General features: G+C 49.9%; 4 protein-coding genes, 1 non-coding gene and 1 pseudogene across 10 annotated transcripts; 4 read left to right on the forward strand and 2 right to left on the reverse strand.

Annotated features, from left to right (window-relative positions):
* The first annotated feature begins 19,716 nt into the window (after positions 1–19,716).
* On the forward strand, positions 19,717–20,658 carry LOC144158923 (septin-1 pseudogene; annotated as a pseudogene).
* Positions 20,659–38,789: 18,131 nt separating this feature from the next.
* On the forward strand, positions 38,790–47,331 carry LOC144169669 (uncharacterized). Of its 2 annotated transcripts, XM_077698955.1 has the most exons (3): positions 38,790–38,959; positions 45,372–45,620; positions 46,880–47,331. In XM_077698955.1, exons 2-3 carry the CDS (start codon positions 45,529–45,531, stop codon positions 46,980–46,982), a joined length of 195 nt encoding a protein of 64 aa, XP_077555081.1. In that variant the 5' UTR covers positions 38,790–38,959; positions 45,372–45,528; the 3' UTR covers positions 46,983–47,331. The 2 variants fall into 2 exon arrangements, with proteins under 2 accessions (XP_077555081.1, XP_077555072.1); XM_077698946.1 differs by lacking the exon at positions 38,790–38,959 and having other exon boundaries at positions 45,263–45,620.
* Positions 47,332–53,922: 6,591 nt separating this feature from the next.
* Positions 53,923–231,058, forward strand: LOC144145842 (protein spitz-like). 5 transcript variants are annotated; one of them, XM_077677646.1, is made up of 9 exons: positions 53,923–54,088; positions 63,780–63,891; positions 133,738–133,911; positions 189,973–190,110; positions 214,942–215,113; positions 216,731–216,792; positions 217,415–217,520; positions 218,950–219,058; positions 225,495–231,058. In XM_077677646.1, exons 2-9 carry the CDS (start codon positions 63,879–63,881, stop codon positions 225,552–225,554), a joined length of 834 nt encoding a protein of 277 aa, XP_077533772.1. In that variant the 5' UTR covers positions 53,923–54,088; positions 63,780–63,878; the 3' UTR covers positions 225,555–231,058. The 5 variants fall into 5 exon arrangements, with proteins under 5 accessions (XP_077533772.1, XP_077533785.1, XP_077533777.1 ...); XM_077677659.1 differs by lacking the exon at positions 133,738–133,911; XM_077677651.1 differs by lacking the exons at positions 53,923–54,088; positions 63,780–63,891 and adding an exon at positions 101,232–101,373.
* Positions 231,059–231,882: 824 nt separating this feature from the next.
* LOC144145877 (uncharacterized) lies at positions 231,883–238,278 on the reverse strand. The gene is made up of 2 exons (XM_077677703.1): positions 237,807–238,278; positions 231,883–232,962 (listed from the first exon to the last, which is right to left on the reverse strand). The coding sequence occupies exons 1-2, from the start codon at positions 238,215–238,217 to the stop codon at positions 232,750–232,752; spliced, it is 624 nt and encodes a 207-aa protein (XP_077533829.1). The 5' UTR covers positions 238,218–238,278; the 3' UTR covers positions 231,883–232,749.
* A 2,350-nt stretch (positions 238,279–240,628) lies between these two features.
* Positions 240,629–240,701, forward strand: Trnak-uuu (transfer RNA lysine (anticodon UUU)). The gene has a single exon. It is a non-coding gene; the product is annotated as a tRNA-Lys (tRNA).
* A 43,594-nt stretch (positions 240,702–284,295) lies between these two features.
* Positions 284,296–284,796, reverse strand: LOC144158929 (protein regulator of cytokinesis 1-like). The gene has a single exon (XM_077690135.1). The coding sequence runs from the start codon at positions 284,794–284,796 to the stop codon at positions 284,296–284,298; it is 501 nt and encodes a 166-aa protein (XP_077546261.1).
* Positions 284,797–288,358: the final 3,562 nt, after the last annotated feature.

The following is a 288,358-nucleotide window of genomic DNA, read 5'->3' on the forward strand; positions in this document are numbered from 1 at the left end:
GACCCGCCAGATATCATTGCTCTCCAAGAAACAAATACTCCTACCCCTCACTTGCCACAATACAGCGCCTTCACCCAGGACCCGCAAAACCGCACAGCCATCCTTGTACTGAATTCCCACCCAGCCCAAGCACACAAGCTCAGCCAGACCATTCCTAATACCTTTGGTGAAGTCACCTCCAACCGCCCATCGCAACCCAGCATGTATGTACTAAATATCTACAGCCCCCCCCCCCCCACACACACACACACACCAGTAGTCTTCACACCATCGAGGCGCTCTTGCATGAAGCTACACTCAAAGCCAATGACAACCCGCTGCTCCTCCATAGTGATTTGAATGCCCCGCATACGGCTTGGGGATATATACGCGCTTCGAATAAAGGTACGGCTCTGTTACGCGCCACCCAAAATCATCAGTTAGTCCTGAAAAATTATCTAGTCGTCACCCTGACCGGTAACAGTGTCACGCGTGACAGCACACCCGATTTAACATTTACAAAACACATTCAAAATATCACGTGGTCATGCTTGGATGAAACTCTCGGCAGCGACCATCACATCATCTCCATCCGAACTCCGACCTCGAAGAAGACTACTTGGAAGGGCACTGTCCGCCTAACCAATTGGTCCGCGTTTCGAGATGACGTCACTCCTATCCCACCCATACATCAAAGTCTTGACGAATGGACTCTGGAGCTTGAAAAGCGGGCCAAGAAGCACACCCAAGAAATCGCGCTCACTGACAGTACACCAGCCGCGGACCCCCACCTTATGCACATTTGGGAAGCTCGACGAAGCCTAATAAAACGTTGGGAACCGCCAGAAACAATATCATTCCTTGAAAAAAGAAACACATAGCCCTTCTCACACAGCTAGCACAGACCTACGCTGCTGATCTTCAACGACAGAATTGGCACTCTGTTTGCGACAAGCTCCAAAGCACTCTGCACACGAAGAAAACCTGGCATCTGCTTCGGTCCCTCCTCAACGACACCACTACCCGGCGACAAACAAGCCATAAATTACACCAGTTGATTCGGAACAGCTCGCTCTCTTCTCAAAACCTCCTGAGGTCTATCCAACTGCACCTTTTTGGAGACCCAGCTTCTTATCCGACCTACCCGGAAACACATTACACCGGCCAGGCAAATGATGAGTTGGACGCACCTTTTATCCTCGCCGAGCTCCACGCTGTACTTGCCCGCTTCAAACGCAATACTACACCAGGCAAAGATCAGATCACATATTGCATTCTCCGAAACCTGGACGAAGACTCCCTGCATGCACTCATCGACCTGTACAACCGCCATGGGATGAAGGCACCTTACCTGAACAATGGAAATATTCGGACATCACTCTAATTCCAAAGCCAAACAAGCGCCTCTCCCCCACGACCTTTCGGCCCATTTCCCTGACGTCCTGCCTCGGGAAACTTTTCGAACACCTGGTCCATCAACGTTTATCTACGTACTTCGAAGATCACAATCTGTATCCATTAACCATGTTCGGCTTTCGGCAGCATCTCTCTACGCAAGACGTACTAATTCAGCTCAAAGAAAAGATCCTAGATCATCTGAGAAGATCCACTCCTAGGGCCATCTTAACACTTGACGTCAAGGGAGCGTTTGATAACGTCACGCATCAAGCCATTTTGGAAAACCTCAACACGACCAACAGCGGCATCAAGACTTTCCACTTCGTAAAAGCTTTTCTCCGAAACCGGACCGCAACACTGCGACTTGGGCCCCTTCGATCCCCCATCTTCCACACTCCGCCCAAGGGCACCCCACAAGGCTCCGTTATTTCGCCATTGTTATTTAATATTGCCCTCCTTCACCTTCCGAGTCGCTTACAAGCTATCCCCGGCCTCCAGCACGATGTTTACGCGGACGATTTGACCATTTGGACAACACGGCTCCAGCGGCGCACAACAAGACGCTCTCCAACGAGCGATCGACACAACTGTCGACTATCTCTCGCCCACAGGTTTGACATGCGAACCTAACAAATAGGCTCTCCTAGTCCTTCGCGCCCGCCCGCGAGGTCGGCCTGCTATGGCTACTCCCGATCCGCAAGTTACCATCCAGGGCTCTCCCATTCCCCAAGTCCGGGGTGTGCCTATCTACTACGATGGTTCCGGCGCCATCCTCCTGCCTCAGTTACAGAAAACGGTCACACAGCTCACTCACCTAATACGACGAATAAGGGGATCCACTCACGGCCTCAAAGAACAAAACACCTGACGCCTGGTCCAAGCACTGCTGGTTAGCCGCGTAACCTACGGAACTCCTTTTGTCAACCTAAAACCACAGGAAGCCAACAAGCTGGATGCTCTAATCCGGAAAACGTACAAAGCTGCCCTTGGACTCCCAACTTAGGCTTCCAATGACGTCCGCTTCACCTCGGCCTGCACAACACGCTCAGTGAACTACTAGAAGCACAGCGGACGTCCCACCTCCATCGCCTCGCTCTCACTCCCTTAGGTAGGCGCGTTCTCCAGTACATTGGCCGGCCCACCCCCTCCCCTCAACACGAACTCCAACGCATTCCCCTGTCCATTCGTCAACGCCTGAAGGTTAGCCCGGTACCCAAACACATGCACTCATCCTTCAATTGAGGACGTCGCGAAGCCCGGGTGAAGACGCTGACTCCCAAACACGATATACGGATATTGCTATAACTCCCGACCACACGCGCACCACCCTAGTTACTGTGGGCTCGAACGGACATCTGGCCACAGCCGTCACCTATCGAGATCTGCCGGTCACGTCAGCCGAAGCGCTTGCCATCGCCCATGTAACTACCACACACCAGGATCAACCATACTTGACCATTATTACGGACTCCCAACAAGCCTGTCGGCTGTATCAAGCTGGCCTTGCACCACCCCAGGCCCTCCCTGTGCTCCAACACCTTCCCGAGGACATTGAAATTTCGATTGTCTGGACCCCAGGCCATGCTGCCCTTGCAGGGAATGAGGCTCATGCCGCAGCCCGCGATCTCCTTACCCGGGCACTCCCAACCGCAAGGACCGACACCGCCGGGCGCCTAATCTCTGACCATCAAATCCTAACTGCGTTTGGCTTTACCTACAGCCCTTCCCGCGCACTACACACACACCAGAAGAACATACCCTCCTCCACACCACAGTCTCTCCAACCACCAAGCTCACATATATCGGCGTCTACAAACAGAAACCTTCGACAACCACACTATCCTCTCCCACATACCTCCGTCCATTTTTCCACACAACTGCCCACAATGTGACACCCCTCTCACAACCTACCACCTTGTGTATTCATGTCCCCACCACCCCTACCCCATTCACTCCCCCTCCCTTGAGCAGTGGGAGCCTGCGCTGACCAGCTCGGCGCCGGAGCATCAAATCGCCCTGGTGCAACGAGCCCTGGTTCCGGCGCAGGCTCCCGACCTCCTGGACGTAGGAGGCTGACCACGTCCCTTTCCACCTCCCTCGGCTGCGCAATAAAAATGTTTTTTACCACCACCTTTCAGCAGTGAGGAGCGGTATGGTGACCCCTCAATCCACTTCGCACACCGTCGGGTATTTGCAGAGGACGCGGTGTGTCCAAGGCGGGTGGTGACGCTGAAAATACGGCCCAATGAACGCATATAGGCATCCCGGGAACCCCGCATGCCCGCCCCGCAGAACAGTGCAGCGCATGCCGCTGTAACCCACTTTGAAGAAAACGATGCTGCTGATACCATGCACGCCCTCACCCCTTGCACCCCTGTCCTTTCTATGGGAGGGCTGGCTCATTCCAGCGCTCCCATAACAAAGAGAGGGAGTGATATATATATATATATATATATATATATATATATATATATATATATATATATATATATATATATATATATATATATATATATATATATATATATATATATATATATATATATATATATATATATATATATATATATATATATATATATATATATATACAGGGTGTCCCAGCTGTCATGCACCAAGATTTAAAAAAAAAGCAATGGCGTTATTCGAGGAAAACCTAGTACATAATGTTTGCAGTACTGTGGAGAAGCTGGCAGCATTTTTTTCGTTAATGAGACTTAACTAATTAATTGTAAATAATTATCTAACTCGAGAAGTACTGTCCTAATCACTAAAGTGTCAATGAGGCACTTATAGGTACCCACGAGGGGCATCTAACTGCGTAATTTTCTGCGGCGAACCAATTGCGTAGTCATTTATTCGGGCTGATAAAGAAAACCCGTGAAAATATGAAAAGCGGCCAACGCCATCCGGCTCCTGCGGAGAGTGTCCAAAAGAAGAGGAGGAATGCGCGAAGAGAACCTCACCAGGCTCGCGTGCTCCTTCGTATTTTGCCACGTCACGTACGTGGCAGCGTTTCACCGATGCAAGAAGAGCGAGAATAAGCTCGACGTCATTATCCGACGGGCGTACCAGACGGTCATCGGAGTACCCGAGACCACCAACACGAACAGACTAGCCAGCCTGGGCATCCATAACACGCCCGACGAAATCGCCGAGGCGCAAAGGATTGCCCAGCTGGAGAGACTGTCGACAACCAAGGCAGAAATTAAAATCCTGGAGAAGCCGGCAGTAGGATATCACACGCAATAGGGCCACAAAGGTCCAATTCCCGACAACGTACGCGGCGGAATCCAGGTGGACCCTGTCCCGCGAAACATGTACCCAGGATGCAATGCCGGCAGAAGGCGAGCAAGGGCCAGCGTTGACGGATCTTCACGCCAACGCCAACGGCGCACGATACGTAGACGCTGCGGAATACGCACTTCGCGGTGGTGGCAGTCAAATCCGAAGGGGAGACGAGAGCTGCAGCCAGCATAGCAAGCAAACAACCAGAAGAGGCAGAAGAGATGGTCATTGCGCTGTTCATTGTGAACCCAGTATGCCGAACAGTCCTCAGTGACTCTAGGCAGGCAGTGAAGAACTACGCCCACGGTAGAAACTCCCCTGCGGCGGCGAGGATACTGAGCCAAAAGACCGAAAGTGACAGACACGTTTGAATCAAGTGGTTCCCGGCACATGAAAAGAAGGTGTCGGGAACCACTCGGAAAATAACGAAGGGAAGCAACGTCAACCGTAACGAGACCACACACTCACGAGCGCGAGAATTAACAGACCGCGCCGTGGGAGACTGCGGACGACTGTGGTTCACAGTACCAGGGATTGTATGACAAGATTCAACGATATCCCGAAGGCTTACAGGACGGCCAAACGCGCTCTACCGCCGCCCTGCAAAGGGCTGAGCCGGAAGCAGGCAATTACAAACACGAATGATCCAGAGCCCTGCGCTCAAGCACAGGATGAACCCGGAAGCACACCCCGACGACAAGTGCAGGGTGTATCGAAAGGAAGTAGCAACGCTCGAACTCATAGTTTGGGTACATCAATTTCCCAACGGAGTCAGCACCAGGTGAAGTTACCGCCGGCGATGGAAGAAGCAACGCTGTAAGGAAACCAAGACCTACAAATCCAGGCCGTCCAGCGCATCGTTGCACTGACTCGGTAGGAGCCCGGCGGGCCGGGAATGGCTAGCGGGGCTCCGGCTATGGTTGGGGTCAAGACGACGACGTAGGCCACGTCTGAAGTCTGCATGCAGACTTCACTGCAGGCTTATTAAATATTTTTTTTAATTCAATCCAAATTTATGAAAAAAAAAAACGGGATTAGTGAAAAAAAAAATTACACCATCTTCCCGTGGGGAACCCTGATGAGGATGCGAAGCATCATGGGGGTTCCGTGTGGTTCCATTGTGTTGCCGTTATGTTGAGTGATCTGGTGCTTAGTAGCGCCAGAGGGAATACCGCGTCCGGGTTCACACCGGTGGCAAAGGCACGCAAGTACTGTTGTGTGACGGTGAGTAGTCGGTGGTTCTCGAGGCGCCGAAACTCGTCCATCATGTTCTTGTCGATGTTGTCGTCTGTGTGGTAGAATCGGTAGTCTCCGTCAGCGTTGGTGAGGTAAAGGTTGTTGACGTTGGTGCACCGGCTGAGAGCAACGTACACGCCCTCCTCTTCGCAGCTTTGTCTTCTTCTCCTTCTTCTTCTTCAGCGGTTCCCCTACGGGAAGATGACGGCGGTGGTTGAACGCGAAGCTATGTCGTGATGGATTAGCAACGTACACGCCCTCCTCTTCGCAGCTTTGTCTTCTTCTCCTTCTTCTTCAGCGGTTCCCCTACGGAAAGATGACGACGGTGGTTGAACGCGAAGCTATCTCGTGATGGATTCTTTGGTTGGCCAATCCCTAGGGGCATCCTGCCGCAATCATCATCAGAGGCTCTGCAGACGGGGCACGGACAAGTGACATGCCCCCGAGCAAGAGATGCTTCGCATCTAAGCGTTGGTGAGGTAAAGGTTGTTGACGTTGGTGCACCGGCTGAGAGCAACGTACACGCCCTCCTCTCCGCAGCTTTATCTTCTTCTCCTTCTTCTTCAGCGGTTCCCCTACGGGAAGATGACGACGGGGGTTGAACGCGAAGCTACCTCGTGATGGATTTTTTTGGTTGGCCAATCCCTAGGGGCATCCTGCCACAATCATCATCAGAGGTGCTGCGGGTGGGGCACGGACAAGTGACATCCCCCCAAGCAAGAGATGTTCCGAATCTAAAATCAGGAACGCAATCTGTATCGGATGGGCACTCCGAAAAAACTGGGTACACGTTGACAAACAAGCCTTCCGACAGTCACCAAAAATACCATAGGAGTATGTTTCCCAGTAAAAATGCCCTGATTACTGGATCGAACTGGACGTACGACCATATCTTAGAGCTCAAGACCAAGACGTAGAAAGAAATCAGCAAAAGGGCTTTTTCTCGGCGCAGAAAAACGACAGCCATGGAGTGTTGTACACATCCCGGCGCATTACAAATGAGGCATGTGTCCGTTGATGTGAATTCGAGAGACGACGACCGGCACCAGTATTGCTCGCATTCATGAATAAAACAAGAAATTTGACACACGGAGAGACTCAGTTTAAATACCTGTGGAGGTCTTGGCTCTGTGCATTGGAACTGGCAATACGCTTCACCAGGGCCTAGAATCTGCATGACATTATTTTTTCTTCACTATCAGCGCTCCTCTCCAGCTGGACGGTCGCATTGGATGAGCTTGTGAGCACTTTGATGGCGTACGGGATACCTGTTTGCTACGTGAGTTTATCCGCTGCCGCGAGCACCGGAAGCTTTTGGGAGGCTGAAGACGATGAAAACGAAAACGACAAACGCACGTCACGCGAGAGCTCGCGGGGGTTCGAGGGCAGGCGCGTGACATTACCCGTACCTCTTACGTACATCTGGGCACGCCAATGGGGACGCGACGCGTTCGAAACTGCGCTTCCGAACTTGCTTCGTTTATTGATCGAGGAGACCAATGGTATTACGCCACGGAATGGAAAGAGGTGACGAGCAAAGAAGCACGACATCGGGTAGGCAGTCGCGGGGAACAGCTGAACATGGAGCAACGTCAGTCCTCGCATCTGGGATGGAAAAGTCATCCAACTGGTTCGATTTCCAGGGTCCTAGCTACCCGAAGGCTACTGGCTCCTCCGCGTCCTGGCGATCATCTGGCCCTGGTAGCCACTCTTCTCAGCTGGCAGCCGGTCTGCGCCCCCCGGGCGTCCGTCCAGGAGTCTGGCCTGCAAGCCCACCGCTCACGTCGACGTCTGCGCGCAATGGGCAGTGCGGCACCGTGGGCCCTTCGTCGGCGTTCGTCGCACCACGCCGACACCCAGCGCATCACCGACATGACGTCTTGCGTGTACTCGTACGTTCGGTTTTTAGTGGAGTTTCCCAGAATTTACAACTTTTATGTCCATTTTTTCGGATCAATTTAATATCGTGCATGGTCAATGTTTTTTTATTGCGTGGCTTTCCCGTGTTAAACTTTAATTGAAATTGTAAGTGGACGACTCGACTAAATTGGACGACCCGTAGTCGTCCAGTACGGGTAAACGGGTAGCCGTGGTGGACGACTGCGGATTGATTTTCATCGCCCGGAGATCTCGAGACACGGCAACTTGTTTCCCGCCTTCTAGAAAAATACGGACGTGAAATCGGGGAACTAAACAAACATCGTGCTTAGTAGCTGTTACCGTTGTAAATGGTTAGTTTTATTTATTTGACTCTGTATCTGGTTGCCTTTTATCTTTGCTTGGTTTATTGCGTCGATCAGTCGCGCCCCTGTGGCAGGCCTCATTCCCTACCTATCAAGACCACCATTGGCAATTACACCCGTCACTGCGGTAGCCATCTGTAATGGGGTTACGTTTTGTTGTGTGACTGAATGTCTGCCACGAAAATGTGGTTTCCTACTTTATTTGCGTTTTATTTTATTCTGTGTACATGTCAGGTAGGTATGGTTAGATAAGCGCTTCAAATTATTCGGAAGTGCTGGTTGATACTCGTGATATCACTTTATATTTCTTATTTGTTTTTGTGAGTCAATATTTGTTCAGCAGCTTCAACTTGGAGGTCTGAGGGCTGCAAACTACTGCTGAGTAATTCTTAGAGAATTGCGCCAAGGCCTCTTTTCTCAACCCCGTCTGAATTGGCATGCTGTCTAGGATGCAGCCGCGGCCACGCACGTCGCCGGTCGGGTCGACTTCTTCCAGTGCCTTCAGCTCGGGCTCCTGGCTGGGAACGCTGGACACGTGGTGCTCGGAGTGAGTGCACCGCCCTGCGCGAGTTCCGGGCCCCCAGCTGCGCCCTCTGGTACGAGTGGTCCCCGCGCAACAGCAGCACATGCGAGAAGGGACTCGCCCGTCGGTTCAGCCTGAATCCTGGGGTTGCACGTCGGCCCCTGGACGACGAGGCGTGCGGTCGGCTGAAGCTGTTGGGCAGTGCTCGTACGTGCCCGGGTGCCGTTGACTGTGGCGGCAGGTTGGCTCCAAGGCCACCGAGAGTGACGCCAAGACCTTTGCAGGGTCTTGTTTTCGTTGTGGTCCGAGTCCATGGCCGGACCTGCTTTGAATGTTGCCTAAACAGTTTTGCGAAAATAAATTCGTGCGATTATTATATCGTTGCTATTTATTTTATACGGCCAATTAAAATTCGATGTAACGAAATATGCGGAATGGCATTGCGAAATGTGTAATGCAGTGTAGTGCAATATAACTCAGTCATGATCTGACATCCAAACAACTCGCTCACAGTGGTGTTTTCGGTTGTCCGCTTGGAACACACATATGAACGCCGCCGTGGGCTACCGACAACTACGGCGCATTCGACATGACAGGGTAATACAGCTGATGATTAGAGGTCCTCCCTTTGTATCGGGACGTCGGCTGTCACCAACCGACTTGCCTGTGTTATTCTACTTGTTTGCCCGGGGTAATAGTCTTGCGCTACTCTCGGCGCGTCGTCTGCTTCGGCGGCGGGCCGCCGCTGCAGCAGACCGCGGCGGGCCGCCGCGCAGACGTACCGCGGCAGCTTTCTAATAGTGCTATTGCTAAACTTAAACATCGGTCATCTTTCCAGTAGACTATATCTTAAACGCCTTCATCCTTCTATTCACGAGACCACCATCTGTTTTCGCAGCAACGACTTCTGGCAGCTCAGTGGACATCAGTGTAGTGCAGTATTCATTGCGGGATGTGCCTCCATATACTTTCCGTGCCCCAAATACTGCTATATATGACACTGCTGCACTGAGAACAAGCGAAAGGCTTTTGTAAAAGTCGACCCGCTGGGTGTTATAGTGATCATCATTAAAGGAGCCATGAAGAGAAAATACAACTTCATTTAATTTGAAAGAACTAGGATTCAGTATCTCACTCAGCTCCATTAGAGCCACAAAAGACGTTTTTTTAACGAAAAAAAAAGCAAGAAGTATTTAAAAACTTTCAAATTTTGCGCCACAGTGACGTGTTATGAGCAAGAATGACGTCATATGGACCAACAATAAAACATAATTTTCAGTGCGTTAACTGCACGTTAGCATTCAAGTGATGCGGTCAAATTGAACTAGAGGCCCCATTACAGACGTCCAGTCATGTGTCGTCGCGACAGGTCAGTTAGGCGGCCGCCAATCGCACAAACAAGGTTCCGTGACGTCATAGAAAAGTTGCGGGAAATTGGCTAGGGGGTCGCCTTGGCTTCACACGTTTTCTTTAATATCTCCGTTATTTGTTCAAAGATTGCGATGATATTGGCATCATTGTTATCGGGCCTAAGCAGTCTTTTTAATAAACCCAACTTGTATTTTGTCTTCATGGCTCCTTTAAGTACCTGCAACAGTGATGATCTTCTTAACGAGGCGAAAGCTGTTGGAGACTCAATGAGGCTTACGTCAGCTGAGGGACATAGATCAGTCACAATATCGCGAGAGGAGTTTCCAGTATCTGATGATGCAACTACTGCTCTAATAAAAAGACGCTTGTAGGCAGCTGTAAATTGACACGCAATAGGGCTGTTGTTTTAGCCGTCCTTTCCTTTTTACGCAACCAAAAAATGTTTCGCTGTGGTACTGAGACATCTTGAGCGTGAACGAATTCGGCAGCTCCCCGTCGCCACAAACCCATCAAAAGGAGCTGACACCGTGCATACATATAAGGAGTCCTGCAAATACAGTGTTCTTGAGACCCTCAAACACTGATTTTTTGTGCATCTTTGCGTCATGTTATGTACAATTCAGCCTTTTAAAAAAAGTCTGCATTGAAGCCTGATTCGCCTTTCGGAGAGGTGTCTTGTATGACCAGCTGAACGGATTTCTTCAGTTCAAGACATCAAAATGGCGGTCAAAAATCGTTATGAATTCAGGCGTACCATGAGCACCTTTAAATTTCGGATTCAAGCTTTAATGTGAACTCACAAAATTTGAGTGCGTTTGTCACAGATGAACTGAGTGTCAGAACTGTGAAGCGAACTTTCATCTTTGCTGATCTGATGTTCGTATGCACCACAGAGTGCAGAAAGGCGAGATGAGGTGGGACCAGCCCGGTGGATATAAAAGTTTAGAATAGGAACTTTACATCGGAAGCTGGTTTACGGGACCTCGCACCGACGAGATTCAGAAAAACTGTCGTATTGCCGCGTGGACATAAAAGCACTTATAAAGGCACTGCTTTCACAAACTCGTTGGGTCGTTTTTGGTCGAGGTTGTGGGGTTCTACATTTCACACACTAGTGATTTCCCACCCCGCAGCCATCCGCACTCAGCAAACATGCCTTGCGAGCGCAGGCTGCGGACGGGTCCGTTGTTTGCGGAGACAGACAAAGGCAGGAGGCGGCGAGGGCAAAACATCAATGGCAGCATTTATTGCAAAGTGCAAATCAAATACACTGCATACAGACTAATCGTAGGCCATAACGGTAACATTGGGATGCGAGGCATTAAACAACGCTAGAAATCGAGATGGTTCGACTCACCGATTGCATACCGGAGCAGCGGAGCGCTGCTCGTGCGAGCGCGGTTGCAGTCTCCCCGCTCGTCCGGACGCGTCCTTTGTGGCGCGTTCCCCCAGGTAAGGACCAGCGCCGAGACGTCCGCGCGCTACCGGATCCCGAAGACAAGAGAGGGTCCTCACGTCCTGCTACGTCCCACCAGACTTCGCCTTACGGTGGCGCTAGTATCGAGGAAGAACTGGTTCTCGGGTAGGGCAGAGGAGAAAAGGGTCAACGCTTCCACCAGGGCGGAAACAAACCGTCCGGTCGCTGGCGCCCTCCCGTATGGTTCCCGTCGCGTGAGCGAGGCGCGTGTGCACGCCGGCCGCAACGGGAAGCTAGCCAGAAAAGGGGTTCGCGTGAAAGTCGCGATCCCCACATCCCTCCCTCCTAAATTCCTTGCGTACGCCGGTGAGAGCTGACTACAGGACTAGAGGCGACGAAAAGTTGGTTCGTCGATTAAATCGTTAGTCACTGCATCGTGTTGCCTACGCCGGCTTCCACTCGTCCAATGCCACCGCTGGTAGTGTACCAGCAGGCCCGGTCGTCGCCCGCTGATGTCTGCAGGCGGGTAGCTCCGGGAAGAATCGCACCAGCCAACCCAAGCAAGCGTTGCTCAAGTGGCGGCACATCCGTGATGGCCCGTGGCCGCCGAGCGACCAGACTGCCGACTCTCTCAGCCAGGCTGGTGACGGCATGCCGCACCGCACCCCTTCAGCAGGCTCGGCAGCTCGCCCGGAACAGTAGACAGCGGCATAAACACGCTCCGTCATGTGGTCCAAGCCGGGGTGGCTTAGCTGCACAAAGAAACTCCCCGCACCTTCAGTGTACGGCAGAAAAAATAGCTCTCCGATCGCACCACCTTTGTGGCGCGATCCTATCGACAACTGCCGAGTTGTCAGCATTGCCATCGCTCTGTTAGTGTCAACAAAGCCCAATAAATAGTCCAAACCCTACAATGTATAGGGCAGGAAAAAACAGGCTGCAGTAGCCCTTTGATCCCATCGATCATGTGGTTCGATGTCGAATATCACAACTGCCAAGGCTTCGGCATAATTACCAGCTTGTTAGCGTCAACAAAGCACGCCAAATTGTCCTAACCCCGCAGCGTGCAGGGTAGGGAAAATACGAACTCGATTGCATCGATAACGTGACACAATCCGATGGTTCAGCTGCTAAGTTTCTCAGCAATGCAACCGCTCTGGAAATGTCCACAGAGCTAGAACCTGTTCTAACCCTATACGGTACAGGGCACCAAGAACACACACGGTCGCATCGACCGCCCGGCGCGATGCTTAACCACACAAATGCGAAAGCAGTATTTGCTCGCATCAGTAACACTTCATTCATACACATGAACGCGGAAACAGTATTTGCTCCCAACGACAGCCCTATGTTCACACACATGAACACCGCTTGCGTAAAAATGCTGAAATACGTTTCAACACACTGGCGCTTAGTTTACGTGAACAGAGCTTGGTCTCTCGAGCCGAACAAGAGGGCTCCTGCGACTTTACAATCAGCGGGCGCAAAGTTTGCCTCGCGTAATTCTCCCCGTCAGTGGAAGAGGGATGAGGCCCCCCTTCAGTCCCGTCGCACGCGTGGCGCGACAACAAAAACAAGTACGCTGCGGAAAGCAGTTTTTCAAGCAGCGAGGGGTCAAAGCCAGTCTTTCCTGAGGCGGGAGAGATTCCTTTCTCTCGCGCGAGGCGATCAACAAAAGAGGGGGAGCGCTCCATGCGCCCTCGCATTGTTCCCAAGGTCGTGCCTTCGTCGGGAGGACCGGCTGTGAAAGCCTTCGGGTCACTCACTTCGGCAAACCACCCGCATCCAAAAACACAACAAAATAAAACAGACCAAACGAAAGAAACCCTGAACGTGCCCGTACGTGCAGCCGTGAGGAGACATCTGCTTTTTAGGGTCCTACACGCTCGCTGCAACACAAGCAGCTTATGAGCGAGCGGCGCCTACCGCATTCCGCGGTATCGGAGCGCCCATGCCAGGCTGCAATACCAGCTAGCCTTTTGCGGCACACGTGGCCCAGCCACACGGCTCCCAGAGCCTCGACTCCCGGAGTCGACAAAACAAAAAGAAAAACTCGGACCCAAATTGCAGCTTCCGTACACACTCACTTCGGGCTGACACAACGGCGCGGGCTCCCGGCCTCGCGTGGATGCAAACTCGGAAACCCCCGTTTCCATAAACAACAACGTCCCGACAAAAATTCGGCGACCACGTGTTAACTGGCACCGATGTCCTGCCATATACACGATTGCTGCAAACTCGGCGCTTAACAAATTAAAAACGCCGCAGCAATAAATAATTCGCCTCACTCGCAGGAAAGTACGCCTCAGCTAATAACTCGCTCCAATCAGTTAGGCCTGAAGTCTTGTCTGTGCTCGGATCGTCCGACGCCAGAACAAAGGATGCTGCCGTGCCTCCTGCTCGTCTCCGCAAACAAGGCCCCACGTTGGGCGCCAGATGTGGGGTTCTACATTTCACACACTAGTGATTTCCCACCCCGCAGCCATCCGCACTCAGCAAACATGCCTTGCGAGCGCAGGCTGCGGACGGGTCCGTTGTTTGCGGAGACAGACAAAGGCAGGAGGCGGCGAGGGCAAAACATCAATGGCAGCATTTATTGCAAAGTGCAAATCAAATACACTGCATACAGACTAATCGTAGGCCATAACGGTAACATTGGGATGCGAGGCATTAAACAACGCTAGAAATCGAGATGGTTCGACTCACCGATTGCATACCGGAGCAGCGGAGCGCTGCTCGTGCGAGCGCGGTTGCAGTCTCCCCGCTCGTCCGGACGCGTCCTTTGTGGCGCGTTCCCCCAGGTAAGGACCAGCGCCGAGACGTCCGCGCGCTACCGGATCCCGAAGACAAGAGAGGGTCCTCACGTCCTGCTACGTCCCACCAGACTTCGCCTTACGGTGGCGCTAGTATCGAGGAAGAACTGGTTCTCGGGTAGGGCAGAGGAGAAAAGGGTCAACGCTTCCACCAGGGCGGAAACAAACCGTCCGGTCGCTGGCGCCCTCCCGTATGGTTCCCGTCGCGTGAGCGAGGCGCGTGTGCACGCCGGCCGCAACGGGAAGCTAGCCAGAAAAGGGGTTCGCGTGAAAGTCGCGATCCCCACAAGGTAAGACGGCGCAGTAGTTATAAAAACTACGCTGAAAAGTGTAATTGGCTTAGAAACTACCGTACATTATGTTAAATGCAATATAGACAGTTAAAATATAGGCCGACCGTCGATTCTTAGCTAGCCAATGAGCTGCGCGTGCAGGTCAGTGCATACAGGCAACTCAACGCATTTCCACTTAAACAGTGCACAAATGTGATGCGGAAACGTCGAATAGAAGGATGGAGGCGTTTCAGATATAGTCGACTGGAAAGATGATCGATGTTTAAGTTTAGCAATAGCACTATTAGAAAGCTGCCGCGGTACGTCTGCGCGGCGGCCCGCCGCGGTCTGCTGCAGCGGCGGCCCGCCGCCGAAGCAGACGACACGCCGAGAGTAGCGCAAGACCAGAGAGAAGGCTCTGCGCATGACTACGCATGACTAAGGTCCCTGAAATTAGTTCTCGCGACCGCCGTTCGGCCCACCCTCTTCCGCTGGCGGGGATGCGGAGCTCCGAAGCTGAGCTTATTCTAGTACGTTGCTCGGGAGAGCATGGTGAACGAAGCACTGCAGTTCGTGTTAGACTGACAGCGACGCATCGTTCGATGCCTTTAGTGACGATGTGTGAGCAGCATGAACGCGAGTCAACCGTTCATGTGTCGATGCGGTCACTTATTTGTCATTTACGCGCTCGACCCGAAAGTTCGCCCATCTCATATTAGGTGCGGAGTTATGTATCTTTATTGCCTGTCAGGACAAAACACACAAACACACAAGACACCTCACCAACTCATTTGTTGTGCCTAGAATTTCTTTAAACATGCCAGAATATCAAGCGCGCTTGTCCACTCCGGCGAGTCATGCTGGGCTTGATACACATCGCGTATGTAGCACACACTTTCAATGAAATTTTCCCTTACCGGGCGCCATGGGAATCTGCATTGTCGACAGATTTTCTAGTTTTCCACAACGCGTGCAGACTCAACAACGTTATCATGTCGTACGGAATTCCTCCATCATTTACAACCGGCAAGTAGCGAATACCGTGTGGGCTGATGGGCAGTTCTTTTTTAAGGGTTCATTTCAGCACATCCCAGTGCAACACAGCGTCCCGACAATTAATAAACACGTGTTCTACAGTTTCTGGGGTTTTGCAAAAACGACGACAAAGGTCTGTTTGTATACAACAGACCTTTTTCATGCAGCCACGTTTTTACTGCTAGTGTGTTCGTGTGTAGCTTAAAAAAGAAAGACTTAACTGATGGTTTTACTGGCATTTTTTTCACCCTCCTCAGCACGTCTTGACCCGCTGTGCCAATATAATTTGCCCGATAAAGTGAAACAGGCATCATTGTTTCCACTAAATCGCCGTACAACTTTTTCCTCGTAACTGTACTGAGATACTCTCTTGAGAACCGAACACTTAAAAACCGGAAGGACAAGATAACTTCCCGCAAATACCCGTTTACAGACGTTCCCATGCACTGCGTAGACGACACACGTCCGGGTTTCGTTCTGTTTTAGGTCCGAAGTACCTTATAGGACCGCAAAATGTCCGTCCGCGTCCGTGAGCATAGCATTTACAATAGCAAAAAATCACACAGGCACCGGCAGGACTTGAGCCTGTGTCTGGTAGACCAGACAGAGTTAGCGCCAGTCGCCTTACCCATTGGGCTACGACCGTGAGTACTAGAGAGTCAAACGGCCTAACCCCTCGCATGAAACGGTGCGGAGTACCTTAGGACCTCCCAATGTTTTTTTACTTCATATCTCCGCAGTTTTTGGTTGGTGGTGCGGCCACATTTTTGTATTTTTCGCACCTGACCCGAAAGTTCGCCCATCCTGAATTTTTCACTTGATATCTCTGTAGTTTGGGTGGGCGTTCTTTCGGAACTTTACGGTACCTCTCTCACTCAAAAGAAAAAAAAAAGAAAAAGAAAAGTGCATACTGACGTAGGGAGCTGAAACGTGGCGCCTTATAACTGAACAACTACAAAGCAAACTTAAGTCGGCTCAAGGGTCCATGGAACGAATAATGTTAGGAATAACACTCAGGGACTGGAAAAGAGCTACCTGGATCAGAGAACAAACTAGAGACTAAGCTGTCATAGTTCAAATGAAGAAAAAGAAATAGCAATACCGCGGGCTGGCCATGTAAAGGGCCAATTAGGGTAAAGGGCGGATTCCGAGAGATGGGTATAGGAGAAGGGGAAGGCCATTAACCCGATGCAGGGGCGTAGTCAGGAATTTTTTTCGGGGGGGGGGTCACCGCGGTCGAACAAAAGATGGGAGGGGAAAATATGTAGGCAAGGCTTCTTGCGCGTTGTTTTTCAAAGGAAGCTGGAAATAACTGACTTCAACATGCGATTTGTGTATGCTGAACGCTAACAGTAAATCCAACCTTAAGGAGCTTAGAAGGTGATGATGATGATGATGACAACCTAAATTCCCGATCGCCGGTCTATGGGCAGGCCGTGGATGATTCGTTCGTCCGTATAGCAGACGGTTGTGCCGGCGCGCGCTCGTGAGCGTGATCATGAATGTGCTCGTGAGTGGCGCGCGGTCCCCGAAGTTCGTCAGGCGGAACTGGAGGCCAAAACAGGAAGTTTACTATTAAGATTCGCGTGTTTTAGATCTTCCTTTACGAAAGGGACTAATAAGTTTATTTATTAGCTATGAAGTACAGTAGAGCATGATTTGATGGTTATCGCGCCAGCATCGAGCGGCCAAGCGTGTCACCGGCCTCGTAGGCCGGTGGCACGCTTGGCAAGAGTGGCAAGAGTGCAAGAGTGGCAAAAAAAGCAAGAGTGCGAAATCTTGATTTTTATGGTTCCGAAACAAAACCGTAGGCCGCCTACGGTTTCGTTTCAGAACCATGAAAATCAAGATTTCGCACTCTTCTCTCCCTTGTTGGCTGTTCCATGCTACAACAATGGCCCGCACGACTGACTTGCCACCCTTTGGGTTTCAAGCTTTACGTTCGTTGTTATCAAGCACAGACTTGGTTGCCTTTTATCTGCGCCGACGATAACGGAACTGGCATGGAAGATTTGCTAAAGCTGGTGTTCTCTCTGCTTCATTTGAAAGAATAGCTTTCCCGCGATAACCTTCGAATCGCACTGGACTGTATGTGCGGCCCATTCGTATATTATGGCGGTGAAGCTAGCAAACGTGCGTCTTCGTCCTTAAGTAATCGCCTTTTTGTTATTTTTTGGGCTAGTAGCGTGAAATTTCAACGTATACGCTTAGCGGAAAACCTTATTTCACTGCTGTTGAATATTGAGCTTGTTGCACGTTTCTTAAATTTCATTCTATTTGTAGCCGTTAAATCGAAAAAACATGGCTTCAGTAAAATTCCGGTTAAGCAAATACAGAATGACGATTCTAACCAAGAGGAAGGTCACGGAAACAATTGAATAGTGCAAGAAAAAAAGCGCCGCAATAAAGAGAATTGTACGGTTTTGTTGATGTGGAGGAAATACAGGATGGGCAGAGCAATGCTTTTCATATAGCAGAATTAAATTATGGAACTGCAATAGTCAAGTAAATGTGATGTCGGTAGAAAAATAAACATGTCAATGATTGATAGTTGACTGAGCAAAATACAGTGACATGCTCTCTCATGTTATTACACTTTGTACCAGTGTAAAGACAAGGAATGACACGCTAAAGTCCAGACCACATGTATATCTGTGTGAGGCTTTTCCTGCTGTTCCGCCATTTCCTGGCCGTGCTGTTCCGCCATCGAAACAGCGGGACTGCCTCGATCGGCTCGCGGCAGGTTCCCGGCGCAGCTCGGAGTATCCGGCGCGAAATGCAGCCGGGCTGTATATGTTGACATGTACAGCATCTGGAGCGGGCACAGGAATCAGACGTTGACGTAGCCCTTGTTTTCAGCTTTATATGAACACGAATGTCCTTAAAACTGCAGGTTCCGCGCCTGCAGGCGACTTCAGGTGGTTGTTCAGCCTACTTGAACCGCACCCCAGCCTGGCACGAAACATTTGGGGGGGGGGGGGGGGGCACGGGCCCGGTGTGCTCCACCCCCTGGCTACGCCTCTGACCGATGAAGGGATGAAATAAAGAAATTCAGTGGTAAACTGTGGGTGCGAGCAGCGCAGGACAGGAGCGGTTGGAGGTCAATGGGAGAGGCCTTCGTACTACAGTGGACATTATTAGGCTGTTGCTGCTGCTGCTGCTGATGATGATGCACACCTCAGACAATCTGACAGTATCCGTCACCGGGGAAAGAGTTTTCACGGCTCAGCCACAGAGAGGGTTTGGAAAGCAGAAAGCGGACTTCCAGTTCACCGCCACTATGCAGAGATCGCATCGGGAATCCTATGTGGAGCCCGAGACTACTCCGAAGAATGAACAAATAATCGAAACTACCACCAGGAAATCAGCTAGCCAATCTGAAGCGGACTCGAGACCTCATGTACTCTCCAGATGTACACCCCTCGGCCGCCGGGAGGGCTTGGCACGATGGGACAATTAGAGCACCGTTTAGACGAAGACATACAATCATTCAGTGCCAAAGTCGTTTCAGACAAGTCCACAGATGCTTCCATCAAGTCCACAGGCAGTATCAAAAGACTCACTTCGAAACCTTCAAATTCTGCAGGAATGGACTGCACAGACAATTCGAAGGCTTCACAAAAGTACTACAAGGAGTACCATCATGTGAGAAGCAGGTTTGGCAAAGAAAACTGCTTATCTTCAGGAACGCCTTTGCTTTTATGGAAGCACTTCCGAAATAAAAGGCTGCACCAGGCCACAAGAAATATCAACTGGTGCATCTACCCCAAGTACAAGGACAAAATTCGTGAAAGGAGCTCTGCAAGGAGGACTTCAAGCTTCATTCATACAACTTGGTTTCACAGGAATTATTGGCGAAGAAGGACGCTAAGAATTTGTTCAAGATTTTCTGCGACAACGACGATGTAACGGAAACGGACTTGCGTGATCGGTACTCATTCAGACAGAGGGATCTGGATCCTACAATTTCTGCAGATAGGGGCAGCATCTTGCCAGAGGGGAGGCTGTTGAACAGGGGACTCGTGGGATTGGGCCTGCAACTTCCGGGGGGGGGGGGGGGGAGTATGTAGAAGAAGATGAAGTAGAAATAAAGGGACAAAGAAGAAGTAGGAACTCGGAACGGTTTCCTCGCACCTCAATCATGTCGTCGGTCGCTAAAGCTTTCTCAAATCTTGACCTCTCCAACCAAGTGCACCGCAAGTCTGAGGAAACCGGGTTCGAGTTCACTCTGATGGTCGTCGGAGAATCTGGCCTCGGTAAGTCCACGCTGGTCAACAGCCTTTTCCTGACGGACCTCTACCCTGAAAGGGAGATTCCCGATGTCAGTGCGAAGGTGACGCAAACGGTTACCTTGGATGCATCGACCTTTGAAATTGAGGAGCGCGGCGTCAAACGCCGGCTCACGGTGGTTGACACACCCGGCTTCGGTGATGCCATTGACGACACCGACTGCTTCAAGCCCATTGTCCAGTACATCGAGAACCAATTCGAGCGCTTCCTTTGCGATGAGAGCGAGCTGAACAGGCGGAAGATCACGGACAACCGCGTCCACTGCTGCCTCTACTTCATCTCCCCCTATGGGCACGGCCTGAAGCCGCTGGACGTTCAGTTCATGACCAAGCTGCACAACAAGGTCAACATTGTTCCTGTAATTGCCAAGGCGGACGCGCTGACCAAGAAGGAAGTGATGGACCTGAAAAGAAAGATAATGCACGAGATCCATGAAAATGGCATCCGACTGTATCCGCTTCCGGACTGCGACTCCGACGAAAACGAGGAATACAAGGAGCAGGTCAAGCAGCTCAAGGAGTCTGTGCCCTTTGCCGTCAGTTCATCGGTTGAACTGATTGAGGTCAACGGCAGGAAAATGAGAGGTCGCCTGTACCCGTGGGGTGTCGTGGAGGTGGAGAACCCAGAACACGGAGACTTCATCAAGCTCAGGACCATGCTGATGACACACATGCAAGATCTGCAGGAGGTCACGCACAAACTACACTACGCCAACTACCGCTCTGAACGGCTGGCTGGCAAGGCTCCACCGGCTACTTCCAAGAAGCCCACTGGGCTGGTGCCGGACGCATGAAGCTGTCGGGGGACGGAATTCTGCCTGAGGAAGAGAAATAAAGTGTGAAGGAAGAAAGTGCAGACGGTTCGGAACGGCGGCTCTTGTCTCGTCGCTTTCCGCCCGATCGGGTTGAACGCACGAAATTATCGTCTAGAGGCCATTCCAATAACTATATATTCCTACTCGAACGGAGTTTTACGCATTCAGGGTATGAGGCCGGATTATGACTTAATTGAGGACTAGAGGTTCTACGGGTGAAGTTTGACTATCTGGGGATCTTAGACGCGGGATCTTGACAAACAGGCGTTTTTGTCTCTCGCCTCTAAAACTAAAAAACCATGAGTCATTCTATCCACTTTGTGAAGGTAGATGACCAGCGAAGCTTCTTAGCTCACGACCTGGAGGTGACACAGAATTCGCGGGAAAGGTGAGCTAATCCCGTTTCTCTTGAGCGTTGACGGCGGTCATCGCCAAGGAAGGCGCGTATGCATACACGCACATACTTTTACTTTGATTCTACTGAACTTGAAAATGGTGCCTATCGATAATTAATCTACTCAAGATGTATCTTATGTCCAAGTTGTGAGACGTATAAGCTTTAGGCCCAAATCACATTTTAAACGCCATTGTCGACGCCTAGTTCTATAGAACACCTCGCCCTTCCAAGACGCGGGACTTTTTGTCCGCAGACATAAATAATTCATGAAACCCTATATAAGCGTCGCTTAAAAAGAAAATATGGCGAATTAAAGCTACATGATATGGTGAATCCGAGTTAAACCCGGCGCGGCTGCTGCTTGGAAAAGGCATGCGGCTTGGCACGTGGTCTCGGGTTTGGAGGTTCCTTCGCCAGGGGGAGACCGGCGGGACTCGCTTCACGTCGGCTACGCAGTTTTTCGATGATTATGCCGGATTATGACTTCGTGCTCCAAAAATTCTTGCCCAAAATGTTCCATGAAGTCATCAGTACCACGAGGATACCCACCTTTGATGTAGGGGACCATTTTTGAGGACTTTAAGGACAATTTTGTGTCCACCCGAGCCGAGTCCTGGCGTGCTCCGGCTGCTCCGGCGGCCGCTGGGCCTAGCCGCCGCCGCCGTGCCGCCGCCGCCGCCTCTACGCTACATCATAGCCACTTTCATGAGCGTTGAAGTAGAGGGTGAGGATACTCACCCCGAAGAAGTCATCAGGACCCTGGGCTGGTGCATTGCCGGTGAACGCATGCCCCGGCCACATCAGCGAAACGTATAGCCTACTGTTAAGTTCGGGCATCTAACTTAACGAAAGCCGCCGAGAGCTCGTGTACCGGCGTTGCCTCTGCTTGTAGCTGCCACATTCCTTTCTTTTTCCGCAGCTGCAGAGGCGCGAAGACGGGGCCTTTATGTTCTATCGTTTTGTGTGGCAAAAGAGGAGTGGGGGGGGGGGGGGGGGGGGGGGGGGGCGTGTTTGCCCCATGTGCCTTTGTCGTGTTGCTGTGCGTTCAGCTCGGCCGGGAGGTCTTGGCGAAAGGCAGCTGGGTGCACAGTCGTGAAAACAGTTTCGGCGCGTTGTTTTCTCTCGGACAACGCGCACGCGAGTGTTATAGCTTCCCGCTTCCCGACGGTAGGGAAGTGAAAGGATGCCGTCTCTTCGTGTGTCGGAAAGCGGCGGCGTAGCTTGTGGGGATTTTACGAAGCCCCTGTAGGTGCTGTTCGTTTATGGTACCCCCGGAGTTCAGCGTTGCGAGAAGGGTCATTCGCTATAAGAATGCCCGTAAGATCTTAGAGGAGCGCATCTCGCCGGTCAGGCGTTGGGCAGCGGCGTCTCTTAGTCTGGGGTGGGGATTAGCGAGCGACTTGGTGCCAGCGCGCGTGGTTACACAAAGGCGAAGCGGGGAGTGAAAACATTTATTTGTTTATAGATAAAAGTCAGGGAATGGAAGTATTTATGAGACCCCCCTCCACCGTCAAGCAGGAGTCCTTCTTTCCGGGTGACGGCTTCGGCCATCTGGTCCAGACGGACTTGCTCTCCCGGGTCCGAGCTGAGCAGCACGGTCTCCCGCTGCTCATCTTCTTATGTTTATCGCTAATTTCTGATCTTTATTCCTTTGATTTCTGTTTTCTTGTTGAGGCAAGCCTAGACCATATGTTGCAGGTCCGCCCTTATTCCGCACTGTTTACATGCGCTGGAGTATAGCGCTGGGTAGCAGCGGTTGTACAACACTGGGTTGGGGAAGGTGTTCGTCTGGAGAAAACGCCAAGCCACTGCCTGCCATCTGGACAGAGTTTTGTCCGCTGCAGAGTATTTCGCCCTTCCCAGCCTGTGCAGTAGGTGACCAGCCAGTCCCTGTCCGACCAGCGGAGCGAGAGTACGTCGAGGGTGTTGGTGAAGTCGGCCCGGTCGGTGAAGCCTCGAGCCGCGTCATGCGCCTTCTCGTTCCCCGGGAAGCCAGAGAGAGCTGGCCCCCATATGATTTGGATTCCCGGGCTCGATTTCCATGGATACCGTCCCGTAGGATTCTGAGGGCCTCTTAAGATATGCGTCCCCTCAAGTAATTAGGAATTGCCGGCTTCGAGTAACTTACTACCAACTTGGTTTGGGAGGACGAGATCATTGCGAGTGCAATGGCCGCCTCTTCCCTGACCTCCGGGATGCGGGACCGTGCGAGGTGTGATTAAATGGCCCTGTTGGTCAACTACCGATGTGGCCATGGCGTCGGGACAGCTATAGTCTGCGGCGTACACGTAAACCACGCCCTCGAGGTGTGAGAACCTTTTGTGTATTGCTTGTTCCCTGGCCTGTCTGCGTTCCCTATTGTGTTCAGGGTGCATGGTTCTTAGCAATGGTGGGATGCAATAATGTCCCCTGATACTGGCCGGAATGTCGCGTTTCGCCCCAGTCTTCCCTCGTAGTTAATGTGTTGTGTTTGGAGGATGTGCCTGCCAGTCCGGCTCCTGGTGAGCCTATCATGCTGCGATATATCCTCTGAGCTTCTACCAGCTCGTCGAGCGTGTTGTGCAGCCCTGGTGCTTCAAAGCACTCGTTGGAGGTCGTAATTGGTATGCCAATTGCCTGCTTCTGCAAAGCAGTATATGTCTAACCCCCCCCCCCAGTTTTCATTCCGGTGTCATCGATTTACTTGGCGCCGCTCCGGGGCTCCCCCTCGCCACCGCTGACACCTCTTTCACAACTATTTTTCCCCTCGCCACCACCGATGCCCCTTTGGCGAATTGCGCAGTCGGCAGCTAACGGTGGTAGTGCGGTTATCATGATTGCAAAAAATAAACAAGCGCGGATGGGCGTAAACAATGCACGATTACTATACTCCTTGATATGAAATTTGTGTGCAACGCGAGCTGCAGTCTTCTCGGTCACGGCGCATTTCTGCTGCGTCTCAGGAAGTGTTCGCGTGATCAGCGAATGCCCGGCGGCGCGGGCTACTCTGATGCTACCTCGCAGCGCACCGCCGCTGCCGTCTAGCATGTTGTAAATCGTGTTTGAACCTTCTGCGCAAATGTCACATGGTTCGGATTAGTCCCGCACAAATGAGGATCTAGCACGTTGTTGCAAACCGTGTTTGAACTTCCCGCGCAAATCTCACGCGGTCTGGATTAGGGGGAGGGCGCTTCTTGGTGGCGACGCATGAGACATGTGTGAGAGAAAGGCAGTGAGAGAGATGACGCCGTAGCCGCACGTGTCGTATACTGTGCCCCACCCTCTTCCTTATTTCCTCTTTCTCTCTTCCTATCTTGTAACGGTGAGGGTCCCGTTACAGTTTTTGACCTTGGGGCCCTCGTCTGTATAATACTATTACTGCACTACTTTTTTCGAATGAATAATAAACTGAAACTGAAACTGAAACCCCCTTTCTTTCCCTGGACTGGGTTTTATGAGGGTGAACTCCCCGACTAAGTTCAACAATATCCCAAGTTCTTTTCTCTTCCCTGCTTCCTTAATAAATCACCACCACCCCACCTGCTCAACCTACCCTTCGATGGACGCTCCTCTTCGTTTCCTTACTTTCGTCTCTGCTGCTTTCGCTCACTCGGTTACGCGGACCTAAACAGACGCCGCTCCCGCGAAGCCCAGGTAGCGGCTGCCAAAGGGCTGCCCCCTAAAGTGACCAAAACCCGCCGTCGCCGTTGGCGCTTAAATTCCACTTCGCCACGTAGCTGCGAATCCCGCCAGGTTGAAGAGAAACTTGCCCAGATGGAATGACGGCGTGAGCCCATATTTCTTTTTCAGCTTGGAAGGCCTACCGAGCGGCATTTTCATCGGTGTCTTTCATTCCTACGTATGCGCCATCAACGGTTACCGGTTGATGCGTGCACGGTTTGCGGGTGGAAAAAGGAGGGCGTGCACGCACAGCTAGGCTTCATGCCGCTACCGAAGAAATGCCGGTTGTTCTCCATGGTGGGACATTTAGGTGTCGAAATTACATGGCTCAATGCGCTTAGTCGGCTGTCCTGCTGAAGCGAGTGGTTCAGGCGTGGGTTGATGTGTTACACAGACATCTTCCGCGGACAGTAAGATGCCTACGAGGGGGAAGGGAAACGGACCGCCACATGTTTGTCCGTGAGAATAGAGATCAAGGGCTTCCAGGTTCGAAATCGTTATGGAATAGATGCATGCCGTTCGTTTGGAGGAAGAAGAGCCAGAATTGAAGCGTTGGCCCGAACACATGCGCGAATGGGCGCAAGAGCTACGGAAAGGTGCTGGCGCCGACATTACCGCCTCAAGTTCAGCTCGTCGAGTTGTGGCGAATCCCTCCCGGATGAACAGCAACTTTCCCACTTTGGAACGCCGGCGTGAGCCAATATCACTTCTTCAGAGGGCTTTCAGGGGATACTTTCGACCGCGTCTGTCACTTCTAAGCACGCGCACATGATCGGTTGCCGCTTTATGCCTGCGCAGGTTTGTAGGATGGAGGGGGGGGGGGGTCGTGCACGAGCAGCTATAGGTTTCATGCCCGTAATGATGGATGGCACGTCCGTTGTGCTGGTGCGAGTTTTAAACGCGGACGTTAAACGGCCCGATGGGACCTGTCCAGAGTCCGTAGTGGTTGGGCAGATTGGGTTTATGTGTTACACAAACAGTAAGATGCTTACGACGCAGGCAGCTTCAAGTTTGTCTGCAAGAGCAAAGCTTGAATCCTTCAGAGGTTCATTCAGCTAATTACAATTCCTAATCGCCAATTACAACAAACGTACGTTTCGTGCACTCCATGGGCTGCGTCCAGCTTTGCAGGTCATCCGTCTTCACAGAGTGGAAGGGCACTAATTTTTTATTAAAGTGTTGATATTGCGTACGCCACCTTGAGGTTGAGGAAGGGAGCGACGTAGGTTACTCGACCCAGAACGAATGCCTGCATGCACAAGTCTGATTAGGGTGTCCTCCTTCATTCCGTGGTGCCGGTTTGCTATAAGCAAAATGAGGCGAGTTGTTTGATACATTTTTTAAATGCAGAGCATTTCAGTAACTCACGATGTCACCCGCGTTGACGTCCGTAGTCCGCACCGCACCCCTCCCTACTATATAAAAAAAAATACTATCCGGCGCCAGGTTTCGATCCCTCGACCCTGCGGACGGAGCGCAATGTACATGGTGCTCTACCAACTGCGCCACAAAGCCGACACAGAATGGGACGCTAGGAACGCCCCTTATATCGTTGACTCATTCAAATTACTGCTGACGAGCGCTCTCTCGTCAGCAGTTGCCACAAGTGCAACAACATTAACGTAACGCAAACTACTTAACGTCGTGCGCCCCCGGAAATGCTCTGCATTTGATCGTGCCCCTCGCGAGGGGGATGTTTCACTGCGTCTTCTCTCGGTCGCGGGAGCCGTGGCGCCATCTGGCGGAGGCGCGGCACAACTCGTAGCACTTTCTTTGAAAAAGCGCCTCGAAAGCGCGGCAAATATGAAAATTAATGACCGTTTGGTGTAGATGTACCGTGCGCTGCTACAGCATCTCATTTGCGACGTTCGTTGCTTCACTCGCTCGTTCCCTCCATGGTTCGTTCGTACGTACGTTCGTACGTTCTTTCGCTCTCTCGCTCACTCAGAAAACTACACACTCACTACGATGATCATTACATTACACTGAATAAATTTTTTTCAAGTGCCCGGATTATCTCATAATTGTGGTCGTTCTGCTGAATTCGCATGCCCAAGACACTAATGCATTTTACTAAAGGGATTGGTCCCCCCCCCCCCTACTAGTGCATACTAGCTGAATTTGTGGTTTTTCGGCGGGTGCTTCTTTTTTTTTTTTTTCTCCTTTCCGCGTCGGCAGATAGAGCAGCCCCTCCAATTTTGGGGGGAGCAATCTAAGCCTTTCGGTTTGATGTACTCTTTTGTTGCATTTATTGCTTCCTGAAATATATTCTGCAAGTGATCATCACTTCCCCCCTCTACCCAGAGAGTAATATCGTCAGCGTGCAGGCTGTGAGGTAGACCTTGTATTTTCTCTAAGATTTCCGGTAGGCCGATCATAGCGACATTAAAGAGGACAGCGAGAAAACTGAGCCTTGCGGCTTGCCTCTGCTCTCCAGCTGCAACACGCCAGATTCAACCCCCCCCCCCTTTTTTTTTTACTGTCAGGGTGGCCTTCCTGTAAGATAAAAAAATCTCTGGTGTAGGCGTACGTCTTTTGACCTACTTCTAATTGTTCTAAATTTTCTCTAGAATTGCATTGTGTTTTACTTTGTAGAATGCCTTTGTGAGGTTGAGCCCCACATGGCCCAGGTGTCTAGTGGGGAGCATCCCATGGGGAGCCTCAGCATTAAGTTCTGAGTCGAGAGCCTAGGCAGAAAACCTCATAGTAGGCGGGAGCAGTCCCTTCTGATCGATGTACGTATTTATTCTGTTTAAGACCACGTGCTCCATTAACTTCCTTACACACGAAGTAAGGAAGATGGGCCGCATGTTCTCTAGGTGAAGTGTTTTGCCTGGCCTGGTTTTGCCTGGTTTCGGATCATGACCGCCTTAGTGATCTTCCATTGCGTGGGAATTTTGCCCTCCTGCCAGCATTTGTTCACATACTTTAAAGGGACACTGAAGTGATTTGTAATCATTGCGGGATAACTAGCGCAAATTGTAGTCCGGAGTCCCTATAGGCCACGTTTCGACCGTTCTGAGCGCGTTTACGCGAATTTATTTAGTAGAAAAATCAATTCGAAATGCTGGCCTCCTCTCTGCATCCTCGCCCATTTTCTGTGGCGTTTTCGTGTGACGTCAGGAGGAGATGACTTGGCTTGTCTGAGCTACTGCACGGCTCGCCGACCTGCCGGCAGAAACAGTCGGCCCAGCGTTTAGTCCGCCGTCCGCCGACGGGTCGTCGCAATTCGTTCGCTCATTTGAAACAAAGCCACGACACGTTTGTGAATGGAAGAATGTGCCTTTCTTTATTTTTTTAGTTTGTACACTGTATCTAGCTCCAAGTCAAGGTCGCTCCACACAAGCGCTGCACAAGCGTACATGCGACGCTTCGCTGACTGGTACGCTAGTAGGAAAATCTAAGGCCACTTGAAGGCGGGAGAAGAGTAAGCGAAGTCAATATAGGTACTAAGGAAATAAAATCAACTGATACTTTGACCGTACAGCGCAAAACTAGAGAGCACAAAGCACGTTTTTGCGCTGGGAGAACAAGCACAGCGGTCAGCAGCATGACCATACATCTGCGAACGCTTTTCCGTCTAAGAAATGCAATTGCTAGACGTCAGATATTGTGGAAATTTGGGGGACGCTTACTGCACGAGTGCTATACAACAAATAGTTATGTAAGCTGCTTGAAATGCTAAAACTAAATAAAAGTGTAAACTGGTTATACATTATATACCTTATATTTCCAAAGCTGGTAGCGCTGGCCCATGGCCAAAAACGTTTTCCTTCAAGCTTCTTCGAGCTTCATTCTTCCACACTTCCACTTAAGACATGGCTGTGCGAAAAGGGAATGTCTCTTCCTTGGTCGGACAATTGTCGATCGCCTCTGTAATCAACCAGAGACAATTGATCATTGTTTTGTGTTGTGCCGGGACGCTGTGTTCTTCTGGGACGTTTTGCAGCGGACACTAAAAAAGGACATTGACACCATTCGCTTCCTGCCATTTGAAGATGTTAATCGGGTGCCATATGACGTTTTCGTTCTCCTAGGATTGTTTAGTTTGTGAAAGTGCCGCATGACTGATCGGCATGCGGAACCCTCTAGGCCGACCAAGTGCATTTTTCGGGTTTTTGCGGAGCGTTTATGCTGCGCAGAGTGATCCACCGGAGTGGCTGCCTCTTCTGGATGCGTGCGTTTGCTTGCCTGAGTTTTGAAATGGTGCTGATCTTTGTTCGACTGATGTACTCGCCCTTTGCTGTCTGTTAGTGTTTATATTGTGTGTTAAGTGTCTTGTCTCCTAAAGTTTTCTAAAATTTCCTTGCATTAAAGAAAAAAAAAAGGCCCGTGGCCGAGTAGTCCGGAGCGCTAGGTACGTTATTTTGCAAGTCATAACTTCGAATCCCCGAGGGTACATTTTTTTTGTAAGTTGACTTTTTCGTTTTCGGCCGATGTTTTCTATACTGAGTTCACCATTTTTGGACCGTAACGTTCATGGCTACACGAACTAGTTCACAGAACCCACGCAGGCTGCCACTGACGCGCTAGCGAGTTCTCGTTGGCGTGCTGTTGCCATAAGCACCGACTGCTTGCGGGCAGTGGGCACAGGCCAGAATCAACAGACCCTTAGCCTGGTGCGAACACGCTTTTTACGATACAGGCATGAGTGAGGCAAGCTTCAAATATGAGGGGAAAGCGCATGGCATTTGAGCGTCTGCAGTGACACGGAGGGCGCTCATCCACTGCATAGGCCTCGGCTAGTGATTGCTACGATTCCAAGCCGTCCTGGGAGGCTTATCTTAGGCATTTTACAGCCGACAACATGGCAGAAGCGCGGTACGACGATTACTGAGATATCGAGAATGCCCATCCAACGCTGCCGTCGGATGTCAAGCATGTTGTTTTACAGAACCGAAACCGAAAATTGTTTGAATGCTAATCTTGGACATCGTCCAATCACGGTGCTTTTCCTCCCGTCGTCACAGCCTTTAGTTGGTGCGGCCGCCGCAGACCACGCATGGTAGTTTTTCTTCTTTCGCGCTTTATAAAATAATTACCGGCTTATCAACCGGGTAAACGATGAAAGGAGTGTTAGTTTGAGCCAGTCTATGCAGTGCAAGCAAAACTGGGAGCTTGACAAATTCACTTCAGTGTCGCTTTAAGAGAGCCTCGATGGAATCGTCCAGAGATTCTCAGCATCTTGTTCGTTACCCCGTCTGGTTCTGGAGCGTATTTAGTGCGGAGATCCATGCAGTATGGCTTCCCGCACCTCTGCCGTTGTGAAAGTACGACCGAGAATCTTATTCAAAGCTCCCGCGTGTGTTTTGAGGTTTTCTTTCGGATTTGTCCCGATATATCTGCAACGTATTTCTTTGATTAGATCGTAGTCCGTTGCCTGGTAGGCGTGCAATATTTTACTTTATTCGCAAACCCCCAGCGCAAGATTACCGAGTGGGACGAGTTTAGGAAGGTAAGAGCAACCGAACGGGATGCCCACGAAGGTAAAGCAGAAATGCAGGAAATTGATGATATTGAATCATGGGTGCAACAGCTTCACACATGCGTGAAGACAGTAACCAAGGCCATTCCAGAAGAAGCCAGGGCGACGCAAAGCTTCCACTTATATTTGAAGCGAAGAGAGGCCTGCAGAGAAAGCTAAGCAAACAAAAGCTAAACCGCGCACTGCGGAGACAGCTGGCAATTCTTAATACAAAAATAGAGGACTATGCGAACCAGCCGGCGCGCCAAAATTGGTACAGCGCGTGCGAAAGTATGGAACCACAGACGGGCCTTCCAAAAACTTGGAACATCCTTAGGAACCTCATTGACCTGGACAGGATAAAAGTAAGAGCACTAAGAGAAACTGTGCGAGACCGTGCTAGTCCAGCTGGCCTTGTTTCCTCCTAGGGTCTGGTGTCGGCCCCCTCGGGATGTCGACCTTGACAGTTGCCGGGCCTGAATGCTAGGGCTTCGACGTCTTGGCTTGGATATCGATCGGTGCTGCGGTCGCTGCCCTCCGTCGTTGTCTATCCTCGACTCGCGGATAAGTGGGCGGGGGAAGGAGCTTGAACGATCTCTCGTACTTCCTCCCTTGTATCCCCCCCCCCCTTGTGATGTCTTCTTCTTGTGATGGCTTCTTGTGATGTCTTCCGCGGTGTCATACCCGGGGATATTATGTATAACACCCTTTGCCGTAGCGGCGTGGCGCACGCGGTGACTTTGTAAGACTTTCCTGCGATGCAGATTTCTGTATGTGAATTGTACTACTTGGCTGGTTCCATGCTTCGTGCGCTTGTAACGATAAGGTTCTTCTCTGCGTTGGCTTGTTGCAGGTATCCCTCGGCTTCCTGCTCCGCGACGCCGATGACGCGAAATATGCCGTCGCGTAGTCCCGCGGAGCTTGCCTTGGTAACGTCAAGGCCCTCTCGTGCCCGCAGAATGATTTTAATGTCCTCGCGTGGGAGGGCTGGTAGCTGAAGAGGTTTCCTTTCTCTCGGACGCGGCTGGAGACTGTTGCCCGGTCTCCTGCGCCGACTTTGGCCCTGCTCGTCGCCGTTAGGACTAGCTTGGTGAGCGCCCGTGTGCACGCGCCAGCCTGCCTCTGCTGTACACTCTTCCGGTGAGATTTCCTCACCTGCTACTTCGACGTGACCCATCCCGGGTATCGGTGCCTTGGGGAGAGCTTCGAAAGGTCCCAGTGGAAAATTGCGCCAGAGTCGTCAAGGTTAGGGCCAAGGCCCCCGCAGTAGTGTAGTAGTAGACACTCGTCTTCCAACGCCCCGCGCTGGAACGCTTCGTGCTTCAAATACACGAGACTTTTACAGCAAAGCTGTATACCTCTACCTGAACTCGGCACGATTTACGACTTGGAAGCGCAGGAGCCTTATCAACATCAGGAGCATTCGGAGGATGGAGAAGAACCCGAGAAATTCATTATGCGTACTGACTGGGATCAACTACGCCATTACTTATTGTATACAATAAATGTACATATGTATATAGTTGAAAAAAAAATCGTCTTCTGTCTCTCATTTTCCATTACCAGCGATTTTGCTGGGGGAAACACCAGCGTACACTGCATGCTTCGCCCCTCCCCAGGTTTCATGCTAGTGGAGATGGCGTGGGATTTTTTTTTCTTTCACTTCGGCGTTTTCGCGTTACAGACGTCATCAGTGAGAACACTGAAACTTCGCTTTGAAAATTCAGGGAAGCTTTCACACACGCGCAAGACTTGAATGGCGAAGCTGTTGTAGGTGATCATTGACGGACACAAACTGAGTTTTAGTATCGTTCTTTACTGGCCTCTACCTCGGTCGTGCGAATATATCATGTCGACAACTGCGCAGACGCTGCGCGCGAGGGTCTTCTACGCACCGAGCGCAAGCGCACGACGACACGAGGACGAACGAATAAAGGAGCGTCTTTAATTGGCTTGACAGACGTGCGCTCGTTTTTTTTTTTTTTTTTTCTCAAGCCACTGCGCGAGCCGTTGTTGGGCGGTCACCGCGAGGCCCGCTCTCACGTGCGCTCGGCATTTTCTTGGATTTTACTGCGAAGCACTATATGTCTAACCCCCCCAATTTTCATTCCGGTGAAGCGGATTTACTCGGCGCCCCTGCGGCGCTCCTCCTCCCCCTTTCATTTGGGATAAAGAACATATATTCGACAAAAATCGGTTGTCTGTTTCTTTAACTCACTGCCGGCTCGACAACTTCGTCGGTCAGCTCTGTGCCGCGCTGGTAGCGGGCTGAGCAAAGCAATGTCGCAACACGTTCACCAGAGATTGGGCCAAACACCAGTGGTTGAGGAAAGGGACAAAAAGTATCTTATTTTGTTACGCGGTTGGTATGAGAGTGCCAACGGACCCCTACTTTAACCCCAAATCCCAACCATACCTATGAGCAGCAGGTGGAGGAGCTGATCAGCTCCAAAGATGATGATGACGATTAGAGGCCTTCCCTTTCTATCAGGACGTCGGTTGTCATGTGTGTTATTCTACTTGTTTGCCCTACCCTTCACTAACCTAATAGGTTATCCGAGCTCTCGAACCAGCGCCGACTGGTGGAACGGGCCCGGACTGCCAGCCAGCACCACGGCATTTCAGACTAAGGATGCCTCTCACTGGATGGAGGCCCTAAGAGCATCCTCCTGCTTACCATTACAATAAGCGTCTCTCTCTCTCTCTCTATCTCTCTCTCTCTCTGTATAAGGATAATTAAGGTGGTAGGAAAGAATTTAGAAACCATATAACCGAGACAAAGAATATTAAAAACTCTTGAAAATTGAAAAAAAAAATTAATAACAGAAATTTCATAAGTGGCGAGAGTAACAGAATTCAGTTCTAGTGCGGATCGACTTAATTTTGTTTCTTCAATGAAAGGGAGGAGGGCATGCAAAACATACATCCAGGTGGCAGAACCCCGTTTGGGAAGCTTCGAATGTATGTAAAGCCGGCACTGGTATGGCAATCCCAATATTATGAAGCGGCACCTCAAGGATACGATTGATACCTGATCTTTGAAAATCTTCGACAGGATAATAGTCGATGTTTGACGGACTCGAGCTCATTACAGTAACTACTCAAGGCCATTTGCGCCAGATGAGACCTACGAAGATACCTGCTTTACTGAGGAAGTCGAAAGCGAAAATTGGTTGGAATAACCTCTAGGTTACGTGAAGGGCACTATTCGGATTTCCAGGAGAATTTGCGCTGGGAAGAAATCTCTCATCCTGTTTTTCTTGAAGCTTTAGCATTTTACGATAATTTGCCGCAACAATTAAAGATGTTGGCTCTGTGGCCTCTATGGCAGGCCCGGACAGCGCTATTTTTTCAAGTGAGTCAGTGGCTTCAATTAAAGATCTACACGTATTCCCTCAAACCAAAATGAGGTTAATTTAGGGTCAGATGAAGTGGAAGGAGTGGCCTTAACATCCATCGGAGACGGTTACTGTCGGGCGCTTCGACGCACGAACTGGCGCGGGCCCTGGGACGAGCAGCGCACAAATGAAATGCACGTGTCGCGCGGCGCCTTGAAACGCCGCGCATTCCGAGGAAGTCCGCGCCTGCGCGCACCAGATGTCTTAACCGCCACCACATGGGATGGCCACCGACGAAGACGACTGGCTTTTCCTTCTTCCCCGGCCGTCAGCGGCAGGAGGAAGGGAAGATGAGACAGAGAGACGCGGTCCGCGCGCAGGAGAGCTCGGCCCGTCGTCTTCGGGCTCCGCACGAGTCCTGTTTCTTAGCCGCCGGCCGGGCTGTAAATAAATGTGCAGTTTTTGTATCGGAGGCTGAGTTTGTCGGTTGAGGATACCCGGGGTCAGATCCTCAGCGCTACTGCGGCTTGGAGGAGAAGCCCCGGGGAAAAGAACACTCTCGGAGATAACTGTTACCTTTAGGGGCTGTAAGAGCCAAGCAGACAGAAAGCGAATTTGAAATTATCACTCAAAACAACAGGTCGGCCGGACCACTCACGAGTGAACTCACACACCCCCAACTCAACACTCCCGAGTGAGTGGTGATTGAGCCTCGCCATCGTCTCGGACTGGCGAGTGCGAGTGAGTGCGAGCGCCACTCGCAGTGACCCCCGCTCACCTCTCGCAAGAGCGGTGCACTGACGACTCGCGTGTGAGGAGTTGGGCCTCCACTCGCGGCTGGCTGAGCCCCGCTTATACCACTCACGAGTGGCAAGTGCACTCGCGCTAATTGCGCCATTAGCGGGGCTACTGTGGTGAGCGCCACTCTTGAGCTTGTACTCGCTGTTGGCTTGGCTATTCGTTGCAGGAGCCGCCAGCTGTGATGGTTGTTAACGGCGCGATTGCGTGTAGTTTCGGGAATATGTTGTCACTGCTCTCCTGCTATGGGGCACTGTGGAGTTCTCTCTCTGGTGTCGTGTTGAATTAGGAATACGATTTTGTTGAACTTCTGATAATGCACTTATAGTTTTCAGTGTCATGGCATATTGAGGAACTGCTGCGCACACCCGCGTGCGAGTGGTGAAGTTGAGTGGTGAGTGCGCGAGTGAGTGCTAGTGGTGACGGCGAGAGAGGAGTGGGAGCACGAGTGAGTGCGAGTGGACATGGCGAGTGATGAGCGTGAGTGCGAGTAAGTGGCGTGCCGTTTTGCCGAGGTATGCTCGAGACAGTGGAAGTGTTCAACTTTCGTAGGGCTGAGACAATGGGTTGGTTGGTTTGTCGGTTGCCTCAGAACATGGCACATACCAACTCGGGGGATTGACCAAGAAGCTCTGTACTGTACATTGGTGAAGTCGCCCCCTAACCGAGCTCCGCCACCTCCGCCATGTAGTGGTAGCGTGGTGGACGAGCGGCAAAAGTTGCTGCCTTGGTGTTGACGAAAAAAAACCGAAAGAAAAACTTAAATGGTTTACTGCATGGCGAGAGATTAATAGCGACGATACAGGAACAGCATGGAGGCGACGGGCAGATCGGCGCTCTTAAATCAGCCCGAAAAGTCGACTGATTCTAACCACCGAGACGGTGGGATTTATACACAGATGTGGCAACGGTACCGCTGCTCCACCAGTACTTTAGCACACGGCCGGAACAGAGTACAGATACACAAGAACAGTCTTTCTCGGGTCCGTGAGAGCTGGCGCACGTTGAGTCTGAGGTCTGAGAGAGGGGGGAAAGAAGATCACGGCGAGCGGAGTCTGTTCGCGGAGTCAAGTTTTCACACGCGCCCGCTTGCCCTAACTTGTTTGAGGAGGGCTGGCTTTCCTGCAGCACACAAAGCTTTCCCGCACTACACCACACTTGCAGCACGCCAGCACAGGGTAGCGCCGCTCTGAATCGCAACAGTGCCTGATCAGGATGTGACCTATGTTATTTTAGATGCCAAAATCAGAAAAGGAGCCGAAAATATTCATTTTTATTTAGAAATAAAAAGTATATTCAGGCAGAAAAAAAGAATTCATGGAAGCTTGCCCTCCCGCGCAAGACTTGAATGGCGAAGCTGTTGTAGGCGAGAATTGCCAGACACATAGTTCAGTGTCACTATCACTGTTAATTTGCATAGTTGGGGTGCTAGTAATTGTCGTCATATGCATCGAAGAGGTCGTCGTCTTCTTCGCGGAGAGGGGTGGATGCAAAGTCATCCTCAGCATTGTAGACTTCCACCAGCTCGACTGGCGAAGCTTGCACTAAGTCGCGCAAGGCTTGAACCGTAGGGAAACTGCAGGATTTCTTTATGCGGGAGCACTGAAGGACACATCACCACGCATTTCTACAAGTTTGAAGTTGTTTATTTACATGTTCCGTCGTTGCTTTACACTGTGTCATGCATCGATATCGTCGTGTTCCTCATGCCAAGAATCACATACGCAGTAACGCTTGACGACAGCGCTGGAGTTTTTTTTTGTTTGTTTGTTTTTTGTTAAAGCCACTGCGCGAGCCGGGGTCTCGGCGGTCGCCGGAAGGCACGCGCTCACCAGCGCTCGTCATTTTCTCGCTCCTCGGGGTTTTTGCCAGTTTCTTTTTTCGCTAAAGCCGTTGCAGGTGCCGGGAACGCTCGCCGGTCGCCGCGAGGCACGCGCTCACGAGCGCCCCGCAATTTCTTGGTATTTTTTCCTGCAACGGCGAACTTACGGCTTGTTCAACAGCTCCGCTCTTAAAACAAATAAATTTGAACGTTTAACTGACTAGCAATGAAACCGGCCTGTAGCCGCAACATATGACGCGCAGACAAAACAACCCTGTGGGAAGCTCCTAGGGTGGAACCTCCTAGTGACAGAACAGGGATGTAGAGAGCGGACGGTGGAGACGGTTAAAGGCTTACTCTAAATGTGTGCGTTGCATTGGGGAGAAGCTGCGGCAATTGAAAATAAAGTATTCTTTATTTTCCGGTTCATTGGAGAAAGGGCATTGAGGGGCTGGAGCCAGTCCATATATTCATGAAGATAGAAATGTAAGGGGGAATTTTGCATCGAAGAATATATAGTGATTCCTACCTCGCATATCCTAGATTCACAAAACATCGGCTTCCGTGCATGACGAAAGTGGCTATAATCCCTAGAAGAGAGAAGGGCGTCTTGCCGATGATTGTGTAGTATTCGGAAACGCTTGATTCTCGCCCCCAATAGGAAGCTGTCATTTGGGCATCGCACGACCACGGGGCCACCAAGAGACAGACTGGCTAATTGATCAGCCACTTCATTGTATGAGATTCCTGCATGCCCTGGAACCCACACTAGCCTGACCTCACGAAGCTGATGAGGAACAAAATGACCGGAATGTGCGGATAATTGAAGAACATTTTTCGGGTGTTAGCGCGGTACACCCAGAACGGGAGTTAGATAGAATAACAACATTCAAAAATATATGCTGAAGTTTTTGAAGAGCCAGAATTATCGCCAACAATTCCGCCTGAAAAATAGGAGTACAGTAAGGTAAACTAATTGAAAAGGACCAATCGAGAGACTGAGAAAATATTCCGACCCCAGCCTTCTCATCACTGTGCGAGCATTGATAGCAATAACGATATGAGAATTAAGGGTGGACAAATCACCCTCCAGCAAACCATTGAGAAGTCGGGCCGGCGACATATTTGCATTCTGGGGGAATATATTACGAAAATTTATTTCCACAGAGGACACACTAAATCAAGGATCGGGGAGCTGAAAGAGATCTGCATGAAATGGCTCAAGCCATAACTGTACAAAATCCAACTGGGGGCGCTGGAACCTGGGCCCCTGAATGCCTCGAAAATGATTAGGCCTCAGACGGAAAATGAACTGTGCTTCGTGCAGTGGGGACTCAGACAATTTGAGAAAGGTTAATACGGTCAATAATTGAAATATATACTTCAGTGGAGGAAATCGTGCCTCAAGGTGTAAAATAGAGCTAGCGACGTAGTTTGGTAATCCCAAGCATGATCGCAAAGCCATTTTCTCAACTATAAATAGGGCATGTAATTTATACGCCGCACAACTAGAAAATCTAAGACACAGCCAAACTCTAATATCGGACGAACATAGCACTGGTATATAATTAACAGCGTGTCTCTACGCAACCCGAATTTGTGGTTACATAGCCTGCGGAGCACGCCTGCAGCTTTCTCCTTTAGCAGCAACATGTTTAATATGAGGGTGCCGTGTAAGCTTATCAGCTTAAATAATACCGAGATATTAAATTTGTGTAACCTGCGGGGGGGGGGGGGGGGGATTGCTGTCGGTACTGTAGGCATAATCATAGTAACCGGATATACTAGAACGGCACATTTCTAACATTCAGAGATAAATGAAATTTGCTAAGCCAATTCTAGGGCGACTATGCAGATAGCCTTGCGATCATTGACACACGGAATGAATGTATCTGCCCTATTAGTGAAAAGCAATACCACCGGCATACATGAAAGTTGATATTCCATCTATAATCGCAATTGAACTTGGAAGGATGTTAAAAAGAACGGGAGGAAAGACTGGCCCCTGAGCCACCCCATGAAATTGCTGATATTGGGCAAATGATAATCCATCTTTGGAACAAAATAATGCCCTTCCAGTCAAAAACGCACAAATGCAGGAGCGAATGTATCCTGGAATTTCGCTACACTCTAGATAAAACATCAAGGTATTGTATTCCACGCTGTCATAATCCTCCGTTATATTTAGAGTAACAAGTGCGCCGACGTGTTTTATGTGACGGGCTAGTTTAACGCGGCTCTCGATGTCAACATGAGCCTTCCAAATAGAATTCCCAGGTCTGAAGCCAATTTGGGTGGGACTTAAAATACTATTGCTTTAAACTGCATAAGGCAACCAAGTTGTACCCTCTCAATCAGCTTTGCCAAGTTGCTAGTTAGAGAAATTGGCCTGATATTATTTGGGACGTAACCGAAACTTTTGTTTTTACTGCGAAGCAGTATACGTCTCCCCCCCCCCCCCCCCCCCCCCCCTTCCCAGTTTTCATTCCAGTGAAGTCGATTTACTCGGCGCCACTCCGGGGCTCCTTCTCGTCACTGCCGACCCCTTTTTCACAACGGTTATCACAGCGGTTATTCCCCTCGCCACCAGCGGTGACTCTTTCACAAGTTGCGCAGTCGGCTGACAGCGGCCGTAGCGCCGTTATCAGATCATTGCGGCGAATCAACAGCAGCACGAATGGGTGTACAAACGTCCGAAAGCCACCGCCACCGCTGCGGCCGTCGCCACCTCAAATTCCACTTCGCCCACTAGTTGCGGCTCCCTTCCGGTTGAAAGCAACTTGCCCCGTTGGAACACCGGCGTAAGCACATGTCTCTGCTTAAGCTTGAAAGCTATTCCGAGCAACTTTGTCGCGTCGGCGGCCCGTGTTGACCAGCGGCAGAATAATAGGTCTTAGTCTGGCCGCATATAAAGTCTTTCTCTCTTCCTTCGCCGCTGTATTTCGCGCCTAATTGTGCGCCCATCCCCGGTTGGCGGAGTAGGCGCGCTCGGGGTGGGGTGGAGGGAGGGGCACGCACGCAGACAGGGCTTAATGCCACTACCGATGACATATATACCGGTTGCAGTGGTGGGAGATTTAAACGTGGGAGCCTCATGGCTCAATGCGCCCTGTCATCTCTTCTCCGTAATCGAGCAATTTCGGTCTGGGTTGGTGTGTTGCACAGATAATAAGATACCTACAACTGGGCAGCGACATGGACACCCACGTGTGTGTCCGCTAAAATAAAGGTCGAGGCCTTCGAGGTGTTAACTCGCTATGGGACGGACATATGTCGTTCGCTTGGAGGAAAAAGAGCGGAAATTGAAGAAGTGTCAGCCCGAACAGAAGCGTGAATAGGTGCGAAAACAAGAGAAATCCACTGCCGCCGCCGTTGCCGCCTGGAGTTCCAGCTGGTTGAGTAGCTGGGAATCCCTTCCGGATTCCCAGCAACTGTTCCGCATGGAACGCTGACGTGGGCAAATATCACTTGTTCGGCTTAAACGTCCTTCAAAGCGGCATGTTAGACTGTGTCTTTCACTTCTAAGCACCCGCTCATGACCGGTTTCCGGTTTATGCGTGCACGGGTTGGGAGTGAAGGGAGAGGAGGAGGGCACGTGCAGCTAAAGGTTCCATGCCCTTACTGATGACATGTCCGTTGTGTTGGGGTGAGGGCTAAACGTAGCCGTCAAACAGCCCAATGCGACCGGTCCGGTGTCCTCAGTGGTAGAGTGGGTTGGGTTGGCGTGTTACACAACTAGTAAGATGCGTACGACGCGGGAGGGAACAGACAGCTCTACGTTTGTCCGCTAGGATAAACCTCCGGTCTTTCCCAATTTCATTCAGGTAATTGGACAAGAAGTATGCTCAGTCGTAAATTACAAAAAAAAAAAAACTGGGGTTGATTCCTCTGTCATAGGAATGAGTAAAACACGAAAATGAAATGTGCAGCGAAATCTGCGCCTGAGCATAATTTGTGGGTCGGCGGCTGTCTTGTGGGTGTGCTTGGTGAGCGACGTCCTGCTGGCCGGTCGCTTCGGCAAAGGTGTGCTGGAATCATTTCTTTGACGGATATAACATCAGTGAAATCGTGGTGTATCCCGGCATAAAATGCTTTCGTGTTAAAATATAAAACCCGAAAACGAACAACCCTAAGTATAACGTACTCTTTAGTACTAAAGGTTGCTTCCCCGCAAGAAGACCCTGTGTGCAGGGGTACACCCTTTACAGGCCGCTTGCTTCGTTGAACTGGCGTCACTTCCCTGACGGATATGACGTCATTGAAATCTTTGTTTATCCGGGAATAAAACACTTTTGTATTAAAAAATGTGTTTTATTTCGTGCACTCCGTGGAGGGCGTGCAGCTTCGCACGTCATCCGCTTGCACCGAGTGGAAGGGCACTAATGTTTGGCAATGGTATTATCAAAAAGCGCCTATTCCGGGTAACCAGCTATTTTTCAGCGACGTTTTAACTATGCTCTGTAAATCTTTATGGTATTCCTCAAACAAACACTGTAACATTAGCACCGTAATGCCGTATGACCTCGTGGCAGCCACAGACAGCTGTGAAACAACGTCAGCTAATTCCGACATTGTCACAGGATCGAAGCCAACATTAGAAATTAATATTGCTGAGCAGATAGGGTGGGGTGGCAAAACTGAATTGTAATACAAACTAATACCCCTGTCACACGGGCACTTCAATTGCGATTGAAGTGTATCGCGATCGAGTTTTCGAGCGCGCTCGACGCACTGCCGCTGCTACACGGCCCGTTTCAATCGCGATCGAGAAGTTGCACGGGTTGCACTCGTGTACGCCAGATGGCGCTAACAATGTAATTGCGGCCGGCGTCTGGTAACTTCGCGCGGTCGTAGGTATACGTAACTATGTAAATATTACCTCACGCGTATTTGGGTCAAGTTATTTGACACAATTTGTGGCGTTAGTTGAAGTTGTCACATTCTCTGCCATTATTGATCGGGGACGAGAGTATCGCCGCTTTCGCAGCTTTCGTTCGATCGCGCTTGAGAAACCAGGATTGAGTTCGAGTGGGATCGAGCTCGATCGCGATTGAAACTGCCGTGTAGCAGGGGCCCGATCCGGATTGAGCTCGATCCGGATCGACTCAATCGCGATTGAAAGGGCCCGTGTGACAGGGGTATAACCATGGAAGAACAGGTCTTAGTGAGGCAGGCGCAAACGGGTACCATCCTAACCCCAGCACGAATGGCCCTTTACGAAGGAAGACCGCTCCCACAGTGCTCGAAATGCCTGGGAGTGCCGGACCAGTGTCACCTATTCGGCAAATGCAACAAGGGACCAGGCGAAGAAACCATTGTGGGACTCTCGTCACGTGAACACCAAACCGCCCTCACCGCTTTCATCAAGCAAAACCTGGAACGCCACCGCAAGGGACATCAACAAGCCCCTAACAAGGACTCAACCTAGTCCACCGCCTAGGAAGCCACGACAGGCAACCTAGAGGTTTCCTGAACAGAGGGTACCTATACCGGCAAAAGATATATACAATAAAGCTTTCATTCATTCATTCCAGGCACAAACGTTATGGGGCTTAGTTCCAACTGAGCGAACGGATTGCGACGACCCGCCGGCCGCTGGCCGACTAAACGCTGGGCCAACTGATTTTGTCGGAGGGTCGGCGAGCCGTGCAGTAGAGCAGTCAAGCCAAGCCGCTTGTTTTGATGCCATTCGAAACGTCATAGACATCGACAAGGAGGACATAGAGAGGAGGACAGCATTTTCGAATTGATTATTCCACTGACTAAAGTCGCGTAAACGCAGCGAGAGTGGACGAAACATGGCCTGGAGACCGCAGAATACGATTTGCGCTATAGGAATCCCGCAATGTTTACGAATCACTTCAGTGTCCTCCATATAACATTGCCGATAAAGTTGGCCGTTCGGCTACGCGATATACATGCTTATTGGATAAAGTATTTAGCGTTCTTGTTCCGACTGTTTACTCGGTAAAACATGTTTAAGTTAGCTTTATTGAAGGCTGCCTTTTAGTTTTAATTTTGTTTAATGAATGGTGCTTTCTCGTTCGCACTGAGAAATTAGATGCTCTACTTATCAAGAATGCATCAATAGAAAAATGCAGCATGCACCAACTTGATTGATTGTGCTCTGGGCACACAGTTAAGAGTTGTCATTGTAAACAAACAGTTTAAAGATGCCGCAGCACTTCCGTCTCCTGATGAAAACAATCAGTGAGCACAAGATAAAAGTGGAAGAACTTTAAACGAACCGACATTCAGAAAACGAGGAGACAGCAGGACAGCTTGGCACGAAAGAGTGGCGCGAATCACTGCATGCCAAAAGCACAGGCCAAACACCGCGGAACTCCAAAAGAATACTCGTAGTGCCTTCATCCTTAAATAGGACTATCTGCTGACAACCCGCATTCGCTTCACTTTTATGGCACATTCTAAAGGCGTTGGGGGCACGAGCAAGACTTAAGATGAAGCTCTGCGAGCCAGTTAAGAAATACTACCGTTTCGATCATTTCGATTGTAATGCTGAACTTTGGTGTCTATCGTGGATGAACACGGACTTCAACGTACACCCTGTGGGTCCTCTGGCGTTTGCGGAGAGGATCTATTCAACAATCCCCCTCGCTCTAAAAACGGCCATCATATTCTCCGCGAGGACCGTGCTGTCCCGATCGAGCGTTCGTTTGGCGCGATTGCGCATGTGAAAACGTGTCTTCGTTCCACGATTACCAACAACCATCTGCCTGGACTCGGTTTGCTTTGGCTGCATCGGAGTACACGTGTAGACAGCGGTCACGGAGACAAGACAACTTTGCGATGCGCGCGCTTGTAGACGCATGGAGCATTTACGGGTGCGTGACTGCGAGAACCGTTGCGCACAAATACGAATTTTCCGTAATCTTGCTTCGCAACATTATTTAACTTTACATTTTCATTTGCTGGACGCAAGACTATTGTTTCAAAAGCCTGTGCCTTAGGTCGTTCCGTTGAATAATTGATTGATTGATTGATTGTGGGGGTTTAACGCGCCGACGCAACGCAGGCGATGAGGCGCGCCGTAGTGGAGGGCTCCGGATTAATTTCGACCACCTGGGGATCTTTATCGTGCGCCGAAATCTCGTACACACGGGCGTTTTTGCTTTTCGCCTCCATCAGAAAAGCTGCCGCCGCGGCCGGGAATCGAACCCGCGACCTCGTGCTCCGTAGCGCAACGCCTTAGCCACTGAGCCACCGCGGCGGGTCGTTCCGTTGAATACAACGTTGATACCATGCAATGCAGTGGTTTCTTGCTGTGATGTATGAGCGTAACTAAACATTTAGAAACTTGGAACGCTTAATAAGAACAAAAAATACCTTTCTTTATTCTCCAAAATAATATACCTTGGATGCTGTGAAATTTAGCTTCATTTTTAACACCCCCGAGAAGGGTGCAGCGGGTTTGCCCCCCTCAAGACAAAATCCTGCCGACGCCCATGTATTGCAGAGAACAAGATAACTAACCCTTCGGATTTGTTAAAGCAGATAAATGACTACACCACTGGCTTATCGGATAGCTATTTTCTACCTCAGTTCATGAGCTGTCCCCAGCACCCGACTCTTGGGAGGCTGATGACGACGAAGGCAAAAACGAAGCACGATGAGGCGAAAGCTAAAAAATACGTAGCTCATCATCATTATTATTTTTGTTCAAATGTCGCCGCTTCTCCGAACAGAGAAAAACTACCTCACTGCCCCATTTAAGCGCATCGGCCTCTTGCTACAAACTACTGCACTTCTTTCATTCGGCGCCAGCAACCTCGGACACACACGTACACAAAGATACACTCCTTGCTTCATGATTTTACCTTGGGGAAGGCTCCCCTGTTAAAATAATCCTTTCATTACGCCTCCGCCGTCCCTATGGAGTGAATCTGGTTACTGTTAATGCGTTACATTCTTTTCCGAGTACCCCCACAGCCAGGACCGTGTAAGTCCCGGCATTTTCGCAAAAATGCAGATTTTGTTGAAGTAATACCCTTACGTTATAATAGCCTAAATGGAGATAATAGGTCGGACAGAATTTCAAAAAAACAAAAAAATAGAAAAATAGAAAAAAGAAAAAAAATGAAATTTTCACAAAAATGATCTGACAAAATCAAAAACGTGCATCTTATACATCTACCCCAAAAACCGAACAATAAACGAAAGAAGCCAGCCGAGAAATGTTCAAAACACGAATAAAAATAGCGAAAATAGCGAACCGTGTAACGCCCTGCATTTCCACAAAAATGCAGATTTGGGGAAAGTAACACCTTTAATCGTCATAATAGCGTAAACATGTAGCGTAACGTAGCGGAGATAATTGGCCTGACAAAATTTTGAAAAACGAACAAATAAGAAAAATAGGAAAAATAAAATTTCCGCAAAAATTATCTGAAAAAATAAAAAAAGTATGCATATCTTATACATCTCCCCCAAAACTGAAGAATAAACAAAAACAGTCAGCAAAACAACGTTCAAAATACGAATAAAAAATAGCGTGAGCCGCACAACTTTGCAATAAACCTTGCATCTTTGGAAAGAAACATAATTAACCAAGTTAAGGCTCTTCATCGGGTATATGTTTACGTCACTGGCGAAAAGAAACAAAAACACTTAAAAAGTATAAAATATTCCTACGTCTTTCGCTACTCATAGCCACATTTGACTGTAAAGAACTCACACTCTAGACAAGCGGCATAAGTGTGCTAGGCATTAGTTTCTGCAGATTTTTCTGTGTTTTTCTATAGTCATTTTTCTGCACTTTTCTTTCGGAATTGCTGCAGATTTTTCTATCGGTCCTTTCCCTCCTATGCTAATCATTGCGTTCTTGAACTAAACAGCCATTCTCAAGCCCTGGCCAATCTCCATCTGTGAGCACGAGCCACTGCAGAAGAATAGGAGGAGGAGGAGCTCGCGAGGTCACGCGAGGGCTCGAGCGGCAGGCGCGCGACATTGTACACGTACCTCTGACGTACATCTGGGCACGCCAACTGGGACGCGACGCGTTCGAAACTGCGCTTCCGAACTAGCTTCGTTTATTGATCGAGGAGACCAATGGTATTACGCCACGGAATGGAAAGAGGTGACGAGCAAAGAAGCACGACATCGGGTAGGCAGTCGCGGGGAACAGCTGAACATGGAGCAACGTCAGTCCTCGCACCTGGAATGGAAAAGTCATCCAACTGGTTCGATTTCCAGGGTCCGAGCTGCCCGAAGGCTTCTGGCTCCTCCGCATGCTGGCGATCATCTGGCCCTGGTAGCCACTCTTCTCAGCTGGCAGCCGGTCTGCGCCCCCCGGGCGTCCGTCCAGGAGTCTGGCCTGCAAGCCCACCGCTCACGTCGACGTCTGCGCGCAATGGGCAGTGCGGCACCGTGGGCCCTTCGTCGGCGTTCGTCTCGCCACGCCGACACCCAGCGCATCACCGACATGACGTCTTGCGTGTACTCGTAAGTTCGGTTTTTAGTGGAGTTTCCCAGAATTTACGACTTCCTACATGTCTGCAAAATTTTTCTGGTTTAACTCTAGCCTTGTGGTCAAGAGGCTTTTTTTTTCTTGTTTGGCTTTTCTTTCTTCTGATTCGATTGGGATTTTCAGTTCTGGTTCTGACTGTAAGGCACTCGCTCCATAGTTGAGGTCTGCGGGTTATTTTGCATCACCTGGAGCTGGGCGCATGAAAATTTGTTGTCCGTCCTTATAAAAACAAGCGCGAAGGTCGGGTGAGAGAACACACATCAAGCTAAGTAGCGCATCGTCTGTATATATCTCTTCAGGTACCGCCGCGTGGATAGTTGGCTTTAGGTATTGACGCTATATTCGGTTGCCTTTTTCTCTTTTGTTTGTTTATCGAGCCGATGTGTCACGACCACGTGGCAGGCTTTCCTCATCTATCAGGACCGGCACTGGTACGTGCGTTCCTGTAACCCTCCAGGGCGCTTTTTTTGGGTACTGCGGCTGAATGTCGCGTTCGTGAAAACGTGATTTCCTTAGTTCGCATCTGTGTACGCGTCAGGTATAGCTACGATTTGCTATGCGCTTTATAATTATTCAGTAGATCTGGTTGATACGATTCGGACAATCGCGTCTTGCTTTTTTTTTCTTTCTTTCTGTGAATTGAGGGGTTAAGCACTGCGTGTAGGTAATCCTTATAAAATATAATGGGATGCTCACTTATTTTGCATTCTTTTTGTGAGATAATTGTTACGTAAGCACAAGCTTGAACTTGGGGACCGTAGTGTTCTTGCATAATTTGGTATTCGGGTCAGTATACTTGAACGATCAATTACAAACCACACGAAGACGAAGAAAGAAGACGAGACAATGCGCGTCTTCTTTCTTCGTCTTCGTGTAGTTTGCGCATTGAACGTTCAAGCATGATATACCAACTCGCCTAAACTTATACCTTGTTAAGAGTCAGTATAGTGGAATACCTTCCCTCTTTATTTTATTTTTGGTGTATTTTTGTAGTCGTATTGAGGAATAATTGATCCAAGAGGATTTATATTGTCCGTTAAACAACTTTTTTTCCTGCTTTCTCTTTTTGGCACCTCGTTTATATTTATCAGCTCCCAGAGGAGCGCAGTAGCCTACTTAGCCCTGACCAATGTCACTCGAGTGTACGGGCCATTCCCATGGAGAGCATCGTCATTTACGTTTCGTATCGTCAAGGCCTCTTCTCTGAACCCTGTCTTTAATGTATGCTGTGCAGGATGCAGCCGCGGCCTGCCACGTCCCCGGTCGGGTCGACTTCTTTCAGGGCCTTCAGCTCGGGCTCCTGGCTGGGGAGGCTGGCCACGTGGCGCTCGCACTGAATGCACCGCCCTGCGCGGGTTCCGGGCCACCAGCTGCGCCCTCTGGTACGAGTGGTCCCCGCGCAACAGCAGCGCATGCAAGAAGGGACTCGCCCGTCGGTTCAGCCTGGACCCTGAGGTAGCTTGACGCTACCTGGAAGATGAGGCGAGCGGTCGGCTGAAGCTGCGGGGCAGTACTCGTTCGTGCCCAGGGGCCACTTACTGCGGTGGCAGGTTGACTCCAAGGCCAACGGGAGCGCGACCGAGACCTTTGTAGGGTGCTTTTTTCGTTGTGATCCGAGTGAATGGCCGGACCTGCTTTAAATGTTGCCTAAACTGTTTTTCCGGAAATAAATTCATGCGATTATTATATTGTTGCGTATTTATTTTATACGGTCAATTAAAATTCGATATAACACAATCAAAATAACATTATCATAGCGCAACGTGTAGCGCTTTGTAGTGCAATGTAAATTGTAGCGTAACGCAATTGTTCGCATTAACTTACTCACTCCCCTTAAAGAGAATTTTCGGTCTAGTGAGGCCAAAAACAGATGCGCTTGTCTTCCGGGCACTTTTATGCCGCGGCAAACGACGTTCGCTGCATCTTCATTCGAAGTATTGCATGCCGAAAGCTTGAGTCCCTGGGAATATTCCTACGTTATAAGAATAACTGATATTTTGAGTGCAACCTACAAATCTTTGTGTATGGTTTCCGCAGTTAAAAACACCAAGAAAAGGCCGAGCGCTCGTGTCACCGTGCCTTGCGTGCACGTTCATCAAGCTAAGCATACCCACTTAGCAAGATTAGCCAGTTGAGGTGGTTGTGGTAGCAATCAGGGGAAGGGGATGTGGTCTGCAGCCACCTGTGTCCAGGAGGCCGCGGGCCGGCGCCGAATGCAGGGCTCGTTGCACCAGGGCGAGTTGATGCTCCGGCGCCGAGCTGGTCAGCGCAGACTCCCACTGCTCAAGGAAAGGGGAGTGGATGGTGTGGGAGTGGTGGGGACATGAATGCACAAGGTGGTAGGTTGTGAAAGGGGTGTCACATTGGGGCATTTGGGGGGAAAATGGACGGAGATATTTGGGAGAGGATAGTTTGGTTGTAGAAAGTTTCTGAATTGTAGACGCCGATATATGTGAACTTGGTGGTTGGAGAGACTGTCGTGCGGGAGAGGGTATGTTCTTCTGGGGTGTGTGTAGTGCGCGAGGTGGGATCACTTGGTACGATTCATCGGAGTTAGGACTTGATGGTCAGTGAGTAGGCGCCAGGCGGTATCGGTCCTTGCGAATTGGAGTGCCCGGGTGAGGAGATCGCGGGCTGCAACATGAGCCGCCTCCTTTCCTGCAAGGCCAGCATGGCCTGAGGTGCAGATGATCGAAACGTCAATGTCCTGGGGAAGGTGTTGCAGCACGGGGAGGGCCCGAAGTGATGCGAGGTCAGCTTGATAAAGATGACAGGCTTGTTGGGTTGATGCTGGTGTGTGGTAGTGGCATGGGCGATGGCAAGCGCTTCGGCTGATCGGTGACGGGCAGATTTCGATAGGTGACGGCTGTGGCGAGATGCCCTTTCGAGTCCAAGGTATGGTGCGCGCGCGGTAGGGAGTTTGAGCAATGTCCGTATATCGTGTTTGGGAGTCGACGCCGTAGCGTTTGTCGAGCATCTTCACCCGGGCTTCACGACGTCCCCGATTGAAGGAAGTATGCATAGGTACCGGGCTAATCTTCAGGCGTTGACGAATGGACAGAGGGATGCGTTGGAGTTAGTGTTGAAGGGAGTGGGTGGGCCTGTCAATGCTTTGGAGAGCGCGTCGACCTAGGGAGTGAGGGCTAGGCTATGGAGGAGGAGTGTGCGCTGGGCTTCTAGTAGCTCACTGAGCGTGTTGTGCAGGCCAATGCGAAGCAGATGATCATTGGAAGTGTAAGTTGGGAGCCCAAGGGCAGCTTTGAAAGTTTTGCGGATTGTTGGCTTCCTGTGGCTTTAGGTTGACAAAAGGAGTTCCATAGGTTATGCGGCTGACCAGCAGTGCTTAGACCAGGCGGCAGGGGCCTTGTTCTTTGAGGCCGTGAGTGGATCCCTGTATCCGTTGTATAGCTGAGTGAGCTGTGTGGCCGTTTTGTGTAGCTGAGGCAGGAGGAATGCGCCGAAACCATCGTAGTGGATAGGCACACTCAATATACGGAGGGAGGGGACTTGGGCAACGGGAGAGCCCTGGATGGTAACTTGCAGATCAGGAGTAGCCACAGCAGGCCGATTTCGTGTACGGGCGCGAAGGACTAGGATGGCCGATTTTTTAGGTTCGCATGTCAAACCCTATCGCTTGTTGGAGAGCGTCTTGTTGCGCGCCGATGGAGCCCTGCATTGTCCAAATGGTCAGATCGTCTGCGTAAAGAGAGTGTTAGAGGCCGGGGATAGCTTGTAGGTGAGTTGGAAGGTGAAGGAGGGCAATGTTAAACAATCGCAATGGCGAAATGACGGATCCTTGGGAAGTGCCCTTGGCCGGTGTGTGGAAGGTGGGAGGTCGAAGGGGCCCAAGTTGCAGTGTTGCGGTCCTGCTTCCGAGAAAAGCTTTTACGAAGTGGAAAGTCGATGCCGCAATTGGTCGTGTTGAGGTTTTCCAAAATGGCTTGATGCGTGACGTTATCAAACGCTCCCTTGACGTCAAGTGTTAAGATGGCCCTAGGAGTGGCTCTGCTCAGATGATCTAGCACCTGTTCTTTGAGCTGAATTAGCACGTCTTGCGTGGAGAGATACTGTCAAAAACCAAACATGGTCACTGGATGGATGTTGTGATCTTCCAAGCACGCAGATAGACGTTGATAGACTAGGTGTTCAAAAAGTTTCCCGAGGCAGGACGTCAGGGAAATGGGCCGAAGGGTCATGGGGGAGAGGGGCTTGTTTGGTTTCGGGATTAGAGTGATGTCCGAATGTTTCCATTGTTCAAGTAAGGGGCCTTCATCCCAGTGGCGGTTGTACAGGTCGGGGAGCACCTGCAGCGTGTCTTCGTCCAGGTTTCGGAGAATGCGATATGCGATTTGATCCTTGCCTAGCGTAGTATTGCGTTTCAAGCGGGCCAGTACGGCGTGGAGTTCGGCGAGGATAAAAGGTGCGTCCAACTAATCATTCGCCTGGCCGGTGTAGTGTGTCTCCGGGGAGGTCGGATAAGAGGCCTCGAGCGCACGTTCGTCAAGCCAAGCGTACCAACTTAGGGAGATTGCCCCACATTGGCCACAAAAAATCCCGGGCCATCTCCACTAAAGTAAAACCTGGGGAGGGGCGCAGCATGCAGTGTTTAGTGCGTTTTTGCCCACGGAAATGAAATTGTTGGGTTAGGGGTATACAGCTTTGCTGAGAGGATCTCGTGTCTTTGAAGCCCGAAGCTTTCTAGCTCGAAGCGTTGGAAGACGACTGTCCCGATGTGTTGTTTTATTTTAATGCGCGTTTTTGCCCGCGGCGATGAAACAATCCAGCGCGAGGCCTTAAAAAATGAGTGTCTCTGAGTGTTCTTTTAGGATGCGTTACGTTCTAGCACGAGGCGTTAGAAAACGAGTGCCTGGGTGTTTTAGTACCGTGACTATATGAAACGACGACGACGACAGGAGACGCCGACAGCCCGAGCCAATAAGGGGCTTCGCACCTAAAAAACTCCAGCGTTCGCCGTATCGTGGCAACACTTGCTCGCAACGAGAAAGACACGTGATTGCTTACGCCCCTCATTCGTTCGTCCGCATGCGCGTGCGCATGTGCTTTGTAGCGTAGAAGAGCGGCGGCCTGAATGTCGAAGCTGCTGTAGGTGATCATTGACTCCACATGCCCGGCCGCGGATAGTTCGCACGGCCGAGGAAGAGGCCGCGCTTCGAGAGGCTCGGTGTGCGAAGCATCCGCAAGAGGCGATAAGTCGCGCTTGCAGAGTGGCGTACGCGAAAACGTCGACCAAAACGACGAGCTCACTCGGGCCTCGCTCAACTTAAGTTCAGTGATATGTAACGCCGCTGACGTCAACCACGACACCACAACGATACTAAAAAACTTTATGTCCGTCAATGATCACCCACAAGAGCTTCCCCAAAGTCTTGCGCGTGAGTGCAAGCTTCCCTGATTTTTTTTTTTGTCGTGCATTGGCATACACGGTCCCTTAAAAAATGGTCACCCCCTCAATCCACTCCACACATAGCCGGGCAGCTGCAGTGGACGCGGTATATCCAAGGTGGGTCATGTCGCTGAAAACGTGGCCCCGTGGACATAGGTGTGGAACCCTGCTCGCCTTGCACAAGAGTGCAGTGGACGCCATTGTAGCCCAACTTGAAGAATACGCAGCTCCACGTAGCACCCCCTCAACTCCTGTACCCCTAACCCTCCTATGGGAGAAATGGCTCGTCGTACCACCCGGGCCTGAGAAGTAATGGTGGGAAGGCTTTCTTAGGAATGGGCCGATGACCACGAAGGCAGGCAGGCGAATGCTGGTCGACACGCTGATGACTATATTAACAGCGCAGCTGTTGAGCAAATCGTTAGTGTATGGTGCCCGCAGTTAAAAATACCAAGAAAATGCCGAGCGCACGTGAGCGCGTTCCTCGCGTCGCGTCCGCCTGGCGGTTACAAAACCAAGAAAATACCTAGCGCTTGTGTATTGGCGAAAAAATTAAACTCCTCCAGCGTTCGCCGTAATCGTGCAACAGTTGCTCTGAACGAGAAAGACACGTCATAGTGTACGCCCCTTCAAGGTGGCGTCAATGATTATCACTTCCAAAAAAGGAAGGAAGCTCACACTGATGGCAACAGCGACGGAGTATACGTGGTTAGAGTGAACTAGCACCGTTGCGGCAGCGAAGAAGAAGCTAATCGACTGCAATCGTGGACTTACTGCGAAGGAAAATTTGACATACACCTAATTGCAGCCATACGGCTACAAAGGAAAGCTATACAGCTTCCTCAGAAACTTCGCAGTTGAAGAAAAATTCGTCCTGGTCTAGGATTCGAACCCGGGACCACCGCTCAACCGGAGCAGTCGCCCTACCAACTGAGCTAACCCGGAGGCTAGTCGTTTGTAGCGCGAGAACGAACTGATCAACAACTCGAAGCAATGGACAGGTGTTAATCGACCAGATTTTAGGGGAAATCCCCAAGACTGAAACTTACTCCTTCTTCGCAGAAACTTACTCCACCTTTGGGGTTTCCCTTGGTGGAGGACGAGGAACGGACGAGGAACAGTCCATATTAAAGTGGAGGGGACGCGATGCTCGTCCTGCAGGGTAGCAGACGGAGCTGTATGGGGCCGGCCGTTAGAGCCGTGAGGCTGTTTCCAAAGAGAAGAAAGTGCTTCTACGCTGTCCGTTCAGCAGCCGTATTGCCACTTATATTATATTGCGGGTTATGAGTTGAGTTAACAGGTTTGTTCACCGTATGCTTTTTGCTGTCGGTTAGAACAGTTAGTTTGGGTTAGTTAGTTAGTTAGTCAGTTAGTTAGTTACTTGCTTAGTTAGTTAGTCAGTCAGTCAGATAGTTTGGGGATTATTATCGTTATTGCAAACACGTATCTCCTAGCTCAAGTTCGTCCAACTGAAACAAGCGTCAGCCGACGAAAAGATTTTATTGCGTGCGGAAGAAGCAAGTTTCCCTTTTACCAAGTGTTCGGATGCAGTGCTGTGTGGGTGGAGCAGGTTGCTGTGCAATAGCCTTCTCGTGACAGCCTATGCTGAGCTCGTCCCTGGTTGGAATCTTTGGATATTTACACGAACATTCAGGTTGGTGAAAGGTAACACGGAAGCTTTTGTCTTATTTTCAATTGTTGTAATTAATTGTTTCCTAGCCACCAGCGATTGTAAATAAATAGTTATATTTTAATTGTAACTGATGCCGGCAGCGGTCGTGTCTAATGTTTGTTTTGGTAGGTGGTGTAACGATTAATGTATGTGAAAGATTTCGCTGCACTTTTCTGTGTGTACGTAACGTCAAGCAGTGCGGGCGCAAAGTTTCGTGCATTCCCGTGTACGTGGAACAAATTGGCAACGAGGTCGTGGCAAAATTGTTCGCGTTTGAAGTACAGTTCTTTGTGAAGCGTATCTTGTCCTTCCAAATTATCATCCGGTATGCCGTAACGACGTTCGATTGTTATCGTCTGCATTCCTGGTGACCCAACAAAGCAATAAAAATTTTGCCTAGCATCAAATAGCGTAGAGTGTATTTTTTGCAATGAGATTGTCAGAACCATAACCTTAACCTTTATGGGTTTTCTCCGGGTAACTATTAATAAACACTGCGTTCATTTTCGGGATTTTTATTGGCGTGTGGGTTGTGGGGCCGTTCCGCCGTACTGTAGTGGCGCAGGCGACACATACCTTTGGATTCACCGGTTGGTTGAAAACTGCATTAATGCTGGTCCCTCACCCAGTGCAACGGGGCGTTGTGCACGATACCTGATTTGAGTTTAAACATGGTCTATGCATGTTATCATGACAGATTGCAGTTAGCTTCCCGTATTTGGAACAGCGTTAAAACTGGGCCAGATGGCAAGTGGTTTATGTAAAACAAGCGAAAAATCACAGAAGCACAAATGAAGTACATATTCCTGCAGTTAGAGCAGATTTCTACTGGAAGCTACCTGCAACTGCAGGAGGAGAAATTAACGTTTGTCGTGAGCAGAACGGAAGATGGTGGAGCCGTTCACTCGCCTGGGCAACTTCCTCACTCCAGGATATCCTGAGAAACTGCAGTAAATTAAAATTGTACCTACAGCCGTCAAGAAGTAAACGAAAAGCCCGCGCAAACTGTCAGCTGAGAGTTGAGCGCTTGTCTTCGCGCACGCCCACCAGGGAAAATTTGCCGTAGTTTTTGCAATAATTTTTTGCAAATAGCTACAAAATTATTGAAATAAATTTATTTATTTATAAACGAGAGATATTTTATGTTTTTAGGCTTTAAAAAACATCTGGCTTCAAGGAATGTATTGACCGTCTGCTTGGATATCCAGCGGAACGTTGAATATGGCCGCTGTGTTGATACTGTTGCGCGGTGTTATACGTTATGTTTGATTGATTTTTCGTGCCCGTGGTGCCCCTCGGAACTTCGCGACAATCGTGTGATAGACATTAGTATATCCCGAGTGATTGTGAAATGTGACTTTGCTGAGGTAAGCCTCCCGAAACAGGTTTCAACAGTGTTTTGAAACACCTGTCTGAAGGCTTAATTTGTATGGCAGACGGTGGTTGTCGCGACAGGAGCGATGGTGCGATTGGTTTCGTCGCGGTGGGTCGCATGAGAAGTTCCCACTTTTTCATAACCATGAGCACTTTTGCCGGGCCTTGTTTGCGGCTAGTCTAAAATGCTCAGGAGCCGCAAACACTGCACGGTCATGCATATCCTGTTGAATATAAGCCTAAGTATGTTCGAAGTCACTGAACGGAGGGGGAAAAAGAAGAAAACGAAAAGGGCATCGCGCTTGGCTGGAGCTTGCCTCATGAGCTCGGGCAGTGGCAACTTGAACCGTTCGTTCTTTTCGCACTGTCGTTCTGGACAAAGGGCCTGCGTGGCAACCGGTTGTCACGCCTGTCTGTGCAGATTGAAGTAGGCGTTATACCTGGCAACTGCTGACCTGCTCGTTAAACGAAGTGCAGGAAAATTATTTACTGATGCCCCTGGTGTCACAACGACCGTGTTTTGGTTAGCTCAAGCGTAGTCGTAACTTCTTCTGTGTCCGCATTTCGTAGCGGAGTGGCGTGATTTCGTTTTTAACATTGCGCGAAACAGACGTGGTTTCGCTACCGGTTGATGAAACGAGTGCGTGAGACCATTGAAGAGGTCATTTCCCCTTCATGCTTGTATCGTGCAGGTTTGTTACTAAGTCGCTATGCTTTGTCAAAGCACCGCCGAAGTAAGCGAGATCTGCTTAGGAAAACGCGCGCGTGGGCGCGGATGACAAATCTCGGCTCGCTGACTAGAAGCTCGTGCCGTGCGCCCTTCCTAAGTAACCTTCACTTGAGCGGAAAATTGGCAAGTTGGTATTGGGGTAATTTATGCATATTTCCTTGCACAAAAAAAGACGAGAAACTCGAAAGAAAAATGCGTACGGGACGGGTGCTAGACGTCATCTGATTACAAAGCAAAACATAAAATCGTAAAATCTCCACAACCCAAAAACACGCTTCTGCCCACATCACATCACTATGTGCAATTCTTTTTAGATAATCGATTTTCTGTTCCAACAATGCTAGTGAAGGAGTGTGTATGCATCTTTTTGCCTCGTTTTTGATTTGGCGAGCTTTGAACATTTCCTTTTCTGTGTGTGCGTGGAAGCTGTGCAGGATGAGTGTTCTTTCAAACTCTGGTGTATGATTCGCATCAGGCTTAGCAAGTGCTGCTGGTGACATCTGCTGGTGGCTGCTGGATCGGAGCTAGCTCGCAACTGCGCGTGCGCGGATCTCAACAGGCTCGGGCCAGTCAGTGTTTCGCATGGACCCATCTAATTTCCAGACGGCCCCACCCACGAGGGGTGCTTGTCTTCCCCAGTGCCCACTGTGAGCTGTGACAAAGGGGATATGGGGGTCATTTGGGGCATTTAAATAACAGGCAGTTACATAATCGCACAAAACGACTTACACGAATCCTTAATCGCACGAGTAGCAAACAAAAAACACACATCAGTGATGGCATCCTGTGCTTTTTATTGAACCTTTTGTGCGATTATGTAACTGCCTGTGATGATATTGTGCTGTGTAAAATGACGCGCCTTTCTTCTATGTCACCACTTATGGCTGGCACTGTGGGAAAGAAGTGCCCCTCGTGGGTGATGGCATCTGCAAATTAGACGGACCCATGCGAAACGACGACCAGCCCGAGCCTGCCCAAGATCTGCACACGTGCAATTGCGAGCCATTTCCAACCCAGCAGCCACTGTCGGCAGAATGCTCTGAAGCCGTGCGTTTGCTTGCCCTAGACAAGCCTGACACGAACTGTACGTGCGCAGCAGCGACAGTGATCAGCCAAATGTCCTACCCCTTAATTTATTTTACTGCTTCTCTGTGCTCTCACAGTCAGTCACTTACGCACTGGCTTGTTTGGCCCAGGTACCATTTCCCACAAGACAGCAGTGTCTTGTATACCACGCCAATCTTGCAGCCGATGAACTGAACCTTGTGCTTTTTCTGGCAACCTGCTTTGTTCTGGTCCTTGTTCACAATGTTGCATATTCGTGACAATTGGCCCAGTAAAGAAATACCGTATTTGCACAATTCTAACGCGCACCTTTTTTTATGAAAATAGGCGTTCAAAAATACCTGCGCATTAAAATCGGACTGAAAACTCAAAAACCTCGAAACCGAAACTGCCAACTCTAAACTGAAACGAAGGGGCTCAATGAATGATGGAGGCTTTGTTTAAACGCAGAGTAATCATCATGGTGAAAACATAACGGAACCGGGCAGCGTCCCGTGCATAAGGCATCCCGGAGTCTTGTTATCGTGATTGGCAAAAACAGAGGGACCACATTTTTAAGTGCAAAGCTACACAGAAGGGTTCTAGCTGCCCACGGCGTGTGCGGATTTATGTTCAATAAACTGTCATGCAATTTAGAGATGTCTGTTAATAGCATTATTTCATGTGCACGGTGTAATTGGCACCAAATTGTTTTTGTGGTTTCCGGGTGTTGAGTTCTACTGCTTGTTAGAATTGGGGGCACGTTAGGATTGTGCAAATATGGTATTCAAAGCACACCAAATTAATAATAAGGCTAAAATATGTGTAAGCATCTCTTCAGTGGCACTGACGAAAAAGGAACTCGGATTATCTTAAGGAGTACTGACACCAAATTTCAATGCTGAGGTAACTATGTAAAAAGCTTCCTTTTTATATGGAGATACGTCCCAGGATGTGTCAACCGTAACCGGTCAGTAGAAGGTATTCTAAATCAATTTTAATCATTGCACACACAAGAAAGCTCAGAACGAATACCCTTTTGGCACCGTCACCAGCATGACACGTTGAATGCCGTGCTCCAAACTGCTGACGTCAGGGCTCCCATGATGTAGCCAAGGTGTTGGCTGCTGTTGATGCATGCTGCTCTGCCTTGTGCAGCGCAGCACGCTGTGCAGCGTCACAGTTTTTGGGACTGACATCATGCTTCCTGGGTGCGTGCAACCACGGCCGGTGTGGATGTGCGCGCGTGCATCCAGACCGGTCTTGGTGTGACGAAAACAGTGTCGTCAAGAGTGCCCTCCTGTCATGGCGGCCACCTCGGTGTTCGTTCCATGTAACCCAAACTGACAGGATAAACAAAGCTGTAAGTAATTATTTATGCGGTGATTGACCATCTAATGTGCGATTTTATGATTAGTAGGCTGGTAGGCACACATTGCAGTGAAAGAAACATAACACGAAAATTTCGTGTTAGTGCTCCTTTAGGAAGAATTGCACATGGTAATGGGATGCACACAGAAGAGTGTTTTTTTGGGTTGTAGCGATTTTACGGTTCAATGTCTTGTTTTGTAATAGTTGAGGTTTAGCGCCTGCCCCATCCACATTCTTCTCCTGCGTTCTTTTTTGTGCTAAAAAATATGCATAAATTACTAACCTTGTGCCCAATCTCCACATCTTTGTTCTTTCATAAATGTCATTTGTATTTACATTTCTCTTATGGTGAATGTCACTGGTATGCCTGGAGTGAGTATCGAAGCCACCAGGGATCAGCGAAATCGGACATGGAGTGAGCAGATCTGATAAAGCCAGTCACAGTCATTTCTGAAATAATTTGACATTTCTCTCTGGAGCAAGGGGGAACACTCTGGGCTGCAGAAAATTGATGTGAGATGAATGAAACAGAAACGAACAGCCATTAATTCACTATTAGTTTCACCACTTTTTGAAAAAATTTAGCTAGACCAAATTATAAAATTATACGCTAAGTGGTAATCCATTTATATCATTGCTGTCCGTAGAAAAAGTAAAATTAGTTTTTATTTGCCTAAAGAGACACTAAAGTCAACCAGAAAGTTGGTTTCAAATGAAAATCTCACCTTCCTATAGCCATTCTAGCGTTGATTTGGTGCTGAAAGATGCTGTAATGTTTGGGAAATCGCTAATCAAACATCGCATTTCCCTTCCTCATTTCCCTCGCAGCGATTCCATGATGCAAACAGCTGCTACTGCAGCCGCTGTTTGCCTCACAGTAAACCAGAAGCAAGTGAGGCAGCGGTGATGTATAGCAGTATAGAAGCAACAGAATACAACGTTACCATGTACCGAGCGGTTCAAATCAGTCGTTCAAATCAGTTTCAAATCAGTTTCGGTCAAATCAGTCGTGCTTTCCTGATTTCCCACTTCCTCTCACTTTGGAACTCCCATGGACCGTGATCAGTATTGATGCTTTGCAGAAGAAAAGCATATTGTCCTTTTTGGGCCACATGAACGTTGGCGTCAAACCAACTGCTTGTTTGCAACCCCCGCACGCCGCCTTGCATAGTGGCATTACCGCTAGCATGGACAAGTAGCGCCATCCAGCGGCAGCCAAAATAATTGTTCCTGTGTTTTCTAATGCAGTGAAAGCATGCAGAGAGTCATAATAAAAGTGGCTATGCAAACAGTACTGCACAAGGGTCGCACAATTATCTGGCTGAGTATTGCTCCAGGTATTGCACCGAAACCAAAACAAGCTTGTTGCGTTTGAGACCACCACGTGCTTTATCGGCTGGGCTCCCATCGTATTGTTTGTAGCTTTCTTTTTGTTCTTCCGCGCTCAAACATAGCGCTACAAAAACTTCTAGTGAAGTTTTTATAAATTGGGAAGGTGTATTGTTAAAATATGTCACGCAATTTTAAGCGGAAATTTACCGTTAAGTTTTTGTTGTCAGTGCCTTACTTAGCACTAAAAAAGCTTCGCACTGGTGGTGTTACATTCCAGCATTCAAAGCAATGCATTTTCTGCACCCTGTCAATTGACATTACCGTGACAAGCATTTGGCTAGTGGGTAACGATCGGTCAGGTGCCTGGACGTACTGGTATTTGGGGCAACGATGCTGTGCCCAAAGTACTTGTCATCCACAAAGCATTAAGTGATGCCTCATGGCAGCCCCACAGTTTGCTGGCAACGCTGCCGTATGGCCATCCAGGGGCCTTGCGTGTGGTGGCGACAGACCAACTGAGAAATGCTTGGTGACTATGCCATTGGATTTTCCAAGAGCGAGCCAGGTGCTGCTGTGGGGTAGGGTTCGCGCTTACTACCAATGTTCTATAAGCAGTAGCAATGGCAGTGGTGTCGAGCGGGCAAAATGCCAGGGGACAGAGGCCAGTACAAATGAAGAGACCTCTGCTGGGATTGAGCTGCCCTGATGGTTGTGTGTGGGAAGAGGCCCACCACATCCAGCTTTATCTGGGAGTGTCAAGCTTGTGCCTATATCGCACCACATTAACTGAAACCTTGCAGTGTCATACAATGCCCGAATACAGCTGGCAGGATTTTGGCGATGACAAACTGGCGGTTCTGGCCTCACCCCTACCATTCACCAAGGAGTTGAATTTACTTCGTCAGCCAGCCCATTCCTTTTTCCTCTTAGTCCACTTCTTCCTAACTAGCCGAAAAGGCTGTCCTTGTCAAATAGACAGGTTAGGAACAGCAGAAATAGAAATTTTTTTCTCTCTACAGACCTAAATTGGCAGCGCAATGTGTCCGAGATTAGGTGGCACTGCCTTCGGTAATGGCTCTTGTCAGAGCAGTGGCGGTTGCAAAAGTGTATGGCGAGGTGTTTCAGTGGTGACTCCCATCAAAGTAGCAACGACTGGAAAAAAAGTAAGCAATCTGGTGATGGATACCATAATTTCCTCGATAATGAGTATAAACATGGAGTACATCTATAAATATGAATTTGAAATTGTGTCTCAGTCTCAATGTGCGAGCGGTGCATTGATATTTCCACTGCTTGTTTGTCCTGAAACTCTGCTTAATTCACATTTTTTTGCAGATTTTAGGACCTAATTATTGGAGGTGTTCGAGCATTCAGAACTTTGAATATTTTTTGCTACTCAATTCTATTGGCAGCGCAGTTTTACTATTCTCAGTAATCGAAGTTTTCAAATATTGAAAAATAATGCATGTTGGCTCTACTGCACTCATTGCGAACTTTCAAGCTTCACCACTCTAAATGCCCCTTTGGGTGGTCTTGTTCGCACGGTGCCAAAGCTGCGCAAGGAATCCTAATGCGTGCAAGCCTTGGGCAAAATAAGGGAATGCTATCTCTGGTGTATGTTAGCTGGAGTGGAATGTTGCTTGTGTAAAATTAACAAGCCAGAAATAAGTTTCCCGTCAATGTGATGGCGTGAGTGAGGCATTAAAAGTGATTACACATTGGCAATGCTTGCAGTCGAGTACTGGTTATGCCAGCCACAAGCAGGCCTAGCAAAGGTGCCATTTTCAGTGACTGGAGGGACTGCAGCCAGTTAAATACACTCCCTCTAATCATGGCTTGTAAATGAACCCGTATTTCTTTAAGGCAGCTTATGCCAAAAATTTTATTCCACTGCTTTTATTCCAAAATTTTTGTGCCACTGTCTTACTCATCTGTTTTAATTTTGTGTACAATTTTTTTTATCATGCACTAGTTCATGAACACTCAGATGGTTTAAGCCTTGTGAAATTATCTTTTTCTTTTTGTAGCTATGCTTTACAAGCTCCATACACTCTGAAGCAAGGCTATTCGTATTCAAAAACATTCTATTCAATTTGCAGTCAGTTTTTTACTATTTGCTTTCGATTCGCAGTACCAAGTTTTGATATTCACACACGTCTACTCATATGCGTCTAAATGAAAAAGAAGAAGATAAGTATGGACATTTTAGCGCGGTGGTTAGATATATGTATAACCTGATGCTGTAGGTCTTGTTTCGCGTTGTACGTTTTTGATTTGTGGGAAACAATGTGAAACAGCAAGGATTAAAGAAGTCGAAGCGAAACAAGCAGGACGAGCACTGGCAGCACTGTTTGTTTCGTTTTGCCTTCTCTCGTCCCCCTTGTATTGCGCTGTTCCCGCCACGCGAGTACACTACCCCAGTTAGCCTCCCTGCACCATGTTCTTGATCTTCTTAGCGCACTGCCTCACCTGGGACCATACACCACCGACACACGCAATAGATACACTGAAGTCGCCTTGGCTAGATTACGTATAGGGCACACACATGCAACGCACTCGCACCTTCTCACTGGATCTCCAAGACCTCTGTGCAGCATTTGCGGAGAGGCCCTATCCATGGTCCACATCCTCATACAATGTAAGGCACTCGACATTACACGACGCAAACACTTCCCACAACTACACACACAACATATTCCACCACACCCGTCATACTTCTTAGGAGACGATGCCATGTTTTCTGTTCAGCGCACCTTTGAGTTCCTATCAGAAGTTCACTTTTTACAACTCACCTCATACCACCCATAGTTTTACCCCTGGTCCTATACGCCAGCCACCTTATTTATTTTTTAACCACTCTTGTTCTTCACCCTGGCCCTTTACACCAGCCGTACTCATAGTTTTTAACTGATTTTATTTCATGTTCTCTCCTCACCAAATAACTTTGTGTTTGGCGCTCTTTGCCCATGTCGGTCTTGCGCCAATAAAATCAAACCATCATCATCATTCTTTGCGCACTGCTGGGAATTTTAGAAGCCATAGTTCATATTTACCTCTCAAAAGTTTTTGTTGTCAATTAGTTGCATATACCTGCAGCAATATACCTCAATGTCACTGCTTCAAGCTTTCTACTCTGAATTGTTCACAAAAATTGTAGTGAGGCTGAAGATGGCTGCTGTCCACGTAGCTGTGAACTTGGACTGGATTAATGTGTCAATACGGGCTAGTTGGTATACCAATGTAAGAAATAGGTTTAAGCACCAAGCATGACTTCAGGAAAATGAGATAGATAGGACAGAAATGTCCTACCTATCCTATCTGTCCTATCTTCTGCCCTATTTGTCTCATTTTCCTGAAGTCGGGCTTGGCGCTTAAACCTAATTCTTACGGTGGTCAATTTGGACACCTACTTGGGAAATGTGAATGCATGATAAGCTGTACCATTGGGTCTGGCTGATTAAACAGGGAGATATGGGCAGTTTAAACAGCCCATATTTCCCTGCGCTGCTTCATGAGTTGGTACTGTGCCGGTCTAAAGCCAAACAGCCTACTATTCCCTGGTTTACCTCGAGGCACTATAGCACGTCTTCATTTTATGAAGATTACTGCATTGGCAAATGTCAGGCCCAGCATTATTATGCCTTTCCAAATTCCTCACGCTACTTCATATTCATGATACCCCCAGAGAGCACTATAAGTTGTTTCTCGTGAGTTCTTGAATTGTTTTTTTGTTCATTTTTTCAACCCACAAAAATTAGTATTATTTGTCTGGGTATTTTGCCACATCATGTTGACACTGGGTCAGTGCAACTGTTAGAAACCATTATTCCCGACTTAAAATTAATCAGACGGGAGGGGCTACCTCTCCACAAACATCTGTGAGCAGTTGCATATCTCTCTGGCTATCAGCTAAAAGAATAAAATCGTGTGCGTGTAGCATTCTTAGAATACGCTGTTCTACAACTTTGTCTTGCCGAATGTCTGGATGTGCCTTGTGCCTGGAAGGTTTGCATGATATGCAAACTTTCAAGCTTCACGGCATGCCCCTGTAGGTTGGCGTTTTTGCACGCTGCTGAAGCTGTGCAAGAAACCTAGTATGTATGTATCGGCCTTGTGCGGAACAAGAGTATGCTAACTGGTGTATGTTACCCGAAGTGGGACGCTGCTTGTGTAAAAAAGAAGTTTTCTGTCCATATTGTGGCCTGAGTAAGGAATCAGTTGCTATTGCTTGTTGGCAAAGCCTGCAGCAAGATCAGACCAACCACTAGCATGCCTAGCCTCTTTTCAACAACTGGTGGGAACCGTCAGATATACTTCCTGTATTCACTGCACCTTGAGGAACCCGCATTTCTTAATGGCGATGTATGCTACATTTTTGTTGCGCTGCTTTCTTAAGCTTTTGTTTCTTTTTTTTATCAAGCACTAGTACATGAACACCAAGATGTGTGAAGTCTGTACTTGTCTAAGTTTTTTTTTTTACATAGCTGTGTTTTCAAAGCTCTGTACACACTAAAGAAACGATATTTGTAGAAAACATTCCATTCTATTTGCAGTCAGTTTTTACCATTCGCGTTCGCTTTGCAGTCCAAAATGCGATATTCGCAGTCCACCAAAAATATCTTTCAGTGTCATCCGTCATAATTTGAGGATGTTGCTTTAGGAAGTTTTATAACATGCTACTGGATGTACTTGGAAGGGATCAATGCGTGATGGTACGTTTAAACTGCACTGCAAAAACATCTACTTGGCATTGCCCTTTAACCCCTTTAATGTTAAAAACCTTTTTGCTTTTTTGGTGTGCATGAGCTGGACCTTGTTTATACATAAGATAAGGTTTGGGATTGTTATAACTATTGCTGGAGAAGTTCCAATGTAACTCATTGAATTGGCAGTCACATTTTCTAAAAAGCAAAGCACGAGCAATCTGGTTTTGGGCAGATGTGGATCCGACTGCATGAGCAATCGACACTCTCTAACTGAGCCGTGTGTCGTCGCTTCTTGTCGTGTCTTTTTGCGCTGTTTTGAATTTCATTTAGTATGCACCAACTAGCCCAAACCACCGTTCTAACGCAACACTCTCTGCTTGCACTGTGGGTCTTGCGACTAAGTAGCTCTTCAGGTGGTGGCAGTACCCCTGGGTTTCCCTCTTGTGACTGGAGGGGCAAGTGCACAACTGTGTGGCAAACATTAGCGCATTCCTTTTACAGGCGCTGAACAGAGGACACCATGGTTTCTGAGTAGTTCCAAGAGCCACATCTCATCTGTGTCAACATGTTGCAAAGTTGGACTGGTGTCACAGCACATCAATGGCGCTAAACAGTAAGTTGTGCAGCATTTTCTAGTGACAAGAAACAACGAATAGCCATACCCGAAAAAGAAAAAGAGCATGTTCACTGTGCCTGAAATTGGCGTATTTTGCAAACGTCTACGCCAGTGGTTCTCAGCCATGACTGCCCCGGGGACCCCTTTTGGGCTTGCGATAGTGATGGGGGACCCCACGATGGAGCGTATGTTGATCTGTGCCATAATGTCAAACAATTTGTATTTGAATCTGTAAGTCTTCTAGACACCTATATGCTGCCTTTTGTGGGTTTCTTTTCTTTGTCTTTCATAGCTGGCGTGTTGGACAAAATGCAGATGTCAAAATATGTGCCACGCGGAGAAGCTAAATGTACATTTAATCCGGCGGATCCACCTTTTTGCTTTGCAAGCAAATTCTGGCAAAATCGAGAGAAAAATGGCGGGTGAAACGTTTGGCGGGAAGCTTCGCGGACCCCTGAAATGCTATCGCGGACCGCGGAGCCCCATTTGAGAACCACTGGTCCACGCCATATAGCCAAGTTATAGTGGGGCTTTCCATTTCGTTACTGCGCTTGATCACTTTATCTAATATTCTCGCCTCCTAAAACTGTGCTTACACATCAGCCGCTCAGGTGAAGGCTGTTGTACATCTCGCAGCGAATAATAATGAATGAAGACCTTAATAATGCAAGGGCAAAAAGCTGCACCAGACATTCACCTTATTCTTGGGGTGCTTCACTAAGCGTTAGACAACCTTAGCATTCATATCTTTTGCAATAGTGGTAACATTCCATCTTTGACCATTCACAAATGACTGGATGTTCCTGGCACAAAATGAATGAGAGCTAACAACATCTTTGGCTAAATTGGCTGGACTATGAGTGCTAGTGATAGGGGCACAATGGAAAGCCCTGTAGTGGTACCTTCTGAAAGCATGTATGGATCGTTCTGATCACATTCCCATTGCCACTGCCACAGTGTCTCAGGCTCACAGCTTCGGTTTCATGTTTTATGTTTTGAGAATGAATTGATGATTTTTTCTACGATGACGGTGTTCACAAAGGATGGGCACTTTACGAGTGTGCAAGTCTCTCTAATGTCATTGCAGTGTGGGACAGTCTGGTCTGCATATGCGCCAGGTTTGCATCATAGACAAGCACTGCTGTGCGAATTGAAGCAGATTTTAATTCTTTGCTTGGGAGATTTTCTAACAATTCTTTAATGCAGCATGTTTACTTGGATGGTCACAATGTAGCAAGACACTCTGATGTAAACTGGTTTCATGTGATTTTGTAATTCAGTGCAGCACACATGCCTGATGGCGCAGGCGCGTAGCCAGAAATTTTTTTCGGGGGGGAGGGGGCCCGCAGTCGACCAAAAGACGGAATGGGGAAATATGTAGGCAAGGCTTCTTGCGCGTTGTTTTTCAAACGAAGCTGGAAATAACTGACGTTAACATGCGATTTGTATATGCTAAACCCTAACTGCAAGCCCACCTTAAGGAGCTTAGATGATGATGAAGATAATGATGACCTAAATTACCGTTCGGTCTATGGGTAGGGCACGGGTGATTCGTTCGTCCGTAGAGCAGGCGGTTATGTGGGCACGCGCTCGTGAGCGTGATCATGAGTGTGCTTGTGAGTGCCGCTTGGTTCCCCCGTAGTTCGTCAGGCGGAAGTGGAGGCCAACACTGGGTGTTTACTTTCAAGATTCGCGTGTTTTAGATTTTCCTTTAGGAAAGGGACCAAGTTTTCTTATCAGCTATGAAGTACAGTCGAGCATGATTTGAAAGTTACCACGCCAGCATCAAGCGGCCGCGTGTGCCACCGTCCTACGGTTTCGTTTCGGAACCATGAAAATCGAGATTTCGCACTCTTTTGTTGGCTGTTCCATTATACAACAATGGCCCGCACGACTGACTTGCCACCCTTTGGGTTTCAAGCTTTACATTCGTTGTTATCAAGCACACACTTGGTTGCCTTTTATCTATGCCGACGATAACGAAACTGGCATGGAAGATTTGCTAAAGCTGGTGTTCTATCTGCTTCATTTGAAAGAGGAGCTTTCCCGCGATAACCTTTGAATCGCAGTGGACAATGGTTGCAGCACATTCGTATATTATGGCAGTGAAGCTATCAAACGTGCGTCTTCGTCCTTATCGCCTTTTTCTTATTTTTTGTGCTAGTAACATGAATAGTAAACTTACGCTTAGCGGAACACTTTATTGCACTGCTGCTGAATGTTGAGCTTGTTGCACGTCTCTTGAATTTTATTCTATTTCTATCCGTTAAGTGGAACAGACATGGCTTCAGTAAAATTCCGATTAAGCAAATATAGAATGCTGATTGTAACCAAGAGGGAGGTGAAGGAAACAATGGAGTAGTGCCAAAAAGACAAAGCTCCGCCATAAAAAGAATTGTACAGTTTTGTTGATGTGGAGGAAATACAAGATTGGCAGAGCAATGCTTTTCATACAGGTGAAATTATGGAACTTTAATAGTCAATGAAATGCGATGTCGGGAGAGAAATAAACATATCAAGGATTGACAGTTGACTGAACAAAATACAGTGACATGCTCTGTCATATGATTATGCTTTGCACCAGTGTAAAGACAAGGAATGACACGCTAAACTCCAGACCACATGTATGCCTATATGAGGCTTTTCCTGCTGTTCCGCCATTTCCCGGCTGTGCTGTTCGCCAGCGAAACAGCGGGACTGCCTCAATAGGCTCACGGCAGGTTCCCGGTGCTGCTCGGTGTATCTGGCGCGAAATGCAGCCGAGCTGTACATGTTGACATGTACAGCATCTGGAGCAGGCACAGGGATCAGACGTTGACGTAGCCCTTGTTCACAGCTTTATATGAGCAAGAATGTCCTTAAAACTGCAGGTTCCGTGCCTGCAGGCGACTTCAGGCGGTTATTCGGGCTACTTAAACCGCACCCCAGCCTAGCACGAAACATTTTGGGGGGGGGGCACGGGCCCGGTGTGCCCCCCCCCCCCCCCCCCCCCTGGCTACGCCCCTGTCATGGCGCATCGCTTATGTATGCCAAACCAATGCCATGCTTGAAATCAGTGCGAAATTGAAATCCCTTGCATTAAATTGTCCCGACAGTGTGCTAACTGCCTTTCATGGTTTCACTGCGACGTGAAGTTTTTGAAAGGGTTTCATAAGCAGTCACCTATTGTACGTGCAAAAATGATGTAACATGGCAAAAAAACAGCGCAAAGAAAGATGTTACATGTTTCAAGGATTTTATGCCAAGGAAACTTGTCCATGAGCAACCGGCACCAAAAGGTGTCCTTCCGTGGCTCAGAGTTTTTTCAAAACATCACCAGATGGCAGGCATAGGCCGCAGTAACCACATTATTTCAGCCAGGGTCGTAGCCAAAAATTTTTTACACAGGTTATTCTAAGAGAGGAGTTTTGCTGAAAGGTACACTAAGACTTGCTTGCATGCCGCCTGGAAAAAATTTCAGGGGGGGGTTGAAACCCCCAAACCCCCACTCTGGCTAAGTCCCTGATTTCAGCAGTACTTTTTTTCCTTTGTGTACTGCCTACATGGCGTCCTCCAAAGGATAAGGTGTTAGTTTGAATTTGAAGATGAAAAATAAAAACATGAAAACGTGCAACAGCTTGTATTCATTTCAAACACGGCTATTGCGTGGTTTCGTTACTCTTTTGGACACTGTGATAGTTGATGTTCCGGCTGTGCCAAGTGAATTTTAAGCGAAATTTGCGTCAAGTTGTTTCTGGCAATGTGTTCTTGGCATCAGTCAAGGTGAAAGTCCATTAGCATTTCTGTGGCTGGTTGCCGTACCAGGTTTTGTAATGCACAGACACTCAAAAGCAACCAAGAGAAAACCAGGATACCGCATGAGCGCATATTGCTACTGCATTTTGCCTCGCAAACAGTGTGGAAATGCTTCAAGAAATGCAGCAGTCAGGTCGTTCAAGACATGTGTCCGCACTTTGTTGGTTCAGACCGTGTCAGACCTGCTGCACTGAAACTTTCTACCTTCTGAATATCCTATTTCTATATAGTCTGCCTAAAAAGACGGCAAGATACGAAACATAACAGCTGAAATACGTGCATGCACGGTGTAAACTACCAGGAAAATCAGTGATTTCGAAACTGGAATTGAGAAGAATGCAGCTATTATGGCCAGGCTGAAGGGATGTTGCAACTGGCAAGCAAGCAGCCAGCTGGTCAGAGCGAACCTGCGTGCAACCGCTTTGCGTGCACAGCAGCCCTAAGAGCATGACCCGCGGAGCTAAACCGGTTCTCCTGGCTGCCCTGCGAACCAAGCACCTGGCCGGCTGCAATGTCGCTTCCGCTTCATGGCTGTTTGCGCGATTTGCTGGCAGGTGCAGCGTCGTCTGCTACAGAGCTATTTTAAACATTTCTAACTGATTAACAAGGCCTTTCACAGGGTTACCAGTCCTGTCCCAGTTAATTTGATGGTACATGCTGTACATTCGAAACAACTTTGGCCGAGGTGAAATTTCAGTGCTAGTGGCCTTTGTATTCCTGCTAGCATCATAGATTGCAGTCTTTGTTGGATGTGCTGTGCAAAGGTGGGTGAAAATCTAGAAAAATTGGGGAGTGGGGAGAAACATTTTTTTGCTCGACACCCTGGTCTGAGAATGGGCAAATGGCGTACGTACTGTATACAGTCAGCATCCGTTGTCCCGGTCCCACAGGTGGGAAAAGAAAGTTATTTGTAGCATCATCCAGTGGCCAGGCATCTCATGTTTGTTGGAGAGTGATATCTTACACATCAAATATCTACATACAAATGCACCACTGATACTTGGCTGTCAAATGACGTCAGCGCTGATTGTGGCAGCAACGCCTGTACATTAATTCAGATTTTTGGCACCACCAGTGCCATCCAGACACTGACTATAAATGAAGCAAAAGTCGAGCTGCACATTTCTCAGTTTTATTTTGACAGTGGTACCATTGCAACTGGTCCATGGGCTGACCCTTAAAAGTTACCTGAAGCTTATCTGTTCTAAGAGAGTATTGCGCTGCCTGCTACCCTTTTATTGAAAGTTGATTTAAAAATACTTTTTTAGTATATTTCTGGCCCCATGCGGAAAGCATTATGGGGGGAAAAAGTTGCCTTCGATCTCACAGGTTGGCCACTTGTGCATTGCTTTACCTAGTGGGCGGGGTAGAGAATGTGCCAAGCTTGTCTAGAGGGCTGGGCTTTGTTTCGAAAAGTATCATTTTCAAGATGACACCTGGGGCGGTATTCTCGTAACTGTCCCTTATGAAAACGTCCCTTTTGCGTCCCTTTCATCGTGACGTACTTCCGGTTAAGCAGTGGGCCTTTGATTCAAATGCCAAAACTGTTTTTGCAAATGCATCTTAAAGAACTAAAACCGTATTAGAGTATCTTTTATGTGTTTATTAGAACGTATTTTGAAAAACTAAACGGGATAAAATTTTTTTTTGTTACGACGTTGAAAGTTTCCACCGCAAGAGGAGGAGATGGCAGCTCCAGTCAGCTGTTTCCTTGCGACTGTGAAGTGTAAACAATGGTGCGTCTACTCAGTTTTTCGTGGTTGGACGCCGTTTCGAGGTTGGTGACAGGTATATGCGTTTCCTAGTCAGTACAGTGAGCTGTCACCTGAGCTTGCTTATGGGGTTATATCACTGCATGAACATACCTAAAGCATACAAAACCACCCCAACTGAAATAAACAGCAGCCACAACGGACCTGCAATGGTTGAAAACCACAGCGTAGAAAAATATTCAACAGAAATAGCCGAAACCAACCTAAAAGGGGAAATCCCCCAAAAACGTGCTACAAGCAGTAGCTGAAACTGACCAAAAGGCAACGAAAATACCCGAAAACCCATTTATAATGCATAAAGATGTCATAAATAGATTATATGCGTAATAACAAATGTTACTACTAAAATATGACAAACCCTTGAAAAAGAAAAAAAAAAGTGGTAACAGGATTTGAACCTGGGTTAGGACGTTTGCTTCGCAGGAGCGGAACTACTACACTACGAGACCAAGCGGTTCTGAGCGATTAAATTGAGGGACACATGCACATGGACATAGCTTCAAACATGTCCCTAGATTGCGCCATGCGTCGCTTGGCTGTGCCGACTAGGAAACGCCTATACGCGTCGGTGACAATCCCCGTGCATCAAGATAACCGTCCAGTTACGTATTTTGGCATCGACGCACTTGTGGCATGCCGACGTGGGCTTTTCCAGAACCTGGAATGGTGCTTTACGTCGTCGTTATTTTTGTGGTGCTCTACGAGTGAAAAAATGTGTAAGAGGGGGGAGGGATTTTCGTTTCTTAACGACGTACCTTTTGCGCGAGAAGTCTACGAACGTTAAGCTGGTATGTGTATACGTAAAGTACCAATAAAAGGTTATAAATGTCATGCGGAGTTCTTGAGTAATTTTGGTCGTTTGCTCGACAGCTATCAAGCTCGCAGACGATCGTTTATTTCATTGCACCTGCTGACTGTTAGCTAGTTTGCAGATGATCCTTTATTTCACTGTGTGGTCGCGGCGTATGATGCACAGGCTCACGGAGGGCTGCGACAGCGATATCGTTTCTTCGTTACCGGGCACTGACTGAAAGCCACCGGTAGCGAAGAAACGAAGGGCGCATAACACTTGCTCGTCGACGCTGAGCCCGTGCGTCCGCCGACCAAGTTCGTCCCGGAGCTCGTCGCATAGCCACTGCACGGTCCTCTTTGAGAGGCAGAAACGCTGGCGGAATGCTTCTCAGGGCATATCGAACGCGTCTACATTGCTTCTCGACCGCTTGTTCCGCCGGCGAGCCAACAACAAGGTGATAATCCACGCATTCATGACTGCTTCCAAAAACCGCCTGTTTGAAATTAAAATCGCCTGTTCGAAGAAGCTGCGGTCAAATGCAGTAGGTCCGCCGTGCTTGCGTCACGTCACATCCGGCTGTTTGCTTTTAGCCAATCAGGGCTCGTTCAAAAGGGGCACTTTTGAAAGGGACAGAAAGGGACAAAACACGAGAATACCACCCCTGCTGTCACTATTCTTCGTTTATCGGCTTAATGGATATTTAAAAGGTGTGAAAGAAACTTATTTAGCCTCAATACTGCTGCAGGATATCACTGAGATGCTACAAAACTGAGTGAAAAGCACTGCTCAAGCACTCAAGGCAAGCCTGGTGCAGTGCATACACACTGAGTGCTGGTGGGGGAATGCTTCCCGCTTAGAAAAAAAATTGAAGTTATTTCAGGGGATACAAACAAGACCTCTTTGTTGTTTAGAGGTACAGGTCGTTATCTTTGTTCTTGAATGTCTTTACGGGTTATTACATGTGTGGCAGGTATTTTCCTTTTTTTCAGTCACGAAATGCTTGAGTCTTCGTTCTCTACTCAGTAACCATTATTATTTGAAGTTGTTTGTTGTATTTTCCATTACACAAACATCTGGCTTCGTATGGGGTTTTGGAATTGTGCTGACCCTGCGTGCTTTAAAAAATTACAGGCCGAATTCATTTCTGGTGATTGTGTTTAGAGGCGAAACATTCTTTGGCTTGATATAATTACTTTCTTTTACCTCACAGGCAACTTCAGGCAAGAATCCCTAGATACTTACAGGAAATAAATCCCATAGTGCAAGTGCAAGCAGTGCAGCTAAAGAAAGCAAGGTGCCCTATATCAGTAGATTAGAGTGTCACGAATACAAATATACCACTCGTAGCAGCAGCAGTTGCTTATGAATGCAGAAAATTCTAAAAGCGTTAAAACAGTTGTTAACGCCCCATGCACTTTCTTGCACTACAGTTTGCAGCTTGTCCAAACATTCTTCTTAAACGATCACTGAGGCAGAGACATGCAAGTGTAAAATAAATGTATGTAGGAGCTTTTGCTGGTTGTGCGTTTTCAAAGTCACGAACCACAGCTAGCAAATATGCATGAGCCCAGGGGGTAGGCAGGCTTTGTTTCAGTTTGTTTCGTTGAAATGTTTCTCCTCCTTGCATTCAGCATAGGCAAAAGATGTACGCATGCAGGTGAATGTGAGAGCCTGCCGTACCTACTGACTGCTAGCACATATGTATGAAAGAGCCAGTGGCAAAAGCCGGTATTATTAGCACAGTCAACTTGAGACAAGCGTCAGCTTCTTTTATCTACTATGTGTGTATTTTCAACGCCTGCAGCTGAGTGGCAGTACCTCCTGGGCATTCGTGGAAAAGCTTTGCGAGGGTCACCAAGCTTCACCTGCAGAGCTTGGGCTTGGTTGCCCACTTTGCCCTTACGCCGTACCAAGATGGTGTTACAAAGACCATTTCTTTTTGGCTTTGACAAAAGTGAAAGCCAATAAGAACAGGCTTTCAGGAGGGTAGTGGCAACTGAGTAAAGTCGGGCTTGGCTCATTCTGGGTGCTTTGTCACCTGCTCTAAAATGTCACGACGAAAATTGAGGGGAATAGGCAGAGAGGAATGCCAGCTTTAATTATTGATTTCTCAGCAAACAAGACGTCGTTGGTTGTCAAACAAAAGCTGGAAGAGCTAGGAAACACAGAATCTCTCAGTTAAAACAAGAAAGTTAAACCTCTAGTGGCCCTTTCAAGAAATCAGTGATTGTCAGAGGTGTAGCCAGTTCAGAACACATCTTCAAAATGTATGACACCTATTCGAGAAAGAATTGGGCGCAAACAATTTGACACAAGACCCAGAAAGACCAAACGGGACTAGCGCTCACTTAAACTGTTCAACAAAGTGTACTGTTGGGCGCTCATCCCGTCTTTGTGTGTCCTTGATTCGATTTACGCTGTAGCTGTTTTTACAATTAAACTGTTCATTTTGCAGAACGCATAGAAGTATATGTGTCGACACAAATGAACAGTTTAAGTGAGCGCTAGTCCCGTCTGGTCTTTCTGGGTCTTCTGACGAATTGTTTGCGCCCAATTCTTTCTCGAAGCATGAACCAACTTGCCCAACAGCAAGTTTTACTAAGTGCGACACCTAACGTGTACACAATAATTAGTGATTCTGGTGTCACCAAGATTTAAACTGTCCGTGAAGATGAAATACAAAGTTTGGTTCATTAGAAAAACTGCTTTGTCCCGATAACAATGATACTAATGTTATCTCAAACTTCAAGCAAATAATAGAGATATTAAAGAGAACATGTGAAGCAGTGGTGACTCCCTAGCCACTTTTTGGCAACTTTTTTTATGATGTCACAGAATCTTCTTTGCGCAATTGGCAGCCGCCGAGCTAACCCATCACTATGACACATGACTGGATGATTGTAGTTTGCGCCTCTCACTGTGTTTGATCGCATCACCTGAATGCTAACGCATCGAAAATTATGTTTTCAATGCTGGCCCATGTGATGTCACTCCTGCCCATAACACGTCACTGTTGCGTGAAGTTTGAGTTTTTTAATAGTTTTTGTGTTTTTTGGTTAAGAAGCATCTTTCGTTGCTGGAATGGAACTGAGTGACGTACTGAAGCTTAGTTCTTTCAAATTAAACAAAGTTGTACTTCCCCTATAAATGCAATATATTTTCTGGCAGTAACTTCAGGAATCTGTTGAATACATATAAGGCAAAACTGCTGTTAAGTGAGTTGCATTGACATCATTTCACGGTATGGCACAATTGTTTTACTTGGTTACCTAATTTTATAGAGTTTTTTATTACAGGCCGTGCAAAATTGTTTGGAAAGAGAAATATCTTTTTATGCAATTAGTGGTGTAGCACATCAGCCCTGTATCTGTGTGTATCATAATCTGAGAAAACAGGGAAATTAAAAGCACTTTGGGCCTCTTGTGTTGAAGTTATGAAGCATGCGGCGCCCTCTTGTGCCCTGCCCCCTCTGGGGAGAGCAGTGCAGGCACCCCACTGATGTGTGCAATGGCTAACAAGTATGCAGCCTAGTTTAATGGGTTTTTAATACAGTTTGGTGTGTTTAATCGACACCGTAATGGTTAAAACAGTGCCACTGTTGGCTGCCCAGGCCAAACAGCATCCAAAAGCAGCATGTGTATTTTGCTTTCCTGTAAATTGTCCAGTGAACCGCCACATGTGTCAACATCACGGGGGTAGGTGGTAGTGGAGTGCATTCACGTGGTGCATGTAGATTGCTTTTTCTGTCGTATGGCTCGCTTCTGAGCAGTGCAAAAAGCATCGCACTGTGCAGTCACTCCTGAAGACAGCTGGAAACAAGCGCTTGAGCGGGGACGATACAACATACGGAAGTGGATGGCATCTCTAGCACTTCTGAAGCAGCCTGGCCTACAAATCGCTGTTATCGTTCCTATACTATTGGCGTTGTCAGCTTTATTAACAAAAAGATCTAAATTCAGCTGTGATACTGTGGGCTCAACTTGGTCTTTCGTGCACTACGTTTTTGCCGAGAATGTGATCCCGTAAGGGTGAGTTGCAGCGACAGCATAGTGCATGATGTGTTGTCGGAACAGGAGAACATATCAGATTGAACTTCATCAATGGTATTTGCTTTTCGTACACCATTTTCTGCAAGTGCTACTTTGTAAAGAGCCACCTGCCATGTGAAGAGCCACTCACAGGACGCAAAACCGGCACCAACTTCTTTCGTCACATACCTCACATACCTGATCTTACACTTTATTGTCTGGTTTAGTCTACATTAGCGATAAATATACTGTATATACACAGTCGTTGCATCCTGCTGCTTACCACTGAACCATATGGAAAGCAAAGGTTGGCAGCTACTGGTTGATCATGCTGTAGTTTCAATGGCTGCTCATCGATGAAAATGTCGAAAATCGCAGTAGCGTGCAGTCTGCATGGCTACAGTGCAGCTACCTCCTTCACGGAGCTCTCCACGTACAAATTTACTGTCATGTACTGACTTTCCTTTTTTTTTTCTGGTGACAGGAGATGGTCACATGCTGTTTGTCATAAAGCGTATTAAAGGGGCCATGAAGACAAAATAAAAACTTGGTTCATTAAAGGGCAACAATGATACCAATTTTATTGCAAACTTGAAGCAAATAATCAAGATATTAAAGAAAGCATATGAAGCGGGGCGACTTCGCAGCCGCCTTCAAGAAATTTTTCTATGACATCACAGAGATTGGCGGCTACCGACCTAAAAGAAACATGACCAGGCAATTGTAGTGGGACCTCTAGTTCTATTTGATCATATCACTTGAATGCTAATGCACAGTTAACACACTGGCCCTCCTCGATTTGCTAGTCCTGGACGGTCCGCGGACAGTCCCATAGGAATACATTAGAAAACCGAGCACCGGATGGCGTCGCGATCCATTGCTCCAGTACCTACTCATAGCAGTGTTTTTAGTTCTGGCCCATATTACACCCATCCTGCCCACGTTACGTCACTGTAGCATGAAATTTGAAAGTCCTTCATTATTTCTCATGTTTTCTTTTTTTGTTAAAAAACGCCTCTTGAGGCCGGGCTGTAGCGGAGTGAGTACCAAAGGGTAGTTCATTCAAATTGAGTGAAGTTGTGTGTCTTCATGGCCTCTTTAAGAAACACTAAATTGTAGGAGCAAGTTGACCGGGGTCGTGAATACAAATATACACCACTCGTGGCAGCAGCGGTTGCTTATTAACGCACAAAATACTCAAAGCGGGAGCACAGGTATTGCTGCACCATACTTTCCCACACTATGATTTGCAGCATCATAAGTCGTGAATGGTGAAACGGGATTGGTAGAGTTTGTCTGCGTGTTTTTCTGGAACAAAGGATTGGAAAATATGCGGGAAATAAATGTATGGGGGAACTTTTTCTGAGCGCACGCTCTTTAAAGGGGCGCAACTGAGCTCTTAGACATTATTACGCAGGTTCTCTGCCTACAACCAGCGGTAACATTTGTTTCAATTTTTATTTTGGATAATATTTTCCCTTGTAGAAGTAGTCAGAAGATTTATGCGGTGAACGGGAAAGTTGTTGCCCCTTGTTGCGACAAGCAGCAGCAAAAGTCTGTGATTAACCTGCTCGGCAGTCAGTGGCCATGCTGAGGAATTGCGCGTGCATGCTCTACTCTTTCCACCGGGTGGCACCACCCCTCCTGCTTGAATCCCCTGAATCGCCTTGAATGACTTTGTAGGCGGCCACTGATCACGATGTGTGTGACGTGCTGAGTTTCATCACCGAAAAATGGAAGGGAAGCGAGAGATAGAAATGGATCAGTTTTATTTGTTTATTTTTAAGCAAACAGAGCATCGTTTGCCACCGATAAGAAGTAACAGCTTTGAAGGGTGGAATATTGCAGTTAAAACAAAAAGTAGCTCGGCATTTTAAAAGGAAAAAGTGTTCAGCTCTCAAACTCTGTCAAAAACCACCGGTGCACCTAAGAGCGGCAACGCTCTGTCACTGCACCTGTCGTTTCCTCGACCCTGTAAACTAATCCCTGGGCCAAATTATTCTTCTGCTTGCTGAATCGAATCCCTAAAAAAGATGTCCCACCCTTGTGATGGGCTAGAGCCGATGCCGCCAGAATATCGCAAATGCCGGGACCATGACCGTTGGCCAACAGGGCAAACTCATGGGAGACAGGGAGGCACCCAGGGAGCCGATTTAGCCTCCTTCCCCGTTACCCAGGTGGCCTGTTAGCAGTGACGTCGTAACTGTCTCTATTTATAGCGTTTCTAAGAAAAGTCATTGGAAAGTTATAGCACAGCGGAGAGCGGTCCCCATACGGTACACGGTAGGCGACCGGTGCGCATGTGCAGGTGCGCCGACCATGATGGTGCTGTCGTACCAAGACCGGTTTTCGGGTGTGTATTAACTGTCCATTGTACTCTTAGTAGCAGCACACGGGAACATTACGACCCGTGGATCCAAATTTAGCGCGCCTTCCTCTTCTCCTAGCAAAGTGACAACGCCGGGCACTAGGTGGCGCCAGCCGTATTGCGCAGCTGATGTTCCGCCGTCGAGACTCTGCGCGTACTGTTTTGGCTGGTTCCGGTGTTCTTCCCGAGAATGGGGGGTGTTAATCAGGCTGCCTTGACCCTAAGCTTGACTTTAAAGCTGCGAAATTTGGTCTTTGCAGCATCCAGTGATGTAATTTTTTATACGTCGAGAAAAATGTAGAGGGTGTTGAGAACTTCATTAAAATAAATCGTCAAGGGTGTACGAATTATGGTTACAAGCTTGCTTAGAGCGTGCGAAAACAGCATAAACGGGTAAATGAAATCGGCGCCCTTTCGAATGCCGTTATTCGCGATTTCAAATCGTTTCGCGGTTTTCCTGGAGGGAGGGGGGGGGGGGGGTACTGAGGGCGTCTGATCGAACAGCTCATATTCCCTGATGTTCGCATACGGCAAGGCCAGTGGAAATGAGTTCTGACCCCCTGTCCCCCTGGGTGCGCCGTTTGCACACTCACCCGCAAGCAGTGCGCTTTCAGCTTCCCACGTTGCAGAAACGGTAGGATGACACGCACCTGTACTGCTAGGTTAATTCTTTCACAAGCGAGTTACCGTATCGTGCAACAAGCCAACAAGCTAAACCGATCTCTACTTTGTGGCAGTGCGTGCCGAGTTGCGTCGACTGTACCTAGTGTGTTATCACGCTCAAGGATTTGTATAACGTAGGGGAGAGGCGACAATGAGGGCTACGAATTTCCTAAACAGTGGGCGCCTTTCTTTCGGCGCCCCTGATCATGTGGATCGCGCACCCGAAGAAATTAAAGGCCCTTTTCAATGTTCCAGTTCAGGATAGTATGAGAACTGCCGGATGACTACATTCGTTGAGAGCGTGCATTGGGCGTACGTGTCAGAAACGATTGGTGGATTGCATCGCAATCCGCCAGCAGTTTGGTAACGACAAAGAAATGACGGTTGACCTTTGCCAGAGGAAGCCGTGTAAAAGAGCATAAAATGCGCAAATGAACCGCTTGACTGAGCAAGCCACAAGTAAGTAGTCTCATGGTGCACAGAGCGAAGCAATCGTGAGAGCTAGTTGGTAATTCATGATGAAGTACTTAGTTGTGGTAGAAAAGGACTAGGCGACTAGCAACGCGGACGCGTTCCCTCGAGTTCCCGTTGTCTGTATTTTCCTTGGCCATTTCTGACACCACTAAGCACCAGCAGTTAATCCTTTATTAAAAATTGGTTAATCACCCATTGGACTCTGCCATGTGTTGGTTCGGAGCAGTTATTTTTTTTTCGTGGCGCGTGACCGGGAGCACACACAGAGAGGTAGGGAACGTTTATTGTGTGCAAACGTCGATGGGGAAGCCGTTGCTCGGTGCGAGTGGGGACCTCAGTCCAAATACCCTTGGTCTTTGGCGGCCACCCCGCACGTTCAACCAGGAGTGCCTAGTCGTCGTTTTCGGAGCTGCTTTTAAATGCAGAGCATTTCAGTAACTCACGATGTCACCCGCGTTGACGTCCGTAGTCGTAGTCCGCATCGCTCCCCCTACACTATATAAAAAAATAATACTTACCGGCGCCAGGTTTCGATCCCACGACTCTGCGGGCGGAACGCAAGGTACATGGTGCTCTACCCACTGGGCCACAAACCCGACACAGAACGGAAGGTTACGAACGCGCCTTATATCCTTGACTCATTCAACCGTCGGCCACAGGTGCGCCCTCTCCCCCGCGTCCTCCTCGCCTTCTCTCCGCTCGCAACACCCTCTCTCGCCGCGTTCGGTTCGGGCGCACAACAGGTGGGGACGTGCGCAACACCCTCTCTCGCCGCGTTGGGTTCGCGCTGAGCAACAGCGGTTCGCGCGCAGGAACAGGTGGGGGCGCTCGCATCGCGCTCTCTCGCCGCGGTCGGTTCGCGCTTAAACCACATATGTCGTTCGCGCGCGCTCCGGTCGCTAACATCTGTGGCGTGATCGTGACGTCAACATCACGCGTTCGTGTGGTGGCGCGATTTCGGCGCTATAACACTCTCTCGCGAGGGGCATTGGATTGGATTCGATTGGATTGGCTTGGCTTGGATTGGATTGGTTTGGATTTGGATTGGATTAAAGTGGATTGTGTTGGATTGTGTTGCGTCATAGCCGCGCCACGTTGCGTCATAGCCGCTCCACGTTGCGTCATAGCCGCGGCAGGGGGTTCACGGCACGTTTCACCATCGACTTCATCAACAATGTCTACGCTGGAAGACAACAATTACAACAACAACCAATACGTAATCCATACGACTTGCAGGCGCGCCCCCCGCGGAAATGCTCTGCATTTGATCGTGCCCCTCGCGAGGGGGATGTTTTTTTGCCAATCCCCAGGCATGGACGTGTCCATTTTTGCTGTTTTCTTTCGGGGATGGGGGGGGGTGGTTTCGTTATTGGTCCGCCTTGTTGTAAAACTTGTACACAAAACCCGAAAACTTTTATTTTCAGAGCGAAGGAGTTGTGTTCAAATGGTTATGTTTGGTAACCGTGGGGCCACTCCAACGCGGGGATGAAGGATTTGTTTGTGGGCCGAAACGTTGATGGTGTTGCTCACAAATCTTCCCCCCCCCTCCCCCGCCCCCGCATGACAAACTATGACTCGGTCATCGAATGTCGGTGCCACCAAAATCTGCTGCCAACAGTTCATGTGGAACGAGCAAAACCAGCCATGTAAGGTTATATCCGAGTTTCCGTAGTGCCGTAGCCCTCGATGAACAAATTTTGTCATCTACAAATCCGACCACGTGCTTCCTGGACGTACCCGTAGCACGCCAAGCATTCTTGCCCTCGTCATTACTAATAGGGGAAAAAAGTGGTGTTTTCAGTGCGGAGTACTTAATGGGAGGCTTAGCGCCAAAAAGACGAGGACGGTGGCAGACGACACAGGTGCTACTGACAAGTCAGTTTATTTCGAAAAGGACAGCCATTTATATGACAAGCATACAGTAAAAAAAAAAGAGGAAAGCAAAGAAACGATACACTACGGGCATCTGGCAGAGCGCGAACACCAGAAAAAAGTTTTTAGAAATTCACTATCCTTATCATAGATAAGAAAGCGATGGCACACTCACGCACATGGGCCCCTTTCTTTTTATAAAAAACGGCTCGGCAACCTTACGTGCTGTCACACCTCTGCTTCTTTCGATAATTTTTGTCTGGTTCAGGTCGGGTTTTTAATCACGGTCACATTCCTTTCCATGTAGCGGCAAGTGTGTGTGTGAGAGAGAAACACTTTATTGAGCGTTCTGTGGCCTAAGGGTCTCAGTGGCCCCCACCTTGAGCCGAGTGGCGACTTCGGTAGCTCTGTTGACCACAGCGGTTTGCACCTCTTGGTCTGAGCTCCCCAGCACCTTCTCCCACTGCTCTTCACAAGTAATTGAAGGAAACGGGTCTTTATGACATCCCCGCAGGATGTGAGGAAGGGTGGCGAGGGCACCGCATGCAGGGCATTCTGGGGAGGGGTACAAAGAAGGGTGGGTAAGGTGCAGTTTTGCGGGATTAAGAAAGGTGTTCGTCTGCAGAAGACGCCACGCGTGTTCTTGGAAAAGGTCGAGTTGGATATGGGCGGGAGGGTATCTACGGCGGGAGAGGCGGTAATGGGTAGTAATTTCATTGTACGTGACTGGCCCCTGCTCGGATCGTAAGCCCTCGAGCCGCATTGTGGGCAGCCTCATTTCCCTCGAGACCAGCGTGTGTCGGAGCCCAGATAAGCTCTACTGGGGAACTGGGTGGATTTTGTTGCAGAATTTTGGAGGCCACCGTTGATATTAGGCCACTAGCGAAATTTTGAACGGCCGTTTTAGAATCAGAGATTATGATTGATGGGGTCGGCCTCACTGAGAGTGCTAACGCAATGGCCGCCTCCTCCGCCGTGGCTGGGTGGGGAGAGTTAAAGGCGCCATGAAGAGAAAACAAAAGTTTGTTTTATTCGAAAGATTAGGTGTTTCATAGTACCCTAAGCGCTTTCCCGGAAGCAAATGATGCTTTATTTCTGGTGTTCGCGCTCTGCCAGATGCCCATAGTGTATCGTTTCTTTTCTTTCCTTTTTTTACTGTATGCCTGTCACATACAGGGTGTTACGACGATATAAACGGAACAGTTCAAAATTTTTTCCTTTGCAAACCGCTGCTCGGTTCGTGCTCAAGCTTCGCACGAAGGTCGAATTTTGTGGTCTATCTTGTTTGACATTGGGAACAACGTCGGTACCTACCTGTTTATTCTGAAAATAAATAAAAAGTGTGGTTGATTCCTCTGTCATAGGAATCGGTAAAACACGAAAGTGAAATGTGGAGCGAAATCTGCAGCTGAGCATGATTTGCGGGTCGGCGGCTGTCTTGTGGGTTTGCTTGGCGAGTGGCGTACTGCTGGCGGGTCGCTTCGGCAAAGGTGTATTGGCGTCATTTCCGTAACGGATATGACGTCAGTGAAATCTTGGTATATCTCGGCATAAAACACGTTCGTGTTAAATTATAAGACCCGAAAATGAAAAGGTTGCTTCCCCGCAAGAAGACCCCGTGTGCCGGGGTGCACCCTTTACAGGCCACTTGCTTCGTTTCATTGGCGTCCCTTCCGTGACGGATATGACGTCAGTTAAATCTTCGTGAGTCTTGGAATAAAACACTTTCGTATTAAAAAGATTTTCGCCTATTGGAAAATGGCGGCCGATTTGGACGGGCGATCTAGTGCAAGTTGATCGTGGAACGACAGCGCCACCTTGGGTATGCAGAGCGAAACGGACGATGAAGGTTCACGGTGGGAAGGAGCCAAATGAGAAGCGAACGATCAGAAAATCTTTTTCGTCCCTAGTTTATGGTGATCACAAATAGTTGCGTAACAGCTGATACCAGTCGTAATAAAATATTCCCGCTGTTCATCGTTGCCGATAAATGGTGGATTTGTTTCAACACCTGCCTTCACATTTTCTGATCGTCTGCTACATCATTTGACTCCTTCCTACCTGGAAGGAGCTGAATGAGGTAGCAGACGATCAGAAAACCTGCTTTCAGATTTTCTGATCATCGTCTACCCCGTTTGGCTCCTTCCTGCCGTAGAAGGAGCGTTAATCTCCATCGACCGTTTCGCTGTGCATACCTCAGGTGGCGCGCGCTGGCTAGCACGTCCAGATAGGCCGCCATTTTCCCATAGGCGAAAATCGTTTTTATTTATTTTCAGAATAAACAGATAATTACCGTCGCGGTTCCCTGTGTCACACAAAATAGACCACAAAATGCGATTTTTGTGTGAAGTTTGAGCGCGAACCGAGCAGCGGTTCGCTCAGGAAAAAAAGTTTAAAGTGTTCCAATTATCGTCGTAACACCCTGTGTATGCTTGTCCTCTTCGAAATAAACTGAGTTTTCAGTGGCGCCTGTCTCCTCTGCCACCGTCCTCGCCTTCTTTGCGCTAAGCCTCCCATTAAGTATGTACCAACTAGCCCAACAACACGTTCTACTCAATGCGGAGGTTTGAGCCAACGCGAAACGTAGCAACTCCGTGTTATCGTACTCGTAAAAGAGCTCACCATTGTAGAATGGATCTTCAAGGCACACTCAGTGACCTTATGTCCCTCCCTAGCAAGACAGTCTTCTGAAGGGGACCTTCGTTTTCTAGACAAAAACTGGGCTCAGGGGTGAGACAGCTGCGCATATTGCGCAGTTTTGATACAAATTCGTTTTCCTGCGCCAGGCTGCTCCAAAAGCTTGAAAATTGCAAAAATTGCGCCAAACTGCTCCGAAAGAGTATGAGAGCCAAGGATTTTAACGCTCCCGTCAATTTCAGTAGGGGGAAATGCTTACTGACGGCATAATTTTCCAGCACCTTGAAGGTGATGCTGTTTGTAAAGTTTAACTGATTGATCACTCAATAAAAAACGCGCATAAAATTGTCCACGGGATAGTTTTTTTTTTCGAAAGTCACAATGTCGGGTTGCACATGTTGTATTGTGCGAATTTTTAAAATTTTCCCATACGAAATTTTCACAAACTACTTGTGCAAGTTGATTTTAAAACTACAATTTTGGGAGCGCCGCATCTCCAGAACGACATTACTGGGCGCCGCCATCTTGGTGCGGTGAAGATGGGAAAACATGGCCACTGGGCGAAGAAGTTTCTCGTGGTTCAGGCAGAGTGCTCTTCACCTATTTCTACCGCGGTTTTGGTTATGGGATGGCCGGGTTTACATTTAGTCGTTTGACCTATTGCGCGACTCGAAAGACGGGGGTTCATCAAAAACAACAGGGTACCAGCGATATCGCCGTGTTTCGGCATTGAGTGTGGGGCGCGGTGCGTGCTTGAAGTGAAATTTGGGACTCATTGCGGCGTTATAAAAGCCGAGTTATTGTTGCTATTGACAGTGAGGTTGCGAGCGGCGGGAGTGGGACCATGGACACTGCAGAAGTGGCGGCGCAGGCTGCATCACCGCCAAATGTTCAAGCAGTGTCCGATAGCGGGACGGGCTATTATCGCACGCTAGTAATGATGGTTCATCTATCTGAATTGAAATTTAATGCCAAAAGAAATCTAATGCCAAAACACACCAATACTCTAATTATGATCGTAGTGAACGCCCACCTTGGGGCTTGAAATGGGAAAGCTGGTGGGGTGCGACGACTGTCGCACCCCACCAACTTTTGCCGTGGCTCTCAGTTGTGCGTAACGCCGAGTCAGGGATTACAAAAATAACAACTTCGGCATTCTCGGGATAATAAAAATTCCTTAGAATTGCTTAGTTTTTCAAATCGATACTTTCAACGGAAGTCTGCGTTATCTATGCATAGAGCCCGAGAATGTAAAAATGGTTCGAAAAAGGTAGTGTAGCTCGTTCCTTGTGATACTCAGGTAGAAAAAAAATTTATTGAAAGGCTGTTTCAGTGTTATGTACGTTCAAAACCGATTAAAAAGCACCCCCCACCCGAGTGGCCAAAAATTTGATTTTTTTAGTCTCTTAAGGTGACATAATATATGTCGTTCTTCTGCTCCAAATCAAGGTTCTTCTGCTCCAAAAGCTGCTCCCAAATCTGGTTCAGCTGTCTCACACCTGTGGGCTCGAAGGGAGCGAAAACGCTTAGCTGCACCCAAGTTGTCTCATTTGCTGGAGCAGCTAGTCCACGTCACGGTGTAGCGAATTTGATGTGGCGCGCCTGCTAAAATGTCGGCGCCTGGCGGTGTTGCAAGAATGCGGCTCAGGTGCCAGATTACCGCGCAGTAGACCCCTTTAGCTTCCTGTGCCTGCATGAGCCTCGATCAAGTGGTTTGTCGTACGACGCTGCTGTAGAAATACTCCCCGCGGGTTTGTCTCTGCCTATCGCGCTCAGCCCCTGTCGAGTCGGGCGATGATCGCGGTGCAGCCAAAGCGGGCATGCATGTCGGGTGTCCGGCTGGCCGTGGCACGCGTCCGGGACGGCTCCCTGACGCGGGCCCCCTGTTTGGGTGGTCCTTCCCCTTGCGCGGTGGACGCGGGGTGCACGCGCGGCAACGAGCGGAACGGGCGGCGTTTCTCGGCGGCCCTGCGCGCTGGCCGGACATGCCCGTTGCCGGGCCCGTCTGCACTGTGGACCCGGCGCTGCTTGTCCACACCTTGGGAGCAGGGCAAAGTCGCCGCCGTTGCAGTGCTCGGCTCCTTTCCAGGTGCCGAAGCAGACACGTCGGGCAGGCTGGTTGTAAAGTGGCGCCCCTGTCCAGTTCTTCCTGCTTGTCACAATGTGTTACAGTGTTATTAAAAGTAGTTTCGTTGGGCGACGCCACTGTTTCTTGTAATCTGTTTAATATTACCATCTCACACCACTCCTATCTTCATAACATTGGTTAAATTGGGGTCATTCTTTAAAAGAATAAAACGACGTGCTTATATTGAATTTCGTGTTTCTGAGAAGGCACAAATGTTTGCAGAACACCCGTGGTCGTCCAGTGTTGCTTGGTCTTACGCGTTTCCTTTGACGTGTGTTGGCATCCTGTGGAGGCAATCGTAACTGAAAGAGCTGGCGCATGCATGATCTCCGTGCAGCTGCCGGCGCGGCGTTAGCTGATCGCGGAGGCCTTGGCTGGCGCCCCAAATGCTAGAGAAACTTTTCCTGGGATGAGCTTTTCGAGGGTGACAATTTATGACGTGAAGCACGCTTAACAAGGGGCTTTTGGGTGGCTCCTTTAGCGTGTGGCCTCGCGGGCTAGCCTTGCACGTCTCGGTGCAACGTTAACACGATATGTTCTCGCCATTGGGCGGCTCGTGACACCGCAGTGGCGCCCGCACAAAAGCAAGAAGGTGCAGCACTGGTCCTGCAGTTTGGGTTTCATTCGTACACTAAAGGCATTGATTCAAGTCCATGTTATTGTCGCGAAGGCGAGAGAACATAGTTACTCAAGGAGGGTGGGAAAGAAGTTCACTTTTTTTTCGTTACGTTCGCCGCCGAAACTCCTGCGCCCGTACCGCCGGTGATAGAAAATTTGAGCTGAAGAGTTCACCACCTGTCCCGTAGCTACTTTCACTCCGTTTTAGCCATTTTCCGTTGTGTATTCCAATTCTCTCAGTGTTCTACTTCCTCGTTCGCATCTTTGGTCCTTATCCACAGAATCCTGCTCTTCTTTCTTGTCCGCGGCGGTTCCGTCAGTTGTACTACTTTATTTTCTGGCATGATCATTTTGCCCTATCATTGAGCCTCTGTGGTCCTTTGCGGAGGTTTGGGAAACTGCAGTGACGTTTGTAGTTGGCCAAGTTGGTGCAGGTCAGGACGTAAGGCGTGATACTGTACTTGCTCCGGCCTCGGCGTTGTTGTGTGCACATCGTGACCAGGATAGCGCTGCTCAAGCGTTGTTTCGATCCGTGTCTTTTGCCCTTCCCCTTCAGTCACCAATTGCGCCATTACAGTGCGATTAAACTGGCATCCCGAGATTGAGCAGTTGAGCAGACCTGGTAACATTCTGGCAAAGCCCACATTTTTCGAGTGGGGTTGTTGCCTGCCAATTTAGCACCTCCAGTTTTCGTTTGCTTGTTCGCGCCCTGCTGTCGTGCCCGCCCTGTCGCCCAGGTGCTAGCTTGGCTTAGTTCCTCATCGCACTTGATGCAGTCGATGGCTACCCTAAGGCGAGACAGGGGGGGGGGGGTTCTGTTTTTATGGTTGCTTCTGGACTCTAACTGTTAGAAATGTTGGCTACACAAAATCATGCGAGCACGCGTTGTGTGAGTATCGATGTGATATCGGCTTGCCAAGCCTTCCTCACTGTTACTGGTATGAGTGTCAGCTCGCTTGTCGCACGAAGGCTTTCGAGGAACGAGACTGTGTCAGCGGTGTTTTTACGGCGGACAGAGTCACGCCTTGTGTGCGAATCGTCCGCGACGTCGTTCTTCTCTCGTGACCGCCGTAATATCGCCCATCCGGGAGGCGAGAGAGAATACGGTGCTCGTTGTCTCGGCGGGGCTCCGAACTCCGGAAGAGGATGAGCTCAGAGCACAGCTCTGCATCTCGCGCCAGCCCCCCTCCCCCCCCCCCCCTTTTTTTTTTTTTAGCGATTTCTGTCGAACTGAGGCGTTAGGTTGCAAATTATCGCGCATATTCTGCTGTTTCCCGTAAACACCGCTTCCTTTCCTATTTTCCTCTCCCTCGCTTTGTCGCGACGAAAAAAGAAAAGAAGCCGTTGCGGCTTTTGACGTCCGGAGGAGGGAGGGGAAAAAAAAAAAAAGCAGCGGCAGTTGCTCCCTCCTCTCTGCCCCCGCTTCTGCAGAAATCCGCGTCGCCCACGCTGCGGGCCTCGCGCATATTTTACGCTTCCTGTGATGTTTGGCCGCTTTTCGGTCCGAGTTCCGTCCTCCCGTTTCCGATGCGTCGACCGTCGTCGGTTTTCCGTCGTGCGTCATCCGGTCGTCACGAGTCTGACGCTCGCGCTCTCTTTCGCTGAGCGGATCCCCCTCCTCCGCCTGTGCACTGCACGAAGCCTGCTCCGGTTTCTTTAGGCGTGCATGCCACGCGAGCGTGGGGTGCGTGGCCGCCGAGAGCCCCGGCTCGTGCTGGCAGTCAACGCGTGCACGGAGCATGTGCTCGCGACCAGTCGTGCCTGCGCTGAAGCGTGCGACTCCTTCTCGCCTCTGGAAGGACAGATTCGGGGAAAGGAGGCTGCGTAGTTGACGGGGAGGGTGTGTTAATGATGCTCGCTAAAGCCGAGAGTCACGTGGTATGCTGTAATGTCAAATCTTGCAGCCCTATTTAATGTGAGCACATTTTTCCTGCATAGTTGCAGCCCCGCGCGCTGACTAGGGATGCTCCCAGTCGATTTACTTAAAACCGGCCAGCAGTGGATATGTCCTCAGCGGCTTGAGCTCGGGGACATGTACAGGCGGGCATGAAATAAAGCGCAGCAGGTTATCGGTGATAAAACGGTTTTGCTTAGATGCGTGTTGTCGCAGCTGCTCTGTTGTTGCAGCTGATTACTCAACTGATTACTCCACGGTCTTCAGTGGGAATTAAGTGTGTATACCACAAATAGGTGAAACTCTGCTATTTTTAGATCCTTCGTAGTGGCAAAACTTTGCATTTTTCAAGTATGTGTCCCTGAACGCGAAGTGGAAGCGGCATCGCAAAATTGGCGTCGCACAAACAGGTTCACAAACTACCCCTGAATGAAACAACGGAGAAGGGGGGGGGGGGGGTCACCAACGACTATTTTACCTACTTCGCAGGTCAAACAAATAGCCGTTGGTGGAAATCGAGTAGGCCACAAGCCGTGGGTGCTTCGAGCACTTTCGGCAGAAGGATATAAGCGATTGGTGCTGTGCTGGGAACAAGAACACGAGCAGGGAAACGAGCGAGCGCTTTTCTGATGGAGGCGAAAAGCAGAAATTCCCGTGTCTGCGAGATTTCGGCGCACGTTAAAGATCCCCAGGTGGCCAAATTTAATCCGGAGCTCTCCACTGCGGTGCGCCTCATCGCCTGCGTTGCGTCGGCGCGTTTAAACCCTACAGTCAATCAATCAACGAGCAAGCGAGGTGGCGATGTGCAACGTGTCTGTAATCATATGTAATGCCGTACAAGGAAACTGCAATACCCGCGATATCGCTTAAAAGGTCCAGGAAGACATAACACAACTTTGTTCAGTTTGCAAGACCTAGCTTTTGTGAACTCATTCGGCTCTACTCCGGCCTCGAAAGACGTTTTGTAAGCGAAAAGAAAAAAAAAAAAACGCGAGAAATAATGAAAAGCTTGAATTTCGCGCCACATGGACGTACTATCGGCAGGAGTGACGTAATATTGGCCGGCATTAAAAACATAGTCATCCGTGTGTTAACTGCTCGTTAGCGTTCAAGTGGTTCCCTCTCCAATATCCCAGACATGTTTCCTGGCGGTGACATTGGTCAGCGGCCGGCAGCCACACACCGATACTGTGACATCGTAGAGACGTCGCCGGAAAGTGGCTGGGGCGTTGCCACTGCTTCATTTTGTTGCTATAATAGAGAGTTTTAGCATATCGTTACCGTGTTTACGTTACCGTTTACCGTGTTTGCGGGAGTCAACTGCGCAGTGCATGAGTTACTGCGAACGGTGACTTACTGGCACAGGCTTCACCGTCGGCAGCGGCTTCCGGTAATACGGTAAACGGTAACGCAAACAGGATAACGATATGCTAAAACTACCTAATATCTCCATCATTGGTTTGCGGCTTGCAATAAAACCCCTTTAAGGAAGCAAGGGCGGGAAAAGCGTTTCTATTGCTTCTTTCCTGCGACGCACAGATATTTGTTCGGCTTCTTCTCCTAAAGCTAATAAAATGCATAACTACTGTTGTACTGGGGAAGGAGAGTAATTAATTACGTTTCTTTAAACTGCACGTGAGATGAAAAGGGGTATTTCCCCGGCTAAAGCAACAGTAGCGTGCAGTCTTTCCTGTTCCTTGCTTCCTGCTTCGTGGAACATTGTGACGAGGCTATGAAGCTATCGGTTTAAAGTGGAGCCTTGCGCGGCCAGGTGGGGCGCAGAATGTGCAACATACTTGTTGGCATTCATCCGGGGCAAATCCAGTGAAGCTGCTGGGGAAGAAAGGAGGGGCACTTCGTTGCATCTTCAGTTCGCGCAAAATTAGGAAAACCTTGGGTGTGAGGTTCTTTGTATGCACTGGAAGCATCGAGTTTACCGCAGTGCTGCGCTGCTATTGTCACTTTTGAATCACTCGTTGAAGCCGATTTAGTTGTTAGGACACGTATGGTGGTGTCACGTTTAGACACCACGGGTCGCCACTTTTCAGACTTGGAAAGTTTTAATGCAAAATTAAATGTAGTATTTCCGCCTGTTTATTTCGAGGTTCCTTGATCTTACCCCAGTATATAAAACGCCGGCTTTCGTATGAGCTAGAGGACGTGCACTTCGCAAAAATAGGTTGTCTGTCCCTTGAACCGTTCCTCATCACATGAGCCACGTGTAATGGTAAAAGCAGATGGGGCCCCCTATCGTATACGGAACTACTGTGGGCTATTGTAATTGCAGCGAACTCCACATACCAACGAACGGGCCGGGAGTTGAGCGGGAATGCCGCGAAGATGTTTTTAAAGAAACCGTCCGAGAGCCATCCATTAGAAAATAAATGTTGTTTTTTTTTCAACTCCGAAGTTTTCTGAAGGTGCACGGTGTTCGGATTTCCGGTTTGGTAGCCAATATGGCTGCACTTAGGGTGAATGTAAAAAGCCCCCCTTTCCAGAAAGTTTTTCACCTTTGGGGCTTACCTAAAAATTGGTCGTTATGATTCGATTTTTTGTGGGGCTTTTTTTTATTTCTCTCGTGTTTCTTTTGTTTTTGTTGCTTCTTCTTTTGTGTTTTTCATCTTTTCTTTTTCTGGCTTCGCGCAACGTAAATGGTTTCCTGCGTATGCCACAGGCCCAGACTAGTTGACTCCATTGGCCCAGTGTAGCAAAAGGCATGTAGCGAAAATTGGCGCCCTCCCGTGGTGCACATTGGACCTGTTTTCCACTGTTGTGCTTTGAATCATGGGGCTCGTGGGTGAGCTCACTCCAGAGCAGGAAACGCGGAGCTGGTACAGTGAGCAGCACTCCTCCGTCATTTCAGTTCCGGCCGCGTTGGGGTCGAAAGTTATAACTCACTGCTTACGGAGAAATCGTGAGTTAACTTTGTAGTCCGAGGAATCTCGAGACGCAAGAAGCCGATTCGGGCGCGTTACAGGCCTAAAAGGTGCTGGAGGCACGGTCGGCTGGACGCACACCGTGCCTCCGTTTTTGCACCGTAGCCATTTGTTAAATACTGTAGCGATGTGAAGTAGCGCTACCTAAAATTTCAAGTACAGTCATATCGAGTTTTAAGCTGCAGCTGTCCTCTCAAATTCGTGTTCGTTTTTAGGAGCATCAGCCAAATCGTTGAGGCCGCCCAGCGACATCATTCGGCGAGTACGGTAAAGGGCCACGAGGGATCACTGCTCATTCTTATTTAGGATGGCGGTGGGAGGATAGCTGAGAAGAGAGTACGGGCAACGAAGAATAAATATAAAAAATACAATCGGTGGGGAGGTTTGTGTGCGCGAGTCGATAAAATTTCTTAGGGCTCAAACAAATTTTAAATGGGACACAGGCAAGACAATTTTTTTTTTCAGCCGCCGCCAATCCACCATCATCATCTTAATTATCTATCTTAATGAAATGCACTTTGTTTTTAACTTAATATGCGTTGACTATCTGTTGATGGAAGCAAAGTTGTACGTTGTCTTCATGGTGTCTCTGGGAGTGAGAATCGGGTAAGAATGGATGGGCGGACGAAGGGACCGCAACCTGATTCGCTGTTCTCCGTATGGCACTGCAGCGGGTGGTCGAAAAAACAACAACATTGAAACGGGATTTTACCGAAGCACGAAGCAAGGATCCATCAGACTGCGTTGATTGCGGTGAATCGATCCATCTAGGCACCAAGTGAATGTCTCGGCGTCTCTTGGAGTATTCTAGATGGGACATCCATGGGCTCCGTCATCAAATGGAAGCGACTTGGTCGCCTGCTGTTGTATTTTTTTTAGTAGTGGTAAGTGATAACTGATAAGTGATAAGTGATAAGTGATAACTACACGCGGTATACGTGAATGTGCTCAAGAGTCCAACATGGTGATCGCCTCGTAGCTGCAGGCCTGGGCAGCATGCTCATGCATGCATGCGTGGCTGGTTAGCAGGCGAGTTTGTGCTCCGTTCCCGATCCTCAGTTGCAGGCGCGTTTCGCGTGCACTGTTTAGTTTGTGCCCGTGTGGAAAGGAAAGATTCTATAGGTGGCTGTCGCTGTGCAACGTGCGTGATATTAATCACGGCGCAGAGGACGGCCATTGTGCCTGCGCATGTGGTCCGTTTTTGGGGTGGTCTTCGGCGAAAGCGAGGATGCCCCGGCGCACGCTTTTGCCGCCAAGAGGGGTATAGATGAACGAAGTGGCGCCGCTGCTGAAGAAAGGGAGCGGGGGGACGAAACGGTGGGGGGTTGTAGTGCATGGGTGGGTAGCGATACCGGCGTCGTACCTGGCGCGTGTACGTGCGCTTAGTTTGGAGATGGATGCCTTGCTGGTGGGTGAAAGTTGTGGCAAACGGCAGGGAGCTTTAGGAAACACTGGTGTCGAGTGGTGAGGTCGGATGGTGCTCTGATGCCGTTGCCAGAGCGAACCGTGACGCGCGAGCCTCCTCTGGCCTTCACTGCCGTGGTGGACTCTAGAGCCGAGTACCCACAACGAACGCTTCCAAGTGAGAGGGGGACACATTGTGTACCACGTCAAGTCTCGGAGAGAAGGTGCGTCGTTCCTCCCAGCGTGCGCGCCTTCTGTTGCAGCTGCCGCACGTGTCGGCGAGAGGAGCACGCTCCTCCGGCCTCCGTTGGCTTCCAGGGCGCGCACCGCGGAGTTTCGGAGCTCGGGCGCACGAGCGCGGGGTCGCCCGGATAAAGAGCCCGAGAGGAGGAGAGCGGGGGGCGACGCAGAGGCCGCCGTCTTCTCAATATCCGCCTTTCCCCTTCGCCGTTTTTCGGAAAAGAGGCGTTTTTCGCCCATTTTCGCGCTGCCCCGTGCTCCTCCGAGAAGAGAGGAGGAAGAGGCCAAGGCCGGGCGCAGACCCCGCGTCTGTGCCCCTTCGCGTCTGAACCTGGGGTTCGCTTGTGTGGCGGAAGGTATATAAAGAGGGGCGAAAGAAGAAGAGGGAAAAAAGAAAAAGCTGGCGAAGGGGGGAGGGGGCCTGCGGTGGCGTTGTCGGAAGAAGAGAAACAGAGGAGCCCGACCGGCGTGCAAATACTATACGGCACATCGTCGCTGGCTTTGCTCAAGTCTTTCTGATATAAAGTATGGTTAGCAGAGGGGAGGGCGTTTGCATCTGCTGGGCTTTTGGTGCGCGATGGGGTCCGTCCCTTGAGGGGGTTTGTGTTTCATTTTTGTTACCCACCTCTCCTCTCGCCGCCGCCGTCTCGGGCTAGTGGGCCCAGACGTCTTTGCGCGGTGCCACTTCTGTTTTTCTTCTTGCCCATCTTTCGCGTTTTCCGAAAAAAGACCAAAAGGCCTCGGCAGGGGAGGAACTGGAGCCACCTCGGCGGCCTCTGGGAGGCTTTTCCCCGCGTCCCCTCCTCACCTCGCCGCCGTCACCTGGCGTTCGGATCCCTCTGGCGTGCGCTCCTTTTTATTGCTTGGCGGAGCCGCCTACGGCACGGGACTTGTCTTTGGTTCTCGTTGAACACACTTCGGAAATGCTCCCCCTCTCCGTGTGCGTTTCGATGCTCGGTGTGCGCGTGCCGTCTGTTTTGAGGCCCCCTCCGCCGTGGCCCGAGAGAGTCCGCACCGGGTGATTTGCGAGCGTCCGCGGAGGTATATATCGGGTCTTTGTGTGCGCGCGGATGCGTCGTCTGAGCGAGCACGTGCACGCGATGAAGCGCGCGGGGGTGGGGCCAGCACGGAGTCTATAAAGTGTCTCTCCACCGCTTCGCAGACCGGATGATGGCGCGTCCCTCTGTTTGTGTCGATTCTTCGTGCCTCACCTTGTCGTTTTCTCTTTCTCTCCTCCACTTTCGCTGGCCACCCTCACCCTCTCTCGGTGCGTTTGTCGTCCACTTTTTGCGGTTGATTGCCGCCTCTTCGGTCGCCATCAGTTTGTCGTCTCTGTTTCCGCAGTAGTAGTCCTCTGGCGAGGGCGCTGCTTTCTTTTTTCGGCCTCGCTGCTGCCGCTGGTCGGGAGAGGATTCGTTCGAATGCAGACGACCATCGTGTGCGCACCTCGTACGCGTGGCTGGTGTCGGGTTTCTCTTGGCTTCCGTGCAGGCGGGACGGGATCCGGTTTGCGGACCGCAGTCACTTCGCCAGGCACGCGTTCGCTGTCGTCTGCAGGGAGGATGGAAGAGGGGGGGCCACTTAACGTACTTCTGCCGGCTAAACACGCCAAATAAAATCCGCACGCCCGTGCTGTCTCCCTGTGGTGGAGGCGCCGCTTTCTTCGCTGCTTTGGCGTGCTAGTCCTTTTATTCTTCCAGCAGCTTTGCAGTTCTGTCGAATGCCTGAACACTGTTAGCACCACCAGTGCGGCTAAAATTGGCCGCTTTTATTACGTTATGGACAATCAGGCTCGACTTATCAGTCCTGTTAATCGCAAGATTAGCTCGGATGTAATTTAGTTTGGTACCAAGTTTTGTTCACTTAGTAGACTGAAATCGCGTGATACATTTCTTGTGGTACCAGATCGTATTCACATGGTGCAACAAAATACGGTAAAATGGTGCTGGGGACGGGGGATGGGGGGATTTCATTGGTTTCGGCTAACACGGCGCCGATATCTGTGTCCGGGCTGTATAGCATCATCGGAGTAGACTGAAAGTTAATCTGCGTCAGTTCTCTGCGTTTTGCTATCTGAGCATTGAACACCCAGTACAGGAGGAAAAAAATTTAACTGGAAGGACATCTCTCATAGTCTCTCATGCATTTTCATAGAGATGTAAACTTTTACAAGCTCAAGCATCGCCCGAACCGACGAGAAGTCGTCGCTTGCAATGAAATTTTGTGTTATTGCTCTGTAGCCTTCCTAACTTGTTTTTAAAAACCGAAAGAAAAACAAGTTAAGGATTTTGTGTATGGATTTCTACGCATTTTGAAGGGCTAGCCTTTCCATCAAATCTTAGCGGTCGTACAGTTGTTACAGAACACAAGCTTGCTTCAACGTTCGTGTAAGAGAAGGCATTTGCTTACATGACGAGAGAACAAAAGCGAGCCAGCCAAGAAATCCAATAAACGTAAAACAAGGCGCGATTTCAAAGCCGTCCGCAAAATCCATGAAAAAAAAAAAAGCGAGGAAAGATTATGATGATGATGGGGGCGAACGAAGGGACGAAAACATTCTCATCACCGTTTGCCTATGTGTGCGTCTGTACCCGCAGACGGGTTCTTTTTGTCTTTCTTTTGTGCCCGCAAGCGCAGTTGTTTTGTGAACTTCCATTCTAGACCCGACAACTTCGAATGACAACAGCCCACTGTCGTTCATCCTAAAGTACGGCAACACAGGAGGCGACCATACTTTTGCGCCGTCTGCAAGCCGCCTGTAAAGAATGCTTCCCCGAAAGTGGGTGCGTAGTTGGGGGAAGCCGACTTCATGGAGGAGGACATGTGGGCTGAATTTATGCCAGAAGTGAGGCCTCAAGTGAAATTTAAAAAAAAAAAAAAGGAAATGTCTAGAGTGCCGTGTTACGGTACTATAAGCGCTCCACTGTATCGAAGTCCACCGGCGTTTTGTAAAAAAAAAAAAAAAAAAAAAAAAAAACCGCGTCTGGCACTACATCGGTCTACCTAGCGTAAAATGATGTAACCTAACCTAAGCTAGCCTAACCTAACCTAACCTAACCTAACCTAACATAACATAACATGACCCAAAAAACACAAGGTAATCATTTAGAACACCAAAAAGTAACCTAAGGCATGTAAATTATAATTCAATTTAAAGCTAAAAAAATGAAGGCAAGAGCCATTCTCGAACCACCGTCCTTGGCATCAAGAAGCTGTGACAGAACGCCTACACCGCAACTACAGACGCTCAGCGTGTTGCTAGCGTAGTCCTAAATATTCGAATGTCGTCGCACGGCACTCCAGCCGTGCATGCAGCACTGAGCTATAGCGCCGTCGGATGGAACACACTGCGTTTTAAAAATCGTCGCCGCTGATGTCCGCAGACTCCAAAAGCGCATTGGTAAGATTTGCCCTGGATATGAGTGTGTACCACAAACGGAATTTTTACGACGAGCGGCTGTAGCTCCTTTTGCAATGATTCTGAAGCAGATTGCATCACCGTTGGCCGCTATGGGAAGCTTGCAACGGTGCAAAGTTTTATTCGGCTAGTTAAGTAAGGTACACTTAAAAAACAAATCCGATCATTTTTCGGTGTTCCCACTTGGGAACAAAAATAAAATGTGTGGGTATCCTTCTTCGTACCCTTGTTAATCACACCAGGTGGCATCGATGTCAGTTTTTATTGTCACGTAAACGAATTTTGTAGCTGAGCTCCAGTCTAGTTGCACCAAGTTCACCAACCTGTACAGCCGAGGTGATTTCTGGTGGCACCATGATGTTGTTTCGCTGCTCCGTCGCGCTGTTACCTCACAACTTGTATTGCATGTCAGCTGTGCGCTAGCAGCTGTTCGTTTTGCGTCGTTATTCTGTAGATCACGCTAACGATGGTCGCCGCGGGATGGGTGGTAGTTGATGTTTGGCAGGTTTGGCAGGTGTTAGGAGATGGTCTGCGCGAATTCTTCGTCAAATACGACGGTTGCACGCCGCTGCCGCCAGGCTTCGCGTCAGGTGGGTAAACGGCGTGCAAAGCTGTGTTCCGAGCGACAGGAGCCTGGTTTGTTTGTAACAGCGATCTTTCGTGGCTGTAAACCTCCTTTGTGACCAGTAGTTAAAAAAAAAAAAAAAAAAAAAACGGGCCATCTTCACTAACGGGGAACCTGGGAAGGGGCGAAGCATGCAGTGTATAAGTGTGTGTATGATGTTGTTTCAAAGTTATGATGAGTGTATAATGCGGTTTCGATGCTGAGCACTCGGCGTCTTAGGACTTGGGGTTTTTTCCTACGAAGATCAAACCGTTCGGGGGTAGAGGTATACAGCTTTGCTGTAAAAGTTTCGTGTCTTAAGTGTTCTAGCGCGAGGCGTTGGAAAAAGAGTGTCCCGGTGTGTTCTTTTAGTACGCGTTTTCGCCCATGGAGATGAAACGTTCTAGCCCGAGGAGTTGGAAAACGAGTGTCCCGGTGTTTTAGTACCGTGACTACATGAAACGTCCCGGCAGCCCGAGCCCCTAAGGTGCTTCGTCCAGGTGCGTGGATGAAGGTCCACACTGACAGGACCGGCGTTATTGGTGAGGTACCACAAATTGAGCAATCTATAGAATCAGAGCAGCTGAGTGACGCTCGTATCGCGTGTGGCGTGGTGGTCAAAGCCTGTGCTGTTTCTTTCTGGACGATGTGCTCGTGCGAAGCTGCAGTGAAGCTGCGGGAGGCGCGTGCTAATATGGTAAACGAGTGCTCGTTGTGCCGTAAAGAAACTGGTGTTGTGTGAAATGGGACAAATTGATGAGCGAACACGGTGAACACTCGTTACGTTTAGCGTGGACGAATGAGGTAACAAGCGGTACCCGGCTGATTGCGCCTGCGGGAAACATTGGGGAGCAAGCGAGCGGCTTTGGAAAGCGAAAATTCTCACGGTATCTGTCACCCCGCCGCACAGGCTAGACCGCATGGAAACCCCGCGTGTGTGGGCAGTGATGACTTGGCGCGACTGAGGGCGGCGGCTGTTGGGCATCTCGTCTGATTTTTTTTTTCTTTTTTGTCACTTTGCCGTCTGTCTTGTTGGGCGACGGCGGCGTCTTCTTTTTTAGTCTTTCTCCGTCTGGGGTTTTTCTTCTTCGTCTGCGACGAGGCGTCTGGCGCCTGTGGCTGCTGCAAATAGAGTACCGCAGCGTGGGTCGGGGAAAGGCGACCCCAGACTTCCGAATTCCTCGCACGTAAAGTGTCCTTCCGACCTAGCTGCCTCCTCTGTCTCCGTCTTTGGCTTGCTGTATAAATCTATGAGGCTTGTACATCGGCAGCGCGTGCGCTGTTGGCTCTAGCGTGGACCAACTTGCTATGAGTTAGCACTCCTTCTGTATACCTTCTATATACGATCAGCCCGAACAAACTTTAACAGCACCACGTGAGGTGTTGCTTGTCCAGGAAGCTATGCAGGCTACGCGAAATGCACAAAGCGGCTTCAAATTTAAATACAAAGGAACACTAAAGCCTGAATAACTTTGTTTCAACTAATAGATCACGCGTTTTATAGCTCTCTATGCTTTATTCCAGCGGGCAACGACGCCTTGTTTACGGAGCGATAAATTAAAGCTGGAATTTCCCTCTGTGGTTTTTATTTCGGTGTTTTGAGTCGGAGTGACGGAAAGAGCACGTCACAAAGCGCCCGAAGTGAGCTGAGTGGGGCCCTGTTCTCGAGTTTACTCCATCGTCGCTATCAAAGTTTGAAAGCCGATTAGAAATGTTTTTTTCCCCCTTTAACGTCCTGATATGGTGGCGTCAAGACGAATTCGGGCATCTAGCCCCGCTCATCTGTATATGCTGCCCCCAGGGAAACTGTACGGTGAGGCACTGCCGCCTGGGTAGAGGTATCGCGCGCAACTGGCCTTGGCCGACGCCGCTTTCCGGCAGCGCAACCGATTGAGCTAATAATCCCTCACTTTTGGCGCTGGCTATTCTATATATAAATATATGCGCTATAGTGGTAACCAGGTACGGTAGGCTGATGTGTTCACCCGTATGTCCCTTCTGACTGCGCTTGTACTGCGAGGAGACGCATTTCAAAGAAACTAAAACAGTCTGCCGCCTGTGGTGAGCTATCATATTCTATACCGTTTGCTACAGCTGATGATTGTTTTTCAAAAGGCGCATTCTCAGCGAAAGTTGCCCCGTACATATATTTTACATCTTCACGCCCCTGCCCCAGTGTCCTTCAGGATTCGTGACGTGATAGAATGTAGTGTGGGAAAGTGTGTTTGTGGCGACGATACCTTTTTTGCACGCTTTCAGCGGCGTTTTTTTTTCGTCTATAAGCAACTGCTGCGGCTGTAAGGGAACGGTATTTGTGTTCATGACACTCTAATCTACCGATTTAGGCACACGCGTATCTCTCACTCTATGTAGTATGTATGTATGTATGCATGTATGTATGTGTATGTATATGTGTATGTATATATAACATAGAGGGGAGGGGTGGGAGAGGAAGGCTAGCAGTCAAAAACGCCAAGGAAGGCAAAGGGGAAATGGTTTGTCATGTATGCTTCATTTATGCTTCTTGAAACAGATATAATTTTAAAAACTTTTTAAAGACAGAAACAAAGTGGAGAAAAACATTGTCCCCGGGCGGGACTCGAACCCATGACCTTCGCAATACCGGTGCTATTTCCCCTTTGCCTTCTTTGGCATTCTCGACTGCTAGCCTTACTTTCTGTGTTTATTCAATGAGCCTGTCATTTCCAATTCTGATTCAGTATATATATATATATATATATATATATATATATATATATATATATATATATATATATATATATAGGGTTTGGAAATGAGGGGCTCGTTAGGAAATACAGAAAGAAATGCCGGCAGTCTACAACGCCAAAGAAGGCATAGGGGAATGGTTAGACTATTTTTTAGTTAGTGACGTTACATTTTTTTTATTATTATTAATTACGTGAGAAAGAAAGAAAGAAAAACACGCGCCCAGAGTGGGGACCGAATCGAAAGGCGTGGGTTCGGTCCCCACTCTGGGCGCGTGTTTTTCTTTCTTTCTTTCTCACGTAATTAATAATAATAATAAAAAAATGTAACGTCACTAACTAAAAAATAGTCTAACCATTCCCCTATGCCTTCTTTGGCGTTGTAGACTGCCGGCATTTCTTTCTGTGTATATATATATATATATATATATATATATATATATATATATATATATATATATATATATATATATATATATATATATATATATATATATTGACCGCTGTAGTTTCACACTAAGTGAATCAGTATAGTACTGACTGCATTTCAAGCGTACTACCACCGTTCCTGAAAATTTTGGGGGGGAATCTAGAAACTGGTTAGCGCTTAGGATGTTATTTATTTATTTATTTATTATTTTATTTGCGTGATTGTGGAGTTTGAGCGTGTGCCGAGTGACAACGAGAATGAAATCTGGGCTGGAGGGAGAACATTAGCACGTGGAGGAAATTGTGTGTAAGGCATACTTGCTTTTAACGGCTGTCTCAGTTGGTCTGTGTTTGGCAACATCGTTTCACCTATTGTGGTAGTGGCGCGCTGTTGTGCCTAGCCTCATTATTTTTCATGGTTTTGCATATGATGCTGCCTGTTGTCCGCCTTTCACTTACAGTTAGGCCCACTCTTAACGGACACAGTGCAAAATAAATGAAAAAAAAAAAAAAAAAACATAGAAACGTTGGTTCCGATCCTTCAATGCGTATACTCGGCTTGCGAAAGTTTAAACATTTCCCACCTTGTCGGTCTGTCGTGTAACCGCAAGTGATAGCCTTGATTACGCCACTTCAGACAGTAACATCATCAGTGTCCTCACTTGAGTGGTTTTACATCTACCGACGGACGGCATGAGTGAGGCTCGCGGTAAAGAGTGCCGCCGGCCGTAAACACGTTCCTCGAGTTGTGTATGAAAACAGTTCTCATGATAGGCTAGCTGGGTTACGTCAACGTGCCAATGCGAGGTGCAACGTACCGTCAATGATTCGTCGACGTACCGCTGTACGAGTTCGGTTTTTGCTATTCTGGCTTTTCCCCCGAAGCTACATTTGGCCTAGTGCCCATTTTGTTTGTTTCGAATTGGTTTAAACCTGCGACAGCTTTGCTGGTGTGGGTTTTATCCTCGTTTTTTTTAATTAAATATTTGTTTTGAATCGAAGCTCTCTGTGCCTCTCTGATGGCGTTCGATATCGCTACATAACGCACTGCAGGAAAGCCAACTTTACTCAGTGGTTTCAGGAAACTATGAAGCTGATTGGGAAAGCACACCAAGCGTCATAAGAAAAAAAAAAAAACGCTTCCCGTGGCCGGAATCGAATCTGGATCTCGCGCATTATGAAGCCGACTTCTATCCGACTGTGCCATTATACGACACGGTCGGAGCAGTTTGGATTTTAAAGCGAAGTTTTCTTTGTCTCACCGATGCCGACCGTTATTTTTACGAGTGGGCGACGAACAGTTTGACACTTCCGCGACGTTTTGGGGCGTCACGTGAAGTAATTTCGTACTGATATTTTTGTTTGTTTGTATACTTGATTAGCGGTTTGGTGGTGCTGTTTCTTTTGTCGCTGTTTTGGTGTGGGTGTTTTTGCGTTGTGCCAAGCGGAGTTGATTACGCCGAGGAATCCTTCCGAACACGTGCCCATCCTCGTGTGCATGCTTTGACTCACCTGCTCATTATTATTTTTTCTCTATTGTTTAAATGCTAGCTATATTTGGGTGGTCAAGTGTCTTGATGTTAATGCAGTAGCGCGGAGCCAGTAAGAAAAAAAAAAGAAGGTGTGGCTTTGTCTCATGCCGTAGTACAGATAAGCGACTGTTACGTTGTTCGAGTGGCGTGATGGCAGCTGCGTATAACCGTTTCGTCCTCTTCTGACATAGACCCACTTGGCTGCACGAAAGAAAACGTGTGACGGACTCCAAGTAAGCATTCTTGCCCTACAGCGGCCGGTTCAAACTACGTATTCATTTGCATTAGAAACCGAGCTCGCGAAGGCGTGGGGGGAAGTTCGTGTGCAGCATAGTATACTGCTGCTCTATATATCAGGCTTGCCTATCGATTCAAGTGTCCTCAAACTGCGGTGAACGTGCTGTTTGCTGGCCAAGTTTTGTTACACGCGCCGCGTGGCTTGTGTACGCAAGCTGTAGCAGTCTGTGAGTGTTGAAGATGTGCTTCTGAACGAAAAAAAGGAAGGAACAGAACAGGAAAGGCAGGGAGGTTAACCAGGGAACTGTCAGGTTTGCTACCCCACACATGGGGACGGGGATGCGGGAATTGAAAGGGAAAGGGAAAGAAATGACCTAGGTACATATTGAAAGAGATAAATTAAAACAGGAAGAAAATTAGAAAAGCACACAGCGTGGCCATGGGAAGTACAAAGACTGTACGAAGCATGCACAGAACTAATGTACGGGACTAACGCGGTAAACTTACAAACATGGTGAACGAAGGACTAGGCGTGTGGTTGGTTTCCCAACCGCTGACGAATGACTCGCCTTCTGTCGTCCATGCTGTCTGGCTAAAAGAGAAGTGCGAGTCCAGTTTTTAGTTGCGTCATTTGCGTGTCGACTGAGTGAAGCGGAAACACAAGTGAGCGTGCAACGTTCAGGACGTTCTGCGCACGCGCAGTTTGGTCGACTTTCCCCTCCGCGCGTGTCGAAAACGCCTGATGAAAACAAATCAACAGGACACATAGGAACACGTACACTTGCGGCACTTGCTCGACACCGTGCTCGCAAACCGTGTGCGTGCCAGAAGAGTGCGACCATGCTGATCTCCTCCGGGCCACCGCTTCTTTGGCACGGCGCGATGGCATGCGCTTCCACGTGGAGTTAATGGTAAGCATCGGACGTTCCGCTAGCGTAGAAATTAGGGCTTTGTGGTTTTACAGCTAAGCTGTCTATGGTTGGGATGTGGGGTTCGATGTCGTCCGTGTGGATTAATGCAGTGGGGGAAAGCTAGCTTACAAAGGCCACGCTTTCCCCGACTATGACCCAGGGCCTTCATATTTTGATATAGGGCGGCTCATATTGCCCCCGTAAGAATATCTTCCTAACAATGCATTTATGCTAGAAGTAAAGACGACTTAAGGGCTATCGATGTTGGACAGCTTGAAAATACCAAGCTTACATTGGTAGGGTCCCAAGGCCTTCATATTTTGACATAGATTGCTTATATTGCCCTTGGGAACATTTCTTCTTAGCAGTGCAGTTAGGTGTAGAAGTGAAGCCGACTTTATGGAAAATTGGTGTACGCCTGGTCTTTGTAAGCTGGCTTTCCCACGTGAAGGGTTGCACAGTGAAGCATACTCATAAGGAAAAAGCGATGCCAACGGGACCCGATAACGGCGACGCCAGTGAAATAGTCCGCAGCGTGCGTCCGGCGATCATGCGTCCGACGAGCGTGCACATAAGCGACGAGCGAGTACCGACGATTGATATCGGGAGTCATAGAATGCCACAAAGGGCCTTCGGCGCCCGCGTGCCAACTTGGAAGAGTTGAAGGATCGTCATTACGGCGCTAGCTGAAACTTGTGAGACAGATTGTGGTTCGACTATGACCTGCCCTCGGACACGAAATTCCGACACTCTCTCGCCCGGGAAGCACTGCGTTAACACCCCCCAACGCACGCAGCTAGAATCCTTCACAGGGTGGATTGACCGGTGAATTTTACTGATTAACCTTACGATCAGTTTTCAGTGCTTTAATCGGTGTTAAATGTTGTAGTCAGTTCATTTGTTAAAGGCCAACTGCACTCAAAATTTCGACTTCTTGAAAACCCTATTTCCGTATAGTCTGCTTAAAAAGAAAGCAACATGCCAAATACAACAGCTGAAATACGCACGTGGACGCCGCAAGCGGCCAGCAAAAATCGGCGATTTTGAAACTGAAACCGAGGAGAGCGCGGCCATTGCAGTGACGTTGCAGCCGTCCAGCGAGCGGCCGGACGGTCACCAGTTCGGGAGAATGTCTGTGCGCAAGCTCTACGCGCGCACGGGGCAGCAGAGCTCAGAGCTCGACCGGTTCTCCCGCTGCGTGGCTGGCCAGAGGAAAAAGCCACCGTCGGCTGGAACGTCAGAGGCGCGTCATGCCTGTTTACGCGATCCGCCGGCAGGTGCAGAGTGGTCTGCGGCGGAGCTTTTTTAAACGCTTCTGACTGATTAACGAGGCGTTTCACGGGGCTACCACTTGTGTCCCAGCTTATTTGGGGGTACTTACTACGCATTAAAAATAAATTTGGCCGAGGTGAAATTTGAGTGCAGTTGGCCTTTAAACGCCGGGGAGCCAAGGGGAAAGGGGGCACTTTTAAAAGTTCTGTGCGCTCGCTATACACGCATTATTAACGCGTCTTTCGGCTCAGCTAGATCTCCAGTCGCAACGGAAATTGGGAAGAGTGGGCACGTTTACATGTTTTCCCGAGAAGCTACGACCTGTAATTAGCGAGCTCAGCATTCATGTTTCCATTAGCGCTTTTCAGGTTGGTGAGAATGTTAAGACAACCTTCTTATTAACGCAGTGATTTGCTAAGACAGTTTGCCCACACTGACCCTCCTCTACAACAAGGAGGCAGGCGACAAACAGATGCTCCTGCGTCTGACTGGCAGCACTGTGTTTCACCCGAATAACGGACGTGTCCTGTACGCGAGGCGGCGCTTTCCTGTCCCAGCCCTTTCATCCCCTGGTTCTCCTACTCCGTTTGTGTTATGGTCGACGACCTCTTCTGGTCTTTGGCTTGCCTCCGTGTGGCTTGTGTCCTGCGGGGAATTCTCATTCAGGCTCTATGAGGCAGGGAAGCTCAGACAGGCAGAGGCCTATTTGCTTCTGCCTGTCTGAGAATCATCCGTGGTGTGCAGTGCCGTACGCAGTTTCCCTCTTCAGGTATGGTCGGACCCCGAAGGAAAAAGGAGAGAACAGGAAAGAAACCAGACAAGAAAAGTCAGTCAAAAATTAAATACGAAAACTTCGAGATCCACTTCAATTTTGATGTTGTTCGGGGTAATGACAAAGTGGCCGTTGTGGTGAAAGCACACATCGAAGCCCGTAAGCTTGGTGCATCGCTACTTTGATAATGGGCGAGCTCAGTTCCCTCTTATGCGTGCGCCAGCGTGCGCAAGTAATCGACCTTGCATAGCGATAGGATAAGCTGGCGGTGTGATTTTTTTTAAAACACAATGTTCATCATCAGCAGCAGAAACCTATTTGTGTTCACTGGAGGGCGACGGTGTCTCCGAGTCATTTCTAGCTTCTCCTATCGCGAAATTTTCGAGTCCTTTCTTGCACCCTAAATCCCTATTTCATGCCTCCGGGGAGCCCTTTGTCTTGCCCTATTACGTTTACCGTTCGTTGGCAGCCATTCCATAACACGGATGTTTCACGTCCACATATAAACGACAATCGACCAACGGGTCGCTTAATCCATCAAAGCGGGGTTGAAATCCCTCTGGTGCTTCTTGTTGACTTCACGAAATGTGCTTGAATCTTTCGGCGCTCGCTGGGACGGGGCAGTCGGCAGCGCATAGGCAAAGTGGTATGTATACGTGAGACGTCGTCGGCTGCACCGTTTCCGTCCCGAGCCATACGGCAGGCGCCGTACGTGCGTGAATCTGGGAGCGGAGTGCCGGAGGTGCCCAGGCGGCGGATGGGCCCGATTGCTTTCGCTGTTCTCGCGCACGCAATGCCGCACGCACCTAGCGTTCGCAGGTAATCCGACGAGCGCCTTCCTGCCGCTCGCACTATTGCAGCTGCCCCTCTCCCCGATCGCTCGGGTGTCCGCCGATCGTCGTCGCGTGCGTGCGAGACAGGATGTGTGCGGGCAGCCATGCGACGCACGCGCAGGCAGGCAGGTTGCGTCCGATGAGACGTCCGCGAGGCGTTCACGGCGGCGCCCTCTTCTGTGTGTCACGGGGCCACGGTGCGCATCCTGCTGCGATAGCGGCACCCGCTGACGTACTATCGATGGCGCGCTCCGGCGTCGTCCTGCCGCCTTGTGTGACGTCATCCCTGAGCTTCACCTTCCCCGCCCTTAAACGGCACTGTTTCCTTTTATGGAAGAAAACTTGGTTGGAGTGCCGACCGAAACACACTGAACCCCGTTAGGAATGAAATCATAACAGGTCGCCGACCTGACCCGCCGCGGTGCCATGGCTCGAGATCAGTGGCTAAGGCGTTGTGCTGCTGAGCACGAGGTCGCGGGTTCGATTCCCGGCCGCAGCGGCCGCGTTTCTGATGGAGGCGAAAAGTAAAAATGCTTGTGTGTTCGAGATTTCAGCGCCCGTTCAAGATCCCCATGGGGTCAAAATTAATCCGGAGCCCTCCACTACGGTGCGCCTCATCGCCTGCGTCGCGTCGGCGCGTTAAACCGTACAATCAATCAATCGAGGTCGCCGACCTCGTAGGAATACTTCGAGGTAGCCATTGCGCACGAACCCTCCAATCACTGCCGTAGCGGGGGCAATATTCCGTACTGATTGAGCGTGGGAAATGGTAGCTAATAGTGCTAATAGTGCACACGCTGCGGGCCACGTCATGCGTTTCTTCGGTGCATAATTGCGCAACTTCAATCATGCCGCCATGTACCACGCGACACTGGATAGATGATGCTGTGTGGAGGGCTCGGAGAGAGAGATTCCGGTGTAACGTAGTATTTTGGTTACATACTGCCGCTACTGTAGCATGAAGATTGCAGTGAAGAAGTCGAAACGTTGAAGAGGTTTTAAAGGTTAACTTGTTTAATTTAGTGATGACATTGGTGACATTTAGCACATACGAACTTGAAACAATTACACTTATTACAAAGATTAAAAAGACAGTCAAAGATTAAGGGTACTTAGCGGGACATAGTTGGCGGGCGAATGGCTCCCGGCGGGAGGGCACGACGACCGGCAGCCATAGGTCGGCAAAACAGAAAGAACTCACTCAAACTCAATCACAATTTTTTTCATTCACGCTGTACTCAATCAAACTCAGACTCAAAAAGTTCGTCTGTTCACAAAATCACTCGTACTCACTCATCAAATACTCATTTGTAATCGTACTCACTTGTACTCAAACTCATTTGTCCTCACGAGTATTCGTACTCAATCTGTACTCATGAGTACTGAATCTGTACTCATGAGTACTCACTCTGTACTCATGAGTACTCACTCTGTACTCATGAGTACTCAATCTGTACTCATGAGTACTCAATGAGTACTACTGCTCATGAGTAATACTCATGAGTAATACTCATTTTTCACTCATGAGTACTACTCATTCTGCACTCATGAGTACTACTCATTCTGCACTCATGAGTACTCAATTTGTATTACTCACGAATAATCAACTTATCTGCACTGTTAGCTAGGTCGTAGCTCGAATGAAAGACTAAGTAGAAAAAATAAATTGTTTAATTGATTAGAAAAACACAGGTTACATATAAATCAGGACAGAGGGAGAAAACGTCTGACGCGGTGCACTGTCGTTGGGCGACTTACTGCGCGAAGGCAAGTACATGTGACAAAGCAAAACGGAACGTAAGCACTCGCGTTGCGTCTGGTGTCTCCTCTTGTTCTCAGGCCGGGTCAGGCTCAGGGGAGCCCGGGGGTTGTCGGTGCAGCCGTGGCCGTAAACTGCGTTTTTCTGCGTGTCTTCTGGTGGCAGCTTCTGTCGTCCGTTTTCTTGTTTGCACTACTGTTTGCACTACTGTACTCAGGAGTGCATATACTCAAGAGTGCAAGCACTCGCAAAAACAGTATTCATGAGTATTGTACTCATGAGTGCTGTGTACTCATGAGTGCTGTGTACTCATGAGTACTCATACTCATTAGTACTCAAACTCATGAGTACTCATACTCATGAATACTGTACTCACGAGTACTCATACTCATGAGTAGTGTACTCATGAGTACTGTACTCACGAGTAGTGGACTTATCCCTATACTCACTCGTCATCGTACTCACTATTTTTTTCTGGGTGTGTGATCACTCATCATCGTACTCACTCGTGAGTTTGAGTACAAATGAGTACAAATGAGTGTACTCACGAGTGAGTACGCCGACCTATGCCGGCAGCAAGCGGCTCTCCTGGTGTTGCTCTCTCTCAATCGCCAGAGGGGCCGCGTTATATTTGCTTTGGGGGGACGCATGGGGGGAAAAAGCGCATCCTAGCGTGTGCGGACTATCGGGAGCAAGTCTTAGGCACACCCGCAGCCAATCAGGAAGACGCTTCTAAGCTCCAATCAGACATGTCCCCGCCAAAGTGAAAAGGACCAAAAACACAGACACAAGGTTTCGACTCGAAAACGCGCGCTTGGAGAATTACGGGCGTAGAGCAAGTAGTTAGACAAAACGCACTAAAGTAAACAGGGGAAAAGGGAAGGTCGTCGGAAGAACACAACGGCCCGCGTAGGCGCGCAACGGGGGGTCGGAGACGCCAGTGCGTGCGGTAACAGAGGCCGAGGCGAGGGTTCGCTTCCCCCAACAGCCGTCGTCTCCCGGTCGGCCGACGGGCCGACACACGCACCGGAGCCGTTTCTCAGAAAAATAGGGGGCCACGGCCCAGCCGCGTCCGAAGCGCTTTCGCACACAACATTTTGGAGGAAGAGCCCTGGCTGTGGGCAGAACTTAAAAAACAACCAGAAAACATCAAGAGATCTCCGCTTCGCGACACCGGTATAGTAGTTTAGCATATCGCTATCTGCTTTGCGCGCGTCATCTGCGCATGTGTAGTTGGCGGGATCCCGGCGTGCTAAGTTAATGTTCTTGTCCTATATGTTCAGCAGTAGTTGTAAACTGAAAATAGATGACTTAGAAGCTGTGTATGTGGCGTTTTCTTTTGGGAAACTGACGTGATTAAACGACTTTTAATTTGTCAGATGCCAGTCAAAAGACGCAAACAAAGCTAGGCGATTGGAATGGCTAAAATTTTGTTCCCCTGTTTTGGTTAAGGAGTCGTAATGGCATGCTTAGGCCGGGTTCAGGCTGTTGTCGCAACTGTCGTAATATCTTTAAATAATGACGTCATTGGACGTCTCAGCCAACCGAACTGCATGAAACGCCGTTTTTTACGTCCATAGCGCACGATACGGCTGTTACGTCGGTAGTCTAAACATAGCATTAGTGTCACCAGAGTACTTCAATGCTTTACATGCTGCGGTGATTACAGCAATGGCAGGGAGCACTTCAGTGGGTACACTGATTGACAGTCTCTTACGTTAAAGCGCAATTCAAAAAGAGGCCGCAGGTAGTAGCAGTTCATGGCATATTGCGGTATCTTTTTTCGACAATTTCGGAAACAGTTTATCAGTTCTAGTAACCCCTCCCCTCGTATTCTCTGTGGCTTTCATACGCCAAGGTTACAAGTGCTGTAAAGTTATTACGGGAGGACATAAATCTCTCGTTATTTGGGAAACACCTTCAATTCGCGATAAATAATTTTCAATAAAAAAATTCAGCACAATAATAGAATATTTTGAATGGTAAATATTGGTTGAATCTTCTTCCCTTCAGACTCTGTAAACAGGAAAACTTTTTTCAGAGGTCTCGATGTGATTGCCTTGCGTATATTAAAAGCTTGGCAAGTTGAAGTTAATCACATGTTGGGTTGTGGAGAATCACCCGTTCACAGTTTCGTTTACAGCCCCCTGCCATTTCCCACTCCTAATTTTCCGGGCTCGGGAGGGAGAGGAAGAGTTGACACTGACATTGGTCCTGCCTGTCGTAAAATACGAACTGTCGATAATCATTTTCCGTACATAAGACACACGTTAATATTGCGCCACTTCCAGTGTCTGCTGCCACCACGGAAACCTGGCGTTGTAACGCCCTTGCAGAACAACAGAACTGGTGAAAACGGATATAAGATTATGTAGAGGGATCCTTCGGCGCTCCGACGTTGTTGCTTTTTCTTTTTTCGTTGGTTCTGGTTCTTTTTTTTTTGTCAGGTATGTTTTTTTTTTATGTTCTCTGGCCCTTTTGTTCGTCATGGGTCGTATACCCCCTCCCCCGTACCTCCCCCTTCGGTCCGACACTAAGTCGTGCGTACACCACTGCCCATGTACGAGGGTCATTTGATTACCACTATCATGTTATCGTTCCTCCGACTTCATAATGCGGCGTGACATTTCACGAAGCCCGCGTGAGGTTGAGCACACAGGCGCGGTGGCCCGCTCGTCGTCTTCACTGAGACCGGTCCACCGCCACTTTTTGTGCACATTCAGGCATGTTTAGTGAAGCCAGCAGGCTGCAGCCTCCAGGAACATGTTCGGTGGGGAAGCGAAGAGCCCTAAAGTCGTCTAGCGCGCAAACATTTTTGTAAAGCTACAACTGGTCTCATTGGAATATGTACATTCCTTGAATGCCGGTAGCTTGAATGAATGAATGAATTTATTGTTGAAATGGGAAAGGAAAGACCACCAGCAAGCGTAGTTTGTCTCACGTAAGGGTGGACACCTGAACGCCTGCTGGTGTGGGGGTGTGGGGAATGGGGAAAACAGGAGACAGGAAGGGGATCAGAGAGAGAAGGGGAGGATACACATATATATATATACATATATACAGGACTAATAATTACATATATGTACAATATATACAAGACTAAAGACTCAACAAATACACAACACTATATATAGAATACTAAGGACTAAACGCCAAGAACACTAAGAAAAAAAAAACTACACACGCACACGCACGCACGCGCTCACGCGCGTGTGCTTCATGGACTCTGTCCCGCTCTCCGGCACTGCCCGTCGGCAACAGAATCTCTTCGAGGGCCCGAGCCCTTCCCCTGAAGGCCGCCAACAGTTCAGCCCTCCCTGCCGCAAACTGGGAGCACTTGAGGACCAAATGCGGCAGGGTCTGGATGGCCGCCCGGCAGTGCTGGCACGACGGGTCGTCGACCAGCTCCAGGCGGTGTTTTCGCTCGGCCGTCAACACGCAACCCACGCGGAGACGCCGGACAGCCGAGCGTTGCTGTCGTGGTAGCCGTGTGGCCCGCACGGGTGGTGGGGCCTCTCCAGCGGCCAACCTCGGGTCTGAGTGCTGGGCCCGCACATGCCGATGGGTCAGCAGGCGGGCGTCATCCGCAACTGCCTGGGCCGCCGTGGGCGAAGGGGGCAGCTCGTGGGCGTCGGCGGCCAGCTCGTCCGCCCGCTTGTTGCCTTCTAGCCCAATGTGGCCTGGCACCCACTGCAGTCGCATGCGAGCTCCCCGTTCAGCCAGCCGTGCAACCTTGTCCCGCATGGCCCGCACCAGGAGTGAGCGCTGGTCGCCCTCCTGGATCCGCAGCAGGGCCACCTGGGAATCGCACAGCAAGGCGCAGCGCTCGGGGGGTGGCTCCAGTTCCAGTAGGTGGTCCAGGCCAAGTCTTACGCCCACCACTTAGGCCGTGGCGGATGACGCGGCGTAGTGCAGCCGGGCCTGCTTGGTGGCCTCGCCAGAATTGCTGCCGCTGTGGCCGAACCGTGCCTCTGCCGCACGGGGCCGTCTGTGCAGACCAGGGTGGCTCTCCAGGTTGCCCCACACGACGGCCGTGGGCTAGCTGCAGCTGCCTGCAGTGCGACGTCCGCCGCTTGCTGCGCAGGCCCGGGATCTGCACGTGCACCTCGGCCACCAGGGCATCGGAGCGGCTGGCAGGGGGCCCGCTTGCACGGGGCCCACCATCTGCTCATACAGGGCCAGCATGCGCCCCATGCGCGAGTGGTGGAGTGTGCGCAGCCGCTTTAGCAAGAGAAGGCGGGGGCTGCCCCCCTCGGCCCGCCGCAGCCCGTCAATGTGACCTAGGGTCAATGTGACCGCGCGTCGACCGTTAATGGCAGTACTTTCCTAGCTTCAGTGACTTTAGTGCATGTGCCCCAGCACAGCGCCCCTTGTGTGTCCCCCCCTCTTCGTTATTGTCTTCCTCAGCGCTGTACGTTTGTTACAATGTACCGACAAGTTCAAACTATACCACTCTTTTCAACGGCGACTTTTTTTCTCAAATCTGTCGTAAGACTTAAGTTCCGAATCGCTTTTTGCTGAGCAATTATGTCGTTCTTCGGAGCTAGTGCTGAGGTCAAGATGTTTTGCAGGTGGTGGAAAGGATTCCAGTGCTAGGGGGCGGGGACCTTTCTTATTAAGCTACGCAAGGAAACCTTGCCAGTGAAAACATGGATGTCAATGAAAGGGTTATTTTTGTCGTGGGGGGCTGATTGCTTTCTTTGTAAAAAATGACCGACGGTTCGGCTACGCCAATCGCGGAACATCGTGGTTGTTGGTCTTTTTTGGTTATCCTATTCTGTCATTTTAATCAGTCTAGCAACCACTTGGGAGTGGTCGGACGCAGGTTGAGCTTGGTGTCGGTTGCGCTGTCGTTCAGCTCGACGAGCACGGCTCTGGGCATTGATATCGGTCAGTGCGAGACGATAAAGGCGAACCCCCCGCGGTGGCTTAGTGGCTAAGGCGTTGCGCTGCTGAGCACGAGGTCGCGGGTTCGATTCCCGGCCGCGGCGGCCGCTTTTCTGATTGAGGCGAAAAGCAAAAAACTCCCGTGTGTACGAGATTTCGGCGCACGTCAAAGATCCCCAGGTGGTCAAAATTAATCCGGAGCCCTCCACTACGGCGCGCCTCATCGCCTGCGTTGCGTCGGCGCGTGAAACCCTACAATCAATCAAAATCAACGATAAAGGCGGTGTAAGTGATTCACGATCCCGGCTATATGTGCACTAACCTCCTATCGGTACCGTCGTCCTCTGTGCATTTTGTGCAGCTTACAGCGCCCTCTCTTGACGCGTGCAACAGCCGCAGCGTTCAGCATGCCCGACGCCCCGGGGGGTCTCCTGCAGGAACTTATTTTAGATGCAAAGCATCTCTTAGTCGAGGCTCTGTCGTCCGGGGTCCGGCGTCCACACCTCTCCTCCTCTCCACAACAGCTGTGATAACGCCGCTCTCTCTCTCCTCCTCCTCTCCACACCACCTGTGCGATAGCGCGCGCGCTGCTCCTCCTCTCCCCTCCTCCTCTCCACTTCAGATAACCAGGTCCGCGCCGCTGCTCCCTTCAGTTGCAGGGATGCCAGGTTGGGCTATAAATAGCCAAATTGGGCTACTTGATTTTGTAGTTGGCGGGAAAAATTGGTAGTTGGCTATTTGGCTATTTTTGGGCTATTCTGTATTACATCCTAAAGTCTTAAAATGCTTTGTTTTATACTTGTCGACCCACCACTTTTGGGCTGGCTCGAAAGAAAAAGTAAACGAATCAGTCACAGCAGGAATGTGGTGCGAGCTCGTTAATTTCCTGGATGCCAAAAAAATTGGGCCCATCTCCCCGCGAGGGGGACTAGAGTAAATGCGTCGCATAGGAGGTGGGTGTATTGCGTTAACGTTTAGTGTTTGGGGAGTTGGTGGTAGTGAATGCGTTGTATCAGCAGCTTCTTGACGTAGTTTGAATGAGTCAAGGATATAAGGCGCGTTCGTAGCCTTTCATTCTGTGTCGGTTTTGTGGCGCAGTGGGAAGAGCACCATGTACCTCGCGTTCCGCCCACAGGTAGTGAATGCGTTGTATCAGCAGCTTCTTGACGTAGTTTGAATGAGTCAAGGATATAAGGCGCGTTCGTAGCCTTTCATTCTGTGTCGGCTTTGTGGCGCAGTTGGGTAGAGCACCATGTACCTTGCGTTCCGCCCGCAGGGTTGTGGGATCGAAACCAGGCGCCGATAAGTATTATTTTTTTATATAGTGTAGGGGGAGGGGAGCGGACCTGTTGTTGAGAGCGAGGAGGGTAGCGTGATGCGGGAGAGGAGGAGTGGAGGATAGGGCGCGCCTGCGCGCTGAGCTGTTGCGGACGCACGGCGGACGCTACATGTGAGTTAAAGAAATGCTCTGCATTTAAAACAGCGCTGGTGCCCGAATGTTTCCATTGCTGTCGCAACTAGCCATTTCATTGCTCACGCTGCCAGTGTCCAATGCTGCAGTAAAACGAGAGTTCAGTCAAGCCACTCTAACAAAAACTGACTTGTGGAACCGAATGTCCATAGAAACTTTGGAGAACATTCTACATGTAAAATTTGGTTAACGAGAAGTGGAAAGTGTTGTAAGGACACCATGCGACATATTTTTGGATCGTTTCAATACCACCGCGATGTACACTGGTGGAGCTGTTTGTACTCCAAACTGATGTTTGGTTATATAACTTGCACCCATTCTGTAAATATGTCAAACTTTTAGCAGTAGTCAGCTGAATAAACGTTTCAAATGAATGCTGTGTGCAGTTTTTTTTTTTGGCTATTTGGGCTATTTCAATATGTCAAAAATTGGCTACTTTTGGGCTATGCAGTGCAAAACATTTGGCGGGTTACTCTCCCAGAACCTGGCATCCCTGTTCAGTTGCTGCTTTCTGTCGAGATAACACTGCGCCGTCCGATGAGCTGACAATAGACTTCAGAAGGGAAAAGGTTTGGGGGTGTTGGTTCATCGTCAGACGGAAAACAAGCGCTAATTAAAAACACAGGACGGGGAGTGGACGGGACGGGTTGAAAGTTAGTGCTTGTTCCGTCCACTCCTCGTCCTGTGTTTTTATTTAGCGCTTGTTTTCCGTCTGCTGTCAATAGAAGCCAACGATTCTGGCAGTGAACTGGCTGTCACGCCTTCAAGCAGCAACAACCAGTCCACTTCCAGAACCGCGAGCACCTCTGAAGGCAAGGCTGCGCAGAGGAGAGCTCGCGACGCAGAACGTAAACTCCAGCGTCGCGCAGCGGATCCCGCGCTTCGGGAACGCGAAGCCGCTTCGAAACGCCAGCGTCGAGCAGCGGATCCGGATGCCGTTCGTCAACACGACAACGCTTCGAAACGTCGCCGTCGAGCAGCGGATTCCTCGCTTCGAGAACGTGAAGCCGCTTCGAAATGGCAACGTCGAGCAGTGCAAACTCCGTGCAAAGCCGCGCAAACTCGTGCAAACTCGAGATGCTTTGCATCTCCTCAGGGTTCCCACGTGGGAAGATGGTGTAATTTTTTTTCTCAGTCGCGCGGCATTCGTTCCCTCTCGGACGTGGTGTTGTTTAGCAAAAGTCTTTCTGACTCTGTGCTTCTTCTCTGTGATCTTCGTTGACAGGCTTCACACTCCGACAGAACGACAGACGTGATTTTACGAGATTGGACATGTCGTGCTCGCGCGCTAAAGGCCTGAGAATGTTACACGTGCCCTCATCGACTGTCGGAACGCCGTGTTTTTGTGGCAAGCCTTGCGGCGCATCCTTAAAAATATACTTTCCACATTCTTCACGCAGACTCGCAGTTCTTGATGTCAGGCCACAGGTTGTACCGCATATATTTTTTTGTTCTGCTCTTGATGTCTGGTCAAAATTTCTACCGCATGGTTTTTCTTTCTGTTAGGCTTGCACAGTGTACGTGAGAACCGCCTAGATGTTAGCAACTCTGGGCTGAAACCACAGTGCGTAACTTGGTCGAACACGTTTGCCAACTCTGTGAAGTGTTTGTATACGGGAAGAGTATGGCGAAGATTTTCTCTCTATGAACGAATGTGCTGTTCTGTAAGTTCACTGAACGTCACCGCTAGCTAAAAGGGCAGTTCTCGTTCCCGCTCCGGCAGCAGCGAGGAGTATACGACGTAGGAACCGAAAATGCATTTTATTTTTCACATCAGCGAGGAAGGTGTCACAAGCATGCAGGCACGCATCCCGAAATTTTCAAAAGTTGGTTGGGCGCAGCTAGAAAAATTTTATGCCTAAACCATCACCGCGTCTGGCGGCTCCACTGGCGAATCGCGTGGCGACATGAAGACGGTGGAATGTATGTCTCATGCGGCCCTGGGTCGTCTCCCTGACGCTTTCCAGTTCCAGTGGTGCGCAAACCTTTTGTATGCAGCAGCGTGTATTTCCGAAGGCGTCGCTTTCTCTTTTGCATTGAATGTCGGCCGCTGAGACTTCGTCATGCGTTGTAGAGGGCCGACGAACGACGCGTTGCCACACACCTGTCGTTTGGCGCTGGCTGCCAAGAACAATGTCCGGCTCCAGCCCCGTATCCTTGTTGGGTGCGCATGGCGTAACCGGCGCCCTTGCGCGCTTATACGCGAACGCCAGGGGTGGTCGCGCACCGTCTGGCCCAACTCGCGAAAGCAGATTTCCGACATACGCGCAGTTTGGCCCGACTCGTTTCTTTTGGATGGAGCGCTCGTTCCCTCCTGCTTCAGAGCTGCGAATCTGCGCGCGTTCGCTTCAAAAACATTGTTCCAGACAGTGAGCAGCGTGTTTCTGACCCCCCGCATACAGTTACGTCCTTCTTGGAATTGCCTAACGTTGCAGTTAAACGAAAACAAAGGAAAAAAAAAAAAGGCATCGGCGCAATGGTAAAGAATGTCAGCATGCGCTTATTAAACATTAGGCCAAAGGTTCGGGCGTTCTGTTTGTGATCCGGCCTTGAACTCAACAATGGATTTTGTGTCGCCAGAAGAACTAATCTGTGTCACGTCGAGCGTTGTCGTTTACTGTATACGAGAGTGCTGTAGAGCGAGATCTTCGTTGGTTGTAATGCCTACACTCTTAGGCAAAAAGGACTAAAATAGGGACTAAAATACAGCCGTTAGTCTTCGCGGGCGACCGTTCATCTTCAAAGGGAGTATCTGCGGCAGAGTACGTGCCGTGTGCATAAATTCGGACTAACTGTTCGTCCCCGCCGATCTATAAGGAGTAACGGGAAGACGAAACGCATGCAGTTAGTCTCTTTGCTGCGTCGTTAATCCCCTAATGGCGTCGTCGTTGCCCTTTCGCGCATATGTCTGCGAACAGTTTTATATTTCCAAAACACAAGGCATTGCAGTCACTGGGTGCTTTAGATGGTGCCACGGGAGAAAATATTGATGTTAGTTATAAGAAAATCGCCTAGGGTTAGTAGAGCGGCGGGTAACGGCAAGGAGCGGCGAAGCGCGATTGTCATACGCTTCTCGGCGAGGTTATGTTGATACGCTGTGTTGCATTCGATTCGTGCGAGATAATAACGGCCAATGAAAGCTTTCAAGCGCCTTAACAGTAACTCAAAAATTAGTGACAGTAGCAAAAGTGGATTCCTGAGCGTAATGAATATGTATATGTTTAACAGACTAGAAAAAACGCATATTGCTGATGACAACTGCAAAACAAAAATGCTCGCTACAGGTAAGCGTCTCGAAGTTATCTTTTACACTCGGTACATAATTGCCTTGGGCACCAAAGCTATGACAATGCTGCAACTGCTGTAAAACCCGCTTGCATTGCGCGGTCGCAATCGTCTAGCGACGCGAATTTGGAGAATTCAGGCTAAGCAACACCAAATTCGCTTTCGCCGATGCAGGAAAATATGGCATGTTTCCTTATTCTGACACTCACACAGACGACACCTTTCACATACGTTACATAGAGCACTTAACATATGTATCGAACACTAAGAAAGCACTTAGCTTGCGCTAATTTGTGCGGAAACAAATGAGTCGTCCGATCGCCCAGCTACCTATCTCAACTAGGCGACGACGAGTTGATTGTTATTTACGAAAAAACTATGGTTGTGAGGCTCTACTTCGAATCGAACTGAGCAATAGTCCCTAAACCTAGCAAACCGCTAAGCGCAAGGCGCAAAACGCGGTCACGTTCGCTTGCACAGATAGAAATTCGGGCACCAGTTGCAATGGATCTGTTGCGTTATGCACAGAACTATACCCTGTACACTTGAATATTATCTGCCGCAGGAACCATCCGGCGGCGTGGTCTAGCGGATAGCGCGTCGGGTTCCTTGTGTAGAATTCCGGGCGTCGGGGGTTCGATCCCTGCCGGTGCTGGCGTTTTTTTCTTTTTTCTGCACTCTACGCAGTTCGTCCTTGGGGAGTATCGGAACGGACCATCCGGGTGGGGGACTAATCGTTCGTCCCCTCGCAGTTAGTCCCCAAAGGGACTAATGATTGTGGCAGAGGCCGTTAGTCCCCGAAAGGACGAACTTTTAGTCCTTTTTGCCTAAGAGTGTAGGTTGCTGACCCAGTCCGTAGTTGCTTTCATTTACCTCGTCTGCCTTCGACACAATTTTTAATGCTAGTTTCTGTTTTTGCTGTCGAAAAAACCAATACAACGTGTATTGTTAATTAAAAAGACGCTTGTACTGTTGGTTGTGTACCCATATAATTTGCCTCACATGTGCCTTAGATGTCTTTTACAGCTGAATAATCTGGGCATGTATGAGCCATACCGGCAGTTTTATCGGTTTGGAACGGTCCTGTCCATATATATACTTCGTGTCCAAGCGATTCTTTCACTTTGGCTGGGCGGCTGAATCTAGTGAGACGGGCGGACGGACCGACATTCTCGTGTTTAGGTAGCCGCCCAAGAAAGATATCTAAAAAAGGTTCGTTATCATTGTCGTCTTCCTCCGCCTGGGATTGGTGAAGAAGCTAAATCGTCGTTGCCGTCGTCCCCTTTGTCGACGTGGGATTGGCCAAGATATAGGTTATCGCTGTCGTCGTCTTCTCAAGCTAACGGTAATAATAGTAAGACATTGTGTCGTTTTCTTCACTTGTTTTTTTTTTTTTTTTAAGACGAATGTGTGCCTTGGGCTTGGTATGTCTGTCCGTTCCCACAGCCAGTTGAAATTCGGCAGTCGCTGGTGGGTCACTGAATCACTGGGGCTGTCACTGAACCAGCAGTGACATCACCTCCCCTTCCCAGTAACTCAATAGTGATCCACTGGTAAGTTGTTGTCGGGTCACTGGGGACGTACCAGTGTCGTTGGTGAACGGTGCACAAAAGCACCTGCCACCGAGCATGCGGCACCCACTCGCTTTGGTGCTCACGAGGCAACAAATTGGAACTGTGTGTTAAAGGGGCCCTGAAAGGCGTTTTGAGCACACTAAATGAACTAGCGCAATCGTTAGATTGGGTCGTCAACGTCATCTGTGCCAAGTATTACTCTTTTACGCGCAGCGGAAAGCTCACACTTTTGTTGCAAAGTTTGTCGCTTTTTTCTCACCCTTTCCTTCGTGTTTTTGGACGCCGCCATCTTCACATGTCTACATCATCGATTCCCAGATGTTCGTCATGAGCTAGAAATCCTGCTATTGGGCGGCTTTTTCACGCACTTCCGGCAAAGAGATGAGTCGTCTGCTCAGCGTCGGCTCGCCGGCTGATCTGCCGGCGGAGTGCCGGAGTGCTTGGACATTTTACGGCAAACGAAACAAGTGTAAACAAACGTTTAACCGTTTGTATTAAATGCAGCACGGCCATAACACGACATGGATATTCCCTTACCTGAGTACGTTCCGTAAAGAAAGCGTTGAAGACCCGTGGCACTTCTTTCGTGCAATCGCAGAGAACGCCCTGAGCCGAATGCCCGGGTTTGACGCATACATTTTATTCTACTTCAAAATAATCCAGAGATGGGTTTCGAACGAACACAACGTCACAACATGCGTTGCAAGTCTGAACCGCGATTGAAAGACGATGGGTTGCCTCCTCCTGCCCGTCGTAAATTCGGCACTCACCTCGCGCGCGGTTTGCGGGGACGAACAGCAAGTCACTTAACTCCGGCGCACAAGCCGAGATGGCTTTTAGCCACGCACACTGCACATACCCCATGCGAAGTTGAGTCGTACGTCGCTCGAGAAAGATAACCCAGACCATGGGAAGCACTATCCACCCGCAGAAGCACAACGTCGCATTGCATCGATTGCATCGCGAAACAAAGACGTCCACAACACACACACACCATCGCCTCCTGTAATGTCAAACGCATCTCGCACTTCCCAATGGGAGTGGGTGGTACGCCTGCAGTGCCCACATGTCGCGAGGTGGGGCCCCGAGCTGAACCGGGAACACGCAACCGTAACTGAGTTCTACAGTGGCTTGTGCCTTGTTGTCAAGGCAACCGATGTTTGAGATTCTCAAAGAAGTGGCGCTCGCTCCAGCGCTAGAAAGCTCAGAGCCGCGGTGGAGCATGCTTTGCCAACGTTGCCGCTCTCCACCACGCGTCGCCCCAAGCTGAACTGGTCACATGATTGAAGGGTTTTGTGCACGGGTTCTGTATCGATTTAAAATGTCTTTTTCACATGCCGCCGGCAGGAATTACGACCGCCGCAAAATAAGACCCGGCACCAGCGGGGCCACATCTGATACGGCACTTTTTGGATAAACAGTGTCGGTGCATCAAAGGGAACGAGCGCACGATCTTCCCCCTACGGCTGCGAGTTCGCCGCCGATAAAAAGTCACGTGCCACCGATAGCAACTGCACCAACGAACACCGCGAAAGGGCAAGGCCAGGCCGCCGCACACATGCGGCCAGATTTTTCGTTCGGTTTTCCAGCCTTGAGCGAAGTGCGGGATTCATGGTGTCAACAAAGCTTGCCCGTAGCAGACGACAGTAGCAGCGCAATAGCGGAAGTACGTCACCGCTGCGGAGCGCAGCATCATGGGAGGCAAAGCTCGCGCGCCGTCAACAGCGGAGAGTAAGTCGAAAGGAGGAGGAAACGCGGAGCGACGATAATGCGCGGTTTTTGATTTACGATTTCTCAGCTAATACTCATCGCTTTAACAAAATTCTTGCGGGAGGAGATTGCAAATACATTGCTTTATTTGGGTACATGTACATCCATGCATCGGCGGAAGGTATTTCAGGACCCCTTTAATTGTTTAGTAGTCCGCCAAATACGAAATAGAAGGCGGAAATAAAGAGTGGCGGCGTTACCTGGCAGCGGCAAACACCGCACCTTCTTTCGGCGTCATTGGCACCGAAACAGGCATATCTGGAATCTTGTTCCCTCTTGTGAGGTGCTTTAAATTTGTAAAATCAACTAAGCCCATCTTCGAAAACGGCCGTTTGTTCTCAAGGCGTGCACGGGTTCCATGTCATTGAACCCTGGCCACTGCTGCCGCGCTTCGATAGGGTTGAAATGCGCCAATGGTCCTCTGCTGGAACTGTATTGCACCTTAACAGATCTCTGGGGGCCGAGGTTAACTGTATCTTTCATTATAGCATATATATCATCTGCCTCATCCCATTGTTTCTTTGGTGGATATGACACTCTAAATTTCAACTTTTTTTTTTTTTTTTTCATGTAATAGCGGCACAGGATGAATGCAAAGAAACAAGCTGGCCAGTTACAATGGCCGGTTTCTGTTACAGTGCTAATCGGTCAAAATTTCCGCCAGCTCTTCGGGAGGGGAGTTCAGAGTGCGGAGTGAAAATATAAGTTGCTGTGCGTAGCTTGCCGTGCTTAGTGCGCCCAAATCTTCCCTTTGCATGTGACAATGTTGATGAAGCATGCTTCGCAGCTCATCTAACCTAACTCACGGAACCGCGGGCACTGCCACTGTCAGGAAGCACGCGCAACGTAACACTCGAAAAAGCGGAGATCGAGAAGAGAGCGGCGAAAACGGGCTTGTGTGCTGTTGTCTTTGCGGCCGCGTAGCTGCGTAATAAGAATGCAACTCTCGGGGAGGCTGCATACCGAGACAAGGAGGAGAAGAAGGGGAAAAAAAGAGCAGAGAATAAGGCCGCTTCGGTAGGGGAACAAAGAGGAGGACGGCGCAAAGAGCGTCGAGTCGTGCTTTCCTGCAGAGGACAACGCGACGCCGCAAGCGCACTGTGCACGCCGCTGCGTGCATGTGCGCGTGCAGCGCTCGTTGCCAGGTGACGTAAACGGTGTCAGGGTCGTGACGGCGGCGACCCGAGGCCCGGCGGCCGTGCCATCGCTGCGGGTCGGGGCTTCCCTTCCCCCACCCGAGCGCGGTGTCCGAGCGCAGTTCGCTGCACGGAACACGCGCACCCCGGATCCATTCCGAGGAGACAGGGGCCGTTTTATTACCGCGCTCCGACGAAGCTTGCTTTCTTCATTGGACCGCCGGCTGTCGAACACTTTAAACGGGGACGTCCTCTCCACGTGCCATTGTGCGCCGAAGAACGCTGCTCCAAGAAATGTCTTTTCACGCGGTCTCAACTCGGCCCGCCCTAGCTATTGCACAGAAGTGTGGCGGCTTGATGTGCACGGCGGCAGCGTGCATCGCTGCATGGCTGCACGAGCTCGCAGTTTGCGGCAAACCAGAGCACCAGGGGAAACGGTCGAGCACGGCGATTTGCACTCGTCGCCGTGCGACTTGGGAAAAGGTGTGCGAGCTTCTAGCACGGTGAGCGAAGGAGACTCGCTTGCGTCTTCCTTCTCGACATACCGGGTCCGTCCCGTCCAAAGTCGGGGCACTGGTGGAAGAGGGCCCCGCTACCAACTCACGCGCACACCTGTCAAGTGCAGCTTTCGGCAAGGTCTTTGCACGAAGCGATTTGAGTGCGAAAAATCGGCTTCTGCAGTCCAAAAGCGAGTGTCATAGAGCATTTGAAACGGTATACGAATTCGACTGCAAACATTGGCGATGCTCATGAAAAGCGCTCGCTGTTTTATTGTTGTTTTTTTTTTTTTTGGGTGGGGGGGGGGGGGGGGGCTGTGAGTTGCGCAACCTTCAGCTGTTATGGTGGGCTGGAGCTGGACATCTTTAATGGTTACCTCGATCTCGCACCTTGCTCAGGGAATGTTCGGTGATTTTTGGCATGCCTCAGCCATTGTTTGGCGCTCTCGAGCACTATCATAGGAACACATAATTGTCTCACATTTGTTCCTTTCTACTTGCAACTTTTCAGTGTTACAGCGGGCATACGTCATAATGCCGGCTTAATTTCCAGAGTTTACTACGTGGAAAATCGGAAATTAGAGGCCTGCTCGCAAAATCCCGTTGTGAAACTCAGACTGTACTTTCTGCACGAGTCGTTTACAAGAAACCGTGAAGTTGCTGCCATGAGTACAAAGACGAGGCTTTTTGTGGTAGGGCCGGGAAATACAGAGTATCTGCGGGCAACAAATCAGGTGGCTTCTTATCCGACCTTTGTAAGCACCGCGGATGCCACACGTCCATTAGGCACGCAAAGTTTGACATAGTGAGCATATCTATCACCAACCCTTAGTGATGATGATGGTGATTGGCTTTAATGGCGCAAAACCAACAAATTAAAATGAACTAATAAAACTGCAGTGTGAAGTGCAACTAAAGGCGGGCAGGTAAAGTAAAAGGGAAATGATTTAAAAGACAAATAAGATGTCCGGTGTATAAGGTCAGGTTGTGATTGTGTGTTATATGAAATGAGCTGTAAAAACCCGCTGAATCAAGTATAAGGTCATCGGTGGAAAGGAAGAAGGCAGGAGCGATGACAGCGGCAGGCAGGCGTTGCTGCGAGATCGGTGAAGGGAAAGCAGGGTGCGAACGAGCAGGTGCGAGAAATGTGCGCGCACTGTTTCCTCCGCACTTCTTGCATCTAGATGGCGCTCTCTTCGGCAGTGCCCGCTCGGCGGTAAGGTGTAGCAGGTCTAGCTCGTCAGCGGTGTGTTTGAAAAACGGGTTGTACAGTGTGGGAAACGACGCGACAACGTGGAGTTCGGGCCTGGGCAGCCGATGGCGATTGCTTGGTTGATTTATAAGTTTATTAAATACGATAGTTTTCTGTCTGTCTGTCTGTCTGTCTGTCTGTCTGTCTGTCTGTCTGTCTGTCTGTCTGTCTGTCTGTCTGTCTGTCTGTCTGTCTGTCTGTCTGTCTGTCTGTCTGTCTGTCTGTGACTCGATTCGGCCACCCGGCCAAGGTGAAACGAAGTCTGCCCAATAGTCTTATATACTCACAGCCAAATTTAATTGTCTGTCCGTTTATATGTTCATACTTGTCAACATTGTTGAACAAGAACAAGACATTACGCAAATAAAAGACAGAAAATTAATAGACAAGGGACATTTACTCAGTTTCTTTATTTAAAAAAAATCATAGATGCTCGCAGGCGTGAAGCAGCTCCTCGAAGCATCCGCAGAGTCGTCTGCTGGCGTCGAATGGTAATGTCGCTGTTAAAGGTACGCCTCTGCCTGACCGTAACTGCTGCGGCTCAATCGCCGAGCCGACCGCGTTGCTAGTGTCGGTGAGAGAGAGCGCAGGTGGAGCGAGTTTAGGGAGCACCGTTGCTATGGTGACGCGCGGAGTCATGTGAAATCGCCGATGGAGCTCGTGCCTTACGGGATGCGTCGTTGGTATGCCAGCGCGTTGGTGCCGTACAATCAGTTGCGACGGCGCCGGGTGAGAGATTCGCTGACGAGGAGAAACGTGAGCGGAAACGGACTCGTGACAGAGAAAGAGACGAAAGGATCTCGCAGCAATCACACGAGATAAGGAGACCTCAACACTTCGTGGACATGACCCAGAAGTGTTGCACAGAGAAACGGAAGCCCAACGTGGGCATCGACCAGCAAAGCTGGTGCAGGAATCATCGCCGTAATATCATCATGATGTCGACGTCAAGTCGTCGAAACGTCCCTACGAGGCACGTATATATCGTCCCATGTCATGGGAGGGTGACTGCATCTGCCCTGGTTTGGCGCCTTATTGGAGTGAAATAGTCGTGGGCCGTTCTTTGTTGTTGCTGTTGCCCCCCCCCCCCCCCCCATTCCCCACGTACTGACTTTCTACCGTGTTCACTGGGCTCCTGTCCTTACAATTCATTCTTTCTTTCTTTGCTCTTACCACCTGTAACATGTATTTCGTTTTTATTGTTTATCCTTAATTATGAAGTGACAGAGAATGAGCGGAATGTCTTGCTTCCTCCATCTATTCTGGGTTTTTGTGTCACTTGCATCTGGTTTTCTTTCTGAGTTCCTGTGCCGCTAAGTTCTTTTCTTTTTTCTTCTTTACTTTCAGAAGGGGTCCTTCTTTTCCAACTTACAAAGTACTACTACTTTCAATTCGCCTTTTCCTTTCCCGCTTCTCGGCTTGCTTACGCATGGGTCGAAGTACCAGTTTCACGGGGGAAAGAAGACCAGTTTTGATAAATGTATCAGTTCTGTGCGCAGTGCCTCGATGTCGCGTACAGCTTTCAACTTTTGTTCTAGCGCAAGGGACCGTCGGCGTAGAAGTGACAAAAAAAAAAAAAAAAAGCTGGCGACACTACAGGCTGCCCATAGGAGGAAAGGAGGAGAAGGCACCCATTACAATTCTCTCTCTCGCACACACCTGCTCGCCGACGGCGTGCAAGAGTCTCGCGTGTCCGGGTTTTGGAACACGCATCGGCCGCTGTGTGCTCAGCGGCGAGTGCTGGAAAGGGAATCCGCGCGGCTGTGATCTGGAAAGACGCGTCGCATCGGAGCAGTATATGATGCCGCCGGTGATGTACATTGTGCCCATTTACAAAGAAACGCTCAAGGTTCCTGCGAGACTGCAGACAGCGCGGGAGGATAAGCGCGCTGCCGAATCCTGGGGTGGCAAAATGGAGGGACAGTGCCTGCCTTCCCCTTTCTTCGTGCGCATCTTCCTATTTTCTTCCGGTGACATCATGGTCCACCATTGCCGCGTTGTTTCCGGGGTGGTAGCATAATGTTGGGAGAGTAGCCGGTGCAAGCCGGTAGAAGATATTAGCACTAAAGAAGGAAAAACCTTTCAGGACCGTAGACAGAGGGCTCCCTGTTTCTGGAAGCGGGAAGGGCCTCCTCGGACCGCTACCTTTCCGTTTCTCGCTCGGGCGTGATGCTGCGTGGTGCGATTATCCGGGCAACGACACCGGCCCTCGCGGGCATATACAAACACACCCACGGGCTCTGTGTGTGCGCAGCTGATCGGAGAAGTCCCCGGTCGTCTCTGTTCCATCGTTTCTATTTGCATTTTGCTTAGCGCACTTCTTTTTGCCCGCAGTCCCACGCAATGCGAAAGTTCCCGCCGTATCGTAATGCTCGCAGACGCACCTCTCATGCGTCGAAGTCATTGCCTGCGCGCTCGGCCTCGTGCGCTTGTCGATCCTCTGGGAGAACCATTCACACACAACGCCGGTTAAACAACTGATCCGACCAACTAAACGAAGTCTTTTTTTTTTTTCTCTCTTTCGCCCTTATTTGGCGTACGTCTGCAAGATTGGCCGCAAAAATCTGTTTTTGTGTATACTTCACGACCAAATTACATGTTTCAGCTATGCGTAGTCTATGTGTAGTCATCGTTATAAACTGGTTTGGCCTAAATGAGAAAAAAAATCAGGTACAAATAATAAACTCAGCTTACGCAGCATTAAACGTGGGTAGAAGTCACTCGGAGAAATGGAGGTAATTACGGTGATAGGGAATGCGTTCTCACTCGTTTTACTTTTTTTTTTTCAGAAAATGAATTTAAACAACAATGGGCGCAGCTTGCACGCGTGGTGCAAGGCTACAGAAACGACAGAGCCCCTATCCCTTCGTCGGAGACCCGGTTGTTGCACCTCCTGTAGTTGTAGCTTTCTAACAACAACAGAACACCCGGTGGAGGCATGTGTCATGTGCCCATATATGGCCTGTGGCAGATGCTCACCGGATATTTAGTAAGACACTGACTGGCGTTGCCATTGGCATCGGTATCGGTGCTCCAAAGATGCCTCAGATGAAGCCTTTTGCTGCTCCCTCCGGCTCCGAATCACTGAGCTGCATGCTATTCAGTTAGTCTCCGCGAGTGTCTCAGTGTTGTTCTTTTGGTGCATGGGTGCCCTTGCGCAGCACCCGCTCACGGCCTCCTCGCGGTTCAGAACCGAATTGCTTCGGTTGCCACCAGAGCTCCATTCATGGGTGCGCGCTGGCTTCGGTGGAAATGGCGCGGACGATCCTTCCTTCGCTCCCATCTTGGCGGAGCAGTGATAGAGACGTCACGGCAGGCCTCCTTCAATCGACGCTGTCATCGGCCGCATTTGGATGGCGGAAAAGGTGCCAGGCTTCAGTGCCCGCGTAAGGAAACGGAAGAGAGCGACGGTCCACGCCGCGGCACTTCCTTCCCGCCGCCTTGTGTAGCTTCCTTCCGGAAGGGCCGACACTGGCCTGTCGTGAAAGGGGAGGAGGGCGCCTTGTACAAAGGTGGCGTCGCAACACATTAGAGGCGTGCAGTTAGTAAGTGGCGCTGTTGCCAAGCGCGGAGTGGAGCGCTCGCCGAGATAATCACCTCTACTTTTTCATTTGGCATGGTGGTTCACCGAGCCGACATGTTTATCGTATCCGTTTGTCTTCAGTATAAGATCAAACTTTTCTCTCCAGTCTTGATGGCATCATTGATAGCGCAGATGGACACAATGTAACCGACTGGTTGTCGCGCAGCGCGGGCTTTCATCATGGCAGGCGTCGTTTTAGCGGCCACTTTCAGTGGTCTGGGTGAGGTATTCCCATAGCTCCGTAGGGCAGCATTGTTTTGAGCGAAGTAGTGGATGGTTGCCGTCAGTACGCTACACTGTCCAGATTTCCGCTGATCCCCTTTTCATCCCCCCCCCCCTTTGCTGGAAAGCACCTTACTGTTCAGTATCCCCCACCAACTTTACTTTAGTCAAATTCAGGGCCAAACGTACGTTAAATAATTGGGTTCATTGCTGTGGCTTTGCCCAACGCTAGTGATACGATGTTCATTTCGCAATCCATGGCGAAGAAGTTGAGTCAAATCCTATGGTCGGAATGGCATTGAGGGAGCTACCAAGGCCTTGGCTGGTTCTTTCAAATCGAACAAGGTTGTATTTTGTCTGCTTAGCCCATTTAAGGCTCCATCGTGTCAGTTGTTACACTTCGATTAATTAATTAAAGCTCTGTGCCTGGGCGTTCTTTAGAGCCGTCGCGACCTGTTATCTGGACTCCTACCAAAGCGTAATACGCAAAAGCCCATCCTCGGTGTGATTGACTGGTGGTGGCTAGTTTTGTATAGTAACGCATTGTCGTAGTGAGTACTTTTGTCGACCCAACATGTCTGGGGAGCCACGTTATGTGATCGTTGTTAGCAGGCGGGGATTATGACGTGGCAGAAAGAGAAGATCGGTTGTCAGGTGTGAGGTCAGCGTTCCCTCGGATAGCCTCGGATGTTCCTCCGGTTGTTGCCCCTCCACCCCTCTGCTGTATACCACCAGCGCCACTAGCGTGCATGTGCACTTCGGTGGGACGACCACCCGACGGAGACCATCTGCGAGGCGAACGACCCGTGGTGCTTGAGAAGCGTGGTCGGTATCGTTCGCGCCGCCGGGATACTTGATAAGCAAATGGTTCTTTTTCACCTCCGATGGTTTTTCCTTTCGGCGCCGACCAAGAACGAGGGGTCAAGGAGCGCCGCGCGCGGAGCAAACACTGGCGCCATTATTATACGCGCCAAATTCTCCTGCTTGAGGCGTCTGGCTCGTATACCGAGGGCTGCGTTGAGACTTCCGCGCGTTGCCGATCGCGGCTGTAGCCCCTTGAAATAAACCATCGGCTATTAGGCGATCTTGACCATTTTTGCTGCTCCAACTGTGTTGTGTAGTTGGCGGGTGAGGGGGATATTCCGAATAAGCTAATATTGAGTGACATTCAGACTCCGCTGCGTGACGGGCACCGACGTACTGTTTAATCAGCGGACGGGTAAGCGATCCAGCGTGGCGTTCGCGAGGGCGGAAGTCGTTTGCGGCGCCTTCTAGCTTCCCATTTCAACTACGGCCGCTCTTTCTGGCGCCGCGAAAGAAATAAGCGCAGCGTGAGACCTTGTTTCCAGCGTGCTTTGAAAAGGTGATCTTGAGGAGTCGCCGCTAAAGCGTCTGTCTTTGTGCGTCCCAGTCGTCTGCTGTGGAATGCGATGACGTACAATCTGAACGTTGCCTTCACATTGTGTTTCTACAAATTCGCTGGCTGGCTTTCACGACGACGACAGATGGAAACAAAGCACGAAAGGGGGGGGGGGGGGGGGTGCACACGCGCACTAACCGTGAGCAGCTTTATCAAACAGTTTTACTGCACATTGTTGGGTGTTCACAATATTAAACGCATACACATGTTCTGCAAACTACACACTGCAGCCTTTTGATAAATTTGGTGAAATTCTATGAGCTAGCGCCACAGTTTTTGTGGTGACGTAATGGCTGGCGCGTATCTCACCTTACCCAGGTCAGGCGAGATAGTATCCACAAGCGTGGCAGTTATTTTCGTCTTGACATCTTTTTGGGGCGAGCATGTCAGCACTTGGGAAATTCCGTGCCGTGATACTTTTTAAACGGCTGGCAGATCAAAGCCGACGGGCACTGTGCGATTTTGAGGTTGAATTAATTTAAACGGAACTGGACGCGCTGGCCGTCCGGTTGAGGTGATCTCTCCGGACATCGTGGGGAAAAAAAATCGTGGAATTCTGATGCAGAACCCCCTAGTAACAGTGCGCGAGATTGCTGATACCTTGTGCATCTCAACTGAAAGAGTGCGCGTACTTCTGCTCGAAAAAAGATGTGTGCGTGATGCATGCCGCGATTCAGGGCCGTATCCGGAATTTTTTTTTTTTTTTTGGGGGGGGGGAGGGGGGGGAAGGAGGGGGGTCGGACCCCCCCCCCCCCCTTCCATTTCGGCTACATTCCTGGCTGTGGGCTGTGATAACGCAAAAAAAAAAAAAGAGGTTTCGATGCAGTGTCTCGAGATGCCTGATCCCAATCCGCAAGACTTTTCGCGTCGATGCGGAACGGTGGGCGAAACGCGGATTCACCGCTACACATATCCGATTCAAAGGAACCGTGAAAGCCAGGTGACAGCAGGCAAAATAAAGCAAAGTCCACTTATTCGGCAGGGAAGGAAGCGGAAGGGGGCGGCCAGAGCAAGGCGTTGTGGACTAGTATTTGCAGATTGGCAGAACGATTACAGGTGAGCATTATGCGGCGTTTTCGGGCTTTGAAAGAACTGAGAAGAAAAACGGCCCGAAGTCTGCGTTGTCACACGTGGCATTAGCAGAGATGCAAGTGTGAGAAAATAAGTTGGCGAGGAAGACTAGCTAAACGGAGTAGCTGTGCTGTATTAAGGTGATGAGCTTCGGAGATTCCAAGCAAAATGTGTTTCGTCACGAAGCCTGAAGGGTAATCAAAGGCAGCGCTTTTTAAACTAGCTTCCTTATCAATAGTAATCAGGGGCATGCGCATTACAGCGACGAGTTACGACTCTCACCCATGAGCCATTTCTTTACAGTAATCTCTCGTTAAATTGAAGTCTTAAAATCAGCTGAAAATTTCGAGATAAGCGGAGTTTCGTGTTAAGCGAAATGCCGAAAACTTGAGGCCAGGTCACTGAAATAAGAGCTAGTGCTGGTAACAAAAGCTCCACTGCACAGGGGAGCTGTCGTGAGAAGGCAAAATAATTCGCAGGAAAAACGAATTTTTGCTATTGCGGGTGAAAGATGTGCGTGATGCTCACCCGTTTCACGTTCGCATCTGGTCCCACAAATGCGTTTTCGAGCTGCGCAATGCGGGACATCAATTGCTGGTCGCCACAGCTCCATTCTACCTTGTTGCGAAGCAGGCACAGCTTATGTTTTTTTTTTTTTTTTTTTGCCGTTGTAGGCACTTCTCGAGGCTGGATCCTCGTCGTCTGCATGATCAGCTCATTCGTCCACAGCAATATCGACGATGTGGGCGTCGGGCAGCATTTCGGTAACGGGGACATCGGCCTCGTACAGCGCGTACTCCGTGTAAATTTGCCGTTCACGACTCCGTTAGGCTGGTAGTGGGAGCTAACTAAGCGTTCGAACTGAGACCGTATCAGCTGCCTGTAGCGGACTTTGCCTTGTGTCCTCTCTCTCAACATTTCGAGATATCCGTGGTCCCCCAAAAAAAGCGTTTCGAGATAAAGGGGGGCAAATACATAGCGCCTATGGGAGGTCAATGCATGGCGAGAAAAAGTTTCGACTTTCCGATAATTTGAGATATCCGAGTTCGAGTTCACCAGGGATTACTGTATTTAATTTCTGGATCCCGCTCTTTGTCCGTAAGGGTTTAACAGCGAGCGGCGTAAGGTCGGTGTTCCATTTCGACCACTGGCGGGCCTATTTCTTTTTCCGACAGTCTATTCATTTCGTAACTACCAAGTCGCCACACTGCCAACTCGCTTATATGGTGCTTCTGTGCGTGCGACACCGCATTCTCAATAAACAAAACAAAACAACCCGCGGTTCCACTTCCAATAGCTCTTGTATCGACGGTGGTCCTGTTGGAAATCCATGCTAGAGAACACGGTAGTTGTAAGATATCGTTGCGTTTGATTTGTGCGTTGCTATTTCATTCCTGGTGGCGAGCTGAAGTGCGTTAACACGGAAAAGCTGCTTTACCGAGGCGGGGCCTTGTTTTTGCCGTGTCCGGAATCGCGTGTAGATGTGCCCCATGAAGTAAACGGAGCACGGCTTCGTGAAATTAGAATAATTTCTATTTTAGGTGGCTGCCGGCATAAATGGAATATGCGGGGCCCGATTTTATTTTAGAATGACTTTCTTAAAAAATCACTTAGAGGTTGCTGGCTAGAGACATGGCGGATAAATCCCCTCAAGATCTCCAACCCGTGCTCCGTTTACTTTTTGGGGCACCTGTACGTGCAGTCGTGGGCGGTCCTTGCTTGGGCGGGCATGGTCATGTCGACCCAGTCTCGTCTTGGTAAAAGAGCATCGTTAGCGGTGTTAGAAAAAGGTCAGATTCGTTTACATAATTGCTAAGCTTCCTCTGGTCTCCATAAACTCGTCTGCAGCGCATATACCAGGATGTGTAGTCGCGTTACAGAACCACGGTAGCGAAGCTACACAGCTTGGCTGCTGACGGCGGGGTCCCCGAGACAAGTGTGTATCGGCGAATCCAAACGCCGTGGCGGTGCGCGTCTAGTTGCCGGCCCCCTCGGACCAATCAAACCACGCGTCCATCCTCGTTGCCCAGCCTCGCCTGCCAGGGCTAGAAGGCTGACAGTGCGCGCCCGCAGGAGGAGGGATGGCCGTCGTTCCCGCGCCTTGCACTTGTGGCCCTGTCATTTTCGCCCCCGTTCGTATCTCACTGGCGGTGTTCTTTTCCGGGCCACGATGATGGTTCGTTTTTCGCGACCGGCGGCGCCGGCGGGACGTGAAGACCGCTGGGACGTGAAGAAACGGCCGCGGGGCGATAAGATTGAGAGATTGTTGCTGCCCACCGGGACACGCCTCCCGCTGCGTCTCGGCCGGCAACAAAGGGGCCCGCTTTGATATCGTCATTCAATTGTGTCTTACCGTCTCCACCCCCTCCCCCTGCACCGCTGGCGTGCCCTGTCGATGTTTTGTTTTCTTTCCCGGTCGTCGTGGCTCGCTGGTTCCGTGGGTGCGGGCCCGGAACGTCGGCCATGTTGCCCTCCCGTGTTCCCTTTCTGCACGTTCACCGGCGTTTATATCACGTTCCCCCGCTCGTCGGACGCTGCGTGCGTGTCCTTAGCGGCGTTCGGCCAGCTTCTTCCGCCGTTGTTCTCCCTTTTTGCGCCGCTGCGTTCTGTTCTTTCGGCCGGGCTGTTTGATGTGTCCGCTGCGTGCTCCTCGGCCGCCCCTCCCCCCTCTACCCCCACCGGTGGTCCGCTGTGTTCCTTTCGGGTCACCAACCTTGGGTCACGTGTGCGCGACCGGGGTGGAGGGTCACCCGACCCCGAGCGCAACTTCCCCACCACCGCACTCGCGTGCGCGCACAACGCCCCAACGTGCGCGGCTAATTTCTCCTGGCACTTGCTATCCTCCAAGCCCCCCCTCGCCGCCGCCACCTTTTTACGTAACGGGCTGCTGCGACGTGCCGTGTGTGCGCCTAGGACCCGTCATTTGCGTTTATGAGATACAGGCGGTGCTCTCCGTAACCGATTGTTCTGCGAGTATGTCTGGAAACGAGGCTCGTATGTCGAGGCATCCGAACGCAAGCTTTGGCAGGTTGGTGCTTCCAGAGCTGGGTCTTCCAGAGCTGAGGCGATGCATTTACCATGGCGGGCTTTGCGTTCTCGTCGGCGCTTGTCTTTCTCTGTGCCCTTCAGGTGCCTGTATTCCGATGATGTACACGCAGTGTAATGATGGGAGGTCGTGCGTGCATGCGCGGGGATATCCCTCGTGCATATCCGGCTTGGCAAAGGCTTTAAGGTGGTCGTACAAGCAGTATTTTTCGACGCAGATCTTTGAGTGTTACGAAGTGGGGGGAAGGGTCGACGGGTTTTGTGTGCTCAGCAGTGAAAACAAGTCACTGCACGGACGAAACAGAAGCGAGGGAAGAAGCGCAGTCTTCTCTCGTGCCCGTTCACACTGGCGTGGCCGTCAGTGCAGTGAACGAATGCGAAAACCGGATACGCAGTTCGAAACGACGTCGCAACACCGATAGCCGCCGCTTTTTCGCGAACCGCTGCAAAAGCGTTTTGGCGACGCGATGTAGCAATGGTAAAAGAGTCTGGCCGCTTACAACCTTCGGCGAGAGCTACGTCAAGCACATGTAGCGACGAGTATAAACACGCGAAGCTGCCTTTGTGCGAACACCTCGGTTTTTGCCTCACTGCCCCGAGCAGCGCGGACGTGCTTCTGGTTGCGAAAAACGACGCAAGCGCTTGTTATCGTTCTCTCTTCTACCGTGCGGGCTCTTCGCATCGAAGCATACTCGCCTATATTCCATATTCCTTTTCGCCAGGAGCGCTTGTGACGACCGGCATCCACTTTCTAAGGACACGCCGCACAAACACATGTGGAGCCAAACTGCGCAAAAACAGCCTCCACGGCGCGATTGTTGCAGACTCTTGTAACGTCTCATGAAAGCGTGCATAAACCGTGTAGCTGAGTAGCTGACGGCTGTAATATGTTGCTTACGCAAGTGACACTTCGAAAACAGAGTTACTTCGTTTCTCTTCTCTTGCCTAAATAACACCAAATGTTTGGAAAGCGTTGTTTGAATTCTGAAGCCAGAAACAGTTCGATATAGCCGAAAGACGATTACTTTAACCGGCGAATTTACTGTCGTGTGTTTTGGAAGCAGTTCGTCTATGCTTCGTTATGAAGAAACAAGTAGTTCAAACAGAATTTGATAACATCAGACACTCGCCCCTGTGGGAGCTCAGTGGCTGAGGCGTTGTGATGCTGAGCCCGGGGACGCGAGGATGATCCTGGCCACGGCGCTCGTTTTTCGGATGGAGGCGGAAAACTAGAACTCCTGTGTGTGGAGATTTCGGCGCACGTTGAAGATCAGTTGCCCTCCACTACGGCACGCCTACAAGCTCGACGCGTAGAACTTCGAAATGGGAGAAATGTGGAAGACATGCACGCGTGACACAAGGTTTTTATAACAGCAGCAGTGTCTGTGGAGCGGTACGTATGGTACGTATTCGCACTATCAGATTGACTTCTTGCCCTGTCAAATGGAGGAATTTATGAAAGTATGGCTTAATGCGCTACTCCACGTATGCAAATGTATCAACAAGCATATTTCAGTCGTTGGGGTAATACGCAGTGTTTTCTTGGGCCCGATCAATTCCGACAGTGCACCATTTGATTTAACTGTGGTTACTTTCTTATATCTTATCTCGTGAGTATGTGTTAGGTAGGGAGCGCGTGTAGACGAGGTGGGATGCGTCGGTATTGTAGCATGCTTTTGGCGGGGGGGGGGGGGGGGGGTAGAATATTGGTGTTGCGCATTGTTCCTCAAATACCGGTGCACATCCACGGCATGGACTTCCGTCGCATACAAACTGTTAGTGGCAATCTTACGATGTGTGGTGTGCAGTGCATAGCGCAATATACATATGGGTAGATGAGGGGGGGGGGGGGGGGGGAGCGTTGGCCATTACTACACCTTCCACGTGAGGCGTGCTCCTGGGAAATGTTTCATGAAAAATTGAGCAAGTTACGAGAAAACAGGAAACATCTGCGCATTTAGCTTTCGCGTCGACCTCAAAAGTGGTTCGGGGGAGATTTCGGCACACGCTAAATGATTCCAAGCGGCCTAAATTGAGGCGTATCCCTCCTCTACGCCGCGCCTTATTACCCAGGTTTAGCTTTGGCGCGTTAAACACAAAAGTAGATTGTTGTACTTTGAAGGTTCTATCAAAGCTTCGTTTATCCGCTCGATCTACGTTTTGCATGATTCAGTAGAGAGTTTTAGCATAGCGGCTCCCGTACGCTACGCTAAGGTTAGCGGGTAGCGGGACCGGACTATGCTAAAACTCTCTAATGACTACAGTATCGACGCGTAGCGGAAGGGGCCCAACGGGAGCCTGTATTGAAAGTGCGGTACCCTCCCCATGCTTCAGCGTAACAAAGCTGCGTGCCGAGAGCGCGCGAAGGATCGTGGCCATTGTGACAAAATTTGCCTTTTTTTTTTTTTTGGACTCCTCGTTGTGTCAGTTACGCTACGAACTGGCTTTTTCTATCTCTTTGTTCGGGTGGAAAGCTGATCTTGTTTCCGCGATCACCCCTTCTCCTTCGCCGCAGCGAACCGGAAGGTGGCAGCAGCCAGCATGGCGGCCGGTTTCTCTACTCTCGGTGTGCTCGTGAAGCTCGAAGCATGGGCGGGTCGGCAAGGGAGGCGGAGAACGTGCCACTCGCGCTGTAGACTGCAGGTCCGCGACCCCTTTTCCAAGCGCCTGTTCGAACTTTTAGTCAAAGGTGAGCGAAATTGTCCGTACTCATTTTGGGGCCAATGTTTTCTTCAGCAAAGAGTCCCGCAGTACAGTTGCTGAGGTGTGGACAACGCTGCATACTACTGCAGTCACGTCCACTTGACTCGGCATCGCTACGTTGCTGTGTTCGTTCGTTGGTTCGAACACCTGCGATGAGCGTGATGCATGGAACTGACGTAGTGTTTGGAGAAAGTCACCTCGGCATCGCTTGCGCAGGCTCAGGAACGCCATTTTCATTGCGTGCCTAACCTTTGGGACAAAATACCTGTTTACAGCATTGCGTGCTTGTTGGACGTATGCAAATAACCGTGGCAGTCTTCATAGCCCTTTTGTTGGATCGGTCGTTCAGAAAGCCTCGACTGTACAAAATGCGGTTGACGTGACTGAGCGGCGACGCGTGCATTGCGACCATGCGTGCATCTTTCGACTCTCCCGACTTCACTCCAGGAAGCTATAAGCTGTTGAAAAAGAAAAAAAAAAAAAAAAAGGAAACGCACTTTCAAGCATACGGCTGCATTGATTTGCGCTGCGAAGTCGCATTAATTGCAGAGGAACCAACTAAATATTTTGTTGGTTCCATCTGAACCGACTCAGCCGGGTTGCGTACATAGTGGCACGCTAAGGAAGCAGTGTTTGGTAATGGGAATCCCCATTCCATTGCAACTCCGTTCTGGGGAGTCGAGTTTGTGCCGCCGGGGCCAAAGGTGCGGGTTCGCAATGGGAGGAGGAGGAAAACTTTTTCTTGAGCGGGCAGACGCTTTATGCGCAGCCGGCCCATGGGTGGGTGATGACTCGGCGGGTGCATTACAAACGGACCGCTAGTAGTTTTTTTTTCACAGGCCATGGGAGGTGGCCCACATGCGGGTCACGTGGCCTACCTGTTATGACGCACCGGCGGGTCACCACTGGTGGGAAAGTAGAGAGTTACCCATCAGCAACTGCTGAAATTTATTTGCGGGCTGTTTCGAGGAACAAGCAGACGCGCAGACCAAAAAATCGGCGTGTTCCTAGCCTAGTTCAAGAAGGGCTATCTGTAAAAAAAATTCCTTTCTTCCATCCGCGTGACCGCCAGTTCACAGTGCGTGTAGGGAAAATCGAGTGCCTTAGTACTGACGCCAAAATTTCATATCTTTTTTATTGCTTTTATCGATGCTTATCGGCCTGGCGAACCCGAAACAGCAATTTAGATACTTCAGCGCACGATAATTATATTGAATGGCCTGAAAATCGTCCGTTTTAGTTCCCCGCGCTTTCAGACCCACAGTATGGCCTCACCGTTTTGTGTGGACGTCGAAACACTGTGGAGACAGGTGGAGGCGTTATTTTGACCGTCCCGCCGCCAGAGCTCAGAGCTTAGGCCTACCATTGCGGCGGAAATTTGGTGACCGCTTTCAGTAAAAGCCCTGATGGCGACTTCTATTGCGATTTTGGGCTATATTATCGGCTCCTTCCCCGCGTGTGAAATTGTATTTCTGGCAAGAGTGCCGTTCTGTGCAGCGGTTATGCCTCGATACGTGCATGAACGCGCCAGCGCGCACTCGCCGCTCGCCGGGCCGCGCGTGTGAAGTGCCGTCACTAGTTTCTCACCAGCGTTGGAGACCCAGGGCTACGTCACTCCTTTTTCCCGACGACGGTGTGATGTCACGCCGGTGGACATTTGCTGTGCGCCGCTCCGCGTGCTGTTCCGTCGGCCCGGTAAATGAGATCAAATTGATGTATGTTCCACGCGTCGCAGGTCGCTCATATTTTAGCCAGGCTATTCTGTTGAGTAAAGGAAGCGAACTGTGCAATATTAACACCGAAAATTGGTTTGCTCACTGCAGTCGTGTTAATGGTGCGAAGCAACGCGACTCCGCTGCGCTGTCCTTATTTCTCACGTTTATCTCTGAGTGTTCCACTAGCTTTTTTTTTTTTTCTATTGCAGGTAGTTTCATATAGGCTGACAGCAGGCAAACAAGCGTTTGCCCCTATCGAGTATGATCTGAGCATTGCGGAAGGAGAGGCGGCAATCTCTGCGGGAGTGTGGCGGTCGTCGTGCGCACCAGGCTCGTATTGGGCACAAGGAACGTCTAACCTGTCAATTCCTCATCTCTTATTGTTTAGCTGGCGGCTTAATCACCAGTTTCATCCGTGCGGGTGCATATGGGCCGGTAAGCCACCAAATGCAGCCACTTTTTTAAAGGGGCCGTGCAGACAGCATGCAAATTTGTTTTGTTCTAAAGATTTCGTGTTTTGTAGTGTCCCCAGCGCTTGTCGGGAAGCAAACTATGCTTTATTTACTGAGAAATTAACCAATCTAAGTTAAAATTTTGATTCTCTCGCCAAATCGTGCGTTTTCATGACTTTTGCAATGACATCACATGAGAAGGTATTCAAGTTAAACCGAGTGGGCTGCGGAGCCTTGTTTACTGTTAGTCAACCAAGATGGCGCCACCATACCGCGGCGGGCCGTTTCCTGTCTGCTTGTTTTTGACCGTATTTGTACCTGACTTGTTTTTGGTTGAGGTGGAAAATAATTGTTTCGTGAAGCGTGATGTTTGCTCGACAAATACGGTCATATACGACACCGTCGCCTACGCAAATCGGCCAGTCTCGTCTGAAACAACCGCAATGCACCACAGTGCTGTGCAGCTTGAAGACCTGTTCTTGTTACGTCATCACTGACTTCACGAAACACACGGTTTGGATGGAGAATTAAAATTTTAACTTAAATTTATTTATTTCTCTCTGAAGAAATCATCGTTTGCTGACGGACAAGCGTCATAAAACACCAAATACTTCGAAGAAAACAAACTTTTATTTTGTCTGCATGGCCCCTTTAAGGGCAATAGGGCTGTTTCGAAGTCTATGCTATGGTAGCGTAGGTCCTAGGGGAAGGCCGGAGTCGCGGCCATTGCAACTCCGCGCCGAAGGAGCGACCCCGCTGCGCCTGTTCAATCGGATCAGGTCTCCCCTTTCCCCGAAGACGGCGCAATCAGGAGGCAGCGGCGGTAGCCGGCGGGCCGGCCGGGCCGATTTGTGTAAACACTCGGCGGTGCGGTCGGCGAGCGAAAGGAGTCCGCTCTGCCGCCGTGCGCTGTGGCCGCTTCTGGTGGCGGCTGTCTGCTACTTTTACCACCCGCGGCGTGTGCTGCTCGCTCGCTGGATGCGCTCGGGTCCGTTTCCCTCGGCTTCGATGCCGCCGCCGTGCGTCCTGGCCTCGTCTTGTTGGTGCAGTTTTTTCCCGCCATGCGTGCTGCCAATCCGGCCCGAACGCCGCCGTTGCTTTATGGCGATTTCGGGCGCCTTTCTTTGCTGGTTAATGTCGTCGCGTCGTGCGAGCTTTCACGATTGGTGCGCGTACACGCAGCCAGCGCGGCGCCTGTTGCGGGAGCTGCCAGTGACTGGTCGTCTCGCGGATTGCTTGACAGCGCGCCACTTGACTTGCCTTTTCTTCCGCGGCTCTCCTCTTCGGTCCGTTAGTTTAATGGGCGCCCTTGCTCGCGGGAAGCGCGCAGTGGACGTTGTGGGAGCGCGGCGGCGCGGAGCTGCTCGCGTGACGCTGGGCTAGCTGGGCAGCGCCGGAAAGCGATCGAAGAACTCCTTCAAGCGCTGCAGCTCGTGTCTTCGGGCCACAACTCAATTCGGCGGCGACTGCCTTCGTGCTCTTTGTTCTTTCTTTTTTGTCTGCTTGAATATATGAGAAGTGGATGACCTGCGCTTGGACGGGGGCCAAACGATCGGTAGTTGTGTTGCATGTAACGAAAGTTTTAGCTCTCCGAAAGGTATTGAAGAGTCACTGTATTCAGATTGTGGTGGATGTATATGATCTGAACATTGATTTACATTCACAAATTTGCTTGGGTCGCCGCCTTGAGTCATCGGTTCCTGCGTTATATCCGCCCTGGTATGGGGAGCTTTCACCCGGGATCCGGTTGCATTTGAGAGAAAGGGTGTGTTGGAAAAGAGCGTGGTTCTGGATGAGCGTTGCCGTTTCGTTCACTCGGGGCGGTGTTTATTCTGCTTGTTCGTGGGATTCTGTTTTTTTGTAGTTTTTTTTCCTTAAAGGCGATTGTGCGCGGCAATGTTTTAGTAGCGTGAGGGTCACCCAATCGGTCCGATTGCATTTTTCTTTGTGCCATATAAATGCTGGTCGCAGCCGCATCTGCGGCATCTGACTGTTTTCGCGTCTATGCCGAATAGATTTCGTCGTTCCTGCCAATATGTGCTGGAAGGAAAGGCATCTACGCTTCTTCCTTCGTTCCTAGTCAGAGGTGGATGGAAGGTGCCGTTGAGAACAAAACAGCGAAACCCTGTCGTCCAACAGTCAACGAGATGTTTAGTGTCGCGTTCAAACGCGGCTGCAACTGAACCGCGCCCTGGCTGGTGCGATTGTCGACACGCTCTTCACTGGACGCTCACACTGGCCGGGGAATGTAGTGGAATGAGGGGCGGACAGTGGTCCCTCGTCCGGCGCCCCTCCTTTTGTCGTACAAGGCGGGCTTGTTTAAACAGCCTCTCCCGTGGACGGCGTGTGGAAGAGCGGTCGGTCGCACGCGGTGTGCGGCCGAGGAATGCGCCCTCCGGTCTTCCCAGTCCATCGCCCCCCGCGGTGTGAAAATGGCCAGCATCGACGATGAACGAGCGACGCATCTCTTTGATTAAAACCGCGCCTCGGTCCGGGCTGGTGTGTGCGCACGGAAATTCCGAGGTTTCGTGTTTGGCGTCGGTCTGGCGCCTCCGATGTAAGCAGCGTGACAGCGTCGTGCCCGACGTGCATTTGTGGAGGAGTTAGACCAAATGTCCAAGCGGCGCGTGCGGGGATTTGGATTAATATCTACAAACGCTGATTCGTCTGCGTTTAGGTTGTCTATAATGAACCGCGCCAGTACCTCTCAGTGGTATTCGGCTCTGCAGTTATCACGGACTCTTTGTGCTGCAGTACGCGCGCTCGTGCTGATGAAAAAAAAAAAAATGAAGGAAGCTCACACTAACGCGTAAGACTTGAAGGTAGCTAAGCTGTACGCAACCTTCACGACCATCACAAAGGTTTAACTATCCGATTGCAGCCCATTTGCTTCTTCGCTGCTGCAACGACCTTTACTTCATCTTTGTTGGTATAAGGAAGCTCACAGTAACGCGTAAGACTTAAGTTAGCGAAGCTGTACTCAACTTTCGCAACCATCACGACGGTTAAGTCTACGATTGCAGCCGATTTGCTTCTTCTTCGCTGCTGCAACGACCTTTACTTCATCCCTGCGACTGAGCCTGCGCACTTGTAGGACGGACTATATTATACGAACTCCTAGCGCACGCGAATGACGAACGCACAGCCCTATATCGTGGGCTGAGCCACAACTAGCGAATGGCGTGAGCAGTGTGATTGCGATAGCTAAAGTGTTTCCACGATTACGGCGAACGCTGGATTTTTTTTCTTTGTGGCCAGTCTTGGCCAATCTCCCTAAAAGGACAGGCTTGACAAACGTGCGCCGGGGACGCTGGGCGTATCTCCGCGAGGCACGCACACATGAGGGCTCGGCGTTTTTTTTTTTTTTTTTTTTTTTTACTCTCGGGCGCTCGCCGCGAGGTACTCGCTCACGTGCGCGCACTCGGAATTTTCTCGGTATTTGTAACTGCGGACACGAAACTCGAACAATTTGGTGAACAGCTCGGCTCTAAAAAAAAAAAAAAAACTGATTTCTTACCTCTTTCTTGCCTGTCGGTTCATCCGGTTCTTGGCTGAACTGCTTTCAGCCGAGACTGTCCAGCCTCGCACACAAGCCCGGGCTTATGCTGGCTGGATAATGCACATGTATGCTTTTCTATGGACGGATAACTTATCTTCTCGTCTCCGGCCGACGCGGTATGTGACAGCGGGAGGCTAGCCTTGTGGCTCGTTTTCTTTCTACAACACAGAATGTCTCCTTCCCGTGTTTTTTTTTTGTTGTTTTTATTTTATTGATTTATTTATCAATACTGTAAGCTTTGGTCAGGCTTGTTGCACTGAACGTGTTTTTTTTTTCTTTGTTGAGGTTTGCACGCCTCAGCAGTTACTAGTACCAGAGTTCTTCAATTCTTCTGTGTAGCTTGGTTCGCGCTAACCGTTCCCTCCTCCAGGTGGCCGCTGCACAGTGGCAGACACCGCACTCCCGTGCTGCCAGTGCAGCCGGCCGCACCTTTGCAATTTCGATCTTCGTCCGTATCGCGCGCACATTTCTCTCTGCGTTGCATTTAGACGAAAGTAATTCGCAATGACGGCGCAGTGCGCAGTTAGGTTCACGCCATTGCTAGCAGAGGACTGACTGCACGTCGTCGGCGCCTTAACCTTCCCCCTTGAGTTAGCGCGCACCCCGAAATTGGGGACGCCGCGTCGTTGCACACGTTTCTCGAGACGAAACTCGCTGTGGCGGATAACTGCAACATCCCGAAGCTGTTCCGGTGAGCAGCTGTTCTTTCGTAAGTGTCTAAAGGAAGCGCGGTCGTACGATAAACGACCGACGCCGCCGCGTCTCTCTTTCCCCTGTAAATTTGCCTGAGAATGCACGTCGTTCATGCAGCGCGCCCTCAGATACCGAGTACGGGTCGGTAACGAGCTGTGGTATCCGAATACACAGTCCGGCCGCACCGCTCGACGCAGGCTGCTGTCTTTGTCCGAACGATAGGCAAACGAGCTGACAAATGGTGGAACTGACTTCGTTTCTGCCCAGTCAATTGGCAGCAGCCGCTTCGGGTTTCGGCGCGCTGCGTTTCTCGTGTTCGCGCATGCAAAGCGACGCGGTCGGTGGGTGCTTTTGCTGAGTCTCTGCTGGGATATGCGATTGCGCTCCGCGATTGCAGTTGACAGCGGCCTGTGCTTAAAGCGCTCGCAAGTTGCTCGCACTGTCTAGGGAATGAAAACGATAAATACATCGCATGCACTGCCAACACCCGCACAATCAACGAAAATTTGGCCTAGGGTTTGTTGTTTACTTGTTTTCATGGAGGGGGGGGGGGGTGGTATTGCAGACGTGACGTTAGTGAACCTGTCACTCTGGTACTCGTAAGGCCTTTTGAAACAAAATAACCGCTATCTAGAAAGGAGGGGTGTGTACTTAGCTAAGAGTAAGGAGCGGTGAATGGCGATCTCTCTTGAAAGGTTGAGGAAATTTTCCTCTCTCTTAATCGGCATTGGCTACATATAACATTGTTTGTACTAATTTATACTTGGGGGAGGGGGGAGGGGAGAAAATGCCGCTCAAGGGTCTGCGAGAACCGTGTTCGATGGCATTATCCGATTCGTCTGCTACCGACCGCCTCGCACTATATGCAGGTGGGTCATTTTTGAATGTGTGTTGGCTTGGTTTCTATTAATTCTTCAGAAAAGTCGTGCGTACTAATTTGAAGGAACACGTGTTGCCAAAGTGCTGTTGTGTTTTAAGAGTTGTGCTTGGGGCTAGCACGGAGGCGGACTTGAACGAAGACAAGCTACTTTGCCTTGTGTCTCCTTCACCAGTGGTCGCGCAAACCCAGCGAAATCTTCTGGCGTAGTGCTCCCACTACATGCAGCGTATACGTTTGTTCACTGTAGCGCGACATGCCCTCCTCTATTGCTTCCCATCCCCCGGACGAATGGAAAGTCGCTACGGGGCAGCATGGGTGGAAGCCGTGACTTCGGAGAAGAAAAAAAAAATATCGGTTAGGCGGCAAGGGTAGCCGTTAAACTTTTTAATATAAATCCTAATAAGTTGTTCTATCATGGGCATTATCTGTGATATTTTAGTTGGATCACCTGGATGGGCATTTCGCAGTTCTACCTCGAGCACATCAGTGCGAGCAGCGTGTTAGTTCGGCTGTGTGAATTCAATGCATGTGTACATCGAACGAGCGGAATATGGAGGTTCCTAATGCATGGACCGAATGCGGCGCATGCATTCGATCGCGTTGTCCACAAGCAACACCTACCCGCCGCGCTGGCTCAGTGGCTAATGCGTTGTGCTGCTGAGCACGAGGACGCGGGTTCGATTCCCTTCCGCGGCGGCCGCTTTTCTGACGGAGGCGAAAAGCAAAAACGCGCCTGCGTTCGAGATTTCGGTGCACGGTAAAGATCCCCAGGTGGTCGAAATTAATCCGGAACCCTCCACTACGGCGCGCCTCATCGCCTGGGAAGTGTGGGTGCGTTATAAACCCTAAAATCAATCAATCACAAGCAACACCTGGCCGGCCCATCACACGCTCCGCTTTTTGTCCGATCGCCACCTATGCCGATGAGTGAAAATTCCGTCCACTTGCACGACCGAAGGCGCCCGCCCCTATAGGCGCCGCGCGGCCACGAAGTTTCTCAACGCTGTGGCGCTTGCACGGTGCTCTAATTCGCGAATTCTGGTGGCAAGCATGTATTGGAAAACACTGTTCGCGAGAAATGCCCTGAGAAAACATTCTGCGCAATGCAAAGATGAATCACGAGTTCTTGAAACCAGATCAGGTGTGTGCGTAGCTCAATGCCTCGGATCTTCGACATAAAATGATGACCTAGATGCTTTCATCTCGTAATCTTCGTATTCTTAGGTCAAATAGGCCTCCGATATAATGGGTGTTTCCGCACTTTCAGGGACACTATTTTGAATTGTCAGGAGCCCACCAACAGTGTCACAAGATAAGCCGGTAAAATACACGGAACACATAGGTAATCGGTATATACGTCATGAGCCGATCGAGTTAACAGATCTGGCATTGACAAGGTCCAATCCTTCCATTTCAGTTGGAAATCCGTGCGCCTGAATATGGTTGCTTTAGAAAGGCGTAGATTTCACAGAAAGACAAGAAATAGTCCAGGTAAAATTCCCTGGTAATTCATTATCTGATACGCACGTGAATAACGTAATCGTGCTTTGGCTTTTGTTCTGTGCATACATTCCGTCGGTCCTCAAGACACGATGACTGTAGTCAGTTCCAATGGATCCTGTCTGCTTGTGTTGGATGTGCCGGGTTACCGCCGGGTTGCTGCTACTGTAAGCTTCCACTTGTGCTGATAATATAAGCGCACACGCTTATCAGTAGCCCGCTGAAATAACCGGCTGTCTTTGCACTACCCGCCTTGGCTGCGTCTTTTCTGAAGGAGGCTAAACTCCGTATGTATGCGTGGGATTGCGGTGCACGTTTTGAAGATCCCCGGGTGGTCTTAATTAATTCGTAGCGCTCCAATATGGCTCCCCTCGTAGCCCAGGTGTGCATTCATCCTCGATGTGAGCTCTGATCGGTGCCTATGCGGTTGCTTGCGCCGAAGGATTAACTGTTTGATACCACACTCGCATTGCGGTAACTGAGTTTGCCCGTTCCACGAATTTCGGGAGGGATGCATGCATTCGTCGCGTCATAGGGAATTGTTTGGTTCCTGGCTTGCGCAGATTTGGTGAGGGGACTCTCTCACGAATTTAGCGACTTCTTTGATTGTTAAAATACCACTGGTGTGAGAGTGTAGCTACATAACACAATTTAAATAAATACCGAGAAGACATCCCTCGCCGTGCGGTAATATGTTTCTCCTTTTGTCGCACAATCGCTTTCGGCAAGAACCTTTCTGGCCATCTGCACTAGCTCCCCGAAGATTGTTTGGTGCCACACTTGCGGCTGCGGCCACTTGATCAGATTCGCTAATTTGGGGAAGGCCGTACTCGGACAGTTTTGGCCACATTCCTTGGCCACGTATGACTAAACGAATAGTTTGAGTGGTCCGCTTCCATATGTATCCATGAACCATCGCTTCGAGGCTCTACGCCGATTGGTTCGTTGGTCGCTCTTGAATTTCCCGCGCTGTGTTGGCGTTCGACTCCGAATCGGCACCAGGCACAGGGTCAGCGAATGTTCTCGCATTGACGAAAAGGAAGACAAAAATGAGCCGTAGCCGGCCGGTCGGATAAGACGGGCGCCTACATGTGGCTCTGCGCGGTCAACAAAGGGCCTCGAACGCGGAAGCGCGCAGCGACGACGTCGGTGGCCGGCGGCCGATTGGCGCCGCAGGTGCGAGCACGAAGAATGGCTCCTTCCTTTCGTATACCGCAAACACTCGCGGCAGTGTAATGCCAGTAAAAGGAGGCAATTTCTGCCAAGCTGTGACCGTTCAGTCCGTGCTCTGACACCGTTACTTCCTATTCCTGTTCGGCGACGACACCGTGAGTGAGCGTTTGCTCTCGAGCGTCGCGACAGGAGCTTTTTCTGTGGTGCGTGCGTGCGTACGTGTGTGTGTGTGTGAGAGAGAGAGAGAGAGAGAGAGAGAGAGAGAGGAGAGAGAGAGAGAGAGAGAGAGAGAGAGAGAGAGAGAGAGAGAGAGAGAGAGAGAGAGAGAGAGAGAGAGAGAGAGAGAGAGAGAGAGAGAGAGAGAGAGAGAGAGAGCTTCTGGTCTGATAATGGCAGTAAACAGTGCGAATCGGCTTGAAAGACTGTATTGTGCTCAATTGCACCCCCACCCCCATCCCACCCAACACGCACGCACGCAGGAAAGAAATCCAGTGCTTTTCTTTTAAATTATATGCGTTGACATTTTGGAGTTGTATGTAACGCGTGTAACTGCTGACCACACCCATCAGCAACAACTGTCCTTTCGGTCGGTTTTGAGCGCGTGCACGCGGCAGTTAGAGCCACTATATAAGCTCAATCAATGACGTTAGGGGCGGTTATAACCTCTGTCACACGGGCACTTTCAATCCGGATTGAAGCGAAGCGCGATTTACTTTTCGAGCGCGCTCGACGCACCGCCGCTGCTACACGGCTCGTTTCAGTCCCGATTGAGAAGGTGCACCGCTTGCACCTCGCGTACGCCAGATGGCGCTAAAAATGTACTTCGCGGCCGGCGTTCGGTAACTTTGCGCGGTCGTAGTTATACGGAACTATATAAATGTTACTGCATGCTTATTTGGGCGAAGTTGTTTGATACAATTTGTGGCGTTAGTTGAAGTTGTCACCTTCTGTGCTATGTTCTGTGCCATTACTCGGCGGGGACGAGAGGGTCACCGCTTTCGCCCGATCGCGCTTGGAAATCTCAATCGCGCTCGAGAAACGAGGATTGAGTTCGAGCACGATCGGGCGCGATAGCGATTGAAACTGCCGTGTAGCAGCGCCCGATTCGGATTGAGCTCGATCCGGATCGACTCAATCGCGATTGAAAGTGCCCGTGTGACAGGGGTATTAGGTCTGGAGGTCTGGCCGTAGAATCCAAACGCACACTTCTACTTTTGCGCATTGATGTGCGCCCCTCTATAGAGTTCCTCAATATTACCTAGAGTGGAAACTCGCTCCAATCGCACGCCGCCATGGGTATTGTGGGTACCGTGAGAATCTGATTGACAGCGAGCGGCTAGTGCAAAGTGCTATGGATTAGACTTGTCGCCTCTGAAGTGTCTGATAGTTCTGTTTTCGGTGCGCCACTTCCTGTCATTCAGTGACTATCACAGGTAGGTCTAAATAACAGCGGGATTGGCCTTTAACGCGGGGAGTATCTTAAAATGAAGGAGTGACCACATGCAGTGATGGCGACAAGCGACGCGGATGGCGTAACTCAATAGGTACAACAAAGAGATAGTGTGGCGACAGCGACAAGCGAAAAAAATTAATACACTGCTTCCAATGTCTTCCGTCGTCGTCGCTCGTCGCTACAGTTAACTGTATCGTCGCTGCCGCCTGTGTGTTCGAGATATTTCGGCGCATGTTAAAGATCCCAGTTGTTCAAAATTAATCCGGAGCCCTCCACTACGGTGCGCCTAATAACTTATGGACTTTCGGCGCGTTAAACCACACAATCAATCAATCAATCAATCAATCAATCAATCAATCAATCAATCAACCAATCAACCAATCAACCAATCAATCAATCAATCAATCAATCAAATACTGCGAACTTTGAAACTTGCTCAAAATATTTTTCGGTCTTTCTCCGTATGGGCATTGTTTGCGGGCTCGAATGACGTCATTTACGCGAGATATAACGGCTACTGACCGGCTTTCTTTGAGATGCGGCAACAAACACATTCGATAGGCACTTAACGGAAAATCGCGAGAAAAAAAAAAGCAAATCAGAAGCTGGATGGCGTATCTGCAACGCCGAGCGAATAACGCAGTGCAGCTGTCTGTTGGCGGGAAGATTAGCTTCCTAGGTGCTTCCAAGAACGAAGAAAAGAGCGGCGGTTGTCCGCAGTGTTGCAAGCAGTGCGTCAACTTTCAGTGGAAGAAATCTTATAGCCTAAGTTAAAGGGAGCAACCCGCTAATCTTTCCCATTATTTGGGGCAGAGATACAGTAACGGGCTAAGATTCGTCATCCGTGCGTAAGCGGGCGTCAGATTGACACTCGCGGGGGCTCTTGTTCACACGCTTATCTGCCCCCTTATCATTGACGCCTGCGCATTTCTTGCCTAAGTGGAAGCCAGCTTCAACTAGCTAGTTTTTTCTACTTCGAGTAACGCTCTTGATATGGCAGAAAATCAACAGTTCTGCGGTCGTTGGCAAGAAAAGAAAAATCGCCACAACTTTGACGGGAACGGTTCTACTGCAGCGAAACAACCGTTAGATACACACTAAACTTTCCTACACCCTTTTTGGCCGAAAAGGGTGTAAGAATCTTGTCCCATGGCGAACACCTTTAAAAGGTGTTTTGGCTAAAAAAGGGTGTAAAGATGAAAAGAGGGTGTTCGTGTTAACACCCTAAAAAGGTGTAAGGTTGCTCAACACCCTAAAATAAGGGTGTGGGCAGCGGAGCTACGCGTGACGGTGTGGATGGGCTGAGAGCGCAGCATCACATACAGACACATCCTACATGCACAAGTGACACTTGACCATCAAATGAATTGAGCAAGAAAGCCAACTGGGTGCATGGGGACAGCGAGTACATACTTACTTAGAAATACATCTGCTCTTCATGCTTTTATAGCAAGCAGAGAAAAGTCCTCCAATAGAGCCGGTGGGCTTGTCACAAAAATAAGATATTTCAGCGCTAATTTCGGAATGATGCATTTTAATGTAAGCATATATAAATCAGCATGCAGATTTGCAAAAACCTTTTAATTGGGAGGTAGTTATTATGTTCAATAAGTCAACTTTTAATAAATACCAGACAAATATTCTCCGCCATCTCAACACCTTTCAAGAAGGGTGTTCAATATTTTAATACCCTTTTTCCCAAAAGGGCGTAAAGCTACAAATTAGGGTGTTGGAAACTAAGAAAAAGGGTGTAAGAAAAAGGGTGTAAGAGACCTCTAACTTTGGAGGTATTTCATGCCCGCTTACACGGGTGGACAGAACATTTTCTACAAGCGGAGTATGTTTTGTACCTCACGATGTTTCACACAACATAAATTGGCATAATTTATTACAAGTGAAGCTGTTTAACCTTGAACTAGGTTCGGTGGCGTTGGCAAAAAAAAAAGACAAAACGAACTGCGCCCCCAATAAAGGGTGCACCACCGCAGATAAGGTATTATACCAGTGAAGCCGGCTTTGTAGCCTGTTCGAGTGTTATCACAGAAGGCGCAAGCGTATATGCGCCTTTTACTACACCATTTCAAAGGTACTAGTCTTTTTTGGAATCTAAAACGCAAAAAGAATTGGCGCAGCTTGCAATGGTGGAGCATGGCTGGAGCAACAGCATAGTTGGGGGTCGACCTAGCTTGTTTCCTTCTTGGATCCACTGTCAGTGTGGGAGACACTCTGAAACAGCCTTGTAAAATCCGTTAAACTTGGCCTCACCCCTGAGAGCTTATCCTAGCTTAGCAAGAACATCGCAAAGCCTAGAAAACGTAGCAAAGCTTAGCGACACCGGAAGAAACTAGGTGGACCCGCAGCTGGGCTGTTCTTTTTTTGCAACTGAGCATTTTTTTCAACACCTTACAGAAAGCCAAGCGTGTTGCCGTCGTTCAACATCCTTTTTGCCACACAATCGTTTTTTTTTATTTTAAATGTTCAAATTGATATTTCACGTGCCAAAGCTGAACTTGGGGCATGGGACCCACCGTACATGGAAACGGGCGATCATTGCAGACGAACAGTCGTTTTTTTTTTTTTTTTTTTTTTTTTTGCTGTTGAATATTTCTTACGAGTAGAGGAGGGTATGCGGGGATGTCTTGGTCTTTACAGTGCAATTATACACGTATGCATGGCCTCATTAAATGAACAGCTGAACACCTTTTCCACACCCTTTCAACACCCTAAGAAAAACCAAGGGTGTTGAAGTTGATCAACACCCTTTTTTTTCACACAAAAAGGGTGTAGAGAAAATGGTGTTGAGATTCAAGAAAAAGGGTGTAATGGGCTCCCAACACCATTTTTCCACTTATGCTAACCTTTTTGGCCAAAAAGGGTGTAAAAAAGTTTGGTGTGTACCGGTGAGCGCCATCTGCGGCTGGAAAGCCCGTATAACGTCTTTAGGGTTGCCACCTTACCGGTTTTCGACCGGTAGGGCCAGGTTTGGGCTCGTGCTGCTGCCGGTTCAACCAACCCCGAAACCGAAAAGCATTTTCCGGTTTTAACGTGAAACATTCTCCAGGTACTTGCATTCATTGAAAAATAGAAAAAAACACAAGGTCCATGCACTTCGAACCGATGGTGAACCAGCGAAGCTGTTACGTGCGGCCGGCATGTTACGTATGAGGCGTGGCCTACCCATTTCGAAGTAACGTGCGGCGGGGCGTGTCATTGCCGCGTTGACGCTGCCCCGCCCCTGCCCGCCATTGTCGCTTGAGCTGTTCTTCACGCAGTAGCTCGCTGCGCGCTCGCTCTGCTGCGAGAGAGACTTTTTTTTCGCTCCTTGCGATGCGCCGTTTCCACTTACTAGTGTCGGAAGATGCAGGGCCAGCTACGTCATCTGTAAACCCAGCCAGTCTTTATCCCCCTGCTCCCAACTCCTCTCCAACCTGGTTTTACGCGTATGCGCATGGGTTTGCGTCAGAGGAGTTTTCTGCGTACACGGGACCGCGTGATATTCCTTTTCGCCTAGACATATAACGCTTCTGTTTAATAAAGGGAAAGAGGGATGGAGGCGGCTATTCCGGTATTCCACGTGCCTCCGGCGCCACTGTAGTCCTCTCTACCAGCCATCGCTGGCAGGCGGCAGGGCCATCGGTGCGCAGGATGGTCTTCCACTGCTCTCTTGAAGTGTTTGTGATAGAGTGCATAGTTGGTGCGTAGCGGCACGGCCGGTCGATACACCCTTGGTTGTGGCATGCCCATACCGCGTCCCGACAGTGCGGGAAAGTGATTCGGGACCAGGAGGGGGGCAGTCCGTAACGTCCGTAGCATGTCGTTCACTGTTCCTTGGAAGCGGGTAGTACGAAAAGCGTTGGAGGTGATGGCTGCGCGTTGCGATGTTGCTGTGGACGCCGCGGTTGCTAGGACGCACTGCATGCTTGGGGAGCATGATTGGCTGGGATAAAACTGGATTGGATTGAAGTAGAAGGTTGTATGACGTTGCGAAAAAACTGGGGATAGCAATGGTATAAGCCACATGTGCTATACTGAACGTCTTTGGCCTGTGTTTCATATGTGAAACAGCGAAAATTTACCGTTACGTTTTTGTTGTCAGTGCCTTGCTTAGCGCTACAAAAGCTTCGCACTGGTGTTGTTACATTCCAACGTTCAAAGTAATGCGTTTGCTGCACCGTGTCAATTGACTTCACCGTAATTGCGCGACTTTTGGGGATTTTATAGAGACTGTGCGTTTATTGTGTGTCCTCACTAATGCCGTTGCACGCCAATACGCCCTGCAGGAAAGCCAACTTTCTCTGACGATGATGATGAATCATGGTGGGTTAAGTGAAATAACAAACCGCTTTCCGAGGCCGGAATCGAACCTGGGTCCCTCGCGTTATGAAGCCGGCGTCTATCCGATTGCGCCATTTCGACATGGTCGAAGCGAACGCCAAGCAGCAGCTAGCGATTCGCGCCGTACACCCCAAACCCAAACGTTAGTCCACCCGAGAGTTGCTGTGGGTATTCAAGAAAAGTGCGTACCTCCAGAGCATTACATACTCGCAGTGTGGGATTGGCAAACCAAAGAATCCATCACGAGAAAGCTTCGCGTTCAACCAGCGTCGTCGTTAAACGGAGGGGTGCATGATTTCTTTGATGCAGACAGGGGTAAGGAAGATGCAACGCTGCCGGAAGACTTCCCGGCTGTGTGAATATGTGTGTGTTTGTATACGTGGAAAGGATGATACGTTACATGCTATGTGACTCAGCGAGGGGACGATATTTGCTAGTTCTGCCCCTTTAACAGTGGTATCTTTTGGCAATGAGTGAATGTATACTCGCGTTAAGCGCCGGTATGTGCAATGCCTCGGTTGTCTTTGATTCGGTATGGGATGCTGCAGTGTATATGCTGAGTGTGTCGGTGTGGCAAGAGCGCTTGTGTTTTGTTGCAGATTTACACTTGCCTTGTGGCCGAGCACGTGGTTTTGGGTCTGCTTTTGAGATCGGTTAAGGCTAGGGTGGCCCATGGTGCTTGTGTGTAGGGTATGTGGGGCATCTAAAATGTATTGTTGCCAGTGGCTTCACCATTGGACGGGACGAAAAACAAGGCCAGCCTGAGAATTCGGTGAAAAGACGAGATATGAAAATTCGGTGGGCGAAGAACTGTTTCTAATAGCACAGGAGCCGTTGGAAATGCATGGAAGAGGTTGTCGTCGTCTTACAACCGCAGCAGCAGCAGTGGCTCGAGCTGTAACAGTCTACTGCTACTGCTGCTGATCATGATAGGAGCGTAATGGAAGGTTGTTTGAGAGGCCGCATGGATGCACCTCAAGAACCGCTATGGGTAAATAGCGTATGAGTGGCACAGGTGCGATCCATCAGAAGCACGACCTTCGAATAGCCTAAAATCGAAGTCGCGACTTCGTGCCGCGCAACGTTCAGAGTCCCTGAAAACTTGATATTTTGCTCATTCTTGAAACTTCATGCGTTCCTAGCGTAGTACGTGGGAAAAATACATAAGTACAGAAAACACAGTTGCATTATTTGCACTTTCGTTGCGTGTTCCGGTACCTGCGTTGCAGGCTTCGTAAGTCGCTTTTAGTTAATATTGCCGGTGTTCGCGCCACGGTTGACCCCTAGTTTAGCCGCTTGGCTCTGAAGTCGGTTCAAACCAGTTCGATCCAGGCGCATTGTTAGCGGCATGGTGTTGGCATTGGCGAAGGCGTCCCAGAGCAGGCCTCCGTCAATGCCGTAGGAGCGGGGTGAGGGCGAGCGGCTTGCAGGGAGCTGCCTCCGTTCAGAACAACGATGCAGAGTCAAGAGCAAAACCTTAACTGGACTAATGCAGGGCGAGGAGAGATCCGCGCTGCAGATATCGAAGCATTTGAGGTGGTGAGCACAGTAATGCAGCTCAGCCGACGCAATATATCGTTCATCAGGCGATTTTTTTAAATACCGTATTTTTGCGCGCATAACCCGCCTCTGCTTATAATCCGCACCCACACTTTCAGCCCGCCGCAAAAGAAAAATTAAAGCCGTTTCACTCAGTGTGAAAGCTGTCGGAAGTGCAGAACAGTGATTCGCCATAATTAGCTGTACCTCCGTTATCCGCTCACTGCTACCACCCCATGCATTTCAAATTTTCCGCCTTCGCAGTGCTCGCGCGCACCCTGCCTGAAACTGCGCCAGCGGGAGTTCTGTTCTTTTTGTGCTTGATTTAATTTCATATACTGGAGCTGTTTTGCGTCATTTCAAACGCGTATTTTTTTTCTTGCGCGGCTGGAGCCTTTCTGCGGCATTTCGAACGCGCCATTGTTTTCTTGCGCTCCAGCTTTTTTCGCTTACTATCGTAAAAACCAAGCCAACGAGCGTTCCTAACTAAATGAACGCGGGCGCTGCAGGTTAATTACGTATATTTTGCCTCAAATGTACCTATAGTTTTTTTTTTTTTTTGCGCAAAACAACGGGTAGATGTAGGACAAGCGCCAGCGGTTCACGAGTTTCGAATGCTTATGACTATATAAGCTGCTTGGCTTTTGAAGCCTCTGGGGTACGCCGATAACGACAGTGTTTCCACGGGACGCCTTGTTGCTCTACTTGGGTCCAGCAAGCGAGCCACGACGGCAAGGCGAGCGCCTCCAGGGCTCTGCACTTCACATTTGATACAGGAAAAGCTGCACCAACACATCACATACTATGTAGACAGAAATAGCGTATATTTAGCAAGTAGAATACACTGACTGCAAGGCGAAAGTCACAATTCACTAACCAAATTCAGTTGTTAGAGTGCGCTCGTCCTTGTTTTTTCTTCCTTGTCCTTGTATATTTTGCGCAATCTCTGCCATGGAAGGCTTAGTCAGTGTTACTGCGTAGGAGCTTCATGGCACAACGTGCATTGCCGTGAAGCTGCCCGCACCCCTACTTTGCCACTGAAATTTTCGCATTTTTGGTGCGGGTTATACACGCGATAATACGGTATCGTGAGAGAACGAACATGCGTGTACACGCGCATGTTTTGTTTCTTTCCATATTTTTATGAGTTATCCGCAAGTGAGAGAATAGCTTAAAACTGCAATTCGTTTTCCTTTAGCGTGCATACTTGGCGAGAAAAAAATTTGCAAAGGTGGCGCGGGTGACGCGCGATTTTCGGCGGCTGCAGTTTTTTCCAACTTTGGGGCTTTGCGCACGTCAAGTTTTGATTGTTCCGACAAAAATATATTTGAAAACAAAAACTAAACCAAAATGAGAAACAGGCCAAGACAACCTTCGCGTTCTGCCGCGAACAAAAGAAAAAAAATTGTGAAATCGGGCCAGACGCTAGGTTGTCGCTTACTTTGACGTCCCCCATCTCCGCATATGCAACTGTGACCAGCTTGTAAGTGATAAGTAATGTCTACCAGATATTTGTAAACATATCTGCAGAATATCGCTTGTCCAGAAAATACATAAATATACGCAAAAAAAAAAAGACTGACTTCTGTGCTTTTTCTAAAAATGCGTAACTTTAAAAATCCAAATTAAAAAAAAAACGCTCTCGATTTTCCTCAAAATTGGGTAAACGACAGTCTTCGAGAAAGCCAACAATACTGCTGAACATGTTGCATCATTTTTTTTTTGTGTGTGTGCCGAAGATATAAGCGGCTGAAATCACGCGTTCCAGACGCGTCTGCGTACCGTGTGCTCCGCTACTGCCGCTTATTTTCTTGCTTGTTTGTATACAGAGGTGTTTGTATACAGAATTCAACTCAAGTAACTTCAGCCTTAGAAAATGCATTATACATGCAGAGAAACAAAATATATTGCGCACAAGTACAAATATATAATGATAAATTCATTGACCGCTCTCCTTCCCGCATACACGAGCTCACACATAGATGCAGCACTGGTGGGACCTTTTTTTTTTTTTTTTTTTCCTACTTTTGGAGTTGGGACCATTTGTTCCGGCACCATTAGTTTCCGCGACCGGAAGATCGCGGTCGGTAGCTCGGTGCGAAGCTACTCTGTTATAAATACGAGCCAGCAGAAAGCCGTCTCGCCTTCTTCGGCTTCGGGAAAGCTAAACGATGCTTGGAAGAAACGCGAGCTGATGGCGGACGCCGAGATTTTGTGGAGTTCGAAGGCTGTCAAATCGCATTTCCCCTATTAGTCATCGTCGAAAGCACGCCAGCTATTCCAGCGTATGTTTCTGGGCAGCGATGCGGCGAAAGCATTTCTTTTTCTTGCAGAGAGAAAGGCGCTATGTGCAGTGGGAACAAGTGGGTGTTCTCACTTACGATTTCGGAATTCGTGTCACAGTGTGGCAGTGAGGTAGCTATAGCACAGTATTCATAGGGCACTCCACATTCGAAGACATTCAAGAAAAGCTGCTGCGTCGACTCGATCCTTTTCTTCTAAAAAGAATCGTTCATATATCAGCGAATGGTTCCAGTGTTAAGTAGCAGTTCCTCGAGGACTTCCAAGAGCATCCACAAGAAGCGTGCCAACTACAATGTGTGGACATTGGCGCCCGTGGCCTTCGCACCATGCACAACGCAGACGTGACAGCAAGTGGGGGATTGACTGTCTGCTCTCAACTCTGAACGCATTTTTTCATGGTTTCCCCCCAAGTATGGAGGACTTCTGAGCAGTTACCGGTCAGGAGACTTCCCCCGAACTTTGTGGCCCACTGATGGTTGAAGGGCGTTCGTCATATAGTCTGCCTATCGTGGTGTGACAACACGTTTATTGTGGCTGCAAGGGAGAAGGAAGGAAGCTCCCCAAATGTGCATCATTTCGCAGCTTTTGCTAGCTTCTTAGGAAAGCTTCAATTTCCGCTGCGTGTGCCATGACCCTCGACACCTTCGTCCTGGAGCACTGAACGGTTCAACTAGTTGATGGGGTTCTTGCAAGGGATTTGGAAACTGTTGTCAGGAAGCTATTGACGAAAATTATGAAGTCTTGTCATCGTCTGCTGAGGGTGAACGTTGGGAGCACAGAAAGCCATGCTGCATTTTAAAGTGTGGGTATTGGCAGTGTCATTGTACACTAAAGCAAGCCAGAATGACTTTTTTTTTTTTAGTTCCACGTGGAATGCAAACACTTTTTGGTCAGTATGGCAAAGAAGGTGCTTGAGAGAGGCCCACTGAGGTTCCCAGTCGTTAGAGGTTTGACCTCTCTGGACCCACGACAAATGCTCACCAAATTAGATGAGCGCATGGCCAGCTTTAGAATGTTGAATGCCGTCATTACAGTGAGCAGAATGTCTGAGCACTCAAGAACACTGTACCGTGAGAGTACACCGAGTGCCGGCAGGATGTTTGAGAATAGTGTAAACACACCTCGGCAAAACTAGGCGCCACTTACTCTCTCACACGGAAAAATATATTTTTGCTCACGCACTCACTCACACTCATGCTCACCAGTCGCCCTCACCACTGGCACTCACGCTCACTACGCGCCCTCCACCACTCGCACCCACTCGAGCTCACGCTCACCACTCGCCGTGACCACTCGCACTCACTTGTGCTCACGCTCACTGCTCGTCGTCACTACTCGCACTCACTCGCGCTCACGTTCACCACTCTCCGCCACCACTCGCACAAACTCGCGCTCGCCACTCGCCGTCTTCCCTCACACGCGAGTGTGTGAGCCGACCCTCAACGTGTCATGAAACCGAACAGTATTTGTGCATTACATCAGAAGGCCATCCAAATCATATTCCGAAATCAACACTCCCCCAGAGAATTAATTCTAGGGTGTCCCATAGCAGAAGCTCAGTGACGACATATTTCCGAAGCTGAAAGCAATCTCGCCATTAACAACCATCACAGTGAACCATGGTGGAAACGGGTTCATTGCTTGGTCCAACCAACTAGCCCACATTCAAGCATTGACAACCGCCACAGCGAGCGGCTCCTGCGACGAATAGCCGACAGCGAGTGCTAGCGCAATAGTGGCGCTCATCGCGGTAAGCCCCGCAAAGCCTCACAAGGGGTGAGCGGGGCTCACGGCGAGTGGCACTGGCACTCGCGAGTGGTGAGCGGGGCCCACTGCGCGTGGGGCCCGCATTCACTTGCACTCATACTCGTGAGTGAGGGTGTGTGAGGGCACTCGTGAGTGAGCCTGCGGACCTATGAGTGCAGGCCCTTGTCAAGGCTGGTGAAGTTAAGGTCGTAGAGGCCTGGCTCGTGATCAACCACGGCAGGCCGCTGTGGAGTGATGGTGTAGTGTGAACCGCCATGTCCCTGTGGAAAATCTGAAGGACCTTTCGTACGCTGCGCAACATATCGCTTACGACACAGTGGAAAGGCGGGGGGCGGTCCTAGCGTCCCTGTTACAAAAGAGCACAGAACTGCTGTGTCAACTGCTGGGCAGCAGTATGGTGCGTATGTGGGAGCAAATAAAGCAATATTATGACGCCAGGGAATCGGAGACGCTGCATCGACGAAGATATTGACGGTAAAACAAAACAAAAACGGATGCGTACGCTGAGAAGGCAGAAACAGCTAATGAATGATCCTACGTACGTTGTCGGATGCAGTAGTCCGAGGAAGACTGCACAAAGCAAGACTGAATAACTGCATAGCCTCGGCCAAAAGATGCAGGAAAAGCGGCAGGAGCTTCCCTAGAGTTGCTACCAGCCGTTTTCAAGATGGATTGCTGTTTGACATTGGTGCAGTCAAGCAGTTTTTCAATCCGCACAATTTATTGTGTTGACTTAGTGCAATATATTTTGTTACTTTGTTCAGTAACGTGGGTACTGGGTATACATTCACTACGATGTTGGGCTGAAAACTGCTGCATTCGGCAGCGTTGTGCTGAGTCCTTGAAAACACTCCAACACGGGCCTGAATTACTAGGAAAGTTGAATCTGTGCGAACCCGGCTGGAACCGCGGTCAGTGGGATAGGGCTCCTGCGCTGCCCAGGCGGCGCTGCACGGTAGAAGGCCAAACCGACTTCCGGGTAGTACTTCCGGGTAGTACAAAGCTGCGGGGGTCCCATATGATCCCGTGTTTACAGAAGCTAAATGAGCTGGGTGCTCCCGATTGTTTTGCGACATGGTCTCCAACCCATCCCTGACGCGTCCGATCTCTTCCGGCGATCAACCTGGAACAAGGGAAAAAAGTTTTGCAGCGCTAAATACGTTTACAGCGTCGAGTAAACTGCTGGGACGGTGACGGCGCTCTGCCACCCGCAGGTTCACCGATGGTCGTATATATGAAGTGGAATTTGCAGTGAGAGATTCTTGTTGATACACTTGGTCCGATCAGCGCTTTCGACTTCTGCGTGCACTTTCATTAAACACTGCTGGTTTGCGCCGCCGTCACGATTACGTGGTGCAGCGCTGGCTTTCCTTTTTATTGCATCGTTACAGCGATCGTCAGAAGCGTGAAGTCTGTTTTGTGATTCCGAAAGTAGGTGCCGTAGAGCAAAGCTGTCGGGCGAACACAGTGGCCGTTCTATTTCCTTTTTTGTGCTTACTTAACTCAATTACGCTCCTTCCTCGTTTATTCCCAGTTCGCATTTAACAGAGTAGAACAGGGATCGGCAACGTTTTGAGGTGGAGGGCCGAGGTGCCTGAAGCCGACACGGCGGAGCGCCGGACGGCAAATCCGGAGGGAGAGGGAGGTGGACTTGGAAGGCAAAGAGAAATATTGTAACTCATTTGAGGTCAAAACTAGCATGTCGGCCTTCAGATAGTTATAAATGACAGGGGGAGGGATGGAGCTTCTGATGACGTGCTGGGGACCGCAAATCAGGGCCCTGCGGGCTGCATGCGAGGACCCCTGCACTAGAAGATAACGAACAGCCTGAGACGATCGTATTTAAATATTTGGGCCGTGCACCGTGTATTCGTCTGTGTTATATGTTGTGTAAACATACGAGTACACATCTAAGCAGGCTAAGGACGTGCGATTTGTGCTTGTTTCGCGTCTTTTAATTGCGCTTAATTTGTTTATTTGATGTTATTGCCTCACCTTCTACCCGCTAGAATACATGTACCCTGCCGTTCGTAAATCTTGCATAGTAAAATGTTGCGTGAAAAATCATTTAGTTTGCTAAAATATAACACAAAATTCCCACTCGTTTTCAAGGTGGCCGTGCCGGGCCGGTGGTGTCAGCTGAGCCGGCTGCGCTGCTAGCGTCCGCTTGCATGCTCCCGCTGAAGCAACCTTTTGCAGTTACCTCCGGCTATATAGGAGATAATCGTTCCGTGTTCTATGCTACTTGCGAACTGTTCCTTTGTGGACCGTCCGCGAGAATAAAGAACGACAGTTATGGTCAGGAAGTTAGTATCCGGGCCATACTGACGCACGTCGCGACGTTCGCGACAGCTCGCTCAAAAGAAAGCCGATAAATTGGTTTGTTGTAGCGGATATTATTTTGCCTAGCCTCTGCAACTACGTCAAGGGCTTTTTCATTCAGTACGCTACCATTTAAACGCGCCAAAACGCTATTAAATGAACTACAACCAAGTTTTCTCTGGCTTGCGATTGAAAGCACATGGAGGGCGGCGCGGGTTGTCTGCTTCTGTACTGCCCAGACGCGAAGGGCACGAGGGGGCGCTGCATGTCGCCGAAACTTTCCTGTTACAGTTACCACCTGTAACAGGAAAAAAAAAAGTATTTTGTGCCTAATAAGCTTTTTGTGCCTGCCCTAAGCAGCGCTAGTATTGAACCAAAAGTGTAAAACATGGGTATATTAGTCCTTTTTGGTCAGATGACATGTCATCACCCCGATACAAAGGGGAAACCAATAGAAATCATCATCATCATCATCATCATCATCATCATCATCATCACTCCAGTGCAGGAGCCCTTATCTGGCAGCAACGGGTAATGGAGGGGGCGTTCTGGACGTGTACGCCCGTGCATGTAAACTTGGTTTCTGTAGCCGGGCATACACTGCCTGTTCCCGCAGAGAAAACGGAGGCCTGCCGCGTCGGGCTCTCGTGCAAGTTCAAACTCCCGCAGGTACCTGTAATTTCGGTTTCGCTTCTGGCAGCTGCACACCTGTTCCTAGCCTTCAAGGTTTCGGACAAAAGCTGTCTCGCGGATGCAGCATCTGAGCCCCGCGTTACTAAGGTGGCAGCACGTGCACCGCATTTCCGCAGCACGCATCGTTTCGAGGCACCAACTGTGGGTAATTTACTTTGTCGTCTCGTTAACCTGGCGCCACCTAACGACGATTCCGGCGGGGCTGATGCTTATGGGGCATCGCGCCCTTGGCGCCGACAAAGTTAGGCCGGATCGAGGCGCGCGGCTGCACGTGTCGGCAATTTGTGATCGCCGGCTGTCTCGTCGGTGTCCTCGGCAGGCAGCACGCGCGTGCATGCCCGCGCATGCGTGTGTGCCATCGCACCCCGCCGGCTGGCTGTCCGTCGCGGCGGTCGCAAGATGGATGGACGGTCGCGGGCGGGGCGCGGTCGAGCGGACGTTCATCGCCGGTGGCACGGCGGCCGTCCCGTGTCCCTTCCTGGTGGACCACCCGACCCGAAGAAGGATCACGGCCTCCCCCCGCTATCGGCCGCCGCCACACGTGAGGTAGGACCGCTGGCGCGCGCAGCTTATGAGCTGTAACGTTACACTACTGTAACCAATTATCAAGCGGCGCCCAGCAGTCTTGCTGGTGTTTCAAGGCTCGGGCCTTTAACCTTAGCCCTGATTTAGAAAAGACAGGTCATTGTCAGCGAATTCCTCTTAGCAGCGCTCCGAACATCGTAGTGGATAATTAGCGTAGACATGCGTGCCCGCGGTCACAATACGTTCCACTTTTGCCTGCAGACTCTTCAGCAACCCAGCGCGGTTTATCGGTTCAAGGCACCACGGCCCGAACAATCGCCGCCGTACAGTCATTCGTCCGTATTCCGCACCGCTTTACCGGTCATCGGCCAGTATGTGAGTGCGTACTTGTGCGTGCTGCCTTAACACCGCTTTTCAGTGGCCGCTAAATTGATGCGTGGAACTGTTTTCCGGAGTATCGGTCATTAACGCTTTGAATGTGCACTAGTCTAAGGGTATTGCAACGAATAATTGATATTCCTTTATCGATTGAATAACCCAGTAGTCGGTTTCATGTTGCAGCCGGTAAAATCGTCAAAGCCGAATTTATCTGTCAGGTAATGGTGGCACTCTTATCCCATGAGGTTCCGTTATAATAGCGTTTGATTTTTTTTTTTAGATGTGGTGCTTCTGAAATAAGAATGTCCACATTTCCCTTGTTACATTGGATACTATTTCGACGGAGAACTCCAGATTAAGCTGACAAAAATGGGTAAACTCCTTCAAAAGCGTGCTTGGTCGGCTAAAAACCCGCAGCTCTAACGTCTGTTTGGCCGAGAGATATACTCAAGCGTATACCAAGTAACTGCAAGCAACCGCACTCTGCCCGCCAATCGCGCCGGGATTAGGGGCGACAAACACGAGGATTGCGAAATAAGCATGCGCTCGCTTTGTAGAGACTAACAACTATACAGGCGGCCGTGTACAGTATATCTGCATTGCTGAGGATCAGTGCGAAGCCGAAAGATAGTAACTGATTGCTTTTTTTTTGTTGTTTTGTTTTGCGGGACGTGCTGGGGCACTGTTGACGCAAGTGCACCAAACTGATAGACTCCGGAGCGAACCATCCACCGACGAAGTTACTTGGGGTGCTACTTTTAGCATCTATGGCACTTGGAGGCGAAACGTCTACTTGGAGTGTTTCTAATGCCTTCGAAATTTGGAAATGGCCTTCGAAATTTCAAATGCATTTCGAACTAGGAGTTGCGCCGATCTACAGGACAGTTCTCAAAGGCAGTTGAAAGTTTCCGGTCCGCGTTCATCCACCATGTTTGAGTGCTGCCACGGCTGCCCAGCTTCGTTCTCGTGACTTGGCAAAAAAAATAATTTTAGAATGAAACTGAGCCAAAAAACCCCAAATATTAGCGGTAAAATTCATAACCTACAAACGCATACAAAACAGGCAGTTTTTTTTTCTTTTTTCGCTCCGCCAGTGTTGTAGATTACCAAGTTAGGCTTGTAATCGTAGATCGAGTGATAGAAAACAAAAACAAGTGAAAATTGTGGAGATCGCGCTCTTTAAAAACCAAGTTTTACTCGTAAATCATTGTTTTTGTAATTACGGCATGCGGAAAATACGCCAGAGAGTGCGAGCGTTCGCGTTTCAATGGCCTTTGAGAATGTCAAAGATAACACGTTCGTGGTGCTCCTTTGACTCAAATGACATTTCAATCAAATGCCATCGAAAAACATTGTGTAGCAGCTCAAAGGTGGCGTTTGAGTCAAATCACATTTGGTTTAAATGCCGTTGAAACGCCCGTGTAGCAAGGGTATAACAACGCTTCTTTCTATACTCTCCTCCTGAGTCCCTCTTCCACTCCATTTGCTCCCTCCTCTTCCGATGAGGTCAGGATTCCGCAATTTTTATGCATGGGGAAATCGAATTCAAGGATCTCCTCCGCTGGAAGCTTGAGTGGAGGAAGGACTCAGAATATAAGGGTAAATATCGGGTGTCCTGCGCCATGCCTTGAAAAGTAAAACTGCTTTTCCCGTATTTACTAATGTGTAATAGATGCGCCTGTTTTTCTGTATAAAGTAGACGTTCTCCCGACGCAATACCGGATATAATTCTCTCTTTCACTGTACAGTGTGCAAGATTGCTCACGGGTAAAAATTTGCGCTGCTGCTGTCCCAGATCGCAAATTAGACCGCAAAAATAATAATAAACCAAAAAACAGCGCGAACACATGACGTATGCGGGGCAGCTAGGACACAATTCTGTCTCTCCAGTGGCGGCGATTACGAGGACACAAAGATGTCCTTGTCCCTAAGAAAAACTAGTGATGCTGGGATCCAGTCCCTGTGAATTTGGTGCCTGCCGAAAGACATTTATAAAACGGGTGACGAACATGGCCTCCCTATACTTGGCCTCCCTATACGAACATGGCCTCCCTTTGATGGAGGCGAGGCTCATAAGCCTCGCCTCCATCAAATATTTACACAGGTTGCTGAGCTCACACAGCGTTCTTACGCCTCTTAAGTAGGGCCGAGCAAGGTGATGTGTGCGTGTATACAGTCAAGTCCACTTATAACAATATTGAGGTGCCATGAAAATATCATTGTTACAACCGATTATTGTTATAAGCGGGTTATGCCGAAAATGACAAAGAAAACGTGACAAACAAAGCATTTAATGAGGGGAACATGATAAACAAGAGCACTTAATGAGGGGGAAGTTGCTTAAACTTTTCACTTTTTAGCAGGTAGAAAACCGTAAGCAGTCAGCTTCGACTGCTTACTGGCCATCTTATTGACATCTTTTTGCAAAGCGTCCAACTGCTGCGCGTGGCCGAGCGGAAGGTTTTTAGCAAACACAAAATCGCGCAGGGAGTCGATCATTTGCAACGCTTCCTGATGCGACACAACCTGCATGGGTTTCGGTTCCTCCTCGTCGTCACTGCTGTCGTCTTCCGCGCCGGTGACCGCAGCGACGATCGCCTCGTCGGTGAGGTCCTCATTTGTTGCTACTGGGTCGTCGGCGTGCAAAAACTCCTCAAGTCCCGACGCGTCTCCATCACCACCGTTCACCGACGACCAAAGTTCGGTCATTTCTGCGTCGGCAGGAGCGTCGCGGCCTTCCACTTCCGCCTCACTGGAATCCCCAGCAAAGCCCACCTTACAGAAGCAATTCGCGATGGTGGAGGAGCCGACTTCTGCAGCGGTGGCATGCGAGCCTCTTCGGCGCGCACTCGCCGCGTGCGAGGCCAAGTGCGCTATCGCCTGGCCGCCGCGCGTATGCTCTCATGCACTTTTGCGTAATAGGCGGGGTTGGGGTGACATTGTCGCAGCGTTTTTGCATTTTTGTTTCGTTCAGGGTTGGTTCCAGTGCCCACATTTAATTGTTATAACCGATATTGCATCATGACAGCATTGTTATAAGCGGTTTATTTTGCCATAGAATACAATGACAAGCTGATGGTGCCGCGGCTGTCCATTGTTATATCCGATATATTGTTAAAACCAGTATTGTTATAAGTGGACTCGACTGTATATATATATATATATATATATATATATATATATATATATATATATATATATATATATATATATATATATATATATATATATATATATAAAGGGTTGGCAGTCAAGAGAACCTCGGAAAGCAAAGGGGAGGGTATAGTAGGTCATAGAAACAGATAAAGAATTTGGAAAGAAAGAAAGTGGAGAAAAAATGTACGTGGGGTGTATACAACGCACTGAAAAGAATATTTTGTGATTGTCTAATTTAAAGTCTATGACTCAAGCAGCTTTAATCCGAAGCAAATTTGTCTAATGTCGCTGCTTGTATTATGGGGGCCGGTAAGCCGAAATGCGGAAACCGCGAACGGTGCACCGTTCGCGTTTTCTTTTGGGCAGCTGTAGCGGTTGCCGGCACCTGCGCGGCGTGAATCCTTGGCGTTGTCTTTTGAATTCCAGAAAGCGGGCCAATGCTCGTGTGTCAACTTTTCCGATGGACGCAGAAATTTTTGTTTTGATGCCCTATATAGCTGCGTTACAAATCCTTTATAGTATACATTTTTTATATTTTGATGCCTATCGTATCGTTTGATTCATCGTATCGTTTGAAGCCTATCGTATCGTTTGATGCCTATCCTATCGTTTGACTCATTTTGATGCCTATCGTATACGCCTGTTTCAAATTCATGTTTCGTATACCAACATTTAGAACATTATCGGGGCCGTCCTTTGTATCTTTCTGAAATTCAGCTATGACTTAAATCGGACGGCGGGAGCCAATCGGTTTTATATGGCGCGTTCCCGTGCGTTAGCTGTCTAGAATTGACCCTACTGATGATCCTTGCGATCAGTGGGTGGAAGTCGGTGAAGGACAAGGTACAGCGTTTAGGCGATTTGCCACTGATTGATTTTTGTAGAAGTCAAGTCTTAAAAAAAAAAAAATTGCATGCTCTGCCTTGTCACTCGCCGACTGTGTTCCCATTGCCTGCGGGCGGATTTTTTTTTTTTTTCTTGGGTGCGTTGCGGTGAAATAGGCCTCGGGGAAATGAATGAGTGAATATGCTTTCTTTAAAATAAAAGGAGGCACGAAGCCCTTTGGGGGGAAGAAGGTAAGTGGGGAGGGGATGAAGAGGGATACCACTAAAGTTCATTGTGGGATCATAGGTCCTTTCGTGGGCGTCTTCGTTCTTGTGGGCCGCCTAAAAAAAACACATGGTCAGGCCCGCTCTGTACTGCTTTGTAGAGACCACTCTGTAGTGCGTACCGGCCTATTGCTCCGAGTAAGGATGCGTTACTCCGGAGTAGCTGTAAGTGCGCGTGAGCGTCAGATGGCAGTGGCCATTTATCAAGCAGGGCGGCTCTGCCCTTGTGAAATGTCGTACAGTGCCATATTAAATGATATAGGTTAGGCTTGCAAGGACTGAGGCTTGGGCATGTTGGTTCATGACTTGAAGGAGGAGAACAGCGCAAATTTGACAGACACGAGAAGGAGACGACACGCACAGCGCTGACTTACAACAGTTTATTCTTTACCGCTCGGGCACATATATACCACCACGGTTAAAAATACAAGGAAAAGCAAGACTAACACGATAGTGTCTCTTATCACCATTGCTCGTCACACATCACCACTCGCTCTGCGCCACAAAAACACGTGCTGCACTAACCTGGGGTCAAAAAATCTAATTCTTTTTGGGAGAGGGTCAGAGAGGGCATGCTTACGCATTTATCTTTTAGGCAGGCGATTTCGGCAGCTTCAATTATTTCTCTGGTGGTTTTATGCTTATCTTTTGCTATGACCTTTGTTTCAGAAAAAATAGGGCTGCATCCGCTAACACTACAGTCCCTACAGTGGAGGCCCAGGTGGCCACTGATTGCCTTGGTTACTTTGTAGTGGTGCTCTTTCAGTCTTTCATTTAAGCACCTTCCTGTTTGCCCTATATATTGTCAAATTTGCGCTGTTGCCCTCCTTCAAATAGGTTAGGCGTTGTAGCCTCCCCACAAAGGGTACACGGGGGTGCCGATGTGAGGGAAGTGGCGCCGTTATACCATTTTGGGGTTACGTCTGGGGTATACATGCCGCGTTTGCGTAGGCCTTAATTTGTTAACGAATTTTTTTTTCTTGCCGTCTGAGGGGGATTCCAGCAGGCAGGAAGCCCTGAGGGGTAATGTCTTGGACCCGCTTACGGCTTTCTTGTTGCGAGCGTTAACGATGCCTATACCACGTTACTGGAGTAGGCGCCGGCGGAGGTTTGGAAATCATGGGAGGAGAGTTCAGGAGGCACTCCCTTGCAGCGTCGTGGGCTTCCTGATTTCCGTCTGCTCCAACCGTGTCATCAGGTGTCCACGCAAGTCAAACAATCGTGCCTTGGTGCTGGAGGGTCTGTATTAGTGCTATGATGTGATTGGCAGTTTCATTGTGAGTGTAGGCCTTGTTTAAAAGTGCATGTGCAGCGGAATTTGTGCATCCAAGGAAGCACCATCACCGGCGAACGATTTGACTCAAAAATGTGAGCTGCGCTGTGGCACCGAGCAAATGCGGAACTCGGTGCCCGCTTTGCGTATAATGCCAAAGCACAGGTTACGTTCTTTTCTCTCGTGTGGTATACGTTAGGGTCTGGTCCGCGGCCTACGTCGGCCCTTTGACCGCAACGGTTGGCCATTCGGGATAATTGTGGTGTAGCAGACCTGCGGGTGTTTCGAAGGGTGGGTTGACTGCATGGTGGCAGCACGCGGAAGCGACCGTGAACTTTCAAAGAAACGCCCTTGGGCTCTCTGTCACGGGAATGAAATCTCCTCCCACAGTATAGTTCGATTTCACATATGTAGAATCGATGGCATCATCGGTGTCAACACTGGAGACAAACCGCGGCACCTGCCAAGTGCGGCACGGTTGGAAACTCACTTCTGGCTCTTCACACCTCCATATTCTCAAAGGACCCCGAAGAGGGCTGTGAACGTTGTTTAATCACTATGTGGAGTTCGAATGTGTAGGCAGTGTCCGCTGTTTTTTTTTTTTTTTTTAACAGCGGAGCTTGAGCCGGAGGCGTTAGCAAAAAAAAAAAAAAAAAATCGCAGCATCTCCACTCCGTGGATGATGGCGAGGGTGCGGAGTACGGGGACTCGAAATGACATCCAAGTTCCGCCCCGAGTGACATCCGATTTGCGCCCCGACCGTCATTCGATTTGAGCCGTGAGTTGCACCTTGATTATTCCCTAAATGAAACTGCAACTCACGGCTCAAATCGAATTTCGCTTGATTTTCGCTTGATGGTGGTGTGCGCACGGATGGACGCGGACAGACATTGGGAGGTCCTAAGGTGCTCCGCACCGTCACAGGCGAGGGAGTAAGCCGTTTGACTCTCAGGTACTAACTAGCCCAATGGGTAAGACGACTGACACTAACTCTGTCTGGTCTACCAGACACAGGCTCGAATCCTGCCGGTGCCTGTGTGATTTTTCGCGATTGTAAATGCTATGCGCACGGACGCGGACGGACATTGTGCGGTCCTAAGGTACTGCGCGCCTAAAATTTGTAGTTGATTCCTCTGTCATAGATGAATCGGTAAAACACGAAAGTGAAATGTGCAGCGAAATCCACAGCTGAGCATGATTTGTGGGTCGGCGGCTGTCTTGTGTGTGTGCTTGGCGAGTGGCGTGCTGCTGGCGGCGGGTCGCTTCGGCAAAGGTGTACTGGCGTCATTTCCGTGACGGATATGACGTCAGTGAAACCTTGGTGTATCCCGGCATAAAACACTTCCGTGTTAAAATATAAAACCTGAAAACGAATAACCCTAAGTATAACGTACTCTTTGGTTCTGAAGGTTGCTTCCCCGCAAGAAGACCCTGTGTGCAGGGGCGCACTCTTTACAGGCCGCTTGCTTCGTTCTACTGGCGTCACTTCCGTTACTGATATGACGTCACTCAAATGTTTGCGTATCCGGGAATAAAACACTTTCGTGTTAAAGAACTGCGCCGCCTTTAAAGGGTGCACCACCGCAAACAGGGTATTATAACAGTGAAGCGGGCTTTCGCGCCTGCTCGAGTGTGAACACAAGGGGCGTACGCGCACCCAATCCTATACCATTTTAAAGGTAATAAATAGCCTTTCTTGGGCTACTAAAGCGCAAAAAAAAATAATAATTGGCGCAACTGGCACTAGTGGTGCACGGCTGGAGAAACGGCGGAGCTGGGGGTAGACCTAGCTTCTTCCCCCTGGGATCCGCTGTCAGTGTGGTGGACACACTGGAACAGCCTTGTAAAATCCGGCTAAACTTGGCCTCAACCCTGAGCACTTAGCCTAGCCTAGTAAGAACATCGCAAAACCTAACAAAACTTAGCAGCCTAGCAAAACTTATCAATACCAGAAAAATCTAGGTCGATCCCCAGCTCCGCTGTTTCTCTAGCCTTAGTGCAAGCTGCGAATATTTTTTTTTTTCTGGTCGACTTCGCACACACTCATTCCCGCTAGGAGTGCTTTCAAAGAGCGTCGTTTCCCTTATCGGCGCGTCATCCCCATTGACGATTCAGTGGTGTGTTGCGGCTACCTTATCTCCGGAAAGGCGGCAATACACCCGGAAGGAGGGGTTGCGGAGCGCGTTTATCCTATCCTAACAGTGCGTCGGCAAACGAAGTCGATGTAATGCTTGAAATGTGGGTCAGCCTCAGAATTTTCAAGAACTAGATTGTACCAAATATTGCTACGACAGTGCAATGGTTAGTGTGGCGGCCGTGGAGGGCGCCTGGTATTTTTTATCCTTCCGACCTATAAAAGATGAACTAATTCATGACATAAAAAAACAAGGTCAACAGAAGGAGGAATAACAGCGCAAGATAAACAAGCACAACGTATGGAGGAACCACGGCCCAGTGCTGTGCCGCCGCTAATTTTCCCGGGTTTTTGTTTATCTCTCGTTTTTTTTTTTTTTCTTTTGCGCCATGAATCTAAACCGACATTCCGTCCTTCTACGAGATGAACTAATGTGGCGGATTTTCGTTAAATAAATTTAAATAAAGTGGCCCGTTGCATCAGTTAGAACAGTAGATTCCCTCATCGCTGTTTGTTGGCTTCATAATCGTACGATTTTTGGACTGCTGTGAGCTTGCGGAGAACATTCGGCACTTTTTGTTGCGTTTCTTTTGCACGCGTCTGCAACGTCTAAAGTTGCTGTTGTCGAGAGGGATCTAATCGCAAGAGCGCGTACATTAAGTGCACCCGCAAATAACAGCTCGACAGACTTGTTTTAGTGTCCGTTTCAGCTGCTACGCGGGCTTTCTCTAGGTGAAATAAATTACCAACTCAAGGAGGAAGCTCGGAAAAGAAGAGCGCAAACGAATACATGGGTCGAAAGACGAACGGGACGGGCAGTTGTTGTCCTTGTCTGAATTTGCGCTCTTTACCTTTTCCCGGAACGCCGCAGCTAGCCCGACAGGGAGAGGAAGTGTTGCTTGCGGGGACAAAACGGCCGTGACGGAAAACGAAGAAACGATGGGCGGCACGTGGAAACGGGCCTCAAAGGTCTGCGCCTCCGTCACATCTTTCAGACGGGGCTGCTTTTCCGTTCGGGGCGAGGTTTTCGTAACGGAAGATTGCGTGCACGAGAGCCGAGCCACGAGATTGCGAGAGGCACTTCGGGGGAAACTTTGAAGTAGTTAGGGGGCGGCACAGGGGAATGGAAGAGGGGGGTTGCCACGGGACTTAATCGGGAAGGGAGAAGGTAGATCGGCGGGGGAGCGGGCGAGGAGTGTTGAGTATTCGGATTTCGCGTGCCACGCGCCCGGCACACGCACATTCGGACGCATCTGTTCGGCGGTGCCGCTTGCCGCCCGCGCAGGGTTTTCGGATGTTCGGCGCTTCTTCTCCGCGTCTTTTTCCCGCTCTCCCAAGCGGCGCTGCCCCTAGGAGCCGCTGGGCAGGCGGAGGGGGAGTATAAAAATACTCGGACCAATTAGGTGCACATGCTTGACCCCCCTACTCCCCCGTCCTTGCCTTCTTCCCTCCTCGCGCACTATCCATCTGCCCCGTGGCTGCTGCTCCTGCATTCTTTCCTGGCGTTTTCTTTCTGCCCTCGTCTGCCGCCGTTGCTCGCTTCTTGTTGTGCCTTTTGGCGTGCGGTTTCTTTTTTCCTGCGATTTTTGCGCCGTTTGGAGTTTCTGATTTGCGCTCTCGGTTTCTCGCCGGGTCCCCCGACCCCTCGTCGCCGCTTTTCTTCCCTCAGCGCGGGGCGGGGAGCGCGGGCACGCGCTCCGCTCGGCCCATCCAGCCGCCAGCTGGCGTTGCGCCGCACGCGCCTGCTCGCGCGCGCACGTGCCTTTGCTCTGCGCATGCGTTGAGTAACCTCCCTCCCCTCTCCGCGGCGGCGCCTTACCGCTCTTTTGTGTACATCTTTCATCCTCCCTTCCTGCGGGCTCTTTCTTTCGCCTTCGGATCCCGCTGATCGTACGCCGGCCGGCCGGACGCGGCTGCTTTGCTCGCCGCTTCAGTCGGTCGCGTACCCTCGCACCGTGCGGCCGTGTTCGGGCGTGTCGTTGCCGTCGTCCGCTGCTCTGCCACTCTGACTCGAGCTCGATTTGGCCGCCGTGGATTCTCGCGTCCTGCAACGTCTGTGCCTAGTGGTGGCCTTGTTGGAAGCGGCATGTGGCCCCCGACGCGTCGTCCGAGGCGCCCGGACGGTGGCCGTGCAGTCGCGTCTTGCGTCGTGCCGTCGTCGTTGCCCGTCGGATGCCGTGCCAGCCTGGAGGGCCGTCGCTACGGCCCCGTGGATTTTCCAGCGACGAGCTTCCTCGCTTCGGGCTGCTCAGATGTTACCGGCACCACCGCTGCCGCAGTGTCGCCGTGTTAACGCCGTTGGTAGTAGCTAATTTCTCAAGTGCTCGGGCAGGGAGGTTGCCGTCCCTCCGTGAAATGACGACAGTGGTGGATGCGACGACTTTGCTGACGGTGCCGACTTGTCGGTGTCTGCGCGAGTCCAGTTCGACGACGTTAGCGTCGACTACGACGACATGCACCGGTGAGGGCGGCGCGTCGTCATCTCGGCGGACCACCGTGTGCGCCTGCCGGTGCTGCTGCTGTGAATCGCCCGACTGCTGTTGCTGCTCCAGCTTCATGGTGCTCGAACCGACGCGGCAAATTGGTATGCTGCGCTGGGCTGCTTTCGTCACCTCGACTGGTGGAAATCGTTTCTTCGACGCTCACTGTACAGGTGACGTCGATCTGGCGACTTCCACTGGCCGTAGCGCGGCAATCAGGAAGCAACAATAGTACATGGTCAAATGAACTTAGTGTTCTTGTTGCTTCGTGGTGTCTTGCACGGCCGCACGTAGATCAGGCTGCACGTGGTCCACAGCTACTCCCTGCTTGCATTTTCTATCCCCCTGAAAGCCATTACCATGTCCCCCGTTCGTTCTGGTTTTCTACGGCGTTATTATTTTTGCGGTGTTGCTCCTTCACGTGTGATCTTAAAAATGCCCGTGCTTCACCACAATGCACCTAAGTGACCAGTCGTTTAGGTCAAAAGGGACCAGTGACTTCACGCGACTAGTAAAACGTGCGCTGTGATATTACGCAATGCAAGCATGACCTTCGCATTGCCTGATGTCGCAGTGCAGATGGCATGTCGGGCCTCGTTACACCCTTTTGTGTGACCGGAGGGCTAGGTGGTGCGGAGCTTCTGTTAGCTGGCGCCGTGCGGGGAAGTAGTGAATCTGCCCCTGTTTGTAGAAGCTCACAGCAGTCGCGAGCGAGCTAAGTTTAATTGCAAGGCTAATCGTTACCCCCTCATTATCAGTAGCACAGCGCCCCGGCAGACCATACGTAGACCTGCCTGCCAACATGCCCGCTTTATGGCGTGTGTGCCCTGTCGTCGCCCGTCTTCAAATGCTGGCGCGACGTCGTCGGTTGTGACGTGACAAACGCGTCTACTGGGTAGGATGTGCGTGTTTCGTTGCGCGCGTTCCGCCAGGCCCGCTGCGGGGGCAAGAGCGGCGGCAGTGGTGACTGGCCGCCGAGTCCTGGCGACGGCCCCCGCACGGGCGAGGAGTGTGCGAGTCGCAAAAGTAAAGCGGGAGGAAACAGATCCGGCTTTTAAACGCTCCGCCCTGCAAAGTTGGGAACCGCCCTGATAATCTGCCGGCGCTGCTACTTTTTTCTTCGCTTTGCGGGCGCAGTTTCTTGCTCTTTAGCCGGGTTTCGCGTTCAACGAGCCCGAACGTATGAGCTGCTCCAGATTCCTGCGATTCGTCCACGAATGGAAGAGCGCTCGGCAGAATGCGGCGCTTTCTTTTTTTTTGTCAGTGCGCACATTTTTTGTTCGTCGTTCCTTGTTGGGCGCGAGCCGTTTTTAAAGACTCGTGTGTTGTCGTTGTCGCTCTGGCTTGTCACTGACGCAGTGTGCGCAATCAGCACGGGCCTTTTCCAAACCTCCTCCTGATGGCTATAGAATGGAAAGGGGGGAGGGGGGGTGCTCTGACAGTGCTCGTTAAGATAGCAGGAACCACATATGTCTTGTAAGCGCGATTTTCACCTTGGTTCATTCCAAAGGAGATCACCGCCTGCCTGGAAAAAGTGTTGAACCTGTCTTGTAGTAGAAAAAATGTTATGTCCGGCCAATCACTAGACATGTCCTTCAGCGTTTATTAAAAGCAAATGTTAGGAGAATCGGTGGGAGAAAACAATGTACACCTGCCCAATTTTTTGTCAATATCGCGGGAGCGTCGACCGTTCGGTTGATCAGCGCCATTGACGGAGTGACACGGCAAATACGACGAGAGTTACCGCATGCGCACTAAGCACTGGCTGCGGCGGCTGTAGTCTGCTAGGCTCTTCTGGAGCAGAGTGCAGCCCCAAACGGTTTCCTTTGCCTATCACACCGCTTTGAATACAGGTCCCTTCCCTTGCGCCAATACTTTCAATACCGCCAAAATACGCACATTTCGAAATTTGCTCGTGCAATGCGTAGGCTCATGGCATTGGTCAGTTTTACTTGCCCTCTTTAATTTGCACCGTTAGCGCCTGTTCGGAGGCTGCCTGATAAGCGAAGGAAAAAAATCGGGGACAGAGTTCTCTTCGAACTGCCTAGCGGATTACCGCCACCGCGGCCAGTGCGCAATGGGCAATTCTCGCCGTGTTTGCGGTATCGCTCCGTTACACGGCGCGGATTCACAGAATGGTCGACGCTGTAAAAAAATGGCCGTGTCTACGTGGAGTTTATGTAATTGCGTACAGACAGGGACGATTGTAGATCTACAGCGCCGGCGTAATGCCACTACGAACGCGATGTATGTGTGGAGAAGCATGGCTTTATTGCTTCCATTTAAGTGCATTACATCAACTGTCCCTTTCGGTGGTGTGCACTCGGTCGTCTGGTAGTGGAATGCTTCGCGCACTTGTTCGGGTGACAAGGTTCTCTTTCTGGGACGTTCACCCATCCTCGTCGCCGGCGCTCCCTTTGAAAAATACCGTGCGTCTGTCGCCACATATTGATGTCAGTACGACGGTATTGTTAGCAGGTTTCTTTTTTTTCTTCATATTTTCTTACTGCAGGGCTGCGTGGGAAAGAGCAGATTTTTTTCTCTAAACTTCGTGTCGTCGTTAGAATTGTCATCTAAGTGAGGACGTACCTAAATAAAGTATCGAACACTTCTTTTATTATTAACAGCCGTCTCGCTCTCATATGGTAAAAATCACTTGACATGCGAAGTTACGTCCGTGTCTACTGAGCGAAGTCCTTGAAGGACAGACAACCGATTTTCGTCGAGTATATTTTCTGTAACCCAAATGAAAGGCGATCACTTGAAACGCTTAAACCCGACATGGTTTTGGCGATAGCGCCACAAAACTTTTGAAATTGGAACTTTTATATCTACCAGCTTACACGTGTCCGGCCGAAAGGAATGCTGGCAACCGTGGCAGTGACGCAGGAGTGTCCCCCCGCTACAAAGGTGCAGCCGCCGTCGTCATTACCATGCGGCAACATACTCTTAACGATGCGTGAACTTAAAACCTTACCCCGGCTAAAACAATAATGTGGAGTGTTTTATATTCACTTGTGCGGTTTTTGAATCACGCATTGAAAACGACGAATTTGTTTGGACACTTACGGTAGTGTCTTGTTTTGACGGTACATGGCGCCACCTTTCAGTCTTCCGGAAGTTTAGTGTCAAACTAAAATTAATTCGTCCTGTTTATTTGGAAATTCATTGCGGCTACCCCACTATTAGAATGCTGGCTTTCATATGAGCGAGAGAACATGTAGTCCACAAAAATTGGCTCAGAATCAGAAAAAAAGTGGCTGTACTCCGGTGCAAGTTAAGAATGGCAACGATGATGATTGCACAGCGGGGTTGCCGCGGTGCCTCTTCACCGCAGCCGGATGTTACTCTGCGCGGCGCAAGTAGTGCGTTGCTGGGAATATTTTAAACATGGCAAAGCCGTTTCCGTGATTTTTTTTTTTTTGCACTTAATCTACTGCAGCTACGACCAACTACGTTGGGAAAGGCAGACGATATCACGCATTCATAGCAATATCCTTTCAAAACCCGCGTGCCCGTTGACATCCGGGTCCGTCGCTTAGGCGGAGTGATACTGTACATGAGCTGTACCGTTCCTATACGTGTTCCCAAGTATACGAACAGGTATGAGCCAGTAACGTTTTAAGGGATCATGTAACAGAGAGAGAGAGACTAGGATCATCAGTGCTAGTGCTGTGACAGAAATTTTTACTTGATGTTTCTGAGCTGTGAAGTCCTGATTTTTTTTTAAAGCTAAAATTGAGCAACTCAGCATCGTGAGAAGTTCGGCAAGCACCTGGATTCGTCAGCTGACCGCGAGTCCATCGCTTTCCGAGTTCACGCTGCTCACATAATTCCTTCTGGTCAGAACCCCTCCTGCTCGTGGATTCTTGTAGTATTGCAGCTAGCACATATGCTACGCACTTTAGGCATCCTCCTGCTGGGGAAGTCTGTACAGGAATCTTGCGAGAGTAAATTCAGCTTCAAGGCATTTGAGAACGAGGAGTACAAAAACAAGGCCAACCACTATTTGGGTTGGTGTTTGCGGCGAACGCTACCTGTCGAGTGCTCATAGGACAGGAAGTGCTGCTGCCAATCTGGGATTTCTGGGAAGGGGCAGTGCAAAGCGGCGGCGATGCGCTCCCTTTTCAAAAAGCATATGCTGCAGCTGGAGCATCGCGTGTCGTTCCCTGTGATTCGCGCGGGCGCCCGCGAAGACTCTGTGTAGTTGCTCTGTTATGCGCAGCTGCCGCGCCAGCCATTGTTGGTACACCGAATTTAAACACGTGCACTAGAATTGTGAACCTGTAGTTGACCGCTACACTTTCCCTCCTCTCCTGGGGTCGCCGGCGTCACTCTGGCGGGCGGTTTGCGCGTTGCTCTGCTTGCTTCGGGGAGAAAAGCAAAAGGCACGGGTGCAGTGCTGTCGCTGTTTCGTTCCAACCGGTGTAGCTGGTGAGAAGTGTCGTTTTGTGGCACCGCATTCTGTTGAACTCTGGGGTTCGACGGCCCCGCCCAACAGGAGCCCGTCCGGAACGGTCCGATAGGCGAGAAGAGTTGGATCCCACTCGGCGAGGCGTGCTCTGGGCGCGTTTCCGCCCAAGGCTGCGGGCGGCAGCCCTGCCGTCGGTGGTCGGGAACTGCCTGTTCGCGCCACACGTCGAGTGCAATTGTGCGAGGCTGGCCCGTGGGTTTGTGCGCGCCTCCTCCTCCTCCTTTCTGTCGGCTGACGGCCCCTCTTTCGTCCCCCCTGTGCTACAGTGTGCCCAACTTTTTGGCAGCCGAGGTTGGTGCGCGCCCGAGTGCGTCCAGCAGCGGCTGCGGCGGCGAGGGCAAACGATTGGCGAACCTCGCGTGCCGGGGGTCTTTTTCGAGTCGGTGTGGCGGCGGCGGCGCTGCGTGTGTCGTCTGTGTGTGCCGGCGGCGGTCGTTGGCTTCTCTTTCGCCGAGTGACGTATGGGCTTTCCGCTCCAGTGGGGGCTTCCGGGCGGCCCACCGCTGTCCCCGGCGGCCCCACTCTCGCGTTGTTGCGGGCCATTGTTCTGGCCTGGCGGCCACTTTGGCTCCGCTCCGGGGTCGATCTGATTTCGGGCCGATTCGGTGGCGTCTGGTGGCCACTCACCTGACACTGCCCGCGATCCGTCGCCCGATCTCCCACTCTGCGCTAGTAGCGGCGCAGTGGTTGTGGGCGCCCGTTTTCAATTCTGGAACTTAGGGACGACCTCAGCTGAGTCTTCGACTTACGCTGCATTGGAGGGATTTAGCTTAGCGTTTATTAGTTTGAACTCGTCGACGTGCCGTACTCACCGCAGCCTAGCGTTGTGAACACGGCTAGCATGTTTCCGTGTTCCGGCTTTCGCACCACAAGTGGCAACATCTGACGATGTAGTCTCGAAACAAACACGACAAAGCGCTGTTTTCAAAGATTGTCTTTTTTTTTTTTGCTTTCGTTTGAAGTAACCTTATATTTGACTTTCTAGATTATAAATTTAGAAAATAATTTTATTCTAAGTATTCCATACAGCTTTTAAAAAAAAAACGTTTTTGATGCCGCCATCTACAGTGCACAGTTGGTAGCAAAGAACGTTAAGTAGAATTTACGCCTTCGCCGAATGTCTCTGTATAACATGAGTACAATATGTTTTATAATTATATAGGAGCTACATTACCTTGCTCAGCGCGATTTCTGAGGCGTAAGAACGCTTTGTGATCTCGATAACTGTTCTGAACTATTTGAGGTTAGCACGAGTAGGGGAGGCCATATTCCTCGCCCGTCTGATCAACCTCACCGCTAAGGTGGCTATCGTCGCTTCATAAACATCAACGGAGATTATTGATCGCACCAAGCATTAGGCGCGGAGAGTAGTGAATTTTGCTGAAATCAAGGCGTTAAAACCTGCGCCGCCCTCAACTGCTCGCGCATGCGCTGTCGATACTCGCATGCACGGTAAACTAAACATGTAGCGGTACGCCAAAACTTGAGTTTTGGAATATTGTTACTGTGTTTACGTTTATCGCACATGCGTCTTCAAGCAGTTACCGAGAGGGGGCACTCACCGGCACGGGTTTTATCGTCGCCGCCGTGCTGCCTACACCGACCGAGCGTACCCTCGCGTCTTGGTTACAGCAAACTCAGTTCTGTACGCTTAATGCTTCGTAACAGCGGTAAATGTAATATTCGTTGATGTTGTTTATTGCGTAGTTATGAAGTGGTGGTGGGAACGGCGACAAACGACGATGGATCTTTATTCAGATAGGCGAGGAATGTGGCCGCCCTTACCTGTGTACTCAATAAGCCTCGCCCGCCTTAAATAGTTGAGGCAAGTTGCTGGGCAATGTAATGTAGGTTCTTGGGTTATTACGACATATTTTACTCATTTTGTGCCGAAATATTTAGTGGGGGAGCTCAGGATATGGCGGCACAAACATGTCATGTCGGGTCTCGGTGCACAAACATGGTGACATGTCATCACCCCGCTACAAAGGGGGAAACCAATGGCAATCATCATCATCATCATGTTTTTATTTAGAATCTGTACGGAAGATGTATCGGAAGATGTATGCAATAATCTCGAAAAGAAATTGTGAATTTCTAACCTAAAAAGTTTGATTCGCGCTGTTTCAAAGGACACTAAATAATTGTGAGCAAGAATGAGTTGTCACAATTTTCTTAGCAATCAATTTGTCAGGCTTCGCTACTTGTTTAACTGAGGCCGGTAAGCCGGAATACGGAAATATTTTAATTTTGGTGTTTTTAGGTGTGAAGCTGCACTTGAGCTACGTAAGGCGCGCGGTAGTGGAGGGCTCGTGATTAGCTTTGACCACTTGGTTATCTCTAGCGTGCACCGAGACCTCGTCCCCCGGTCATTTTCGGTTTTCTCTTCCGCAAGAAAAACGGCCGCCGCGGCAGGGATCGGGCTTCCGTCCTTCGCCTCAGCACCACAACACGAGCCACCGCGATGGGCCGGGAATACGACACTGCAAACGCTGTACTCAAAACATCTTCGTGCCGCTAAATCACGTTGACCGCAGTATTAGGGTCCAAGCACCTTAGGACCTCGCTCTGTCCGGGGATTGGCGTCCATGTACACAGTGTTGCGCATGCGCGGGGAGCATAGCATAGCATTGGATTGGATCGAAATGGATTTGATTGGATTGAAATAGATTGGATTGAATTGAATTGTATCGGATTGGATTGCATTGGAATTGTATATACTGTACACACGCGTTGTCACTCGTATACATGCGCGAGTGGTCAATGCCACGGGTGATCTTCTGTAAGAACGATCCCCAGTGCTTCGTCCACTCGTCATGATTCACTTCGTGGAGATGCGTGAATTTTTTTTCCGCAGAGTTCAAATGGTATCCGTTAGCGTTAGCACGGCAACGTTACGCTAAAACTGAGTGCACTGGACACCAGCCATTGGCAAGGCGTGACCTTAGCGTCGTGTGGCCGCGGTCTCTGCCGAGCACAGCACGCTGCTCTGAACAACGGAGCGCGGGAGGAAAGCGACTAAAAGGAAAGCCCTGCGCGTCACGAGGAAGTCGATGGTGTCGGAATACCCTTTGTCGACTATAAAAAGTCTGCTGCTCGTGGGCCGGAAAACACGGCAAGCTCGTCTCGGCCGAGTCGGCGTGCCTGCAGCCAGCGCGTCTTTTTTAAAACGCGTCACCTTTTAGGCTCCTGCCTGCTCCCCGTTTGCTCGTCGCGTCTCTTCGTGCCACGGCGCAATGAAAGCCGATCCTTCTTCACTGGTTTCTTTCCTGTATAGCTTTGTGTTCGCGTCCGCGCAATAGCGCAGCATGTTCGAGCCACTCGGCCTTGCGGTTTTCTGAGCACTAGTACGTGATTGACTTGGGTGCGCCTCCCGCCAGTCATTTCTGCCACGAATAATGCGCAGCGGATTATGCGTTCTCGTTCTAATGGGCGATAGCTGAGGTATAACATGTTATAATTTCACAACCATAGTTGAAAAATTATTTTCGCAGCGTGAAAGATTGGGAATTAATTTCGGCGCTTTCTAAACGTAACGTAATTTAGTAGGATTACGTAAGCGCTAGTTGATTAGCAGGGCGTTTAATTGCGTCACCGCAAGCGTGATGTTAGTATTAGGCCGCACAGACAGCTGCATGCAGCAGAATATGGGAGTAAAACTAGGGGTGATGTAATTTTTCAAATTAATTTCGCCATGTGCAGCGGGCCGCACTTTTCCGACTCCAGTCAATGAAGTGAACAGTACATTTTGAAATTCGCGCGAGGTGGGCAGTATCGCTTGTCCTCGGGCGTACGCTCGAAGGACGTGTGCGCGGAAAAGCCCGTGCTACAAAAGCAAGGGACAGAGCAGGAAGCAAAACGCGCGCACACGGAGGGGCCGTCGGTCGTGGTGACGCGCGTGTCTTGCGGTGAAGCCGCGTTGAAGCACCACGGCACGGCAGCTGCTTTGGCGGTGGATCCCCGTGCGTACGGGCACGCATCCGCGCCGGCGTCTCGGTGAGGCCTTCCCGCTTGGCCGGTCTTTCCTGCCCTCGCTTTAGCCTGCAGCCCGCGGCGTTACTTTGCACTCCCCGGTCGTGCGCACTCAGTGACCGTGGCGCCGGCAGTGCCCGCCATTGTACGCACTACGCGAAGCGGCCAGCTGGTGTGATCACACCTTGTGTACCCTGCTGGTCCAAGCTTCGCTAATTCCTCGTCCGCGACGGGTCGTGCTCTGCCGAAGCATGCACCAATCTCGTGTGTGGTTTCCTGCTGCTCGCGGTTAGCGTGTTTCGGTGGGTAAAACATAACCAGCGGCTCCGTTTTTCCGCTAGCGGCGTGCTTGTTTGTTTCCGATTCATATTTTGCAGTATTTCTAGATTTCTAAAAGTGTAAACGGAACGTTCTTTTTCTGCTTTCATTGTGCGCGAACATCGTTTACAGCGCGTGCACGCCAGCCAGGGATCACGACGAAGTAGCAACAGCTGTCACAGGACGGGTTTTCTTTTTCTCTCGTCCGTTTCTAAGTAAGGAGCAGAGCCGCAGCTGCGTGCACAGCACGTGCACAGCACGTGCACGGTCCTTTGTGAAGACACCGGCAAGCCGGGTGTGTGGCGGTGCCGACCGGTGGTGCCGTCGCGGCGGCACCTAATTGCTCACATGTGCCTTGGGCTCGAGCTGAATGACATGCGGCGTCTTCGGTAGACGTCTTCGACCGAAGACGACTTCCGTGGCGACGCTGCGGATCCAGTCGCACACATGTTTGCATTTTCTTCGCGGCTCCGCCTGTAGCTTTATCCTCCGCAGTGCAGAGGCACAGAGGAGCTAGAGGCCGCCCAGCCCTTCCTCCACAGCTGCAGAACAAAGCTGACGACGGAGTCATTCGCCGGTGACCTTTCCGGGTAGCGAACAAAAAATGCAGAGCCGGTATGGTAGACTGCTCGCTGCTTAGGCCTGCTGCACTGATTAATCCTGACACGTATTCATTTAAAAAAAAATGCTGGGAAACGTCTTAAAACGGCGGAAACTTATGAGGTCAGTATTACTCCCTCCTGAGTAAAGTCGAAAGTTTCTCTTCGGTTACCTAGACGCCAGTTTTTACCTGGCTGGCACTTCAATGAACTGCTTGTTGCCCGAGACCGCCGCCAGGGACGTTCTGAGTTATCTCCGGCAATCTGCCCTCACTCTTTTTACCAGACCTTTCTGATGCCTAACTCCGCACAGCATTTTCAGGAAACTAACGCGAGTGCCTTTGACCACGCGAAGGCACTCGCACTATTTGTGTCTTTGATTTACTTTGCGCGAAACTAAAACCCACCCGTCAAAGTTAAAACTCGGCCCTCCAAACATTTCAAAATTGGCCCGTAAGTATTTTATTTTGCAGCGGACATCCACACATCTCAGCTAGGCCTAAACACTCTCAACGTTCGAACTATACTAACCGACTTAATCTACACAAACGAATATCACCCCTACTCCGTAGCCACACGCACACCAACCGTGCTATCAACGACTCGCGTTTTTCACTTGTCAAACGCATTTCCAAACTGTAGCAAAAACACGTGGTCCGTGTTTTTTGCTCGCGTAACTCATTTTAATTGAATTGAGGGGTTGTAGGGGGAGATAGGGTATACGTGGCAGGGGCGCCAGAAACACTCCTCTGTCGACGTCATTTTCTGCGAAGGAAGCAGATTTGCGCCACATCTGTTTATCTGTGCGCCTTATGGGCGTAGAATTTTGACAAATTTTATTTCAACTCAGTAAGCTTATCCACGACGTTTTCCAGTGCCGTGTATACCATCTGGTAGGGGGGTGTCAACAAACCCCGTCGCTTACGAGCAGTGGGTGTCACAGCTGACTAGATCCGACCCAGCGTCGTAGCCTAGTGAAGAGGGCCCGTGTGGCCAGGGTATCCCGGACTATAGGAAACTCCCCACCAGGCGGGTGCCCAGACATCGGCACCTAAGGCTGGCATCAATAAAGTATCCTTCTCCTCGTAAGTTTATTGACTGGTTGTTACGCATATGTCTGTAGCAGTACCCTATACCCATCTTCTAAGCCTTGTGCACGCTTTCGTACGTGGACACTGTTAGGTCCACGTAAATATGTAAAATGTTTTTGCCAATAGTGGGTATCAGACCCAGAACCGATTGGTTCACAAGTTTGGATCATTACCGCTCATTTTCTGAAAGGGCGTGTCACTGTGGGACCCTCTTCCGTGGTGGAAGAAAGTTGGTCATTGATTGTACACTTCAGCTGGAAATACAGCGCCAAAAACAGGTGACCTGTGCCCGTGCGGGAGGCCTTGCTTCTGCACCCGTGTATGGCTGGCGGGGGAATTGGCCAAGATTGCACAGGCCGCACTTGGTTGCTCGCTCTCATGCTCGCTTACAAGGTTCGTTTTCGCGCTTCGTGCACGTGAATTTTCTACAGAAAGGTCGGCAGTAATTTTTGTACGTCCCAGGGTTGTAAATGGGCGAGTAGCGGTTGATATGGTCAGATTTGAACCGCGTGGGCGAGCTGAGTTGGCATCACGCAGCTTCTGATATCACTCGACAACTGTCAATTTGGTTTGGGAAACGAACGCTTTTGGAGCCAGAGGAGGGACGGCAGTGTACGCGAACGTGGCGCTCGAGTACGGGCCTTCTCTCACTTTCGGTGACTGGCCGTCTTTCGCCGGTGCGATCGGCCCGCTTTCTTGTGGGAAACATTCCAGCAGGTGGTGGCTGCTCGCAAATGGACGCAGGATGGGCACCTTGCGTGCGAGGACGCGCGAGCGGGGAAAGCTGGCTGCTGCCGGCCTCGAAGTGGTCGGACGCCTTTCTCCTCTGCAGCGCGGCCGCTCGCGCCTTTTGATCACCGCTGTGGTGTGCCGCTGTCACAATGGCTTGCTCCAGAATGGCATCTGATATCTTCCCTCCTGCTGGTGCCGCCGTGTTTTGTAGCTCACGTTGTGTTAACAGGAGACCAAACTTTGGCCAAGGGGTCAGTGTCTCTTTCATTATATATATATATATATATATATATATATATATATATATATATATAACACGTACAGTGCAGTGTTTGAGAAAGGAGCCGCGGCGCGTTGCCTGAAACAGGGAGTGGGTGAATACCTTCAATAATCGAGCATCAGGTGCTGACAGCCAATATTGTTTTCAAAGGCAACATATTTTCCCGAAATCTTGCGGACATATTTTGGCAGTAGTTTTTTCAAGTCGAATAGCGGGCGTTCTTGGACTAGTTGTTGATCTATGACTGGTTAAAAGAAACCGGGAAAAACAGACAAACGGTAACAAGGAAATACGTGGACAGAGCACTCACTTTGGCCGCCTGCGTCGTTTTTCTCCTCAATCTCTGTTTGCGGTGTTTGCTTCCTCAGTCGTGCCTGAGGTGATTATTTGTGAAGTGAGCGTTCGCTAACGCAAGAAACTCATTACTTGTGCTTTGTTTGCACTGTTCCCTCCCCGCCTTTGCTGGGCCGGGGCCACGCGAGCGGCATCTCTCGGTCGTCGCGCTGCCAGTGGGCGTGAATTTTCCGTGCCGGTGTCCCTGCCGAGCCCGGCGACGTGTCCGGACACGCGCCCATAGCGCCCGAGGGGGGAAGGGGGGCGGCCAGAAGAAGTTCCCGCTCCGGGCGGCCCTGGCTTCGGCAAGGGAGCGGCGGCGCGCAGTGTGGGCGGTTTTCCCACGGTCGGCGGCCCCCTCTGCGGCGGCGGCGGCCGTCCCGGAACAAGCGCGGGCCCTCTCCTCCCCGCTCGGCGGGACCACCGACTTCTCGGCGTCCTCCCTGCCCGCGGTCACTTTTGGCAACGAGGCCCCCATTTCGGCTGCTGTCTTTTCTCGGTCTGGGCCCCACGTGTTCGATCGGACGCGCGTAGGTCGGCCCGCGTGTTCTCGCGGCCGTAATGAGGGCCGTTCTTCTTCTCGTCCACTTCCCGCGGCCACCGCGCTGCTTCCAGGGCGGCCTCGGCGCCTTTCCCGCCCCCGCGCAGCCGTGAGTCAGCGGCGGTCGCTCGCCGGCTGACTGACACTCATCGGGTCGAGCGAAATCTGCGTGCTGCTGGCTCCCTCGTCGCGCGCCCACGCTGCGCCAGCGCTGCTGGGGCGCCGGCAGGCCGCCGCCGCCGCCGCTGCTGCTGTTGCCCGGTACGGCGGCGGTTCGTCGACCCGTCGTTGCCGCCGCGCGGTTTGGGCGCTGTCTCCACCGGGATGGGAACCCCCCCGGCTGTGCTCGGTTAGCCAGTCAGCTGTTTCGAGCACGCGTTCCGCCAGTCTGCGATCGCGCGCTCCTCGTTCTCCTCTTTTAACGGGCTCTGTTATCGCTCTGGTAGGGACTATGGATGCAGCGGAAGTTGCGAATTGAATAAATAGTTAGTCTAATTTGTTTCCTGGTTACGTTACGTAAGGTTACGTTGGCGCGCAGCTTTACCTTTCTGCTTAGTTCACTTTACTTCAGGACACTTGTCAAAAACGCACACGCGTTTTTGCATCTCTGCGCCGTACCAGGACGTGCGGTTCATTTTACAGTTACAAACGCTTGCCACCGAGAAGCTTGTTTCACGCTCGTTCCTTGTCAGAAGCAAGCGTTTAAAAGCGCCAGCAACCCAGTTTTGCAAGGAGTCAACATTTTTCGGCCAGCAAGAAGTTGCGTCACGGCAGTGTCCGGACGACTACTTACGTAAAACGCCTTGTCTTCAAGTCGCTCGCATTGTCATGCCCCAGCTTCGTACCAAGTTGTTTCGAATGGTTATTTGCTCCTGCATATGAAACAAAAATTGGTCGGCGTGGTACGACAGGGATGTGCATTATCACCAATTAAAGGGGAACCCGCGCAAAACGACGACATGCAAGAAGGTAACAGACAGGCACAGCTGTGTGCGTTTCTTACCTTCGTCTTGTGTCTCGTCGTCTTGCGCTGGTTTCCCTTTAATGAGAGGTCAACTTGCCCAATCTTCCGTTTTATGCATGAATGCAGCTTTTATTACACAGGAATTATGCGTGAAAATTTGTAGGAAATCTTTAGGCTGTGCGTAACTATGAAACAAGTAAAACACTTAAATCGTGTCTTTTTATACCGATTAGATCATACTGTTTTCTGCGTACTCGTCCTGCATGTAAAATCTCCTGTTCTGCATATATGGCTTCACCTAGCCAGATGTAATTGCCATCGCTTTTTCTTAACCTGACGAAGAGGTGTTTTAATACCGACGCAATACATTTGGCGCCGAAAGACAGATTGCTGGGAAAAATTAGGGCAAGTATGAAATTAGACGAGGGCAAAGCGTGCACATGAACCTCAGCTCGTATATATATATTGTAACGTAGTATTTTGGTCACATACTGCCGCTACTATAGCATGAAGATCGGAAGGAAAAAGTCGAGACGTCGAAGAGGTTTTAAGGTTAACTTGTTTACTTTACTGATGACATTGGTAACATTTAGCACATACGAACTTGAATGAATTACACTTATTACATAGATGAAAAAGGCAGTCAAAAGATTCAGAGTACTTAACGAAACATGGTTGGCGGGCAAAGGGCTCCCGGCGTCTGGCCCCGACGATCGGCAGCAAGCGGCTCTCCTGGTGTTGCTCTCTCTCCCTCAATCGCCAAAGGGGCCGCGTTATATTTGCTTTGGGGGGACGCATTGGGGGAAAAAGCGCATCCTAGCGTGTGCGGACTATCGGGAGCAAGTCTTAGGCACACCCGCAGCCAATCAGGAAGACGCTTCTTAGCTCCAATCAGACATGTTCCCGCCAGAGTGAAAAGGACCAAAAACACACACAAGGTTTCGACTTGAAAACGCGCGCTTGGAGAATTACGGGCGTAGAGCAAGTAGTTAGACAAAACGCACTAAAGTAAACAGGGTGAAAGGGAAAGTCGTCGGAAGAACACTGGAGACACGGAGCCCGAACGCGACCAGCGCACACGCCACGGGGGGGGGGGGGGGGGGGGGGAGAGCGCCGCGGCCGAGGTAACAGAAGCCGAGGCGCCTGCTCGCTCCCCGTCGTCTCCTGGTCGGCCGACGGGCCAACACACACTCGGCAACACGTTTCTTAGAAAAGCGGGGCCTCGGTGGCCGAAGAGGGATGCTAAAAAATTGAAAAAAGCAAATGGAACCGGGGCTTCGCGACAATATATACACAAATGTTGCCCTACCCTGAAGCTAAGGCTAGGGCAGGGAATAGAACAATGTATTCAACACGCAGCCGGGCCTCTTAAGTGCCTTCGCCTTGTTTGCGTAGTCAAGGCCGCAAATGTCCAAATACTGCTCCAAAACGCGTTGATATCGTCTTTCACGGCTTCGCATTACCAGAGTGAACACCCCTCTATTGTGCTCGCCATGTGTTGAAGCATCACCGTGGAACAAGTCTTTTATTTAAGAACCGGCGTCCCGATTTTAGTCATCCTGGAGACCGGTATCGACATGTTTCCCGAATCCTGCCGCCAAATTCCATTCAGAAATGACCCGGAGTATTTACGAGATGTGGGAAAGGACACGTTTCTTTGAAATGGCGGCGTAAGCTGACATTTTGTCCTACCCTTTGGTTAAACCTTCTTCGCTGTCCCGGCCCTTTCGGGACCAAATTCCGTGACTGCGGCCCGCTCACTGATGTGAGTCTGTGACCTCTGCTGTATTCGCATAAAGGCTCCCGTGTTATATACACGTTGGGATAAAGGCAGTTACAAAAAAGCTGCAGCAGGTAGGAAGCTAGAAGATATTTGGGACTTCTGTCAACGGACTTCTTGCTTCAAGGTGGCCCGCCCTGGTTTGCTTATAGGCTTCTATAAGTTACGCTTCGATATGAAAGAGCGGATTCCGTGCGCGGTCGGTGTGCAGTAAGGTGCGTCTCGGCGTCAACTCGCCCTCCATTATTTCTTGCAAAAACACTGCGCTAAATTGAAATTACGAAGACGAAGGACGGCGGAACACACGATGCACACTTACGAAAGCTATGTTGCGCTTTCGTAAGTGTGCATCGTGTGTTCCGCCGTGCTTCGTCTTCGTAATTTCAATTTAGCGCAGTGTTTTTGCAAGAAATAATGTACCAACTAGCCCAGAAGCGAGCTCTCATTGACTATATATCGCCCTCCATGCCTGCAGCCTACCGAATTCATGTATACCGTGGTTACTTGTCAAGTTAACGCGTCAAGACTATAGGATCATGCAGGCTTGCAGGCTGTATTAGTATCGTTCCGCCATTTGGGTTGGCGCTGTGTTGCTTCCCAGCTCGAACGCCGTCGTCTCCGACCTTTGGCGGGGGAAGAAGTGATTTTGAGGGGTGGGGGACGGGGAGATAGTGGCCGGTAACTGTCTGGCGTGGCGCCGACACCTCAACCGGCCGTTTTGCGGGGAAGAACTCGAAAAGGTGGTAGAAAGAAAAATGCGTTTACTGAAGTGCTGCCTTGCAGAAAAAAAGGCGCCGGGTTAATGTCTAGTTTAGGAATGCGTTCGGTGCGGCTACAACGAGCAGCATCTCGCCATGCTTACCGAGTCCATAAAAGGGGGGCCGATCTATATAGTGTACATCGTGGTCTCGTCTATGCCTTTTAGGGGCAAAATAATAGGACAAGCCTGACGTGGCTCCATGAACGGACACTGCGGGATGAACACCGCGTTTTCTGGCTTGTTTGTTTTTATTGGGCCTTATGGTTTCGAATTAGGAAGTGACTGCAGCTGCACTGAAGCTGACAGAAACGAGCCGAAAACGAGGGAGCTGTTAAGCAGCAAGTGGCCGCGACTCCCGGCGTTTTTTTCTGGCACGCGAGTTGCGAGGGTGGCCTTTGCTTTGGAGGAAATGTTCAGACAAAGGGGAAAAAAAAATGAGGGCCCGTGGATTCCGCGGGGACGAGAACGTGGAGGAAAGAGCGAAACCTCAGAGGAGCGCGCCTCCGTGTGGCTTCTCGTGGCCGGTGGCTGCTGCGCTCTAGCAGCTGCCGCACGCGTGCCACCGACTGCGGAATGCTGCGGCCTGTCTTTGGCGAAAAAGAAGAGGAAACGAGGTGCTTGCGCTCGTTTCGCTGCGTGCCGGTTCCTCGCGATCCCATGCTCAGCAAACAGTGCGCGCCCTTCTTATTATCCGCTGCAGTTCGGCCCGAGGTTTCTGGGGAGCACGCGGGATTTTTCACCTGGCCGCTTGCATTCTCTCTGATGGGTGTACGTGGGCTCTTTGCTGGCGCCTGATAGAGGATTGTGCCCTTGCAGCACAATCCGCTATCAGGCGCCAGCAAAGAGCCCACGTACACCCGCCAGAGCACTTGGAGCACACTTTTCGCCGAGAAAAATGTGCACGAGAGCCACGGTTGCGCGACGTCGTCGTTGGGCAACCCCTGGCCCTGTGTAGCGGTGATTAGAAGAGGAGGTTAGTTCACTTCTGGGTCGTGTCGTTTGGGATTGCCAAGCTGTGACGATTGGCAGTCTGCAACACCGAGGTTCTAAATGTCGCGTCATTGTAAACTCAGCCTCGCGAAATGCGTGAAATACAACTGCCAGTTCCATTGACTCTTGGCGAACATGTAACGAAGGGGGAGGGGGGGGGGGATATTTGAGGCTCGGGCTCGCTCGTTTTAATGTTGGAAATGATTCATAGCCTACTAACGGTGCACAAAGACGACCTAAGAAGGCAGAGAAGATGACAGAACGAGCGCTGACGTATTTATTTACCTTTGTCGTCTTTGCGCTCTGCCAGTCAGCTATGAATCATTACTAACTTGCCTAGTTGGCCGTTCTTAATGTCGGAAGTACTAATGTTTGTTGTTGTCAGGTATGTTTGGATTTTGAAGCCCTCTTTTTTGTATATTTATTCCGTTGTATATAATGTATTTGTGTGTATATATATATATATATATATATATCCCGCTCGAAACTAGGACACGGGAGCTATCCTAGCTCATTTTTGTCAGGTTAAGAATGCGGGCCAGCAGGGGACGTTTATTGTTTCTACCTATGTACGTTTAAATTTGGAGCCAGAATTGCGCTGCAAATTACGTTTCGGAGTCTAACTGTCTAAAACTAAGCTGCTGCTGCTGCTGCTGATGATGATTGCTATTGGTTTCTCCTTTGTAGCGGGGTGATGACATGTCATCTTACCAAAAAGGACTAATATACCCATGTTTTACACTCTTGGTTTAATACTAGCGCTGCTTAGGGCAGGCACAAAATACTTTTTTTTTTCCGGATGCAGGTGGTAACTGTCCTAGACAATATTCCCCTCTCTGCTTTTCGTCCACCAGCATTCTAATCTTCTTTTCGTCCTCTCGACAGCCTTGAAATTAACTTCCTCTGTGATACCCTTAAATCCCAGGGCTTCTGGAAGCACAATATTCCCTTCATGTAGATTTGGATGGATACCCTCACATTCCAACACTGTGCCGCATAGTTTCTGTTTCTTTTCCGCAGACCACGCATACCCCATCATTTTGTGAATAATTCCCCACAAAACTCTTAGTTCGCAGGCAACCTGCTCTAGCCTCGAAAAGCAAAGCACTGCCCTCGGAATTATCGTAGAAATTTTCCTTTCTGGTGTTCAATTTCTCAGCCCTGTACATCTCTAACGACGTTTTAGCTTCCATTTTTTCCCTCCATTTATTCGTTGCAATCTGCCTTGCGTCTTTTTTTGTTACCTTGGCTGTTTTGGATTCTCCACTGTTCTTTCCGTATTTCATCGTTAGCCTTCTAGTCTTCCTTAACCACTGCGTGTCCACGCTTTTCAGGTATACGTACCTATAAACCTTAGCTGCCCACCTTCGTTGATCCATTGCCCTCAACCTCATCTCAAAGCATATTTTACTCTGAGCCTCTCGAATTTCAAACGACGCCCAGCCCATATCTCCCTGAACTGCTTCGTTAGTTGTTTTTCCATGCGCGCCTAAGGCCACACGTCCTACCGTTCTCTGGTTTACTTCAAGGCCTGATAGAACGTCTGATTTTAAGCAGAGTACAGCATTCGCAAACGTGAGACCCGGAACCATTACTCCTTTCCACATTCCTCTTACTACTTCCTATTTGTTATACCCCCACAGAGCTCTATGCTTCATTATAGCTGCGTTTCGCTTTCCCTTGACCTTAAGTTGCTCCTCGTGAGTTCTTAAGTAGTTATCCCCTTCGTTTATCCACACTCCCAAATATTTATATTCCTCCACTCTAGCTAATTCGCCCTGCGAGGTGAATTACCTTTTTTCTTAATTACCTTAAATTTCGCTTTTTTTTTTTTACCGCATTATATATTGGAACTATTCCAGCTGGCATTGTAACCTAAGTTGTACGTCCTTGGTTGCAAATTCAGCTGCTATTGTTACGCACTGCTGTAACACCATTTGACGAGGTCGTCGTATTTGTTTGATATCGTGGCTCGCCTGGAAATCCGGTAGCCTGATTTATAGATTTCGGTGTTTAATTGACGTGCCTGGGCTATGCGGCGCGCCGCAGTGGAGGTCTGCGGAATGATTTTCACCACCCGGGGGTCTTTAACGGGTGCCGAAATCTCCGCCCACGGGTGCTTTCGCTTTTCGCTCTCACCAGAAAGAGCAGCCACCGCGGCCGGGATTGAACCCGCGTCCTTGGGCTCAGCAGCACAACGCCTTAGCCACTGACTCAGCCACCGCGGCGGGTGAATGTGGTGCGTGTCTGGATGCAAGCGTAGCATGCATACGTGATCCATAACGCATTGTCAATCAAGCTAACCGGGGATGACAGATCCCGAGCGGAGTGGGGCCACCGTACGTAACAGGGTGTGGTTTGTGGAATGGGCCGCCACTAGAAAAAGGAACGGTTGCCGAACGACGCTCGCGGAAGCGTCAGTGCTGCTGCTGTTCAGCTTCGCTGGGTATTCGCGGCATAGCCGCTTCTGATTGACTCTGGTGCCGCGATCAGCCAGTAGAAATTTCCTTTTGTCCCCAAGACGACGAGTTGTTCTGGAACCAGTGATGTTGAGCGTGGTTCTAAAAATGTGTGCATAAGCGGCAGGTGCTACTCTGGTGCAGTTTTTTTTTTTCGCTTTGCCTGTCCCCTCGTTGTGGCTATCCTTGCGCGTGAGGCCAGCGGCGGAAATGCCGCCGCGCGATAAGCAGCCGCATTGCGTGCCTTTTGAAACCGTCCGGTCTTCTTTTTTCCTTATTGTGCAGTTCCCCCTCCGCGGTATTCCTTTCGGCGCCCGCTTTGATTCGCGTGCCGCTGCGAGCCGCCGGTATACCTGCGGCATCCCGTGGGGGCCTGTCGTCGGCGGCATTCTTTTCGCGCTTATCTGGGGACAATTGGCCGCCATCCGTCGCGGGTCTCTTTCACATGTAGCGGCGCGTGCTGTCGCAGCGACTTCCCGTAACTGTCGGAGGCGTCGCCGCCATCCCCCCTGCTCGGCTGGGACGCGTCTCGAGGCGTGGCCTTGTCTCCCGTTTGATCGTGCTGCGCGAGCAGTCGCATTCTACGATACCTGGTGCTAGGACTGAATGAAACCCAAAGGTTGGAGTGAAATGGATTCGAAGAGCTCGTCCAACTGAACAGCGGGACGGAGGCGGGCCGGCTGACACGTGCTTTATCAATTTCAACAGCGTTTTTAACGGGACGAAGGAAAGGAGCTTTGATTGATTGTAGTGTTTAACGCGCCGACGCAACGCAGGCGATGAGGCGCGCCGTAGTAGAGGGCTCCGGATCAATTTTGACCACCTGGGGATCTTTAACGTGCGCCGAAATCTCGTACACACGGGCGTTTTTGCTTTTCGCCTCCATCAGAAAAGCGGCCGCCGCGGCCGGGAATCGAACCCGCGACCTCGTGCTCAGCAGCGCAACGCTTTAGCCACTGAGCCACAGGAAAGGAGCTTTACAGATGTGTCCTTGTCTGGAAGCTGGGGGGGGGGGGGGGGCAGTCGCTCCGCCAACTGGGCTAACAAGTAGGCTAGTAGCCGTGTGTATCGCGAGACTAGCTCTGAGGGGCAGGCTCTTTATAAATGGAGTTTGCATTTTCTCTGCAAGCTAGTGCACAAAGGCACTGTTCTGAGTGCGGACATGGAGAGACTCGGATATGGGGAAGCATCATTGACTCGTCAGGCGATGTCCGGAGGGTGGAGGCAGGCCTTTGGGTGCCTGTGCGTGCGGAGCTGGAGGCCCTGCTGCTGCCGTGCGGGCTGAGTTGAGCCGCGTGTTCTGGGTGTTCGCAGGCGCTGCGTCGTCGTCGTCGCCGGCATCCAGCTGCGGAGGGTGGCCCAAGGGACTGGTGGACTCTCGGAGGCTAGCCAGCTGCCCACCCGGCTGGCTCCTCTTCATCGTGCTCGCCGCTGCGCTCCTCCGGATAGCAGGTACGTGCGTTCTTGTCGGTCAACAGCGACTTCGAGGGAGCTGTGTTTGTCGCCGTCCTGCGGCTAACCAGGGCGGCAACTGTGTCGTGACACTCGGTGCCGCGAGCTCTGAGCGAGTGCCGTCAGCTGGGGCACTCGGACCCGTTCTATTTCTTACGCGTCTGTTACAGCTCGGTTTTCTTCTACCGCTAACTTGGACGTCTTCTTTCTTTCTTTCGTGCCTCGTTGCGTCTCGCGCGGGGCCAACCGAAGGAGAGGGAGGGAGGCAGAGGGGAAGCTTGTTGCATTTGCATCTCTGCTCTGCCGCTCGTCGCCTCGAGCGCCCGTCTCTCCCGCTTCTCTTCGCGGGTACCGGGCGCTAACGGGACGCGCAGGCTGCCGAGCTGCTGCTGTTCGTCCCGATGGCCCGTTGTCCCTGGCTGCGTGCGCGCGTGCTTTCTTCTGTGGGCTCGCGTTTTGGCCCCAAGGGTCTGGCCCCATGCCTGCGAGAGAAACGCTGGGGCCCGGCTTGAGGCGCTCCTCCCTCGGTTGGAGCTTTTTCCTTTTCTTTTACAGCTGTGCAGGGCCGGCGAACAACACGGAAAATGCGTGCCCATCTAGGCCCGTCACGTAGCCCTGACATAAAACGGCGTCGCAATGTACCCCGCGCGTGCCACCACCCGTCTATCTCGCCCGCTGCTAGGAATGAGCCATTCCTGTACCTTCTGATAGCTATTCCTTAGTTTTCTTAATTTGGAATAATAGTCATTCTTGTTATGCAGCTGCCACAAGGGCGCGTTTTCAACGGAGGCCGCATAAATAGAAAATAACGGATGAAGGCGAGGCCCATCGTGATCTGTTTGAGCGGCATTCGTCGACAAAACAGGACCCGATCGGTGTAATTGAGTGACAGCATGGATTCGCTGCTGCAAAACGAATGAATTTTGCGCTCGGAGGTACCCCGTATTTACCGGCAGCAGCGGCTCTCGTTGAGCTTGGGAGGGGGAGAGGAGATTTTGGCTGCAGCGTCCGACCCGCCATAACATGTTTCAGCTGGTAGATCCATTGAGTGTCGCTGCAGCGGTTTGAGTCACCGACAGTGAGGCACCCACGCGCCAGGCACACGTAGCGGTAGGCTCTGCCACAAAGCACGGGAGCACTTTGCCAAGCTTGCAGTACGCGCGAAGGTAATGGCGGCGCGCAGAATCGTAATATGTCGTGTCTGTTGTTTGGATGAAGGTCGCGTTTGAAAAAGTGCAGCGGTCTGCTGACTGGCGCTTGATCGTGCTATATTTAATTCTGGAAAGGAGGTTTTACCTCGCTTATGAGTGCAACTGTGTATGACAGGCCTGTGTATGCGCGAAGGAAAGCTTGACGTCGTAAATTCAAGGAATATAGGACCCTGAAGTAATATTTAACCAAGACTTAAACGCGCTGATTGTCAAGGAACGGCCACTTGTAATCCGGATGTAAAATTCGTAAGTAACGTCGTCCGTATGTGGGTTTGTTCTTTATGCGAACCGCAACTGATGTGAGCTTCGTGTCATCTTCCGGCGTATGCAGGATTGTCGACCCGCCTCTGTGGCTCAGTGGCTAAGGCGTTGTGCTGCTGAGCCCAAGGTCGCGGGTTCGATTCCCGACCGTGGTGGTCGCTTTTCTGATGGAGGAGAAAAGAGAAAACGTCCGTGTGTTCGAGATTTCGGCGCACGTTAAAGAACCCCAGGTGGTCAGAATTAATCCGGAGCCCTCCAGTACGGCGCGTTAAACCTCACAATCGAATAAAAAATCAGGATTGTCATTGGACGCAAACTAAATTGAACGAAACTGGCGCGCAGGAGGAGACGGAAGAAAGGGCGACCATCCTTTCTTCCGTGCCGTCCTGCTTTCATTCGCAACTTATTTTACGGTTGCATTAATACTCATCGCGACAGGTTCGAGATAGATAAAGGCGCTAGCTCGCGTGTTCGGTGCTCCCGACCACTTCTGCCAGCGACGTTCCTCGACTGGTCTCTTCCTGGCTGCCGCACTTGAGTGTGCCGTGTAAGGTAAAAAAAAAGGGTCGCTGGGTGTTCCTGTGCCCGTAGCCGAGAGCTTGGCCTTTGTTGCGCAGGCAGAGAGCCGCGCACTCCCTGTCGTGTGGCCCGGAGCACCGTCGTGCGGAGTCGGTGGCGGCGGTCGTAAATCTTCCTTCGACGCTGCTGGCGGCACTTTTTGAGATCGTCGCACCTCGGCCGCGTGCCTTTTCTTCGCCCTGTCGTCGGCCTCCTCAAGCGTCGTATCTTTCTCTGCCCCATCCGGGTTTCTTCGCCGTAGCACTCCTCTCGCTGCTTTGCCTCGGGACAACCTCTCGGGGCATCGTGGTGGCTTATTTATTTTCCTCCGCGCCGGCTTCCTTGCGCGCCAGTTTCCGGGGCCGAGCACAGCCTTTCCGGGGAGGAGGAGGGGGGTCCCGAAGGTCGCCTCACCTGCGGCGTCCTTGCTTGGTGGTGACTGCTCTTTTCGCCTTGTTCGCTTTTCCCTGACTTTTGTAACTCTGTCGATCTCTCACTGCGCCTTTTCTTGTCGCTGCCTGGGCACACGGTGACCACATGCATTGCTGTGAACTTGGGATGACCAGGCCTCGTGTTAGCAAAGCTCCTGAGGTCACCGAGTGCTCTTAAAGCGCACTTTTCCTTTAACCTTTCCTTGCTCAGTGTGGCGCAGGAGAAGTGCCCAGCTACCAGCATTGTCCAAAGCGAAATACAAGAAATGCCGATTTTGACGACGTCTTAATTTGCTCAGACGGAATTGAACGCCGTTCCGGCGCGTTTAATTCCGGGCCTGACTTCATGGTCCGGTGGGTTTGTGTCCGCGGCAAACGTCCTCTGTTAGCAGGGAGAAATGTCGGGGTAAGAAAGCCCTAATGCGCAAGCAGTTTTTCTTTTTTTTTTTGCAACGCGTGGAACGTTATGAAACAGCTGGTGTGCCGCGGTAATCGCGGGGTGGGCCGTAACTTGTTCTAAGTTTGTCCAAGGTCGAAGTGTGTTATCGTCTTGTATGACATGCATGCCTGCGAGCCGCAACCAGTTTTACTCGGCCCTGTAATGTAACGGCGTAATTTGGTCCAGCACCGCTACTGTTGAAGGATGAGTCCGACGAAGAAGCACTCGAAAGTTGTAGAGGTTTAAAAGGTTAACTTGTTTAATTATTGACACTTCGATTTAAAACATAGAGGCAAAACGTTACAACTGATACATAGAAATAGGAGAAAACAGGCAATCAAGAGTACTCAACGAAACATAGTTGGCGGCGAAGGGCTCCCGTCGTCTGGCCCCGACGATCGGCGGCAAGTGGTTCCCCTGGTGCAGCTGCCGCCCCCCTCAATAGCCAGCGGAGCCGCGTTATGTTCGCTTCAAGCGGTCCGGTGGTGGACGTATTGGGGGAAAAAGTGCATCCTGGAGCGTGCGGACCTAATGGAACAAGGCTTTTTGCAGCCAATCCGCGAGACGCTTCTTAGCTCCAATCAGCTATGTTCCCGCCAAAGTGAAAATGAAAAATCAAACACAGACACAAGGCCGAACCCGAAAACGCGCGCTTGGAGAACCATGCGTGTAAAGAAAGCAGTTTAGACAAAAACGCACTAAAGTAAACAGGGGAAAAAGGGGGAAGGTCGTCTGAAGAACACTGAGGACACGGAGCCCGAACGCGACCAGCGCACAGGCCACGGGGGGAATGGAACGCCGCGGCCGCGGTAACAGAAGCCGAGACGATAGCCGCGTTTACATGAATGCGACAAGTGGCGCATCGCATCGCCTCGCATCAATTTTCTAGCGCATCGCATCCATGTGAACTGGGCTAATGCGCTAGGAAAGCGCGTCGCATTAATGCGCCAGACAGGGGTGGATTGAGACGCGTAAGTCGACTTTCGAAGTGCATGTAAACGCGAGCGCATCGCATTAGGAATTATGCCGACAAGAAAAGTAAGCCTTCCCAACGCAGCTTTGCATTTAAAAACGTCTAAATCGAGTGTAAGACGCCGGAAAATGCGAGTCGTAAAAAAAGAACAAGAACCAGCCGTGCCGGAAGCTTTGGAAGCGCCAGAAACGCTACTTCACCTTCGATGTGCGACACCGTATGTGCGACACGATGTGCGACACCATCGCACCAGGGGTAATGCGGTACATGTAAACGCTAGCGCATCGCATTACTCGTGATGCGCTTGGAAATGCGACGCGCTCCTATCGCATTCATGTAAACGCGGCTGATGGCTCGTTCCCCTCAACAGCCGTCGTCTCCTGGGCGGCCGACGGGCAAACACGCGCCGGAGCCGTTTCTCAGAAAAAAGGGGGCCAGGGCCCAGCCGCGTCCGAACCGTTTTCACACAAAACACTTGGGAGGAAGAGCCCGGCGGCGGGAACAGGACTCAAAACAACCAGAAATCATCAAGAGACCTCTGCTTCGTGACAGTAAGATGCGTGTCTGTAAGCGCAGTCGGTCCACAACCGTGTCTACGGAGTGCAGTGCCTTGTGCGGCTCAACAGAATCTAAAAAAAGAAGACGGGGAGGGGGGCACGTGCAGAATACCGGAGGCAAGCTTCTCCGCGGATAGAAATTCCCATGCATCGCCAACTCAGCTTGCAAGCTATCTTTACGGCAACGCTCCCGGTCTGCCGCAGAAATAGTTTGCTGTGACGCCGCGTCACCTGGTCCTGTTTTTGCCCGGGCGTGACAGAAAGGCTAACAAACGGTCGGACCACCTTGAGTACTCTGATCAAATAGCAGCTACCATCCCAACAAAATCAGGAAAATACAAACACCAGGAAGCCATTTCTGTGTTTCAGCCAGCTCAAGAAGTGAACTTCGTATCAGCTCGAACAATACGTGCTATAGCAACCGTGCAGGGCGGAATGCACGCGAGAGGAGGTTGAATTTTGACTGGGATGTGCTTACCGCTGCACAGTGCACAAACTGACGACAGACGAAGAGAAGCGACACGCACAAGCGCCGTATTTCACAACTTGTCGCCTTAAAAAATGCATAACCGAGACCGGGCGTGGAATGGCAGCAGTGCATTGAGCAGTCACACTCTCGGTACCTCCATCGTTACGTCCACGCGTCACGAGTGCCCAGACAGCCCTTGTTGTGGCGGTGCAACTCATTCTGGCCTTCAAGGCGCAGCTATGGCGTTCTCCAAAATCCGTGAGCGAAAGCACCTCCGAGGGGGCGAAACTGGCGCGGCGGGCCGCCGATTGCCGCGTAGGGGCACGGGGAGTAGCGGGGAATCAGCGGCGATGTCTTCGTTAGACGCGCTCTTCAATTACCGAGTCGTCGAAACGGAACTGCCTCCGCCGCCGATAGCCTGCTCGGTGGCTTGCGGCCCAAGTGGGGGCGGCGGGAGGGCTCCGGGAAATGGGAGGGCAAGCTGCATTCCTGCCGCGTGCGGGTGGTCGCCGCTGCCTCTAAAGAGGTCCGGCTGTGCGTGGCGGGTTGCGACCTTTCCCGTCTCGCTTTCGCTCCATACTGCACCGCAGCAGCATGCCGGGGGGGCCCATTCGCCACGGCCCCTTCTAATGCGCGCGCTTTACGTTTTGCAAACAGACACGCCGTGAGGGAAAATGCGCCCCTCCTCGAGGGAGGTGGTGGTCGCGTGCACTCCCTGTTGCGTGCGGCGAACGCTTATCGTAGCCGCGACCGTAGCGCCGTATCTTTACTTCGAGATACGGGCGAGAACTCCCGGTTTGCGCACAGCACCGACACATTTTTGGGCTGCGCCGTAGCTGAGATGGGCCATCAGGATGGCTTGTGCGTTGCATGCGCCGCTTCCAGAAGGGAGAGCACTGGCTTTGCAAAGCGTGCAAGCACTGGAGCGAGTGCTTGCCTTGCCTTCCGCTAGAACCCGTCGCGATATGACCTCTCGGTGTGGTTACGACGAGCGCATAAATGGAAGAGCTGCACGCCGTCGGAAGCTGTCTCGCTAGACCAAGCGACCGATGTTCCGCCGAACCCGTACCACGGTGACCGCAGAACTACGCCTGCCTGGTGCATCCAGCGGAAGCTACGAGTGGGCACTTTTCAGTTGTCCGGTTGTTTTGGTCATTTCCTTCTTTAACCGCTGGAGTCGTCTTTTTCGTCCTTTCTTGTGCCAAGTCGATTCTGCAGTGGCACGAGGGCATGTCCGTAGAACTGGCCGGCTGCATCCGGGGCAACTGTTGCCTCCGGAGCGCGAGACACAATGCGCGCACGCATTCACGCCGCGTCCCGAGGCGCAGGTAGTATCTGCGGCCAGCTTTTCTCTCGTTTCTTCTCGGGCCGTCGCGCACCACGTCCGCGCCACCTGGATTGCCCCTTTCCGCCGCCGCTGCAACAGCGCCGCTGTAGCGCCACGCGCAGCTGCCATCTGGCGTGCCTGCTGGCTGTGCTCGGCAAGTTGCGCCGTAAGTCGCTCGCACAGCCCCGGCCTGTCGCGTCAAAACCACACTGCGGGGCTCAGAACGCTGTTGCACCGACCACGCGAGGCCATACGGTCCCGCTGTTCTGCATCACAGGCGAACACTAATCGCGCTTGCTCTTCAGAAGAAGCGGAAAGGTATCATCCAAGCGAGCTTCTGTTGATGTGCACGTGCATTATCTCCGGGCACAGCTATTCTTCCCCTTTTTTGCTGGGCTCAGTGGCCGTGGGTGCGGTGCAGTGGGGTGGGTGCGCGTTTACTGACCTCAACGCGCATCCAATCTGCTGCGGCACCAGAGACTCATCTGGCCGAAGCTGTAGGGAAAGTGCGCCGCTCGTAAGTGTGCAAATATGCCTGCTGATGTAATAAGAACAGTGACGTCGCAACTGTCCCAAGGCATTGCGCTGCCGTTCGGTACGGTGCACCAACCGCTGGCGTAGATCTTTTGAAGTTTGACTCCTCAGGTTGCATGTTTCTTTCGCATTCGCGGATGCCCGCTGCGGCTTCTCCGGGTGGAGGGAGAGGATATTTCAGTCCCCCCCCCCCCTTCTCCCCTCCCCTCCCGCCGCCGCTCCAAAAAACGAGGGGCGCGCGTGTTCGAGTCGCGCGATATGTGCGGCCGCGTCTATCGCTAGTTCCGAGAGGAGGGTCGATGTAGGTGCGCTGCTGTTGCTCGGGGGGCGCTGTCCGCCGGCGACACGGGTGAAGGCTCCCTGCTTGCTCGGCTTGGCCGCTCAGCCGTGGCGTTTCCCCATGGCTGGCTGGACCTCTCCGCTGGCCGGACGGTGATTAGGGCGGCCAGCGAACGCCGCCGGCCCTTCTTTTTTGTCCCTGGTGGTGCATGTGTGTGCTACATGCCAGTAGCTACCGCTTGCCGGAGACGCGACCGGCTGTCGTGGAGCTCGTGTCCTCTCTGTTCGCGGAGCAGGCGTGCTTTTGGACGCGTGTAGCGGCTTGACCGGCTTGCAGTCTTTACACTGTCCCGGAAGTCCTGGCTTTGCCACTGCACGCGTGGCGCAGCGTCGTTGCAGTGAGTCCTGTTCTGGAGGGGGACCTGCGTAGTAACACGCTTGGCGACAGGTCTCTGCGTTGTTCGTCAAGAGTGACCCATGTCGAGCGCATTAAGCGGGCCCTTATTAAGGGGGAGTGGCCCCAGCAAACACGTTCATTGTGCGTCATCGCCTCTGCCCCTTCCCGGCCGGCGCGCACAACGCCCCGTCTGCCCGGCGCTGTCGGCCCCGGACCGTTCATGCAGACGCCGCCTCTGTTTGTTCCGGCCAAACGTCCGTGTGCGCTGCGCATAACCCGAACCGCAGAAGAGAATAGGACGCCGCCTGTTTGCTGCCTCTTTTCACTCCCGCTGTCGCACTTGTTCGCAGCGGCCAGCCCGCGAGCGTGCAGGGGAGCTCCGTTCAGCCAGCTCCTCTCGGCGCCGTACTCTCGGGTTACGCCAGGGAGGCATCGGCAGCCGTGTCTTCTACGTGGCTGCCTCCGAGCTGACCCGTCGTGACAATACCAGCTCGCCCCGTGTAATTGTCGGCGGCGAACACTTTTCACCTCGGCCACGTGGCACATTGTGCCAAGCGTTGCGCAACCGGCGGCGAGACCAAGTGGCGACGCGAGGGTGGAAACCATTGTCCGCGTCGCTCTTTGTTACAATGAACAAGGAAGCGCGTGGAGAGGCGATGTCGAAAAGGGAAATTAATAAACCGGGGGCGAGGCTGTGTCGACAGCGCGAGCTGGCGCCCGTTCAAGAAGTCTGCTTCGCGTCCATCCAAGCGTGGACGACTGGCGATGCCGAGAGAGAGGGGGGTCACTTTTGCTTCACGATGTCTGGCCACGTGACCTCGATTGCGTTGCGGTGGGCGTATGGCAGAGCTGCCACTGCAGGTTATGAGGGATTGGCGAATATTCGGTGTCGTCGATTATTCGTTATTCGCTTCGATCTGTATGCAGGTGTTCGATATTTTCGAATTATTCGGAGCTCCCGAACAGGCAGCCAAAAGCCAAGCTTTCTTCTCAAGCCCTCCGAGATGTCATCCCATGCTTGTGGCAAGATCCCGCCAACGCGGACGTTTCTATCAGCGCCGAGTTGTTGGCTTGCTAGAGGTTCGGCGAGCTCTCGGCCGCCATCACACTTTCCGTTCAAAGGATGTATGAAACGGCACCGCTGCCGACAGAGCGGCACCAAGCCGGCGCACTTTACTGCCGATCCGACGCTGAACTATCGGAACACTGTTCAAAATGGCAACCTGTAACTTTTTTTTTTCTTTAGATGAACTTCAAGGTTTCGGTAAGAAACTCTGGAACCAACGGCATGCCACTTTAATTTTTTAGTGCTACTTATTTTTGTGGCAATGTTTCCGCCGTTTCAAGGTGGCACGAAAGTACCTTTCAATTCCTGCCTCGCAAGCGAGGAGTGAGGCTGTTCTCGACAGCAGGAAATGTTGTAAGCAGCCGGTAGGAGCTGCTCCTCCCGGCGCGTGTGGAGGAACTAGTATTTCTTAATGAAACTTGTGAATACAGTAAAGGAAAGCTGTGCATGTCATTTCTGAAGAAATGCTCAACTGGTAATAATAGTTCCACGAAATGCTGTGCCTACGTCGGGTCACAATTTGCTCGTTTTCTTTTTCTTTTTTTTGCAATTGTGATGTGTACTATTCGGGATGTGTACTACCCCATCGCGTGGCCGTAAATGGAATTATAGGTTTGACTTTTTAACTGCATTCGTGTAAAATACATTGCAATCGTTTTAAAATTGCCGTCGCACCGGAGGTCATTTCAGACATTCAGCAGCGCGTTGGGGGACAAAATCATGCCCTCCCTGTATTTCGATACTGCGGGTACCGGGGATACAGTGTGAGGGGTAGTGGTTTGCCCTGTCCGTCGTCCGTGCGCGCCCTTAGAAAGTCCCGTACCATTACGGACTCGCCTAACAAAGCATAAAGAAGCAGGAACAGGCCGACCATGCACTTCGCGCCTGCACTCTTGATAGCGGGCTTGCAGTGCACTCGCGTGCGTACGATGTTGCATCTGTGTGTGCGACACGTCTGAAGTGCATACGTTGAAAAAATGCATGACTGAACCAAATATATACACAGACTCTCTGAGTGTCGTCTCGGAAGGTCAGTAGAAACCCTACTTTTAATTGTTTTAACTGCGACTCGGCTTATGGCCTGAAACTCGTCACAGTATGCTGGGTTCCTGGCCACTGCGGCATTGCTGGAAATGAAGCTGCTGAACGTAGTGCTGCAGCTGCCGCCCTTCGAAGCAGCATTGACATAAACAAGGTCCTATATCGAGATCTGAAACCTTTTGTAAAAAGGAAGCTGCGAGGCCACTGGCAGCAACAATGGGACAGAGAAATAGAGAATAAACTACATGTCGTTAAACCCAAAATAGAAAAGCCCCCTGCTGTAAAACATGACAGATTTGTAGAGGTAGCATTATGCAGATTGAGAATTGGCCACACACACATCACACACTCGTACCTTTTAACAGATGCAAACGAGCCACACTGTCATCGGTGTGGGGGGCAGCTCTCGGTTCTTCATATGCTTATAATGCGAGATGTGGAACATAGAGAGAAAACGTCACTTTCATGAAATATACTCGTTGCATACCCTTGCACCCTTCATTATTTTTATCAGATAGTCCCATGTTTTCTTACAGAAGAGTCTTTAATTACCTTCCCGATGTTGACTTCTTAAAGTACATATCGTACTCCCCGTGATCTCACTTGGCCTCATGTTCCGTCACAAAACAATGGTGGTATCGTGGGGTTTTTAACACTTGCATGCCAACATTTCTTACTTTTAATTTTGGCCCTATGCACCAACTTCCATAGTTTAATTTTAATGTAGTGGATTTTGTACAGATTCCATTTTAATATCGCCTCATAATCCCACCGTTGTCATGGCGCTCTTCGCCCTGGTCGGCCATGCGCCATAAAACCCTAAATCATCATCATCATGACTGAACCAAGGTTTTGCAGCACGGGATGACTGATTAGTTTCTTCTTGCCGCGATGGGACGCGATTCCGCCCTCTGTTGGCGGGGCTGGTGCGTACGGCTGCCGTCGGTGATTTGAGGTCACGGTGGGGGGAGTTTCGATATCTCGAGTTTCCCCTTTATTTTTCCAGCGTCGCGGGGGCTGGGCGATCCGAGGCGGTGCGGAAGAATAGCGCCCAGCTACCTAGCCTACACGGCCGGACGGCGGCCGTACGTAGTCGAGGTGGAGCAGCAGCCGACGTGCGAGGTGACAAATGAAATCTCCCTGCTGCCTCTCTCTTTTCCGTTCTCGTCCGATTCTTTCACGTGCCGCCGCCCCCTTATGACGCGCTCCTGCGCGGTTTCGAGGCGCCCCCCGGCCCCCTTCTTCTGCTCGGTCCCCGTTTTGCTGCTGGGAGCAGGCGGCTTCCGTTTCCGTCCCTGTTTCCGGTTGGAGAGGAAACGGTTCGACCGAGCGTCTGCGGCTTTTTCGTTTTCATCTTCGCTCCGTCTCCATTTCGTCTGCACAGAAGCCCAAGTGGCGTCTCCCGCCGGTCCCCGCGTCGGCTGCTGCTACTTTCAACCATCCCCACTCGCCTTGCTCGATTCGCTCCCTGATCTTCTCTCTCCTGGATGTGTTTGCTCCGACGTTGTTCTCCGGGGTGCCACGCGTGCTGTTCAGTTTTACGCGTGTTTCGTCTGTCGTTCCAAGTTCGAAAGAGGGTCTTGTTCGCGGCTCGCTCGGTCACTCTTGGCAATGGCCGTGTTCGTCGTCTGCTTTATGCAGTTCAAACGACGCGACTGAGTAGCTGCATTCGTAAACTGGTTGAAAAATGGCCGCGTATCTGCTCCTTTCGTTGCAAATGTCGTCAAAAGACGATAGTCTTTGTAGACATTTGCCAAGGAAATGCCCCCCTTTGCTTTCCCGCTCACCTTTCATGCTGTTTCTGTACCGTCGTGCTCATCCCAAGGTAAACACACTAAAGGTTTGTGCAAGGCGATTTGAATGTACCGCGTTCCACTGCTACAGGCCGGGTTCCTCAATTCCAGCGCTGCAGTACGGCGGAGACGCGCGTGAATGGAGGCGGCCGACTACAAGGTTTATAGAACCGCGTGGCCGTGCTCCACGTGCGTTCCAAGCAGAACCTAGCTAGTGGAACCTTTCGTTGCTGTTACCGCGTGATTTTTCATTAGCCGCCAGGAGGCGGCGGTTTACTTCAGTAGATGTAGAATATCATTTTTTATCGAAAAACCAAGCATCCATGAATTTTTAAATAAAGGAACACTGTAAATATCCCTTGTGTACTAATTTCCTGTCTTATATTTGCGTAATGTCTTGTTCTTGTTCAACAGAGTTGACAAGTATGAACTTATCAACCAGGCTTAGACGTTTACATTTGGCTGTGAGTACTTAAGACTATTGCGCAATAAGCATTTTACTTTGGCCGGGTGGCTGAATCGAGTTAGACAGACAGACATACAGACAGACCAAAATTTCTGGGTTTATGTAGCCCGAGAAAGACTATCGTCTTTAAAAGCGCGAGCGGGACGAGCACAGAGGAAAATACACACATGGGTACATATGCAAACGGGCATTTCACTTGGTTTTTCTCGTCCAAGTCCCGGCTCGTGTTATAATTCAGATTTTATTTTCTTTAGATGTAGTTTCAGTGCCCACCCGTTGCGCTGCTGAGCACGAGGTCGCAGGTTCGATTCCGGGCCGCGGCGGCCGCTTTTCTGATGGAGGCGAAAAGCAAAAACGCTCGTGTGTACGAGATTTAGGCGCACGTTAAAGATCCCCAGGTGGTCAAAATTAATCCGGAGCCCTCCACTACGGCTCGCCTCATCGCCTGCGTTGTGTCGATGCGTTAAACCCTGCAATCAATCAGTTTCAGTGCCGCATTGCAGCAATCCGGGCACAGCCGCCTCTTCAGATGTCGGTGTCGCTCACCACCAGTGCACCCGTGAAGGCTGCAACGCTGGGCCCGAAGGCAGGTCGTAAGATGCGTGCGGTGCCGCACTTCCCAAACGAATCCAGCCAGTCCCAGCTTATCGAACTTCCCCGTATCGCTCGATCTGACCCGCCGCAAGGGAGCAGAGCTGTGATCGTTCGCTGGGCGCGTGCCCTCGTTACGATTGCTTGCGTGGCCTCTGGTGCGATCATTCGAGGTCCGCCGTGCGATTTTCACGGACGTCGGGTTCCGGCGGCCGATCGCCTTCTGTCTCGGGCCGGCGGTCGGAATTCTTCGGCGTAGCCTCGCCTCCGTGCTCGGCCGTGCGCAACCGGCGACGCAAGCCAGGAGGCGAGCCTTGGGAGCGAGGCCAGGCAGGCCCCGCCACTTCTTTCGGTCACACCCGACCCCGCTCGCACCGCCGATTGGCCTTACGAAACCGCGCTGTGTCCGTTCGCCTTATCATGGACAGCAGCGTGACCTTTGTCGGACAAACCGACCTTTGCCTTTTCTCTCTCTCCCCCCCCCCCCCCCCCTTCAGAAGGCGTGTGACCTCGCTTTAATGCTTCCCATTTAATGGTTATGACATTTTGCCTCAGATCGCAGACGCTTCCATTTATATGCTCTTGCTGATTACTTGTCCGTAGGTGGCGTCGCTCTACCAGGCCTTCTACTCGTGGCAGATGCGCAAATTGCTGCAGACTGAACAAACAGGCGCCACCTGCCGTCGATTTCTCTTTGTTACATCGTATACGTGTCTCCCCGACGACTTAGCTAGACGCGGCACCGTATCCTTGGCTCTGCAGTCATTGGTACCGCTTTGTAACCAGCCGTGTAATTCAGCCCAGGCGTCCTTGCACCATGAGACATCATTACCTCGATACCGGCCCTTCGTGGCCGCTGCCTACAAGGTTCGCTGCTGGTTGTGGTTACGTTTGCTTGAAAACTCGGCTGTTGGGAAAGACCCAGGCGTACAAAGTTGGGCCTCGGCACGCGTCATGTGCCGGAGCCACGGTGTCAGCGCATGCGTAAGCAAGCCATGGGGAAACCTGTCCGTGGCTCAGCAAAGGACCGTGTAGCTGGCCCCTCGCGGTGTATTGCGCTCGTGCACAAGCACGAGTACTGGCGGCCTTGTTGTTGGCCCCGTGTAATGCCGGTGCTCGGCGCGCAAATGTCACGGTAGGAAACAGCCCGCGGCGGCGCTGATTGCAGTCAGCGTCTGATCGCAGTCCAATGATGATCCGCCCCCCTCGCTTCGGCCATTTCTTCCCGGTAGTTGTTTCGCGTTGCGAGTAACGCGAAAGTGAAGCCCGCGAGTTGAGCCACCAGGATGGGCGTAATGAACGCGCCCGTTGGACGTCACGTGGCATTCCGCCTACTGTCGTCCACCTGGCAAGGGAGAACCAAAGCTCCTCCGAGGCAGCGCAAGGCAATAAGGAGACGGAAGCGCTCGCATCAGCAGGGTTTTTTTTTTTCCCGTTCTGACCTGCTGGTCGTTCGCCAGACCCAAGCTGGCTTCGAAGCCAGCGGCTTAAAATTTCAAATCCCTGTACCTTTTCTTCACCGCCTAGTCGCTGTTCCGCGCAAGGAGCCAGCGTGTGTTTCGCCAAGAGCGCTGGCTGCTTTCCGCGCGTGCTTCCCCTCCTCCTCCTCTCCAGAGGCCCGACCATCTGCCGGCGCGCGCCATGTGCTGCATAGCAGCTTCGCGGCGCGTGCCAGGTCTCAGATATGAGGGGCGCGGACCTCCTTCCCTCCGTCCGCACCGCGTTTTCTTCCTCCTGCCTGGCCCGTTTTGTGTCCGCCCCTCTTTCCAACTGCTCGGGACCCGCCGTTTGAATCGTCTGCTGGAGCTCCCCCCTCCCTGCTTCGTTTTACCTTGTGCCGAACATTTGATACGATCTCTCCCGAAGCCGGCTCTTTCACGTCTCCCGTCGCTCGTGCCCCTCGTCTTTGCATTTCCCCATTTGCTAGCGGAGGAGTTTGAACTGCGGCGCCAGTATTGCGCGTCGAACAATTATTTCAGCGCGCTTATTCCGTCATCCCCGAAGATTTTGCGCGTGCGACTTGCCGTGGTGTGATGCCGAACGCTGTTTTAGGTACCATGACACTGCGTTGGGCCTACGCACACACACGTAGCACATGGGCGCTGCACCCACGTACACTACGTGCCACGTACGTGCAGCATACGTAACGTGTTTCAAGACACTGTAGACAGGTCTGGAGGGCTTTGGAAGCAACACGAGTGCTGTGTTCGCAGGCGGCTTCTACTGCCGTGCGGGCATTATTTGCAATCAGGTAACCATTACGTGACTAACAAATATTCTAATTGCATTCTCTTTAGCGTTGGAATTAGGCACGTAATTACACTGCGGGTTAAGTGCACGTAATAGTGAAAGAAATTGTCAACTTTTTTGAAGCCCTTGAAGTAGCCTTAAATTGTTCAGCGCTCTAGCTAGCTGGAATACTACACGTGTTATATTTATTGCACGCCTGCGTGCTGTAGTGTGCGAATGTTTGGAAGGAGTGTCCGGGTTCTGCGTCTTACCGATTGCCCGATATATATATTTAATATGCTAGTCTTTTTGCGCGCTCGGTCTCTTCTTTGGAGGCAGCGATGCTTTTAGACGGCACTTTGGCGCGAATGCCATGGCCATTACTCAGGTGGCGTCGTTCTTCTGGCGCGATTTCTACTTCCTTTTTCGCGGCATTTTCGTTCATTTAATTTCAACATCACCTGGTCAGCCGCCGTTCCCCCTGAAGCACTTTTACAATAAACTTGGTTGTTGAAAACAACTTCCTGAAGGCAGCCAATGGTAAGAACAATCTTGGTCACCGCGAATGATGCCTCCACTGCACGATTGTCAGGATGTATATCTCCTGAAAATGGACGCTATCCGCGCTCTTAGGAACACGGTATGCGTGGGGACGGGCCAGACCTGTTTTCTGCTTTTTCTCCTTGTGCTCTTGGGAAGCCCCATTGGCGGGCAACCACTTCTGCGTACCGTACATAACTGCGACCACAGGGCTCACAGCGGATTCTCGCTAGCAGTCCGCGTGCAACGACATTTGTGCGCACTTCATGTTATTCTGTTCGCGTAATCTGTCAGCACAGCAAACCGATTCATAGCCTAGAATTTCGTTTGAGGTCTATGTGCGAAAAAGAAAAAAAATCCCGTGTAGGAAGCAAAGCGCCGGGAAAAGCTTCTCAGCAGCATTCGCTTGGAATCTAGTAGACAAGCAAACGATTTCGGTGTGAACCGCTATTCTCCCATCCGGCCGACCTATAAACGTTGAGTCTATATTGGCAGCCAGGTAAGTTCAAATCGCCTTCGGTCAGTCGGCCACGGTCTGGAGCGGGAAAGAGATGGCGTTCGCTTCACAATGGTGCCGGGGTGTGGGGGCTTTATTTTATAGCCCGTGAAATGCGCCCTTCGCTCTCACCGGTTTGCTGACTTCACTCCTCGTAACCGGCCTGATGTACGGCCCTCGATTTACGCCCTCCCTCCCCTGTGATACATTGCCGCCCATTCTGGCGACTGTTCCCTCTAACCCCTACCTGACGTCACGCGACAAACATGACCGGAGCTCGGGAGCGAACAGGATCTTTCCCCCTCCGGTGGCGCCTTGGGTGCCGATTTTTATGGCCATAAGACGAACCCTGGGTTGAGCAGCCGTCTCGCTACGTACACCCGGCTAGCGCGACTTCTTCCGTTGCAGCGCTTCCCCATTTGTTTGCCTATTCGAAAGCACACAGTTTGACGCGCGTGCTGTTTGGCGGCGTGTAACACGTGTCGCGATGACACGGCGGCGTGGGCAGGTTGTCGTGCGCACTCGCTGCGCGGCCTTCGACGTCTCCAGACCGCGACGTTGTCAATGTTTACGGTCGCGGGGCTCTCGCTCCCTGCCTCCTCCTTTCGGTTTCTTTTTTCCGGCCTTTCTTTGCCTATCAGCGCGGGCCTCTTATCGGCAGTTTGTCCTCGTTTTACAACGTGTGTGCGTAACGCTCTGCGGCGGTCACGGTTTTCTCCCCCCGCCCCTTTTCCTGCTGGGGATTGCGTGTTCGCGGTCTCCGTTCGCCGGGGCTACTTAGCTATGCACCCCTTTCCTCTCCCTGCTCTTCTTCCCTCCTTTCGCGTGCTCTGGGCGAGCCGTCCCTTTGGCTCCCTGCAGGCCTCGTCGTCTCCCGAATGCCGATGCGTGTGACTGATTCGACGCGCCCTTTGACGGCTATCGATCTGCGCGCGGTGCAACATGGCAAGTGCACCCTCGGCATCGCGTTGCATCTGGGCCCTCGAAAGGTGTCGCCCTTTATTGAGCACATCGTGGTGCGCTCGGTCGCTGTTCTTTCTGCCTCCTTTCGAGCGCTTCCTTTTTTTTTTTTTTACCTTGTGCATTTTGTAGAGTGACGAGTTCACGGTCAAAGCTGCACTGACGTTGGCGTAGTCACCCAGTTACATTTCTTTTGGCGACGGCGTGGTTCCACGCTGAGCCGTATTTTACCGTTATGCGGAACAGCGGCAAAGGCTCCAAGCTTCGCTTGCACGCATTGCATGCTTCGGAGATTTTTTTTTTTTGTTCTCTTTCCAGCTGTACTTGTGTGCATACTGTTGACGTGTAGCGACCCGTGTACCGATGACTCTCTGACCCCTTACCTTTAAAAAGAGCGCACGCAAGAGACTTTGCCTGTCGCCGTTCTCTGAGCCAGCCGTAGGCGTTCCCGAGACTTTCTTGTGGAATGCGCGCGCTGGGCGACGAGGGAACGTCTTGGCGCCGCGCGTGTACTTGGAAATAGGGTGCGTGCTTTCATTGCCAAGCAGGGCACTCGTCGATGGCTTCTTCCGTCACTTTGTCGTTGTCTCTTCTGTGGGCGCCATCTGGCGCGTGGGTGTCCCTTTTCATTTGTGTTGTTCTTTGTGCGCGCCTCGGCCACGCATTGTGGCCAGGCGTCGTGGCGTTCTCGCCGGGGAACCCGATGCGCGACCGGTGTTGCGGCGGCCCATTTGCGCCGTCTGTGTGCTTTGCGTTACCGCAACGGGCCGATTCAAAGGGGAAGTCTTCGATTCAGACGTACTTCCGAAAAGCAAAAAGACGCTCCGGGTTGCGAATTGGGAAACGACAGTCTAAATGGATTCCTAACGAGGAGTGATTGCTCCCGTTTCTTCCCCGGCTTCCTTGCCCCGTGCGTACGCTGCTGGAAGGTGACGACGGTTCAAGGCCGAGCTGTTCCCGTTGTGCGCTTGCTTGCTTCTCTCTCTCGCTCCCTCCTTGCTTGGGCGCAGTTCCTCGGTTTATGAATCCCTCCAGGGTCCCCCCTCCACCAGGAGCAGCTAGAATTTCTGCTTTATTTGGTTGGCGTCCTCCTCTCCCTCCTCCCCCTCTGCGGTGTCGGACGCGCGCGTCCTTTTCCTCGCGCGCTCCGTTTCGTCCCTTTTGGTGCGGGAAAGCGGAGAAAAATGAAGCTAGCCGAGTGGAAAGTCAAAGAGGGGGAGTCAGGTCTACTACGGCAGCCAGCCGATTGTGGCGCCGTTCAAGTGTCGCCTGCTGCTGCTGCTGTCGCGCGGCGCAGCACCTGGCAAATGTGTGCTTTTTGGTGCGTACTTTCCCCGCCCGCCCCCTGCTTAGCCGCCGCCCGGGGTCGCTCTTTTTGTCAGCGGCCTTTTCTTGTCTTGGGGCTCTTTTACTTGTTCCGGGAAATTGCGCGCTTGTTTTGTTTTCCCCGCGGGGCAGAAAAAGCGAACCGCGACGTGGTTCGTCACCAGGCCCGCCCATCTCGCTTTGAGCCCTTGTTTTCCGGCCAGCGGCGCCGCATTCTCAGTTCTCTATCCCCCTAGAGCGTCGTCGATCGGGCCTGGTAGTGTTGTCTAATCGACGCCGTTGACATTTCCTCGGTCTGAGCAACACGGCCTGCCAAGAAACTAGGCATTTTTATTTAGCTGTCCGATATTCATTCATATAGCAGAATACGCGGCACAAACTTGTCGTACAATCTAACGTGCGCGTTCAGGTTGCTTTTAGCAGGACTACAGTATATGGAGCGTTGTTTTGCCTCCACTCTGGTAACTGCGCGCACGGGAGTTTTTATAAATTCTGCTGTCGGTGTTTTAATTATTCTTTAGTCCGTACTAAATGTTAAGTCATGCCGCTAATGAGGGCAAGCATCGCGTCGCAGTTCGTGCCCGAATGGCGGCTCAAAGTAGCCTGCTTTTGTGGCATAAAGCGGTGGGCAGCAAGATAGCGAAGAAAAGTGCCTGGAAAATCCGTCTCGCCAGTTTTCCCGATCGTGTCGCTTCTGTAAGCCCGACTCGCGCCTTTGGCCAAGATGAACAGCCCCCCCCCCCCCCCCCCTCCCCTCGAGCAGAAGAGGGGGGGGGGGGGGCGGTGCAATAGCGCAGCCGCGCTGAGTGGTGCCGTCCTCATCGGTGCGTGCCCCCGTGCTCGCCAGATGTTTCCCGGCTGCTTGGCGAAGGGCGCGCGCGCGCGCGCCTGGCGCGCGCCAGTGTTCGCGAGGCCGCCGCTGTTCTGGTTTTCTTTTGCCACTCTTGTCTTCCAGGGGGGCCGTTTCTAGGCGGCAGACTCTCTTCTTTTCTCCGCCTCACTGGCTTTTGAAAACTGCGCGCCCGGAGGGGAGGGAAAAGGAAGTGGGCTCCTCCTCGCCCGATCCGAGGGACAGGTGGACGGACGCCCAAGGACCTCCTGGACGGAGGAATGGCTTTTTGCGTGTCCTCGTTGTGCTGCTGGTGATGGCCGTCGCAGCGCGGCTTTTGTTCTTGCTCGCGGCCAGCCGATGAGCGAATCTATCCCCTGCCGAAGGAGGGAGAAATTATTATTGCCACTTCGTGACCGTGTATCCCTTTGTGCCTAAGTCTTGGTGGGCTCCGAAACAGCGCCATTGCGTGACATTGAAGAGGTTTATGCGGGAATCTCGGCGAAGTGATGCGTATCGGGTGGCATTGCCAGGCTTGTAACATCACTCGGCGACAAATGAATAACCTAGTACTGGCGATGCCTCATACGTGACGCGAAATAAAACATGCACAGAATTTAAGGACATCTAGTTAATTAGTGCTTAATTAAGTGCGTAATTATCCTATCTATGGGATGCAGGGTATTATAGTGTGGTCATTTTAGTGAACAATATCACCCGGCAAAATCGATCCGAGTAATGTTGGCCTAAAAAGCGTTCGTTGCTAATCGCACAAACGACGCCAAGTACGGAGTCCATAACTGGTAACGTGAACATCACCGAGACAGCACGCCCGTCCGGTGTTAGCGCAGGACGGGCTGTGTCTGTGGCAGGGCTGGCAGGAGAGCTCTGGTGGCAGAAGAGCTTTCGAAGCTTCTCGGCGGCAACAACGAGGGGTTGCGTAATGGAGTGACGTCATTGTACAACGGAAGAAGAGGATTGCGCAATGGAGTTCGTAACTGTGTGCGCGTGCAGGAGATGGCGCTTACCTGTCCGATCGTTGTCTGCTCCCAAACGGCCCATCTAGCTGAGCGACGTTTCCTCATAACGTTACGCCCGGCGGCCTGTGCCCAGAACGGTACAGCTGTCGGCATGTTTCGATGCGACACCGACGAGTGAATCTAAAGCAGACGCGTGGCACCCTTTTGTTCACGAGAGAAAGCTGGGAAACAGTTTGTTGAACAGCAGCCGTCCTGTTATGCGGAATGCGCACGACAAGTCAAGTGCTACCATTGGCGCGGAGTTTTTTTTTTTTTTTAATTTCAACTTTCCTTTTTCGTCGTAGAAAGTGCAGGGATAAGGGACCTGTGAGGATCTCTATATTTTTAATCAATTCCGCGCCATCGTAGTAACGAAAGCAGCTGAATCGTGTCTTGGTGATGCGGCGCATGTTAAAAACTGCGACGGTTTTAATTGATCCGTTTTTCTCCACTTAATCCGTGTGCATTCGGCGCGTGCAATTGAAAATCGCGTTTTTTTTTTGCATGTTCCGTGGAACCTAATGAGCAAGTGCACCAAAAGGGAGCAATGCCGCAGCGAGACGAAGAGGAGCGAGAGCACGCACGTGACAGCGCTTGACTGTTTATCATCTCTGTTTGTCCGTGTAGTGCTCTTTAATTAAACTATGGATTAGTGAGCACTGGCCGTCACCGAAGTTGTGTTAGTACTAAAAGCACCATGATGATTTGTTGCTCAATTAGTACACAGGGATCAAATTAGTCAAGGGATCAAATGGGTTCAGTTTTTAAAGCGAAGTTGTCTGCCTTACTGATGGCTGTGTCGTAACCAAAATGCACTGCAGAAAAGCGAACTTTGTACAATTGGGGGACGCATGACTATGATAAACACGAAAAAATGCTTCCCGTGGTCAGTATCGAACCTGGGTCCCTCGCGTTATGAAGCCGACGTCTATCCGATATCGCCATGATCCCTTTCGGGTCGCTCAGCATTTCTTCTGGATTTGTTGCGCGGGCGTTGGCTTTGGACGAGTTGACGTGGACTTCGGCTTTTGAACGACGGCAGGGGGGCGGGTTCAGCTTTCTCGTGAGCGATTTGTTTGCTTTTTTCTGTTTGACTTTGACTCGCAGGTGATTTGCACTTTGATCGTTGACGCTTTGGCGCTTCGCCATTTGATTTTTGCACACAAGAAAGGTTCGCGCGTTTCAACCATCGTCGTCCTGATTTTTGTTGGTGATTGATTGCCTTGTGTTAGCGGAAGGTGCCGTGAAGTCTGTACACGAAACCCTGGAATTGAACGTCGTCCTGCTGTTCGTGCAAGTTTGTTTACTATGTCCCGAGTATCCCCCGCGTTCTCATTTAAAGGGCCACAAAGCTTGGCGGGCGATGACACGCTGGTCGCATCGAACAGACTCCCTTTCGCGTCGCCCTAATCGAGCCCGCTCGTGTCCCGCTTCGTTCTCCCCTCCGGAGCGGGGAAAGGGCTCGAAGAGGCTGCTCTCCTTTTCTTGCGGGGGAGCCGGCTGACCACCAGGGGAAGGCGCCCCCCCGGCAGCAGCTGTGCGCGGCTGATTGACTCTCGTGGACGGCGCGTGGCACGCGTCCGGCCCGCCGCCGGCCGTCCGTCTGGCCTTCATCTTCCCCAAGGAGACGGCGGGGGTGGGCCCTTTTAAAGAGACCTCACAAGGGCCCAGCTGTCGGCTGGGGTCCCCCCTCCTCCTCCGTGGTCTGCCGAACACGCACGTCCTCCGCGCTGCTGCTGCTGTCCAGGTGTTCGCCAGGAGTCGGTGGACCCCTCCCCCCGCTGGTGCCTTTCTCGCTTCCTCACCTCGTGGCGGGGCCATCGCCCCCAGGGCTGTTTCGTCTCCGTGAGCCGCCCATTGATTTCGGCTAGATGCTAGTGGCACAACATGCGCTGTGCAGTGAGCGCCGTCTTTCGTGGCTGTTGGAGAACGCTGGGCCTTCTCATTGCCTCGACGGCATCAGTTCGGCCTGGCTTAGCTCTGCTTGCTCGCGATCTGTCGCTTGTGCTGTCAGCTTACTTCCTTCTGCGCACCGTTTACACGTCGAGGCACGCACGATTGGTATTTTTTGTTTTGTACAAGCTGCGTGCTGCAGACGATGGACCTGGGAGTTCCTGGAATCGGTACGCGTTAGTGCGTGTTTTTTCGGTGTGCCCAAATGATCGGTCTCCTTTCGAGAGTCCGTTTGGCCAGACACCGCGCACGTCGCTGCTGTTTCGGCACTCTGTAGTTCAGAGCTGTATTTATTCGCATCCTTAGGATCTCAGTGGCAGAGGACGTCCCGTGTCGCGCAGGGGCTCTTGTTTAGGGCGGGCAAGTGAGGAATAACTGGGACCGGGTGATGGCTGGGAAAGCTTGAAGAACGTGTAGCGTGGTACAGGAGGCGGACCCTTGTCTCGTTCTGGCTGTGAACGCCGGTGCCTGAAGCTTGGTGGTCGACAAAGGCTGCCTGCAGAAGCGCGCGGTCGGGGCATGCGCAGATCATCAATGAATCTTCATTCATCCCCTGTAACTACTCCAAGACCGATCTGCCAGTTTTGATTTATGCGGATGAAATGCTTCAAATGGGCAGCCAGCAGCTACCCACTTCGCGTCGAGTTTCTTTTGTGTTCATTTCCTGTAGAAATTGTCTAGTAAGGTTGCTTAGCCCATCTCCCCTCCCCTGTTACCATTAAAAAAAAAAAAAACGCGGGACTGCAGTTGTCTATCGGCTTGGAATCGCGGATTACAGGGAAAAAAAAAACAAACAAACCGGAACGTCAGACTGAAAGAAGAGAAAGGAGTGGTGTCCGGTCACATGGTGGCCCCCTTTTTGCACATCAGGCGGGAACCTGGCCAATCCCCCTGAGCCGTGCAGAAGGATCGCGCGTGAAGAGCCGTCATTTAGGCGCTCGTTCCGGCAGCGGTGACCGGTCGCCGTGTCTCGGTTGGCTGGTCGGTGTCGCTGGCTGCCCGCCACCGGCGCTGGACGCGAGCGATGCGACCGTCCGGAAAATGCAGGCCCTGCCGGCAGTGTCCCCTGCAGGGGGAGAGCGCGTGGTCGGACAGTTGGCGTTGCGTGCGCGCTCAACAAGCGCGGAGGACACAAAAGACGAGACTGTGTCGAAGCAAGGGCAGCGCCCTGCATTAGGCGTAGTTAACAAGGCCAGTGCGAGCGGGAAATGGGGGAGGGGCCGCGTTATTGTTGTTTGTTCGCTGGTGCCTTCCCTCGTTCTGTAATCACTCACGTTTCCCCCTCCGCATTTGCGACACCCTGCACAGTTACTGGGGGCCATAATAAGCCGAGGCGCTGTAAAAATGTGTAGCTTCTGATTTTTGGACGTGTTTGAATACCGCGCAGGTCCCTTAGCGTTTTTCTTGCCGTGCTTCTGTTGATGTATGTCATGGTGGTCGACTTGGTTCAGAGTGTATGAGTAAAATCAATGTCGTTTTTGTTTTTTCCCGCTGCTGTATGTAATTCGCGAATATTTACATATCTATCCCTGCAAGGCGTCTTTATTTAATGTCTTAATATTGTGCTGCTGCTACCCTTCTAAATGAGACTAATGTGCCGACAGAGGTAACAGTGCCGCGGTTCTCACGGGGTCCGTCAAGACATTTCAGGGATCCGCAAAGTCCTCCCCAAAGCTCACCGCCCCTTTGTGCCAAAACCTTTTCGATAATTTAGAGAAGTGGATTTTCCATGTAGCGCAGTTGTTGGTTTGACTACTTCTCTTAGCTTGCACTGTAAAGTAGGCTTTTTGCACAACGTAACCGCTGTGCGGTAAAGCCAGACACAAAATGCGGGCAGTAAGTGTACATACGGGTGACTACAGTTGTAAGAGCAAATTGTTGGGCGGTGTGATATGCATCAGGACCCCACCCCCAATCTCTTTGGAACGTCCGGAAGGGATGCCTTCCACATTCATGGTTGAGAACCACTTGTCTAAGGGGTCCAGTTTTGGCATTCAGCGCAAAGGGCACTCCACATGTGACAGTCTTGGTTAACAGAACTTGCTTTACATGATTTTTATTGCGAATGTCATTAGTGCCCACTGTTTGTAACTAAGCTTACTAACAGGACTTTCACTGACATCATTTGATGGAAACGATTGCTATCTGATTATTTAATGGAAGTCATTAATGGGTTAAAATCTATGCCGTTGTTTTTCACTGTAAAAATAATCGAACCTGAAACGAACCAGAGTCATTGGAAAAGAAAAAGAACCACTTGCTCAGTTAATTATTGAAATTAGGTTATAATAAAAAAGTATCCGCACAACATTAAATATAAAGCACTAACAACCCCCTTGGATCTTGTCGGTGTATCTCATTTATGATGAGTGGGATACTTTAGATCCGACTCTTTGTGGTGTCATTAATCAGCCACATTGCCCGCTTCTGATGACACCACCAAATAGCTCTTGCATCATCGGAAGGCATTTTAAACACGTTATTGTCGGGGGTAACTACAAAAAAAAATGGTTGTGCAGCACAAGGGGCTGGGTTCCTGGCAACAGGGAGTCTGGTATGAGTGACATCTCGAATCTAGTGTTTGGAAGCGACCAAGCAGGTTTTAAGTTTACAATTACAAGATCTCCAGCTGCCATCTTTGTCTGCTCCACCTGCATAAAATGTCTGCTCCACCTGCAGGTGTATGCGGACATATGTTGTTGGCACAGCGGTTTAAAACTTCTTCTGAATTCAAATACAGTAAACTCCCCTTAAGAATAACTCAGAGACCGTGAAAATTTGTTCGTAGTATCAGAAATTCATCTTAAGCTGGCTGTTTTTGCACTGTGCATGTCCCAAGAGTGCAAAACCCTGAAATTCGTCATAACCAAGTTCGTCTTAATGAGAGTCTCTGTACTGGCTTTCTTTTCTGGCTTCTTATTTTTTCACCGTTTACATCTATGAGAATCTGGAAGGATTGGTGGGGGGCAATGTAGGATCGCACAAGCAGGATTCTAGGTTCACTCATTGCCTTCGCTTGCTTCACTGTCAGAGCTGATTGGCCACAGGAGGATGACACGCCCTTCACCCCGATGTCTCTTGTGCAGATGGTTGTTCATCGCGGTCGACGCCCAAGCCGCGCCCTCCGCAGTCCACGGTGCGGCCCAACATTACATTCCAGACGTACACATGCCCCGAGACGTACGCCAAGTGGTACTGCCTCAATGGTGCAACCTGCTTCTCCATCAAGATCGGAGAGTCCATCCTCTACAACTGCGAGTAAGTTTCTGCACGGCTGTTGCCACTTGGCAGGGGAAGCCATGCACATCTTGTAATCAGCACAGGCTGCTCTTGACAAGGCTGCCATTGAAGCTTGGCCAAAGCATTTGCATAGTCTCCAAGCCCTCTGCCTGCCAAATGACTGCTTGTTTTTCATGCACATGTTTAATCCAGTTTGTCACTCTCAGTGATGCAAACAACTGTTCAGCACTGCTGTGGCAGGAGTTGCACGCATGTGTATGAATGTGGAGTGACGGAGAATTCTTCAGTGGGTAGGTATGGTAGGCTCATTTCATTTGCCTGCACTAGCTGCACGGGGCCTCCTTGTTTCCTCGCGTGTGCTTCACCATACCAGTTCTGGCTATGCAGGGGAGCACAGACTGAGCACCCAGTTTTCCTTGTGCTTTGAAGTGAGCCGGCACGGGCTTCATGCTTGAGCAGGCCAGACTGGTCTGTGCTCAGTAGAGATTAGCAACACTGAAACACACTGGGGAATCGGTTTAACGAGGCTTTCAAGTTTAATGTTCCACACCGCAGCACACACTTGGCATCTAGTCGTGAAAATGTTGGCTAATGCATGTGCATTAGTAGGTGAGCTGCACGAAATATAGGACATGCGAGGGCTCAGCATGAGTGCCTGCCCTTAGCTGGGTTAAGCGTAATTCGTTTCCATATGCTCACGTACCACCTGGTCTAGTTAAAAGCAGCTAGCTGCACTCGCACTGAAGTGTCAAGTCCAAATAATCGGAACTGAAATCCAGCTGCACAGTGCCATTGATAATGAATCTGGAAAATAGGCTAACAACCTTATTGAAGAATAAGAAAGTTTTCCCTGTTTTTCAGCACTTGTTTGTCTTGAAGTTTTCTATACCTCTTACCTACCACAAGTGCCGAGTGGCTAAGGAGTTGCAGCACTGAGCAAAGGTCATGAATCCGATTCTCAGCTGCAGCCGTTTTTTGTTTGTTTGTTTTTTTTTGCTTTCCCTATCTTCTGTACCAGCTTCGAGTACCCGTTAAAGATTCATAAGCAGCCTGAAATAGTTAGGCGGGTCTGCATTGTAAAGCCACACACTTGTATTTATAAATTGAACTGTCCACATATGAAACCTCTTAATAGTGCTAAAAACAACTCAAGAGGAGGAAGCACAGACATAGTGCACACACTTGATCATGCCATTTTTTAGCGCTGTTAACAAGTTTTGTGTCATATGAATCCACCCAACCATTGTCTCTAACCTTTGTCCACCTCTTTTTCACTGTTTTTCTACTGTTATCTGACTAGACAGGCTGCGTGTATTCGTTGGGCACTGAGACAAAAATTAGGTGGAGGTTGGTTCTTCGTTACGTTGTGGTTAGCTGTATCCACTGTGTGCAAGTATCAGATGTTTGACTCGCACTTCGAACCAAGATTTGTGGTGTTCATTCAGATGTGTGACATCAAAAAATATTCGCTTCATTTCGTAACTGCCTGGCTGTTACAGATGAGCATCATAATTGTTTGCTTTATGGTTTTCTTACAGTTGTGGCGTTCCCTTTAAATATTGGTTCAGCTTTGTTGCATGTTCCTATTTGTGTACTTTATTATATGACTGCTAAACCATTTCCTTTTTATCCTAGGTGTGCGGATGGATACATGGGGCAGCGGTGCGAGTTCAAGGACCTTGATGGCACCTACTTGCGTGAGTGTCGCCTCCTTCCTTGCACTTTGTGTGCCAGACAAAATGGCATGATGATTTGAATGCTTTGTAGAGGGCTGTCAAACATGTCCAGCATGTACAAAAATTTAAATGCCTATTTTGTCCTGCTTTTACATTTTTTGCTCTAAGGCTCATGTAATTTATATTTTAATTAGTCATGTGTGTCCACAAATTTGGTCTTTGTTCTGGATGTTTGGTTTGTGAATTTGGATATTTCTTGCATTTTTTTAGTGGAAGCTATAAACTGTCGTGTAAAAATGTTCATCTGTATATTGTTTTTTTTTTTTACAAGTGCAGCCAGTCTGTTATACCTTTTGATATCATTGCCTGCTTCTCTTTTCTTTTTTTCTCGATTGCATTCAGGAAGACACCTTGATCTTTTTTGTTGTACATTTGAATCTGTCTTTGCAGGCCTGCTGAAGTAGGCGTTGCCAGAACGTTCAAGTTAGCTGATGTGAAGTCACTGCTGTGACTGTTGGGAATTGTGATTGACGGCTACTGTTAATATATGCAATGCATGTGGGCATGTTTGTTTGGTTCATTGAGAAGTTTAGAAGAGCATGCGTGGTAATGTGTCCTTCTTGCGCTTTACCCCACGATGCAGCTACAAGACAGCGAGTGCTGATTGAGACGGCGAGCATCGCGGGCGGTGTCACAGTGGCAGTCATACTCGTCTTTATAGTCTGCATCACGGTGTATGTGTACTACAGGTGAGTTGTTCATCTGCTGCTACCACCCTGTGGCAATGGGATGAGACAGCTTGGTTGCTGTACGCATTTTGTGATACCTAGTACACCTCATTTCTTGCTCCCATTTCCTCACAGCAGCATTTGTAGGAGGGAAACACCTCTCATTGGAGGCTTTGCAGGGAAGTCCTTGCTGATCATGCAAGTTGTCATGTTAGGGAAAACGTGGTGAATGACCAGGTGTATCACTTCTAGGAAGCACTACCAAGCACCTATGATGAGCAAGAAGTGTTATAGAACTTGTAGTGTTATAGAGTGTATGATGAGAGCACTGCATTTTGACCACCAAATGAAAGATGAAAGAAAAATGATAGCCATGCTCCAACTGTAGACGGGCCGCAAAACGTTTTATGTAGAAGGCTTGAAATCAGTCTAAGGGGTGTTTTGTCATATCTTATAGCCAGTGCGCTTGGCCTGAAATTGCACCACGTTGTTTTTCTGGGAGTCCCTGCCTAAAGTTACTGCTTTTTTTTACAGTGAAGTTGGGGACTATTTTGAGAAAATTGCCTGTCACGGTTTAAGTGAATTTTCATCTTCGGTTTAAATACAGCTTCAAGTATTGATGTTTTCTTATTCAAGCTACAACAAGGCAAACTTATGGCTAGAGTCTATCAAGAATCCAATGCTGGATCTTCTTTGCACTGTTGCATCAGTGTACCTTATCCCTTTCAGTCACCGTGTCTCCATATGGAGACGCGACTTTCTTTGTTTTCCTCGTGAAAAAGAAGAGTTCATGCTGCAGAGCAGTGCAGCTGACGTTTGAAACCTACGGAAGTGAAAGGTAGCCCCATGTGATGTGGAATGGCGGAACCGCACTCATAAACTGCACTCATAAACTTTTACTGCAGCGTACATCATTTATAAAGGCTAAAAACACCTCTTTCATGTGCAGAAATTATTATTTCACCTCCTTCTTTGTAAACTGCCTCAGGATATTTATTATTTTTATAGGGAAAAGCAGGTTTGAGTAATGGTGTCTCCGTATGAGGATGCAACGCCATCTGCGTAATAAGTATTCTAGAGAGACTGAACTTTTTTTCTTACCTCTAGACACTTGACACTGCTAAACCTCCAAGTATGGAATTTTTCTGCAGTGAATATAATAATTCATGACTGAAAGGGTTATATGCATGTCATCTAATTGGCAGGAAATGAGATTTCGGCTAGCCGAGTACTGATTTTGTAAAGGAATAATGCTCAAACTAGTGGTGGTGCAGTTTGCCGTGTCCAGAAGAGTATGCTCAATAGATAGAAGTCAATACGGTGTCTGAGCCCCAAGCACCTGTGTGCAGGCTGTCACTATGTGCACATCATTTGGTATGGCAGTCTGGGTGCTAGTGTCTAATGCTCACCTCAAACTTAGTGCCATTTGTTTGTTTTTTGCTTTATGCAGACGAAGGAAAGACAAGACCTACTTCGACGTTCCAGATGAACCGAAGCTATTCTTCTGTGACAGGAAGAAAACACCTGGTCAACTGCCACAGCCCGTCCTTAGGCAGAGTGTAAGTTTTTCTGCTGCTCACAAACCAGGCCAGTGAGACACACTTACTCGCGTATGTAGTATCCGAACGTTCTATAAAACATGAGACTGAAAACTGTTTCACAGCACAAGCAGTGCTTGGCCGTACATCTTTTGCCTACATGCTTGTGTTTTGAGCACCAGTGTTTATTTACAAGTGGGCGATTCATGCACCATGTCACTGGCTCGTGAATTTTTTCGCCATTGCGGTTCGGATGTCTTAACAGGCTTTTGACTACACTTTCGGTGACACGCAAGGAAAAGGAAGTCTGAAGAGTTGTCGGGCTTATATTTGTAGTGCTGGATATTTAGAGAGAGTAATGCTTGAAGAAGTGTTCCAACTGTTGCCTAGTGGGGAATGCCAGCCTGCTTGCTGTCCATTTGCAGGGATGTGGTTGCTGCTCCATTTGTGCCAAACTTTTCTTTTTGGGACTACTGCAGACAAAAAACTAACTGGCCAAGTTTGTAGTACTTTGCAACCAACAGCGACATCGTTCACTACACGTGCTTGCAGCTTTTACTTCATGGGTGTGTAGTGGAAAGAAAGGTTACTGGAAAAGCTAGTGTCAAAAAATACTGGCATGGCAGTCGTATCGGCTGGCCTTTTTTTTTTTTTTTTTTGTCCTATTGTTCTCGCTAGCTCAAAAAGTGCAGCCCGGTGTCATGTTGTAGGCAGATGGCTACTATTTCCTTAGCACCCCTCTCAGTTTCTGACCACAAGACATCTGTTATCTGATTCCCTCCAGTGTAGTTGTATTTGGCCTTCGCACATTGATGCACTAGCTCACAAGTGGGGAAGGTGCATGACTTCACATAAAGGAAACCGCTGATTTAGTGCAAGAATATTTTCCCTGATTTCGAATAGGTTCTGATGTGTTTTGGAGTGCTTGGGTAACTATGAACTGTGGCTAGCCATGCTGCTGGTGCAGGTCGGAGCAGAAGTTCACATTTTGGGGGTAAAAGAAGATTTTCAAACTTGATCTTTGCACTTCTGAAAGTCGCCCAAATTTTGTATGTTGTGTGAATTAGGGCTTTTTTTTATTTGTGTGTCATTGCTGGGCCCTGCACTTGATCATTTTGAAACAAAAGGACTTTAGATTGTAGTGATTTGGCAGCTGGAGCACACCACTTCATAAACCAAATGCGGATTTGCTGTCTGAAAGTTTTGACGGTTAGCAAATAGCACACTATTTTGTAAACAGATTTTTCCTGTTCAGAAATCGTGTTTCTGCATTCCGTGCATCGTTTTCGGACACCGAAGCCCATTTTCCCACTCCAAGGCATGCTCTTCGTTGTTCTGAAAGCCTGTTGCTCCAAAATACTTTTTTTGGCTGCTACAAATATCCCATTTTGCAGCTCCCGCAACTCCGGTCAGTCACATCACTGCATTGGTCAGCTTCATATCTATTACATCGATTGTTTCACTGAGCTCGAAAATCCTTGCTTCTGAGATGGTAGCGGTTCTTTTCTTCTTTTTTTTTTTTTTTTTTTTTTTTTCCAGAAAATTTTAGGCAGCGCAGTTTCTCTTCACTCAATGAAAGTTTAACACTACTATTTTAAACCTTAGGTGTGTGATGACAAGTTGCACCTTCTACAGATAGAATGGTGGCATGATGTGATGTCATGGAATTTTCCAAAACAGTGACATAATGTGGGATAGTATGGGGAAAGGAACTGCTTATCATGCTAGCTAGTTGCACTGATTAGGGAGTAATCACAGGGTCTCACAAGGGACGTATAGTTTTGTTGCCAATCTTTCGCGGTAATAGGTGCGGGTTTCCAGATTGCAAATTACACCGCTGTAAAGTTTTCACCTGATGTTCCACTCGCAACTAAGGCCAGTTAGTATGAGCTCATTTGCAAGTTTTGATTTCACACTTTCAACAGTAGTGCAGTACTGCTGACGTGGGATTCAAAACTCATATGCGGCCAACTATCCAGTGTTACTAAAAGTGCCCAGGAAATCCACTAAGAATTCATGGCATCATGCAGGCACTGCAACAAATTCCACTCGCTCACAGGGTAAAGAGAGACTCCAAATAGCTGAGACAAACAGAGAGGCTTTATGTCGCCAAACTGTTTACAAGCATCTGCAAGGAACGCAATATGTACACTGTGTGACATTAATAAAGAACGGTTAAAGTGCCGGAAGGGTCACTACGCCATACATAGCTGCATAGAAAGAGGCTCTTGTCAGTGAAGTAATGTTGGGACAAGATGTGCCTATGAATGGCACCCGGTGGATGAACGAGCAGGGAGCCAGCTGGGCAAAAAGTGCTATCGGTATCTAAAATCCCGCAAATGAGGGATCTCTTGTGTGGTAGACCAATGGAGTCCATCTTGCCAGGGCGTCAGCACGTGTAATTTGGGGGAGAAACGCATGCTACATGCGGAGAAAGTACTCACGGCGTGTGTGGTGGTGCTTGCCAGGACCACCTATGACCCACGAGGGTCACTAGCTTGGACTAGATGGATGGGGTCCATGTAATCTGTCCCAAGACTAACCCTAATCCCAAGACCTAACTGTCCTTGTAGTGGGCTCTCGTTATCTGACAAACAGATGTATTGGGGCTTCCTTGATCGTCAGTCCCAGTCCATCCATACACTGCTGGTTCGGAGATAAACCTTGGAGTGCACACCAGCTACCAGGAGTGATAAATTGAGGAAGCCCATTGGTTAGCTCATCCAAGAAGCACAAAGCCCATGAAACAGAACAAGAACATGAACATTTTTGCACAGCAAGAAGTCTGAGTATGACCAGTCCTCTTTCTGTGAGTAGTGGAGTTCATCGTGCTAGATTTAATTTGACCAAGGTATGAAGGCCTCTGTACCTTCCGTTTGGCTACAACAGTGACACATGCTGAACACTGACCCTAGCTTGAACAGTTGTACATCGGTGTGTTGCCTCCTCCCTGATGAAGCCCTTCATTGCCACTTGATTCCAAGCCTTTCCCAGTGCCAGCAATACCCGCCACAATGTCTGCATTAGTCAGCCACCGCTTGCACTAAGTTGCCGGCGGTGACACGGTCACGCATATCACGTTACCTAGAACTGCACTCAAGAGAACAGGCAACTATTGGAGCGTCTCCCCAGAGTTAACCATGCCCATAACTGCCCAAAGCTTTTTTTGCCTTAAATAAGGCGGCTTCAACCTTGTTTTGATGACAATTTTTTTTTCTCTTGTTGGCACCCATAGCAACAGCAATCATGAGGAATGCAACACCATGAGAGAACTAAAGGTGACTGTAGTCGTGACCACCTGCAAATCATAAAAGTAAAAGTGAGGAGTGTATGCTACATGGAACCTCTAAGGAAACAAAACAGGTCGACAGCCAAGTTGCTGTGATGACAGTATGGTGAGTGGGAAGGAACACTTTTTAGTCACCTAGCGCATCACAGGCTACCTGTGATGCATGTGCTTTTATTTGTTGCGTGTTCCTCTGAACTGCCCACATCACGACTTCACTTTTTCATGAGCCCATGCAGTGCTTGCATGCCTGTGCACAGTGGTTGCAAGGACGTGATTGGTGCAGAATGCAATAGCGGTAGATGCCAGAAGCTGTGACAGGTGTCCTACAGAAAAAAGAGAAAGCGGTGATGGTGGAAACGAAAGCAAAAGCAGACGAACAATTTTTGGCTGCAGTGGGCGTAGTCTAGAGAATCTTCTACTGTTCTCTCTTAATTTTTGTTTTTCGTTGGGAGCATTGGAAAATAGCATAATGTTCAGGTGAAAGCTGGTGCTATAGCTGTGCAAGCTTGGGGTATTGCTTACGACTGAAACACTCCGGTGTGTGGTACATCCAACATGTCAGACAACCGGTGAAGTGCAAATTTGGTATGTGCAAGCAACCCTGCTATACCTGTAATGTGACTCTCAAGGCGATGTTTCAGTGCTCGAAACATATAGCGTCCTCAATAAACATACACCAGGGTTACCCCTATAACCGGTGCTGTGCACAGTGCACCACAACTGTACGCACTGGCACGGAGCGGCGTTGATCGAGGACAGAGCGTTTCTACACTAGCACCATCTCTTGGGCTATGAGAGCAACTCGAGAAGGCATTGACAAGCGCCAAGAAAGCAACTCAATGTGACACAGTGCTGCTACAAACTGATATTTATTGAGAGCCAACACACAATCTATATCCCTCACACATGTGCGACAACATGCTTGTTCTAAGCAGCCCCCTGCAAGCTGTTTCTTGCCTTCTGAGAGGGATAATCGTGCTTGCAGTCGCGGCCCGTCTCGCCGCTACGGCAATATATTTAGGCCCTTCAAGGTCTAGGCACGTGCCATTCGAACAAAATGAATGCAAAGATTCAATATTTACTCCTACTGGTGGCCATGCAGCCTTCTTTGCAGTAAGCGAAATTCCCACATAACACATGTTTGTGTGCTCACATGCTACTCTGTCCATTATTAGCGCCAGTTAGGCCTGTCTCATTTCTGTCTGAGGAATACGCAAGCAACTAACTCATCTGTGACAACAATATACAGCCGTTTACGCCTTCACGAGTGCGTCGCCGTGCTGTCGCTGCAGCAGACGGCGGAGGAAGCTGCTTCTCCCAACGTTTGGCTCCTCCGGCATTGTTCGCGATGCATCTCCGGATTGCACCCTGGCGCTCCGATGACGGGGCAACTGAAAATTGCCCCACGACGATGCGCCCCGGTTTATCGAGGAAATATGCCCATTACAAACTGCAGTTACAAAAAAACAAGTTCCGTGCGAGTATCAGGTTCATTGTAAAGTGGATATCTTCCAGTGATCCTTGCGAGGAGTGTAATCCCTCGTTGTCCTTTTAGTAACGAGAGGAAGCAGCCAGATGTCCCACCCCTGTCAGAAGTGAGGTCTTGATCCCAATCATCATTTCGCTTGTGTTGGTGAGGAGCAGGGCATGATTATTTGTCGTGGTGTGTGCACTGACAGATTTTTGCTATGCCAGTGGTGCCATTTTTGCTACAATTCTACTTGCCTGCACCTTGGTGTGCCCAACCAAGCTCGGCTTGCGCCAACTTGCCAAAGCGTTGTAATGTCTCAAGGCACAAATTTGGTTGGCAGCCAATCTGCCGACCATATTCCCACGCTTGTTCATGGAGCAGAAGAATTTGTCAGTCTGCTTTGGCAACGTTAATAGCACTTATGTTATCGTGATGTTTGACTGTTGAGGAGAGGACCTGAAGATGGAGTGTAAATAATTTCTTCAGTGAATGCACATGTAATTGTAACCTAAAAGCATTTGAGGAATGCTATGACGCTGGTATAATAATTTTGTTGTTGCGTTATCGACCTCAGTTTCGTAGCGGCTTTGGTTTCAGTAAAGGTCGGGTTGGCTATGAACCACAGTGCTTAAGAAAATTTTATTCGGGCTTGGCAGAGTCATTGACAGACTAAGCTGAAGTAACCAAGCCACTACCAACAGTACATGTGGCGTGACACGGACGCAAGAATAGGAGCTTGCAGCAAGACAAAGCATGCGATCAAGAGTCGCTGAGTGCTTGCCGCCATTTCCACACGAATGAGCTGCTTCTGCTTTGATCGCGATTGATCAGCTTTCCTTTGCACACTTTTTTTGCATACTGCATTTCCAGATGAGCTAGATATGGACCTCACCGTCCATGCCGTTTGGCCTTCGCTTGGTTGTTTCAGCTAGCACTGTCGATATACATAGCATTGTGAAAGTGACAGCAGTCTTCTCGCAGAGCCACCCCCTCTGAGGCTGCTCTGCGAACCATTCCTTCCACTTGCTAGCTTTATTTTCTTGTGCAGGAGGTACTCTAGCTTATGCAATGCCACTGGTAATGAATGTGCTCTTCCGAATTTGCTGAAGTAGTGAAGAACTGTATGTATTTCATGCTGGCTTCATATTTTAATGCAAGTGGGAGTTAAAAGCTGTTGTGCGGAATCTCCCAGGGGGAGGGTGGGAGGAGTGCCATGTTGACTTTTATGTGAGAAAGCACTTTGTCTGGAGTGCCCAATCTGGTTGCACATTGAAGCCCCCAGGCTTCACAATGGCTTAACCTGTACCTGGAGCAACATTTATTGGTAATGCAACGTCATCAAGAAGGCATTGCAACCAGGTGCTACAGAGCCACATTATGCCGCTAAACGTAGCTCTTAAACTGCCTTTTTCTCCTAGTTCTTACCTAGCTGGACTACCACTGACCCTATGCTGTGATAAAACTCTGGAAGAGATAATCTTGTTCTTCCTTCCTTTCTTTCTATAAAATGTTATCTCATGTTATTTTTCACTGCATAAATTCCAAAGAAGGTGTTACTAACCAATTTTCTGTGATCTTCCTTTTTCGCACAGAGATGTATTGAAATGCATGCGCGAGTTTTGACGTCGGCTGCCCAGATGGTAGAGCTTGGCATGCAGTTGGCTTTTGCTGAGTGCCACGGTTGCGTCTTCTTGCAGGACCTCGAGCGGGGCAGAGGGGTCCACTTATGCGACGATGGCCGGCGTTCGAGCAGCTAAAAGTGCGACGGCATGTGGCCCCGTCACGTGCGTGCTACTGCTGTGGGGGAGCGGCACCGCCAACGTCCCCGGCAGCCTGCCCCGTGTCCGCTTCCAAAGAGGACGCTGGGCCTTCCCTGCTTCAACGTGCGCCCCTTCCCGTCGTGAAGACACGGACGCTGCTGCTGTGCGACCCTTATTTAAGCTTGTGCGGTGGCCGAGAGGTCTGGTGGACTGGCCCGCGACCCGGAAGGTGTGGTGTTGTTCAGCGGGGGGTTGTGTGTGGACCTGAGGGAGATGCCCTCCAGCGAGATGCTTGCGCGCACCCGCCTGCTTTGACCCGTTCTGCTCTAGGGACGCACCGACAGCCCTCCCACTGCTGCTCCCCCTGTGCCCTGCCTTTAGCCGCCTTCCCTCTTCCGGTTGCATCTTGACAATGTGCTGCACTGTCATTGCTCGTTTTAGGTTTCCAAAGACACTGCTGTTGGTTCTTGTTCCGTCGTTTTATATATGGCATTTTTACAACATTCCCAAGGCTGCCACTGCTGCGGGGAAGGACCCACTCTGGGGGCGTTTGTTGACCGGGCGTGAAGTGCTACGCTGTTTCGTTTTCTTTGTTTCTTTGTTTCTCCCCTGTTCACTTTTTGTGGGTGTTCTTAAACAGGCTATCTTTCCTCCTGCGAGGCTCCCACAACTTCCCACCCTTCCCGATAACACTGTTTTTTCACCCTGTTGTATTCTTTCGCTTGGCGGAGGACTTTTTTTTTTTTACACGTCTCCTTTTGTCTGTGTGTCATCCAGGGACCCTGAAGAGAGCATCACTATGATGCCTGTCTTCTGTGGGACACTTGCTTCTGCGGCCAGTGCGTTGACGGCGTCCTATCGTGGGTTCCACTTAGCAATTTTTTTGGGCGGCCATTGTGTTGACTGTGTGTGCATGTGTGCGTGTAGATAGTGTATATAATCTGCAAACCCTTACCGGAAAAAGAAAAGGCAAAAAAAAGTGCTGTTTCCTCGTTGGCTCGTCATCTGTTGTTTGGCCCCCTCCCTTTTTTTCTTAACACACTTCTCACAGTGAGTTGGCTTTGTTGGGCTTTAGATTTAAAAACGATCTAGTATACACCCCAGCATTGGTTTGCGGAGTGCAGTGATAAGCAGGTGCGGCTTTGCCGGGTTTCGTGGGTCTTGTATTTTGGAATGCTGCCCAGTGCGCCAAGTTTTAACAGGTTTTTAGCCTTGCTTTTACAAATGAGGAATGTTTTTAGACAACACATATGTGTGCTACTACTGTGGGTGTATTAAGCATACCAAAAGTTGTAATGTCACTCAAGGGAAAGGAAAGGGGCTTAAGTAAAAGTTCCCTACTATGCGGGCCCATATATCAGCTCGCACCGTTTAACTTTTCATGTGTTACGAGGATTCGCTTTATGCTGTTAATATAGAGCAGGTTGTTTCTTTTGACAACTTTGTATTTAATTTGCTGAGCTAAACTGAAATAAGAAAATTTGTATGTGTGACTAGGTTACCGAGCAATTAGGAATGCACAATTAATATGAGAAGCTGAGTCTAATTGCTTTTAAAGATGTTTACTTTGTTAAACACGCCTAGCCCTCTGCTGCTAAGTGTAATGGGCAGTCTGTGCAGTGCCTGGTGTTCGTGGCTTGATATTGCAGCAGTATTAACACTGTCTGAAGCAAGGCTGAATTTGCGTTTCCTTGTGTCTTCGCCTATTAAGCTGATGCAGCTTTTGCAGTGTTCTGTAGGCTTCACCACGTAGCAGTGTGCGTAGTACTCAAGCAGTCCACATACCTAGAGGCCACGTCCATTTCAGATTAGCACATTTGGTGGACAACGTAGGACGGACCTCTGAAACTTTGTCATGTAGCTGGAGAAGGTCAACATGGCGTGCACCAGCAGAGGGACACCAGCTCCCAGTGGGCATAATTTTCACTTGTTCGTTCTCACAGTCCGTCTTGGTACAAAGTTGTTGCGCTGATTTGAAAGTTCTGTAACATTAATACATCATCCTAGCATGCAGCCCACAAGTCTTGAGCTACAGCTGCCTGGGAAATTCTGCAGCACCAGCATAATGAGCTCTGGCACGGTCATCACATCTGACTGGGAAAAGAAATAGTTGAAGGTGTGGTTGGAGTACAAAGACATTTAATCCCTTTTGCACTGTTGAGCTAGAGCACCAGTATAGCAGAATACAGGCTCAGCAGCATATTACACAGCCTTGCAAACTGACGTGACACTGCACTGTTGTGCAGTCACTTCTCTGGCATGTTTTCGAGCAGCAGTGAAGGGGCAAATGACGTGACGATCAGAACAGCTTTGTGACCTCTGCATCTCAAGATGAAAACAGATTGCGATCTCTGTAAGGTCGTTCCGGTGCTCAGAAACTCGACCGAAGGCAGCGCCCAGAGTGTGCAGCGTTTTGCAGCCCTGTTATTAAATGGTCTGCCTGCCTCGACGCGTTGCCTCCCACTTTTTTGGTGGCTTTGTTTCCTGTTGAGGTGCGAGAAATTGTACAGCCTTATAATTGTGACCAGTTGCTATAATATTATTATTGCTATTTTGACTTACCGAACATTGCAAATGAACTACAAGGAGTGAACCTCTGCCGCCTGTTCTTCCAGTTCCTAATGTCGTTAAGCCCGTAATTTTTTTTTTCCCTTATGGTATTTACGTGGTTTGCCACAGCTTGCTGACGAGGCCGCGAGGCAAACATGAAAGTGCTTTCTTCTTTTTTTCCTTTCACCTTGTTAACATGTGAAACTTTTTCGTACCCCACTGGACCCCGTGATGCATTTTGAGACTGGAGGCTTGCCTCCAATCTGCGTGCTTGACTGTTAGCTACATTTTTGGAGGGCTTTGAATCTCGGGCACTCGGTCCAGTACTGCTGTTTGCAACTCGGACTCTCGGGAGCTGCTCCGTTGCTTTAGCCTGTTCGTTTCCAACAGTCGGGCTTGGCGACTTGTCATGTATTTTGGAGTGGACTACCTTTGCAAAATTTACCCAATCTTTGCTGAGGAAAGAATTGCATTTCTTGTTGTAGAATTTGTTGTCGTAATCTCCATAGCAAAGCAATGTTTGTGCCGGTTGCAGTGACCCCTGTAGTTTCTAAACAGTTGTGTAAAAACCCTACCTCCCGCTACCACTTGTCCTCTGGCTGTGGTTTCAAGCCCTGTGGCTTCAGTTGGTGTGGTCGTACACTGATAAGCATGCAGGAGTTGTTAAAGCTTAGTGGCAGTGCCTTGTGCAACAGATGTCTGTTGCATTGGGATAATTTCATTCATGTTAAATGGCAAATGCGGTCGTTGCTGGTGTGAGATATTCCGTACATTAAATGCTCAGGGAGCACTTGATGGGATGAAACCATTACGGTTTTTTTTTTATCTACATGGTAAAATAGGCCGCATGTAGTTTTTGCTGAGATGGTTTTTGCAGTTGTGCAGTGATTGCTGGTAACCCCAGTCAATTACGATATGTGTTTGCTAAGAGGCATCATTTCAGCAACGTACTTGTAATTGACAAGGCATATGGTTCACGGCATCTTGTAGCTGTAGCAAGTTTCCAGGACTTTGTCAGTTTCGGACATTTGCACGATGCATGGTGAGAGCTTCAAACATTCTAGAAAGCAAAAGTTCACATTTAACAAAGGTAGTTTCGGCCCACTTGATACCCTGCATTGCTGCTGGTACAAAATAATCTGTAAAGGGGATGTTAATGTAGCACTATCTGCCTTCTCTATCGAGAGCACCCATCTGCAGGCGCACAAATACATAACTGTATCTAGTCCTTCCTATTTATCAATGGTTTGCTTCAAAAATGCCCTGCATGCTTGTATCGGGTTGCTGGATAGTTGGTGTAGTTCTCATCGTGCTCTGGCTCCTGTTGTCTCGGGTCACAAATCTTTCATTCGTTTACATGGCTGATGCTGGCATTCTTGAGTACTGTTACTATTTCAAGGGCTTGAATGCATTGCCACATTTCACCGTTGGCCCAAGTTTTGCGTATGGCACCACTAGGCGGCAGATTTTTTGCTCTGCTGATGACACAGATAGTTCAAAGGCAAGTTGTGTGGTTAGTGATCAGATGGTGGAGAATCTGTTATCAAATTGCAATTTCTCGTCCTTTTCTTTTTTAAACTTCCTTCCGGCTGAGTTTGCATTTCTCTCATTTTGTTTTTGTGGGTCGAATGAACACTGGATTTGTAGACAGTTTCACTGCAAGTACAAATTGTGCTATGCAGCAGCACAGGAGGATTGGTTGGTCACCCTGTTAGTCTGTCGTTTGTTCTTTCTAGTAGTCAAAACCAGTTGCAAATAACATTTCCCCGGCATCTTTTTGGACCTCTTTAGAATTCCGCATGCTGTTGTCCAGCTGTTTCGTGACACTTCTGGCAGCAATTTTTGATGCCGCCTATATGAGGGGGGGAAAAATGCGAACTCCGTACTTTCCGTATAATTTGTGCAGCCACGTTGTCACCTTTTTCTACTGTTGGAAGCATTACTGGGCCTCTTGTTGGAGATTTGCAGTCGGCATGGGCATCTACATCTCGCAGTGAGCGTCCCACTCACAGTGCTTCTTGCATCTGAGTATCTGGGTCCCATTCTTAATGCCACTCCTTACTAATGTGAGGGATGGGAACATGATCCCACATGTCATCCTGTTCTTCACATTAGTGAGAAAGGGGGTGAATCTCTACTGACCCTCACTCCAGGTGACGTTCATTCTTCTACAAAGCCTTGTGTAATGCTTCCAACATGGCTTTACTGCAAAGAAGAAAGCAAGAACCTGCCACTTTTTTTTTTTTCTATTCATCGTTCAGTGTAGTGAGCTGAGCGGTCTTATACTGCACTTGGTATCTGGGCAACATGTTAGTATGGGGCATCTTATCTTATTGCTAGACTTTATTGCTCCCTTTCAATCTGCAGGCCAGCTTTTCAAATTATCTGCTGATGAGACTGCCACAAAATAACTGCTTATTTTTGTGTGATGGGCCTGACTAATGTGCTTTGCTGTGGAGAGTGCTGTCAAGTGTCTGCTAGCAAAGCGAAAATTGTGCTCGGTCTACAAATGTACTTGGCTGGCACTTCCAGCTGCTGCATGTAGGAGCTGTAACGGGAAGTACTCCATACATTTAGACACGTTATTTTATAGATGCTGTTACTTGCTCTTTGAAGAATATGACAAAAAGAAGTTCCATCACATTCAATCCAAGGCTGATTGAACAGGTGCACTTGACAGTAGGGCGACCCTGGTGGGCACGCAGTGTGCCACTTGGGCACTTGAGCCACGCACTCGGTCTGTGTGTCTCGTCCCCTCCCTGCCACTCCCTCTGTATTAACGAGGGTTCAAGACCAAAGCTGATATCGCGTCGTCTAGGTGGATCACTTCTTGTTTATTTATGAGGAAAGAGAATACGAAACAATACTTGTGGAAGAGAAATGTAGATTTGTTGCGTCGGGCGCTCCGTGGTCCGAGGTCACAGAGAAAATAAAAAGTCACTTGTAACAAACGCCTCTCGTTGCTTGCCTCTTTGAGTGTGCATTTTAGCTGGCACAGATGTGGGTGGGCACTTTGCTGCCTGTGCCGAGTGTGAACAAGTCTAACTGTGGTGGTGGTGGGTCACCTGTGGGCACTTTGCGGCCTCTGCACTATGCCATCGGAAGCTAGTGCTGGGGGGACACACACTGCTTGCTGAGCTGGCACTGCCTATTTCGCAGTTTTAATCGGAGGTTTGATGCACAGGCTGCGGTCGCAGGCCGATGCTGTCTCGCGTGAAGCAACACGGGGTGTTGGGGAACATTTTAAGTGCTTTATCTTGTGGTGTGCTGCTCGTTAAATGTTGTTAGCTGCCACCAATACCTTGGTTTTTTGTTTATCTTGCATCCATCGTAGCGGTTCAGGGGGCTAAGGCTTAGTGATCATGAAGATGCAGGCTTGGTGTCCGTCCATGGCGGATGCTTTTATGGTGGAGGCAAAAAGCACAAATGCCTGTGTTTAGGAGATTTCAATGCGTATTTCACACCTGCGGTGGTCAAAACATAATTCTAAGCCCTCCACTACGACGCAGCTCGTAGCCCTTAAGCACTCAAAACCCTATTAAATATAGTAACTTTTTGGTCTTCTATATTCGTAATTTAGCACACACCAGCTTTACAGATTGAACGTAACAAATGTAGCAAAAAAGTGGAAATGCGTACTGTATGGTTGGCTAGCAAAGCATCAGTGAGGTTTGGTCTTGCAACGATCTTTCACAGGGGGTGGGTTTGCATGTCTCTTGGTGCAAGGGTGCAGCAGTCTGATCTGTGCAGTTTTTTATTTTTGTCATTTGTTTTTTTACAGCAACAGATTTATTTCCAGAGGCTAATTTCGTCTGCTGGACAGCAACTTACTGTGTTGTTCTATTTGCAAGGGACACCGAAGCAAACGTCCCAAACTCTTGTTTGTGGCTGCGTTGCATCGTGATTCAACTACATATAAGTAACTCCGGTAAGTTTTTATTGCACTGTGCAAGGTTTATTTCTAAAGCTCGTTGAAAGAGAAACCGTCAGGGGAAGGCTTCACAGCCACACTGCAGAGTCCCACATGGGAAACTGGACTCGAGCAGGGCAGGACAGGAGCGGTTGGAGGTGAATGGGAGAGGCCTTCGTCATGCAATGGAATTGTTAATTGTGCTTATAATATTGATGGTGCCTATAACATAGGTGTATCACCACGGAACAAGCTTTTGGTGTATACAATAGTAAAATGAAGATATAGCGAACATGATTCACTGCAACATAAATGCAAAGGAGGCAAGCACATTTTAAGTTTTAGGCTTCCCTACGCTTACAGATGAACATTTAAGGCAAATGAAAAACATTCATGCTGTGTTACATGACATTACACAAGTGCTACGACATTCTTTAGATTGTGTTACATTGCATTTTAATTGACTGTATAGAACAATAAATAACGAACAATGTAACAATCACGCTTATTTATTCTCGTAGAAGTCGTCTTAGTAAATACGTGATGCTTGGCCAGCCATTGAGTCCTATCCCTATTCCAAAGGACCCTCACAAAGTCTTGGTATCGCTCCTGGCGGCCCCGCAGCCAACCTGCAACCGCAGTCAGTGGTCCCTGGGCACGAACGAGTACTGCCCCGCAGCTTCAGCCGACCACTCGCCTCATCTTCCAGGTAGCATCAAGCTACCATGGGGTTCAGGCTGAACCGACGGGCGAGTCCCTTCTTGCATGTGCTGCTGTTGCGCGGGGACCACTCGTACCAGAGGGTGCAGCTGGTCCCCCGGAACCTGCGCAGGGCGGTGCACTCGCTGCGAGCACCACGTGGCCAGCCTCCCCAGCCAGGAGCCCGAGCTGAAGGCCCTGGAAGAAGTCGACTCGACCGGGGACGTGGCTGGCCGCGGCTGCATCCTGCACAGCACACATTCAAGACAGGGCTCAGAGAACAGGCCTTGACATATACGAAACATAAATGACGATGCCCTCCATGGGAATGGCAAATACACTCGAGGGGCATTGGCCAGGGCTAAGTAGGCTAATGTGCTCCCCTGGGAGCTGCTAAATAAAAACGAGGTGCCAAAAAGAAAAGGCAGGGAAATGAGTTATTACATCGACAATAGAGAGTTTTAAGCATAGCGACAAGCGTACGCTACACTAGGGTCTGCAGGTAGCGGGACCCAACTACGCATGCACGTGCAGGCACCGCAGGGAGGTCCACTCCGCACCGGAACAAATGCGCGGGCTCGGCAAGGCGGGCCGCTCGCCTCCACAGAACGAATGCACACCTGCCCAGTCGAGTCCCGGTCCCGGTACCTGCCGACCGTGGTGTAGCGTACGCTAACCGCTATGCTAAAACTATCAATCCGGTTTGACCAACCGTTCCCCAATTGTACTGTACTGTTAACATTACCTCAAAAATAAAGTAACAAAGGTATTGCACTTATATGAACCGGAATTATCCGGTAACTTTGCAACGATACTGGAGGTCCCCAGTTCGAGCTTCTACTTTGTGGGGACCAGGGTTCTTACGGCGGCCTAGCTCGATTCTCGAGATTCGGCCACAAGGCTAACTCCACTGAACACCGTTACGGATCGCCAACTTGGCATAGCGGCAGCAAACAGCAAGGAACACAGGACACAGAATTCGCCCACTCTGACGTTTATTGCAATGCAATTAGGGGACGTCGGGCGCGTCGCTCTACACCGCCAAGACCACCTTAGCCAGGACGGGAGGGACAGGCGCGAGGGCGGACAAAGGAAGGCCAAAAAGGAGCAAGTCGTACTTACGGCCGCTCCCGATGGTGGTTCGTATCCCAAGAGGCTCTCCCTTTGTCGACGGCCCCGGACCAGGCCGCCGGAACTTCCGGGCAAAACCTGTCACGTGAGGGGTTCGGCAGCGCCCCCCGCTCCCACGGGCATCCTCCCGGAGGGGGGCAGCGCGCGGCCGCGACGAGAGAGGTACCACCCCTCTCGCCTCCACGGCGGGCCGAGAGCTAGGAAAGATGGCGGAGCTCCGCAATCCCCACAACTTCCATAAAAATTATTTCGCAAAAAGAATGCAAAAATAAAAAGACAGCCATTAAATTTTTTTATAATTATGTACTTACACAACAGCACCTTACACGCCCACTCCCACGTGCACGCGTTGAAGCTGGCAAACAAGTAGTGGTGAAGAACTACATCGCGTCAATCATATCAACCAGTACTCCCGAATACCTGATGTGTACACAGATGCGAATAAAATAGGCAATCACATTTTCAGCCGAAAGACATTCAGAAGCACAGCAAAAAGTAACCTTGTCACGAAAGGCTACCGCCGACGGGGACATCCCATCCCAGCCTTGACAGATGGTGAACGCCTGCCATGTAACCATAACACATGGACTCAATAAACCGAATACATAAAGCAGACTAACTATACGCTGCGATAACAGGGAGCAGTAGGCGTTGCGCTAGCACGATGTCGTGGGTTTGATTCCCGGCCTTTGCGCCTGTTTTTCCTGCATGGCAGAAAACAAAGTTCTGTGTGTCGAGACAGTGGCCCACGTTAAAGATCTCCATGAGATGTAAATTAACTCGCAGTCCTCCACTACGGCGCGTCTTACAGCCAGGATCAGAATTGAAAGTCCCAGTTGAATTTGAACTAAAAAAAGCTAAACAAGGCAAAATTGGCTGGCGATTATGATACTCCCTAATGCGATATTTGGGCGCAGCAACAGTGCGCTGAGGCAGCACTTACTCGTGGGTTCTCTTGACGGTAGCTATCGGGACCGGGCAGCTGTACGGGTGGCGCCACCGCTCGGCACTCCCCTCGTTAGTGGAATGAGCCGGTGCATTGGACTACACAGCCTCACGTTGTTTTTGTCGTGTTTGCTTCGGTTGTTTGAATGTTTTGGCGGTGTTGTGAGCGGACATGCGAGATGAAACGAAGTCTAGACAGATGTGTTGGGTTCTAAGATGCAGTAACGGCTATGTAAACTTGTCGGATGCTTCTAAATTTGGTTATCGGCTACAATGGCATGAGCGCTTTTTGCAGCGATCTACGCCTGGCTCCACTCGTTCTGAGTACGAGTAAAACTACTATTACTAGTATTTATTTCTTCCCAAATGCACTAACGGCTACATAAACTTATTTGACGCTTCTAAGTTTGGGAACAGGCGACACTGACTTGAGCTGATTGATTGATTGTGGGGTTTAACGCGCCGACGCAACGCAGGCGATGAGGCGCGCCGTAGTGGAGGGCTCCGGATTAATTTTGACCACCTGGGGATCTTTATCATGCGCCGAAATCTCGTACACACGGGCGTTTTTGCTTTTCGCCTCCATCAGAAAAGCGGCCGCCGCGGCCGGGAATCGAACCCGCGACCTCGTGCTCAGCAGCGCAACGCCTTAGCCACTGAGCCACCGCGGCGGGTGGCTCAGTGACACTGACACTGACTTGAGCGCTTTTCACAGCGCTCTGCGCCTGACTGCGTGCTATCTGAGTAGGAATAAAATATTAATATTAGTATTTATTTCTACCATTTTAAATTATCTTCACTGGTTTTATTGACCACGCCAGCCTTAGCGCTGGGATACCTCGATGCGTGTGCTTTGAAGAGAAAGGCACTTGCGTACGAGATGGATTACTGTGTAGCCGTAGAAGTGTACTTTCTTTCTGTACCCGTAAGCTTTGTGCCTTCGGTTTTGGTGAGCGACATTGTGACAGCATGGGAGTCTAAAAGCCGAAGTGGAACTCCCACGTTTGTGGTGGTAATTTTATCAAGAGCCAAAGTTATTCACCCACCCAACATCCCAAGCTACAAACCATCCCTCCTCCCCTTACCGTTTTCCCACCTGCGGGGAAAACGGTAAACATGGCTGGCACCGTTAGTTTAAAAATGTGGGAGTCTTAACGTCAGCCGGTGTTATTTAATGCTTAAGCATTCTTTACAGAATTCTTGAAAGATCGTGTAATGCCTTGTGAAGACACCAAAAACGTGCGATTAGTTGCCTCAAATATGGGTGCACCAGCCCGAGTCCTCCAGCACAGATACATTTCCGACACGCTGGAAAAAGTTTAGATTTGGAGACAGGTGCATGGAAGTCCAAAATTGAACAGCAAAATCATCTAGCTCTCCGTCTAATGATTACGATGGTTGAACGCAAAGCTTTCTTCGTGCGAAATCGAATGGGAAATGGTCAAAGTCAAAGACGCTGCGATCAAAAGACCAAAATGCGTGCTGGTCAAATTGAAAGCTCAGTTAGTCAAAGTTCAAATTCATAAGGCGACCAATGTAACACACACGAGAAAGCTTTGCTATAAAACAACATCATCGTCGTTAGACGGAGGAGTGCATGATTTTTCAAGGGTAGGTGGCAGCTTGTAAACCAACCGCAGCATTCAGTTGTGAAACTGAGTACAGGTTTCGGACGCCCTCCTGTCTCGCGTCCTTCAGCCATGCAGGAATTGGTTTTTGAAAAACCATTAACCATCTAGCCAGCAACCATTGCAATTCTTGTAAAGCAACGCTCCTCCACGACAAGCAATAACGTTCTACTATCATGCGGTATTTATTCTTTAACGATTCCCGATAACTGTTGTAAGAGCATTTCTGTGAACTTAAACACGTTTCAGCCATAGCTAATGAAGTTACGGAAGCATCGACCATCACAATTTGTTTTGAGGTAAATCTTAGAAGACACCTGCCAACTTTGCCTTTCGCTTGTGCACTTTTGTGCTTGTGCTTGTGCTTGTGACGCCGTTTCGTCGTCAGCTGCAAAGGCCAGCCCCGCAGCATTCCTGGATCGGTTGCATACACTGGCTTTGTGGGAGCATTTAGCTGCAATATACTCCTCGATACGTGAAACTGCATGCAGGCATGAAAAAATCGCATGAAGAAACGGACTTTCACTTCCAGCTCGACTTCCAACCTGGCGCATTGAGCGTCGTCTGCTATTTGTAAATACTGAGTATGGGCGTAAATCACGCACATGGCATGCCTCGAAAAGGTCACATCCACGCTCAAGATTTACGGACCTGAAAAAAGTCCTCGTGGTTATGTACGCTTTGCAAGCCGCACCGCATAAAAAAGACAAAGACATGAACAACAACGCTGCACTGACCGCCACCGGCATTCCACTGACGAGCGTTTCGCCATGGGCGGCGCTGTTCGCTGAAGCGACGGTGGTGCCATGCAATGGCCGCCCGGTCCCTATGATGAGCCTCTGCGTCGGCGGCGCGAAGTGCATCTCAGGAAGGGACCGCAGCCCACATCTTAGGCAGGGAGCGCACACCATCATCACGTGCACGCCCCCCTCACGTTTTCGCCAGCGTCGCGCAGACGAGCGTCTTGTGCGGGCACAGCATACTGCCCGCCCCCCCTCCCCCACTGCACACTTTCGGAAAGCGCTCGCGCTACCACGGCGAACCGCCCTCCCCTCACAATTTCGCGACACTCTCCTCCTTACACCATACTGACCACCCCCCTCCCTCACCGCACACTTTCGGAGAGCACTCGCGCCGCCACGGCGAACCGCCCTCTCCTAACAATTTCGCGACACTCTCCTCCTTTTTTTTTTTGCTTTTTCACTATTCGGTCTTGTCATCGTTCACTCGGTTACGACGACGACACGGCTCAACCCAGAGAGGCCGCCAGAGGGCTGCGCCCTAAAAGCCTATGGTATTGAACACTACGTTACAGATAAATTTGAAATATGTTTGACGCGCGAAGGAAGTCAAAACCTCGGCAACCTCGCGAAAGGAAGCGCTTACGAGTACACGGAAGACGTCATGTCGGTGATGCGCTGGGTTTTGGCATGGCGTGAGGAACGCCAACGAAGGGCCCACGGTGCTGCGCTGCCCAACGGTTGCAGCAGACTTCGACGTGACCGGTGGGCTTGCAGGCATGACTTCTGGACGGCAGCCGGCGGGGCGCAGACCGGCCGCCAGCTGGGAAGGTCGGCTTCCGTAGAGAGATAATCGCCAGGAGGCAGGGGAGCCAGAAGCCTTCGTGCAGCTCGGACCACGGAATGAGGTCCAATTGGAGGACTTTTCCAGCTCTGATGCGAAGACTGGCGGTGTTTCATGGTTGGCTGTTTCCCTTGACTGCCTTCCCGATGTCGGCTCCTCATCGCTCTCGCTCCTCCGCTCGTCGCCTCTTTCCATTCCGTGGCGGAACACCATTGGTCTCCTTGATTAATAAACGGTGTCAGCCGGTAAGCGCAGTTTCGCATGCGTCGCGTCCCCATTGGCGTGCACACTCCTGCTGCTCCTGCCGCTCGAATCATCGCTTGACCTCGCGCGCTCTCGCGTGGTCTAACCTCTTTTCTTCCTCTTCTTTTGTTACTGTAATTGCGAGTATCTGCGGAGGGGACTGGGCAGTGAATCGTGAAAGGTCTATTTTGAGATTGGGTACTTCAGAATTGAAAAAAAAAGGGCAGGTCTCCGTTCGTAGTTATCTTATCTTCGTCTTTGTCGTCTTCTGCCTCCCAAGAGCTGAAGCTGCTCGCGGCAGATTATAAACTGGCGCAGAAAATAACTATCCCGTACGCGATTGAAATGCTCATCCAAATGCCACAGCTCAAGAGAAGCGGTGACAATGAAGAAAATAGTATTTGACTTATTCTAGGCCGTGTAACCGTGTCGAAGTGCACGCACAGTTCAGAACAGAGGCCAGCGGTAATGTAAAGTGAATAATAGAGAGTTTTAGCATAGCGTGCTCCGTCCGCTAACGCTACGGCGGCGGGTAGCGGGGCGCGACTGGGGAGAGCAAATTCGTCACGGTGGGGTGGATTAGTTCCGCGCGGCCTGCCTTCGCCATGCCCGCTCTTTCCCTCCGCTGAGGGGCAACCTCCTCGCACTCCCCGCGCGCGCATGCGCAGTCCGCTCCCGCTACCCGCTAACCTTTGCGTAGCGTACGGGAGCCGCTATGCTAAAACTCTCTATTGTTTTCTTTGGAGCTTCTCCTTTCATGCGTGAACGCGAGAAAGCATAAAGCCAATCATCGCCTTAAAACTTGTTTTTGTAGTGTGAGCTACACTGGCCGAGGTTGAGCAGTTTCGCGTGGCTCCTGTAGAGGCGTGCTGCGCATGCGCGAGGAGCAGTGACGTCTCACGGCGCGCAGCTGGTGCGCGGGAGCCGCCGCCGCCACAACTGGACCAACTGGAGTCTGGAGTCTGGACTGGACTGGACTGGATTGGATTGGATTGTAAATCGTTTTAGCAGCCGTAGGCATGATAATCAGCTAATCCGAGCCAACCAGGAAACCTTAGAATAACCAGCAGCTCACGCTACGTATATCCTGGCATAGGCAAGCTAAGCCACTGCTCATTTTTGAGCAAGGCCGAATTCAGATCACCGAACGGTAGCTTCCAAAGTCCTGTTCTTGAGCTCAAATCTACTCTTGTACGTCCATTTCGGTCAGTAGCCACGGTCATTCTAAATGGGAAATCTGCTCCTACATACATGATATATAGATATATCGGCCATCAGAATACCTCTTTGTCAACTTGTACCTATTCTTTTTTCCCCAGTACCCAATCCGTAACTGATTTGATTATGTCCCTGCGTTTTAAGAAAATCTTTCTACCTTAACCAGCCAATGGTTCCTTCGTGGCGTGCGCGTCAAAAACTCCCAACACGGCTGTGGAAGGGGAGGGCGCTTTTCACTCACGGAGCTCAGTGTATAGTTCATATCACAAGCTAGCTGCAGCGCAGTGGAGGCTACATTGTTATCAATAGTGGGCCCAGTGAGGGCGCCTAATTCGCCGTGAAGGGGGTCCTGAAAGGACACTCCCTTCTCCCCTCTCGGCAAGTGGCACCGCAAGGCCCCGGCGGCTTTTGTCGCTTCCTTCGCGGTGAGTTAGGCGCCCTGAGGGGGACAACAATGTAGCCTCCACAGTGCTGCAGCTAGCTTGTGATATGAACTATAGATGATGCGGCAAATTGTTACCCAGCGTTCCCCGCGCGCACACCGGCGGGGCGCGTCGGCGGGACGGCTTTGTCGTCTGCTTTAGCGGCGGTTGTTTCGGGCCTGTTTTGGCGCAGCTTCGCGTCCATTGCGCGCTTCCTTCGCACGGCTTGATTAACTTGTTCGACAGCACCTCTTGGGTAACCCGGACCCAACGGAATTAAGTGGTCGTACGGCAAAGATACGTTAAGGATTGGTTTGCAGGGCGGGAAAACAAAATGTAGGCACCACATACAGACATCTGGCCGCTAGAGAAACGCTACCTTTTGCGCACTGCTTACCACGAATGGGACTCCATTTTCCCAATTGCTGAAAACCAATTCGGTTGTGTTTTAAGAGGTATTGCAAAAGGCGAAAGGAGCGACTGGTTCTGAAGGAAGGAAGGAAGAAAACTTTATTAAGAAAGGATGGCCCGAATCCGCAGGGGAAGGGGGAGGGCAGGAAGGACGCTAGTAATGTCCAGCCAACTCTCGACATGTCGTAGACACTCGAGTCACGGCCCGGGGGTTAAAAAGAAGGTCCCCTTCACCCCGAGTAGCCCGAGTGGCGCTGGCTACCACCCCCAAGCGCAGGAAACAAAAATACCTTAACATAAATACCCCAGAAAGTGGAGGGAAAAATAGCCCCGCCGGTAGCGTAGTGGTCATCGCAACAGACGTTTATTCTGGAGGTCGTGGGTTCGGATCCCACCCGGCGGGCATTTTTTCTCCACTTTCTTCTGTCTTTCCAAATTCTTTATCTGTTTCAATGACCCACCACATCTTCCCCTTTGCTTTCCGAGGTTTTCTTGACTGCCAACCATTATTTCTGTCATATATATATATATATATATATATATATATATATATATATATATATATATATTGTTAGGATAAAAATGAGGCGTATTTGCGTTGTTCACACAGTCTGCGATGGGTGCATGCAGCAGCGCATAAACGAACAGTTCGCAAGCTGACCGATCAACCTTCTCCTCTTCTTCCTCGAACCGAGCACCGTCCAGTGTCTCTCGTCGTCTTCGTCGTTTGCCCGTATTTCTAGCGTCACGTAACAATATATATATATATATATATATATATATATAGAGAGAGAGAGAGAGAGAAAGATAAAACTCATAAAGCGCGCAGAAATAGTATAAGTAAAGAGTCGGATACACAGCACGAACAATAACAAAGAATGTTTACTTACGTAGCGGCAACGGGACTTGCCTTCATCAGAGTACAGTTACATGATTTTGCTGTAAATCCGACTATTTACTTATATATATATATATATGAAAAGGTCTAGGGCCTTCGTATTTTGATTTTACCAGAGTCCTTTGAGGGACTCTGATATGACGGTGTATATTTCCCCTAAAAAATGTCTTCCTTAAAATGCATAGGTATCTAAAGGTGAAGCCAACTTTGTGGGGACTGATGTAAGCTTGGTGTCTGTAGGGAGGTTTTCCCCACATTAACACCGAAGCTTGTCCATCTACGGAGGGAGCATGATTGGAGAAAACGGCTCTAACTCTTGTTTCATTAAGACTATCCTGAAACCCACTGTATATGACAATTAGCCGCCAAGACGACTCTATGATTACGCCGATTTTTATTGACTTCTCAATATGTTTGACAGGGAAGTTGTAAATATTGGGGCATTCCCGTCTGCCGTCAATAGATGCACTTATACGGGAGGGAAACGGACAGCCCGATCTTTGTCCGCTGTAATAAATCTCTAGTCCACCTAAGTTTCATTCAGCGAATTAACTAGGAAGCAGGGTGTCGAACCGGAAAAAATACCGGTTCGGTTACGGTTCGGGTTCGGGTGAAATAATTTCGTTCCGGTTCAGTTTCGGTTCGACAAAATCACGTACCGAACCGGTTCGCGAACCGGTTCGGGAGCTTGAACCGGTTCGCGAACCGGTTCAATGAGATGAATTATCCCTGAAATTAGAAAAAAAAACATTTACTAGTTTAAAACGACCGTCAAATCAAAACACAAACTAACATTCAAAATGCTGCTGCTCCCCAAGGGCAGTGGCGCAATTGCAAAGGAAACTTTAAAGAATTAGGAGATATTAGAAAAACACATGAAGTGGCGACGATTTACCACCTTCTTTATCCCTCAGACTTTATGTTGTCCTAGAAACTATTCATAAAGCCAACGCCAAGAGATATGATGGTGGGATATATTTTCTGTCCTTTCCTTTTTTGTTGAAATCGCAATTGTCGCTATGCAATCGCCCATCACGCTAACCTTGAAGCCTTAAATTTAGTCCTGCGTACTGGCGTGTTCAAATACCAGCGCTTAATACCAATGGCGCACATTTTTTATATTTGTAACAAAACAGAAAAATCCTACAACAGGCACATAAATACTACCAATGAATTAGAATATTTGGTCACCCTGAATAATTTGTTAGCTGTCACCTTATCGAATGTGTTAGCTACACTTTTGTTAAAAGTAAGCTTTAGTTAACGCTCAGTCACTGCATTATTGCTCTGACCACTGCAATTCCTTTTGCGATACCGAAAGTGTGCTTTACAATCAGTATGTCATCGTACCGCCTGAACCCCTACCATCGTTCCGTGTGCTACATTGCGGAATCTTATAACAGATAATGCGGTTACAAAATGAAAGGGAAATTTGACACGTGGAGCATGAGATGGGACTTTTTGGGTAGACGCTCTTTAATTCGTCCACAACAGTACTCCCCTCCGGAACGAGTAGCAGTAGAAGCAATGTAGCGAGTTGGGCAAACGGCTTAGCAAACGGCTTAGCCACTGAGCAGCTCCTGCGGTCACACTTGTCAAGTATTAATAATTTGCAGGTGTCGGACCTTTTAAACAAATTATGAAACGCAAAAAGTTTGCACACATCGGGTGTGAGCTTTCGCTGTTGCGCAGTGGAGCACTCCTGCAGCCTGATTGCTCCAATGAAGTCGCAGCTAGGGAAGGGCATAGTCGTTTTATATCCCCTGCAAGCTGCCGAGAATGACATTTCGTTTGGTCAGCTTGCACTACGCTCGCGCCTCCAGCAGCAACAGACCAATGCTACAATGGTGCTACATAGCACCAATGTAGCATTGTGCTATGTAGCTATGTGTATGTATGTATAGCATACATACACATGTATGCTATACATGTATGTGTATGTGCTATGTATGTGTATGTGTATGTATGTGTAGCATTGCTATGTATGTGTAGCTATGTATGTGTAGCATTGTGCTATGTCCCCTGTTGTTACATAGAGCGTGATAGTGTTCAATTGTCTGGAGGGGAAAGTGCGCGAGCAAGTACGAAGTTGATGGTACGTGAAAGAAAAAAAGGCCTGAATTGCATTGACTGTGCAATGTCAACAACAGAGGGTCGAACCGTTTCGGCGTGAACCGGTAACCGTTATTTCTTTTTCCGGTTCAGTTCCAGTTCGGGTTCAGCGTGCTCAAAAAATAACGGTTCGGGTTCAGTTCCGGAAAAAATACCGGTTCGGTTCCGGTTTTCGATTCGGTTCGGTTCCGGTTCGACACCCTGCTAGGAAGTATGCTCAGTCGCCAATTACGAACAAACGTGTTTTGTTTCGTGCACTCCTTGGCCTACGACCTGGTAAACGCATATCGTCCCTCACTTTGAGGCTCGGCACCACAGCTACGCTGGTCATCCTTCTTCACAGAGTGGAAAGGCACTGTATATTTTGTTGGTGGTATTGTGTTCGCCTCTTCTTTCATATTAGCGCCTGTCGCCTGCGTCCACCACTGCTAGATTTTTGGTAAGGCGGTAAAATACGCCGCAACGGCGGCTACAGCGACGCGCACTTTTTCACGCCGGAGTGATAAGTTATAGAGGCGGCAAGGCCTGCAGCGGGCTCTGCTGCTCTGTCGAAACTGCTTTTCCGGCATCGTCTCTGGCAGTGGGTTTAATATTCATAACAGCGGGTCCTTTGAAGAGTGCTTCAATTGGCTCCTGTGGTATGTAGTCGGTCATGAATGTTATACAGGCGTACCGTATGCAAGCGATGATTGAGAAGCCGAATCGAATCCATTAGAGACATCACTGAAGGTTTGTTCACGGATGTAGATAACAACGTACGGCATTCAACGGCACCAAAGGGTCTTCAATGAGATGAAAAGTTGCCGCCAACCTCCATACATGGCCATGTATCGACACCAGACGGGAATTCCACAATATTTACAACTTCACTGTGAAACGCGTAATATTCTATAATCAATGCAACGGCGTAAAGAGAGTCGTCTTGGCTACTAATTGTCACATAATTGGTTTCACGATAGTTTTAATGAAACGAGATCCGACTAAAATGTAACAGTCCGATGCCGCTCACTTGGGAAGTACCTTCATTCTGTTCCTCCGTCTTCTCTTCATCACCTGTCCTCTAGTCCTGCCTTCGTCGTCTTCGGCTGTCCACACTTTTCGGGGCCCTGTTTCCGTACTCGCTCGATGTGTAATAAAGCACGTTGCTGACGGCCATCACTTCCACAGTCCCGTTACCCGTACTGTACCACACGGTTTTCAAAACACCACGGGTGGATGCTGTCTTGATGACTTAGAAGGGCCCGGTAGGCCTGGTTCTTAGGTTGGCACATCCTTTTCGCACCAAGGCCAAATCATTTGGAGAAAAAGCCAGAATACTCGTGTTGTGACGCCTGTTGAAGAAACGTTTCATCGCCTCCGTGTACTTCATTCCCCCCTCATCTGTACTTTTCATTGTCCTCATCTATCCTCATCTGATGAAGTGTAAACTTTATCGCCAGACCCAGCATCTCGTCAGCGGGCAGGCATGATGGCGAGCCAAAGGCTGCATATTGAGGGCTGCACCCTACGCACTTGTGTGCAAACGGTTGTGACGAGTGACCGGCGCCTCCAGACAGCACTTCAAACCCCCGGGAAAGGTAGGGTACAAGTGCGGGATGCACTGTTTGCTAACTCTTATAGCCCGTTCTGCAAGGCCATTAGCCGCCGGGTGATATGGGGCTGCAAACTTTAGCGTGATGCCTCTGCTTTCGGCCCAGCGTGTCATGGCTCGACTCCTGAAAGTAGGTCCGTTGTCGGTGCGGCTCTGCTGTAGTGGTACGGAGTTATTTCGACTTCATCTACTTTACTAAGCTTAATACAGCGTAAAAACTGGCAAAATAGCGCCACATTCTTCCGGGAATAAAATTGGGGAAGGGGGGGGGGGGGGGATCACTGTGCTATCTAAATGCGACGACCGGTCGGCAGCCAGTTCCCTGATTTTGTCGGCACTGCGGTAGAGTGGCTAGAGAGATAATTCTAACCATTCTAGCTGTGGTCGGCGGGTCGTCGAGGCCCGCAATCCGCGCAGTCAAGCCAATCCGAAATATTGAACGTCATAAGAAACGTCATAGGATATCGGATGCAGAATGGAAGCCAGCATTTTCGGATTCATTTTTCCAACTACCGTAAAGTTCCGAAAGAAGTCCCACCCAAAGTACAGAGATATCAAGTGAAAAATACGGGCCCGGGCGATATTTTTGGGTCAGATGCGAAAACTAGAAAAAAGTGGCCGCACCGCCAACCAAAACTGCGGAGATATAAAAAAAAACATCCCAGATGGGCGAACTTTCGGCTCAAGTGCGGAAAGGACAATAAGTGATCGCATCAACACATGCATAGATATTTCGCGTTTATTTTATTCAGCAATCGAAGCTAACCCCATCGATTTAAGTGGTTGGGCGATATTTGGGGTCTTTTAGTAAATTGAATATTTCATCCCTGAAAGTGGTGGGCGATGTTTCGGAGGTGGGCGTTCGTTCGGTACTTTACAGTAAATAAACTCACGTAAACGCACCCACAGTGGTCGAAACATAGCAACTCCAGACATTAATCAGCACAAGTGATCTCACAATGTTTACAAACCACTGCAGCATCCCTTTAAGGCTTTCACCTTAAAGAACATAAAAGTTCACATGGGATTTGAACCCGGTTCTCCAGAAGGAGTACGGTGCGTTATAACAGCGCTTTCTTCCGAGAAAAGTTGTGCCACGACTCTTACTCGCAAGCGCATGAAGCAATATCCAATAAATCTCAGAGGCCGTATCCCGTGGTATGTACGAACCCAAAGATTCCTCGGAATCCTAATAGATCGATCTTTACTGGGATCCTGAAGTCAAAAAGGTGCGTACGAGAATATCCGCAATGTCAAAAATCGTTGGATATCTCGCTGGCAGTCGATTTCGCTCTATGGTACTGCTCTGCAAAGCCTAGGTCGACGGTCTCCCTGCCCTCCAGTCTCTCTGTCCTTCAGAAGCATCCGGCCACAAGCAGAAAGCAGCCAGATGCGACCATAAACATCTGCCTCCGTATCTTCCTTGGGCCGTCGAGCTTAGTCGGACGTGATTCGGCTCCAAAAAATTGTGCGAACACATCTACGAGATTTCTTGCACGCGGAAGCTCATATATTCACACGCATGGTGAAAAAAAAAAAGCAACTTGAGTTCCGGGCAAACACTCAAGACATTAGACCTTTCCGTTCCCTCTGAGGCACCAAAAGTAATGCAAGCTAACTTCTCGCCCTGGACCCTTTCGCCCCTACATATGAGATGCAACATCCCCGGAATCGACTCCAACAAGAGCATACCTCAAAGTGTACTTCTGCAAATAACACTCACATTAGGCGGCTGTACTCTCGCGCGAACCCCATCTTCAAAGACGGCTCATGCACACCTGAGCGCAGTTCCTCCGGAATCTTTATTCCATCTACTGGCCAGGCGCCATCCTATCGTCTCGAGCGGGCGACATAATCTATGACAGCCGAGTTTCACGCCATCAAGGAAGCTATACGCCCCATTTTACCCTAGCAGCCGAGGCAATTGACAATTTTCACGGACTCAAAGGAAGCTATCCAAAGCCTACAACGCAGTGACTGCTTCACCATTCACGAACGTGCCTCTCGGGAGATCACATACCTGCACCATCTTGCCAACGACGCTGGACCCCATATAAGGTTTCAGTGGCTTCCTGGTCACTCTGGTGTTTTATGAAATGGGAAGGCAGATGAAGATGCTCGGAGGGTACCGGAAATGAGTGATGTGCGGGAGATTTTTTTCACTAAGCGTGATGTCACAAGTATGACGAAGGCACTTGTTTTAACGAGACGTAACCGTGTCTGGTCCCTTCCAGAGCACTACCGTGCCTTCCTGCGCCACATGGACCCTGAGCTTCCAGAGGTACTTCCGCGCCGATTATAGACGTATCACCGACTACGTCTCCACGCAGCGCTCACAAAGTAATACCTTTTTTGACTTGGTGCCACCACACCCTAACAGAGACAACTGCGGTTCCCTGGAAACCGTGGATCGTTTGGTGTTGGAGTGCTCCGCATATATGCAAGGAACGTGCAGTCTTCTCCAAAAATTAGAGTGCCTCAGCCCAGCAACAATGACCTTGAAAGTACTTCTTGGCCCATGGCCCTCCCCACCAGCTCAACGCAAAGTGCTGATGGCGTTGTTCGATTACAAGTGATTTAAAGTTTAGGAAAACAGAATATTCAGACTGCTTCATCGCACTACTGGCTCAAACTGAACGCTCAATTTGTGTTATTTTGCTCTCTTTTATATCTTTTCTTTCTTCTTTTTTCTTAGACCCTGTAATGCATGAGGCCTTTTCTTTCCTCCCTTTCCACCTCCCCCGCCGAATAGCATGTAGGTGTCGAAATTCCGGCAAACATCTCAGCTTTCTTTTCTAATAACTAGCCGTCTCTCTCTCTCTCTCTCTCTCTCTCTCTCTCTCTCTCTCTCTCTCTCTCTCTCTCTCTCTCTCTCTCTCTCTCTCTCTCTCTCTCTCTCTCTCTCTCTCTCTCTCTCTCTCTCTTTCAACAAAAGGTGTGGTTATTTTCGCCGTAACACATACCCATTTGGGGGATTGGCCAGTTACCAGGAACTTTTAGGGGCTAATGTTCCCGCCTCACAAAACCATGAATTTTAAACAGGAAAGCCATGGAACAGTGCGGTCCGCGGGACACGTGAAGTGATCACGCATGAGTAGACCAGGTGCACACCAACCGTGCATAAATCTGATTCTAGGGAAGCTGTGGCATGTGCCAGTCTGTTTGTGGAATTAACGCCAAAAGGCGTAGAAACGAAAGCTAACAAACGCAAACACGTTGTTGGAGTAAAAAAAAACAGCCTAAGTAATTAGCGCCAAAATTTGAAGAAACGAAAGCAAAAAAAAGGTAAATACAACGTAGCAGCTAAGAACTCCATGGTGGGTATCTCCAAACTTTCGCTTTTAATGCACATAATCATGCGGAAGTGCCCGAAAAATGTTTGGCCCGGCTACAAACAACTCCCCACAAATGAGTCAGTTATTGGGACAATTTGCGTTACACATTACCAGTCCTTCAATGCTTTTGAAGTACTCTGGTTACATACATAGCGCTACGTCGTTTTTTAGATTGCTTTACATTAGGGCTTGGCGTGGTCAACAATTTTAATCCGATTAACCGGCTTCCTTTAATCGGTTAATTAATCGTAATCGGATGTGTTCATTTAGGTGAATAAGGCTTAAAAGACACAGAATGATCAGTTTTTCTTTATGGTTGTTTTCATTTTCACCTTGTCGATGCTAGTTTGTACAAATCGTTTTGGACAATCAGTGATAATTCATCCAGCTGCAAAGAGACAAAGAAGCTTGTTAACATTTTCAGGCAGCAGAGAGTTTCTTGCTTGTTGACAGTCATCCCGGCTGTGCTGAACACACACTCGCGTGGCGTTGAAGTTACCGGAACACACAGCAGCATTTTTACACCGAAAGGAGAATGACACCAGCAGCTGAGCGCAACCAGGAAAGCGCATGCGCGGAAGGCATCAAAGGCAGCTCTGTTCCCGGGAGGTCCATGGATAATTGACGAGGCGCAAAAGCACGTGACACGAAAAAGTTAAAAGGCGCCAATCTACAGCGCATAGCGACGTCTCGACACATGCGAGTCCCCACTAGCGAGTGCTGTTGTCCGCAAGCGCATCGCACAGCTTTCTCGCTGTGAGACTGAGATCGTCGCAGCGGTATTTTTGGGAAAACATCTTGGGACGCAGGGTTCGTTGGCCAGCGTACAATGGTGCTGTGAATCTGCTCTATGAGAGCGTAAATTCTTCAAACAGCCGCCGCCGATCACTTCCGTTGGGGGGGTTCCGCGATGCGGAAGAACGTTGTTTCGGTTAAACGAGCCCACAAAGAGCATTTTCTGCTCAGAGCCTGCGCGGCGTGAACAGCACGGCGTTCCCCCTTCGCTTGCGGAACTGACAGCAACAACTTATGGACAAAGGTAACGCAGTAGTTGATGGTGGCGGCCGCTAATGGAAAGGAGAAGGCTGGTACGTGGGACGCAAAAAAAAAAAAAAAAAAAAGAACTCCCACCTCCCCTTGCGGGAACCCCTGTGTAGATGCGACGCATAGGGGGTTCACGTTGCAGCGTTGGACAGCGGAGGAACGGCGCTGGAACGATGGAGAGGAGCGGCGCAGGCACCGCGTTTTATAGCGCGCATAACGCTGAGGGGACGCGCCGGCGCCAGTGCGTCTGCCGCGGCTATGACGCAACGCAATCCACTTTAATCCAATCCAATCTAAATCCAAGCCAAGCCAAGCCAAGCCAAGCCAAGCCAAGCCAATCCAATCCAATCCAAGCCAAGCCAATCGAATCGAATCCAATCCAATGCCCCTCGCGAGAGAGTGTTCGCTATCGGAGATGAGAGGGGGTGAGCGGCGGAGAGCGCAGCTGGCGCGGCGAGGAGAATGGGGGAGGGGTGGACGCCGACAACGCCGGATGGATGCAGGGACAAGGCGAGTGAATGAGATGCGTTCGCATCTAAAAATGCAAAAAAAAAAAAAAAACGCCGCGTCGCACGCAGTGTTGAAGATATGCCTTCCACCCGTGGCGCCCTACACATCAACCGATTAACCGATTAAAAAATTAATCGCGACTAAAGCATTAATCGATTAATCGGAAGGTTAATCGACCAATCACCCACCCCTACTTTACATCGAATTAGAATTAATCTTATCAAATAGGTAGGTAGGTAGGTAGGTAGGTAGGTAGGTAGGTAGGTAGGTAGGAATAACTTTATTGATGCCGGCAACCGACGGTTTACGCATCGTGACGTTGGCCAAGCGTCGACCCGGGGTTATGCCCTACTCTGCAATACCCCAGTTCCGCCCGTTTTTGGCGGGTCGTGAGGCTTGTGCTTTTCGAGCGCACCCCGGGCCTGCTGGACGGCCCATAGTTGAGTGTCCTTGTCTTTAGACTGCACTGCACTTTGAAGTTCGGGTGGGTATGTCCTGGAGGTAGCTTCGGACGGGAACCTGGCGCAGTTCCACATGATGTGCCATTGATCCGCGAAACCCACTGCATAAAATAATAAATGTGCAACATTATAACATTCGCACATATTTATTTTCGTACAAATAATTTTAGGCAACACCTGAAGCACGGCTGGGCATGGAATCAAATCCCAGTGCCAAAGGACCCTCAAAAAGGCCTGGTACCACTCCTGGCGGCTCCGCAATTTAATCCGCTATTGCAATCAGCGGAGGCTGGGCCTTTCCGAGACATGCCCAACAGCTTCAATCGACCGCTCCCCGCGTCTTCCACGGGGCGCCGTAGAACCGAAGCCTTAAGGCAGAGCCGGGAGGCGCGCCGGTTCGCACGAGCGCTGCTCCGGGTGGGGACCACTCGTACCAGAGCGAGCAGCTGGCGGCCCGGCTCTGCCCACGGTGCTGGAGTCATTGCGAGCACAACGTGCCCATCCACCCGGCCAGGAGCCCGACCTGAAGGTCCCGGAGAAAGTCGACCCAGCCGGGAATGTGGGCGGCAGCGGCTGCATCCTGCACAGCATGCGTTCAGGACGGGGTTCAGAAAAGGGGCCTTGACGGTACGAAACGTGAATGACAATGCCCTTCATAGAAAGGCACGTACACTCGAGGGTGATTGGTCAGTGCTAAGTAGGCTACTGCGCTCCTCTGGGCGCTCCTAACTAAAAACAAGCTGACAAAAAGAGGACTAAAAAAAAAAAGAGGTCCTAAAAACTCAACATCAATCTGCTTCTACCAATAGGACTGCAAAGCTACTAGAAAGACCAAAGCCCCTCCCCCCTTCCTTCCCCTCCCCAAAGAAAAAAGTAAGGAAGGATAACGCCTGTCCTCTATTTCGAACTTGCACTTACATAAAAATCCTCGCGCAGAAAGAATCAGAAAATAAACAGCATATAAATTCCCTAATAATTACCTACACAGCAGTACCTTAGACTCCACTCCCCCTATTGCTTGCGCTTTGAAGCTGGTAAGGAACTGATAACTCACAGAAGGGAAAGAAAAAATTAAGAACCCCGCGCGAATCGCATCAACTAGAACTTCCGAATACGTATAAAACTCTTAGCAAATCTCAGCTCAAATAAAGTAGGAAATCATGTTTTCATGACAAAGACATTGAGCCACACGCGCGAAAGAAGGCGTAAAAATCTACACAACCTCGCGAAAGGAAGCGCTTACGAGTACACGAAAGACGTCATGTGGGTGATGCGCTGAGTGTCGGCTTGGGGAGAAGAATGCTGACGGAGGGCCCATGGTGCCTCGCTCCCCGTTTGGTGCAGACGTCGCCGTTCTCCGTGAGCACGCAGGCCCCACTTTTGGATGGACGCCCGGAGGGTGCCAGCCTGCCGCCAGCTCGTAAGTGCGGCTACCAGGGCCGGATGATTGCCGGGAGGCAGAGGAGCCAGAAGCCTACAGGAAACTCGGACCCCGGAACTTGAGAGCTGGGGGGCTTTTACAGCCTTGATGCGGCAACCGTAGATGCTTAGTGTTCAGCACAGCTGCTTCATGACTGCCGTCTCGAAGCCGTGCTGCTCCGCTCGCCCCCCCCCCCCCCCCCCCCCCCCTTTATCTCGTGGCGGAACACCATTGGCCTCCCTGATCAAAAAGAGAAACAGTTAGGGGGCGCAGTTTTGTACGCGTCGCGTCCTCATTGGCGTGGCCATCTGTACGTCAGAAGCACGCGTAATGTCGGCGTGCCTGGCGCTCGAATCCTCGCATGACGTCGCGAGCTCTCGTGTGACCTCGCCTCTTCTTCATCTCCGTCTTCTTCTTCAGGGAAATGGCACGTTCCCGCGGAGGGGATTGGCCAGGGTTTGAGAATGGGCTATTTTATTAAGTGCGTATTTTGAAATTGGTTAAAGAATGACAGGTAGAATGAAAAAAAGTCATACGCTCCTTAGGGGCGGAGCAAGACATAAAGGAAAGCACATACCACCACTGGGGCCTCCCGGTGGGCGTGATGAATTCACGAAGGAGGGAATAAATTTCTTCCTTCGCGTGGCCAACGCTGCTAGTGCCGAATAAAAGATTGGCCGTAGGAGGAGGAGTAAGCGCTAATAATACCTACAAGTTCATTTGGACCCGTGTTGGTGAGAAGACTTCTCAGTCCAAAAACCCCTGTGCGGTAGTTTTAAAATTAAGACCAAGGCGTCGAATGGGCCAGTAAGACAAATTTTTCTCTGCCTTGATAACCGGTGACATTCAAATAAATAGTGTTGTAGGGTTTCAGGTTGATTACAAAACAGGCCAGGGCCTGTTGATGCTAATTCAGATACTCAAATGCAAGTTTAATTTCCGAATTAAGGTGACACTTAAAGGCAAAACGATCAATTTATTATAATTTTAAGGGAGCGTACCCTTATCTGTACACAATAACGTTGATTTGACCACTTAGCAGAAAATATCACCCAAAGCTCGCCTCAATTATGTATGCGCCAGATTTTGGCCATATGGAATACCGGGATGCCTCATGCAAAACCAGCGAGAGTCCGCAGTCTCATTGAGCAGGATACTTCGGTGCGCCGCGACACACGCAACACGCAAATATAATATGTGATTTGTGAAAAACTGCAGAAAAGATCTTGCTTCTACGTTTGTATATATTTTTTCCACTGTCTTCGTGGTCTTCAGCCTCCCATGGATCGGCGCTTGTTGCGGCAGCTTATAAACTGACGCAGGGGATTACCACGGCCGCTGGACGTCAGTGCGCCTTTCATCCAGCGGCCGTGGGATTACTATCATGTACGCTTTTGAAAGGCCCTTCAAGATGTGACCGTCTACAGCTCCAGAGAATAGGTAATAACGAAAAATAAAGAATGCTCGACTTATTCAACGCCGCACATGGTAGAGCGCACGCACAGTCCTGCGGCAGGGAGCCCAGCCCTGCGAAGATGCAAATTGAAGCATGGCTGCCGTCGACGGTGTCAGGCAGGATTGGATCCCGTCCGTCGTCACCACTGGTAGAGGTGACGACGGCGTAACGGGTGCAACTGTCGCTGAAAACGGGCGACTCAAAAGCAGCCCAAGCTAACGTGGGCTGAAATCCTGTTCACCAGTTCGTTATGGTCGCTTTTCGAACACTAAGGCATAGTGAACTATTATCCCTACGCTGCGCCTGCCAAAAAGTCCAGCAAGTTTCTCTTTAACTGCAAAGTTTTGCAGCTTCACCTAGTTCTGACATTGCAGTTTATTCGTTACTATAGTTTCCGGAGATCGTATGTTGCTGTGGTTTCAGGAGTTAGCAGTACAGAATGTGCTGATGATTGGTCGCAATGAAAACTATGAAAACTGCGAAACTTCACCGAGTTACAGAAAGCCTATATAGTATTCTTCAAATATTCAATGCCTCGGTAGCCCGACTGCATTTAAAAAAAATTTTGCTCATTTTTCTCTCGTTTGTTTGCTTGTTTAACCTTGTTATTCCGTCCCTCCCTCCCTCTTTCCCTCTTTCCCTCCCTCCTTCCCTCACTTCTCTCTCTCTCTCTCTCTCTCCCCCCTCTCGCTCTCTCCCTCTCGTCTTCCTGCGAAGTCGGCAAGGAAGGTCGGGCTAATCGAATGTTTCCCGAACAGTGTTGCCATCGGCATCGCCTGTCAACGTGGGCGGTTAATACGGATTCGCGTCAAGAAGTTTCATAAGCGAACCGTCACATAAAGAGCGGCAGCGCCATAGACAGCGCGCACATCCCGCATGGGCGAACTTCGGCCTCCGACGTGGTCAGGCTCTCCTCCCTGCACGCTCGTCACCGCAGATGACGTCAAACACACAGCGGCGGGGATGCCGGCGCCTGCGATGCGGGCACAGTCGGGCTGAAACAGGCTGCCGATATATATAGCGGACCGCAATAAAAACTGCCGCTTATTAAGATGGCCGCGCCGTTTTTTGTTTGTCGCTGTTGTTAACCTTATTTTCGAGTACGCTGCTGCCGAATAGCCGAACGGAAGCTCTTCTATGTCTTCTGTAGGGCACCGATGGCGATGCAGCTATGTGGCAAGGTTAAAACAAACAAACGAAGGCAAAGCCGGGCTCAGGAAGAAAAAAAAGGAAGGGGGGGGGGGGGGAGCGATGTTCTTAAGCAGAAAATGATGGGGTATGCGTGGTTTGCGGAAAAGATACAGAAACTATGCGGCACATCGTGTTAGAATGTGAGGGTATCCATCCAAATCTACATGAAGGGAATATTGGGCTTTCAGAAGCCCTAGGATTTAAGGGTATCACAGAGGAAGTTACCTTCAAGGCTGTCGAGGGGACGAGAAGAAGATTAGAATGCTGGTGGACGAAAAGCATAGAGGGGAATATTGCCTAGGACAGTTACCACCTGTAACAGAAAAAAAAAAGTATTTTGTGCCTAATAAGCTTTTTGTGACTGCCCTAAGCAGCGCTAGTATTGAACCAAAAGTGTAAAACATATGTATATTAGTCCTTTTTGGTAAGATGACATGTCATCACCCCGATACAAAGGGGAAACCAATAGAAATCATCATCATTAAGCATTTTAACTCATTCAAGCGCCACAAAAAGCCGCTTTCATCTACATACAGTCTTAAAAGCTCCTTCCTACAGTTGCATAGCGCAGCAACGTCTTGAATGCCGGCCAGCCGCAGCGCGCAATAGGGATGCGCAAGCGGTTTTTGTCGGTCTTCCCTGGCCGCCAAAGGACTAGCACCGCCGGAGTGCTTGATCCGACGTGACACTGGAAACGAAATAAGCGTCCCTTATTTGTGTCCTCGTTGGAGGAACTGCGCACCCTTCGCCAGAGGAATTGCGGCACTAGGGCCCGGCGCTGGGTTGCTTACGCCATCGCGAGCCAAGTCGCACGCGTTATTCGTAACGAGATTGCGCATCTGTTTATTGCACCCGAGGTTGACTTCCAGTTTGCTAGAGAGAGAGAGAGAGAGAGAGAGAGGGTGGGGGGGTGTGGGGGGGGGGGGGGGGAGCAGGGCAAAATCAATTGCACAACGGTTAATCAGGTAGCGACAGTCTGGTTGAATATTCTGGGCTGGGGAAGGGGATATAAGGAGAAAAGGAGAAGGCAAAAGCCGGCGAGTACGACTTTTTCCACGCTATCATGGTTTCTAAAGCCGGTAACACAGGATATATCTCAATAACTGAAAGGGCGCTGTGAGTGTCTTGGCGATGACAGGCACGACCAGCGTCCTAGGATTTTCGCTTCGCAAGACGGGCGATTTTCCAGTCTGCTCGAGGCGTTTGATACCGTCTGCAGGTGGGAAGTGAACCTCGGAAAATGAAGCAAAACGTGCTCAATAGTCGCCAGCATTCTTCTATTCCTAAAGTGCCTAGCCCTTCCTACGGTCCCATCCGAAGCAGTAAAGCGCCTGGTGACCACCCAGCCGTATATGTTGCACGACTGGGGAGACATCGCTTAAAATGCGAGTCCGTCCCTGTAGGCCTTGTTGACTGCTTCACGCAGTCGATACCGACTCTGGCGTCTCACCGTGGCGTTCAGAAAGGACTATTCCGATAAGATTAGTCGGGTATTTTCGGGTATTTGCTAGACCTATGAAGTACGCGAGTACATTGAACATCTCTAACATCTGAGCCTCTGCTGCTCTGCAGCGCTGAGGTTATCTGCTAAGGCGATGTTGCGTCCGCCTCCATATATGAACCTTAGAAAGATTCTGGATCGCGGCAGTCTGTGGCCGCTGCCTCACGGGCTACTAAAGCCCATGGTACATGGGCTGCACAAGATGCTGTGAGTTTTCCGCGAATCTATGCACCCGTAGCTGTGTGTGCGGGTTTGCGGGATTGTTTTTTTGTGGGCTTGTATGCGTCTGTGCACGTTTCACTGTTGTTGCATTACCATCTCAAGCAGAGCGGCCCGGATGACCTCTTCAGCTCATTAAAAGTTTGTCACTCACTCACTCACTCACTCACTCACTCACTCACTCACTCACTCACTCACTCACTCACTCACTCACTCACTCACTCACTCACTCACTCACTCACTCACTCACTCACTCACTCACTCGCTCGCTCGCTCGCTCACTCACTCACTCACTCACTCACTCACTCACTCACTCACTCACTCACTCACTCACTCACTCACTCACTCACTCACTTTCACCACGAAGAACCCATCAACCAGCGCACACTATCTTCCCGACCATGCACAGTATCTGGCTATGAGGAAATGAATGTTCAACTTCTACTGGAAATTGCAGGCGAGTTAAGTCATTAACTAAGAGTTGAGCTATGAACTAACCTTTAAACCAGTCGTTTTAAAAATGCAGCACAACGTGCCTAAATTCTGCAGCAATAAGTGCTCCACCGCGAGTGCACGGAGAGTTGGATGTGAATTTCCCCGCGTGAAGGAAACGTTATGGGATCTGTGAGCTGTCGTCGTGCGCGTTAATAAACGGCCCATTTGCTTTCCAGTTGTGAGGAGTGTGCAGAAGAGATAAAGATTTGTATTGCAGGTCTTTCAATTAGGCTAATTGTAGATACATTTTAGTCGTAATAGCAGAGAGAAGAAGAAAACAACGCTAAGGAAAAGGGGAGGCGAGTAGGGTAATGAGCGGGCACAATCGCACCGCTGGTATGTACCGTTCCAGTCAATAGGGAGAAGGTGACGCCAAAGTAGGCAACGCGTCATGACTGCGCATAAAATGAACGATCTGCCTTCAAAGCCACACTTGCTCGAGTTTCATCTACGGTGATGAACTGTGAACTGTCTGCTCTAGTAGCATCAGTGAAACGGGGTCTCCCATGGCAATTCAGCGGCAAAAAGCAGAGAGAGCGGCGGAACACGGCGAAGAGAGGCAGTCCAGTCCCATGTGACAAAAAAAAAAAAAAAAAGCCCGCCCAGTACCGTACAGTGCCCATCCCGCCATTGAACACTCATGCTATCTCATTTACTTCATCTCGCAGCGGTGCAAAAACGAGACGGTTGAGCGCTCGCAACTGTCTGCATAGGCTGTATACTTGCCGCCGTTTTTCTGGTTTCAGGTATTACCCGAGAACAACTCCAATTCCACTGTGCGGAAGCACTTCGCTGAAATGTTTGTGGCCTTAACTAAAAAAAAAAAAAAAAAACGATGGTTCTACTAATAGTGGAGGCGAAGCACCACCTGCCATGCGAAACTTTCTGTAGTGGAGGGCTACATAAAAATCTTCTCCACCCAGAGCCTACCGAATGGACGTCGAAATCTCGTACACACAGATGCATTTGTGTGTCGCCTCCAGCGGGAATACAGCATTCGCAGCCGGGCCCACAACCTTGTGCCTATAGCAGCACAGCAGCTTGACGACAAGGGTTCATAACTATACACTAAACACTCTGTCTGGGATATACGATTCAAAACACCAGAGAGAGAGAGAGAGAGAGAGAGAGAGAGAGAGAGAGAGAGAGAGAGAGAGAGAGAAACAACTTTATTAGACACCGGCTGTTTGGGGACGTGGCCTCTCACGTCGTGACCGAGCGGCCCTAGCCAGGGCTTACTCGTAACCCATCTGATGGGTCACTTTCAGGCCTCTGGTTATCCAGGGCCTCCGTCACCAGCTGGACGGCCAGGAGTTGAGTGTTGTAATCGCAACTCCGAGTAGCAGTAATGAACTGCGGTGGGATCCCTTTTTCTTTTGCTTCGGTTGGATGAGTTCTACAGTCCCATAGGATATGAGCCGTAGTAGCTCTTTCACTAGCACACCACTTGCACTTATCACTTGCGTACACTTTCGGACACATGTGTCTAGCGAGCACTGGAGTAAGTAACGAGTTCGTTTGCAGTTGTCTGTAGGTCACTGCTTCTTGTCTTGTAAGTCTTGGATGTGGCGGGGGCATGGTCCTACGGCTGGATCGATACCATTCGAGGACCCCACTGTACGTGTTGATCGTTGAATCTTCGTCGGGCTCCTGTTCCGCAGATGCAGAATCCGGACATCCCGACGCGTCTCGACCGGTTAGCGCACGCGCCGCCTGGTCCGCCTCCTCATTGCGGTTGCTGTGTCCCTTGGTTGAGTGGAGAAGTCCCATGTGCGCTGGGAACCATTTTACCGTTGTGGTCACAGTTCTGGGGGGTAGGGCACCGCACAACCTCACAGCACTCTCAGACACGTTGTTGTTGGCGTAGCTTAGGATTGCTGAACGAGAGTCACTAAGTATCGTGGTGCACTTAGGGTTAGTGAGCGCTAAGGCAATGGCTACTTCTTCTGCCTGCTGTGTTGTTTTAGCCCTAATGCTGCCGTCGGTGAAGATTTCTCCGGTAGTGGCGGCTATGACGACGGCAACATAGGTGTCGCTCCGATCCGGATATCGGGCTGCGTCCACGTAGAGAGCGCCCGTGTCTGTTCCATGTGTATCGATGAGGGTTCTAGCCCTTGCCTTTCTCCGCTCTGCATTGTGTTCTGGGTGCATATGTCGAGGCAGCAGACTAATCTGCAAGCCGCGCCGTATGCCTTCAGGGAGTACTGTAGTGCTTTCCTGTTCTTTCGGTGACTCTTGTCCGTGGATTCCGAGGCGTTTGAGGATGTATCGTCCGGTGCGGGTTTGCATTAGCCTATTTCGCTGAGCCGTGCTCACCGCTTCTTCAATCTCTTCGAGGGTGTTGTGTACCCCTAGTTCTAGTAGCTTGTCCGTGCTTGCGTGAGGATAGAGACCCAGGATTTCTTTGTACGCCTTGCGTATAATAGCATTTAGCTTCTGCCTCTCCGCTGTCTTCCAGTTATGATATGCAGCGACATATGCAATGTGACTGATGGCAAAGGATTGCATCAATCTGAGGAGGCTTGCCTCTTTCATGCCTGATCGTCTTGTAGACACTCTTCGAATGAGCCTGGTGGCTGTGTTGACCTTTGTCGAAAGTTTGCTTATGGTTTGCCCGTTGCAACCACTCGCTTCTATTATCAGTCCCAATACTCGTAAGGTTTTGACATGTGGAATGGTGGCTCCTCCCTTCGTTTTGAGAGTGATGATTTTAGCCGTGTCCTCCTTCTTGTGCCGCTGGTGGGGTGGTAGGATCAGTAGTTCCGATTTGGTGGGTGAACATGAGAGGCCTGTGTCTTGTAGCCGTTCTTCGATCACATCGATTGCTTGTTGCAGCGAGGATTCAATATGGCCATCGCTGCCTCCCGTCACCCATAAGGTGATATCGTCGGCATAAATGGTGTGCCTGACATCGGGAAGGCAAGCGAGTTGGTTGGCCACATCAATCATAACGATGTTGAAGAGCGTTGGAGAGATCACTGACCCTTGTTGTGTTCCAACGCTTCCGAGTTGTTTCTTTGGCAGCTGCATGTCTCCGGCGGTGATTGTTGTGGCGCGGTTTGACAAGAAGTCTCTGACATATTCGAAGGTGCGTCTCCCCATGTTGAGCCTGGAGATTTGTCTTAGGATGGCCGAATGTTTGATCCTGTCAAAAGCGCTCTGTAGGTCTAAGCCAAGTACTGCTTTGTTATCCAGGGAGTGTGTGGGTGAGTCGATTATCTCCTGCTTCAGGAGTAACATTGCGTCTTGCGTTCCCAGCTTTTGCCGGAAACCGATGATTGTATTTGGATATAGTTGCTCTTTTTCAAGGTACGCTTGCCATCTGTTTAGCAAGACGTGTTCAAGGACTTTTCCGACGCAAGACGTAAGCGAGATGGGTCGTAAGTTGTCTATGTGTGGGGGCTTTCCAGGCTTAGGTATTAGCACCGTCTTAGCCTCCTTCCATCGCTCAGGTAGTTTCCCTTTTCTCCAGCATCTATTGTATAGTTAGTGAGTGCGGCTATGGCCGAGTCGCTTAGGTTACGCAGGGCCTTGTTTGAAATACGATCCGGGCCTGCGGCCGATTTACAATTGATGGTTTGCAACACTGCTCTCACCTCCCATTCCTCTATGTCTTGGTCGAGGAGGGCGTTATCTTCTCCTGTGTATTCCGGGAGGGTTTCGGTGGGGGAGGTCGGTAGGTATTTGTTGTCCAGTCGCAGTCGTAGCTCTTCTTCGCCAAGCTCTTGTTTGGCCCGATGGAGAATGCGTTCAAGCGTATGTTGCTGCGCCCCTTTGGTTATGGTCTCGTCCAGGAGGTGTCGGAGCAGTTGCCACGTACGGCTTTTGTGCATCTGTCCATCAGCTTCTTGGCATATTGCCCGCCATTGCTGGCGGCCGATAACCCTGCAGTGATCTTCAATTTCCCGATTGAGTGTTGCTATACGTTTCCGAAGTCTTCGATTGTGTCTCTGTTTCCTCCATCTTTCTTGTAGGGATCGTCTCGCCTCCAGCATGTGCGCCAGGCGGCTGTCTGCTTGGGTGGCAGTACCGTCAAGCTCCACGTCCATGGTAACTGCCGCAGTCGCCCTATTAATGGCATCTGTCCATTGTTCAATATCATCAATTTGCTCGAAGATGCTGCTGAGCGTTTTACGAAAGGCGTTCCAGTCCATTATACTCTGCGTTGTACCTGTGCGCGCTTGCGCCTTTGATCTCAGAGGCACGGTGATCTCAATGATGTAGTGATCGCTGCCTAGCGTCTCGCCTGTGTTCCTCCATCGAATGTTTGTGCCCGCATTGCCGTGTGCTATTTTGGGGAATACCAGATCGGGGTTGGTGTCCCTTTGTACTGACGAGCCAACTCGTGTATATACACCGGTGTCGTTCATTAGGTGATATCCAGCGTTTGTGATCTCCTCCAATAAGCTTCGTCCCTTGACCCCCGTCCTGGGGTATCCCCAATCGGTGTGAGGTGCATTGAAGTCCCCGCAGACGAGCGTAGTGCATCTTCCGGCTAGCTGGATCGTCTTGTGAAAGAGGGCCCTGAATTTCTGTTGGTAGTGCTTTGGGTTACTATATATGTTGACCACAAAGGTACTCTCCTTCTTCTTCTTGCCCGTGACAAGTTCTACCGTGCAGTGCTCGATGGCGCTATTCTCTAGGAGTGTGTGTTCGATATATGTCATTCCCTTCCTTACCAGAGTACACACCCCCTGGCCGACTCCTCTGCCGATGGTTCGCGCACTCGGTGGTCGTGCCTGTGAGCGGTAACCTGGTAAGGTTGGGGTGGCTTCACTGTGCGTTTCCTGCAGAAGGATGACATCTGGCTTGTGTGCTTGCTGTTCAATGTATTGTTGTAATGACGCCCGTTTGCGTAGGAAACCGTTTGCATTCCACTGCCAGATCTTTAGTTCTCTATTGGGAGTTATCGCTGCTCTGGCCATGTTGGGCGCTGATTAGGTTGTGGTTGGTGCATTCCGGCGCCGAGCCTAGCGATTGCGGCTTGCATTTGTATGAGTGTCTCCTGTATTGCCTGGCATGTCTGCTCCAACTTTGGGAGCCTTGCATTGGTGGTTTCGATATGTCTGTTGAGTCTCTCTTCAAGGCGTAGCACGGTTGCACGGATCCCGCCGCTCTTGTGTGCCTCGAGCGCTCTTTTCTTGGCTTGTGGTTGTGATGATTCTTCCATTGTCGATTCTTCGTCCACGGTCTCTTCGATGGGCGTCTCTTGTGCGTGTGGTTGCGGTCGCTGTTGAAGGGTGATTAGCTGATCCAGCTTGCTGTTCATATCGGCAATGCGTGCCTCTTGTTCGGCGATGCGTCGTTTCAGCTGCTCATTTTCGGCTCTGAGTGCGATCATCTCCGGGCTCGGTTGTGGTTTGGCTGATCCTTCTTTTTTTATTTTCACCAAGAAATATTACACATCGTTGCAAAAACATTGCGATCTACCGTACGTTTTCTACCTGCCCATGCTTTTTAATAATATGGGCTACCCTAGCAAGAAGCACGTAGAAAAGCTAGAGCAATTTAGCTTCATGTGGTCCCAGTAACAGCAGAAAAAAAGAAGCATCGTAAATATAGTGGCTATGTCCACCATTGCGCAGCGCCCGCAGGGTAAGGACTCGCCTTGACGCCATGCGCAGAGATAGAAACGGAATTATCGGTATCAAATCCGTATCTTTTACGCTCACACTATAAGAAATACGCTCTGCGGTGAACTCGGACGAGAAAGATTTCGTGGAACTGAAAGCCCGTTTATGACATGCCCTTGAGTATTCCCCGCCCCCGTGTGGTTCAGAATACCTTGCAGTAAAAAGTACGGTCAAAGAAGCTCCTATGAGGAATTCTCTGATGGGGCGCAAATATTTTGGACACGACTAAGACGGGTGCAACGAATGATTCCCCTAGCATGGAATCAAATTCGAGCCCACTTGCCATGAGGCCTAGCATTTTGCTAAGTCACTGTTTGGGAATCGCGTACACCTCAACTCCCTGTGTCGAGACTGGGTCAATGTGTCGAGGCAGAGCTTGCAACGGTGACCGAACAGCGAGATATTCGAAAAGTAATTTGTCAGGAAACATATCAAGTGAGGATAACGAGCATAACTGGAAGTCGACGTAGTAATCTGAAGAAAAACTTTTCGCAGGATAGACATACGACTCGCCTGTCGTACAAATGAAAAATTAGAACGATCTTGCAACCACCAATGCTCTGCTTTTGGCGACCCCTGCAATGCAACTGCAGGGGCACCTAGGCTTGGTCTTATATATGATGTGAGAATGCGTGAGCATCGCTCCTCGCTGGGTTACGTTGCTAAGTTACTTCGCTGAGTTTTTTGTGGCTGAGTTTTGTGTTGCAGAGTGTGTGATGTTGCGAAACACGCAAGACAAAAAAACCGGCCGTGTTTAGACATTTTCGTAATTGCCTTTGCAGTACAGCAGTTATTGGCTAACCTTCCCGTCTTTTTTTTAATTTTTTGTGGAGCATTATAGGCTGTGCTTTAAAAGTTGGGGGTGAAGGGATAAAATGATTATGACGATGATGACATTAGTGAATTTGTGATTCTGCAGACGAGAGTGCGCTTTTTTTTCGGCGTCTGAATAGTTTTCTCGTAGAGGTCGGCCTTGGCTTTTCCAACAGTATCTTTAATCCAGCGCCACTTTTTTCGAACAATAGTGTTTTATCCACTTCAGACATGTTACATAATTTAATATTTAAGGCAAATATTGGTTTGATTCGGGAAGAGCAATCGTACCCTCTGCAGGGCACTCGAGATGTACTTTCAAGTGGCTTCACGCTTGATACAGTGGACATCGCAAATGAAATTATTGGACCAAAATTATCTGCTCTCCCTTACAGGAGCAGCAAATCTCGGGCGATAGTAATGTTTAAGTAACAAGTTATAAGATAAGCAGCAAGGCGAAAGGGGTAATAAACAGCGATTAGCCATGGCAGTCAGGACATGTGTTCTCGCAAAAAGACTCAGTCATATTCAGCCTCGCGCTTAAACGGCCCATAAAGACAAAATACGTTTTGTTCATTAATAAGCGACTGCTTTTTCCGGATAACAGTAATGCACAATTTTATCGCAAACGTCAACCAAACAGTCTAGATATTAAGGAACACATACGGAACAGTGGCGACTCGCCATCTACATTCCTGCGATTTCTGTATGACGTCATAGAATCTTGTTTGCGGGATTGGCGGCCGCCGACGAAAGCCACTGCCATGTAACCTGACGGGGAGACTGGAGTGGGGCCTCCAGTTCCGTTTGATCAATGACTTGAATGCTAACGCGCTGTTAACACACTTATAACTATGTCTTAGTTTTGGCCCACATTACGTCACTCCTGCCCTTAGCCAAGCACCATTGTGCGAAAATTGAGCTTTCCGACATTTATTGCTCTGTTTGGTTAAAAAACGTCTTCCATGGCTGGAAAAGAGCTGATTTACCAAAGGCTATTTCTTTCAACTTTGCCTTCATTGCCCCTTTAAAACTACTAAAGCATAAAAGCCTTTAGGTGTTTTAAGCCACAACTTGCCTAGCCACGCCATGACAGGGGGGGGGGGGGGGTCTGAGTGACTGATTCCATGCTTTTGGACAGCAGAGAGGGCTCGAGTTCCCCCTAACCTCCCTTTCGGAGCCCCTGCTTCCTGCTCACTTCGGCACAACGTTTTCCTTCGGCCATTTGTTTGCCTCCGGCGCTTCGTATTTTTATATAAAGTGGCGTATATTGCCCGTGGAAAAATGTATTCACAGCAGGGCTATTTTGTTTGGGGGGGAAAGCTGGTTTTAAGGAGGTTGACGTAAGCTTGATGTTTGTAAGCTGGATTTCCCACACTGGGTTGTGTTACATACGGGAAGGCGTCCCCGAACCGGGCTCCGTCACCTCCGTCACGTGAGGTAGCGTGACGGTGAGCGGTCAGCGAAAGTTGCTACCTTGGTGACGACGACAAGAAGCCGAAAGCAAACTTAACTGGTTTACCACACGGTGGGAGGTGAGACGAAGCAATACAGGAACAATACCCTTACGGGCGAGGTTACAGTACAGGTCTAGAGCAGAGTGACAGCATGGATTTGCTGCTGAAAATTAATAAATTCCGCACTCGCAGCACCGCGTATTTATGCCCGAAACGCTAACGGTCAAGAAGTTCTCCTGTATTCAGGCACAACTTAAGAACGGCAACGGAAGTTGCCGCTGTGCCTCGTCACCGCAGCCGGATGTAGTTTCGCGCGGCGCAGTAGTGCGTTACTGGGAATACTTTGAACATGACACAAACCGTTTTCGTGATCTTTTGCCCTTAATATACTTATAAACTACTGCAGCCTAACGACATGCTAAGCAGCGTTTGAGCCTAACGACGAGCTTGGCAGCGTCAAACTTACTGCGCGTCAAGCTTCGGGTACCATTGAACGAGTACTTCAAAACGTGTCGTTAAGCGTAACATCACGCCGTCGTATACTCGCGTGACGCGTCCCCGCCAAGGAGGTTGTTGGTCCCCGCATCCATCATCTGCGCTAGCAGTTCAGCTGGTGTACTTCGGCAATTTCATCAACCCCATTTTCCTCCACTCACATGACGCGTCGCTGCTGATACGTGATGTCGCCGCATACCCGCGTTTACAACCAATGGGAATTTTTACCAGAGGTTCCTGACTTCACTTTGTGGTTACGCGGATCTGGGGACGGTGCGTTTTTCTCCGTCCGAGCCAATGAGCGCGTGAGTGATGCGCACACATTAACAATATCCCGAAATGGCGCCGCTGTAATGCGGTGCTTTGTATGTAAAACTGTTTTACATTTAAATGCGGGATGGGCAGTATAAGGTAAAACCAAAAAAAAAAAACCAAAAGTAAAACCAAAAGTAAAACCAAAGTAAAACCAAAAAGTAAAACCAAAAAAAAAATACCGGTTCGGTTGAAGGTTGGGGATGGCAAAAAGCTGGGATAGGAGTTGAAGAAGGGCTATGTTAAAAAGGAGTGGGGAGATTACAGAACCCTGTGGTGTTCCTTTCGGCGGAGTCGGGAAAGGGTCAGACTGGAGGGGGCCAATACGAAGCGTTGCGGTGCGGTTCTTGAGGAAGGCCCGGACGAAGTTGTATGTGGCCTCCTCGCAATTGGTTGTTTGCAGTCCTTGGAGTATTGCTGCATGCGTGACATTATCAAACGCTCCTTGTACATCTAATGCAAGTATGGAACTGGGGTGCGTTTTGCTTAAATTGTCGATAATTTGCTCTTTAAGTTGTAAAAGCACATCTTGGGTAGACAGGTGGGCTCAAAATCCAAACATGGTATAAGGATAGAGGTCATTGTCCTCCAGGAAATCGGGAGTGAACGAGGTGCTCGAAGAGTTTACCCAGGCATGATGTGAGGGAAATAGGGCGAAGGTTGTCAATGGAGATTAGTTTGTGCGGTTTCGGGATGAGGGTGATGTCGGCGTGGCGCTACTGAGGAGGAAGGGTGCCGGCTGCCCAGTGCTTGTTGAAGAGGGCAAGGAGGGAGTTGAGGGTGTCTTCATCGAGATTTCGTAAGGTCTTGTTGGTTACTCGATCTTTCCCAGGGGTGGTATTGCGCATGATGCGGGCGAGGGCCTGCTTCAATTCTTGAATCGGGAAGGGGGCATCAAGCGCAGGGTTCGGTGTACCCATGTAGTCGTTAGATGGAGGAGGTGGCGGGGTTTGCTGGGGACCAAAAAACTTCGTGCGTAGGGTGTCTAGAAGGTGGGCAGGGGGATGGGGGTAGTTATGAATCACACGTTGAATGTGGTGATACGTGGCAGTCTTGGAGTGTTTTGAGCCAAGCAGATGTCTCAGAATACGCCAAGCACGTTTTGTGCTAAGCGTACCCTGCAGCTCGTCGCAGAATGAGCGCCAATTTTTGGTATGTAGGGTTCGAGCGTATTCCGAGGCACGCTGGGTGACTTGAGCGATGCGGCGCTTTAGCGAGCGATTGTGCCTGCGCGTCTTCCAGCGGTTTACTAAGCCTCGTCGGGCTGCCCACAACTGCGCGAGATGGGCGTCCACAGAGGGATTGGCTGTAGTGAGGGGGATAACTTTTGTGTACTTCTGAACCAGGGACAGAAGCTGCGATGTCCATTCTTCGAGGTCCGTGATGTCATCTGGCAGGGAGGTGGGATCCTTGCGGAACGAGGACCAATCGGTGAGCGTAGCGTGACCGATTTTACCTTCAGCACGCTTTCTATGCGGATGACCTCACGTTCTGGACTAACGCAGGATCCCCCGGAGATCAACAAGACATTCTTCAGCAAGCCGTTGATTGCACACTCAGGTACCTGCAGCAGCGTGGTCTGACATGTGCACCACATAAATCCGCACTCCTCATTCTTCGAGCCCGCACTCGAGGCCGTCCTCCAAACCCCACTCCGGACCCGTCAGTCACGATCGATTCTACGCCCGTTCCCCAAGTGCTCTCACTCCGTATACTTGGTGTGACGTTCCACGCAGATGGCTCTGGGGTGGCGATTCTCCCACAACTTCATGTCACAGTCACCCAGCTCACACATCTCATCAGAAGAATCTGCACCCAGCGCCATGGCCTAAAAGAACCAGACACCTGCCGTCTTGTTCAAGCCCTACTGATCAGCCGCATTACATATGGTACTCCCTACGTCAACCTCAAACCAAAGGAACATGCCAAATTAGACGCCCTTATTAAGAAATCATACAAAATCGCCCTCGGCCTCCCCACCTTCACGCCTACTGCCCGCCTTCTGCAATTAGGTATCCACAATTCCCTTTCTGAGCTCCTCTAAGCACAGCGGGTCCAGCAGCTCACTCGCCTTGCCCTCACACCTACGGGTCGCACGGTACTGCATAAACTAGGCTACCCCACTCCTCTTCCTTTAGACACCCCCCAGCGTATCCCTCCGTCACTCCGCGCTCATATCTTCGTGTCTCCCATCCCCAAACATATACACCCTTCCTTCAATCAAGGCAGAAGACAGGCCCGCGTCACCCGCCTCCGAGCCGAATACCACAACAAACCGGACACCCGATACACGGACGTCGCTCCGTATACATCCCGCCCTGCTCACGCACTGGTTGTCGTCGACTCCAAATCTGTCAATGTTACCTCCCTAAGCCTTCTCCACTCAAGCACCACGACGGCTGAAGAGACAGCCATCGCTCTAGCAGCGACCACGGCTTCAAGGGTCTCACCCAGGCTGGATTCCTCGCACGTATACCTTGACTGCGGCGTACCTCAGGGATCCATACTTTCCCCGATCCTATTTAAGCTCGAGCCGCCGCAAATAGCCTTTAATGCTCCTTGGCTTCTCTTGGTCTGGAATTAGCCCTCCAAAAAACCGAATTCTTACCCGTAGTTGGCCACAAACCTCCTCCGCACTATAACCTTCCAACTCATCTCGCCAGTACACCCATACCTGCTAGTTTTCAACCCATACGATTACTCGGAATCCCAATCGGATACAAAAATAGCCCGCCCATATGGCTACAATTCAACGCTAAACGGAAAACAATTCAACGTGCCATACATCGCCTCCCGAGCAAATTTGGTGGAGCAAGCCAGAAGGCAACCCAAACTTTAGAACACGCTGTCGCTATTGGTACCATAACTTACGCAGCCCAATCCTACGACCTGAACAAAACGGCCATGAGAACACTACAACATCTGCGCAGAGCCACCCTTCGCACCTTCAGCGGGCTACCAAAACATACTCGTCTGGAAAACTTGCAAGCTGCAGTTGCTCTTCCGCTTTGGAAAATATTCAAGAGCAAGTAAACCAATCCCTTCATAAACGAACATTAACTCATCAAGGTGTCTGCATCATCGCCTGTGACAATCTCAAGCTACTACTACCCCACGACATACCACCTCCTCTGGCTCCCTGGAGCCGCCCTTTTGTCACGGACTCTACGGCCACCCATCCCATCCCGCGTAACGCCCGCCCCGCCCGCGCTGCCAGCATCGACGCTCTCCGAAACAGTAAACTCCCCCCCAAAATCGGCATTTACACCGACGCGAGCATCGCTCCTCCGCTAGTTGGCCCCGCACGGGCTTCACATGACCTCCCCTCCATCCAAGGCAAACGATCCCTTAATATTCCATGCGCTACCATCCTGGAAGCGGAACTCCATGCTATCATTCAAGCCATAGACTACCTCAAGTTTGACTTTCACTCCTCCGTTCCTATACGCATCCTGACGGACTCGTTCGAGGCCCTACAGATTCTAAAAAGTCCCACATCAAACAATACCATCGCCGAAAAAATCCTTCATCAGATCTCCATCCGCAAATCTAGCGGCATTCATGTTCGATTGATTGGTCACCTGGACACGAGGAGTCATCACCGGGGAACCAAGCAGCCCACTCTGCTGCAGGGGAGTGTGTAACCTCTAGTCCTTCGCTGCTACCCGACTTGGCTCTTACACCTTCTGAGACATTACCACCAGCGATACAGCTTCTACGTTACAAAAAAAATAAAACGCCTCGAGGCCCTCACTCCAACCGGCTTCTTATCCGCTCTGCCCTCACTCCCAAGATCAGCCTAAATTTTCATAAACAAATATTTTGCCAATGCCAGCCTTACCCCAGAGACCTTCCGTAAATGGTACACCCCATCTCTGCCGCCTCGATGTCCCTTCTCCGCCTCCCCCACGCCCGCCAATCTCCAGCACCTAATTTGGCACTGTCCGAAATTCTCGCGTATATATATACGGGACCTTCAATCCTCCTCCAAGTACATCATCTTTATACATTGACCCTCGTACACTGCAACCTTCCATGCTGGCTTTAATTGCACACTTTTCTCTCAAAAGCGGTCTAGGGCGAGCAGTTTATAATCGTGAGCCTGCTCTCCTCACCCCACGAGGCCTTTCCAGCCTTCTCAAGGAGCCCACCTGTCTTGGGTCGAACTGTCCGCCTATAAGATGTCCCAAGCCACAAACACGCCCTCCTACTCCCACTCCCCCACTTGACGTAGTCTTTCTACCGCAATAAAGGCTACCTCCTCCTTCTCCTCCTCTCAATAGCAACGATGTTGATCATAATGGCAACTTTATACAATCTGGCTAGATAATCGGGAAAATAAATGAAGTTGCTGTTCAAGAGGCCTTTTCTTGTACAGCCCTTGTGGCGTCACAGGGTCTTATTTATGTGATTGCAGCCGCCGACCAAACCCACAGCGAAAAATCAAGTTTTTGAGATTTAGTGGTACATACCTCCAATCTTGTTTCACCTTACCTCTTGATTGCAAACAGGAAATCAAACAACAGATAAATCTGTTTTCCAACATTACGTCACCGCTGACGTTGGTTAGAGTCAAATTTGAATGTTTTTTGGTACCTATTGTCGTTTCTGGTGAATGCAACGCCCTGCGTTACCAAAAGCTATTACTTTCAAATAAAGCAAGGTCACGGCTTAATTTGCGTTCATGGTTGCTTTGAACTCCCGTGCTGAGCGTGTAAGTAGATGCAGCAGGGGAATCGCGGCGACCACGAACTTAGGCGACTTCGGTATGGAGCTTTATTTCGCGCCCGGGAATAACAAGTTCTTCCTGCGTTTTATACCACTGACAATCTACAAGAAATGGAACAAAAATTCTGACAGTTGTCTACTAATGCGTAAACATCATTTCAGGCGCTATTGTATGCAACGAGCCTCTATAAAGTCGGCTTCACCTCTATACAGAAGTGAATTGGTGGAACGGTACTTGGACATTAGTACTGTAAGCGGTTTTATATCACCCCCCTGCATCCCTAGAAATTTTAAAATGTGACAAGTAGGCACTTCTAGGGTGTGGGTTCCTGTTTCGCGGTGCAGCAGTCTGGTGGCCTGCCTGCACCCGCACATTTTTTTTATTGCGTGGACTTTTTTGTCAACCGGGATGTGGGTGACTTTTCCCTCGGACTGTCCAGGTAACGCATGAAACTGTACCATCAGATAGTCATGCACTACCACCTAGATACAAATAAATATCCTCCCCCTCATAAATCCCTCAACAATATGCCGCAAGCCACGTGGACGCAGCTCTAAACTGATAAAATATATGCCACTAGAAAATTACCATTGATTTGTCCAGGAGCTAACCGACCCTAACGCCCTCTATGTAAAGCCGGAAGACGAGATTTAGTTCAAACCCCTCCTAGCGGTTGGTTCAGAGCAGTTGGAGGGCGCGATGCTTCGCTCGACCCATCGATGCAACTTGGTCCTTGACACGAGCGCTGGAGGTTGCTAGAAGGCATGGTCTTGTCGCCACTTCCAAGAACCTACCATTCCTTGCCCCTTTTTTTGAGGAAGTTAAAGTTTCCTATCCATTAAGAGGGCCAATACACAAGAGACTACTGCCCTGCCAACGATGTATAAAATGTTAAGAAAAAATGAATCTCAAAATTCTATTTTTATTGTTGCATACATAAACGTAAAATATTAAGCAAGGTAATCATTAAAATCTTTTTCTTTCGTTGTTATAGCGTTCGTTTTGTGTTGATATACAATGCTTGTATAGTCGCAGCGAGACCTGTACCCGGAAGCGCAAAGCATATGTTTCATGTCGCCTGCACGCAGCGGGCGGACAGCAGAAACACACGATTTCAGTATTGGTGCGCGTTTCTTTCCTCGAGCTGCCACCGCGAATAGGGAGGGCGTTGATAATGTTGTGATTGACCTAAAGGGTAAAAGTCCATGGATGATCACTATGCTGATTGCACATAAAGAGCATGGTCGAACAGTTTTATCGCGAACCGGTAACCGTTATTTATTTTTGCGTTTCAGTTCCGGTTCATGTTCAGCGTGCTAAAAAATAACGGTTCGGGTTCGGGTTCAGTTCCGGAAAACATATCGGTTCGGTTCCGGTTTTAGGTTCGGTTAGGTTCCGGTTGGACACCCTGGGACGAACTCTTGTTTTCTTATAATGAGGAAGTTCGGTATGCTAATGCTTACCGAAACGTAGTATCACGATAACTTTAACGTGTTTATATTATTGCAATAACAAACCAGGTGTTCGTGTGGCAGCTAGTGTTGCATCACGTACAAATTGTGCACATATGTGTTCGCATTCAGTAAAAATAGATCTAATTATTAAGTAACTTCTGACGCTACGCAGCAAAAAACAATATCTTTGTTGTACATCGGCCCCTAGCGAGGAATATGTTCGAGAGTATCGATTTCTTTGAAGAATCTTTAGAATATCTTTAACAAGGCAATTTTCGACTCATTCGTTGGAGGGTCTTCAATAAACGTATGTTATAGCATAGCCGCAAATTTAACATATAAATACAAGCGTCGTTTTGTAATCTAACCTAACATCGACTGAGATCACGATATCTACGTCGTGTGATACTGATGTTGTTGTGGCAAATATTGAAACCAACATTAACGGTGTTGTAACTCTTCCTTGCGATATCAGGGATCATTTTCCAGCTTTTTGTGTGTATATGACAGACACAACTCAGAAGAGGAATCTACATGTTTAAATCTAACACAGAGCTATTGCGCTATTGAATTTGAAAGACAAGTAGAATGTTATCACTGCACTTCAAGGGAAAACCAATCTGAATGATACATATTACAATTGCATTAAAAATTTATTGCGCCTGTACATCGAGTGTCCCAGTACAAAACTTTAAACAGTTAAAATATGTAACGCCCTGGGTTCCTCTAAGCGGTTACTGTTGAAATAAAGTAAAAACAGTCGTTAGAATTGTTTTCTACTTACAGGCTTAGACATTACTTTCTCAGAAATTCTTTTCTGCTTCAACGCTCAAAAGTGTTTGAAAAATCCCGAAATAAAGTAAATACACAATGAACACGTGGCAAAACTAAGTACCAGAAATTATTTGCAGACGTCAATCAAAAATCAAAATTGGCCTTATACGGCATAACCCGCATATCGCCCCCCCCCCCCCCCCCCCCACCCAAGAAAAAAAAATTAGTCATGATTTAAGGCCCTTCATATCAAAACGCTATAGCTCTTATTACTTTGGTGAATCCACCGGCAAACCACTAGCGGACCTTTTGAAGGACTATTTTGCCGATATTGGTACTCCTATAAACACCCTGAGAAATAAGGAATTGTTGGAAGCAGACTCGGTTAGTGTGGCTGATGCGGCTTCCTACATTTATTTGGAGAGCATAGCTCCGGCCAGAAGTGGGAGCGGCGAAGACGAGCTACCACTCAGCTGCCCGGTCGTGTTCGATCCCTTGTCGCGTGTCACTCCTGACGCTGGCCAGGCACCGCTGATGATGATTGTGAAGCTGATGAGTACGATGACGATGGTGTCGCCACACAACCAACATTCCTCTTCTGTTCCCAGTATTTTGCTTGCACGAACAGACGAAAGCAAAATATTTAACACGTTTTGAACTCACGAATTAGTGCATCTGTCAATGTACACAACCTTGAAATAAAGACCAATAAGTATGTTCTATCCAGGATTTTTTCAGTAGTCGCCCAATTTAGTTGTCAAGACAAGAATAATTACGAGTAATAGGAAATAATCCATGGTTCCTGTAATTAAAGGGAAGGTGAAGCGGTTTTAGAATTAAAAGAAAAGTTGACTAGCAGCAAGTACACATTGAATAGTTCATGTGTACGAAATATTTTCGCAATACATGCAATAGAAGCGGCGCAATGAGCAAACAAAAGTGGCCCGATGCCCCACCCCCATCTCGCCGCGCGATGCCGGAAGACCGAAGAGCGCGGGCGAAAACCGGCTGAAAAACGTCATACCTGGACTTCCGGCCGCATCGGCCGCCTCGGCCATGCTCTTTTCGCCATGTTTCCTTGTGAATGATACTTGTTGTTGTGGTTGATAGCACTCATTTGTACAATTTTCGTGTTCAAAAAGTATGCACGAACGCCAAACGAGGCATACGTTATCATGCCGTATTCCTAAGCAGAATAATGCCACGCCGGGATGCTTGATAACATACGAGAGCGACAGCCGAGGTGGCTGTGCTTGATGGCAGAGAATATACTACACTACGTTAAATACTTTGTAAACCGCTCCAATGCGTTTTTTTTTTTTTTTTTTTTTGATGCGACGGACGTGAATGTTCAGATTAGATTCTAGATTTAGGAAGGATGGGGAATACCGCTGTACTTTGGCCGGGGATGTTTCGTTCCATTCCAGAAACCAAGTCACATTTGTTCAGGAAATACTTGTTTCGTTAAACGCGTCGGCTTTCTTCCCCTATGGGCTCAGGACAGTGTTCAAAAAAACAATTTTTTGGCGAAACTAAAACAAGGGGCCAATCCTGATAGAAGTTCTCTCCCGGCTAAGAGGTAAAGAGTATTCCTACAAAGTAAAAGAACCAAGACAACCAGATTACTTATTTTGCAATGATACATGTCACGATAAGGTGATGTTTGTCTGGAATTAAAAAAAAAAACACCACTCCGAACCACCACCGTGCCATAATTTGTGTTGACTGCGGGGGCCTAATTTTTTGCCCAAGATTCCGTGTGGCTGCATATTATAACCTGGCAAGCACTTGTTGTCACTGAACCTCAAGTGTGCTCCAGTGGAAGTCGGTGATATATATTATGATGATACTAAAAAAATTAGGAGCGAAGAGTAAATATACGGCCACTGTCCGACTAGCGCGGTAAATGCTTAAATCTAGAAATGCTGAAACAGGCCAACGATTCATTTTCACAAACGTTTGGTGATTGTTACCTAAAGTAACGTAACTACAACGTAACTGCATGCCTTGTCCGACTGGTCTGTTAATTATAACGAGGTGGCCGTAATATTGTAGCAGAATTCGCAACGAGCAAGCGAAAATCAAGCCCTACTACAGCCAATAATGCTGAGCAGGCACTAGTATGCTGCAGTGTTTTCAGAATAAATGCATGTGAAGCAGTAAGACGCCACTCATCGAAGTGCAGCTAGCAATCGCGGAGGCGCCGTAGCGCCGCTGCCGAAATGGCGCGCGCGTGTGGGTCTGTGTACGGGGATGAGTAGCGGGGCTGGGGTGGGCGACAACGAACAAAGAAAATGCGGAAGCAGAGTCTGCTTGTTGGTTTATGCGTGTACCGGCAAGATGTGTCTCGCATATACGTTTACAGCGCATGAACGCTATTTTTTCGCGCAGTGCACGTACGTGCTTTTCGCTGGTAGATTGTTTATAAAACGCCCATTAATCTTCGGCATAAATGGTTTTGTGTATAATAAGAAACAGTTAAAGCAGTACCTAATATTAACGTAAGGTATAAAATCCCCCTATGCTGGTTGCCTAATTCAAAAATATTTTGATGGAACCCACTAGTCGACGTCACAGTCACTGCTTTGGGGTTCTCTGTCGTGTAAAGCAAATTTAAGCTCCAAGATAATTGAACCAACAGCACGGGAAATAATAGAACAAACTTCCAGTCATGTGCGAAAATTAAACTGCAAGCTAAATTGCCGCAAAGGCAACCCGTGCGATCGTTCGCAATGCTTCTGACAACCCGCGCGGCCGAAGGGTGTCCTCCTTTGACGTCATGACGGGCGCAACCAATCAGGGGCGTCAAAAGACGAAAAGCGCGCGTCTTTCAAACGAGGCCGCACTTTTTGCAAGATAAATGCCACTTGGACTCATGTACGATAAATTTCAATGTGATATTCGGAATCAGCGCGCAAAAAACTATAGAACTGTTAATCTAACTCAATTTTTTTGGAAAGCGCTTCAGCTTCCCTTTAAGTAAGGTAGCGACAGAAATTTTGTGAGCGACTGTGGGACCATATCAGTTCCCGTGTCTCTCCAGAGGATGCGAAAAAATAATCTCTTAAGCATTGCTCAATTTTTAGGCAGAAACGATGTTCTAACAGAAACCATATTCTAACAGATTCTCAAATTGGCTTTGTGGAAGGAGGGTATATACAGATGTAGCCTTAATAACAATGAAGGATAATATTCTGCATCATGTTCAGAGCAATCTTTGTAGAACAGGTGCATTTAAGGATTTAAGCAAAAGTTTTGATTCCATCAATCACTAAATACTAATTACAAACTTTCAGAAAATGACATTCGCGGCTCATCGTTACCTTTACTTGATACTTTTGCTACCTTACAAACAGAAGACAATGCGTATATTTTTGTAACCAGAAATCATCTTCCAGCCTTTAAATTTTGCTGTACATTAGCGGAGTGTGTTATGGCCGCTTTTGAAGAAACAGAGAGAGAAACAACTTTATTGATACTCAGGGATCAGGGGAGGCGGTGGGGGCGGTCCAGAGGGCCTCCGCGACCGCCAGGGCCCGGGTGGTCACCAAGACTTGACTCGATGCCTCCGGGCCAGGAGAATCTGCAATTGCCTGTTTATTAGAGTCGTAGTATTGTGCAGAGGGCACAGGAAATGCTTACGTCATCTTTTCCACCTGTTCACCGAGCGGTCACATCGTATCAAAAGGTTTCTGAGGAGCATTATATATGCTAAAGCGAATGGACGCACGAATCGCTACAAAACCACCATATCTCACACATACGGCCGTCCGTTATGTTTTATTTCCTTCGTGGATAACGGCAGTTTGAACCTGTTGCAATGCCTTCCAATTCCTTTGCACAAAGAAAAACAAATTATGACCAAAACTTATACAAGAAATGTCTGCCTTTAGGGAACTTAATTTAGGAAACACGAGGCTTATCATTGAAGTAGTTACAGCGGACTCCCTCCCAGCCAAGAATTAATCGTTGAGGTTCACGTAACTTATGCAAGATGCGAGTAACATATGAATACCTAATCATAAGCGATATCCGACAAGCGATGATAAACGTCGAAGCCTGTGCCGTTGTTACTATTGAAGTTTGAATGGTGGGAGAGCAAAAAAGGCAGATATTTTAAATTACAAATGAGAAAGCCCACACCACACCATTTTTCCGGATCGGGGCAACATTTTATATCTCCTTTAGGGGGGAGAAAGCTAAATACAACAATCAAAACTTGAAAAAATGAAGCTCAAGCGTGTTAACCACTCTCTTCCTAACCATGTTTGCTGGACCAACGAATTATTTTGAAATAATCTGCAGATAGCGAGTTTGATGGATATCTAGCAACAAGAAAGCAAATGGGCTGATCGTGCGCTCTCGCAACCCGAAGAAACAGCGCAGGGGAAATGAGGTCGAATAAGGCATAATATACACAGCTCGATCTGACTGTCCGAGCAGCCTGTACCCCGCACTGCAGTCATTCTTAAGCGCATAGAGTATTAAAAGCCAACGATTAAAAGGGGCTAACATATGGAGCAGGCGCTAAGGTCCTCATGTCAGCGCCCACCAAACTGAGTAGCCACCATGTGAAAGGGAAAAATAACGGTAAAAATGATTTAATGAATGTCCTGCTCCATCTCAGATTCCGGCCTGACGTCCAGCAGGGAAACCATGGTAATGATCTGGTTGCGAAGAGCCAGACACTTGCCCTGCTGCGTGGTCTTCTCCTCCGTCAGCTTGGCTATGGCCGGCTTAGCAGGTGCAAAACGTCTTCCTATGGTACGGGGGTGGGTGGTGGCAGGACACAGGGGGAGGCGCGTAGCTCTGCAGTGAGGTCCGCCTCTTCCGCGCGCAGCCTGCGAACCTCCTTCTTGCGCTGAGACTTGAGCAGCTTCAGCTCCGCAGCCTTTGTGCGCACCGCATTCTCCTGCTGAAGGACCGCCAGGTCTGGCTCAGGCAGTGTTGCTGGTAGGCCCAGTTGCTCAGACAGCTCGATCAAGCTGAGGTGCTTGATGGTCGCAACCATGCGCTGACGCATGGCTTCCGCCCCCACGTATATTTCCAGGAGCAGCCGGTCAACATGGTCCTCAGTGCGCTCGAGCCCGTTCTTCAAAGCCACCCTGATCCAAATGTCATGCCACAGGCTTGTCGGGGCATTCAATTTCCTGGTCAGCTTATGTGTCATCCGGTCTAGCGTCTCCTGCCGCAGCGCTTCCATCTCTGTTTCGTCCATGGTTGTTCAGCAGGTCTTGAGGAACACAATCGTTTGGAAGGGTTGACCCGCTGCCGCCCGTCAGCTCTCAGCGTAGTGCCATGCCACTGTCCGTCATGTTCCGATCTCCGTCATGTCCCGCGCCACATTTTCGTCTTCACCTCGACACATATCCATCCTGTGGAATTGACCACTGCCACTTGTCTGATTCCACAAGCCTTACGTGGTTCATTAAGCATCTGCAGCTGCCGTGGTAACCAGCCGTGCTAAGTGAGCGCTCGCGGAAACACGTCGTCACCACCTACCGGAAATAACGACAGTAGTAGCCAAAAGCAAGCGCCATCCTGAAGGCGAAATCCGGCGCAGCTGTAACTGGAGTGTGGAAAGGAGGGAGCGTGCCGTGAATTAATCGGCAAACCACTAGCGGACCTTTTGAAGGACTATTTTGCCAATATTGGTACTCCTATAAACACCCCAGAAATTAGCAACTAACAATCCTCTTCTGTTCCAAGTATTTTGCTTGCACGAACAGACGAAATTAAAATATTTAACATGTTTTCAACATACGAATCAGTACATCTGCCAATGTAGACAACCTTGAAATAAAGACAAATAAGTATGCTCTATCCAAGATTTTTCCGTTAACCGCAGCTTCCCAAAATCGTATCGTTGCCAGCACGCTAGACGAGGCCTGCGTCGAAGCTCTGCGAAATATCAGCACACTACAGCTTGGCGCCGCAACGTACGAAGTAGTGGCGTATCTAAAAGACACCCCGGGAACCGTTCACGGCGTAATTTACGGCATCGATCAAGGCACTACGCAAGATCAACTGCACAATATTATCGCTACCACGGGACCACGCATCATCAGCGCCCGCATGCTGAGAGCCCCAAGCTCCGTAGTAATCACCTTTGAAGGTCTGCACGTCCCTTTCTACGTTAAGGCGTACGGAATTCTCACGTGATGCCGCCCTTACCCGCAAACTATCCAATGTTGCTCCGTGTGTTGGGAACCCGGACATCGTCAAGATGTGTGTCCGAATCGTGACACACTAATCTGCGCGCAATGTCACGTGAGAATCCTGCCGCTGACCACGAGTGCGTGCCGACGTGCAAACTCTGCGGACTTAGCCGCCCGACAGCGAGCCGAGACTGCCGCAAGAAGCTGCGGCTACCACCGCCTCCTATCTGGGTCCGGGAACGAGGCCTCACATCGCACGCAACAACAGGCTACTCTTCGAACCACCAGCAGCGGCAAGTCCCAAGGACTGCGCAACCACTGAGCCTGGTCTCCCCGAACGTGTGCTGGTCGGGAGTCACCGCTGTACCACCCACTACTTCAGATCAGTTCCCACCCCTCCCTGCATGTACCAAGTCCCCACCCAGCTCTCCCATTGACCCCCAATATGCTAAACTAGAACAGGAAAACGCCCAATTCCTCGAGAAACTCGCCGAAAAAAAACTAAAAAATTTGCGCTTCTCGAAGAGCACATAGCTCAACTCCGTGCACAAATTCAACCGTCAACACAACCGCGCCAAGAAACCATACCAACCAATCCAACAACTGAAAGCGCCCCCATTCCAGCTGTTGTTTCACCCCAAGAAACCACACCAACCACTCCAACATTTGAAAGTGCCCCCATTCCAGCTGTTGTTTCACCCCAAAAAACCATACCAACCACTCCAACAATTGATAGCACCCCCATTCCAGCTGTTGTTTCGCCCCAAGAAACCATACCAACCAATCCAACAACTGAAAGCGCCCCCATTCCAGCTGTTGTTTCACCCCAAGAAACCACACCAACCACTCCAATAATTGAAAGCGCCCCCATTCCAGCTGTTGTTTTACCACAAGAAACCATACCAACCCATCCAACAACTGAAAGCGCCCCCATTCCAGCTGTTGTTTCACCCCAAAAAACCACACCAACCACTCCAACAATTGAAAGCGCCCCCATTACAGCTGTTGTTTCACCCCAAGAAACCATACCAACCAATCCAACAACTGAAAGCGCTCCCATTCCAGCTGTTGTTTCACCCCAAGAAACCATACCAACCAACCCAACAACTGAAAGCGCCCCCATTCCAGCTGTTGTTTCACCCATGATTGAGGACCTCAAACACTACATCCATAAACTTGTTTCGAACCTGAACGCGAAAATTCAAGCGGTTGACACATGCGTTGCCGCACTAGAAATTACCCATAGGAAAAAGCGCGTTGCCGCACTAGAGATTACAAACAGGAAAAAAAACGCAAGAAACCCAAACAAGGCTCTCACCCACGACATTCCACCGTGAGAACAGTACAGCTCAAAGATGATAGAGACACCCCCTTCGTCTCCGCCTAAAGCCGCCACCCCACCTACCACCCTCGTATGACAATGGAATTGTCGCTCATACCGTAGCAAGAAATCATCACTCCTTCATTTCACTCAACGTACAACACCGACCCGATATCATCGCTCTAGAAGAAACAGACACCACCAACGTCACCCTTAGAGATTATACGAAATACACTACAGACGCCCTTTCCCGCACCACCATCCTCGTTCGCACCGATCAAACGGCCCAAGACACCCTCCCCACCAGAATCGATTACACCTTCGTGGAGGTCATCCCTCGAAAAAAGACGCACTCAAGTCTATTTGTCCTGAACATCTACAGCCCTCACCCGCTGCTCTCCTGTCAGAAATTGACAAGCTCTTCCGAAAAGTGAAACTGCGCACTAAGGGACATAAATGATTAATACTAGGAGATTTTAATGCCCATCCAACCATCGCAACGATTGGAAAGGCATTCAACTTCATGACGCAATTCAACAGCATCGTTTTCATCGATGCAACAACCCAGACACACCCACGCGCATTGGAAACAGCGTCTCCCGCGATACTTCACCCGACCTAACTCTGATGAATGGACCTGCCTAGACGAAACACTAGGAAACGACCATCACAATATAGAACTCCGGATCACTCATCACAAAAACGCCAGGCAAAGAATTGGGGCAGCCAGACTTACTGATTGGAAGGCCTTCAGAGAAGACTCGCCAACTGAGTCAATCCAAAATATTGAGGATTGGGCCGCTGAGATTATCACGACATTCGCCAAGCACACAAAAGAACTTCCTCTTACCGAAGACAATCCGACCATAGACAATCACTTCAAACACTTATGGGACGCCAGAAACGGCCTTCTGAAGAGGTGGAAAAGGCGCAAGACCAACCGGAAACTACGCACTAGTATAGCCTTGCTCACACAAGAAGCAGAAGAATATGCTCGACAACTAAGCCAGCAAAATTGGAATCAATTCTGCAATTCGTTCCGGGGAACTCTCGGCACCCAGAGAACTTGGCACCTTCTCCGTTCCCTTATGGGCTCCAAAGAATCAAAAGCCACGACTGCGCACAAGCTTAAAAGATTAATCCATAACCATCCCGCAACAGACGAAGACCTGCTGCAAGAGCTGCAGAAACCATTGGAAGCTCAGTCCACGACACAGGCAGAGCCGCCACTGCAATACACTGGTCACCGAACCCAGAACTGGATACGCCTTTCACCATTCAGGAAATTGAAGCCGCGATACACGGCCTAACAAGAAACACCACTCCGAGACAGGATAAGATCCCCAACAAACTTCTGCGCAATCTGGACCCCATCGCACTCGAAAATCTGCTCACATATATGAATGAACACTGGAGAACTACCCGCAAGACCGCACACAGAATACCAGAACCAGAAGTATATATAAATAATCACCCTGTCCCTAATGTCCCCCACCTTCGGATATTGGGCCTTATAATACCTAGAGATGGATCTTGCTTACAAGCCATACCACACTTACAGCGCACACTCAACCAGCTCATGCACATCATCCGCCGCGCCTCCAATCGTCGCTTCGGAGTTCGTGAACACGACACCCTACGCATGGTCCAAGCCATTCTCATCAGCAGGATAGCGTATGGCACGCCATACTTGGCCCTCAGACCATAAGAAATACGGAAACTCGACGCCACCATACGTCAGGCCTACAAGACCGCTATTGGGCTCCCAATCAGCACGGCAACCAAGAAACGTTTGCAGCTAGGGGTCCACAACACCTGGGAAGAAATACAACAGGCCCGCCACGCATCTCAGATACGCCGACTACAGCTCACGCCCACGGGAAGAACAACACTTCTCCGTCTACACTACAACGTCCCACCACGACAAGATGAGAAGATTCGAATGCAGCAGTCATTCGGCAACACATCCGAGTAGCCCCCCTACCCCGAAATATGCACCCGGTTTTCAACAAACGGCGCACGGGACGAGCTCGCTTAATTCGTAAGGACAACCACCATTTACCAGGCACTCGATGCACAGATGCATCGCCCTACCCTCATTAGAAAGCACATGCAGCCTGTGTCGTTAACACGCAAGGCACATAACTGGCAGCAGCGACCGTTCTCACCACTTCCATCGAGACTGCTGAGGAGTGTGCGATCGCCCTTGCTACAACAACAGGCCAGGAATTTCTTACTGTTATAACCGATTACAGAACGCTCGCAGAAACTTTCTAATTGGTCGCATCTCTCAACCCGCACTGTACCTTCTTCGCCAACTAAAAATACCACCAGAACTTAACATCATCTGGTCACCCGGCCACCAGACACCCAAGGGAACGAGGCGGCACACGCCGCTGACCGTGCTCATACCCACCGGGCCGTTACCTCAGAGGGAGAAAACAACGACCGAACTACCTCAAAGCCAGCACTACCCCACACATACACCCAAATCTACTCCCACTACAAAAACGACCGCCGTCACTTCCCGCCACCTCGTTCACAATTAACACGCGACGAAGAAACCACTTTCCGGCGCCTAAAAACCAATTCGTATCCCCATAACACCCCACTAAACGCTATGTACCCCACCCAATACCCTGCCACCTGTAACTTCGGCCCAGTCGCTGGCACCCTATACCACGTGGTATGGGAGAGCCAATGGACCCCCACTCTAACATCACATCCCAACCCTACTTATGAAGGGTGGATGGAGCAGCTAGACCAGCTCCAAGCTCTCGTACCAGCGCCGACTGGTGGAACGGGCCCGGACGGCCAGCCAGCTCCAAGGCATCTTGGAATAAGGATGCCTCTCACTAGGTGGAGGACCTAAGAACATCCTCCTGCTCATTACTACAATAAATGTTTGTCTCTCTCTCTCTCTCCGTAGTCACCCAATTTAGTTGCCAAGGCAAGCATAATTACGATTAATAAGACAGAATCCATGGTTCCTGTAATTAAGCAAGGTAGCGGTAGAAATTTTGTGAGCGACTGTGGGACCATATCAGTTCCCGTGTCTTGCCAGAGGATGCGAAAAAATAATCTCTATAAGCATAACTGAATTTTTAGGCAAAAACAATATTCTAACAGAAACCATATTCTAACAAATTCTCAGATTAACTCAAATTAACTCAAATTAATTAGCTTTCAGAAAATGACATTCGGGGCTCATCGTTACCTTTACTTGATACTTTTGCTACCTTACAAACAGAAGGCAATGCGTATATTTTTGTAACCCGAAATCATCTTTTAGCCTTTAGATTTTGCTGTACCTTAGCGGAGTGTGTTATGGCCGCTTTTGAAGAAACAGAGAGAGAAACAACTTTATTGATACTCCGGGATCAGGGGAGGGGTGGGGGTGGTCCAGAGGGCCGCCGCGACCGCCAGGGCCCGGGTGGTCATCAAGTCTTGACTAGATGCCTCCGGGCCAGGAGAATCTGCAATTGCTTGTTTAGTAGAGTCGTGGTATTGTGCAGAGGGCACAGGAAATGCTTACGTCATCTTTTCCACCTGTTCACCGAGCGGTCACATCGTATCAAAAGGTTTCTGAGGAGCATTATGCTAAAGCTAATGGACGAACGAATCGCCACAACACCACCATATCTCACACATAGGGCCGTCCGTTATGTTTCATTTCCTTCGTGGATAACGGTGGTTTGAACCTGTTGCAATGCCTTCCCATTCATTTGCACAAAAGAAAACAAATTATGACCAAAACTTATACAAGAAATGTCTGCCTTTAGGGGACTTAATGTAGGAAACACGCGGACTATCATTGAAGCAGTTACAGAGGACTGCCTCCCAGCTAAGGATTAACCGTTGAGCTTCACGTAACTTATGCTAGATGCGAGTAACATATGAATACCTAATCAGAAGTCATATCTGACAAGCGATGATAAACGTCGGAGCCTGTGCTGTTGTTACTATTGAAGTTTGAATGGTGGGAAAGCAAAAAAAGGCAGATATTTTAAATAACAAATGAGAAAGCCCACACCACATCATTTTTGTGGATTGGGACAATATTTTATATCTCCTTTATGGGGAGAAAGCTAAATACAGCAATCAAAACTTAGAAAAAATGAAGCTCAAGCGTGTTAACCACTCTCTCCCTAACCATGTTTGCTGGACCAACGAATTATTTTGAAATAATCTACAGATAGCGAGTTTGATGAATATCTAGCAACAAGAAAGCAAAAGGGCTGATCGTGCAATCTCGCAACCCGAAGAAACAGGGCAGAGGAGATGAGGTCGAATAAGGCATAATATACACAGCTCGATCTGACTGTCCGAGCAGCCTGTACCCCGCACTGCAGTCATTCTTAAGCGCATAGAGTATTAAAAGCCAACGATTAAAAGGGGCTAACATATGGAGTAGGCGCTAAGGTCCTCATGTCAGCGCCCACCAAACTGAGTATACCCACCATGTGAAAGGGAAAAATTACGATAAAAATGATTTAATGAATGTCCTGTTCCATCTGAGATTCCGGCCTGACGTCCAGCAGGGAAACCATGGTAATGATCTGGTTGCGAAGAGCCACAAACTTGCCCTGCTGCGTGGCCTGCTCCTTCGTCAGCTTGGCTATGGCCGTCTCAGCTGGTGCAAAACGTCCTCCGATGGTATGGGGGTGGGTGGTGGCAGGACACAGGGGGAGGCGCGTAGCTCTGCAGTGAGGTCCGCCTCTTCCGGGTGCAGGCTGCGAAACTCCTTCTTGCGCTGAGACTTGAGCATGTTCAGCTCCGCAGCCTTTGTGCGCACCGCATTCTCCTGCTGAAGGACGGTCAGGTCTGGCTCAGGGAGTGTTGCCGGTAGGCCCAGTTGCTCAGACAGCTCGATGATTCCTCCACTGAGGTGCTTGATGGTCGCAACCACGCGATGACGTATGGCTTCCTCTCCCACGTACATCTCCTTCAGTAGCCGGTCAACATGGTCCTCAGTGCACTCGAGCCGGTTCTTCAAAGCCATCCCGGTCACTCGAATATCATGCCACAGCCTTGTCAGGGCATTCACTTTCCTGGTCAGCTTGTGTATCATCCGGTCTAGCGTCTCCTGCCGCAGCGCTCCCATCTCTGCTTCGTCCATGGTTGTTCAGCAGGTCTTGAGGAACACTGTCCACAGTAGTTTGGAAGGGTTTACCCGCTACCGCCCGTCAGATGTCAGCGTAGTGCCATGCCACTGTCCGCCATGGTGCCAGAAAATATGGCTCATACCCAGGGGGATTGGCCAGGAAAGGGGCGCTCACCGGGAGAAATTAGATAGTAATTAAAGAAACACATTTAAGGAATGAAATTAAAATAGGCGTTTAGGGGGAAATATAAACAAAAAACTGCCCAAACATGATGCGATCTCGGTCATGTCCCGCGCCACATCTTCGTCTTCACCTGGCCCTTTTCAATCCTGTGGAATCGACTACTGCCACTTGTCTGATTACCACAAGCCTTACGTGGTTCACTAAGCGTCTGCAGCTGCCGTGGTAACCAGCCGTGCTAAGTGAGCGCTCGCGGAAACACGTCGTAACCACCAACCGGAAATAACGACAGCAACAGCCAAAAGGAAGCACCATTCTGAAACTGAAATCCGGCGGAGCTGTAACTGGAGTGTGGAATGGAGTGAACGTGCCGGAGGCTCGCTGCCACTGATACTACGGCGGCGGAGGAAGGATATGGGATTTCAACTAGCACGGCGCCTGCGCAGTGAGGTTCGTTCTCCTACCGTTGTTGCCCGGAGTGTCGATTGTCGTTAGCGTTACCAAAGAGTGCAAGAGAAAGACGACGACGACGAAGAAGGAGCGGTTCGTTTGTGTTCTTCCTCTGCTGGTTGTTTTCGCCTGAACTCATGTTTTTCTGCTAATTTTTCCCCTCCAGTGATTCGTAACGACGCTGGAACATCTCTGGCCCCTCCACGGTCCGACGGCAAGCAAAAGGATGGCCCCTCGGGGTTTTCCTCTGGATCGGATCCCGCCCACCGGCCGCTAGGCCTAACCACTCTGTGTCTCAGTCATTGGCGGGCGCGACGCCGGGCATCTATGTCACGCATGTCGGAAAAGCTCTGCGTAGCGACATACACTCAGCCTGGGACGACGCTCGCTGCTTCTGACGTCGCATCAAAGCCGGTACTGGACGACCTGCTGCCAATGGAGGTAACGCTACTGTTCCCGCTACCCCCGGCTGACACCTCTACTTTATCGAAGCGGCCATCGGACAAAGGTGCGGCTCAAGTTACGACTGAGGTTTCACCCTCACCTGCTGCCAAACGGGTGTGTACAGTCATGGACAATTCAAATACGAACCGCGGAGTGCATGGCCGAAGATACCGGTGCCGTCATCTGGCAGGGGCCGTGGAAAACGCACGAACATGGGCAGTTGAGATGTCGGGTGCGAGGCTGCGTGTCCCACTGAGATATGTCGCCCTCTCCTCACTCGCATGCTTGCCTTGTCGCCACGCCGCAAGAGCGCTGCAAGCACTGAAAGTACCAGCACTGCTGCAGCTGAAGGTATTGGCCGCGTTGAGAGCAATGCTGCGCGTATTTGCTTGCAGCTGCGGCCAGTGCTTGCGTGGGAAACGCGTGAACGCTCTCGTAAGCCATGCTGTTGAGCTCATCATGCTTTATTGAAGAAAACAATCGCACAGCTATGGAGCCAACATAAATGCATGCCGCCTAACTTCTGATGGCGCTGCATTGTTTTGCGTTTGTGGTGCCGTGGCTCGGGAATCGAACAATGAACTGGCCTCTAAGAATGCGTCTTTGTTTAACGGAGTCATGGCTGAGTCATTTCGCGGAGTTGGTGCTAGTAGCAAACAATAGATATACCGCCAGAATTAATCTAAAATGATGTAAATTAACTGCAAGCATTGTGAGGTCTGGGAAGATTACTGGCATAATTCTAATATTAACAAAAATTCGGAAGAGAGGCAGGTCCAACCATTCTATAGGCAAGTTGCCCTTGCAACACTTTTGGCTTCCTGCTTTTCTCGTGTCTTTTTTTTTGGCAGGCCCCTGAGTACTTTCTGCGGAGAGGGCAGCACTGAGCTTGGTTTGGGAGTGACCCAGGAGTCCATCGTTATTTGCTCCAGTTACTTAACCCCGCATGCGAAGCTATGTCCGCAGTATGACGCCGTCACACACGGCGAGCAGGCGTTCATGTGAGCCGAGCACACCGTGACAGCAGATGCGATCTTGCGTTGCACCGCTACCAATTCTTTCAGCGCTCTTGCGACATGGCAAGAAGGCAAGGATGCGAGCGAGCAGGGGGCAACATATCGTAGTGGGACACGCAGCCTAGCTCCCGACATCTCAACTGCGCATTCCGTGCGTTTTTCACGGCCGCTGCCAGGTGACGGCACCGGTAACTTCGGCCATGCGCTTTGCGGTTCGTATTTGAATTGGCCATGACTGTACATCTGTCGCAAACACATCCATGGAAGGGACCGCTGAACGGAAGACAACACCGACAGCGACTTCATCCCGTACAGCCGCTGCCACTTCCCAGGGCCCTACAACGAATGGGCAGAGTCCCTCGGTGTAGAAAGTTGCCATCAAACCTCGAGAGGGATTCAACATCCTCTCTCTTCCGACAAAGACACTGAAGCAGACGCTCGACGGATGCCTAGGAACATCCGGATTTGCTGGCTACGCATACCACAACCGAACCAACACAGTGTCTGCCTGGGTGTTGTCTCTTGACGCGGTCCAGTGACTGTGCGCACTGGACCATATTCTTCCGTCGGCTAAAAACAGCTATCTACACAAGTGTGCCTGCTGTCCGGTACTGACATCCGACGCCATGTTGTTTCGGGAGTAGACCCAGGAGAGAATCCTTAAGACCGGCAGGCCAATATCGGGTGCTCCACGCACCAGGTTCTTCTTGTGCGCTACATGGGAGCTGGCCGAATGTGTCTCGTAACTCTTCGAGGCCCGTGAGAGCCACCGGATCGTCTTTTCCACAATGGCTGCGTTCTTCGCCCCCGTCCATATAAGGCCGGAGTGGTGCATTGTTATCAATGCTTCCGTCAGGGACACATGAGCAAGTCGTGCCCATTCCATGTCACAGAACCACCAGTGACAACGGCTTCAGAACCACCGGCTTCTACGGCATCAGAGGCACTAGCTACGTCGTCATCCGTCTCACCGCAAGTCAAGTTTCGATGTGGTCTGTGTAGCGCGGATGAACATGACATCAAGGACAAAAAGTGCCCTACTAAGTGCAAAGCTACTCGCGCTAAGCGACGCGCGTTCCGACGCCAGTCTGAGCCCAACGATATTCCTCTGTCCCATCGTTTCGGATGTTTGGCGGAGGAAAACGAAGAAGTAGTAGAAGAAGACGCTCTGGAGCCTTTGGATTACTACCAGCCATCGTACCGGGATGTGCTCCGTGGCTCCCGCCGCCGGAAGAAACAGCACAGTCAAACTGTACAATTGTCTCCTGTTACGGAAGGGCTCAAGAGATCGACCAGCAGTTGGCACTGCTGCAAATTGAGGTGACTATGCTCACACAGCGCCGTGCCCACTTAATTCACCTACCGCCCCGTCAGCCTCCACCGAAACAAGACCGGTCGAGTCAGCCCTGTTTCGCCCCATCAAGCATGACCCCACCAAAGCCTGTCCCTTCTTCTTTCACACACCATGAGCTTCTACAGTTTGTGG

This window comes from Haemaphysalis longicornis, unplaced genomic scaffold (genome assembly GCF_048455015.1).
Source record: "Haemaphysalis longicornis isolate Haplotype H1 unplaced genomic scaffold, Haemaphysalis longicornis Haplotype H1 scaffold_1, whole genome shotgun sequence".
Lineage (NCBI taxonomy): Eukaryota > Metazoa > Arthropoda > Arachnida > Ixodida > Ixodidae > Haemaphysalis > Haemaphysalis longicornis.

Bases quoted from the DNA above. Each gene is read 5' to 3' on its own strand.
- LOC144169669 (XM_077698946.1), top strand. From the start codon at position 45,310: ATGGAGCAACGTCAGTCCTCGCACCTGGAATGGAAAAGTCATCCAACT. The intron at 45,621-46,879 runs GTAAGTTCGGTT...TATGCTGTGCAG, and splicing joins ATGACGTCTTGCGTGTACTC to GATGCAGCCGCGGCCTGCCA.
- LOC144158929 (XM_077690135.1), bottom strand. From the start codon at position 284,796: ATGGACGAAGCAGAGATGGGAGCGCTGCGGCAGGAGACGCTAGACCGG.
- LOC144145877 (XM_077677703.1), bottom strand. From the start codon at position 238,217: ATGGTGTTCCGCCACGGAATGGAAAGAGGCGACGAGCGGAGGAGCGAG. The intron at 232,963-237,806 runs GTAAGCGCTTCC...TGTGCTGTGCAG, and splicing joins ATGACGTCTTCCGTGTACTC to GATGCAGCCGCGGCCAGCCA.
- LOC144145842 (XM_077677636.1), top strand. From the start codon at position 169,058: ATGCCGTGCCAGCCTGGAGGGCCGTCGCTACGGCCCCGTGGATTTTCC. The intron at 190,111-214,941 runs GTACGTGCGTTC...TCTCTTGTGCAG, and splicing joins TGCGCTCCTCCGGATAGCAG to ATGGTTGTTCATCGCGGTCG. The intron at 216,793-217,414 runs GTGAGTGTCGCC...CCCACGATGCAG, and splicing joins CCTTGATGGCACCTACTTGC to CTACAAGACAGCGAGTGCTG.